General features: G+C 35.2%; 1 long non-coding RNA gene across 1 annotated transcript; it reads right to left on the bottom strand.

Annotated features, from left to right (window-relative positions):
• Positions 1-145941: 145941 nt before the first annotated feature.
• Positions 145942-249231, bottom strand: LOC125397722 (uncharacterized). Its single transcript, XR_007231141.1, has 4 exons — positions 249078-249231; positions 248192-248350; positions 207006-207089; positions 145942-146050 (listed from the first exon to the last, which is right to left on the bottom strand). It is a non-coding gene; the product is annotated as an uncharacterized LOC125397722 (long non-coding RNA).
• Positions 249232-288358: the final 39127 nt, after the last annotated feature.

Genomic DNA, 288358 nt, shown 5'->3' with positions numbered 1-288358 from the left:
TCTTTCAGTGCTCCGCAAACTGAATTGCACTTCTCTGTATCTCTCTGATTTAAGGTTTAGCTTTAGAGCTCATTGATCGGAAGGTTTGGTGATTTGTACTTCAATGTGTTCATTTTTCAGTACCTACAGCAGCTAACTTAGCCAATTTACCATATGTCATTGTTTAATTACTGCTCTCTGCTTCAATGTCCACTTTAATTCTATGAGTATTATCTGCAATACTATTTTTAATATCATGTGAATCTTATTATGGGACCATTTGAAATTTTATGATTGCCAATTACACTTGAAATTGCAAATTTACCTTGCAACCTTCTGCTGCCTGGACCTCTCTTACTTTCCTATTTTATCCCTCTTTCTTGCTTTCTGCCTCATGTCAATATAAAACACAAGTCACATAAACATTCTTTTTCCCTGAGAAAAAAAAGGAAAGTATTTGTTTTATTTGATTTTGTCATTCAGGGGGCAATATTAATCATTGTTCTCCCACTGTCTAGAGTCTTTTTGCGATCATTTGTGCTGTCCTGACCTGAAAATTGCTATATAGAGTAAGGTGAACTCACTATACTGACATAGTCTACCACAGGCTGAAATTAGCTGTGTGCACCATGCTTAACATATAATGTAGTTTTCTTTATTGTTTTGGAAGTTAGTGATTCCTAGAGATGTAATATCCTTACATTCTTTTATTTAAAGACTATGATAAGAGAAGGTAATAAGGAAATATAAGCAAATTTATTACATAGAATCGGCTCAAACCTAAGGTCTACTACATAGGCTGCTAGGCTCGAACCCGGAAGTGCTGCTGCTACAGTTTGGTCCAAAGCAGTTATGCTGGACACCAAGTCAAATCTAATGCTCTTAACTGAAGAGCCCTAATTTTATTACTTTGTTGTTTTATTCTCCACCCTCTTGCTTCCCCTATACTCCTTCCTTTCCACTTTCCCTTTAGCTGATAGGAGGAATCCTCAAGTTCTGTAATATTCTGGAACACAGTTTCATATGTAGTTGAAATACACTCTTTAAATTCTGATCAATTATGTGGCATTGGCTTTTGCAAAATAAACGACAGCAAAACATGGGGTAGGTGGTTATATCTGAGTTACTCTTGGCTCTTTAAATCGTAGGCTTAAATTCCAAACTTTAGATCTTTTCCTCTAAAGAAATATTGTTTTTTCTTTCTTAGATGTTCTGTGGTATGATACAGAAATATTTATTATTACTGTGTTTAATTCCACTTTGTAATTTTTTGGCATCTGCAGATCCATTAGAATCGGAGAATTTTAGGGTTTTAGGTAATTATTATTGCTTACAATCTAAGATTTTATTTCATGGTAGATGCTATTACAAATTAAAATGAAAATAAAACCCATTTGATTCATTTTCTGATTTATATGCCTCTGTCTCTCCTGTGGCATAACAGGAGTATGTTTTTTAAAATTTTCATGCCATACTAGTTTTTGAGAATTTTTTTATATGAGTATTTGATTTGATATAATCCTACAATGAATTTTCTTTCTCCTGTGCTTTCCAACTTTAAAATCAAGGACTCTTATACATTAATTAATATATGCATATATGCACACTTATATATATGTTTATAAATGTCTTATATATGCATGTACTCATGTGTATTTTTATAAATACTATATCTTTATATATGTATACATATTCCACTTAGTAGTATTCATATGTCTAGTTTCATAGTACTGATCATCTGATATTTGATAGTTATGAAACCTATCCTTGGGGAAGACTGATTTTCTCTTTCTTTGCTCTCATTAGTTACTTGTTTAGATACAAGGCCATCTGAGATTTTTTTCCATCCACGATAACATGTTAACTAATGGTTTAGATGCAACAACTGGAGATGGGACGTTTGACACTTTTTTTTTTTCAACCCTTATATTCAGCGTACCCATCAATCATTTTTAATGTGCCATTTCCATACATAAAATAGTACCCAAACATTGTCACCTTGTTTTTTACGATAAAATTAAGCCCTCAAGAAAGCAATATTTCTTTTCACTCAATACCAACTTGCCAAATAATGAAGCTAAACTGAATGCCAATTGCACATGTTCTTTGACCAAAACATAGAGTGCAACATAGATAACTTCTCAATTTTTGCTTTATATTGAGAATGGAATAATTATAATGTAAAGGGTAATCAGAATTAAGCTCTACATTTGCCTTTGATCAGTATTCATATGCTTCCTTAGCTGCATAATGTAAGAAGCAAAGGTCAAAATGTCACAGTGAAGCAGTAGGAGCATCAGTACCATGTTTTTGCTACCATGATAGATTGCACCTCAAATTATGACAACAAACTCCCTTCCATTGAGTTGCTTTATTTTGAAATATTTTATCACAGCAATAAGTAATAAATAAAATAATAAAAATAAATTGTATTAACTTTATATAAAAAATTTTATGATTCAAATGTATTTCCACGGATAATTCTCAAGAAGGCTCAAAATGGAATTGACTATAAACCCTCCATGTAGGTAAGGGTATATTTTTGGTCTTTAATTTTGAATAAAAGAATATTGAGCAATACCCTGTGTTCATAGTGTGTTTTCTATGGTATCATGAATAATTCATTTATCATCTCCCAGCACAAAATGCAAATACTGAGAGAGAAAGGATGACCTGGTAAGTTTCAGTTGATTTTTAATTGATTTGAACTTTTTGTGTGACTTCAAGATGCTTATGTTGCCCTTTAAAATTTGGCTGCTTTTCATTTTCAAGTATTGTCTAAAGAATATTAGCTTTCAGTATTTGTTTAGAGAAACTATTTATACAACATTCTAGGATTTGCCTTGAATTTCTTCCTCAAGGATCATGTTCATTATTCAGATCTTTGTGTCTTCCCTTGGAAAAATCATGCTCATTTTTACTTCCTACTTAATAGCATGTTTTTATTTTGCTTAATTTTCTTTCTAAAAATAATTCTGGGACATTATTTTGCTTTTTTCTGATCTTATCAGGTTATTTCTTTTATTATTTGGACATTTTAACCATTAAAAGTACTTAATCTAATATCTAAGCATTACTATTTCTCTTTATACTTTTATCATATATATCATGATGTTTTCCTAAATTATCTCAGTATATTATTAATTACTAAAATACATTTAAGAAAAAAATTATGTCTGTGTGTGTTTGTGTACGTTTTTCTGTATGTGTCTATGTGTATATAACAAGTTGTCTGTGTATATAACATGTTGTATGTGTTTCCTACTGTATGTGCATGGCAGTGTGTTTGTATATTATTTATGTATATATATGTTTCTGTGTGTGAATGGTAAGTATGTGATGTCTGTGTGTCTGTATTGGGTGTACGTGTTTGTAGCTGTCTGTCTGTGCGAGTACTATCACTTCTATATTGTCTGTTCCTACTTCTCACAGTTCAGATTCACACTACAGACAGACACCTGTTTTTTCTCTAAAGAAGGGGTTAGTTCGCTTGGTAAATTTTATGACTAAAGTCAAATTTTCCTGAAGTCTTAATGGAGAAAAATATCTGTTGAGATTTTATATTTACTTTTGTAATTTATAACTGTATGGTTTGCACAAATTTCTCAAATAGTTTCATACTTCCTGCATCATTCCATTGTTAGACTGTCTCACAGTAACATCTTTTACATTTTAATTCTTTCCTGAATTACTTTGTTTCCATTCCCTGTGTTTTTCCTTATGTTGTCAGAGTTCAACTCAATGATTCTCAAAATTCTTGTGACCAACATCCTACTCTTTGTCCATTTGTATGACTTTCAAGACAGGAAATGGTTAACACTCATAACAACATTTTATCATAGGAGATAATAGATATTTTCCATGAATTTGTGACATTGCTAAATTAGCTACTTTGGTAGTTTATTTGACATAATTAAAACTTGAAAAACTGTGATGTTCACAACTTCATTTTCTCCTTTGGCTCCATTTTGATCTTTGGAATAGCTATTAGTTGCTAAGTACTGTGATATACTGTGGATACAGTAAAGCCCCCCCATTTCCTTTCTTAATTTTTTCTCTTTCTTCATTAGTTTTATACAACATCTCATATACTTCAGTCTGCTTTATAAATTGACAAGTAGTTGAGGCTGGAAGTGAACTACTAATCCTGTCTTAATGTCCTTAGTTCTGTGATTATAATTTGTCACCAACAGTAGCTCAAGTATTTCTCTTTTTAACAAATTAGAATTGAGAGAGTATACAACAAGGAAAGGAACAGGTATGAAAAGGAGATAGTGAATAAACAATGAGATTAATATGACATTTAATAAATGTACTCACTGTGGACAATTGCAGGTGGTAGCTCAGAATTTGAGAAAGTTTCTCCTCCAGGATTCTAGCGTCTACTTCCTCCAGGTGGCTCAGGTGTTCTAAATGTCTTCCAGGCAGAAGAAAGAAAGAGAGAGAGAGAGAGAGACGGAGGGAGGGAGGGAGGAAGGGAGGAAGGGAGGAAGGGAGGAAGGAAGGAAGGAAGGAAGGAAGGAAGGAAGGAAGGAAGGAAGGAAGGAAGGAAGACGAAGAAAGCAACTTGGTTTATCTGAAAGTGTCTTTCTTCAGCACTAATTCTTTTATATGAAAATTGGAGGAACCTAGTGAATCAGTCAGGTTCAGTGTTTTTATGAAACTTTTGAACTGTTTATCTTTTAAGTATAAGAAGACTGAAATATGGAATATTTCTGATCCCTCTATAGCATCCTTTGTCTAAAGGAGCATCCCTCAGAAGAGAATGATTTATCTCAGAGAATTGTTAAGGGTGACAAGTAGAGCATCTGGGAACCAAGGGAAATCCAACAGAATGGAAGAAACTAGAAAAGAACAGGATAATAGAATGAAAACTCTGACAGGTGGCATCGGACAATACATGACGACCTGTTAGAACCCTAGTGTGGCCTCCTCCAAGCTACCTATTCTCTGAAAGCATGTAGTATTAGTAGCAGAATCAACTGGCAGTATGTTTCCAGCTGCTCAATCATATGTTTATGTAATTCTTTGTTTTTAACATGAAAATATAATAGTCTATATAGCAAAGATATTTTTAAAGTATTATAAAAGTCTAAAGCTTAAATTAGAATAATTCAGTAAAAAATGAACTAAATGTCATTACAAATAACATTAAATTAAATACACTTAAAACCAATTAAATGTTATTATATGATCACTAACTCAGTTGTATTTAATTTTGAAGTTATTATATTATTAAAATGAAATCTAAATATGGACTTCTACAACCACACATTTTTTTTAACAAGAAACCAAGACATGTCCCTTTTAAGTGTACTTTAATAAATTAAATTAATGTAATGAAGAAAAATGTTCTCAACTTAGAGATTTTCATTTTACTCTAACTCCACTATTCATCATATTCCTTAAATATTTGATAAACCTGATAGGAAAAGATAAACTTTATTGTGCTAGAGATAGAAACTTGAGCCTTGCTTGTCTTAGGCAGTCTACCACTGAGTACATCAAAAATCCTCTGAACAGTAATTAAAAAATTCTCTCTAAAGCATTTTCAAAATTTCTGATACTATATTTTGTATTCAGAGAGCCATTTCATTTCTACTGAAATAAATGTGTCTACTTGTCCTGTCTTTCTCCTCTTTGTATATTCTCCAACTTCCCTTCATCTTGTTTATCTATATATAATAATGCACTTTATTTTATCCCAAATCCTCAAACTATCCTGTCTACTGAAAACACTTTTCTCTGTTTAGAATATTGCATGTTTACATATACATTCATTTACTGTGAATTTAATTTTAAAAGCAATAAAATGAAGTGCCTGCCCTTCGTTAAACATAGAACATAAATCAGTGTCTGAAAAGTATTTTCTATGAATTTTTGAAATGATAATAAATTTAAGGACTGAATCAAAATTTATTATTAATGAATGTTCAAAAGTAGTGAAAACATTCAAGTTTTTAGGATGTGTTTCATATTAAAATAATAATAATAAATTTAATTAAACCAAATTTTAAGTTTGACTTGAGTCGTGGTGACATTTCACTAGGTTATGATATTTAGAGAGGTGGAAATCAATATACATATAATCATCTATATTGTAATGTACGTGTACTTAATGGTTACCGTGTTATGAGCATTACTTTTCATGTAAACAGAGGGACAAAATGTTCAGCAATATTTTAGTGATATAAATGTATAATGCAAAACCTAATAATGTTGGCAGTACAACTGCATGCATTGCTGTCTTTGATAAATTTGTTACCATATTCAATGGGTCAAAATTCATTCTCAAGTTATTTTCAACCATATAATTTAATTGGGGTAATTTATTTGAAAAAAAGATTTTTTTGATAAGTCAGTATCACTTGCTTGTTGCTCAAGTGTTCAGACCTCAGTTCAAATTTTGGTAACTGTGCAAAAAGGAATGGAGCCTACGTAAGTTCCTATGATAGCAACACTGTGGGTAATGGAGGTCATGTGGTGAACCCAACAATAAAATTATTTTCCTTGCTACTTTATAACTGTAATCTTTCCTACTGTTATGAACTGCAACAATAAAATTATTTTCCTTGCTACTTTATAACTGTAATCTTTCCTACTGTTATGAACTGCAACAGAAATTTTGGTGTTTTCTGATGGCCTTAAGTGACCACTGTGAAAAGGTCACCTAACTCCCTCAAGGGGTCAGAACCCACTGGTTGAGAACCACTGAATTAAATACTCTCTCAAAAGTTGACAAGAATGGGAGTAATAAAGTCCTGTCTGCGTCTGTCCTTTCTGCTCCTTCCCACAAAGACATAGATAAACAGACACAGACACAAATATAGACGCACAGAGAGAAAAACATATACACATACACTCCACATGCATACTATAACCACCCAGGACAACTGATACATCATATACACCAAAAATAAATAAGTAAATAAATGAATGGATATTTTAATGGTTATGGTGGTGTGGTTTTATTGCTGCTTTTGCTTCTCTACTTTATATTGTGTGATAAAATAGCAAAAGGAACCTGCCAGGCACTGACAAGGTGACTACAGATTTCTTGTCATATAGAAATGAGAGCCAGTGAAACTGTTCATTATAAATAGATAACCTCATATTTTTATTATTTTAACGCATAGTGACTTGAGAGAGAAATTGAATGCAACAAGTGGAATGACAAGCATAAAAAAAATCTGTGCAAAATTAGCTATAGCTTTCGAACTAATGTTTACACCATGAAATGACTTAGAGGGACATTCTGCAAGCAAGACTAAGCTGCCATGAATAAAGAGTTAAAGATGAGACTATAGAGGACTTAGAAGAAATAGATATCTACTGCAAAGTCTTACCTATCATCTTGTTCATATATCTTGTAAGACAGATAATGACACTGGATATATGCACAAAAAAGAACATTCTGGTGAGATATCACATGGAGATGAAGAACAGAAAATTAAAGGAAAGACCATCCTTGATATAAGTGACAAAGATTTCAATTAGGTATACCCATGTTCTTGGACTTTATAGAAAAGGAGGATTTTACAATGATGACCAAGGATTTCTAACAGTAGCACAGAACTGGGGGAGCTAAATAGTTACTCCTAACTCCACAGTATAATGCATGAGAAGGGAAGCTTTTAAAGACCCTATGTTAAAATTATTACATTTTAATCAAAAGGAAGATAGAATATGTAGATTTTGTAAATGTCTTATCTACAGATGGGTAGCAAAAGAGAATATTCTTAAGACAACATTGTTCTTCTGCTTCTAAATCTATTGTAATTTTTTAAATCTGAATAAATGTATAAAATATATTCAATAATGAAAGTGGAAATGTAATAAGTTTTACAACTTTCAATTCAAATATCAGTTCTAACTTTTTATAAGTTCATTAATGTATATAGATTTTGGATCTGGTAACTTTGGTATGTGATAATTTTTATTTGCAAGATTTCTATAATAAAGTTTATAAAATGATATAAAGAAAGAAGGGAGACATAGATTATTATTAAAAGACTGTTAAATTCCTCCGCCACTGACATGATCGCTCCTGTTTCCATCCCTACCTTCCCCCAGGTCTACTGCAGAATCTATTTTAATTTCCCTTCCCTGGGAAATCCATGTCTCCCCCTCTCTATATTCTTCTTTTATCCCTTAGCACTCTCTGGGTCTGTGTATTGTAGTTTAATTATCATTTATTCAACAGCTAATGTCCTCTTATAAGTGGATATATGTCATATTTATCTTTCTGAGTTATATCATTAAGTAAGATAGTCTCTAGCTGGATCCATTTACTTCCAAATTTCATGATGTCATTATTTTTTTAAACACTAATATAATACTATGCTATGAAAATATACCATAATTTTTTTTAAAGATTTTATTTACTTTTTTATATTATAGTGTTTTGTCTACATGTATGCTTGCATGCCAGAAGAGGGCAGCAGATCTCATTACAGATGGTTGTGAGTCACCATAAGGTTGATGGAAATTGAACTCAGGACCTCTGGAAGGGAAATCTGTGCTCTTAACTACTGAGCCATCGCTCCAGCCCTGTATACCATAATTTCTTTATCCATTCTTTAGGTGAGGCATATATGTGTTTCTTGCATTTTCTAACAATTATGAATAAAGACACAGTGAACATAGTTGAGCATATTTTCTTCTAGTAGAATGGAGCATTTTCAATTATATGCCCAAGAATGATTATAGTAGTTTGAATGTAATTCACCCATAGGGAGTGATAATATTAAGAGGTGTGGCTTTTTTAGAGTGTGTAGGAACTTGTTGGAGAAAATGTGTCACTATGGGAGTGGGCTTTGAAGTATTTTGTTTAAGTTTCACTCAGTGTCACAATTAGTTGATTTCTTGTTGCTTAGAAGATGTAGTACTCTGACATACAGCACTACCTCTGCCTGTATTTCACCGTGCTCCCAGTCATGATGATAATAAGGGAATGAATTTTTGAAACTGTAAGGGAGTCCCCTCAATTAAATGTTTTCTTTATAAGCATTGCTGTTGTCATGGTGTCTCTTCACAGCAGTACAAACCCTTACTAAGACAACGGAATGGCTGAGTCTTGAGGTAGATTGAACACCACATTTCTGAGGAAACACACTATTGATTTCCAAAATAACTGTATAAATTTGCATTAACTCAGCAATAGGAGTGTTGCCTTGCTCCCCTTCCTCAACAACTTGAGCTATCACTTGTGTTATTGATCTTAGCCATGCTGACAGGTGTAAGATGAAATTTCAAAATTGATTTAATTTGTATTCCCTTGTTGATTAAGGATATTGAACATTTTAAGAGTAACTCTTGGTGTTGTGAAATTTCTCTATTGAGAATTGTACTTATATCTTCAAATAATTTGAAAACATTAAAAACTGTTAGTCTGCTTTGGGTTGGTGCAAATGTTTCTGTGGGATTCACAAGGACCTCATAACAATAGAAATCTCATTCCCAAAGAAGGTGGAGAAAGAAATCTTTGGGAAATCTTGGTTTCCAAGATCTGGAGACTATAATTAGTCCACTGTAAACTTCTTCCAATTTACTGCAGAACCTCTACAGACTTTGTAATAGGAAATGATCTCTGTGAGCAAGTATTTTATATCCTTTGTAATTCACATTTCTTAAAACTTTTAAAATTTGTAAAACATTATTTTTCAGTCTAGAACGACTAGGCATATTCTTTATCAATTTAGACATGTTCTCAGTTTAATTGTTATTATATAGGAGAAATATAATTTTGAACTATATTCCCAAAAATTTGTTTATTATAAATTACAACCTTGACTTTTCCACTCAGATGTAAACATAGTTCGGTTAGAGTTTAGTTGTTGGTTATGTTTATCTAATTGTTACTTTCTGTTTCAAGTATCTGTACTTTCTTCACTTAAATTTTACTTAATCACACTTCAGAATTTTCTGTCAATCTTACTGACATTTATAACAAAAATTGAGTCAAAAGTAAATAATTGTAAAAAATTTTTAAGTTACAGAAATTTATTCAAGCATTAAACATTATAATAAACTTAACATTAGTAATTGTGTGAGATATAAGAATAATCCATAGCTGATATTTGTAAAGTAAATAAAGTGACTAAAAAAATTTTATATATGTAAATTTCAAACACAGTATAAAAAAATTATCTCTGTTAACATTATATACCGAAATACTTAGATCTTATAAGTATACATACTCTGCTTGAAAGTATCCATGAAAATAAATTTTGACAAATATAAATTACAATGTCAGGTTGATATATTTAAAAATTTAGAATAATATAAGCCTAGTTTGTACAATAACATGTAGTTTCGGACTTCTTTGTCTTTCCTTTGATTCATTTGAACACTCTTACTACAATCAAATATTATTATGAATAAATTCATGCTTAAATGGAGTAACATTGATAGCTCATAAAATAATTCTTTCTTTATAATATTTTATACATAATTTCTTCAAACATTTTGATTACAGATATCATATTACTAAATTTAACTGTTTTTTTAATTCTCAGGAAAATTGTTTTTCTTTCCATGAAAACATCTTTTTAAGAAATCATAGAGCTTGCAAGGTATAAACATCGAGACACTGAAGATGCTCATTTTAATAAACATAATATGAAAGAGAAACTACAACAAATATAATAAAAGCCATGAACTGTAAAATAATATAACTATAGCCAGGTGGTGGTGGCACATGCCTTTAATATTAGCATATTTGTGAGGAAGAGACAGACAGAACTCAATGATTTCAAAGCCAGCCTGATGTACATAAGCTCATTCCAGGATAGACATCAAAGCTTCACAGAGAAAAACTTCTCTTGACATGCCATATATATACACACTGTTTAACCCATTAGCTCTAGCTCTTATTGGCTAACTCATATTTATTAATGTAACCCATTTCTATTAAACTTTGTATTACCATGTGTCTGTGACTTACTGGCTAAAGTTCTAGCATTTGTCTCTGGCAGGGCTACATGGCTTCTCTTTTTTTCCCATGCATGTCTTTCTTTTTCCCAGCATTCAGTTTAGTTTTCAGCATCTAGTTCTGTTCCCTTATAGCTCTGATATAGGCCCAAAACAGTTCCTTTATTAACCAATGATAATCACAGCATACAGAGGGAAATCCCACATCAAGGAAGTGTGTAGAAAGTATCAACCCTTGGAAAAAAAATGTTTGTCATTGATATCTTTTGCAGAATGAAAGATCAGATTTCTTTAACAGAGTAGAACTGGGTATATAAAAAACAACCCAAGATAAATCTATGCTCAGAATAATTGACTAACAAAAATAGACTCCTTTTTTTTTGCAGGAGAAATATTTGGAAGAAGATTTGGAGAGAAGAGGATATATGAATAAAATATATTATATGAATATTTTTAAATAAAAAAACAGAAATAAATTAGAGGAAATACAGTTTAGTGTTTCACAAAACTATCTTCTATCCATCCGCTAATATTTTGAAAAAGAAAATTTCAGCCTCCACTTAGAAGTTCAATACCATGGAAAGGCCATGTGATATCAACTCACGTGATGTCAATGACAAGGTTATCTCTAGTTAGAGTAATGATTTCACAACTTTTTTCTTTAAAGTTTCTATATATAGTTTATATAATTATATATAAATATGTATATAGCATATGAATATTGATCAGTTTAGAAAATTTAAAATGTCATTGAAATGTCATTGTTCTTCATTTGAATACAACCTAGTTACCCCATATTCCTCACATAGTGTTAAAGGTTTCTTTAATAGAAAACCTTACCAAGAAGCAAAGATTTACAGACACATACACACACACATATACACACAGAGTTACTTGTAAATGACTGTTTGAAAAACATTTTATTCAGCTTACATGTTAAATTTTAATGCTTAGGAGCTTAGGACAAATGAGTGTTGGAATTTTAGAAAGTCCTATGTTTAATTTTAATTCCACATGATTTGAGTTCTACCATTTCCAGTCCGCTTACTGTCTCATCATTTACTCTTATTATTGCCTATTATTCTCATCAATAAAATTGCAGAATTTTGGTAGCTATTATTTCATTATTTATTCATGAATACAGATGCAGTAAGGCAATGCTAATGATTTTAATATTTTTAGACAGTCTAAATAAGTACTTGTTAAGAAGTGTCCAGCAGATATGGCAGTGTCATATGACATTTGGACACCTAAGTGTAGCATTGTATGCTGAGGAGTTGAATATTAAGTCATTTTCAATATTTTTTGTAAAAAATCATACTATGATTAATAATTAATCTAGCAGAGAATGATTTTAAAGTTAATCATTTCTATCTTTTTAATCAACACATATTCCTCAGGTTATCTAATCAATTTTCACTACTTAAATATTCACTTTTGTGTTGATTAATTTTGAAACTGTGTCTCCTGGCAAGATTTTGCCATCATTTCAGTGACAATGCATCCTTATTCTTGGTCAAATCATTATTTCTTGACCCCACAACGTTCTCTCCATCTGCTGATGAACACATTTTTTTCTTCAGTCATCGTTAACTTTTACGAGTACATGTTTTTCTTTTGTATTAACATCAGTTTATATATTCAACACGGGTTCTATTAGTTCAATAATATCTTTCTCAGCTTTCTAATTCTTATATTCTGTTCTTAGCATGCACATCACAGATGTAAAAGCATCTGTTTTATAAAAATGATCACTATACCCTAGTGCATATCTTCTCAAACTTTTCAATACCTTACTTAAATTTTCCAGACAATATAATGGAGAAATCTATAAGGATTCAAATAATATTTAGGTTTTCAGTTTTGATCTTTGGCCAGACTTTTGATAGGCAGTGGATATTCTTTCATGATTAAAAAAAAAATACTATACAGGTACTGGATTGGTAAGTTGTGTTACTTTTTAAATTAAGTGTGTTAAATATGAAATTAACATAAATTCTAATTTATCAGGACTATATTAGTTATTCTTTACCATTTCTGGGACAAACTTTCTGACAAGATGATTTAAGAAATGTAGGGTTTATTTTACACCTATGTTTAAATATGGATTTCATCCTAATGAGGAAGTCATCGTGAATGGAGCATGAGGTGTCTGCTCACTTTCTACTCTGCGTCAGGCAGTCGAGTAGTCAGTACTAGCCACATATTCTTATTTCCTTTTTACATAGGCTGCCACTCCACCCACCGTTAGCATGGTAGGTCTTTTTTAGCTCAAATAACCTAATTTAAAATTTCTTTCATAGATTAACCCTGATGTTTGATCATACACAGATTTTTAACTTCCATTGAACAATCAAGATTAACAATGGAGTTATTGGAGTTTTATGTTGAAGAGAATCTGCTCTTATATCAATTCAGGCTACTTCTTCTTTCTTTATTTCTTCCATTTTGCCATTTTATTACCATTGTAATTAACATGCCATATACTCTAGTCTCAACTTGTCTGAACTATGAATTACCAGGATTGTAGATGCAACTAAATTACTTAGAACAAATGTAAACACAATCTGACTACCAAATCTAGGCTCCTTCCACTGCATTTTGTCCCCACCATGGCAGTTATTGCTCTGTTCTTATGATTTCTCTTTCTTTAAACTAAAGCCAATTGAATGATGTCTAAGTTTTTTATTTATTTTTTATGGATCACTCTCAGTTCATCAGTATTCATTCTTAAAATCTAAATATTGATGTGTTTCCATTATAAACTTCTGCTCACACTGTGACCCCAGGCACTTACTTTAAAAGGAACAATCAAAAGTTTGAAGCTGTATCACAACCATGGCTGGGCTAGTAGCCTATTTTCACCATGTTTCCCTAGTCTTTAGAAATGTTCTGCTGTTTCATATCAAATTTCAACTTTATTATGTACCTAATCCAGTGCTAAAAAGAATGCTTGATGATAGAAAATCTTTCTATAACTTTACCAGATGTCTAGCAATTCTAGGCCACTAAGAATGGAGAAGGATTTGAAACCATGTAAAACAGCTTGGAATGGAGAATAGCAGAGAAACCATTACTAAATACAGCAAAAAACAGGTATCAGTTATAATCTAGTTCTAGTTGTCCTTGTTTGGTTTTAAAACCTCCTTGAGAATTTCTATTTTGTATTCAGTGGATCTTTGTGTATCTGTACTAAGGCTATTTTACCACTGTACATTCAAGTCACAAGATTTACTAATTTTTCTGGCTCATAACCAGAGGGAGGGGAGGAGAACTGAGTATCCTGATGAAATTTAGGTTAACATTTCCCCTTATTCAATTTGAGGGCAGTTAGATCATATTCATGCTACATGAATTAATACTTTTTAAATTACAAGTTTGAAATTAACATAGATTGGATGTGAGAGGATAAAAACAGGCAGTGGGATGTGCATAATGCTATAGTTTAAGTGTTGGTATTCTTTCTAAAGTTTATATTTAAGCTCATGAAACAATACCAGGAAGTGGGTCCTTTATAAGGTAAGTGATCCTAAATGTTCACTTTTAGCAATGATGTTAGTTTTACAAATGGTGCTACAAAAGGATTGAACTATTATTTAATCTGCTCTTTCTTCCATATGGGAATAGAGTATCTTTCTATGCTACTTGATAAAAATAGAAAAAAAATATATTCAGATCAAGAAGAAACAGAACCACAGCAATTAGACTGCAGAGCTGACACATCACAGCTTTATAACTATAAGATTATTTGTATCTTTGTTTTCTAATTTTACCAAATTTGGGTATTTCATTAGAGCAACACAAATGGATAATGATACTGAAATTTTGGACTGAAAATTGCTTCCACATAATCTAAGATTTATCAAGTTTTCTATATCAGTTTCCTAAAATATACCACCATTGTTGTTTCATGTCCATAAGTAAATTCATGTTATTTAAAATATACTAGAGTGAGAAAATATATTGAAAATCAAAATTTATTTCCCTAAAACCCTATTCTATTGTTAAGTGGAAAACATTTTATCATTTAATAAAATTATTAAGCATATGCTTTTATTATATTAATTTTAAATTATATTCGTTTCTATTTTCGAGTTCATATATACATTATGTCTTCTTAATGTATGAACAACATAAGTCTGTCTGGAATCGTTTAGCTTTCACAGGTGCAAATGTGTTTAATATGTAGATTTTATAGTGAATACATTGAACCCTAGAGCCCTGAAGTTCAAATTAAAAAACAGCTGTTTGGCAATGTTACATTAGATGAAAAGAATCAGTCTATTGGAACAGAAGAGAACATTGCAAGATGGAAAATATCAGATAAAATATTGATCTTAAGAAAAATGTATTCTTCTGGGTAGTATTTAGCTTGTATTATTACAAAATATATATTTTTGTATAAATAATCTACAAGGGAGTTTCCTTTCTTATTTCTTCAGTATTAATCTTAGCAATCATTTTTAGTTATGGTTGATACTGATTATAATTTTAGTGTGTTCTGCTGAAAGTCACTGCCTATTCAATTAAACACCACTTTAGATACTTAAATTAGTGATATTAGATACAATATCTGCTTCTCCTTGCTGCTTATCTATAGAATCTGACAGTAATTATACTTATAAATATATTCTTTATGCACATTCATATTTATCATTTAAGTTTCTGTGTATTAGAAAAGTAAGTCTGATTCATCACAGTGTTAGCGATAAATTTAATGAAAAATTACTGATAATTGTTTTTCAGAATTTCTTTAAAAATACACACATTGCATTTTAACCTTATAATTATATTTAATACTCATGTGATAAGATTTCCTTGTTCATCAATCACGTATTGGTTTCTCTATCTATCTATCTATCTATCTATCTATCTATCTATCTATCTATCTATCTATCTATCATCTATCTATCTATCTACATTTCTCTCTATATATAATACATTTCATATATATATATATATGAAATAGAAATAAATGTGATAGAATACGTAAATAGGACAGAGATCACATCATTGATTCAATAAATGCATAAAAACTGGCAAAGTTCTACATCCATTCATCATAAAAGTATTCGAAATTAGAAATAAAAATAATATACCTTCAGGTACACTGACCACAGACCTTCACTCTCTCTGTGTTTCATTCCCTCAGTCCCCAAGTCTAGTCCCTAGCACTGCAACAAAACACTGTGCTGCCCACCTACTGCCATCCTACCAATCCTACAGAACATCCCCTCCTAACCCTTGTCATCAAACTTGCAGCTCTGTTCCATCCACCAACTCCAGAAGGCAGCATCTGAAAAACTACAGGGTGTGTGCCTGCCAAAAACGCAAGTGACTGCCTACACATTTTCTCTTTTTCTCTTCATGCAGGTACATCGTCAGTCTCATCATTAATACTTGAACCAAATACTAGATGAAGCTGTTCCTTACCCTTCCCTACATCTCCTGTGGATGCCACAAATCATCACCTCTTTCCCTCCTTTCCTTACCATGTTGCTTTGTCTTAGGCCTCAACTCTATCAGGTAAACCTGTTAACTTACTGAGTCACACTCAGGAAAACAAGTAGGCTGAAGAGAGAGTCATACCTTTCCCACTGCTCCTGAGATAAAATCTCCCTAGTAGCATTCTTAACTCTTTAGCCAGAAAACAGCTGTGGTCTCCTTTTCTTTCTTGACCCCATCCTCAAGTAATCTACAACATTCCTTCCTCCACTTCATTCCAACTTCCAAGCCTCCATCACCATCAGGGACTCTCTATAAACACACCAACTGATCATGTCAGGAAAAGAGACAACCCTCAGCTTTTGACTCAGTTTTCTGTTCCATCCAGTCCTGCAGTCATTCAGTCCCAAACAAATACACAGAGGTATACATTAATCACAGACTGGTTGGCCTAGAAGTTCAGGCTTCTAATCAATTAGTTCTTACATCTTACATAATCTGTGTGATTTTTCAGATCTGGGCAGTTGGAAAACTAAAGTACAATCTTTATCTACAAAACAACACCCCAATGTTTAACAACATACATCCACATAAAGTCTCAGAAAACTGTAAAAGGGGGGCTTCTAGAACCACAAAACTGATAGTCAATTTCAGTTTCTTAGTAGCCATATATTTTTAGAGAGGCTCTGTTTTCTGGTGGTCAGCAGAGGCATGGCTCCTTTAAGCAAAAGCTTCTTAACTCAGCATTAGCAGCAAAAACTATGTGGCTTCTTTAAGAAACAGTGTACTGGTTTATATTAGTGGCACAAATGGTTTCTGTTCTTTTGGGAGGTCCTACTTGAATGGGTTGTTGGGCAGTGACTGCAAATTACTTGTTCATGACATTGGTCACCTGCTTCCAAGAGTTGGGTGGTAAATTTGGCCATGTAAAGATGGAAAAAAATGCAGAGTCTGGATTATGTATATTACTGTGTTTTCTTTGAATTTTATACTGCAGAGAGATAGTTGATTCTGGGAGCTCATAAGATAAACCAACATATATATTTTAAAGGTGTCTAGGTTTCAAAATGTGAGTCTAAAGATTTGTGAATTTGGGAAAGTGATTCTTCTTTTGCTTCCACAAAATATGAGAACCTGTGGATTTCTCCCAGGTTAATGTGGTTTGATGGAACAAGACCACCCATAAGCTCTATGTGAACACTAAAATTAATTTGCCCAACAAATACCAGGAAGCAGTTTGGAGAAAACTATATGCAAATTCCCAAAATAATTGTTTATAAATATTTACTTTCTTTTTTAAAGTGTTGGATATAATAATGGTCACAGTCAATTTCTATTAAAAGCAAATAAGGGGGTATTATATAGAGATGAATACATTTAATTACTATGGATCTGTGGTCTATTGATACAAATTTAAGATTACACTATATATATGTTTATTTCTACTCTTATTTGAGGTATTATGTTTATATAGTTCATTTTAATATGCAATGCAAAATTAGAAATTGTAGATACATAGTCATCTATAATAATCAAACTTGTAGTCATGTTAGCTAGGTTTTCTAGATATACAGAGATTTATTCCAGATGAATAGGTATTCTTTAAATCTTTCAAAGACATAGAAAATACGGATTTAAAACTTTTAAGAACATAGACTTTTTTCCATGATGAGACATGTCTGCTTCCGGCAATAGCAATTACTTTAGAGAGGACTTTTTGGGCATTGAAGAAACTCATAAAAATTGCTGTCAGCATGACAAGGCTCCATCTATTAGGGCAAGAAACAGTTCTTGTCTGGAATGCTTGATGGCATGTTGCATGAACTGGACATGTAAGACTACAGTAAAGTGACTGCTGAACTTTTCAAAAAATGGGGTTGTCCTTCAGGGTTCTTGCTTCACAGAAGAATCTGACAGACATTAATCAGGACAAAGAAGAAAATGACTGACAAACTGCCAATATAGATGATACAGTCTTTGAAATTTTCTGCTTCATGAAAAATGTCTTTCAGATTCTCTGGGATGGTAGGCTGAAGATGGATGCCCAAATATTGCAAAATAACTTTGGGTGACTGTCAAGGAAGAGAGACGCCTTTGACAATTTTATATTTTTGAAAGATGCTTACAATAAACTTCCTGTTTACTTAGGTAAGATTATATCCTCTGTGTTCTTTGATAAAGTTGAAGGCTTGATAGTTATAATTATAGTTTTCCTTAGCTATAATAAAAGATAAAACAGATCGTAAACTTTGAACTCATAAAGAGAGGATAGATGATAAAATATAGTTCTTACATTCCCAAATATAAATGAGCTAAGTGTTACTACTATAATTCTTGCTTGGTGACTATTTTGCATATGTAATTTTACTATGTTAGGGTTAAAAACTTCCTTTTTATTTAGACAGAAACAGGAAAATGATGTGTGATTCACTTCTGTATGCTATGAATTATGTATTACTACCATTAGTTTATAAAGAAGCAGCTTTGGTCTAGGGCAGGGCAGAATACAGCCAGGTGGAAAGAAAAAGAATTGGTGGAGTCAGGGAGATGCCATGTATCTGCCAAAAGAGAGACTCCAGAGCCTAATGGAGGTTCACAGCCTTAAGATGATACACAGATTAATAGATATAGGTTAATTTATGATGTAAGAGCTAGCTATGAATATACCTAAGCTAATGGCCAAACATTACTGCAGGTGTTATAGTTTTTTGATATTATTTGGATCTGGGTGGTTGGAAAACTAAAGAAAAGCCTCTGTCTACAGTAATCCAGAGGACCAGTGAGTTTTCTGTGAGATTATGTCTTCAAGTTATGTCAGAAGCTACATCAATATTCTTCTACCTACAAGACTGCTTAAATATAAAGAGAAATAGTAATCAAAAGATATTCTAAAGTAGATGGGGAAAAAAATACAGAGAGATACTCCAATTGGTTACATGTTAAAAAATGGTCAGTTCTGAAAATGTACCTATCCAGACTGAGCAGATTATATTGAATAATGCATGCGTACATATACATGCATGCTATAAATTTTAAAGACTGTGGTTGTAAATAGAATAAGATGAAAATATGAGGGAATTTGGAGGAACGGAAGGGATACTTAAAATATTAAATAAAATGAAGATAAAAATTATGGAAATAGACGTGATTGCTTTTTGCCTTATTTGACCCACTTTTCTTGTCTTCAAAATTCTAATTGAATTCAAGTATGTAAAATCATTTGTTCATAACTGCTTAGTTTAAAAATTCTACAGAATCTCTTCAGTTTTCTTGCTTACACAATTTCTGTTTATATTGTTGATGTTATAATTACATCATATCTGACTTCTCTTTGTTCTCTCTAAACTTATCCATATATTCTGCTACCTCTCTTTCGAGTTCTTGACCTAGTTTTTCCTTAAGTTTTGGTATGCATACCTAGATACATGCAAACAGAAAGATAGATGAATAGATAGAAAATAGATAGATCATAGATAGATAGGTAGATAGATAGATAGATAGATAGATAGATAGATAGATGACAGAGATTGATAAGATCAATATTCCTAAATTCATATCATAAAAAATCCAGAAGCTACACCACAAAAAGTTACTGAAATGGTTGCCTAAACATAACCAAGGACAACACCATTGCATATGATAGTGTTCATAGGAAAAATCTTAGGTTCCATTCAACATACACAAAGAATCAAAAGGAACTAAATCATCTGTCTACTTTAATGTATGGCACTAATTTTCAATTTGCACTACTCTATTAATAAGATATATCACAATTTGCTTCACTATGATCTTTATTTTCAAATTCACTAATTAGTTATGACAGTCTTGTTTCTAGAACCTTTGATTTTTAGGCATGTATCCTGTATTTTTCTTATTTTCTCTAATAGTTTGCCTCTTAATAACAATATAAATTCAGAGAAACTTTGCAGGACAGGTATTGAAGATATTTGTACACTGTGAAGAAAGGTCTTTCCTCTTCCCAGAACACTCCTAGTTCCAGAATGCACACAGTCTCTGTTTACTTGTGTAAACAAAAGCAAAACCTCTTTCCAAATTAAAATATCTTTTCACTTTTTTTCACTTAAATTTTGAAGTCAAGGTATTTTAAACTCTATAGATTAGATTAATTCATCAACATTTCACAACCAAATGTTTTTAGCAGCTGTTACTTCTTCCACTGCAGTCAAACAATTCAAAGACAACATAATAACATACTGTAACCAGATAATCTGTGAATTTTCCCTTTTACATGACTTTTTATACTCTGTTTCTTTTAAATTTTTTTTGCTTTTTTTTTGAGATTTCTCTGTGTTTATTTCGCTGTCCTGGATGTAAGTCTATAGACCGGGCTATTCTCAAACTGACAGATATTTGCCCACCTCTGCTTCCAAAGAGCTGGGATTAAAGTTGTGCACCTCCATGCTCAGTTACTATATATTCTTTTTTATTTTAAATACTTTATCCCTTTTCTTATGTTTCCCAACCCTCATTATAGTTTTAAACACACTGTAAACTGTTTAGATGATTTTTGATTTTATGTTTTAGTTTTCTATTATATTCCTCAAAATCTCTCTCTGAGAGAGAGAGAGAGCATATGAGTCTTTAGTCTGCTGAGTGACAAGGCTAGGATTGATGCTGCTGCTGCCCCATTCTTCAGCTTGCTGAGAGCTTAGATTCATGGAGGAAGCATTGCTGCAGTCACATTTATTGCCACAAGTCTGTGGAGTGTCTAGGTTCATGCCATCACCAAGAAACATGCAGCAGGCTACTCATTAACATCATTTGAGTGATTGATGGAAGTGCCTTTTAAAGGGGCTTTAAGGTATTTGCCATTAATTTGGTGTAGAGTAATGAAGCCTGTCTTAAAGGAGTTGCACCTTGGACTGGAGAGATGGCTCAGAGGTTAAGAGTATTGCCTGCTCTTCCAAAGGTCCTGAGTTCAATTCCCAGCAACCACATGGTGGCTCACAACCATCTGTAATGGGGTCTGGTGCCCTCTTCTGGTCTGTAGACATACACACAGACAGAATATATTGTATAAATAAATAAATAAATAAACAAACAAATAAATAAATAAATAAAGTTGCACCTTATCTTGCCTCTAACAAGTAGAACTTACCTGAAAAACTTCTGCTATAAAAAAACCATACATATCTCTGTTCTTTTGTGTCTAGAATCTCTTCCCAAGTTTTCCCTGTTTTTATGTGGGTATTGTTTCCCCAAATTGGCTGCCATTTGTAAACAGATGTTTTTGCCCTACCTGGTCCTGTAGCTGTTCATTCATGAACAAACCCACAAAGGCATATATTAATTATAGACTGCTCCCTTGGCTCAAGCTTATTACTAACTAGCTCTTATAACTTATATTAACCCAAAATTCTTGTCTATGTTTAGCCATGTGGCCTGGCATCTTTTCTCAGTAAGTCATTCTTATCCTGCATCCTCTATGTCGGACTATGACTGTGTTTGCCTTTTCTCTTCCCAGAATCCTGCTAGTCTGGTTAACCCACCTATACTTCCTGCCTGGTTACTGGCCCAACAGTATTTTACTAAATAAATATGAGTGGCAAATATTTACAGTGTATAAGAGCATTATTTCACATTATAATGCTGTGATTTTATACTAAAAAGCCGAATGTCCAGAAATCAGGCAGGAGAGACCGATGGGACTCCCAGGAAGAGATAGAGTCCTTGGGAAAAGGTAGAGCTGCCAGACAGATGTTGAAGAAGAGTACAGGTAACAAAGCTACATAAAAGTAAATAAATTTGAAGATATGAGTTAAATTACGTTACTAAAACTAGCTAGGATCAAACAATCTAAGGCCACATTTTCATAACAAATAATGTCTTTGTGTCATTTTTTTTAATTTCCTGAGCTGGTGGCCCCAAAAACATCTGTCTAAAAACAGATCTTAATGCTTTAATTTTAACATGAGCCATGAACACTTATTAATATGTATCACGCTTTGTGTTGTGTTTTGCTATAGGTTCACAATATAAAATACAAATCATCATTGTGTGCTCTAAATTTGATCATTAAAAACAATTTTACTTTCTATTTCCTGAGTTTTCTTTTCCAGAATGTTGCATAATTGAAATAATATAAAATATGTAGAATTTACTTTATCTGGATTTACGTTTGGCAGGTTATATTCCTAATTAGCACAGTAGTGGCCAGATCCCAAAGTAGGTACTCCTTTACTCCTTTGTCTTAGTAATACATCAGTGAAAAATAGTTCCTCCAAGGTTAGAACTTTAATGACCTTTCTATAATAATTACTTACTTGCTTCAGTATATATTTTATTATCATTATTTTTCCCTTAGGGATTTAAAAATATAGCCATTAAAGAAAAAGAGTACAAGACTTGACTGAGAGAAGGAAGTATATGGATTGGTTTGGAGAGACAAATGTGAAGAGAAGAACGATGTAATATGTTTATAGACTCAATTCTGAAGGGAAATCAAGCAGTCAACGTGTTTTGTGCCTCTTTTCTTTGGTTCACTCTGATTTTACTTTAACCCAGAACTTTAACCCAGGTTTTCAGAGAGTAAGAGATTCCTGTGTAAATCTGCTGCAGAAGTGACCTATAAAGCAATAACTTGCTGAAATGAGCCCTCAGAGTCCTGCTAGGGTTCTGGAGCCCACAACGAAAGATTATTGATGCTTTCTGCTGAAAAGCTGTCAATTAGATGTACAGGTTGCCATAACAGCTCCAGGGTATAGCCTGAATCCTGCTGTAAATTTACTGGATCTTCCCAACAGCCACAGGGCCTAGCACACAGCTATGTTCCCTCCAGGAGATACAGATGTCCATCTTCTTGGATGCATCAGAAACCAGAATATGATTTTGATGCACCTTGTTTGTCTTACAGAAGTTGGGCCTCGTGGTTAACATCTTACTTTAAAAAGTAATTTAAAAGTAAATTTGTTTTCATTTTTGTTTTTAAACTAGAAATTGATGTTTCCATTGTGTATAATTCAGTAATTCTGAAAACAAAGTATGAAAAAACATATTTACTACTAATTCTGTAACATAATGATAATAACAGTTATGTAATTTTAAGTTGAGAAAACAGCTAGTTTCATTAAGATTGCTTTTTTTAAAAAATATGTAGCTTTTAAAAGAAGTGTTTTATTCCCTTGTCTGAATTGCCTCATTTCCAATTCACACTGTACCATGCTCAGCCATCTGGCTCCCTTTCTGTCAATCGACTGTAGCTTTTGTTGCCAAGGTCACTTTTTCTTTTTGTCCCTAATTTGAATGGACCCTTTTCAGACTTTATCTTTGTGAATAGTTCAGGATGCAGCCTGGCCACTTCGGAAAGCTTATCCAGCTGCTGAGTCAGACTGCCTCCAAATCAGAACTTAAACCTTTGAGACTAAATCCAGTAAGGCTTTATGGCAAGAAAGAACCTGATTCAATCTATTTTGCCTCACTTGACAGTTTGACTCCAAAAGAAAAATAAAAAGGAAATCTCAAATAAATGAGTATATATATGATTATATATACATGTATATACACATATATAATCACATATATTTAATCTTTAAACATATATTTATATGAGTGTGTAATATATATATTATATATGTATCTATATTTGATTTTTAAGAGGATATTGTTTGTATGAGTATACATTATCTCTGCAAGATACCCTGTATCTTAGTACAAGTCACCCTCAAAGGAGTTCAGTCACAGTGCACACAGGAGTGGAAACAGGATTCAGTTCAGACCTTATATGCCTCTTTTCTAGATGAGATGCTAATACAGAATTAAGAAAGTACATCACTTTGAACTCCCACTGCCAGTAACGAAGGTGAATCCTTGACAGCATTTGTCATTATTTTATTGTTTGTTTGAATTTATTTTAGTCATTTTGGCTGGAGTAGGAGGCAATTTGAGAGTGGTTTTAATTTGTATTTCTTTTTTGTGGCTGCAGATGTTAGAGCCTTTTTAAAAGGATTATTAAATATTTGTATTTCATCTTTATAACTCAATGTTTAGCTCATGGTCCATTCTTAATTAGGTTTGTTGTCTTAAAATATATTTTCTTTTCATTGCTTTTGTATTCTAGAAGTAAACCCTCTTCCAAGCAACAAAGCCAAGAACCAGTTAAATTCTGAATTGAATTTGACTGAAGTTCAATAATGAACCCCAATACTTCCCCCAAACTCCCACAAACAAGGAAAGGAAGGAAACAGTTCCAAACTTTTTTTGTGAAGCTAGTGTTACTATAGTACCAAACCCAGAGACATACACACCCAAAAATAGGTATAATTCTTAAACACGAATTAAATTTCCTCATTAAATACTTGCAAACTGATCTCAAAAATACAACAAAATACTATCCACTCTGAAAAATTTACTTCATTCCAGAAATGCAGGAATTATTTGCCATACGTAAATAAACAAACATAGTCCAGGACATGAGTGTCCTAAAGGACAGAAACCAGATGATCATATCATAAAAGGTACAAAGAATTTTGACAAAACACAGGTCACTTCTTGAAAAAAAATTCTGAATATAGGGTTGCAGGCAAACATTGCAACATAACAATGGTAATATACAAACCAGGAGACATTTCTCTATCTTTAAAAACTACCTGTTTTTTACTCCAATACTGAAGGGACTTAATAGAGCCTTCATCGAGCAACTGATAGAGGCAGACACCCACATCGGAGCACTGGTTTGAGCTCCCAAAGTTAAGTTAAACAGTAGAAGGAATGAGAATATGAACAACGAGGTCAAGGCTATGATGGGTTCACCCACTGAAACAGCTTACCTGAGCTAATGGGTGCTCACCAACTCTAGCCAAACTGGGAAGAGCAAGCATAGGACCAAACTAGTTTCTCTGAACGTGGTTGACAGTTGCATGGCTGCGGGAGACTGAGGGGCCACTGGCAGTGTCACCAAGATTTATCCCTACTAGTTTTGGGGAACCTATTCTCTTTGGATGTATACCTTGCTCAGCCTAGATATAGTAGAGAGAGCCTTGGACCTTCCACAAAGCAATATGCCTTACTGTCTCCGAAGATTGGAGGGAGTGGGGTAGGAGGGTGAGTGGAGGGAATGGGAGGAGCGGAGGGAGTGGGAACTTGGATTCGTATTTCTTAAAAAATCTAATAAATTTAAAAATTTAGCTATTTTGCTACCTTTCATTTTAGTCAGTAATGAAAGATTATTTAGTTTTAAATCTCCAGTTTATTTTTCCTATTATGAATATAATACACAAATAAAAGAACATGGCTACAGTTAATAAAACATTTCAAAATAATACTCAAATTTTCAAAATTTAATAATTCTAAAAAGGTGAAAATTATTGCAAAGTGACAATATTGAGCTATTTTTATCTCTTGTAGCTATTTAGATATTAATGTACATGTTATACATTTTAGCAAATATTATGGTAAACTCAAATATGAACTACAGAGAGAAATTAAGTAATTAAGGGACATGAATGGCTTAAATATACTGCTTTATTGTGTAGAATGTTTGTAGACAGATAGTTAAATAGTTTTCCAGAAGGGATATTTCCTACTTCTCAAATTTAACAGTTCAAATGCAGTGAGTTCTAAAATATAAACCATAATTTTCTTTTTGACCAACTATGTACTCCTTGTTAAACAAATGTGCAAAACTCACTGCACCAAGGAATTTTCAAACAATTTAATCATGGTCAACTCCATTTTTAATATTTTAATTAAAATAAAATAAAATTATATTATTTCCCATCTCTCCTCTCTCCAACCCATCCCATGTTTGCCTCACCTCAACACTCCTCAAAATTCATCACTTCCTTTTCTTATCCAATACATAACAAATGCATAAAAGAATAAACCTACTGAGCTTTTTCAGTGTTGTATAAAAGTACATTTTTAGAGCAGACAACTTGGTTTTAGACAATGGATGAGAAAGTTTGTGTCAGGGGAAGACTAATTCTCCCTTCTCAACAGGGAGAGAAGGTCTTATAGGTCTTCATCTATGGAAAGCATCCTGTAAGTTTTTATCTATTGATGTTGGAATGTAAAATCTGAATGAAATTTTCAGATCCTGTGGAGGTGGCCACATTGCTGAGAATTCATCTTCATTGACAGAGTTCCCTTTCATAACTAGAAGGCACAACCTCATTTCAGATTTCATTCCCCCAGCAATTCCACTCTTGGGAATATACCCAAGAGGTGCCCTATCATACTACAAAAGCATTTGTTCAACTAAGTTCTTCATAGCAGCACTATTTGTAATGGCCCAAACCTGGAAACAACTTAGGTGCCCCACAATAGAAGAATGGTTAAAGAAGGTGTGGAACATATACTCATTAGAGTTTTACTCAGCGGTAAAAGACAATGACATCTTGAATTTTGCATGCAAATGGATGGAAATAGAAAACGCTTTACTGAGTGAGGTAACCCAGACCCAAAAAGAGGAACACGGTATGTACTCACTCATAAGTGGATTCTAGCCATAATTAAAGGACATTGAGTCTATAATTCGTGATCCTAGAGGAACTAAATAAGAAAGTAAACTCAAAGAAAATCATTTAGTTATCCTACTAGATATTGGAAGTAGACAAGATTGCCAGGCAAAACTAGGGTGCAAGGGGGTGTGGGAGGGTGGATGTAAGGGGAGATGGGGAGAGAGAAGGGAGAAGGGGAGGATTTGGGAGAGCTTGGGGGAATGGGATGGGTGGAATGGCGGAAGGGTGGATATGGGAGTAGGGAAGTAAATGTCTTAATTAAAGGAGCCATTTTACAGTTTGCAAGAGAACTGACTCTAGCGGGGTTCCCAGGTCCAAGGAGAGGTCTCCAGATTGTTGCTTGGGCAGCCAAGGAGAGGGTGCCTGAACTGGCCTTGTCCCATAGCCACACTGATGAATATCTTGCATATCACCATAGAACCTTCATCTGGCGATGGATGGAGATAGAAACAGAGACCCACAATGGAGCACTGGACTTAGCTCCCAAGGTCCAAATGAGGAGCAGAAGGAGGGAGAACATGAGCAAGGAAGTCAGGACCACGAGGGGTGCACCCATCCACTGAGATGGTGGGTCTGATCTAATGGGAGCTCACCAAGGTCAGCTGGACTGGGAGTGATGGAGCATGTGATCAAACTGGACACTCTGAATGTGGCTGACAATGAAGGCTAACTGAGAAGCCAAGGACAAAAGCACTGGGTTTTGATCCTACTGCATGGACTGACTTTGTGGGAACCTGGTTTGTTTAGATGCTTACCTTTATAGACCTGGATGGAGGGGGGAGGACCTTGGACTTCCCAAGAGGCAGGGAACCCTGACTGCTCTTAGGACTAGAGAGGGAGGGGGAGGTGGGGAGAAGGAGGGAAAAGGGAGGCAGGGAGGAGGTGGAAATTTTTAATAAATAAATAAATAAATAAGAAAAAAAATAAAAGTGTTTCATCCCTTGGCCAAGATGTACTCTGAGACATGGAAGTAGAAGTTATCATTCAGACATATTGTTTAGGTATGGGCATCCCATGGTAAGGTGTTCACTGACTATAGGTAATGTGTTCCCACTGTTTCTAACAGCAGCTTTTTGGTGGATGACTTGGGATCTATAAAGAAGTTGATTTGTGTGTCATTGGTTTCAAATTTTACAAAATACAAAATTGGAAAATATGTATCTTTGTAAAATGTTTTATTATTTTCTGTGTATATTAATTCACATCATTAATGGTAATGATGATTATTTTAATAATTTCTGTTTAAAGTGTTCTGATTTTAGTATAATTGTGATGACTCAAATTTCAATAATTGAATCCAACTTTATACATGTTACATAGTAACATCTAGGCAATGAACAACAGAATACAAAAATGTTATACAAAATTTTGTAAGCTAGAATAGGACACTTATCTCCTATCTTTAGGTATTGAAGTTTAGTAAAAAATAAATATGAAACCCATGTGGTTTTTTGTTTTCTATTATGTTGTATATTGCTTTCAAGCTTCCATTTATCACTGTGTGTTTAATTGCAAGAATAAATACTTAGGACTAAAATTTAGTTCAGTGGTAGGTTGAATTCCAAGCATGCCAAGGCACTGAACTATATATACCAGCAGCCACACAAGCAATAGCAAAATTAATAATAGTCTTTCAGCCATTGTATTTCAAAGGAAGTGGACAGTTGTGTAAAGACAAAAGGTGATGGCTATAAGGATATTGTCAATTGGGAGAATAAACTATTTATTTTGTAACTTAGAGAGTAATGACTGAAAATGACCATTTGTTTATTTCATATTGGCTAATAGAGATATTCTGAACATTTATATAACACAAAAAGGATCACCAATATTCGATGTTTGAAACTGTTATAAGTCAATTATTATGCGGTAATTATATATTAGGTAAATGTATTTACATGATACAATTTGCCTACTTGATGGGTCAGTGGGTAAAACACTCACTGCTTAGCCTAATCACGAGTTTACACTGAACGTTACATTGTCAAAGGAGAGAACCAATGCTGCAAGGTTTCCTCTGAACTCCATACATGAGCTATGACTCCTGTATCCTGCCTCATATACACACAAATAAAACAAGAAAATGAAAATGTGAAACATTCTAAAATGTCAAGTATTGTTTACATAATGACATGTGCATATGTAACTAACAAGCGTATAAATGCTATATTTATTCATATGGCTGTTTTCCACTTTTTAAATTATCTGATCTGAAAATAAGTTTTAACACTATATGGAGATAAATTGATAGCATTAGTTCATAAGAGTTTTAGAAAGAAATACCCTCTTACGTGAAAGTCTTCCTTTGGGGAGAGACCAAACTTCTCATCAAATTTCATTTAATTTTAATTTCTTTATACAGACAGATTAAAAAGAATATATAGCATGTGTCTATTTCTTATGAAGCTTCTGCTTTTGTGAAATGGTATAGTGTATTTTAGGATGAGGAAGTTGTAATGTGTTTGCAAATGGTATGAAGTTACCACTCATGTGTTGTTAAACTGAACTAATCCTCTTTTTATATCTCATTTTGGGCCCCACAGAGGAAATACTTCTATGAATATCATACATGAAAATGTCCTTTTTGAAGTCTCTTTACATTCAGCCTGTTCACTTATTCTCTGCATCTCTACCTGTGAGAATTTACAGGAGTATCATATCATGAAAGACCATCTATTTACATACATGCTTGATAATCTGCTTTCATCAATATGCTTTGATTTTTTAAACACATTGTTTTTTAGAACATATCACAACACATTGAAATAACAGTTCATGCAGGTTCTTCTAATTTAAGTATAAAGAATTAGATAGCTAAAATATATGGACAATATTTTTAAATTTTATATATTGTGTTGACTACCTATACTCATGATAAAACTTCTTTAAATTTTGTATAAAATATTTTGTATTTTCTAGTTTCTGTAAATAGGGTTTTGGTAAGCATGTCTCTGAAAAGTTTGGTTCTGTTAGGTGATACCACATACTTAATACCCCCTTAAAGTTCTTAATAACAATGTATTGGATATAACACCATAATTTTGAATCTTTATTTTCTAGCAAGAAAAAAGAAGCAGACAGAAACTCACAAATCAGAGTAAATAAAAAAATACATCTTGACTAATATGTAAGAGTAGAAAAATGGATAATTTGCATGATGCTACATGGTATAATTATCCACATTCTTTAAAGATGCTTAATAGGAAGGTATAATATCAAGTATCTCTGTGTGGATTCTAGGTTCTCATGGCATTTCCAGAGATATTCAGCAGTCATGCACAGAAGAATAATGGCCCAACAAACCCAAACAAAGCAACCAAACAAACAAATGAAATTCAGCACTCAGCATTACTCTGCTAATGTCCTAATATTTCTTTTATTTTTTATTTTAATGATTTTTATTTTTATCTACATTTTTCTCTGCTCTCCTTTCTTCCTCTTCCCTCCCTTTTAACCTTCCCCCACAGTCCTCATGCTCCCAATTTACTCAGGATTTATTGTCTTTTTCTACTTTCCATGTAGATTAGATCTATGTGTATCTGTCTTTCTGTCTTCATTGTTGTATAAGTTCTCTGGGATTTTGATTTGTAGGCTGGTTTTCTTTGCTTTATGAATAAAAACCACTTATGAGTGAGTACATGTCATAATTGTCTTTTTGTATCTCACTCAAAATGATGATTCTAGCTCCATCCATTTTCTTGTAAAATTCAAGACATTGTTACTTTTTTTTCTGCTGTGTAGTACTCCACTGTGTACCACATTTTCCTTATCTATTCTTTGGTCAAGGGGCCTTTAGGTTGTTTCCAGGTTCTGGCTATGACAAACAAAGTTGCTATGAACATAGCTGAACACATGTCCTTGTGGTACTTTTGAGCATCCTTTGGATATATACGCAAAAGTGGTTTTACTGGGTCTTGAGGAAGGTTGTTTCCTAATTTTCTGAGAAATCGACACATTGACATCCAAAGAGGCTATACCAGCTTGAATTCCCACCGGGAATGCAGAAGTGTTCCCTTTATCCTACAACATCTCCAGCACAAGTTGTCATCAGTGTTTTTGCTCTTGTCCATTCTTAGAGGTGTAAAATGGAAACTCAGAGTTGTTTTGATTTGCATTTCTCTGATGACTAAGGATGTTGAACATTTCCTTAAGTGTCTTTCAGCCAGTTTATTCTGTGGTAGCTCCTTCCACTCCTTTAGCCAATAGACGTTGAGATACCAGTCCACTGGGGTGTGATCTCTCTTTTTAAAAAAACAGAGGCAGCCCTCCGCTTGCTCTCTTGCTCCAGCGACTAGACTCCTTTCCTGGCTGTTGTGTAGGACGGTGTTCTGTAAGTTTTTTTTTTTTTTTGCCTCAAATAAATAACCCTTTGAATCCAAAGTCATGTGGGATTGTTTCGCACATTAATTTTAGATTCCGCTGTTGAGAGGAATCTAATCTCTGTTTAGGACTGTACCCCATTTTTATATTGGTTTATTTCTTCTTTTGATGACCAATTTCTTGAGTTCTTTGTATATTTTGGAGATCTGACCTCTGTCTGATGTGGGGGTTAGTGAAGATCATTCCCCATTCTATAGGCTGTGTTTTTGTCCTGTTGACCATGCCCTTTGCTTTACAGAAGCTTTTAGGTTTCAAGAGTTCTCGTTTATTAATTGTTTCTCTCAGTGTCTGTGCTGCTGGGGTCTATTTCCAGTTAGTCTAAATCTTCGGAAGACAAAACCAGAGGGTCTCTTGCAATTTATGCATATAATTCTTTCAGAACATATACATATACAGGAAATGTAAAATGTATCAGACAGGAATATATAAAGTTCAAGAAAGCAGAAAATGAAACAAGACACACATGAGGAGCTCAAATCAGTTTATTTTACTTTTTATTACTGCATATATTACTACTGCTAACAATTTTAGTTTTGTAACAAAGATAACTTTGAGTTCTAGTTGCTTGCCTATAAGCATTACCTGTTTGAAACATAGCTCATTATCTACCTAAATTGAATCTATTATACTTTGTTAATAAAATTAACATTATAGGAAGAAATCAATTTTAATATAATATAGAATCCAGCTGATCTTTTACTGATAAGAGGTAATTTATAGTTAAGCACAGTTTTGTGCTGATGTCAACTATATTTTCCGCTTTCTATGTCCGTCAATTATTTCTTAATCTGTAAGGGAGGAAAACAGAAAAGGAACTAAGGATGCACAATATATATGTGGGCATTCTACAGTCTCCTATCCTCTATATTATACTATTCAGTTCTGTATGCTTATATTAACTACATCTCTTGAGAAAAAACGTTTCTTTGTGAAGGATGAGAGTTGAAAAAAATCTATGTTAATAAAGAAAGAAACTTATGAGGCAATTTATTCTTATGTTTATTTAATAAAACCAGAGTATTATGTTATCACATATGACCTATAATCAAACATGTCACAAGGTTTTAAACTTTTAAAGCTGCCAGACATGACTTCTCAGTTTATAAACTTTTGATTAAAGAAATAATATTTTTACCACTGTTGTCCCAATGCGTAAATATAGAAATATTTGTAGTCATTGAGTCCTCATGTTTTACAAGTGAGTAAGACTGCTCATTACTATTTTTCTTCTCTAGTAATATAATAGACTCTTCCAACGCTATGCAAGCTAAACACTTGTAATAAAGCTTTTGGTTTACTATTAGCTTAATTTTTCCATGACCTATGTTAAAAATTTGTAGTATCTTCAGCAATAGGAACTTATACGCAAGTTCTGTAAGGTAAATAAGTGTAATAGAAATGACCTATAACATTTATAAGGTTTCTGTGGCCCCACTGACCCAAAACTTGAAAAGTGGTAACATACAAGACATTAGTCTTTTAACAGGACAGCCTATAGTATTCAGGAGAATCATTCTATCACTCATGCAAATTTGAACATCAACTATTACTCTGAGATCTTCATTTGATTTGGAGTTGAGTTTTGTTCATGGTGGATCTAGTTTCACTCGTCTACATGTAGTTATCCAACTTGAGTAATACCATCCGTTGAAGATGCTCTCTTTTCTACATTAGATTATTTTTAAAATCATCATTTCAAATAAGGATACCGAAAATATTATTAAATATTTTCAAACAAAAACAGAAAAATCCTAATTGCTAAACCAGTTCAGTGCAAAATGTAACGGATATCAGAGACCAGCTTTGACAAAAATACCACTTACCTGGGTAGGGACATGGGGAGTAGAAGAATAGTAAAGAGGACAAAAGTGCAAGTGAAAACAATAAAGCAGGAAACATAAGATAGTACAGGGAGGAAGGACCAGTGAATTCTGAAATCCCTGATTTTAATTTTCCATGCACTTTTATACTCCAATACAACAGGGGACAAAAACAAAAAACTACTTTATCATAAATCAATAGAAAATAGAACAGCTACTTGCATCAATGCTTTGAGATATGAGGCCATGAATCCATAAGAAAATTATTCTGTTGTTTAGGCAGTAAATCAACCCTAGGCCAAATATCCTGAAGGCAGCCACGCCCAAGGTCAAACCTAATTCAAAAGAACAAACAGAAGTACATTTGATTACTTTTTTTTACCTTGGTCAGGGATGGGGGATTTTTTTGGAGGGGGGAGGATTAGTCTATCTTTGTGGGTCATTTTAATGTCAAAAGACCAATTAACCACACCTTAGGTCAGGGTGTGTAGTCAAACTTGTTGTCAACAACTTTGAACAAACTGAATCTCTCTGATCTTCAGACAAGGTGCAAATATGCTCACACCTTTGGACCTCTTCAATCAGACCTTCAAATAGGAGCTAACACTAATAACCCTCACATTATTCAATGAAATAGGTTTAAAAAAGGGAAATTTTGAAATCCTTATGAACAAAGAGTTACCACAAGACCAAAGTTGGGTAAAGACCAAATGAAGAACCAAACTATGGATCAATTTCCCTGATGAGCAAGCAAAAATTCTCAATAAAACACTTGTAAAATAAATTCAAAATTTGAAAAATTACCCATTGCCTTCAAAATCTTAACAAAGCTCACTACATTTATTCCCTAAGTAATACTGATTTTTGTTTTGTGCTACCATTTTGGGATTTTTTGCTTTTGTTTTTCTATTTTATAATATTAGTAAATATTATATATTCCATGAAATTTCAATATTTGTCAATTTTGTAGATACTTTAATATCATGTATTTCTCATTTTATATACTTGGATATAAAGATATAAATATATTATACTTGTGCCTACCTGCTTTGTAAAGCCATTAGAATCAGGAAAACAGTAAATTTACCAAAACAGACATTCTTCAGTGGAGTTTAACTCTGCATAGTTTCAAACAACAATGCTTAACCTTAAACTAGAAAAATTAAATAAAACCTTTCATAACTCTCCTCCTATTTCTCAACCTTCAACTCACCTAGTTGTGATGCAGGGGGAAGAAGTAGTCCTGCCTCAACTTGATATGCCATGCTTTGGTCAGGCCCATGGGAAGTCTATTTATTTCTGAATGGAGAGTAAGGAGGAGGACTGAATGGGGAGGGAAGTAGATGGGAGGCATGGCAAGGGAAGAATAGAGTAGAGGAGTGTGGGCAAATTCTTGTAGGCATTAAAATAAATAATAAATAAGGTAAAAATAGAAATAAGATATTTATCATGTGACAGAAAACTGTTTAAGCTTTTCTTGGTTGGCAGAGATATGTTAAAAAATGTATTTTCATTTCAATAGTTGTATACCAGGTGTCAAGGTCTCTCTTAATTTTCTCTGAGGGAGATACCATATCTGAAATCCATCTGTGATTGAAATCACAACCTAATTATGCAGAGGATAATCAAGTGTCACTCTTTCTGACATATCTGGCTTTACACTGTCGAAACAGATGTGGTAAACAGGGATATGATAAGAATTAAGACTTTTTCATAGTTGCAGACATTTATGGTGGCACTAATTGTTGTAATTTCTCTAGAGATAAAAGTGTTTTTGTTTTGTTCTATTTCCTACAATGGAAAGATAAGCAGATCCAATTCTAGCAGTGCCTTCTATTTAACTTTCATATTGAAAACATCCTTAATTATATAAATAAAACCATTGAAGCCATCCTGTTAGTTATTAGTTAGTTTTAAATGAATATATTTAAAAACCTAGAAAGCTCTAAAATTATAATTAAGGTTAATAGAAACAAGAGTTCTCCTACCACTGTTATCCATACATTTCCTACTTCATTCTTAAATGGAAGAAATATATCATAGCCAGAAAATGCAGCTCCATAGAGATTCCATCTTCCGTTCAACATGAGAAATTTTGAATGAAGAAAAAAGATAACATATTGGTGATTATATTGGAATATTTTTCTTGAGTAGATTTTAATTTTTCCCAATAAAGATGCTGATCTTTAAATTGGTTTTGCTGTTTAAGCAGTTTAGCCATGAAGACTCAAGTAAGATTTTTGCAATCTAAAACAAATACTTCTCTCAGTATCATCATATATGCAGTAGCTCTGTAGTAGTTGGATAATTTCATCCAATTCTAAAACACTACTGACTAAATAACCTAGTCAACAAAACAAACATATAAAAACAACCACAACAAAAATTAAAGTTTATCTCCAGATTTGTTTAATTCTATGAACATGGTAGGAATAATTATGAAAGATAATCAATAGTGATAGACAGGGAGTGATAGTTTGGGGAGACAGTAATAAGTTAGGGAGAATCCTAATGAAACAAATTTGGTGGAAAAGGAAGCTGACACATATGTGTATATTGCTTTCTTTCAATATGATCCAATGCTTGTAAAATATTGTACCAGTGGACATCACAACTCTTTGAAATTTTCATTGTTTTCTCAGTTTTAGTGACTTTTCAGGAAGCTACCCGACCTTCAGAAATGGACAGGGATTGGATATTCTCCTCGCTTCATTGACCAAATAGACATCAATGGTCTCTGCTTTTTCAATATGTAGGTAGTCACTGCTGAACTATCCAACCATATATTTAAAGTCACCCATTTATTTTCAATATTTGTAAATCTCTAAACTTTGATTTTGCTGTTTCTTTCTCTAAATAACAATGGGAATAAACACACATTCTGTAAACCTTTCCTAGCATTGTATGTAGACTGTTACCCACAGCACCAGCCTCTGTTACCATTGCCAATACACATTACATCCTATTGAGTGACTGTATCTTGCAGATTCTTATCATAAGGATCTATATACAATAAAATGAACACCTTGGCTTTTATGAACCCAAGTTTCAGTACACTGTATCTCACTTGTTAATGAAGCTTTAGCCTCACACGATGGATTTAATTTTTCTCCTCATCCCTTTCCTACAATAACCTACAGATTATGCAAAATGAGTGAGAGGAAAGAAACTGAATTCTGTACTCATATGTACTCCAACATTTAAAACCTGAGGCGATATAGAAAATGTGATTTGGCAATGAAAGTGACAGCACAGTCACTGTAGATTGACTGTAGAAGACCTTTGAATAAATTGCCAGGCCATGCCCAATGCCATGAAAATGTTATTACAAACTTGCAGTCAAATGATACAAAAAAGAGAATACATAGAAAAATAGATATTACTAATCAGATCTAAATTTTAACCTACCTTAGACTGCACTTTTCTTTTGTAAAATGACTAATTCCATCATTATCCACGTCAGACTAGCGTGATTATTAACACTAAAATTCAAATTTTCATAGCTTTCACATTGCTGTCCCTTTAAATAAACCAACTGAATCACTTTTAGATTTGTTTCCACATCTAAGCCTTCTGTAACCGTGAAATCTCATTTAAAATATACCTTTGATACTCTAAATCTATGGAGAAATCAAGAAATAGTCAATTATTACTTCAAAAATTTTCTATTAAGAGTAAAATTAACAAAATTTATGGCTCATGATATGTGTGTGTGTGTGTGTGTAGAGAGAGAGAGAGAGAGAGAGAGATTTATATTTACAAATCCTGTGCAGTATATATAGTGTGAAAATATCATAAAAATGAAACAAAATTTTATATGAATATAGGAAAAAAGGGCTTATAGAATTATAATTATAGAGTAAACCTGAAAAGAGCACAAAGGAAATGTATAAGATATAACATATATTGAAAGTAAAATTTAATTGTGGCTAAATTCAAATAAGTATTTGTAAATTAATAAATTATCTGTAAACTAATATTGATTATATGCCCTAAAAAGAGACCCTATCTCCAAAATCTAAACTGCCGATCAGAAAAAGACACTTGATATTGACATCGGTCACACACAAACACACAAACACGCACATACACACTCACAAATATACAAACACAAAGAAAGAAAGATAGTTCCATCATATTATATATTTCTATATAGAAATTATATCCCATATACAGCATAATATAGCATACATAGAACATTATATTATATATTTTATGTTGTTATTTTATGTTTATTTAACAAATACATTTATATGCAAATGTTAAATAATATATATGTCCTATTTAACTAAATAAAAATATTAGTAGACTCTAATTTTAACAGTAAATGAACTTAAAAGCTTCCGAGTAGTCATCACAGATTTTGGTCCTTAGACAGTTTCTATAGTAAAATGTGCCTGTGTTGAAAGTTCTCAAGCATGTCTATACTAATTTTTCTGGCTTACACCCTCTGAAGAATTTTCTACAGTTTCTAAAAACAATCTGTGTCTTTTGCAAAAAGATCCCTGACTCCCAAAGCAAAGAAGAAATTACCAAGTTATTGAATGGAGATAGAGAAGGCTGAATTAAATTGCTTTTCCAAGGGACAACACAATGTAATTACATACTAAAGGGTTAAATTGTAACACACATTTAATAGGTACATTACTTCAGTGCTGTCCACCAAAACCTATAATACTGTTGGATAGAGGTAAAAGTAAGCCAATCATTATCTGTAATTGGTCACTTTCTAGAAAATAAAAGAATGCTTTCTAAACCATTATTGAGTACAACTGTTAAAATTTGTTTTACTGTTCAAAAAATACTGTTAAAGATTTTATGATGAGGTAATTTAACTTTCTCCCTTAAAATCTGTTTTTAATAAAATTTAAAATTAAGTATTAGTCTAATTTTTTTCAAGGACAGAAACTAAAGATCCTGTTTAATACATCATTCAATACAGTACACCACCAAAGACCAACATATCAACCTGATTTGAATCAGCAATTCTAGTAGAGATGTATTTGTGATTTGTGATGGGTTACAGATTCCCTTCTATGTCCCCAAGACTGCAAACCACACCCTGTTCTGCAAGCTTGAATTATAAATGTCTTATGTAAGGAGACAGTTTACACTACTTATGGTGTAGCTCTTGCCAGATTAACTTTTTGATCAGGTTAAGGATATTACAATAAGTTGCATGAAGGTAATTTGGCTTGCAATGATTCCATCCAGGTTTTAGATCTAAGGTCCAATTCAATTATTTTTTACCTCATGCCTTAATTTTCTAATATACAAGCTGAGGCAAGTAATTGCCTGGAGTGGAAAACCATGCTTTATAGTAACATGTCAAACTCAGATGCCACAGTGTATTGCAGTTGCATAAAATATAAAATATTTTATTTATTTATTTTTTGTATTTTAAGGTTGGTGGATATTACCTTGTTAACTTAGTCTAATTTATTTTTAATTACCAACCTGGAGTTGCACTTCCACATAAGAAGATATTATATTATAATTGCCTTATTTAAAGTAGTTAAATCTAATGTTTGATCAATCAACTGTATCTTATATTGAACATTTTACTTGTAAGAATAAAAATATATCTGTATTTCAAGTTATTTAGAACTAGCTAGTATATTATTTAATTTATAGCCCGTATCCCCACGATTGAGCATATCTTCTTTCTAATTTTGTATTTCAAGAATTGTTCTCATGTAATCATGACAAAAACTTGATTTAAACTACAGTAAGTGTGATGTAGGTTTGTAGACAACACTTGCTTACTCTTGTCTCTGATAGTTTTTAGTAATTGGATGGGTATGACTGGAAAAGAGACTTCTATTGATACTACATATACTCCCAATACACAATTTCCCATGATGATTTTATTATTCAAAATTGTGATAAAAATTCAGTTACTTTTTTGAGTACTATCATGCCATTGATTACCTGTTGGGGTCCAACCCCAACATAAACTATTCTCTAGACCTGCGTTGAGGCACAGGAAAAATTGAAACACAGTTTACACAATAATATGTGAAGGGAGTCTCAGGGTCCCTTCAAATCCTGAAGATCACCCTCATTTATTCTACAAACAGCTTTTGTCGTCCAAGGTAAACTGAGGGGGAGTTCATTAGCATTTTGTTTCCGGGGAAGCAGGACCAAAGTCACATCCACAGCTCTGTCTCTAGCTTGGGTTAACATCTTTTCCCAGGCTGTCGCTATAATTACAAAGAAGGGAGCAGAACATGACCAGCATATCCGGACTCCAGGAGACAGCCAGTCTGCAAGTGTTTTTAGCACCCCAGCTGATACTGTGGCTTGAGCACCTTGCCACTAATACAATGCAGAAATATGTGGCCTGTATAATATTGCCTCTCTCTTAATAATTTCACTCTTTCTTAATAATTTTAAAATTAAAAAAAAAACTGTGCTTCTGCAATAGGACAGAATATCGCATCTGCCTTGGGCAAAAACTTCTCCCTTTACCCAAAATTACCTGTCGTTGGAAGGTAGGCACATTGCAACTTCGTGTCTTAGGTTTTTGCAAGAGAGAAACTTCAAACCCAACATTGACTGCTGATCTCTGTGAAGGAAAGTGATTAGGGAAGAGAGATACCTTTGGGCTCTATGTCTTGGAGCCATACTTTCTTGTCAGGTTAAATTATAAGGCTTTATGAATAATCATGCTCCCAAAGGTCTCCGATTTAAAAAAGAAAAAAGTTGCCTGGGTTGAAAATATTTTTTCAGCTAGTTTAGCGCACCTCTTAAATCTTTTACATTGTATTAAAATCTAAAATTCTGAACATATGCATTAAGTCCCAAAATTTATAGGGTATGTCAAACTTTTCTTAGTAGTTTCAAACTTCATCAGGTCAATATCAACTTTTCTCAACATCTTATATGCAGCTACAAATATCAGGTCAGTATCATAACAATGAATCAACAATTAAACATATCACCTTTTTTTTTGAATCCACATTAATCAAAGGACAAGAAAAGCTTTTCTGATGGCTAAGAGTACAATGCCATTGCTGTTATCAAATACCAGTTCCAGTCTCTGAGCAGCCGTTAAACCCTTAGGCTGCCCCCTTTCTCAACTGAAGAGGAGTTTTAGTCATTTCTTATTTTGAGTCTTTTTTTTTTTCCTGAGGAGAAAGCTTAGGTCTTAGTTTTTAGGTCCAATATTTTAATTAAAATAAGTTTTGTGACCCAGAGATTAAAAGAGTCAAATGTTTAGCCTGCATCTCGGCTCCAAGCAAATAGGATTTAAACCGCAAAAGGATTGAAACTCACTTTTGGGTGTGATAAAAATTGTCCCATTTCTCATAGTTATTCTTATCAATCTGAGATCCTTTGAATGAATATAATCACCTATTTTATTTGAAAAAAGTCTCTTCATTTAGCCTTCACATTTACTGTCCTTCTGACCTTTGTGAAAGTGTGATTTGTACCATATTCTCAATTCCTAAATCGTATTTATGCCTTCTTGGCACTACACAGAGATCAATAAATTCAAGATTAATGATGAAATGTACAGAACGATTCAAAATTTTTGTTTTAAACACATTTATGTACATTGTTTCAAAACCTTAAAATTTAAGTATAACAATTAGTCACAAGATTATTTGGCTCTAGTAATTCAATTATTTGTGGAAATCCCATGTTTTTAGCAAAGGTTCAAAATAGAGATGTATATAGGTGCAAACCAACTTTACGAAGAGGATAGTGGTTTTTAAAAAGAAACTTAAAATTTCCTTAAAGAAATGGAAGAAAATAAAAATTTTAAAGAAATCTATAAAGCCTTTAAAGAAAGGCAAGAAATACAAGAAAAAAAATAAACCAACAGGTGAAAGAAATTTTCAATACCTGAGAACAGAAAGAGAAGCAATAAAGAAAACATAAATAGAAGGAATTATGGAGATGGAAAATTTTGGTAAGCAATAAGGCTACAAGCACAATCATCTCCAACAAAAAACAAAAAATGGAAGAATCTCAGTTATTAACATTACTAAAGAAGAAAATTCCTAACACAAAACACTCATGACATCTGGGAATCTATGAAAAGTCCAAACATGGTAAGAACATGAATAGAAAATAGAGAGGATTCACATTTCAAAAAATCAGGAAATATATTTAACATAATCATAGAAGAAAATTTTTCTAACCTAAAGAAGGACACTCCTATAAAGGCACAAAAATCTTATAGAACACCAAATAGATGGGATATGCAGGAAAATTTAGTTCTCATCAAATAAATCTTCTCAGCTGGGCAATATTATGTTAAAGCGTGTTGCATTTTCTCTTACTGTTTTTGTTAACAATTCAAATTTGTGTTTAATTCAATAACATTAACCTGCACACATAGGATGAGTCAGCAAGTATCTGAAAGGAAACGATAAGAAGGAGCAAAGTGTAACATGGGTTTTTACTTGGGGGAAGAAAAGGTTTTTACTTGGAAAGAAGAAAAGTGGGTGATTTGTAGAATGTTAGCTACTTGCTATTCAGTATCACTGAGAGATCAAAATTTCACCTTAAACATTGAACTGTAAGGTTTTTAGATTTAGAATATGTTTCCCTTTGTAGCTTTGAGAGAGTCAGTTTCTGAGGGAATAGAATACCCCGAGACTGTGGTTTTTGCAGCCAAAATCATTGGTTAAGGTGCAGCCACTGTAGATAATAAAAAAACTTATAACCATAAATTGACATACCAACGTGGGGCTTGAATTTCCATGTAAAGACTGAGAAAGTTAAAAACCTACAACAAAAAAATGGTATGGCTTCTTTAAGAAACCCTGCTATATAGCAGATCACTTAAACAGCATTTTTCACGATAAATAGAAACAAACAAACAAACAAAAAAACTAAATAAAATAACACCTGCTGCAGAGAGTAGACAGAGACAGCCTATGGAGCAGGAAGAGGATCCAGGTGTAGCTTAAAAGTCTAAAGATTACTGATGAATTCAAAAAAGACTGAAAAATACACAGTAAAAGAGGTCCAGATGGGAAAAAGAGATCTCTTTATATACTGTCTATAGAGGGACAGTAAGTGTGGTATAAAAGAAAGATGAGATATAAATAGGGAAAGTACAGAGAAAGTCTGGATCCTGTATGTTATTGTGTTTATTTTGAATTTTTTGATTTCTAAAACTCAAATGACAGCAGCTAAAAGCCCTAAAAATGATAGAGGAACTGTTGAAATTAACCAGTCTTTATGTTTTAGGACTGCCTAATCTTAAGTCAACAAATTTATTTATTAACTAGAAACAAAAAAAAAATTGCTTTGGATAAGCAGTTTTGCTTTTGCTGCTACAGGAAAGAAGAAGGTATGGATCTTTGCAGATTGATATGGATCAGGTCTGATCAAGGGAGATCTCCTGAAACTTTACAGATGATATCAATCAACAATGGTTACTGCTTGTCTTACTAGGACTTGGCTAAAACCTCAAATTTTCACAGACACCCTAAAGAGGTATTTGCCCACATTCAGCAGGAAGCACTTTAGAGAAAATAATGTTCACATTCTCGCAGTTGGGTTGTGAAAGGCTTTTGGTTATTTGATTGATCATGAATGCTTTCTACATTTAGGGCTATATAGAAATATCAAAATGATAAGATAACAGGGTATATTATTGAATATACTTTAAAATAAAAATCAACTATTAATATTAATTTTTTCTTGATGTGGACTATTGTATATTGATACAAATTTAAGGCTGTGTTTGTTGCAACAAACTGTACATATGTCTAAATCTTGGTTAAAGGATTTTTGTAAATTGATAAAAATTTAAGATTATGTTTCTTACATTATATTGTATGTGTGTTTCTATTTTTGCTTTAGTTATTGCGCCTATATAGTTCATCTAAAAATGTGAGGTAAAATTCTAGCTATTGAAAGTTATTTTTATAAATCATTTAGAAGAATTAAGAAACATAGGTTAAAAGTTAGTCATTTAGAACAGTAAAATTTTCAGATATGTTAGGCATGATTTCTAGATCATACAAAAATATAGTTTTAAAAGGTAATTCTTCAGACACTTCAAAGACCTTTTTCACATGGCATTAAATATTTTATTTTCAAATTTTTCATAACAATGAAACAATCTGTTCTTAGAAGCACCATTTTCTTCATAAAATGATGATGGACATTAAAGAAAGCCCATAAGAATTTACTTTCATTGTGGCCAGATTAGCCATTTGGATAAGAAACTGATTTTTGCCTTGACTGCTTGACTATGTGCTGTCCAGACTGGATATGCAGCAGGAAAGTGAGTGCTGAATTTTGCCAAAGCAAGGCAGGACAGTTCTTTAAAATTTTTGCTTCATGGAAAAGTCTATTTGGTACTCTAGGCCTGTAGGGTGAAGAAAGAAGTTCCAATGTTGCAGAGAAACTGTTCAGGCAACCAGATATCGTGTGTTCTGGAAGTAACTTTCAAACACTTCCTGTTTACTTTAATATTAATCACCTCTGGTATCGTGGATAGAGTTGCAAACTACAGTGTTATGGTTACAGTTCTCTGTAATTTTGAAAAACCTTAGCTATAAAGCTTTGGATTCACTAAAATAGACAATATTTTATTCAAAAATTATAATACAAATAAACTGAATATTGTAAATGCAATTTTTACTTGACACTGGTTTTGTTCTTATAGGATTACTGTTACATTAAAAACTTTTTATTTAGGTGAAGTGGAGTTCCAGAGCTGGTGATAATGCTACCTCTGACTTTTTGAAAAGCAGAGAAAGATGGAGTAAGCACCCAGGGCCACTGTAACCAAGCTGCTTACCATTTTTAAAGCTCTCTAGGATGGGAGATCCTATGGGGCAGATCCAGGCATAAAAGAACTCTAAAAGAGTCACAATGTTGGAAAAATGTATGTAGGCTTGGGAAAGAGAAGAAAAATAGTAAAGAGAAAGCAAATGTAATATAAAAGAAAATAGACAGTTGTAGATGAAAGGACTAAAGATAATAAAAGAAATATTAAACTTGTAGAAAAAGTAATAGAGTAAGAAAGATAAGCCACATAAAGATGCAATATACACGGAGACTCTGGATTGTGTATATTGTAGGATCCCGGGTTTTCCTCTGCTCTTTGAGGCCCAATTTGCAAGGACTGTTTCGGCTAACCAGCTAAGCTTCCTGCTAGTTTCTGTTATCTCTGCTTCAGCCTGATGATTTAGCTGAAGAACTTTGGTATGGTAATTTCCCACCTGCCCAGAGAACACAGCACAGAATCTCTTCTCCACTGTCTGTCACTGTACTCCCTGTACCAGATCCCCTGTCTGGGAAGGATTTCTCACACAGCCCCAGGCTCTTCATGCTGTCTGGTTGGGTGGGGGTTCCCTCTTCTGGGGCATAGGTATATTAACCTTGGAGAAAGCCAAATAAACTGGCATTCGGCTCCTGATGAATGACCCAGGTCTCTTTGTATGTCTGTCTTTTGTTAAATCCCCAGGCCTTTGCCCAAGCTCGTGGTCCGTACGAAAGGCATGCAAACCGAACCGGGAGGGTGGTGCAGATTCGGTTTCTCACAGTATATTATTGTGTTTTCTTTTAATTTTTTTGATTGTGAAGGAGTTAAGTACAGAGAGAAATTTCATTGTACTGCTAAGCTAATCCAACATATCTATCTTAAAGGTGTCAACTTCAAAATATGAGTCTAAGGATATATTGCTTTTGAAAAGAGGTTATTATTTTGTTTCCACAGAAGACAAGAAACTCTGGATTCCTTTCCAACCAATATGGTTTGATGTACCAAGGACATATGATCTATAATCCAAGTATTGTCTATAAATGTTTGTTTACATTTAAGTGGGGTTATGCTATAGAGATTTGCATTGGTATGGATCTTGGTTTATTGAAGCAAATTTAAGGTCAATTTTATCATTTGTACATTTATGTTCTTGATTTATGTATTGTGTTTATGTAGCTCTTTTTAAAAATGTAATGTCTGTTAAGAAATATATATTAATAGATGGTCATAGATAATAGTCCATGTTGTAGTTATGTTAATAAGGTTTTCTAGATATATAGAGATTTATTTCACTTAGATGGGCATTCTTCAAATATGCCTTCGGAATATGGCATTTAAAATGTTTTAATAACTTAGGAATTTTCATGACAACGAAACTCATATGGTTCTGACAGAACCATTTAATTCAAGCGGAAGATGGGCATTGAAGAAGCTCCTTATGGAGTTTGCTAGTCATTTAGGTAAGAAACTGCTGTTGCCTGGACTGTTTGATATTATGCTATGTGGGTTGGACATGTCATGAGGTACCCACTGAGATGACTGCTGAACTTCCTTAAATGTGAGACAGTCCTTTGGCATTACTGTTTCATGAAAGAGTCTGCCAGACATTCTGCAGGACACAGAAGAAAGTGACTAACAAACTGTCTTGGAAATTTCCTGCTACATGAAAAGTCTGCTGGACTCTATGGGCCTATATACTAAAGACAGATGCCATAATGGTACAGGAGAACTTTGGGTGACTGTCCCGGCAGAAAGACGTCTCTGTCAATTCTAGAGTTTTGGAAGTTGCTTAAAATACTTTCTGTTTACTTAGGTAATATTATATCCTTCTGCAGTCTTTGATGGAGTTGTAGAATAAATCGTAATAGTTATGCTTTTCCTTAGTTATAATGAAAATTTAAAGTTTATATAAATGTTGTAACTGTAATTCTTGCTTGATACCTGCTTTGTTACATGTAATTTTACTATATTATGTTAAAACCTTCCCTTTTATTTAAACAGAAAAGAGGAGGCGATGTGGAATTCCTCTCTGTATGTTGTGAATACCATTGGTTAATAAAGAAACTGTTTTGGCCTGTTGATAGGGCAGAATTAAACTAGGTGGGGAAAACTAAACTGAATGCTGGGAGAAAGAAGGTGGAGTAAGGAGAAGCCATGTAGCCCTGCCGGAGACTGATGCTGGAATTTTATCCTGTAAGCCACAGCCTCATGGTAATACACAGATTAATGGAGATGGGTAATTTAAGATATGAACTAGCCAGAAATATGCTTAAGCTATTTGAGTATTTCAAGTAACATAGTTTCTATGTGATTATTTCAGGTATGAACAGCCAGGAACAAACGAGGGGACTCTTACAACAGTTTGATACTTTTAATATCAAATCTTGCTAAAGAAAAATTTATAATGTTTATGAAAATGGCTCTGAGTACCTAATTGTTCATTTTAATTATCCATGGAATTATGACATAATATGAAAAACAACTTGCAGGTTTAGCTTTCACCTTTTTTGTTTTCAATTTGCATATGAAATACATAATACTCTCATTATTAAATTTAATCCATGTGTTAATATTATGTTTTCATTATTTTACCCCATCTAATGATTTTGTTTATCTTCTACAAATGTCCTTCCACCTCCCAGTCTTCCGTTATTACATATTTATTTATTTACTCCTTGATAAGGGAGGTGGTGTATGTTATGAATATGTTTTATTGCCATTGGAAAATAAAGCTGCTTTCAGCCAATGGCTTAATAGAATAAAGCTTAAAAAAGATACATAGATTAGGCAGAGTCAAAGAGAAACTTTATAGTCACCACAGGAGACAGATGCACCTATAAGTCATAGCCACTTGGCAATACAAAGATTAATAGAAATGGGTTAATTTAAGATATAAGAGCTAGTAAAAATTATGCTTTAGCTAGGTCAAACAATATTGCAATTAATTCAGATTTCTGTGTGATTATTTGGGGTCTAATCGCCTGGAATGAACAAGTCAACTCCGCCAACAGTCACTTATTTATTTGTGTGTTTATTTATATTATTATGATCCATTTAGCTTAGGATTATTTCCAAAATAGGGGGCATCCTCCTTGTTGATATAAAATTAAAAATATTGCTTATGTTTCCCATAGAAATAATGAATGTCACATGGATAGTTGAACTTGGTAACTTATTTCCCATATATCCAATGGTACACTTATGAAGAATAGCTCTAATTTTGGGAAAAATTGACAGCTTCACTTATTTTAAAGTGAAAAATGCATTCTTTTCACTCAATATATTCTGATTATTGCCTCTACCATAAACCCTTCCCACTTATTTACCTATCTAAATACACACTTTTCTTTTTTCTTTCGAACCAGCTAACAATCAAGCATAAATTGGCACCTAAAATATTAAGACAAGACAAAATAAAAACAAGCAAACATAAATAGAAAAGAAACAAATGGGTAAAAAGATGCAAGAAGAAGTACAAAACACACATACACACATGCTGAGGAACACACAATCACAAACACAAAGTCAGAAAGCCAACATAAAATGAAATTGGAAACCATAATCTATAACCAAAAGACCTGTAAGACAAAAAGAATCTATACATACAATTTATGAGATGAAAATAGAAGTTTTCTTTTTTTTTTTTTAGTAAATTTTATTAAATTATAAAAGTTCCCATTTCCACCCCCCCTCTCAACACCCTCCCACTCCCCCTACTCCCCCTCCTCCTCCCTCTTCGTCCCCCAGGGCGGTCAGGGTTTCCTGCCCTGTGGGAAGTTCCAGTTCCTTCCCCCTCCCTCCAGGTCCAGGAAGGTGAGTGTCCAAACAGACTGGATCCCCAAAATCCATTATATGTAGAGGAAACAGGTCCCAGTGTCATAGTCAATGGCTTTTCAGAAAGACTTCGGGTCAGCCACAGTCAGAGAATCCGGCCAAATTCGGAGAATCTGGTTAGATCACGTCCTCTTTCAGTCCCAGTCCAACTGGCCTTCGTAAACTCTCATCAGATCCGTTCCCTTGTATCAGTGGGTGATGGCATCCCTCGCAGTACTGACTTCGTTTTTCATGTTCTTCCTCCTTCTGCTCCTCATTTGGACCTCGGGGGGCTCAGTCCCGTGCTGCAATGTGGGTTTCCGACTGTATCGCCATCCTTCGTCAGATGCAGGATCTATGGTGATAAGCAAAATATACATCAGTATGGACATGGGCCACGGCCGATTCAGGCACCCACTCCTCTGTCCAGAGAGCAATCTGGGGGATCTCTCCTTGGACCTGGGATCCCATATATACTCAAGTCTCCTGTAAACCCTAAAATGGGTCCCTTAGTTGAAATATAATCTTCCCTGATCCCTTGTTCATCCTTCCTCCCTCCCCCCCCATCCCAGGCCACCGAGCTTTCCCCTTTCTTCCCCTACTCCCTTCTCTCTAACCTTCTCCCCTTCCATCGACCCTCCCTCCCCCCCATGCACCCGAGGTTACCTGGGACTCTTGTCTATTTCCTACCTCCTGGTGGATAGCTAAATAATCTTCATCAGGTTCATCTTCTTATTTAGCTTCTCTAGGATCACGAATAATAGGCTCAAAGACCTTTAATTATGGTTAGAATCCACTTATGAGTGAATACATACCGTGTTCCTCTTTTTGGGTCTGGCTTACCACACTCAGTAAAGCGTTTTCTATTTCCATCCATTTGCATGCAAAATTCAAGATGTCATTGTTTTTTACCGCTGAGTAAAACTCTAATGTGTATATGTTCCACACCTTTTTTAACCATTCTTCTATTGAGGGGCACCTAGGCTGTTTCCAGGTTCTGGCTATTACAAATAGTGCTGCTATGAACATAGTAGAACAAATGCTTTTGTAGTATGATCGGGAATCTTTAGGGTATATTCCCAAGAGTGGAATTGCTGGGTCCTGAGGGAGGTTGACTCCCAGTTTCCTGAGAAACCGCCACACTGATTTCCACAGTGGCTGCACGAGTTTGCATTCCCACCAACAATGGATGAGTGTTCCCCTCACCCCACATCCTCTCCAGCATAGGATATCATTGGTGTTTTTGACTTTAGCTATTCTGACAGGTGTAAGATGGTATCTCAAAGTGGTTTTGATTTGCATTTCCCTGATCGCTAAGGAGGTTGAGCATGACCTTAAGTGTCTTCTGGCCATTCGAAGTTCATCTGTTGTGAATTCTCTGTTAAGTTCAGTACCCCATTTTTTAATTGGGTTAATTAGAGTTTTAGTGCCTAGTTTCTTGAGTTCTTTGTATATTTTGGAGATCAGACCTTTGTCTGATGAGGGGTTGGTGAAGATCTTCTCCCAGTCAGAAGGCAGTCTTTTTGTCCTACTGACAGTGTTCTTTGCTTTACAGAAGCTTCCCAGTTTCAGTAGATCCCATTTATTCATTGTTTCTCTTATTGTCTGTGCTGCTGGGGTCCTGCTTAGGAAGAGGCCTCCTGTGCCTAAATCTTGTAGACTACTTCCCACTTTCTCTTCTATCAGGTTCAAAGTGGACGGATTAATGTTGATGTCTTTAATCCATTTGGACTTGATTTTTGTGCATGGTGATAGATATGGATCTATTTTCATTTTTTTACAGGTTGACATCCAGTTATGCCAGCAAAATTTGTTAAAGATGCTGTCCTTCTTCCATTGTATACCTTTAGCTCCCTTGTCGAAAATTAGGTGTTCATAAGTTTGTGGGTTAATATCTGGGTCTTCTATTCGATTCCATAGGTCGACTTCTCTGTTCTTATGCCAATACCAAGCTGTTTTCAATACTGTAGCTCTATAATAGAGTTTGAAGTCAGGGATGGTAATGCCTCCAGAAGTTCTTTTATTATATAAGATTGTTTTGGCTATCCTGGGTTTTTTGTTTTGCCATATAAACTTGATTATTGTTCTCTCAAGGTCTGTGAAGAAGTTTGATGGGATTTTGATGGGGATTGCATTGAATCTATAGATTGCTTTTGGTAGAATTGCCATTTTTACTATGTTGATTCTCCCAATCCAAGAGCAGGGGAGGTCTTTCCATTTTCTGGTATCCTCCTCAATTTCTTTCTTCAAAGACTTAAAGTTTTTGTCAAATAGGTCTTTCACTTCCTTGGTTAGAGTAACCCCAAGATATTTTATGCTATTTGTGGCTATCATGAAAGGTGATGCTTCTCTGATTTCCCTCTCTGCTTCTTTATCCTTTGTGTATAGGAGGGCCACTGATTTTTTGGAGTTGATCTTGTATCCTGCCACGTTACTAAAGGTGTTTATCAGCTGTAGGAGTTCTTTGGTAGAGTTTTTGGGGTCACTTATGTAAACTATCATATCGTCAGCAAATAACGAAAGTTTAACTTCATCCTTTCCAATTCGAATCCCCTTGATCTCCTTATGTTGTCTTATTGCTATTGCTAGAACTTCAAGCACTATATTGAAGAGGTATGGAGAGAGTGGACAGCCTTGTCGCGTTCCTGATTTTAGTGGAAAGGCTTTGAGTTTCTCTCCATTCAGTTTGATGTTAGCTGTCGGCTTGCTGTATATTGCTTTTATTATATTTAGGTATGATCCTTGTATCCCCAGTCTCTCCAACACCTTTATCATAAATGGGTGTTGAATTTTGTCAAATGCTTTTTCAGCATCTAGTGAGATGATCATATGGTTTTTTTCTTTCAGTTTATTTATATGATGGATTACATTGATAGATTTGCGTATGTTGAACCAGCCCTGCATCTCTGGAATGAAGCCGACTTGATCATAATGGATAATTTTTCTAATGTGCTCTTGGATTCGGTTTGCCAGTATTTTATTGAGAATTTTCGCGTCGATGTTCATGAGTGAGATTGGCCTGTAATTCTCTTTCTTGGTTGTGTCTTTGTGTGGTTTTGGTATTAGGGTAACTGTAGCTTCATAAAAGGAGTTAGGCAATGACTCTTCTGTTTCTATACTGTGGAATACGTTAAGGAGTATAGGTATTAGCTCTTCCTGGAAGTTCTGGTAGAATTCTGCATTGAAACCATCTGGTCCTGGGCTTTTTTTGGTAGGGAGATTTTTGATAACATCTTCTAATTCTTCGCGACTAACAGGTCTATTTAGGTTGTTCACCTGTTCTTGGTTCAACTTTGGTATATGGTACTTATCTAAAAAAATGTCCATTTCTTTTACATTTTCCAACTTTGTGGCATATAAACTTTCATAGTAAGATCTAATGATTCTCTGAATTTCCTCTGTGTCTGTGGTTATGTCCCCCTTTTCATTTCTGATCTTATTAATTTGCATGTTCTCTCTCTGCCGTTTGATTAACTTGGCTAGGGGTTTGTCAATCTTGTTGATTTTCTCCAAGAACCAGCTTTTTGATTCATTGATTCTTTGGATTGTTTTCTCTGTTTCTATTTTGTTGATTTCAGCCCTCAGTTTGATTATTTCCAGTCTTCTAGACCTCCTGGGTGAATCAGCTTCTTTTTTTTCTAGATCTTTCAATTGTGCTGTTAATTCTCCAATGTGTGCTTTCTCCGCTTTCTTTAATTGGGCACTTAGTGCTATGAACTTTCCTCTTAGCACTGCTTTCATAGTGTCCCATAGGTTTGAGTATGTTGTGTCTTTGTTTTCATTAAATTCAAGGAAGAGTTTAATTTCTTTCTTTATTTCTTCCTTGACCCAGGGGTGATTTAGTAGTTGACTGTTCAGTTTCCATGAGTTTGTTGGCTTCCTGGGGGGAGCATTGTTGTTGAATTCTAATTTTAGTCCATGGTGATCTGACAAGACACAGGTAGTTACTAATATTTTTTTGTATCTGTGGAAGTTTACTTTGTTACCGAGTATGTGGTCAATTTTCGAGAAGGTTCCATGAGCTGCAGAGAAAAAGGTATATTCTTTCCTATTTGGGTGGAGTGTTCTATAGATGTCTGTTAAGTCCATTTGATTCAATATCTCCAATAGGTCTCTCAATTCTCTGTTTGGTTTCTGTCTGATTGACCTGTCCATTGGTGAGAGAGGAGTGTTGAAGTCTCCTACTATTAGTGTGTGTGGTTTGATGACCGCCTTGAGTTCTAGAAGAGTTTCTTTTACATATGTGGGTGCCTTTATATTAGGAGCATAGATATTCAGGATTGAGACTTCCTCCTGATGAATTGTTCCAGTTATGAGTATGAAATGTCCATCTCCATTTCTTCTGATTGATTTTAGTTTGAAGTCGATTTTGTTAGATATTAGAATGGCCACGCCTGCTTGTTTCTTAGGCCCATTTGCTTGGAAAACCTTTTCCCAACCCTTTACTCTGAGTAGGTGTCTGTCTTTGTGGTTGAGGTGTGTTTCTTGTAAACAGCAGAATGTTGGATCCTGTTTTCGTATCCAGTCTCTTAGTCTGTGCCTCTTTATAGGTGAATTGAGTCCATTGATATTAAGTGATATTAATGACCAGTGGTTGTTGACTCCGGTCAGAAAATAGAAGTTTTCAAAGAGTCATTGTGGAGTTAGTTTGTGTGTGTGTTGGCAATCTACTGTTGGGTATAGGGCCTGCCTTTAAATGTGTTCTCAGTGAGAGTCTTCAGGGGAAATCGAATTGTTCTTTTACAGACAGTTATCAATTAGTGATAACTACTGTATTAGGGATGGAGAATTGGGTCTACTTCCCTTCTCAGCACTGGGACCTCATCTGACTTTGACTGCATGCTGCTGCCGTCTCTACGAGTATGTATATTTGCTTGTGTGTAGAAGAGCTTTTTATTTATATGTCTTATATGTCCACTAGCTCCTCTAATCTTTCTGCCTACTCTTCTGCAGAATTCCCTGATCCCTGAAGGAGTGATGTAATAGAGATATCTTATTTAGCACTCTCTACTTATTTGCCTAAGATAGGACTTTGTATTTTTTTCTATCTCCTACCAGAGGAAGTTTATCTGACAATTACTGATCAAGACAATGATCTGTGAAAATAGCAAAAACATCATTAGTAGTCATTTTATTGCTACATTTCTTTAGCAGAACAATACTATTTGATTTCCCCATGGGACACTCTAATCTCAGGAAGACATACAGTGCCTGCATGTCTTCCATTTCTTGGATGGGTTCTGAATTCAAACCAGATGGTGGTTAGTTACTGCCACAAGCATTGTGTGAATACTCTGCCACCATACCTTTCAGCTAGGAGATTGCTGAAGATTGTAGATTGTTTACCTTACTTTTCTGGAAGTGTGCAGAAAACCTTCCCATACTATAAATATCAATCAGTAAGGATGAAAGCTCTAGGCAGAGCTCTGCTTGACCTCTCCATGCTCAGTGAATTCTCTAGGTATTGTCTTCAGCAATCATTATGCTTAGTTTGTGGAGAGAAACATAATGCCTTGAAAATACACTAAAGTATTTGGAAGCTTCCCTGGATCCCCTTTGGCCAAGAAGTGGTTTTGACGTAACCCATTCCCAGCACTGTATGTTCCATTTGGGGAAAAAAAGATATCTAACTGGGGCGTTGTCTCCCCAATTATTTCGTGATTTCAATAATATTTCATTAACTAACATGCGTTCTAAAATTGCCTTGAAATTCCTAGAGTAATTATTTTAAATAATAGTTTTCTTTCTTCTAAATGCTCTATAATAAACTATTGTTCCATGAAAAAAGAATCACAAAACATCATTTGATATCACAATTAGTATTAATATATTTATAAATAAACTTAAAAAATACTAGAACAAGAAAGACAAATTACAGTACTACTGTGAGGCAGTGTCAGCTCATTACTAATATACTGTACTCTAAATTAAACACTGAGCATATATTTGGCTAGAAAAACAGTTTTGAAATGTGATTTCTCACCTTCAAGAGTACATTTAAATGAGTTCAAAGTGTGGTGGTAGTGATAATTCTTAAGAATGGAAAAAATGTAGTGCAGGATTGTATGAGAGCAGACTTTGACAGAAAATCATTTTCTGTATAAAAATATTTCAAACTTCATTGTATCACACAATAGCACATCACATATAATTTTTAAAACAAATTAATGTGAGCATTTATACTTTTGTGAGATTCCTCTAATCAAATATTTAAATCAGCTTACATTATTTGAACTACTACATGCAATTCTACATGAGTTATCACTTTTCTGAATTATTGTCTTTATGATGTAGCTATTCTATCCATAAAGAAGTGATTTTCCTGGGAAACCAATGTTATCTATAACAAATTCTAAAGCATTTAAGGAGAGAAAATAATGCTATAAATGCAAGTTTAAGATGCTAATATTATGATAATTTTATCTATATTAACATCTGTTCCTCATTCGGGAGATTTTCCCCCTGGCAAAACTGGCTATATATATCTAATGGTTTTCAACCATGTCTGGACTCTATAGACATCCACTAAAGGAGTTCATCATTGCACACCTGTTCAGTCTATGGAGTCAAATGTGACCAGCAACATGAATGAAGACTGAGGTAAAACACGTTCAAGTACATGAAAGAATGATAGCTATCAGACAGTGTTTTCTTTTTTCTTTTTCTTTCTTTCTTTTTTTTTTGAGACAGGGTTTCTCTGTAGTTTTGTAAATTGTCCTGGAACTAGCTTTTGTAGACCAGACTGGCTCGAACTCACAGGAAACCACCCGCCTCTGCCTCCTGAGTGCTGGGATTAAAGTCATGTGTCATTGTCACCCAGCCAGACTATGTTTTCTAAGCTGTTCTAAATTATTAATGAATTGCATCTTATAAAAAGTAAAAAGAATCAATGAAGTCAAAATCAATAGCACATTTAAAATTTTAAAAATTAACTTTTATTAAACATAATTGCTAGTTCAATAAATACTATTTATTGAAAAAGACTTAGCTGTTTTATACATTCAACAATTCATATAGTTATCTCTATCATCTTTTGATGGTGAATTTATTAATGTAAATTAAATTTTAGATTGCTTTACTTATTTCCTTAGTTTGCTATATATTGTTGTACTATGAACACTTTGCAAGGTTTGGTTTCTTCCTTAATGTTGAGGATGACCATAGTCAAAGAAAAGGTCTATGTCTAAAATTCAACAAGACGCAATGTTACTTGTTTATCTATCATAAGAAATTGCATATAGAAGACTGATGGGACTCAAATTCTGTAAAAGAAGTTCCACTTTATGTAGTGGGTAAAAATTGCCACAATTCCTTGCACTCTCAAAGGCTATCTATGAGCTCTAAATGCCTCAGTTCCTAGAATACCCTTTTCTTTATAGCAATAGTCTCACTTGCAGACAGTTGAAAGTAATATGCCTTCAATCTTTTGAAAACACTTTTGTTGTTCTGAACATAACAAAGGAAAGCAAAAGCAACACAGGAGATATAAAGTCTATTATAGCTGAGTAAAATTTTGTCCTCTAGAATCAAGATTAAGATCCTTGCTTTTAAGATAAATATAATGTTAACAAATACTTGTAATAATTATTTTATTTATAAATTAAAGGAGCCATTATTTTTTCCCATTTTCACAGGATTCTTACAATATCTTCATTTCTTTTCAAAGAAACTGATGTATGAGTTCCAAAATTTGAATATTTCCATTGGTAAAAAAAAAAACTTAATAAAAAGTTTCTGTTAATTTTCATGTTTTCCTTTATCTAACCTAGGAACTGTGAATCCTGTTTTGGGAATAACTTTTGAACCCATGTGTCTCTCAGCAATGAAGTGATTTCTAGTAATAGCTCATACCTTGCGAGAAGAAATATTATTTACATCATCTTTGGTGATTTATATACTACAAGTAAAATATAATTTTTAGATAGCATGGAACATTTTTTCCGGTGACAAAGACAATGTAAACTGATGGAGGAGAGACATTTTATATCTATCACGTATAAATAATTTTCCAACTATAATATATTCCAAATAGATAATTGGTTCTGATCTATACTTCTAGTTTGTGGCACTGTCTTTATACCATAATTTCAATTTACTAGCAAGTGATTTACAGCACCTATACTGTAGGCCCATATTTCTATATGGTGTGCAGCCCGGCTCTGAAGCCATAGGGCCTACCTGATGTGGTCACGTAGCCCTGTAGATAGGCTGTCACTGCCCCAACAAAAGGTCAGGATGTTGTTGTTCCTGTCTTTGTAATTTGGAGGATGCCTTATGGAGATGCTGTTTCAAGCCTATGTGACAGCTAGCATACACAGCAGACAGGTAGATGTGGACAAAACACCATTTACCTGGTTACCTAGGAGACAGGTCTGGTGTATTTTCTGGCTCAGATTATGTGTTAGTATAAAAGTTGTTTGGAGAATAAGTGAGAATTCTTCAGGATGTGAACTCAGGACTTCATGAGGTACCACTGAGAATCTCCCTCCCAATTAAGCCATGTGAGTTGTGTCTTTATTTCCATCTCCTCCTCACCGGTCAAGAGAGAGAGTTTATGTTGGGGTCTGGTCAATAGAAATAATTTATGGTCTGGGCTAGAACTGGGTCCTGACACTATACTTAACAGAATATCTGACATAATGATCTGCTCATAATAGAAAATACCTGTAGATTCAGTACTAAGGAGTTTGGTGAAGAACAATTATAATTTTATTGTTAGACTTGACTGTATGCTAATTCAATTTTGCACACAAAGTATACATGAGATACAATGAAGTGACTCCTAAATATGTTCTGCTATACTCATAGATTGTCACCTAGACCAAATGCCATCAGAGAGGCTTAACTCAGCAACAGATGGAAACAGATACCAAAACCCACAGACCGACATTAGGCAGACCTCTAGAAATCTCATGGGAGAGTGGGAGGAAGGATTGTGAGAGAGGCTGAGGATATCATATGAAAAACACAGAATCAAAAAAAAAGAAAGAGTTCAGTCTCTTAACTGTGGATTCCAAAAAAAAAAAAAAGATTTCACCTTTAAGTTTCCCTTCTAGTATTTAGTTAAATATGCCATGAATAGCTAAAGATAGGAAAGAAATCTCAGAGTAAAGATCTGAGGGGTAAGAAATTACTCACAACAGAAATTATCTGTCCATGTCTCTTTATTCTTCTCTCTTCAATCTATCATTTCTCATTGCTTCACCCATTTCTTGTTCTCCTTGTTGGACATTGTCCTTATGTTCTTAGTTTTACATTTTTCTACCTTTTTCTCCTTCTTACAAATGTTACCAGTCATATATACCCTTAAAACTGTATTTCCCCAGGCCTAGCAGGTACATGGCCAGAATTCTTTTGCCTGACAGAAAATCAGAAAAGAGTTTTTATACACACACAAACACACACACACACACACACACACGCACGCATGCACGCACGCACGCACACACACACGCACACACACACACACACACACACAGAGAGAGAGAGAGAGAGAGAGAGAGAGAGAGAGAGAGAGAGAGAGAGAGAGAGTGCCATGGGAGTGGCTAGTACATGTCTGGTATACTCCTTAATGGAGAAAGTTGGTTAAGCAAGGGAATGGAATCATCAGGGAATTCTAGAGGGGAAATTAGTGTATTATGCTACATTTTTAGGTGGTATATAAAAGTTTAAAATGTTTATTTTCAGTAAAATTATTTGTAACATGAGGGCTGGCTTGTTGGGATTTCTGTCCTGCCCGGTACCCCACAACCAGCAAATCCCAAAGAGAAATCACACACAGGACTCCATAAGGTTATAAACTGATTGGCCCATTTGGTCAGGCTACTTATTAGCTCTAATAACTTATGTTACCCCATTATCCTTATCTACATTAGCCACATGGGCTCAGTACCTTTCTCAGTGTGACAGTTTACATGTTGCCTCTTTGGTGGTCTTTGTAGGAGTGGCGAGGAACCTTTCTGCTTCCGAGAATTTTTCTGGCCTCTACTTTCTGTCTGGTTTTTCCACCTATACTTCCTGCCTGGCCAATCAGCGTTTTATTAAAATATGATTGACAGAATACAGATAATTCTCCCGCACCATTTCCCTCTTTTTTTTTAAGCCACACCTCGTGGTGCTTTACACATTATTAGAAATGGGGTAATCAAGATGTGAGAGTTAGCCAGTAACTAACTCTCTAGAGATAATGGGCCAGGCAGTATTTTAATGAACACAACTTATGTGTTATTATTTCTGGGTCTAAGCTAGCCGTGCAGGAGCTGGGCAGGATGAAAAGCAGGCCTGCCTGCAGCTCCTCACTACAATTACGAGTAGGCCAGATTGTCTAAATCAGTGTTCCTCTTCTTTTCTCTCATCAAGCATAGATCCAGGGAAAAAAGCATCCTACTTAAGCAGATAAGGGGAAGCCACAGCTCTGGTCAGATAACACATACACCAGATGCTGCAGTTTCTATGGACCTAGATAAGTAAGACTTATTGCTCTAAACAAAGAAGAGACCCAGGTCTCTAAATTATCAGTTCCAGGCTATGCTGTTATCAACCATTCTGATCTTGGGTGTTGTAGAGTAAAATCAGAGCAGTAGCTTGGGCAGGTAGTAATTCTATGTCCTTGGAGATCTATGACTATCTTAGATGAGATGCTTTTTGTCTGGTCCCTAAACTCTGACCAAATACCTGCTGATAAAGATAATTACAGGAAGGCAGATCTCTGTGCTCACCTCGGAGAGGGGAAAAAGGCCTGGCCAGTAAGAAACTGTTCTTAATAAACAGTTCTGATCTGAGGAAATTAATATGTATGAGAAAGAAAGCTAGCTACGGTGAAAAAGCTACAGCAAAGGACAGCCACTTTATTCACAAAACAATAACTGCGTTTATTTAAAACATGATTGACAGGATACAGACAATTCTCTCACACCACTTAAGCCCCTCATGTTACAGAATAGCACCCATATAGACATTTGCATCCACAGAAAGCCTGAAAAACCTGGAGAAAGAATAAAGCATGGCTTCTTGGTAGCAGCAATTTCTCGGGTCTGCTTTGCATCCTAAAGGCAAGCAAGCACTCTCATCTAAGAGAGGCTTCCTGACTCAGCTTTAGCTGTAAAGCCTTGCAGCTCTTTTTAGAGGTCCTGCCAAAAACCACTTTAATAGTGTTGATAAAAGGCTGACTGCATGCTTTTTGGTTTTGAGCCATAGCAGGAAAAAAGCAGCACCGTTCTAAAATGCTGGCTTTCTGAGCCTTCCTACCAGTGCAATCTCTGACTCTTTGAAGGAGGAGGTCCAACTACAGAGAAAGCATTTAAGTGTTGTTTGTGGACACACAAGGACCTTGAAATGTCATAGAGTTATGCAAGAAACAGGGCTCTGGCTGATACCTCCATCATGAGGCTGGAAACTCAGAAAGCTAAGAAATGGGCTGGATCTAGCTGTCAAAGCCACGACTTTAGTCCTACCAATATGGCTTGGAAAATTAAAGACTCATGTGGTCAGAAAAAGAGAGATATGCCTGTGGAGCTCTCCCGAATCCCGTCCCAGCCTTTATCCAGGTACACCGTTCTCTCTTCCCCCCCTCCCCTCTGGAGACACAAGATCTCCCCAGAGCTGCTCCCTTGCACGCTGGGCCTGGACTGTGGGCTCAGTCCGGCAGGAGCAGTTCTGGTGCTTTGAGAGCCTGCCTGAGGACAGGCAAGCCCTGTCTCAGCTCAATCACATTCCTGGCCAGCAAGAGAGAGTAAACTTCTAGCAGACTTCCATTGGAGGAGGGGTGAGTTTTCTCCTGGCCAGAGGGCTTCCCCTAGGAGGAATTCAGCCTTTCCCCGCCCCCCTCGACAATCTGGTCACCAGGCAGAGGCGACTCCTCCCTGCGGAGCTCTCCCGAATCCCGTCCCAGCCTTTATCCGGGTACACCTTCCTCACTTCCCCCCTTCCCACTGGGGCCACAAGATCTCCCCAGAGCAACTCCCTTGCTCGCTGGGCCTGGGTTGTGAGTGCAACCCGGTAGTAGGGAGTACCTGTGTTTCAATAGACTGCCTGAGGAAAGGTAGGCCTTCTGTCAGTGAATTCCCTGCCCAACAAGGGAACCTGACCTGGTACTAGAAAATCCAGTAGAGAGCATTTGAAGGAAGAGATGGGCAGATGCCAAGGCAAGAACTCCTCCAACAATCTAAAAAACAACATGAAAACACCAGAACCCAATGACCCTACAATAGAAGGACTTGAACCTCTTAATTCAGAAGAAGCGGGAAAAAATGCCATTATGAAAGCAATAGAGTCCCTTAAACAGGATATGAATAACTCCCTTAAAGAACTGGATGAGAAGTATAACAAAAAGATTGAAGAAATGAGTAAAGAAATGGATGAAAAATATAAAAAAAAAACATCGAAGAAATGAGTAAATCCATGAATGATATACTGGGAAACCAAGAAAAAACAATCAAACAGGTAATGGAAACAGTTCAAGAATTGAAAACTGAAATGGAGGCAATGAAGAAAACACAAAACGAGGGCCGGCTGGATATGGAAAATCTAGGTAAACGAACAGAGACTACAGAATCAAGCATAACCAATAGGATAAAAGAGATGGAAGAACGAATCTCAGAGTCTGAAGATACCATAGAGAAAATAAATGCTCTGATCAAAGAAAATAGCAAATCCAACAAATTCTCATCACAAAACATTCAAGAAATCTGGGACACAATAAAAAAACCAAATCTAAGAATAATAGGGATTGACGAAGGAGAAGAACTGCAGATCAAAGGACCAGAAAATATATTCAACAAAATTATAGAAGAAAACTTTCCCAACCTAAAAAGTGATATTCCTATGAAGGTTCAAGAAGCATACAGAACACCGAATAGGCTTGATCAAAAAAAAACATCCCCTCGCCATATAATAATCAAAACACAAAACATACAGATTAAAGAAAGAATATTAAGAACTGCAAAGGAAAAAGGGCAAGCAACTTATAAAGGTAAACCTATCAGACTTACACCAGACTTCTCTATGGAAACCATGAAAGCCAGAAGGTCCTGGATAGAGGTACTGAAGAAAATAAGAGACCACGGATGCCAGCCCAACCTACTATACCCAGCCAAGCTATCATTCATTATCAATGGAGAAAACAAAATATTCCAGGATAAGAACAAATTTAAACAATTCGCAGCCACAAACCCAGCCTTACAGAAAGTAATAGAAGGAAAATCGCAACCCAAGGAGTCCAACATTGCCAGCACTGCTTACAATAACTCAGACATCTAGTGACCCTTCACGAGCTTAACTCAAAGAAGGGATACATACAAACTCGATTAATCAAACAAACAAAAAATAATAATAACCGGAGTCAACAACCACTGGTCATTAATATCACTTAATATTAATGGACTCAATTCACCTATAAAAAGGCACAGACTAAGAGACTGGATACGAAAACAGGATCCAACATTCTGCTGTTTACAAGAAACACACCTCAACCACAAAGATAGACATTTACTCAGAGTAAAGGGTTGGGAAAAGGTTTTTCAAGCAAACGGACCTAAGAAACAAGCAGGTGTGGCCATTCTAATCTCCAACAAAATTGACTTCAAACTAAAATCAATCAGAAGAGATGGAGATGGATATTTTATACTCATAACAGGAACAATTCATCAGGAGGAAGTCTCAATCCTGAATATCTACGCCCCTAATATAAAGCCTCCTACTTATGTAAAAGAAACACTTCTAGAACTCAAGGCAGTCATCAAACCAACACACTAATAGTAGGAGACTTCAACACTCCTCTCTCACCAATGGACAGGTCAATCAGACAGAAATCTAACAGAAAATTAAGAGAATTATTGGAGGTATTGAATCAAATGGACTTAACAGACATCTATAGAACATTCCACCCAAATAGGAAAGAATATATCTCCTTCTCTGCAGCTCATGGAACCTTCTCGAAAATTGACCACATACTGGGTAACAAAGCAAACTTCCACAGATACAAAAAAATATTAGTAACTACCTGTGTCTTGTCAGACCACCATGGATTAAAGTTAGAATTCAAGAACAGTGCTACCACCAGGAAGCCAACAAATTCATGGAAGTTGAACAGTCAACTACTGAATCATCCCTGGGTCAAGGAAGAAATAAAGAAAGAAATTAAAGTCTTCCTTGAATTTAATGAAAATAAAGACACAACACACTCAAACCTATGGGACCCTATGAAAGCAGTGCTAAGAGGAAAGTTCATAGCACTAAGTGTCCAATTAAAGAAAACGGAGAAAGCACACATTGGAGACTTAACAGCACACTTGAAAGCACTAGAAAAAAAAGAAGCTGATTCACCCAGGAGGAGTAGAAGACTGGAAATAATCAAACTGAGGGCTGAAATCAACAAAATAGAAACACAGAAAACAGTCTAAAGAATCAATGAATCAAAAAGCTGGTTCTTGGAGAAAATCAACAAGATCGACAAACCCCTATCCAAATTAATCAAACAGCAGAGAGAGAACATGCAAATTAATAAGATCAGAAATGAAAAGGGGGACATAACCACACACACAGAGGAAATTCAGAGAATCAAGAGATCTTACTACGAAAATTTATATGCCACGAAGTTGGAAAATGTAAAAGAAATGGACATTTTTTTAGATAAATACCATATACCAAAGTTGAACCAAGAACAGGTGAACAATCTAAATAGATCTGTCAGTCGTGAAGAATTAGAAACTGTTATTAAAAATCTCCCTACCAAAAAAAAGCCGAGGACCAGATGGTTTCAATGCAGAATTCTACCGGAACTTCCAGGAAGAGCTAATACCTATACTCCTTAATGTATTTCACAATATAGAAACAGAAGAATCACTGCCAAACTCTTTTTATGAAGCTACAGTTACCCTGATACCAAAACCACACAAAGACACAACCAGGAAAGAGAATTACAGACCAATATCACACATGAACATTGACGCAAAAATACTCAATAAAATACTGGCAAACCGAATCCAAGAATACATTAGAAAAATTATCCATTATGATCAAGTGGGCTTCATCCCAGAGATGCAGGGGTGGTTCAACATGCGCAAATCTATCAATGTAATCCATCATATAAATAAACTGAAAGATAAAAACCATATGATCATTGCATTGGATGCTGAAAAAGCATTTGACAAAATTCAACACCCATTTATGATAAAGGTGTTGGAGAGACTAGGGATACAAGGATCATACCTAAATATAATAAAAGCAATATACAGCAAGCCGTCAGCTAATATCAAATTGAATGGAGAGAAACTCAAAGCCTTTCCACTAAAATCAGGAACACGACAAGGCTGTCCACTCTCACCATTCCTCTTCAATATAGTGTTTGAAGTTCTAGCAATTGCAATAAGACAACATAAATGGGTCAAGGGGATTCGAATTGGAAAAGATGAAGTTAAACTTTTGTTATTTGCAGACGATATGATAGTGTACATCAGCGACCCCAAAAACTCTACCAAAGAACTCCTACAGTTGATAAACACCTTTAGTAATGTGGCAGGATACAAGATCAACTCCAAAAAATCGGTAGCCCTCATATACACAAAGGATAAAGAAGCAGAGAGGGAAATCAGAGAAACATCACCTTTCACGATAGCCACAAATAGCATAAAATATCTTGTGGTAACTCTAACCAAGGAAGTGAAAGGCCTATTTGAAAAGAACTTTAAGTCTTTGAAGAAAGAAATTGAGGAGGATACCAGAAAATGGAAAGACCTTCCCTGCTCTTGGATTGAGAGAATCAACATAGTAAAAATCGCAATTCTACCAAAAGCAATCTATAGATTCAATGCAATTCCCATCAAAATCCCATCAAACTTCTTCACAGACCTTGAGAGAACAATAATCAAGTTTATATGGCAAAACAAAAAACCCAGGATAGCCAAAACAATCTTATACAATAAAGGAACCTCTGGAGGCATTACCATCCCTGACTTCAAACTCTATTACAGAGCAACAGTATTGAAAACAGCTTGGTATTGGCATAACAAGAGAGAAGTCGACCTATGGAATCGAATAGAAGACCCGGGTATTAACCCACAAACTTATGAACACCTGATTTTTGACAAGGGAGCTAAAGCTATACAATGGAAGAAAGATAGCATCTTTAACAAATGGTGCTGGCATAACTGGATGTCAACCTGTAGAAGAATGAAAATAGATCCATATCTATCACCATGCACAAAACTCAGGTCCAAATGGATAAAAGACATCAACATTAATCCGACCACTTTGAACCTGATAGAAGAGAAAGTGGGAAGTAGTCTACAAGACATAGGCACAGGAGACCACTTCCTAAGCAGAACCCCAGGAGCGCAGACAATAAAAGAAACAATAAATAAATGGGTCGTACTGAAACTGAGAAGCTTCTTTAAAGCAAAAGACACTGTCAGTAAGACAAAAAGGCTACCTTCTGACTGGGAAAAGATCTTCACAAACCCTTCAACAGATAAAGGTCTGATATCCAAAATATACAAAGAACTCAAGAAACTAGACACTAAAACTCTAATTAACCCAATTAAAAAATGGGGTACTGAACTGAACAGAGAATTCAAAACAGATGAACTTCGAATGGCTAAAAAGCACTTAAGGTCATGCTCAACTTCCTTATCGATCAGGGAAATGCAAATCAAAACAACTTTGAGATATCATCTTACACCTGTCAGAATAGCCAAACTCAAAAACACCAATGATAGCCTATGCTGGAGAGGATGTGGAATGAGGGGAACACTCATCCATTGTTGGTGGGAATGCAAACTTGTGCAGCCACTGTGGAAATCAGTGTGGCGGTTTCTCAGGAAACTGGGAGTCAACCTCCCTCAGGACCCAGCAATTCCACTCTTGGGAATATACCCTAGATATTCCCTAACATACTACAAAAGCATTTGTTCTACTATGTTCATTGCAGCACTATTTGTAATAGCCAGAACCTGGAAACAGCCTTGGTGCCCCTCAATAGAAGAATGGTTAAAAAAGGTGTGGAACATGTATACATTAGAGTTTTACTAGGCGGTAAAAAACAATGACATCTTGAATTTTGCATGCAAATGGATGGAAATAGAAAACGCTTTACTGAGTGAGGTAAGCCAGACCCAAAAAGAGGAACACGGTATGTATTTACTCATAAGTGGATTCTAACCATGATTAAAGGTCTTTGAGCCTATTATTCGTGATCCTAGAGAAGCTAAATAAGAAGATGAACCTAATGAAGATTATTTAGCTATCCGCCAGGAGGTAGGAAATAGACAAGAGTCCCAGGTAACCTCGGGTGCATGGGGGGGTGGGAGGGTTGTCGGAAAGGGAGAGGGTTAGAAAGAAGGGAGTAGGGGAGGATTGGGGAAAGATCGGGGGACTGGGATGTGGGGGAGGGAGGAAGGATGGATATGGGATCAGGCAAGTATGTACCTCAACTAAGGGAATCATTTTAGGGTTTACAAGAGACTTGATTATAAAGGGGATCCCCGGTCCAAGGAGAGATCCCCAGATGGTTCTCTGGACAGAGGAGAGGGTGCCTGAACCGGCCTTGGCCCACAACCATACTGATGAATATTTTGCATGTCACCATAGAACCCTCATCTGGCGATGGATGGAGATGGAGGCGGAGAACCACGTTGGAACACTGGACCTAGCTCCCTAGGTCCAAATGAGAGGCAGAAGGAAAGAGGATGTGAGCAAAGAAGGCAAGGGCAGAGGAAACCTTCATCCGACGATGGATGGCGATACAGATGGAGACCCATATTGGAACACCGAACTGAGCACTCCACGGTCCAAATGAGGAGCAGAAGGATTAAGAAAATAAAAAAAGTAATCAGGACTGCGAGGGATGCGAGCACCCACTGATACAAGGGGAGTGATATAATGAGAGTTCACCAAGGCCTGTTGGACTGGGACTGAATGAGGACGTGATCCAACCAGATTCTCTGAATGTGGCTGGTCAGGAGCCTTTTTGAAAAGCCATTGACAATGACACTGGGACTTGCTTCCTCTGCATATACTGGATTTTGTTGCTCCAGTCTTTTTGGACTCTCACCTTCCCTGGACCTGGAGGGAGGGGAGAGGAACTTGAACTTCCCAAAGGGCAGGAAACCCTGACTGCTCTAGGGGATGGAGAGGGAGGAGGAGAGGGAGTGGGGGGAGTGGGAGGGTGTTGGGAGGAGGGGCTGAAATGGAAACTTTTATAATTTAATAAAAAAATTAAAAAAGAAGAAAAAGAGAGATATACAGTAAAGAGAGATTCAAAAAGAAAGCAAACTTCTAAGTGGTTTACAGTGTGTTAAAAATATATGTAGGCTAAAGGTTAAAGTTCTTAAAGAAAAGAAGAAAGAAAGACAGTTGTTGGGTGTGGTGGCACACACCTTTAATCCCAACACTTGGGTGACAGAGGTAGATTGACCTCTGAGACTTCAAAGTGTGGTAGCACACACCTTTAATCCCAATGCCTGGGAGGCAGAGAAAAACAGATCTCAGTGAGTTCAAGGTTTGGTAGCACATGCCTTTAATCCCAAAATTTGGGATGAAGAGGCAGACAGACCTCTGTGAATTCAAGGTGTGTCAGTGGACAACTTTAATCCTAGCACTGGGGAGGCAGAGACAGGAGGATCTCTGTGAATTCAAGGACAGCCTGGTCCACAGACTTATTCCAGGACAAAGATAGAGAACCTGTCTCAAAAAGTAAAAGTAAAAATAAAAGAAGTAGAGATCAAAATAAAGATGCATAAAGATGGAAAATACAGAGAAAATCTTGATACTGTATGCTATTATGCTCTTTTAGAATTGTTTTAATGCTGAGGAAGGAGCAACAGCTGCTAAAAAGATATTTGCTTATAAATGCTGCTGAATTAATCCAAGATAGGTATTTTGAAAATACCTTGACTTCAAAATTGAAGTCAAAAGGTATGTCACTTTGAAGAGATTTTGCTTTTGTTACCACAGGAAATTAAGAGGCTGTGGATTCATTCTGAGTTAAGTAAAACCTAGTTTGATCAAGGAAGATCACCTGAGAAATCTCCAGTAGAAACAGATGGCTCAGATGTCTGAGTTCTACATCCAGAATAGATTCAAGACTGATGTCTGAGATCATCAAGCCTCACAGGGTACTCCAGTCAGGCTTGATTATAGCTCTCAATATTCTTTAGGTCCCCATAAGATTATCAGTGCTCCCAACCAGCCAGAAGTAGTCTTGAATACTACACCCATATTCCCCAAAATTGGACCATGGATATTTTCCTTTGTTTAAAAAAAGGGGGAGAAAGTGGTGTGGGAGAATTGTCTGTATTCTGTCAATCATTTTTTAAAATAAATGCTGATTGGCCAGGCAAGAAGTATAGGTGGTCAACCAGACAGGAAGTAGAGGGAGGGCAATGAGAATAGGAGAATTCTGGGAAGCAGGAAGCTCCCTTGGGAGTCCAGCCCAGACCACCCAAGAAGCAAGATGTGACCTGCCCTGCTGAGAAAGGTACCGAGCCATATGGCTAACATAGAGAAGAATAATGGGTTAATAAAAGCTACAAGAGCTAATAAGTAGCCTGAGCTAATGGGCAAATCAATTTTATAACTTATGGAGACCTCTGTGTGATTTTTTGGGGGGCTTGTCGGGTGTAGGGTACCGGGCGGGACAGACACCCCAACCAGCCCAGCCCTCCTTCATGTTACATCTTTTGAATGTGAGTCATAAATCACCAGGTCCTCTGTTAGAGACCTAACATGAAGAAAGAAAGCAAAATACATGGACAAATTATCTCTATCAAAGTGTGAGCCAAGGCTTCATTGTCCCATCTGCTCTCTCTTGGCATGTGGTCTGAACTGTACATGCTGTATTAAATCTGTTTTTAAGAGTCAAGTTTCTGTACTGTCTTTTGTTTCATATATAGCATAAATCCCTGCGAAAATAGATCATTTCAAATGTCACCATTTTTCAACAGCAGACAGATAAAGGTACAAATGTAGTTGAGTTTTTGTTGTTGTTACTACTGCTGTTGTGCTGTTTTCTTTTTCTTGAATATACTCAATCAAACACTCCTTCTCTTTGACATTAGAATTCAATCTTTTCTTTCTCTGAAAACACATTTCTTAGAGAATATTCTACCTTGCTCTTCATTCTACATTCTTCATTGTGCTTCTGTATTCTACACTCTACATTCTACATAGTGCATACTACATTCTGTGTTCTATATTTTGTATTCTACACTCTTCATTCCTGATATTTGTCTCAAATTTGTGGAGAGCCACAGCAAAGGATATTAAGTACTTCTTTGAAATTTTCTCAGTCCTTCTAAGCACTTTAGTCACACTTCTCAGCCTCAGGTTTTAATAAGTCAATTGTGAGTTGCCATATTCCTGTGTCTCAAGCAAAAACTGTAAGATGAGGACAAGCAAGTAAAATGTTTGAATACACTCATTTAGTGTCAGGTGCCATGCATGGAAACCACATCTCCACTATTCTTGCCTTAAGTTATTTTGGAATTTTTTTTTAATTGTGTGTAAAGGAAAGCTGATATTCTGGGGAATTTGCAGATTTGAAAATATATTTGAAATGTATGAATGATAGTTAAACAGTATTTACTAAAAGTATGTTTCATGGGTAAAAAGAACACAAATTATGGGTCTTCTTTTATATTTTAAATCTCCAATTAGGTCATTATTGATATTTGAAACACTGACATATTTTTGGTTGCTGGGACCATTTTGTTACTTTATATAAACTACACTTATTCATAATTAAGCTGTAATAACTGGCATTTTTCTCTAGCTTTATAAGATACATAAAATTGTGATGTTTGGCAACATTATTGCTCTATATTCCCCTCTAAGTAAGGCATAGATTATGACATATTTGACATCAATAGATGTTAATATAAATTATTAAAATAACTATGCACATTAATTCTAACTATTCCTGGGTATTTTATACATGCATTTTATAGAACTTCTACAAAACACAGCTTATCACGATGCTCTAAACTCCGTTTTTTGTTTTTATCAAGACAGGGTTTCTCTGCATAACAGACCTGGTTGTCCTGGAACTAGCTCTTTTATACCAGGCTGGCCTCAAACTCAAAGAGATTTGCCTGTCTCTGCTTCACGAGTTCTGGGATTAAAGACGTATGTCAACACTGCCCAATTAATATACTCCAAACTCTACAAAGTAATTAATGATAACCTTTCCCAGATATTACACCTGTGCATTCCTGATTATATTATTACTATTCTCTTTAGAAAAGACAAATGCCTCCTAATTTATAAAAGGTATTGGACTTTTATAAATATGTAAATAAACAATTAATTTCAATATATGTTTATGCTCAACAAATTTGACTTTTTAAAAACCCAATGACTAAATGCTCTTTCTAAATATTCAACAAAATTACAACTTCTAAAAATATCTAAATTTTTATGAACCAATGACTGTATTAGAGTTATTTAAAGAAGCAAGGTAGCCACATAAGGAGAATGCTAGTCACAGGCAGTTTTATAATTCATACCTACTCTGTATATACCAAGAACACATGCAGCTATTGTAGAAAGGAGCAGTGACAAGAATCTCAACTGAGTATTTGATGATCATTGGTTCTCCTTCTGGAAGAAATGCTAACAGCTTTACTGTGATTGTCAGCTACCAGGATAGTTCCAGAATTATTCTGCTTATATGAGTGCCAAGTCTGCAGTCTTGTATAAGTGATCATAACAGCTTTGCTTCCTGATGACAATGGCTATGTTTTGCCAAAGGAAAGAACTATACAACAGAAGTCAAATTGAATTATAGGTGGAACCCCCTTTTTTATTAATAAAAATAAATTCATTCCTCATACAGTTTATCCTGATTACAGTTTCTCCTCTTTTTTATTTTTTCCTATTATATCCCCCAAACCATTGGTAGAAGAAAACAGACTTCTAAAAAATAAATTCAAGTATAACAAAATATAATATAATAAGATAATGCAAAAACTAACACATCAACACTGGAAAGGAAAACTCAACAGATGGAAAAGATCCCAAAGAGCAAGCATAGGAATTACAGACCCAGTCATCTACACACTCAGGATACCCATAGATCTATCAAGCTGAAAGTCATAATATATACACAGAGGGCTTAATGCAGACCCTTGTTTGTCCTGTGCTCAATTGACTCGGGGTGGGGGGCATCTTCTCCTGATGTCTCCATCCTGACTGGCCCTAACATTCTTTCTACTTCCTCTTCTGACTTGTGGGTTAGGATTTTTTGAAATCCTAAGACATTATTGCACAGAACTAATAGACTGGACTTCATAAATGCTTCATCTAATGTCACTCCTTCTACAACATCAACTACTGAAATAGTAACCATAAAGGTTCATTAGCACCAACTCCTTGATATATGTCAGTTATTCTTTTATTTTCCCAGTGCGGGATGAAATCAGAACAACTAAGATAAGACCAGTTTGAGAGGTTTGGGACAGAAAAAAGGAAACCATTAGATTGCTAATGAAATATTCATTAAAGAATGTTGTTCTGAGAAACAAAGGGAAGTTATTAGAATTGATTGAATTCATATTGAGCATGGCAGTGTTTACTTAAAATTTCAACACTTGGGAGACTAAAGGAGGATTTTGAGGTTTAGGCCAGTAGAGACCTTACTTAACTGATTACTGGTTCTTTAAAGAATTTTTAGAATAATTTAAAACTCAAGAACCAGAAGAAAATATATAAACTATTGTCAATTGCTTTAAGATATAACCAAGGTACTTCTAACAGGAAAGTTATTTATGATACCTTAAAGTATCAGAGAGCACAAATGGGTAATGTGCATCTGAAGGACCTACAAACAAACAAGTAAACAAGTATGCTTAAAACAGTGGTTGAAAATGCATATTGAACTGCCCAAAATAAATAATAACAAATCATACATCAATAAAAAGGTTAATAATGTATACATATATTTATATATACACATATAAAACACTCAAGAGAACATTAATTTTTAAGAAATGTTGTGAAAAATCCAAGATATTTAATAGTTAAGGAAAGTAAAATTAAAATTATTTTGAGATTTCATCTCTACTGGTTAATACTGGCAAACATGGGGAGAAGAAACCATTACAATAAAGATACAAACATACAACTAGTGGAAAATTAAGTAGTGTACTGACTATGGGAAAAAGAACCGAGATATCCCATATATAATCAAGTTTCCTGTAAACTCTAAAATGACTCCCTTAGTTGAAATATATTCTTCCCTGATCCCACATTCATCCTTCCAAGGAGAGATCCCCAGATTGTTCTCTGGACAGAGGAGGGGGTGCCTGAACCGGCCTTGGCCCGTGACCATACTGATGAATATTTTGCTTATCACCATAGATCCTTCATCTGGCGTTGGATGGCGATACAGATGGAGGCCCGCGTTGGAGCACCGAACTGAGCCCCCCAAGATCCAAATGAGGAGCAGAAGGATGAAGAAAATGAAAAAGGAAATAAGGACTGCGAGGGATACTATCACCCACTGATACAAGGGGTCGGATCTAATGAGAGTTTACCAAGGCCAGATGGACCGTGACTGAACGAGCATGTGATCCAACCAGATTCTCTGAATGTGGCCGGATTTTCTGAATGTGGCTGGCCTGCAGTCTTTCTGAGAAGCCATTGACAATGACACTGGGACTGGTTTCTTCTGCATATACTGGATTTTTGGGATCCAGTCTGTTTGGATGCTCACCTTCCTGGACCTGGAGGGAGGGGGGAGGAACTTGGACTTCCCACAGGGTAGGAGACCCTGACTGCCCTTGGGGACAAAGTGGGAGGAGGAGAGGGAGGGGGGGGAGTGGGAGGGCGTTGGGAGGAGGGGCGGAAATGGAAACTTTTTATAATTTAATAAAATTACTTTCAAAAAAAAAATAAAAGAACCGAGATATCTTTAAAATGTAATAGCAACAACGCAAACTAACAAAAAATAGAACTGCATTATGTTCTAGAAATACTGTTTCTGAGTATACACAAGAAGTACAGTGTCATTAAAAATACTTTGTATCCATAGTTATTGCAGTCATTTCCACAGTAGCAAAGAAAGGGAAAGGGAACTGTCTTAGATATTCAGTTTAAAATAAAGGGATAAATAATTTATTACATATAAATAAAGAGATTATATTTAACAGTAAAGTACTATAAAGTCTGAACACACGCAAGGGATATTGATGGACCTAGAAATCATTGTTATATAAAAGTCACACTTTAAAGACAAATGTTACCCTTTATCAGTCCAAGTGTGAAATCTAGATTTAGAATTATGTTGGGGTGGTGATTGCTCGTTATAACAATATAAAGATAAACAGGAAAGAGTTCTAAAGGAGAAAAGAGAAAATAGTAGGTCACATACATTATGAGCATTGAATTGGGTACATGTGAGTGGCTCAGCGAAACAGCAAGATGGGGGATATGAGAGGCTTTGAAGGAAGAGGATGATGGATAATAACAAAGAGCCTGGGTAGAAAGATAACTCAGAAGTTAAGAGCACTTGTTACAATTGATGTATCCTGGATTGAGTTTCCCAGCAGCAACGTGAAAGGTCACAACTACCAGGAACTTCAGGTGCAGAGATCCATTTCTTTTCTGACTTTTTGGGTACTCAGCATAAAAATGGTACACCTGTGTACATGTGCAGGTAAAACACTCATATAATTAAAATAGAAACAAATATTAAAAAAATACAAATAAGAACAATATATTTATAAATAAAAGTGCCATAATTAAATATTCTCAAATTATATGTCAAACTAAGCTAGAGAATAAGTAATAGAACTAACATATTAGGATGTATAAAAATTCACATGTTCACATACATACCCAAAAATAAAATGCATCATAAAAAATATATATAATATATATCTAGAATTTACTCACTTTTTATAAAAGGCTTTTTGTGACATTAATAGAATGTTTAGTAATAATATTTGTAATTTAACTGAAATTCTTCACTTAGAGGATATAGTGTGAGATATGGAAAGCTTTTACGATGTTCTTGTTTGCTTCCAAAAAATTGTCTATCACTACAATCAACTATAATATAAACCATTGTATTAAAATGTTTCAATTCATACATTAATTGATAGTGAAATAGAAATCAACAATTAGGAATAAGAAACTTAATTATAAATAAGAATCACTTTAATGAAAAGGTCAAACAATGATCTTAAAACTACTTTGATTATCTAAGATACCAATCCAAAATTACAACCCAATAGTTGTAATTTCCTGTAATGTGAAGAAGCCTATATGGTCAACAATGGAAAACAGGTTTTCTGTTCCACAAAATCATAAACACGATGATGGTCCTATGTGTTTTCAGGTGGAATAACAATCATGCATCTGTATTTGCCATCTTCCTCATTTACAGGTCAGTAGGTGACAGCATTCTCCCTCCATATGCCTTTTTCATTTTCTGCAACATTCACTTTATGGTCTGCAGCCTTTGAAAACATATGGCCACTTGCAAGTACTTTCACTTTCTGCTCTTCTATCAGCTATAAATTGAAATCTTTGAAAGAGTCTTGATTTAACCACTAGCCATTAGCTGATCCGTTCATATCATCATTTTAAATTTTAAGTTCTTAAAATGTAGAAATATTGATAGCATAATAATTTTATTTCAAAATGTTAGCTCTGCATAATGTTCTTATTTTTCCTACCAAGTAGCTTTCTTTACTTAAATACAAAATGTAGTTATTCCTCTTTATAGAATCTGCAAGTAAACAAATGAACAAATAAAGACTATGTATATTCATTATCTTAGTGTTCTGCATGATTATGTTAAAATATTTTAAGGCAAACAAATACTTTATAATTTTTAAGTACAGTTGTATATATACTTATGTACGTGAAAATATGTGGATATGTATGTGCACTATGTTTTATCTTACTTTACTATGCTGTGAAAACGGGAATTTACATGAAATTGTTGAATACCTATTGAAAAAATTATCGGGTTCTTGAGGAATAAGTTAGAGAAAGCTATTAAAGAAAAATAGTTATCATTGTGAATACATCATAATAAAGAAGGAACTGTGATAAAATACATGATCTTCAGTAAGTTGTAGGCATAAGAAAGCTGATTCTTTTGACAACAGCTGTTGGAGGAGGGCCCAATTGTTTGTCCCGGCCGCCCAGGTAGCTTAACTTCGAAATAACCACACAGAAATTGCATTAATCAAATCACTTCTTGGCTCATCAGCTCCAGTTTTTCATTGGTTAATTGTTGCATCTTAATTTAATCCATTTCTATTAATTTGTACATTGCCACAAGGTAGTGGTTTACTGGAAAAGATTCTAACTAGTGTCTGTCTCAGGCAGAGGATCCATGACTTCTCCCTGACTCTTCTTTCTTCCTCCCAGAATTTAGTTCTGTTTTCTCCACCTACCTGAGTTCTGATCCTATCAGGCCAAGGCAGTTTCTTTTTTCATTAACCAATACAAGCAACACATAGAAAGAAGAACCACCTACACCAGAAAGCTTTAGAGGTCGTGGAACTTTAGTAAACATATGTTATAATCAAGATGTGATGTCTACATTTTCCCCACATCCTTAACAACATTTGTTTTTAAAAAATTCTATACAAATGATATCTACTCTGAGGAATAAAAGAATATTTCAAAGTATAATTCCATTCCAATGAATGAGCTTATACTTCACTCTTGATTATCTTAGAGAGGTTCACAATCTTATTAACAATTTAGGATATCTATTTCGTATAGTATTAGAATAGGGTCTCCATTTCTTCATTTAAATATTTTATTATTGAAAAGCATTTATGATAGCTACATTTTTAAGATGATTAGCAAGTAAAATATTGAAGAGTTCTTGGCTATAAAGGCAAGGAGATGCCAATGGATTGACTTCCAATTAATTTAACTGCAAAGAGAACAGCTGATCCAATAAAGTAAAGTTACAGGGAAAGTGGTGGTACCGTCTGGCTTTGCTGGTGCTAACCTTGAAAATGACACAGGATGACTAGGATATTAACAGAGAACACAAGAACAAAAATTACATTTTGTGAATATTTATTAGAGGTATAACAATAAATATAGCAATATATGAGGATTTGCTGATTTTCAATACATCCTGGAATATCACAATAGTTCTTTGTAACAGCATTGAAGGGCTGTTTCTAGGGAAAAAATAGATCAACTTGTTAGCCAGGGTGAATGCACAAAGACAAAAACCCAAAAACTTTTTTTTTGTATCTTTTTACATGGACATCCACTTGATGATGTGGCTAAGGTTTAGGAATACTCTTCTTGCCTTCAATGATATGGTTCCAGGATATTTATGATATATTAATTAACCAGCAATAATTCAGGCAAGAATAAATCTTTACCTCATCGTTGTGCTCAGGAATTTGCTTGTTACTTAATTCTAGAAATAGCCAAATGGACAGCTAACACTAGGCATGAGCTTGACTCCAAAATACTGATGTGAAAATTATTAATAAATGGTTTAATAAAAGCCTCCCTTCAAGGGAATCAAATACTCCTGATCAGACACACACTATAAATGATCTTTCTAAAACTGCCAATGGTAAAGTGAACCTTATATTTTAAGTATTTTTGTTCTTTTTATAGTTTGAAAGGAGTTTACTTTAAAATACATATAATTCCTATGGCTGTTTGGGAGTTTTATTTGTTTTTTGTTTGTTTGTTTGGTTGGTTGGTTGGTTTTTCAAGACAGAGTTTTTCTGTATCTTTGGAGCCTGTCCTGGAACTAGATCTTGTAGACCAGGCTGGCCACAAATGAAGAGATATCCACCCGCCTCTACCTGCAATGGTTGTTTCTTGAGACAGGTTGCCTTCATGTCTTCATGTATTCCCAACTGTCCTGGAGATCCCTATGTGGACAAGGTTATTTTCTTTAAAAAAAAATTATAATATTGTAATTTTTATTATTTTGTGGGTAGTAGTTTCCTCATTTTGCATTGTATTTTGTAGCATATCTCATTTAGAAAAAGATGCTAAGAAAGATTGTTTTAGAAAGATTGGTTTATTAATATGTACTTCCTTTAATTTATGATAGAATTTAATTTTAGATATTTAAACATTTTAATTTCTGTATAGTTGTATAAAATACACTGTTTAAATTGCTATTCTTTTTCATGTATTTCATTCATTTTAATAATTATCACTCTTTTAGATAACACACTGATAATATTTGCAACTTTATCATAAATAAATGTCTTTACTGATTACTCATAAGTTTCAAAATAAGTTTTGAAGACAATTATTTATCCTGAATTTCTATATCTTTATCTAATAAAATATTTCATGAGCATGAATAGTTATAAATGTTTGATAAAATCATAAACTTACATATTTGTTTTCAATAAATATTTTAATATTTAGTAATTAAGTTGACTTACACATTAAAACTAATTGTTGCTATGTAACAAATATTGCATATATTAAATGTATGTTATGTACTATAAATGCTATGTTTATATATAATATTTTGTTATTCTACAGTAAATTCTCTTAATTCAATAATAATAAATAAACAAATTCATGAAATCAGCATTACTATTCAATTACACAAATTTTCATGGATAATATCAAAGAAAATGTCCTTCATCAAAGATATTAAAAATCAGCTTTTATTTATAACATAATTGACGGAATACAGAATTGTCCCGCACCAGTAAGCCACTTCAATATGGCAATATACAGAATTAAAGAAATGGGCTAAATTAATATAAATGTTAGCCAATAAGGAGATACTGTTAATGGGCCAAGTAGTGATTTAATTAATACAGTTTCTACATGGTTATTTTGGTTTTGGGCTGCTGGGACCAACAAGCAGCTCTCTCCTTCTACCAACACACAGAAGTGTGGTCAGACATACAGGGGAAGACAAGAGGGTCCCCACAGGAACAAAATTATACTGCAGTGTAGAGGTGAGTAAACAAACAATGATAGATAATAAAAAAGGAAAGAGAATGGCAGGGCAAAATACAAGAGAAAAACTGTAAATATTTGTAAATATAGGACAAGGAAATAATATTCAACAATCTGTACAGCTTCATGGATATATCTTGATAGCTAGAGGAGCTGAAATGGGGCAGAAACAGAGACAGAGATATTTAGAGTTTGTAAATATTATATTCTCACCCGCACCCTGACAGAATATCTGCCACCACCGCTGGGCTGCTCCTGACTCAGAGAGATCAAAATAGGGCTCTCCTTTACCGCCAACATGCTATGGTGTTGTGGTCATCCGGCTGCAGCTTCTGCTGCTGTTGAATGGGAGGAAATAGTGAAGAGGTCTCGGGGCACATAGCCCAGCCTAGGTTAATGCTGAAATCGTGGGAGCACATGCTCACATTCTGTATCCAGCTAAGCCTGGCCTTCAAAGTGATATAGAGCCTGGCAAAGGAGGAGGCAGAAAAGATATGATGGGCTTGCCTCCCATATTCAGTGTACAGAGCCTATTAGCCGGAAATGGCCAGAGGCATTTGGGGCTGATACAGTAATTCTCCTAATTTACTGTTGCAAGGTTTAAAATAAAAAAAGTCAAGGTAATAAAAAACAGTGTGGTTATCCCTACCTAAACTTGTGGACCTGACAGTCTCAGAGCTGCTGTAATGGAGGACACCTGAAAGCCTGTAAATTTGTCAGCCACTTCTAAAACTGTTGTGTGGAAAGACCGCTGAATGTGGTTTCTGCCCTGCCCAGATACAGCAAGTTATGGAGAACCTGCATCCTGATCCTAAGTACCCAGGTGGGACACTGTCAAGCGGGGACAGAATGGCTGGTACCCTGCTGCACAGGCCAGCTTTAGTTGAGAACCCAGAACCTGGTTCCCAGTCTGACAGCAGAACTGCTGAAAAGTAACCTCAGAGAACTGCAACTCCAGGCTGGGCAGGTATCTGTGAAAATTAAAATGAACAAGTTAGCCTGTCAGCAGGGCGGATGGACTTGCAACTTGAATGAGAAAGATAGTTTACAAACATTTAATAAAACATACAGTTGCTGAGATCTTATTTAAAATATCCTATGGAAGATCTTGAGACACTAAGTATACTTCTTAAAGAGTCCAGTCACCCAAATTCCACTAGACAGCTTACTGAAGAAGCAAGACAGGTACTGACATAGGTAGAGCATGCAATACAGATACAGCAAGTATGCTATATTAATAACAATCAGCCTTGGCAAGCATGTATTTTATATACAAAACTTACTCCAACAACAATAGTAAGGCAAAATGGTCCACTTTTATGGTCACATCTTCCTGTTGTCCCAATTACGGTATTAAACCCTTATTTTGAAGCAGTAGTTTGCTTAGCACAAAAGAGCAGGATGGAATCTAGGAGAGACTTTGGCAGAACACCTGCTATGTTCAATGTTCCCTTAGTACAGTAACAGGTTGATCAGTCACTTCAAAATAGTGATTCTTGAACAACTGTATTTACTCAATTTGAAGGCTGGATTACTAATCTTTTCCCAGTTGATCTGTTGCTGCACTTTGCACAACTACATTCTTTTATTATCCCAAAAGTTGTAGCAAAAGATCCCTAAAAGGATGCTATGTTAGCTTTCACAGTTGGTTCTTCCAGTGAAATAGTTGTATATGTTGCGAGTGGTAAAGGACATGTAGTGCAAACAGAACTTGACTCCGCTCAAATAGTTGAGCTATGATCTGTTGCTACAGTATTTATCTATATACTGACAGTCAATATATTTTTAATACTCTTCAAGTCATAGAAACTGTCCCAGGTACTGAGACTAGCAATAAACTAGTTAAAATGCTATTCCTCAGTCTACTGTGGACAGATTTTGGCGTGATGGCACCAAAGACCACCTTTGCTAAAGCAAGGTGAAACAAAGGCCCTTGCACTGAATTATGAAAAGGAACTGACCCTCTATTAATATGGAGTTGAGGGCTTACTTGTGCTTTTTTACAGGAAGAAAATTAAACTTGATGAGATGACAGCATGCACAGCAGAAAGATGGCAGTCCTGATAACACTGCCAATAACTCCATAGAAGAATTGGAAGGGGGTACATGAACCAATGTTCCTGACTTACAACATGCTGCAGTCTGAGAAGGGAAAGAAGATCGTTGGTGATTCCTAGTTTTTTGGTGGGCTTGTTACACAAACTTTCAGACCTAATGAGTTCTGTTTTACCTTAGAGTCAGACCAGAAATGCAGACTGAACATTTGACTGTTTTATATTTTGAGACACAAAAATCAGATATTCAATCTGCTGATGATTACTGAAAGAACCTGAGACCTGAGGCCTCAATTTTATCCCCCTCCAAAAAAAAAAAGACTCATTACACAGAGCAACTGAAGCCTCTCTTCAAATATGAGGAGAGTAACCTTAGAATTTTTCTGTTGGGAGTTCAACCCGGAGAGGTGAGTGGGTGCTAGCCTGGGCAGGCAGCCCAGGAAGAGAGCACAGCCCCTCCCCCCTCAGCTTCTGCGGCAGGGTCTTCCATGTTTCACCAGAACCCTCCCTGCACCCACTGCACTCTTGTCTCCTGGGCCCTGGGAAGGCCAGCTATCCCAGCTGCAGTGCTGAGGAGCTCTACCCAGAGAGTGCTGAGGAGTTCTATCCAGAGAGTGCGGAGGAGTTTCATCCAGAGAGGTGGAGATGGGCAGGCGCCAATACAAGAATTCCTCCAACAACCTGAAAGGCAACATGACATCTCCAGAATCCAGGGAGCACGAAATGAGAAGAATTGAACACCCTACTCCAGAAGAAATAGAAGAAATCGACTCTAAGCAGATGTATATGAAAATAATAGAGGAACTTAAACAGGAGGTGAAAACCTGCCATAAAGAAATGGAAAATAAGTATAACAAAAAGATTGAGGAAATGAGTAAAGAAATGGAAGAGAAATATACCAAAAAGTTTGAAGAAATGAGTAAATCCGTAAATGAAATTCTGGGAAACCAAGAAAAAACAATCAAACGGGTAATGGAAACAGTTCAAGATTTGAAAACTGAAATGGAGTGAAGAAATCACAAACCGAGGGCCGGCTGGCTATGGAAAATCTAGGTAAACGAACAGAGACTTCAGAAACAAGCATAACCAACAGAATACAAGAGATAGAAGAAAGAATCTCAGACTCTGAGGACAACATAGAGAAATTAAATGCTCTGACCAAAAAAAAACAGCAAATCCAACAAATTCTCATCACAAAACATTCAGGAATTGTGGGACACAATAAAAAAACCAAATCCCAAATAATAGGGATTGAAGAAGGAGAAGAACTGCAGATCAAAGTCCCAGAAAATATATTCAACAAAATTGTAGAAGAAAACTTTCCCAATCTAAAGAACGATATTCGTATGAAGGTGCAAGAAGCATACAGAACACCGAATAGACTGGATCAGAATAAAACATCCCCTCGCCATGTAATAATCAAAACACAAAACATACAGATTAAAGAAAGAAAATTAAGAGCTGCAAAGGAAAAAGTTCAAGTAAGTTATAAAGGCAAACCTATCAGACTTACACTGGACTTCTCTATGGAAACCATGAAAGTCAGAAGATCCTGGATAGAGGTACTGCAGAAACTAAGAGACCATGGATGCAAACCCAGACTACTATACCCAGCCAAGCTATCGTTCACTATCAGCGGAGAAAACAAAATATTCCAGGATAAAAATAAATTTGAACAATTCGTAGCCAAAAATCCAGCCTTACAGAAAGTAATAGAAGGAAAATCGCAACCCAAGGAATCCAACATTGCCATCACTGCCTCCAATAACCCAGACATCTAGCGACCCTTCACAACCACAAATCAAAGAAGAGAAACACACAAACTCTACAACACACACACACACACACACACACACACACACACACACAAAGTAATAACCGGAATCAACAACCACTGGTCATTAATATCACTTAATATTAATGGACTCAACTCACCTATAAAAATGGACAGACTAAGAGACTGGATACGAAAACAGGATCCAACATTCTGCTGTTTACAAGAAACACACCTCAACCACAAAGACAGACACCTACTCAGAGTAAAGGGTTGGGAAAAGGTTTTCCAAGCAAATGGACCTAAGAAACAAGCGGGTGTGGCCATTCTAATATCTAACAAAATTGACTTCAAACTAAAATCAATCAGAAGAGATGGAGATGGACATTTCATACTCATAACAGGAACAATTCATCAGGAGGAAGTCTCAATTCTGAATATCTATGCCCCTAATATAAAAGTACCCACTTATGTAAAAGAAAAACATTTAGAACTCAAGGCAGTCATCAAACCACACACACTAATAGTAGAAGACTTCAACACACCTCTCTCACCAAAGGACAGGTCAAACAAATAGAAACTCAACAGAGAAATAAGAGAATTACTAGAGGTAATGAATCAAATGGACTTAACAGATATCTACAGAACATTTCACCCAAATAGGAAAGAATATACCTTCTTCTCTGCAGCTCATGGAACCTTCTCAAAAATTGACCACATACTCGGTAACAAAGCAAACTTCCACAGATACAGAAAAATTTTAGTAACTACCTGTCTCTTGTCGGATCACCACGGTATAAAGTTAGAATTCAATAACAATTCGAACACCAGAAAGCCTACAAATGCGTGGAAGTTGAACAGTCAACTACTGAATCATCCCTGGGTCAAGGAAGAAATAAAGAAAGAAATTAAAGTCTTCCTTGAATTTAATGAAAATAAAGACACAACATACTCAAACCTATGGGACAAAATGAAAGCAGTGCTAAGAGGAAAGTTCATAGAACTAAGTTTCATAGCACCATTTAAAGAAAACGGAGAAAGCACATATTGGAGTCTTAACAGCACACCTGAAAACTCTGGAAAAAAGCAAAGCAGACTATCCCAGGAAGAGTAGAAGACTGGAAATAATCAAACTGAGGGCTGAAATCAACAAAATAGAAACACAGAAAACAATCCAAAAAATCAACGAAACAAAAAGTTGGTTCTTGGAGAAAATCAACAAGATTGACAAACCCCTAGCCAAACTAATCAAAAGGCAGAGAGAGAACACTCAAATTAATAAGATCAGAAATGAAAAGGGGGACATAACAACAGACACAGAGGAAATTCAGAGAATCATTAGATCTTACTACGAAAATTTATATGCCACAAAGTTGGAAAATGTACAAGAAATGGATGGGTTTTTTAGATAAATACCATTTACCAAAGTTAAATCAAGACCAGGTGAACAATCTAAATAGAACTGCTAGTCGCAAAGAATTAGAAGCTGTTATCAAAAACCTCCCAACCAAAAAAAACCCAGGGCCAGATGGTTTCAATGCAGATTTCTACAAGAACTTCCAAGAAGAGCTGATACCTATACTCCTTAAGGTATTTCACAATATAGAAACAGAAGAGTCATTGCCAAACTCTTTTTAAGAAACTACAGTTACCCTGATACCAAAACCACATAAAGACACAACCAAGAAAGAGAATTACAGGTCAATCTCACTCATGAACATTGACGCAAAAATTCTCAACAAAATCCTGGCAAACCGATTTCAAGAACACATTAGAAAAATTATCCATTATGATCAAGTCGGCTTCATTCCAGAGATGCAGGGCTGGTTCAACATACTCAAATCTATCAATGTAATCCATCATATAAATAAACTGAAATAAAAAACCATATGATCATTTCATTAGATGCTGAAAAAGCATTTGACAAAATCCAACATCCCTTTATGACAAAGGTGTTGAAGAGATTGGGGATACAAGGATCATAACTAAATATAATAAAAGATAATTACAGCAAGCCAACAGCTAACATCAAACTGAACCCGAGAGAAACTCAAAGCCATTCCATTGATATCCGGAACAACACAAGGCTGTCCACTCTCCCCATAACTCTTCAATATAGTGCTTGAAGTTCTAGCAATAGCAATACGACAACATAAGGGGATCAAGGGGATTCAAATTGGAAAAGAAGAAGTTAAACTCTCGTTATTTGCAGACGATATGATAGTATACATGAGCGACCCCAAAAACTCTACCAAAGAACTCCTACAGCTGATAAACACCTTTAGTAATGTGGCAGGATACAAGATCAACTCCAAAAAATCAGTTGCCCTCCTATACACAAAGGATAAAGAAGCAGGGAGGGAAATCAGAGAAACTTCACCTTTCACGATAGCCACAAATAGCATAAGATATAGTGGGAAAACTCTGACCAAGGAAGTGAAAGACCTATTTGACAAGAAATTTAAGTCTTTCAAGAAAGAAATAGAGGAGGATACCAGAAAATGGAAAGATCTCCCTTGCTCTTGGATTGGGAGGATCAACATAGTAAAAATGGCAATTCTACCAAAAGCAATCTATAGATTCAATGCAATCCCCATCCAAATCCCATCAAACTTCTTTACAGACCTTGAGAGAACAATAATCAAGTTTATATGGAAGAACAAAAAACCCAGGATAGCCAAAACAATCTTATATAATAAAGGAATTTCTGGAGGTATAACCATCCCTGACTTCAAACTCTTTTACACAGCTACAGTATTGAAAACAGCTTGGTACTGGCATAAGAACAGAGAAGTCGACATATGGAATCGAATAGAAGACCCAGATATTAACCCACAAACCTATGAACACTTGATTTTCGACAAGGGGGCTAAATGTATGCAATGGAAGAAGGAAAGCATTTTTAACAAATGGTGCTGGCATAACTGGATGTCAACCTGTAGAAGAATGAAAGTAGATCCATATCTATCACCATGCACAAAAATCAAATCCACATGGATTAAAGACCTCAACATTAATTGGACCACTTTGAACCTGATAGAAGAGAAAGTGGTAAATAGTCTACATGATATAGGCACAGGAGGCCACTTCCTAAGTAGAACCCCAGTAGCACAGACAATAAGAGAATCAATGAATAAATGGGACCTCCTGAAACTGAGAAGCTTCTGTAAAGCAAAGGACACTCTCAGTAAGACAAAAAGGCTACCTTCTGACTGGGAGAAGATCTTCACCAACCCATCATCAGATAAAGGCCTGATCTCAAAAATATACAAAGAACTCAAGAAACTAGACACCAAAACTCTAATTAACCCAATTAAAAAATGGGGGTGCTGATCTGAACAGAGAATTCTCAACAGAAGAACTTCGAATGGCCAAAAGACACTTAAGGTCATGCTCAACATCCTTAGTGATCAGAGAAATGCAAATCAAAACAACTATGAGATACCATTTTACACAGGTCAGATTAGCTAAAGTCAAAAACACCAATGATAGCCTATGCTGGAGAGGATGTGGAGAGAGGGGAACTCTCATCCATTTTTGGTGGGAATGCAAACTTGTGCAGCCACTGTGGAAATCAGTGTGGCGGTTTCTCAGGAAACTGGGAGTCAATCTCCCTCAAGACCCAGCAATTCCACTCTTGGGAATATACCCAAGAGATGCCCTATCATACCACAAAAGCATTTGTTCAACTATGTTCATAGCAGCACTATTTGTAATAGCCAGAACCTGGAAACAACCTAGGTGTCCCTCAATAGAAGAATGGATAAAGAAGGTGTGGAACATATATACACTAGAGTTTTACTCAGCTGTAAAAAACAATGACATCTTGAATTTTTCATGCAAATGGATGGGCATAGAAAACGCTTTACTGAGTGAGGTAAGCCAGACCCAAAAGAGGAATATGGTATGTATTCACTCATAAGTGGATTCTAGCCATAATTAAAGGTCTTTGAGCCTATTATTCGAGATCCTAGAGAAGCTAAACAAGAAGTTGTACCTGAAGAAAATCATGTACTTATCCTCCTGGAGATTGGAAATAGACAAGAGTCCCAGGTAACCCCGGGTGCATGGGTGGGTGGGTGGGAGGGCTGTTGGAAGGGGAGAGGGTTACAGAGAAGGGAGTAGGAGAGGAATGGGAAAACTCGGGGGACTGAGATGGGGGAAGGAGGAAGGATGGATATGGGATCAGGGAAGAATATATTTCAACTAAGGGAGTCATTTTAGGGTTTACAAGCTACCTGATTATAAATGGGATCCCAGTTCCAAGGAGAGATCCCCAGATTGTTCTCTGGACAGAGGAGAGGGTGCCTGAACCGGCCTTGGCCTATAACCATACTGATGAAGATGTTGCTTATCACCATAGATCCTCCATCGGACGATGGATGGCGTTACAGACGGAAACCCACATTGGAGCACTGGACTGAGCCCCCCATCGTCCAGATGAGGAGCAGAAGGAGGAAGAACATTAAGAAAAAACTCAGGACCGCGAGGGGTACGATCATCCACTGATACAAGGGGACTGGTCTGATGAGAGTTCGCTAAGGCCAGTTGGACTGGGACTGAATGAGCATGTGATCCAACCAGATTTTCTGAATGTGGCCGGATTCTCTGAATGTGGCTGCCCTGGAGTCTTTCTGAAAAGCCATTGACAATGACACTGGGACTTGTTTCCTCTGCATATACTGGATTTTTGGGATCCAGTCTGTTTGGATACTCACCTTCCTGGACCTGGAGGGAGGGGGGAGGAAGTTGGACTTCCCATGGCCCTGGAAGCCCTGACTGCTCTTAGGGATGGAGAGGGAGGAGGAGGGGGAGGGGAGGAGTGGGAGGGTGTTGGGAGGAGGGGCGGAAATGGAAACTTTCATAATTTAATAAACTTTGAAAAAAAAATACAGTCATGAAACAGAAAAAAAAAAGATTTTTTCTGTTGCTCAAAGACTAAGACAGTTTCTTAAAAGCAGCAATGGACTCTCAACTATTAGAAAAATTTTTTCTTGTATTTTGAATATTAATATTAAATATTACAAATATTTAAGAGAATTGTGATTTGACAAAATTGTGCATTTATTGTTAATCTCTATGCTAGAACTATGGTATTGACCTATTAATGTTTGTTATTGTTTTAGTTTACTCTAAGATGCTATTGATTAGAAAAAGATTTGAACTTGTCTAAGAGGAGTTTGGCATTTCCAATGAGTTCTTGGATTTGACATGTTTGATAAGACAAATTTAGATTTTGATACAGCTGAATACTGTTAAGAAACACTCTAGACAAATTCAAAAGGGCATATTCACATCTGATGATCCTCTACTCCTTTAAGTAGGAGATGCTGTAGCCATAGGAGCATGTATATTGCAAAGCACTAGCAGTTTACTTACCGTTATCTATTTGCTGATGAACTGTATTGACAGAAACTTGGCTCAGAGACACAGAGCCTCGACATACTTTCTCCCTTACCCCTTTGCTTACAGATGTCAGCAGTCATAGTCAGATCTGATTCTCCCCCTTAAAAGGTGCTAAAGACATGGGCAAGCATGACTGTAATGCATGTACCAATGATGGGTCAGTCTGGCAAGTGGTAAAGTATTCACCTAAGGCACTATGATAATCTATCCTGTTGCAGAAGCACAGATTTTTATTAAAATTGATAAAAAGGGAGAAATTGTGAAGGCCCCAAAATGTGATCCTATTTCCTCCTTGTCTGATGGTCAGAGAGCTTGAATGTTGCTCAAAATTGTAGGCCATAACCAGGACTACACAGCCTGGCTCAGGATGTGACTACTTGGCTCTTTTGACAGTAGGATGGACCATATAGGTAGATCCACTCATCCAGACAGGTGGCCAGAATATGCAAGCTTATTTCTCCTCCTTCTTTTGTAATAGTGGGTTAGCTATGGAATGGCTGCCTTTAGTATATTTGTTGAGGGTGGCTTCACTGCCTAAACAACAGAATGTTAATGACTTGATTTCTCAGTGTTGAAGCAATTTGAGTTTTCCTTTCTATCATGTTAAAGAAGTCTTTTTTTTTTGCCTTTTTCTTCTTTTTGTATTGGAGTAAAAATATGTATGAAAAACTAAACACGGGCAATTTCAGTATTCACTGAAACTGTCTCCTGATATTATCCTATATTTCTCTTTTATTATTTTTACTTGTGCCTTCATATTCTTTCCTAATTTTTCTGATCCCCATGCTCCTATTCTGGTAAGTGGTAAGTGGCAATTTTGAAAGACTGGTCCCTGACACACAGCACAGGAAATTGTCTCATCTTTTGGTTAAACACTGGATGTAGTTATTATGTACCATTGTTTGAAGATGTTACAAATATTGTTTGCAGGAAGAAAGTCAGGCTAGACCTGGAATGGAATGCTCTGTCCTGGTGCTTAACACTGACAATGTTGGAAGATACTATGCAAATGCCTCCTGCGGAGGAGCTGGCATTAAAGTCTCATATGTGAAGCCTGAGTGTGATAATGCTGAATTATCAAGAAAGATTAGATCACTAGTGCTGTAGGGACCAGTCTCTCACATGGGTAATAATAATAGTAGTAATATTAATCAACCACTTTCTGGTAAAATCTGAAGCTTAATTCATAGGCGCGAGAGAATACATGTTTGGCGTTAAAACTTACAGAGGACATAGACCACAGTGAAAAAGCATTCCTTTTCATAAATTGATATGATAATCTGCTCAATAATATTCCCAATAACTAAATCCTTACTATAAAATAGTGATTCCATCAGCTTTGATAAGGGAAGCTTCTGTTTTCAATGGTCAGTTGTGACAGCCAAGAATCAGACTTGTCAAAATACAGAAAATAAATGGAGTGTTTCTAACATGTCCTCCAGGGCTCAAGGAATCTAAAAATGAGTTTTTCATAGAAGAGTCATAAGAAGAGAAGGTAACAGTGTACAAAACTTCTATGCATGTCAACTGTTGCACTTTAGATCTCACAAGAGATTGAGATTATCTATAAAATATCTCCACAAGGTGGATCCCTGTCTGTCCTGTCATAGAAAGTGGATGGATGGTCTACTGATATTTTATTGCATATGTGTGTGGTTTCTTCAGTGATGTAGCAACTACAGGTACCATAAACATAGTCCTAAATCAAAGTGAAACTCACACTCCTGTAAACAGTCTTGATTGTATTGATTGAATTATTTATGTGCAAACATACACTCATACACCCACAGAGTAACATAGAGAGAAAGTGCATAAAAGTAGAAGAAAGGAAAACTGGAAAGGCAAAGGGGATTAACAAGAAAGTAAGGAAAATAAAGGGAATGTGGTAACAGCCTTGCAATGTCATGTATATACTATCTACATGTATAAAAATAACATAATGTCACCCAATATAATGAAGAATTAATTTATTCTCATAAATTAAATATTGAAACATAGTTAATAAGTACCAGTATTTGTGAGATTATTTTGTTATTTAACATGGTCTCACTGCATAGGCAATTGGCCCTAATCAGAGAACCTTCTTACTTCAATCTCCAAAATTCTGGTGTTAAATGTGTTTGTCACCACACCCAGCACTTAGTGCTCGCACTGAGAAGATGAGAGTATACACTAATGAGACTCACTAGGCTTCTCTCAATAACATTCTATAAAATGAATTAGGTACTTAGAAAATGCCCACCTCCTGACACTCCATTGTCTGAACAATTCTGCAGTAAGATTATTATGATTGAAAACATTTGGAAGTGAATATCAATGACAGCTCAAAAGCATAAAATGGGAAGAAGACTCTTCAGGGACATAACAACTAGAGTATCATTTTTTCTCCCATTTTCATCTATTATTCTTTTAAAATTCTGGACTAAAACAATTATCTGAATAACAGGAAAGAAATAAAAATTTGCCACTTTCCATTAGCCAACAACTACCTGACAGTCTGTTTACCCAGTCTCAATGCACCTGCTTCTATAAAACTTTCACTCAGAAGATTTTCTTTAATATGTTGCCCTCATTTTTTTTGCCTCATATTGAAGATGAACTAGCTATAGTTCTGTCACTAGACCCTTATAACATGTATCAATTCCCACCTATTATTTGTTTTCCTAAAACTTTCCCAAGCCATTATGGATTTCAGTCTGAGAAAAAGTCCTGCTCACACTGAGGATGCAAGCTTACATAGAAATTAAGTTGTCAAAGCTGACATAAGTCAGTGACCTTATCTAACACTAAATTTTACTAAGAATCCAAAGGGTGCAATTATTTGAGAAGCAATAGAATAGAAAACATTCTACCTGGCTCCTCTAGTAATTTGCTCTCCAATTGGATGCATTTCCTCTGGCCCTGGCTATAGATGAGGTCACTCGCCTTAATCCACAGGGAGAAATTGTACCATGAAGCACAATTCTTTAATTCCCAGATGGCTAAAGTAGGTATTTGACAACCTTCTTGAAGTCAGTTTCAATAAAGACATAGATTTTAGATGTGTTTGCTATATGCAGTCCCAAATGTGGTTACTTTGGTAAGACTAATCATTATGTAGTTCTTGTCTCCTAAGAAGTATTGGTTGTTTATTGACCAGGAAATCAAGATGATATTATGTTTATAGGGAGATAAGAACCAGTTAGCAAAGTTACTTCTTCAGAAAAACAGCTTTTTGCATGTTTAAAAGAAATTGATCAAAAACAGCTGTAACACTGACAACCCCTAACCCCCCAGTATAAATAGGTTTAGACCGCAACTATAAAATCTAAAATTTACAAGAAAACATTACAAAATAAATGAAAATTGAACTTATTTCATGTGCTTAAGCATGAGTATACCCCGGCAGCAAAGATAATATATTTTAAACAAAATATTCAAGATCTTGCCTCTTATTTCTGTATGTTTGTGTATGCTGTGTGTGTGTGTTTGTGTGTGTGCACGTTGTAGTGTAAGAATGTGAACATGAGAGTATCATAGCTTTTCTTGGACCTGATAAGTCCAGAGCAGAATGCTGCCTAGGAGTCAGTGACCCAGAAGCTTACCTTCGTTTGGATAGGCTGACCAGTGAGCTGCTAGGATCTCCCACTCATCACCCTTGGATTAGATGTACTTGAAGTTATTTCAGACTCTTTCTGTAGGTTCTGACAATTTGAACTCAGATGATAATGAATGCAGATGCCCTTTACCACGGATTTATCTCCCTCATAACAACAATGACATCTATGAACCATAACAAAGGCCAGGTTGACACAATGACCACAAAGGTTTAGTGGCACAGTTACCTTTGTAGCAACCAACATCTTTTTAGCTGAACTTGGGAACCTAGTAAAATTCCACTCAACAAGAGAGAAAGGTTTCTGGTACTGGAAACTTAGCTAGCACCTGAGTGGTAGTTAACTCACTAGTCTCGTAGAGCTGACGGCAGCTTTAACAAGGCAGCACCATCCCTAACCGCACTCCAGGTATTTGTCCTTATATCCACAGACATCTGTAGCTCCGAGTTTGCCCCGTGTCTTGCTGTGGTGCATCTCTGCATTTCTTTCTTTCTTTCTTTCTTTCTTACTTTCTTTCTTTCTTTCTTTCTTTCTTTCTTTCTTTCTTTCTTTCTTTCTTTCTTCCTTCCTTCCTTCCTTCCTTCCTTCCTTCTTTCCTTTCTTCCTTCCTTCCTTCCTTCCTTTCTTTTCTCTCTCTCTCTCTTTTTGAGGGGGGGAACAGAAGAAAAGTGGATCTAGGGGAGAGAGGGGATTGGGAGAGGGACTGGGGAGTGGAGGGAGAGGAAATTACATTCAGGATATAGTCAATGTATTAGAGAAGAATAAATTAAGAAAAGAATGTAATTCATTTTACTCATCTAGGAGACTTCTCTTTGCCACAAATGGAAAAAAATACAGAAAACTACAACCAATTAAATTGCATATTTTTGAAGCTCAGTTACAAAGAACATGTCTACAGTACAAATTCTACACTTAAGTCTCTGGAATCATTGAAGAATAATGACTGAAGGGAATCTAAGAAACTGGAGATCAGGGAATTGAATATGAGATTGTATCTTCTTGGAACTGACCAAAAGACATCCACAAACTCTCATCAACACAACTAGATAAGCATGTATTGAAAAGAGACAACAACAATATGCATGCCAATATGAAAGGAAGTATTTAATGAGCTTCAGTCTTACAGAAAGTACTACATGAAACTAAGGACTGTTGAGAGCCGGAGAAATAGTCTTCTTCTGTGAAGGGCACACCAATTTGTTATATAATATCAAGGGAAAACATGTACATAAGTGATATTATACAGATAAAGGTGTAGTTCTGCATATGTGAACATACTCATATTAATGTATATATATATTCAAATATGGATGTATTTTAATATTTTTTTAATATGGGAAATCAAAGTATGCATTTAACTGAGTATCTGAGGATAATAAAAAGATTTAGTGATAAGTATAGGAAATACTACATACATTAAAATGAGACACTATAAATTACATTTAATTTAAATTAAAGACAAAAGCAATGTCAATATGAAATGGCTGTTGTTTAATAAAATACAAAAAAAAACCAAACAAGCATTTTCTTATCCATTTTTCAGTTGAGGGGCATCTAGGTTGTTCCCAAGTTCTGATTATTATAAATAATGCTTGTATGAACATAGTTGAGCACAAGTCCTAGTGTTATGATTGTGCATTCTTTAGGTATATATCGAAAAGTGGTATTGCTGGGTCTTGAGGTAGATTGTTTCCTAATTTTCAGAGAAATCACCATCCTGATTTTTCATGTAGCTATACAAATTTTCATTTCCACCAACAGCGGAGGAATATACTCCTTACCCCACACTGTCTGCAGCATAAGATGTTATCAGTGCTTTTTATCTTGGTCATTATGACAGTTGTAACATGAAATTTCGGAGTTATTTTGGTTTGCATTTCTCTGATGACTAAGGATGTTGAGCATTTCCTTAAGTGTCTTTCAGCCATTTTAGATTCCTCTGTTGAGAGTTCTCTGTTTACATCTATAGCCCATTTTTTTATTTAATTTTTTTCTTTTGATGTCAAGTTTCTTGAGTTCTTTGTATATTTTGGAGATCAGACCTCTGTCTGATGTGGGGTTGGTTAAGATTTTTTTCCCATTTTGTAGGCTGTCTTTTTGTCTTGTTGACCATGCCCTTTGCTTTACAGAAGATTCAAGCTTCAGGAGGTTCTATTTATTTATTTTTTCTCTCAATGTCTATGCTACTGGGGTTATATTAAGGAAGTGGTCTCTTATGCCAATGTGTTTAAGTACACTTCTATGAAGTTCAATTTGTTTGTTTTGATGTTGAGGTTTTAATCCATTTGGGCTTAAGTTTTGTGCATGGCAATAGATATGGAACTTTTGGCATTCTTCTATATCTTAACATCAAGTTATGTCAACACAATTTACTGAACATGCTTTCTTTTTTACACTTTATATTTTAAGTTTCTTTGTCAAAAATTAGGTGTACATAGGTTTGTGGATTAATATCTGGGTCTTCAATTTGATTCTGTCGGACCGCCTCTCTGTTTTTATGCCAATACTAAACTTTTTTCATTACTGTATCTCTATAGTAGATTTTGACACATTCCTATGCTCCCACACTCTCATGAGTGTGGAGCTACTTTAACTTTTTTTTTAATATTCTGTAAATCCTCTTTAGAAACAAGTATCTATAGGGCACATACTCAAATGAGAGGACTAATGGTTGATGGACAAACATATGATTCTGGGAAGACATGTGCTATATCAAGAGCAGATTCTCAAATATTTCAATCTGTTCAATTCTATTTCTGGGAGTGAATACCCTAAATTTTATATCAGCTGCATTTCAGAAGGCTCAAATGAAATTACTATATGTAGAACATGAGTTATCTATAAAAGAAATTCTGAATCATGAAAGCAAGTTGGATTACAATAGACAAAACTAAATTTATATTGTAATCCCTGATAAAAATAAGGGAAGCAAATATACTTTTCGGAAATTAGAACATAAAAATTTTAGTATCAAGACTGATTATGAATTTGTTAACTATAATGTCAAAAATTCATATGTGGAAATTAATCCCAATAGAAGAATAGAAAAGCATTTTCTAACTTTTGTTATTGACCCTATGGAAAAATTATGAATATTGGTCATAAGATAATACACTCACATATTTCAAATATGTGATTAAATAAATTATTTACAATTACAGCATAAAAACAACTCACAAACACAAAAGCAAGCAAACATATATATTCATCCATTCTTCTATATATGCTGTTAAGTAACACCAAATATAAAACATATAACAAACACCACTCTATCATGACAGAAGAAAGATTAATATAAAATTCAACACTATTGAACCTCTAGAATGGGAGCTATTTAACATTTTCTTTGTCAAGTTGCTTAGTTTTATTATATGAATGGTAAATGCTCCACACAGACTCATGTTCTCATTTTCAGTTACTAGCTGGTGGCAATATTTGAGAATATTTGAGCACATTCCCCAAAAGCTCATGGGTGGAGATATTTGTAGGGCATTTTGTTCCTTCCCTTACTGGTTTACACCCTGTTTCTTCAACTGCTCTGATGTAAGCAGTTTCCTCCTACCATGCTCTTGTCCAAATGCTATTTTGTTTACATACATTGAGTCAAGCCACTGTAGAAATCATCCTATGAAAGCCCAAATAACTGATTATTACCTCTACTGTATTTCTCAGCTTAATTACAGCTACAAAACAGAGTAGACTTCACCAAATCATTAATTTTATACTAATGTCAATAGAAGAATACAGTACCTAATACATTTTTTAGGATTGTATTAATTGCAATTGGAGTAAATATTTATGCACCTCTTATTCTCTTAATGTTAATATCAATTTTGAGTTCTAAACAAAAATTATAGATATATCTTTAAATGCAATGGAATAAGAAACAGAAATTGTAATGTCATTAAAAAGAATTTCAAAATCAAAATTCAAGGAAACAAACATGAATGGAAAAACAAAATACATGTTTATATTCATAATCAATAGGTGGTATTTCTAGCTAATTTAGAAAATTAATATGCCCAGTAATGTCATTTTGAATATACACTTGAGCATAGTTATTTTTTGATGCTTTCATTTAAAGATAAAGTATTTTTTTTAATTCACTCATTTGTGGAATCCATATACTCGAAATATACATTGTGAACTCATTCCTGTATACAAATCTGCCTCGCAGGGGTCAAGATCAGTTTCAAAAGACTTTTCCTCATTAAAGTTTTCTGGGGAAATTTTGTAGACATGTAGAAAGCCAAGTGAGAGTCACCTTGCTTCATTGTTATTGTGTCCTTAAGAGAGACACACTGTTGTAGTCACCCCATTTTTGTAGCCTAACGTCTGACAACTTGCTCCAAAATGAATCTCTTCTATTGTCATCTCCTGTCTTCACTAAAATCCTTACCACTGAGCCTTCCAATCTTAAGTCTTCAAAGAGCTTACTAAATGCAGTTTATCAACTAATCAGTTGTCTCTAGTATTCTGTTGCAGTTGTAGAAGTTGGGAAGGAGAGTATTGGAAGACATTTACATTACTCACAATTTCACTTGAGGCCCTCATGATTCAGTGATTCCAAGAAGGAAAGAGACAAAAGCGTTTTCAGCCTTTGTGATCAGGCTATTGCTTTCCTAGTGATGTCCTTGGCAACACAGGAAGTTTGTAATGACCGCCATTAGAGACCTGAAGATTCTCTGCTGGATACAGTCTGGGTTAAAGCTGAAGCCACTTGTAAGTTTTGAGTACTTAATTTTTTTATTTCTGTATAAATTAGACCATTTAAACTTTCCACTTCCTCCCCTCCATCCATTTTCCTTCCCCTCCTCCATCCATCCTCCTTCTCCCCTTCCAGTCCTAAGAGAGGGCAGGGTACCTTACCCTGTGAGAAGTCCAAGGCCCTCCTCCCCTCCCAGGTCTGAGGGCATGTTGATGGGATAAGTGGAAGAAATATTTTCAACTAAAATATCAAGTCCTTGTTCAAGGCAGATAACCTATGGTCTACTCCTAAACTGTGTCCTAGTCCTTTGAGTGGAAAGACTTAAAAGTTATGAGTGAATACAGCAAATATAAGAGTATATTTGCAAGAAAAATGTTGAATGTTCAGCTTTGTGCCTCTCAGTTGCTTCTGGAAGAATGAAAATTTGAAAGAAAAATTTAAAAATTTAATGTAAATCAAAATTAAAATGAAACCAATTATTAGAAAATGGGACAATTGCATTTTTTTTTTAATGTATCCTTAAAGCAAAAGTTGATAAAAGTTGTTCTGAAAAAGACACCGAGTTGTAGAGGATTTCACTAAAGTAGTTCCACACTAGCTCGGAATGGAGTAAATAGCTCAGAATGGGTTCTTTATGTAGTGGTAGACTCAAAGATCAACAGTCCTCTGCATGAGTGGGGAACAGGAACTGAATTCAGCAGGGAAGAGACAGAGAGAGAATGCTCATGTTTTTACATCTGCTTTATAGTGCCAGAGCTCACACCCAAAGTGGTCCAACATCTCAAAGGTCATTGACTAAAGCTGTTCCCATGGCACTGAGTCACTAAAAATCATTTCACAAGGATGCTATTCCACAACAGCTATCCTACACCAAACATCAGGGGAGCACATACTGAGAGCAAAAGCATCTCCAGTTACAATTAAACAACATGAGTTCAATAAGACAAAATGTGGAAAGGTTGGTGGATTTCTTAGATAGTATATAACAAACAAAACTAAATGATGTTTGGGGTAGGATAGCTGTTGTGAAATAATTTTACACTGTGTGAAGTTATGTTACTGTTTATTGATGAAATAAAAAGCTGAAGAGCCAATAGCCATGCAGGAGATATAGGCAGGATTTCTGGGAGAGAAAGGAAAAGAAGTAGGAATCTGGGTTTGTGGGTAACTTTCTCCAATATCATTCTATCTTTTTGAACTCATTTAACTATAACTTCAATTTATTTAATGTAATCAATCTTCACACCTGAGAATCCAGGACTTTGATTTAAATAATTAAGGGGAAACAAAATACATTCCCTGGGTTGTGCTACTAGTTCCTAGAGAAGGCATGTTACTTTCATATACTATATGGAACTTTACAATTCTAGTAATGTGAAAACTCTATGTTCATTTCAACATCAGTCTAGTTTATAACATCGACATTCTCAAATAAATGTCAGAGTTAAGACATAGATGAACCCTTTCATTACCTGAGGTTGAGAAAATTCAAGCTACAGAACATCTCAAAAATATGTATAGATAGGTCGTGGATCAAAATGGTTATTATTTCTATGGATTTTTAAAATTTGTTTTTATTTCCACTTATATTGGTGTTTGACCTGTATATAAGTTTGTGTGAAGGTGTAGGATCCTAGAGTTAGAGACACTTCTGAGCTGTCACGTGGGTGCTGGGAATTGAAGCTGGGTGCTCTTAACTGCTGAACCATCTCTCCAGTCTTTATGGACTTATTTTTATTATTAAGCATCTGTGTGTGTACATGAGCTCTAGATTTGGGGTTCTTGAGAAGGGCAGAATGCAAGTTTTATTGCCCAAGGCTGGAATTAGAGAAGGTTGTAAAGAACCAACTAAGGATGCTGAAAGATGATATCTAGTCCTCTCCAAGAATATTTTAGTCCCAGAGCATTCTCTCCATCCACCAACATTTCTACTTTTAAATAGAAAAATTACAAAGAAGCAGCCATAACTGAAGAATCTCTCTCTTCCTCCTTTCATCCATTTCTGCTCAGCCTTCTATCTGTTCTTTTACTTTTCACCGTCTTTCTTTCTCTGAGTACACAGAGGAAAGGGCTTGTGAGGTAATACTAAAATTTTGACAAGTTATCATCATAAAACCGAACAAAACAAGAAGATTGTTGTCTCTAATTTCTCCCCTAGAATATGAGGGGGAAAAAGAGTCTTTACAGGTTATACAATCTGTACCATCTTGTTGTGGAAAGTCAAGCAAATTTTGGTGATCATTTTTACAGTGATGTGAAATTTCTCTCCTGAAATCCTGGAAATAGTGACTCTGTCTCAGTGTATTATTACAGCAGACTAAGGATGTAACAGATATCTCAGAAACACTATTCAGCTCAGGGATAATTTAAACTGTCCTGACTGCTGCCAGAAATTTACACTTAGAGTTGGTGCTGACATTAACATAAGCTGTCACTGTCAGTTTCACTGGCTGCCATGAACTCTTGTCACTGGCAGGATCTGACAGTTGATGGAGACTGATGGTCGGCCTAGCCATTGAGGGTCTGCATGAGGAACCATTTCTGTCAAGTATATATGTCTGAAATATCACGAAGGGTCTTGACAAAACTGTGGATCCTGCAACTTCACGACTGCAGAAACGTGATGGGAGGGTGAAGTTAATAATATCCTTTCATGTGATAAAAATGGAAGGACTAGAGAATCTTTGAGTAGGAAAAGTTAACATTTTGGAAAGATGGTAAGTCTATTAAAATATCTGAAGCCCTCCATCACAGTGACTGCATTAACTCTGGTGGTTTCTCAAGGGATGTAACTAGAATATACGGGAGACGCCATGGAAAACAAATAATAGCCCAATATAATGCATTTTCTAACAAGAAATGTCCAAATGCTGAAAGAATATTTTTAGCTTGTTATATTGAAATCATTTTAGACTTGCAGAAAAATGTCAAATACATGGCAAAAAAACCTGAACATTCTTTCCATAGGATGACAAAACTGAGTATTTTACTCACCACAGTGCAATGAAGAAAAAAAAGATATCAAAAAATTAATAAACTTCTACTGCTGAACATTATTTTTTAATAGATTAATACATGAAGTTCAGTTTTCTGGATAATTATAACTTTATAATTATACTTTCTATGTATTCATTGTTCAGTGTCATAATAATTATTAAATACTCATATTTTATTACTTTGTCCCGCAGCATTATTTTTTAGTGCTAGATATAACTTTTGCATATAATATAATTTAATATAATATAATTTGTAATAATTATGAATTCATCAATTAAACTTAAACTGCTTACTTATAAACTAAGTTCAAATTTTCTTGAATAGATATTTTAAATGTAACACATTTTAAATGATTATAAAAGTATTGTACAATTTTGGAATGTTGTGTTTTAGATGAGAACTAGGTGATCAAAAGAGCAATAATGAGAAAGTATCCATACTCAAAATCTTACAGACACCTGAGCAGACCCAGAAATATGACTTTGCTGTTAATTTTGGACATGTTGAAAGATAGATTTTGTTTTATACTTTCAGTGGACAAATAACCTATGTAAACTTTATCTGATACATGTAATTGTATGATAAAAAGGGGTGAAGAAGTTTATATCATGTTTATAATTTGTTTTAGAAAATCTTTATCCATTAGCTATTGTCCACTAACTTTCTGATGGAAAATTTCTATATCGTTTTTTAATTTATGGTGTATTCAGTCTCACACTGTAAATGGGATTATTTTCTTACAGTGATCACTTAGTACTCCTCTGCCATTTAAGTCAAAAAAAATGAGGCTTTTTTTGTTGCTGTTTTGTCATTTTTTCTTATTTTTTAGAAATGTACAAAGATTATATAATTGCTAAAGACCACAGAAATTGGCATGAAAGGATTGAAAATGAATAATACTCTTGTAGAGAAGCCACATTTGTTTCTTAAACTCTTTCAGGAGATTCATATCTATGAGAAATTCTGAACTCTGGTCATTTTCATTCTTCTAGTCCCTGTGAACACTTGTTCTTACATACAAACCTTCAAACAGGCACAAATCACATACATAAATATTTTCTTTTAAATCTGGAAAATAAAAGAGCCACCATAAAACTCAGAAAACACCCAACAATATAGAGTTTATAAAATATGCAACCAAAATGATGATGCCAATACAATCAAAAATTTAAGATTTTGTTGTGCTGCCCTCATTTTCTTTTTCTCAAACGAGATCAGAAATTCATTTTAATACAAAAGTTGAATGTAATTATATAAAATAAAAAAGCTAAGCTCATAATTAGTGATAGCTATTTCACCTTCACTTATTTACTATTCACATCTTAATTTTCCTAAAGAATTAAAAAAAATATTTCTTAAAGTTTCTAATTTTTCATTTTTTTTGCTTTATTTTAGTTTCCGTATGAGTTATAGGTATCGCATGCTGACACATTTCACAACTGCTCTAAGTATGGGACACTTTGGAACAATCACCAATAAGTCATATGTCTTTAATAACTCATTATCTGAGCATTCAGGCGTACATGTCAAATAAAGGCAGAAAGACTATTAGATTCGGTGGTGGTCAATGACACCATGGAAAAAGTGTTCCAAACACAGTAGAGAAAATATACAGATAAACTCACATAGATGGTCACAGGATCCATAGGAAATGGACGGGTTCAAAACAAATTTCCAGACCTGATAAGAGGAAGTGAACACAAGGTCTAAGCCCAAAACAAGGTTCCATGAGTAATTGTTATCTGTAGAGAAAGCAACTTTCCATTTTATACAAAGGAATGTCACTGGATACATCTCCACACCTCAGGCTGTGACCCATGCCCATGAGTGTTTGAGCAGCACAAACCACACTTCCTTTTCTTCTACTTTTGTGTGATTTTTGGTTGGTTTTGCCACTACATTTAGGTAAACATTTCCTTGCTTTTTGTTTTTTTTTAATTTTAATATGTGTGTGTTGATTTTTCTCTATTTGTTGCTTTGCTCGCTGTTGTTCATCCTGTCTTCCTTTTTTTCAACAGAGAGACATAGAAGCATAAAGGGGGAAACATAAGGAGGTGGTAAGAATATTTGATGGTCTGGGTAAAGAATAAAGGATATGTTTGAATTATTTAAAAAATTTTTAAAATAATTAAGTGAGTGTGCTTGGGAGGATTATAAACAGATGAATACAGGTGTCGGTGGAGGTCATAGTTATCAGATCTATAAGACTGGAATGACTAGTGATTCCGAAAAACCTGATATGGTGGCTGGTAAAAGAATTCAGGTCCTCAGGTCTCACATTTAACTGATGTTCTCTCTCTCTAGTACGTCTTTCCTTTCTTTTTCAGTGTTACAGCATCTGCAGCATCAACCTAAATCAGAAAACATCACGATATACTTGAGACTCTATGTAAAATTCAAAGACAGTGGAATCACCTGAACGGTGCGTCAAGCACCGTTCCCTGCAATATTTCCTCAATTAGTGAGAGTGCATCTTTTTCTAAAGAATTTTTGTTTAAAAAGTACAATTTTTGAAGGATTGCTGGATTTTGCTGAAGAAATTTTTAGCATCAAATGAGATGACCATGTGGTTTTGCTTTCCTTTAGTTTGTTTATATTGTGGATTACTATGAAATACTTTCTTATGTTGAACCATCTCCTACACATGTGGGATGAAGCCCATTTTATTATGGCAGATGATCTTTTTTGTATTCTTGGATTCAATTTGTCAATGTTTTATAAAACATTTTTATATCAATAATCATGAGGGAAATTGGTCTGTAATTCTCTTTCTGTGTTGTACATTGTATCCTTGTGAGGTTTTTGGTACCAGGGTAGCTCTAGCCTCCTAAAAGAAGTTTAGCAGTGTTCATTCTGATTCTATTGCTTAAAGTAATATGAGGAATATTATTATTAGCTCTTCTATGAAATTCTGGTAGAATTTTGAGCTAAAGTCATCTGGTCCTGAGCTTTTTTTTTTAAATGGAGGCTTTTTAATGACTACATCTAAATCTTTAGGGGTTATATGTCTATTTAAGTTGTTTATCTGGTCTTGATTTAATTTTCGTATGAAGTACCTATCCAGAAAGTTTCCATTTCTTTTAAAGTTTCTAATTCTGTGGAATATAGATATTTTTTGAAATATGCCTTTTCATGTGGGCAACAGTTTTATAGCCTGGTTTGTTTGTGGGACCCTTGGCAATAAGACTAAGGCCTATCCATGGTGCATAAGCTTGCTTTAAGAAGTCCATTCCATATGGACTTTCTCAACCTTGATGAGGGGGTAGGGACAGGCTTGTTCTTTTTCAACTGGATGTTTCAGGCCTTGTTGACTCCCCATGGAAGGCCTTACACTTTCTGAGGAGTGTGTGTGTCATGGGAGAAGGTAGGAAAGCAGGATGATGGGAGGGAGGGGGAAATATGGTCGGTATGTAAAATAATTTTTAAAAGAAAAATATTATCATGGATATCACCCAAAATAAAACATTAAATATAAAAAAATAAACAACCAATATATAGAATAAATTCAGAGACAATTATGAAGACAATACAGACAACATAGTTTTATAATATTTAATTTAATTTTGATATCAAGGAATTATCAAGAGTTGTATTTAATTTTATAGTTTGAATTTTATAAAGAAAATGTTCTTGAATTATATATCCCACAGTAAGAGGGTAGAGTTTGGTTGTATGCTGTTTTTTTCACTGTCAGGCCAGAGTTGCAGGGCTTCATTAGCTCAGGCAAGCTGTTTCAGTGGATATCTCCATCATGATCTTGACGTCTTTGCTCATATTCTCACTCTTTCCTCGCTTTCACTGTACTTTGGGAGCTCAGCCCAATGCTTTGCTGTGGCTCTCTGCTTCTGCTTTCATCAGTTGCTGAATGTAGGTTCTATAATGACATTTAAGATAGTCATAATCTGACTACATGGCATGTCCAGCCCAGACACTCTCTCCACTATTATTTAGGGTCTTAGCTGGAATCATCCTGGTGGATTCCTGAGAATTTATCAGTACTTGGTTTCCTGCTAGCCCCATAATGACTCCCTCAATAAAGATACCTCTTTCCATTGGACAGACTGTGAGTCCATCTGCAGTGAGATTGGGATTTATCCCTACTGCTTGCTCTGGCTATTTGGAATCCATTCTCTCTGGATGGATACCGTACTCAGGCTAGATATAGTGGGGAAGACCTTGGTTCTGCTTCAAAGCAATGTGCTAGACTTTGTTGACTCTCCATGGGAAGCCTTACCCTCTCTGAGGAGCAGATCGGTGGGATGGGAGTATGAGGGAAAAGGTGGAGGGAACAGGAGGAGAGGAGGAAGTGGGGAAAGAATTTGGCACATAAAATGAAAAATGAGTTTTTTTTTTAAAAAATTAACTATAACAATAAATCAGAAAAAATATTTCCTGATTGCAATATTAATTCTTCCATGAAAATATGCCTGTGGTCATTCTTCAACCAAAATTGATTTAACAGTTTTAAATAAATTTGAATTTTTGAGGTTAGACTTGTATTACTGCATAGAAAACATAGATGAGAGACATATGAGGTTTCAGATGTTCCTATCCAATTGCTTTTACACAGTCGACTAGTTCTTGCAATTTTAGACATGTGAACAGTGGGTAGAACTCCATAAAATGTTGATTATTAAAAATATTAGGCCTCAAATACTTTTGTTGGAGTCTAAAAATTGTCATTTGCTAGAAAAAACACAAACTCTCTATTAAGGACTTTAGATAAAATCAGTATTAACCAAAATGTTTTCATTTCCTGATCAGTAATTCAAAATAAATTCCTAATTTAAATTACTCTGATTTAGTTGCACAACAGAATAAGTGATTATCTCCAGCTTTATAAAATAACATCCATTCTGCACTGTGGTAACAATATTTGATGAGTCACTGGTATAAAATATGTATTTGGGTAAAATTATCCCACGATTGTAGAGCCTTAATGAATTGTGTTCATGCCTGTATGAAAATAAAAGGGCATTCCCATGTCCTTTCCCTCCAAAAGTTAGAGTGAGAGACTAAACTGAGTAACTAGCAGTGCCTTATCCAAACTAAGACAGCTGTTATACTTGCAATAAAAATTTTATTTGTAGAAGCCCCTAACTGAGCAGTTGTTTTAATTATGGGAGAATGCAGTTTATTCTTATCCAACACACTAGTTACCTAATAAAATAAGTTATACTGTCCCCAAAACAATGCTAATTTTAAAACTGGTGTATAATGTAAATGTCTGTGATTGAAAGGGACTGGTCTTGATAGTAAGTTATAGCTAATACCTCATATATTGAATCTGGCAGAAAAGGAAGATGCCCATGGTCTGACACTAATAGTCGTGGAATTATGCGTATTTTCATGTCTATTGGTAAGTTGCTATCTTGAATGTGCCATTAAAATATCTTAGAGTTGTAAGTATAGTCTAATGTTCTTTTTTTTTTTAGATTATGTCTGGCATGTGAATTTTAATAAGTGAATTTTATTGAGAAATCTGTGATAAAAGTGGTAAAGACATGATGTATTTGACATTAGTTTTAGCAAATTTAGGTTCTCTATTTTGGTCTTCCTTTCATCATACTGACAGTAGATGAGGAAACTATACTCTATGAAGCTCAGAGGTTAATACGATAGGAAATTTCAAAAGAAAATATAAATTTGGCAGCACGAAAAGATTTCCCTTAATTTATTTCAGTTTTAATGGTCACTTTCTGTTGAATTGCTTTGATCAATCACATTAGATACAATATGGCATGCATGACCAACAGAAAATTATACATCTAAAAACTAACAATTATTACTTAAGCATTATAGATGTTGTATTAATATTTCATTTCTATTTTATTAAATAAAGCTGGCCTGAAGATCATGGAGTAGAACAGTTCCACTGATCAGCCTTACATACCAAGCAGTGGTGACACATATCTTTAATCCCAGTGGTCATATTAGTTTGTCATAGAAACTGGGAAGTTGTGGTACAAGCCTTTTATCCAAGCTTGGATAAAGATGGAGGAAGATAAGATAGAGGAGACAGCTCTCTAACACAATATCATTCTGAGATTCCTAAAGTCAAGAATGCCATTGCAGACTGAGGTAGAGGTAAGAGCCAGTCATTTGCTGTTTGAACCTTCAGGATGAACCACAACATCTGTCTCTAAGTTTTTATTAATCATTATACAAGATGTTTTTATATTTTAGATAACATGTTTTAAGTAAAGTAGGTGAACAATAGAAAATTTCTCAAGAGGTTGTGCAAAGGTTAACCACATGTAACTTTAAAAGATTTCTTCATTTTTCCATTATATGATTAATTTTATTCATTTGTTTCTTCATGACTTTTAATTGGAATTCTTGTCTAATATTTTAATCTGTTTTGTCCAGAAATATAGAGTCCACTTGACATTCTGACTTATGCATAGGAAACTGCTCATATTAAAGATATGAAAATAAAACTTTTCTCATAAAAACCATTAAGAAGTAGGACTCATTCTTTGTGTCTTTGGATTCATTGACTTGAGATTGAAGAAGATCATTAGTTCAGGTAATGTAGGGATTCTAATAGAACATACATTAATTGTTCAAAATCTAATATTTAGAACACATATTTCACTTCTGATGAAGCATACCTCACGACATCACATTCCTCCTGTAATATGACCTCATGCTCCTCTGTCTTACAATTTCATTGTCAGTGGAATAAGGGAAGGTGTTTATTGCCAAAATAGATGAATCTGTAGATAATAGGCTTCAATAATCTTATGTTGAATGTCTTTTGACAGATCCTAACTTACTGTCATATTTCTGAAATACATTTACATCCAAAGATCTTTGTTGCATAGGTATGTGCCATGAATCCTGGCAATATAATGTTTCTCTTCATTTCAGGGCTATTTATTAAAGTAACAGTTATATAAGAAGTCAGATGATCCCTTATCCAGAAACATGTATGATATTCCCTGTTTGTACCTTCAACTTGTACTTATATTACTAACACATACCCTGTCAAAGTAAACTCAGTAAAATGAATCAGTGATCTCAGCTCAGAAAGCTGAGAGAGTGGGATCTTATGTACAAAATCAAACTTGAATGTTTAGATAGATCATAGTTCAAAAAATTCTAAATAAATAAATAAAAATAATCCCTTGTCTTAAAGTTTCTCAAAGTTAACCCATTTTCATATTTGGAAAGATTTATGCAACTTTGTGTGTAATTCTACTCATGACTAAGATATTCTAAAAATTTCTGGTGGATACACACATCAATATTAGGGAAATAATGGATGGATTCTGGAGTAACTCCTTTGCAAAATATCTTAGAGTCTATCCTTTTTTCATGAGTGGTAATTCATATTACACTCTTCACATAACAATGGATCTTGCCAATGTTGTGTTAATCAATGTTCTATTGAGAAGAGACAGCATGACTATGGCAGTTTTAATAAAAGAAAGTATTAAATTGGGGCTTACTTACAACTTCAAAGGTTAAGTTCATTCACATGAGGGTAAGGATCCTGACAACATACGTGTAGGCATGATGCTGGAGAAGTAGCTGAGAGTGCTACATGTAAATCCAAAGGCAATAGGGAGAGTCATTGTGCCTGGTTTGGACTTTTAAAATCTCAGAGACTAACTGCAGCAACACACTCATTTTAACAAAGGCATACGTACTCCACCCAGATCACTGGACCTATTCTTTCTTAAGGAGTGCCTCTACCTGATTAATCATCATTCAAATCTAAGAGCTTATGGGAGCCATTCTCTTATTCAAACCACCACAAATGTATTGCCCCAGAATGTGTGTAATAGTCCTTCACATGGAAACCGACTAGAGATCTAAAGCCATTTCATTTTAAAAGAAGTGAGTCATATAATTCTCCTTTTCCTAAAATGCACCCAGATTCCAGTCTCTGGAATGAAACTACCTAGAAGTTTCAGCTAGGTTTATAATACTAGTCCAACAACACACATTGTAGGAAATTATTTTGCTAATTCTAGGGCATTATGTCAATATTCTCTACTTTCCAAATTATCTATGGTGGTTTAGAGATGTCCATATGTAAGTATGTGTGTGTTAATTAATTTAATGCCTGAGTGGACAAAAATATGAAAAAGGGTCAGAATATCACTGTTGTATAGAGGCTCCTCAGGTTTCTCAAAATATCACAAAGCTCACCTCAAAATAGCAGGTGAATAGCTTATGTTTAATGTGTTCTATTAAGAATACATTCATGAAAATGATTTGGCTCATAGAAAGTTTACTCATTGCTACGTATTAACAAATTTCTAATGTTAGAAAGCAAAAATCTTTAAACATATACAACATTTTCAAACACTACTCTGTTTTAGATGTGTTTAATTTCATGAAGTTAGAGGAAGAACACAAGATGTGATCTAAGTGCCACATTATCATTTGGTGTTAAAATTTGACATTAACTTTCATGTGGCTTGGTTAAGAATCCTGACATAAACTATTTCAACTTCTTCTTTTCATGTCTCACAGGAATTAGTGTATAAATTATTTATGATAAATGATAAGTATGTATATATATATTCATAAGTGCACACAAACACAAACATACATATATGTCTGTACATATGTGAGTATGTTTGTGTATATCCATATTATGTATTATGATTGGAAGGGATACAGAACTGACAATTCACACAATTGTGTGTTAAGTTCTCAACATGCTGGTTCAAAACTCATTCATTGGATATGACCATGTTTTAGAACACCATTTATTCAAAGCTTAAAGTGACAGATTTCTGTTTAACATTCAAAGTTTCTCCCTTTTTAATACAAAATAGCTGCATGTAAACAAAGATACAATCACAGAATCAAAAACCGGACCTAAACTGAGAGGTACATGAAGTATAAGTTGATGTATAGAACTCTTATTCTTTCTTATACATGCCTGGCCTTAGCTTGGCTTGCTTGTTGCCAGCTTTTCTTAACTTATAATAACCCATCTACCTTTTGTCTCTGGGCTTTTACTCTCTCTTACTTCTGAATATCTTACTTTCACTCCTACTCCATGGCTGGTTGGGTGGCTGGCCTTTAAAGACCTCTACTACTTTTCTTGCATCTTCTAGCAAATGCATCATAAACAAAAGCAAAATATCTTTAAATTGTGAAACAAATGTGCCACAGTATCATGATTAATAAAAATCTAGAGGCAGGATTTGGGGTTCAACCTGAAGATCAGAAAGGCAAAACATTTAGTTGCTGGCTTTTACCACTACCTCAATCCAAATGGTGATCCTGCCTCCATGAATCTCAGAATGAAACTGTATGAAGAACTTTCTCCTCCCATCTTATATTCCTCTCTGTGAGTAAAGGCATGCAAAATTGTTGTTCTTTTTTTATTGCAAACTAATGTGGCTATTGAGATTAAAGTAATGTGGCTCCACTGCCTGGTCTGTCAGTACAGTTGCTTTACTCTCTGACCTTCAGACATGCTTTATTTATTAAAATACAAATGAAATATCACTGCAATCTATAGCATAAGCAAATGTGACACATCTTTCACAAAATATATATTAAGAAACTATATAGTTATTAATGGGCTCACAGGACATAGTGATGACAATATCCTCCATCACGGAGTTGTAACCCTGGCTTTCCTAACATTAGTAACTCTGAAAATGTCAGTGTCTCTTTAGTATTTAAATTACAAAACAACAAAATATTAAAAAACAAAATACACTATGGTGAAGGAAGGAAGTGGAAACAGATGGGAGGGGACATGGGGAGGAACTGAGAGGGGTGGGGGAGGGGAAATTATTATCAGATTATCAGGATTTATTATATAGAAAAAGAATCAATTTTTAATTTTATTTTTATTGATTTTATTGAGCTATACATTTTTCTCTGTTCTCCTCCCTTCCTCTTCCCTCCCCTACCCTTTAACACTCTTCCATGGTCCCAATGCTGCTAATTTACTCAGGAGATCTTGCCTTTTTCTGCTTCCCACATAGATTAGATCCATGTATGTCTCTCTTAGGGTCCTCACTGTTCTCTAGATTCTCTAGGATTGTGATTTATAGGCTGATTTCGTTTGCTTTATGTCTAAAACCACTTTGAGTGAGTATGTGTCTTTCTGGGTGGGTTATCTCACTCAATATGATGTTATCTAGATCCAACCATTTGACTGCAGTTTCAAAATGTTATTATTTTTTTTCCTGTGGTGTAGTACTCCATTGTGTAACTGTACCACATTTTCCTTATCCATTCTTCAGTCAATTTTGTATTTGTATTTTAGGTTGTTTTTAGGTTCTGGCTATGACAAAAAATGCTGCTATGAGCATAGTTGAGCAAATGTCCTCATGGTACGATTGAGTGTCCTTTGGGTATATACCCAAAAGTGGTATTGCTGGGTCTTTAGGAAAGACCTTTATTTTCCTTATTTTCTGAGAAATCACCATACTGATATCCAAAGAGGCTGTACCAGCTTGCCCTCCCAGCAGCATTGCAGGAGTGTTCCCTTTACCATACAACCTCTCTAGCATAAGTTGTCATCAGTGTTTTTGATCTTGGCCATTCTTACAGATGTAAGATGGAATCCCGAGGTGTTTTGATTTGCATTTCTATGATGGCTAAGGATTTTGAGCATTTTCTTAAGTGTCTCTCAACCATTTTAGATTCCTCTGTTGAGAGTTCCTCTGTTTAGGTCTGTACTCCATTGCTTTTTATTGGATTATTTGTTCTTTTGATGACCAATTTCTTGAGAAGCCTCAAGCAAAGGACATGGTCAACATGACAAATTGTAGTCTGCAAAACAGGAAAAGATCTTCACCAACCCCATGTCCTTTGCTTTACAGAAGCATCTCAGTTTCAGGAGGTCCAATTTATTAATTGTTTCTTTCTCCAGTAGCATAGACACTGAGAGTAAAGACTCTACTTTAAATAAAAGGTTAAAACAAAAATCCCCCACATTTAGAATGCATATATTCAAAATAATATATGATGTAAAATAAAAAGATTTGCAACCTAAAAAAATTGTAATGTGAAAATAAAAAGTCATTTGGATTTTGTTGATGTCTCTTAAAGCACGGCTACTTTAGTTCTGGTAAAAATTAGAATGAATTACAAAATCTAAGCAGAAATTAGAATATTTTAGTACAAAACATATAAAGTATGAATGAATACAATCTGTAGCCTTAGGTACAGAGAGATCTGCTATACCATGTTACTCAACACATTACATACTATCATCCCATTTTAAGAATAATACAGCATTAAGGAGCCCTGCTTCCTTGCTCTTTTTTTAAATTAATTAATTTATTTATTTATAAAAAAATTTCCACTTTCTCCCCTCCTTCCAATACCCACCCATTCCCCCCACTTCCTCTCCTCCTCCCTCTCCAGTCCTAAGAGCAGTCAGGGTTTCCTCCCAATACCCTCCCATTCCCCCCACTCCCTCCCACCCCCCGTTTCGGGTCTAGGAAGGTGAGCATCCAAACAGACTAGGATCCCAAAAAGCCAGTACATGCAGACGAAACAAGACCCAGTGCCATTGTCAATGGCTTCTTAGTCAGCCCCCATGTCAGCCTCATTCAGAGAATCCGGTTTGATCACAAGCTCGTTCAGTCCCAGTCCAGCTGGCCTTGGTGAGTTCTCATTAGATCAGTCCCCTTGTATCAGTGGGTGAACGCACCCCTCGCGTTCCTGACATCCTCTTTCATGTTCTCCCTCCTTCTGCTCCTCATTTGGACCTTGGGGGCTCAGTTCAGTGCTCCAATGTGGGTCTCCGTCTCTATCTCCATCCATCTTCGGATGAGGGTTTCCAATGGCAATCCTCCCAAGGTATTTGTGCCGGACACAGGCAGGGAGAAAGTCAAGCAGATAGAATGTTGGTCCTTGACCAAGCAACTTCTCATAGAACTGGTTTGGGGTTAAAATGAGAACCATCTCACAAGTCTTGGCTCACAAAGCGCCATTCTGCATAGCTCTGTGTGCTTTAATGCGAATGAAAACATGAACAGCGTGAGCGATTGCTCTTTGGCACCAAGGACAGTTTAACTCAACATATTTAAATACTGTATCTTATTTATGTTGCTTTGTTATGGCATCTCTTCACTTTGCCAACAAAGATGTCGTAATTAAAAAGTCATTTTCAAAAAACAAAACAAAAAAAGAATAATACAGCAGAGCTTTTTAATCAAATCGTGTGACATGAGTTAGAAGAAGTTAGAATAAAAGAAGACTGATTATCCCTTTAATTCAATAATATATTTCTTCCTTGAAGTTGCTCCCTGAATGCAGTCACTGTTAGCTTCTACCAGTTGGCAAGTTCTGCTTGACCAGTCCTCAGATTTATTCAGAAAGGAAAATATCTCTCTCTCTCTCTCTCTCTCTCTCTCTCTCTCTCTCTCTCTCTCTCTCTTTCTCTCTATTTTTCTGTCTCGTTTAGGGTCCCACAGAAGTGGGTCTACTCCACCTCAACTGAAGATCAGAGACCTTAAGTCTGCTCTTGCTCTTTCAACGTCAACGACTATAGACAAGATATCCTGACCTAGGGTGTGCTTACTTGGTGTTTTTAATAAAAATTGCCCACAGAAATAAATCTGCTCCACCTTGACAAAAGGTCAGAGAATTCAGAGCTATTCCTCCTCCTTCAATGATAGGACAGGAGGTTTGACCCAGGGAGTGGCTTCCTACAGGATACTTGGTTTAAGTTGCAGTTACTGTATGTCCTGCCTAAAACATCAGAATGTTTAACTCAGGAAATTGTTGCTTGATGTCTCCAGTATCAAAGTGAGCAATTGTTCTGTTTGTCCTTTGTATCATGTTAAAGGAGTCTTTTGACTTCTTCCTTCCTTAGTGGATTGGGGTACATAAGCATATGGAAAATAAATGTGGGCATATTCAACATTCATTATACGGTAGACAGCCATCTTAGTTCTTATCTATGTCTCTATTTCTTTACATCTCTGTTCTTCCTCCTAATTTTTCTAATCCACATTCACCGACCCTGGTACATGTGAATCCTGTTGAGGATGGACCCCAACAGATGTCACCCCAATGTATGGTAATGACACCCCCACTTCATATCCTTTTCATTGGACACTGGTCAAATCCTATTCATTGTTCAAGGCTCTGTGTGCTTTCTCACACTTTTTTATCTGAATATATACCAGATAACCTTCTGCCATTTTGCTTCTTGTCTAGTGTGAGCCTTCTTATTAGTGGAATGACTCTCTGGTACCCATATCTCTCCCCCTAGCAACAACTGAGATTTATAGCTTGTGTGACCTTTTGTATTTCTATCCAACACTGGCAAAATTGTCCCTTAGCATCCTTTGAGCCCTTTTATACATGATCTTATTAGTGTTATTAGACTCCAAAGGAAAAAAAAAACCTTTATTTTCCACCTAGGCATTTGGAAATATTTTGTGGAGAAATGTAAAGAGTAAATTGTAGGGCTTCAGGGTAAGAATGTCCTAGAATGCTGCATTGGAACATTTTGGTAGAAAGTCACTGCTCTTAGGCTGCTCTGCAATGAGAAAGTGTAGAATGATAAGAACAATGCTTAGCTAGGTAAGGGCAGAAGTGTAGGAATATTTAAAGTGCAGACAAGCTGTGCAGAAAGGCAAGTATAATTATTACAGTGATTAATGCCAAAAAGATAGAATTATTTCACAGACACAATAGAAACCATGATGTGAGGATAAGTCCTCACTTGTCAAATGTATCAACTTAGTGTGATTCACCTCCATAGAGCCTGAACTGAGAACTCAAAAAAAAAAAAGGAAAAAAAGAAAAAAATCCCTTTTCAAAAACAATTTCCTGGCAAATTACTTTCTCAGCTTCAGCCCCCACGACTCACAGAAACCACTATTGCACTAATTAAGTGGGGCTTGGCAATATCTGGAACTGGCAGAAGATATCTGCATCATTCCCAGAGAACTGATTTTGTTATGAATCTAAAATATAAATGTCACAATGACATCAAAGTCATTCCAAGGTTCCAGAGAGCTGATGAGGCAAAGCAAGAGGTAGCAGGGTTGAATTGGCTGCAAATGTTAAAGCAGCAATAAGGGCTCACTGAGAAAATTACTGGACAAAAGACTAGAAGGACCTCTGTCTAGACTAGAGACCTGATACTTCAGGTGGATGCTTGCTGACTGCTGGTGCACAATAGCTCGAGTTACGATGTTTGCCTGTCTCTGTCCTGGTCTGAGAGATGCAACTTCCCTTTTCCATTTTCTTTCTCTTTCTTTCAGATGCTAGTTCCAGCCTAGCATCTGATGATTTAAAACACTATTCTTTCTCAAAAATACACCGCTCTCTTTCTGAGTTGTGGCTGATTATTACTGTGCCATGGATGTCCAGTCTAGTAACTCAAATGTCACAGACTTATTTCTTTCTTCCCTTTTCTCTTCTCTGCCCCTGTTGAGATTTCCAGCTTTCCTGCTGTATATGTTTCCTTTGAACTCTAATGACACTGTCTTTGAGCTGTTACTTGAGTCGACCTTGAATTATCTGTTAATGAGACAAAGAACACCAAGAGAGAACTTCACTGTTTTTAATATCACAAGGAGTTAATAAACAGCCACTGTATCCAGCTAGGAATGTGAAATTTGGGATCTCCACTTAGGACCTGGAAGCTTCTAAACTGCTGAGAAGTCTGCTGAATGAAGCTATTTACATGGAGTACAGTCAGTTCAAAAGAGTCCTGCTGGCAAGCTTGAGGGAAGAGCTTCCCAAGATGAGGGCCTAAAATTCACACATAAACCTGTAAGCTGTCAGGCTTGTTATGCTCCTGTTTGTTTATTTTGGGTTTTGTAGGTGTCCTCTTTTGCCTCTTGGCCTGTTGTCCATTAGTCCCAGAGGGCAATGGGGTAGAAGAGGTGACAGAAAGCTTTGCATGTAACCCATGAACACAAACGGAGACAGCCCCTTGGGTGAGTTATTTCAGTGAAATGCTCAACTTTATTCCAGAGCATAAGGAATATAAGAGGTTAGGGCTCTTAGGGACAAACCCCAATTTGTATTAAGTACCAAGTATCTATGATATAGCTTCACTGGTGGGCATCCTGCCCTATGGAAATGACTAGTTTAAGTACCATGTGGATTATCAGAGGAAGAGAATTTTCCAGGAATAGTATCAAGAGACACCCTTGAGATAAGTCAAGCATTCTTGTCCTGGAGAAATCCTCCAGATAAGAGAGTAAGTAGAGACCTCGAAGTTTGACTGGGGAGGGAAGGACTTTCCATATTGCTGAGTTTAGAGAAAACTGACAGGCTATGGCACACTGCAATCTCTGACCAGCCAGCAATGCCACCCCACAGTTTTTGTTTATGTTAACCTTGCATTATATCCTTTGGGAATGACAAGGTTTATTCTGTGATATTACACATTAGTAAGCATAAGCCTCATCTTTGGCATCTTATGAGTGTTCTCAGCTAAAAGATTGTCATGGTTCTCAGAGAAGACTTTGGATTTTGCATTTTTGAACAATGTTATAACTACTAATATTTCAGTGCTCTTAGAGCTAAACAATACATTTTGCATTATGAGACGGCCACAAACATTTCCAGCAATAAAGAAAAAAAGATAACTATTTGTTGTTAACACTCCTGAACTCTATAGGAGATATAACTTTGAGTGTGTCTGTGACAGTGTTTTTCAGAGAAGTTTAACAAAGGCGAGATGATCATTATGAGGGTTAGTGTACTAGTATGATTAATGATTATAAAGAGAAAAATCAGGAAGCCAGCTGAGCATTATCATACTTGTCTTTCTGCTTCCTGTCTGCAGGCACACAGTAACCAGCTGCCTCACTGCTCCCCTACTATCACTGCTGCCTTGAGTCACAATGTCTTGTCTCCCATGATTGAATGAATCACACGGCGTCATCATAAATGCTTACTGTGTTAAGCTAAATCACTTTTGTTAGACCTTTGTTCACAGAAATGACAAATATGTCATTTGCACAGTGTATAACAGAGAATGAACTTGCACCTGGAATTCGACAAGAAGAATAAAAACACATAAGTTACAGAATTCATTTGCTTTAAAGTGATTATGTCCAAAATTGCTTTGTTGATTCTTACTCAATCATGCAACCATTTACTGAATGGTGATCATTACTGTGTTCATTTTATGACTTTCAGTCTCATACTAGTGATTGCTTGACCTCCTTGGCTTTTAGCACAATTAAGAGACTGTACAGTATATAGCTAAACACCTAATTTCACCAACTATGGATATAAAGCATGAAATTTATATTAATACAATAAACTCTCTTTTCTTTTGAATTCAAATAGGCCTATTGTAATATAACTTATATAAATAATTATATATTCTACTAAGGATATATATTCTTTTATATATATATTCTAAAATACTACTTAATATATTCAATTATATAAAATTTAATAAAACTTATATTCATAAATATATATTATATTACCTATATTCTAACCCTTAAGTATTAAAAATTAAAGTAGTTTAATTAAATATATAGTCAGAAAGTAGGGAAAGAGTAGTAAAAATATATTTAAACAATTGTAACATTTCAATATTGTATAAAAAAGAGAATTAAGAAAACACAAAATAATTTTAATTAAATTACAATTTGGAAGATTAAGTCCATCAAGGTATCTTTTCTGATTTTATACTATACCAATTTTTAAACAAAAATATATGCTTTATGTCAATTGTACAGTATATAGCAGGGAATGAATCTCCACCTGGAATTAGACAAGAAAAATGCACACCTAAGTAATAGAATTCATGCATAGTGATGGAATCTTGAAAAAATATGAAAAAATAGCAGAGCAAACGTAGAATAGAAGGATAACGGGGGAATAGAGAAGACAGTGCATGTTTGCAAGCTTCTGGTTCACATAATCTCCAGATGAAGATTATCAGAGTAAACACAGAACAGAAGGACAAAGGGAGAGGGGATGAAGGAAGAAAGTCCATGTTTGAAAGCATCTTGGTTCACATTATCTTCAAAGAAAAACAGAAGGAAATAAAACAAATCAATGAACGTTGGTATCAATCTCAAGTAATGGTGAGGTTATTTGACCTATAAATACAACCCACTTAGTCTGCATAATGTTACATTTGTGTATGTTTTCAGGATTAAGCAATTGGTATTGTGTAACCAATTGTAGTGCTCTTTTCTGGGGAAGACTATTTCTCATGTATGAAATAATAGCTCATTTTAAAAGGGCCAATGACTTTGATAGAGAAAATAGAGGACTTAATGAGTAGGGGGCCTGACAGGGAGAGAGTGAAAGAAGTATATATGCAATTCTATTATAATCTCAAATATTAATTAAGAGAAAGAATCATACACTTTATAACCTCGTATTTAATAAGGCCTAAATTCAATCACTTCTTGTTTCTCTCACTTTATTTTTATATGTATTCTGGAGGATGACTTTTTGATCATTATTTCTGTATCACTTACCCAGCATCCTTTTTCCAAAGATTAGAATGCTGCTATCAGCCTTGCTAAAATAAGATCAAATCTCTCAGTCATTCTCAGTCAAGAGATTTTTCTAAAGTTTTTTTAAAAAGCCTTTCATATTTCTGCTATAATATGAGGAAGGACAAATGTCCAAATGAGTTTTATCAGCATTAATAAAAGACACACATTCACTTTCTCTCATTTCATGTTTTTGTTTGTTATTTTAAATATTTATTTATTTATTATGTATACACTATTCTGTCTGTGTGTATGTCTGCAGGCCAGAAGAAGGTACCAGACCTTATTACAGACAGTTGTGAGTACCTTGTTGTTTCCGGGAATTGAACTCAGGACCTTTGGAAGAGCAGGCAATGCTCTTAACCACTGAGCCATATCTCCAGCCCTTGTTTATTTGTTTTTGCGAGCAGAGTTTATCTGTGTGGCTCAGACTGCCCTGGAATTTTCCCTGTAAATTAGGCTTGTCTTAAACTCAGAAATCTTCCCTGCTCTTCCTTGGGAATGCTGAGATTAAAGGTATGGGCCAACACCCCTGGAAAATTTAGGGCTTCTAAAACAAGTATTTATTTCCTGAGATTAGTGTCATTGTCAGGAGACAAAATGACATGTGCTCCCAAACACACACAAACACACGCACACACACACAAACACACATACACACAAACAAACCACTCTATACCCTACCACAAAGTTGAGTCTATGACACTAAAAACTTCTTTACTGTAAGAATATTCAAAACCTCACAAAACAGACTTTAACATAACAGGTTTATTACTGACTGCAACAATGTCTCCTGGATGTTAAGGTAATATCATGATGCTAAAGAGAACATGTGTCTTAAGATTTGCTTCAGATAGAAAACTTTATTTTTAGTGAGGTAACCCAGACATAGAAGGACAATTATCACATGCACTCATTCATAAGTGGTTTTTAAACATAAAGCAAAGAAAACAGAGAAAGCCTACAATTCACAATTCCAGAGAACTTAGACAACAATAAGGACACTAAGAGAGACATGCATAGATATAATCTAATGGAAAATAGAAAAGGCCAAAATCTCCTGAGTAACTTGGGAGCATGGGGACTTTGGGGGAGGGTTGAAGTGGAGGGGAGAAGCAGGGAGGGGAGCAGACAAAACATATAGGGCTTGATAAAAATTAATAAAGAAAGACTTTAAAAAAGATTTGCTTCAGGTTAGACATTAAGGGTTATAATAATTCCCTTTTCTAATAATTATCCCTTATTTTCCTATCTCCTCCCCAAAATCTTCTCTTCTAGCACTATACCATCATAATCATAAGCTTTACATATGTCTAAAATTATTTCTTTTCAAATATTTTTATAAACTCCAGGGATCCAATTAGACCTATCTAAATGGATCAGAATCATCCAGAATAAGTATCATTTAATTCTTTCCTTATCATTTCAGATCTCAGAAACCTTTGGGAAATTCCCTCCTCCACCCCCACCCAAAAGCTATCTTTCATCTTGGGACTATCCTCCTCTAATCACCAGGATCTAAATTTTTTTCCAGATATAATTTTCTACCTTTCTAGCATCTTGTGAGGTGCTGAAGAAAAACACAAAAGTTATCAGCACCCAGGACAGGATGTGCTCAAGCATCTCAACACTCTGATGCCAACAAAATCAGCAAAAAGCAGTCTCGAGAAACCTGATGACACCCACAAAATCAGCAGGAAACAGTCATAAGAGACTGGGGTGTCCCATTTCCACCCATTAAAGATCCTAAACTCCCCAAATTTTTATGATAAACAAAAGGATAGAATGGTATGATTCAGCCACAACATAGCTGACACTTCCGGGTTCCAGGGCCATGCATATGTGCATAAGCCCTAAGGTATGACCCATGTGCAGCATGGTTGCATCACCTACATATGATGCATCTATGTGAGCCCATGTGTGCATGTGTGACCTCTGGCATCTGTGTATGACATAACCACGTCATCCCCCTGTGCACATGGGCTAGGCAGCCTTTAAAATCTGGATGCATCATCTTCAGCCCTCTCTCTCTTTGCACACCGACCTCACCACGCCTGTACACCCCCTGCATAAACATCTAAGTGGGTTTGTTGTGTGTTCAGTGTTTCCTTCTCACTTGTGCTAGGTAATTTCAGAGGTATTTATTTCAAAAATTTAATTTCTATTTTATATTTGTTTACTTGTTAAAATGGAAGTGCTTTAGCCACAGTGCACATATGAATGCCCAGAAAAGCTTGGTGAAGTCATATAAAAGTGCCTACACATTAATCTCAGATCATCAGTCTTGACAAGAACCTCTAGCTCAAATAAAAAAACCTAAGACAAATATTGGGATTCAACCTCAAGTAAAAAAGTAAAGCAGCCAAGCTTCTAAAATTCTGGCCTCTAAGAAATACTCTAACTGAGAGAACTACTGTCTCATCCTGCCTTATATTCCTTTCTAGTGTTGGGATTAAAGACATGTGACTCCCTAATACTGGGATTAACAGTGTGAGCCACCACCAACTGTATTTGCTTCTGCACTGATCTTGTGGCAACTCAGGATGGCTTTGAACTCACAGAGATCCTCCTATTTCTATCTCCCAAATCCCGAAATTAAAGTTGTGTGACAACACTGTCTGGCCTTTAGTGGCTTGGTTTTATCTTCTGATCTTTAGGCAAGCTTTATTTATAAAACATAAATAAAATATCACTTTAGAAGCACCTTTGCACTCTGAACTATTCTGCTGGATCACCAATCTTAACCGTTTTTTAAATAACCATAAAGGTGAATTATTGAATTTTTTACAATATAGAAAGAGATATACTCTATACTCCACTGTTTTCAATAAAATGCGAAAGAAGAAAAGTTATAATGTAAAATGTTTTGGGGATATGTAAATATAGTTCTCCTTTTAACATGCCAATGATAAAGTCACGCACTATAAATGCAAAGGAAATTGATTTATGATTTACCTCATGAATTTTGAGCTAGAGTATATTTTATAATATATAATACTTACACATTAAGTTGAATTTTCACAATAAAAGTAGAAGTATCTTTCAAATACACACATACTCAAACACAAAGCACAAACAAACACACATACTATACATACACAACCATATATTATATTTTCAGGTACATTGATACAAATACTTGACAAATTATACATAACAGTTATGTGCTTGATTATGTAGACTTATTTAGTTTGAAGTAATGATTACAAAATATTAAAAAAATTGTCAATGTTTGTGAACTAAAGAAATAAAGAGCTAAAAATATTCAGATGTTTAAAAAGGTAATAAGTAATCAATCAACAGAAGGATGAATGTTTCCAATGACAGCAATTTAAAATAAAAAAGATATTTTTGTTTTATAAATTGAGGTCTTCTTCATATTGTTTCAGGCATCCTTGAAGGAACTTTAAGTAAGGCACAGATCAAACACTATGCTTGCCAACATAATTGCACTCAAATATGTTAACTCACTGTCATTTTTTCCTTATTTATTTATTTATTTATAAGAATTTCCACTTCCTCCCCTCCTCCCAATACCCTCCCGCTCCCCCCACTCCCCCTACTCCCTCTCCTCCTCCCTCTCCAGTCCCAAGAGCAGTCAGGGTTTCCTGCCCTGTAGGAAGTCCAAGTTCCTCCCACCTCCCTCCAGGTCCACAAAGGTGAGAAACCAAACAGACTGGATCACAAAAAGCCAGTACATGAAGACAAAACAAGACCCAGTGCCATTGTCAATGGCTTCTCAGTCAGCCCCCATGTCAGCCACATTCAGAGAATCCGGTTTGATCACATGCTCGTTCAGTCCCAGTCCAGCTGGCCTTGGTGAGCTCTCATTAGATCAGTCCCCTTGTATCAGTGGGTGAACGCACCCTTCACGGTCCTGACTTCCTTTTTCATGTTCTCCATCTTTCTGCTCCTCATTTGGACCTTGGGGACTCAGTCCAGTGCTCCAATGTGGGTCTCTGTCTCAATCTCCATCCATCGTCAGATGAAGGTTCCCTCTGATCCTGACTTCCTTGCTCACGATCTCCCTCCCTCTGCTTCTCATTTGGACCTAGGGAGTTAAGTCCAGTGTTCCAATATGTGTCTCTGTCTCTATCTCCATCCTTCGCCAGATGCAGGTTCTGTGGTGACATGCAAAATATTCAACAGTATGGTTATGGGCCAAGGCCATTTCAGGCACCCTCTCCTCTGCTGCCCAGGGAACAATCTGGGGACCTTTCCTTGGGCCTGGGAACCCCTCCAGAATCAAGTCTCTTGCAAACCCTAAAATGGCTCTCTTAGTTGAGATATAAACTTCCCTACTCCCATAACCATCCTTCCTCCCTCCCCCCGTCCCATTCCCCCAAGCCATCCCCAATCCTCCCCCTCTCCCCTCTCCCTAACCATCTCCCCTTACTTCTACCTCCCACGTGCCTCATGCACCCAAGTTTGCCTGGCAATCTTGTCTACTTCTAATATCCAGGAGGATAACTATATGATTTTCTTCAGGTTCACCTTCTTATTTAGCTTCTCTAGGATCACGAATTATAGACTCAAAGACCTTTAACTATGGCTAGAATCCACTTATGAGTGAGTACATACCATATTCCTCTTTTTGGGTTTGGGTTACCTCACTCAGTAAAGCGTTTTCTATTTCCATCCATTTGCATGAAAAATTCAAAATGTCATTGTTTTTTACCGCTGAGTAAAACTCTAATGTGTATATGTTCCACACCTTCTTTAACCATTCTTCTATTGAGGGGCACCTAGGTTGTTTCCAGGTTATGGCTATTACAAATAGGGCAGCTATGAACATAGTTGAACAAATACTTTTGCAGTATGATAGGGCATCTCTTGGGTATATTCCCAAGAGTGGAATTGCTGGGTCCTGAGGTAGGTTGACTCCCAGTTTCCTGAGAAACCGCCACACTGATTTCCACAGTGGCTGCACAAGTTTGCATTCCCACCAACAATGAATGAGTGTTCCCTTCACTCCACATCCTCTCCAGCATAGGCTATCATTGGTGTTTTTGAGTTTAGCTATTCTGACAGGTGTAAGATGGTATCTCAAAGTGGTTTTGATTTGCATTTCCCTGATCGCTAAGGAGGTTGAGCATGACCTTAAGTGTCTTTTGGCCTTTCGAAGTTCATCTGTTGGGAATTCTCTGTTCAGTTCAGTACCGCATTTTTTTAATTGGGTTAATTATAGTTTTGGTGTCTAGTTTCTTGAGTTCTTTGTATATTTTGGAGATCAGACCTTTGTCTGATGAGGGGTTGGTGAAGATCTTCTCCCAGTAAGAAGGTAGCCTTTTTGTCTTACTGACAGTGTCCTTTGCTTTCCAAAAGCTTCTCAGTTTCAAGAGATCCCATTTATTCATTGATTCTCTTATTGTCTGTGCCACTGGGGTTCTACTTAAGAAGTGGTCTCCTGTGCCTATATCTTGTATACTACTTCCCACTTTCTCTTCTATCAGGTTCAAAGTGGACAGATTAATGATGATGTCTTTAATCCATTTGGACATGAGTTTTGTACGTGGTGATAGATATGGATCTACTTTCATTTTTCTACAGGTTGACATACAGTTATGCCAGCACCATTTGTTAAAGATGCTTTCCTTATTCCATTGTATACCTTTAGCTCACTTGTCAAAAATTAGGTGTTCATATGTTTGTGGGTTAATATCCGGGTCTTCTATTCGATTCCATAGGTCGACTTCTCTGTTCTTATGCCAGTGCCAAACTGTTTTCAATACTGTAGCTCTATAATAGAGTTTGAAGTCAGGGATGGTAATGCCTCCAGAAGTTCCTTTATTGTATAAGATTGTTTTGGCTATCCTGGGTTTTTTGTTTTGCCATATAAACTTGATTATTATTCTAACAAGGTCTGTGAAGAAGTTTGATGGGATTTTGATGGAGATTGCATTGAATCTGTAGATTGCTTTTGGTAGAATTGCCAATTTTACTATGTTGATCCTCCCAATCCAAGAGCAAGGGAGATCTTTCCATTTTCTGGTATCCACCTCAATTTCTTTCTTCAAAGACTTAAAATTCTTGTCAAATAGGTCTTTCACTTCCTTTGTCAGAGTTACCCCAAGATATTTTATGCTATTTGTGGCTATCGTGAAAGGTCATGTTTCTCTGATTTCCCTCTCGGTTTCTTTATCGTTTGTGTACAGGAGGGCAACCGATTTTTTGGAGTTGATCTTGTATCCTGACACATTACTAAAGGTGTTTATCAGCTGTAGGAGTTCTTTGGTAGAGTTTTGGGGGTCGCTTATGTATACTATCATATCGTCTGCAAATAATGACTGTTTAACTTCATCCTTTCCAATTTGAATCCACTTGATCCCCTTATGTTGTCGTATTGCTATTGATAGAACTTCAAGCACTATTTTGAAGAGGTATAGAGAGAGTGGACAGCCTTGTCGTGTGCCAGATTTGACAGCCTTGTCGTGTGCCAGATTTTAGTGGAATGGCTTTGAGTTTCTCTCCATTCAATTTGATGTTAGCTGTCGGCTTGCTGTATATTGCTTTTATTATATTTAGGTATGGTCCTTGTATCCCCAGTCTCTCCAACACCTTTATCATAAATGGATGTTGAATTTTGTCAAATGCTTTTTCAGCATCCAGTGAAATGATCATATGGTTTTTTTCTTTCAGTTTATTTATATGATGGATTACATTGATACATTTGCATATATTGAACCAGCCCTGCATCTCTGGGATGAAGCCTACTTGATCATAATGGAAAATTTTTCTAATGTGTTCTTGGATTCGGTTTGCCAGTATTTTGTTGAGAATTTTTGCGTCGATGTTCATGAGTGAGATTGGCCTGTAATTCTCTTTCTTGGTTGTGTCTTTGTGTGGTTTTGGTATCAAAGTACCTGAAGCTTCATAAAAGGAGTTAGGCAATGACTCTTCTGTTTCTATATTGTGGAATACATTAAGGAGTATAGGTATTAGCTCTTCCTGGAAGTTATGGTAGAATTCTGCATTGAAGCCATCTGGTCCTGGGCTTTTTTTGGTAGGGAGATTTTTGATAACATCTTCTAATTCTTCGTGACTAACAGGCCTATTTAGATTGTTCACTTGGTCTTGGTTCAACTTTGGTAGATGGTACCTATCTAAAAAAATGTCCATTTCTTTTACATTTTCCAATTTTGGGGCATACAGGGTTTTGTAGTAAGATCTAATGATTCTCTGAATTTCCTCTGTGTCTGTGGTTATGTCCCCCTTTTCATTTCTGATCTTATTAATTTGCATGTTCTCTCTCTGCCGTTTGATTAGTTTGGATAGGGCTTTGTCGATCTTGTTGAATTTCTCCAAGAACCAGCTTTTTGTTTCATTGATTCTTTGGATTGTTTTCTGTGATTCTATTTTGTTGATTTCAGCCCTCAGTTTGATTATTTCCAGTCTTCTAGACCTCCTGGATGAACCAGCTTCTTTTTTTTCTAGAGCTTTCAAGTGTGCTGTTAAGTCTCCAATGTGTGCTTTCTCCGTTTTCTTTAATTGGGCACTTAGTGGTATGAACTTTCCTCTTAGCACTGCTTTCGTAGTGTCCCATAGGTTTGAGTATGTTGTGTCTTTATTTTCATTAAATTCAAGGAAGACTTTAATTTCTTTCTTTATTTCTTCCTTGACCCAGGGATGATTTAGTAGTTGACTGTTCAATTCCATGAGTTTGTTGGCTTCCTGGGGGTAGCATTGTTGTTGAATTCTAACTTTAATCCATGGTGATCACACAAAACACAGGTGGTTACTAATATTTTTTTGTATCTGTGGAAGTTTGCTTTGTTATCGAGTATGTGGTCAATTTTTGAGAAGGTTCCATGAGCTGCAGAGAAGAAGGTGTGTGGTTTGATGACTGCCTTGAGTTCTTGAAGTGTTTCTTTTATATATGTAGGTGCCTTTATATTAGGCGCATAGATATTCAGGATTGAGACTTCCTCCTGATGAATTGTTCCTGTTATGAGTATGAAATGTCCATCTCTATCTCTTCTGATAGATTGTAGTTTGAGTCAACTTTGTTAGATATTAGAATGGCCACACCTGCTTGTTTCTTAGGTCCATTTGCTTGGAAAACCTTTTCCCATCCCTTTACTCTGAGTAGGTGTCTGTCTTTGTGGTTGAGGTGTGTTTCTTGTAAACAGCAGAATGTTGGATCCTGTTTTCGTATCCAATCTCTAAGTCTGTGCCTTTTTATAGGTGAATTGAGTCCATTGATATTAAGTAATATTAATGACCAGTGGTTGTTGACTCCGGTTATTTTGTGTGTGTGTGTGTGTGTGTGTGTGTAGTAGAGTGTATGTGTTTTCCTTCTTTGAGTTGTGCTTGTGAAGGGTCGCTAGATGTCTGAGTTATTGTAGGCAGTGTTGGGAATGTTGGATTCCGTGGGTTGTGATTTTCCTTCTAATATTCTCTATAAGGCTGGATTTGTAGCTATGTATTGTTCAAATTTGTTTTTATCCTGGAATATTTTGTTTTCTCCGTTGATAGTGAACAATAACTTGGCTGGGTATAGTAGACTGGGCTTGCATCCATGGTCACTTAGTTTCTGCAGTACCTCTATCCAGGACCTTCTGGCTTTCATGGTTTCCATAGAGAAGACTGGTGTAAGTCTGATAGGTTTGCCGTTATAAGTTACTTGACCTTTTTCCTTTGCAGCTCTTAATATCCTTTCTTTAATCTGAATGCTTTGTGTTTTGATTATTATACAGCGAGGGGATGTTTTCTTTTGATCCAGTCTATTCGGTGTTCTGTATGCTTCTTGAACCTTCATAGGAATATCGTTCTTTAGGTTGGGAAAGTTTTCTTCTATAATTTTGTGGAATATATTTTCTGGACCTTTGATCTGCAATTCTTTTCCTTCTTCTACCCCTATTATTCTTAGATTTGTTTTTCTTATCATGTCCCAGATTTCCTGAATGTTTTGTGATGAGAATTTGTTGGATTTGCTGTTTTCTTTGTTCAGAGCGTTTATTTTTTCAATGGTGTCTTCACAATCTGAGATTCATTCTTCCATCTCTTGAATTCTATTGGTTATGCTTGTTCCTGAAGTCTCTGTATGTTTACCTTGATTTTCCATATCCAGCCAGCCCTCTGATTTTGTTTTCTTCATTGTCTCCATTTCAGTTTTCAGTTCTTGAACCGATTCCATTACCTGTTTGATTGTTTTTTCTTGTTTACCCAGGGTATCGTTTACGAATTTACTTATTTCTTCAAACTTTTGTTATATTTCTCTTCCATTTCTTTACTCATTTCTTCAATTTTTTTTGTTATTTTTCCCTTCTATTTCTTTAAGTGAGTTATTCATACCCTGTTTAAGAGACTCTATTGCTTCCATAATGACACTGTTTTCCACTTCTTCTGGAAGAGGGTGTTCAAATCCTTCTGTTGTAAGATCGCTGGGATCTGGTGTTTTCATGTTGTTTTTCAGATTGTTGGAGGAATTCTTGCCTTGGTGCCTGCCCATCTCTTCCTTCAGATGCTCTCCAATGGCTCTTCCCTCCGCTGGGTCATCTGCTACAGGATCAGTGCCCCTTGCTGGCCAAGAATCTCCTTGCCTGCAGTCCTACCTTGCTTCAGGCAGGCTACTAAAACAAAGGAAGTCCCTCCTACCCATTTGCACTGGGTTGGAGGATTTCATGCCCCGAAAAAGGGAGAGAGGAAGGTAAGAGGTTCCTGGCTGAAAGCGGGGATGGGGTAGGAGGAGAGAGGGTTTAGCTGGTGGAAGCCACCCCTTTGGAATACCCAGGGAGATAAGGATGGCGGGAAAATTGTGTGTTCCCTTACCGGGCTTGTGTGGCGAGTCAGGAGCACACTTACCCCCTCCATTGTATCTTCTGCTACAGGATCAGTGGTGCTGGCATAGCTGGGTGTCAACATGTAGATGAATGAAAATCTATCCATAATTATTACCATGTACCAATCTCATGTCCAAATGGATTAAAGACCTCAATATAAATCGACCACATTGAACCTGATAAAAAAGAAAGTGGGAAGAAACCTTTCAATGCCTGGGCACAGGAGACCACTTCTTAAATATAACCCAAAAGCACAGACACTGAGAGCAACAATAAATAAATGGGATAGTCTTTAACTGAGAAGCTTCTGTATAGAATTCTTAAACCAGTTTTACAAGGGGAATAGTAACATTTATTTCTGACATCAAGGTTATCAACCTATATCTATGCTTTTTCCACCATTTATAGTAAATACTTGTTTTGTTTAACATTGTTTTCAACCTGCTGGTTTGATCTGTAAATGCTTAACACAGCATTACATACACATATATTAATCTGTGTTAGGAACATGGAGGAGTATTTAACTAAGATAAAATTTATGCATTTAATTTACATTGTCAGATCATTTTTGAAATATTAGGTATTATTTAGGATTGATTTTATTGTTTTCTCAAGGGCAGATTAATGTTAAGCAGGCTGAGAACACAACAGAACATCAGGCTCAGTACATATCCTTAAATATTGTCTGAAAATATTATTAACTTGATTACAAGATATGACAGATTTTCAATCTTTATAAAAAGCACAGGAAATTTTAGAAATATGCATTACTACATGTGTGTATTATGAAATTGTTATCTCCATCAAGACGCATAATTAAGTGATGTACTTCAATCATGCATACTAATGATACTCACATAGTCCTAGGGATGGAATTTAATGACTAACAAATTAGAGCAACTATCATATTCTCAAACTGTACTTAAGTATTTTTTAAATTAATATTTATTTGCTTTATGCTTATGGGTAATTTTTCAGCTCTACATGTAGATTTATAGACCAGAAGAGAGTGTCAGATCTCACAACACTCAAACTATAGATGATTACAAACCAACATGTAGGTGCTGAGAATAGAAATCTAGATATCTGGAAGAACTGCCGAGCCATCTCTCTAGGCCACAATATTGCTTGTTAATTACATGTTTTTAACTGCATGGATACTTATGACCACCTTACTTTGTGTTTCATACACCATTTTCTTATGAACCAAAATTACTTAGCAACATTTTCCAGCAGGTGTGGAGTTCACTGTCTCAGTCTGTATTAGGCCCTCTCCAGCACATTCACAAGTCTAAGAATTCTGACATATCTATGTTTTACTAAAGAAGTTTCTCTCTCTTCAGCTAGATTTCCTAGCTCACCTTAATGTTTGACTGTGGGTATCTTTATCTGTTTCTGACAGTTATGCATGGAGGCACTCTGAAAACAACTGAGGTAGTCACCAATCTGATCACAGGAGATGACCAGTTCAGGCAATGTATCCACTATTGGTAGGAAGTCTTTGTTGCTGACTGAATCCTAAAAGACATTACTGAATCAAAATAACTTGATATGAGAAGCTAATTGCAGATGTGAGAATGTATACATATTCCATTAGGGGAAATTTTCTCATAACTAGTAAATAAAACTCTTTCAACACTGGAAAATGTATTAATAAGAAATTTCTACATATAATAAAAACCTGTGAAAAAAGTATTTTAAATGGGTTAATGAATATCATTTGCAAAGTCAGTACAGTAAAGTGTTTTAGGTAGAACATCCAGTTTATCAATTTTGTGGGTCATGTCCTACTTTGCTAATGCTGTGATCAAAACACCATGAGAAAAAGGAACTTGTAGAAGAGAGGATTTATTTCAGCTGTAAAGTCCATTACGAAAGAGTCATGGCAGGAACTCAAATCAAGGCCCTGGAGGCAGGAAACGATGCAGAACCACAGAGTAATCCTGCTCTCTGTCTTAACTATGTGGCCTTTTCAGTTTTTTTTTAGAACACAAAGCAGAGAAACCCAGTTAGAAATGGTATCATGTACATCAATTATTAGAAAAGAAAATGTCCCACAGACCTGCCACAGGCTGATCTGTTGGGGGCAATTTCCCAATTAAGGGTTCACTTCCCGTATTCCTCTAGTGTGTGTTAAACTGACATAAGCTAACCAGTAGAAATCATCAACCATATTCACAGTTTTTTTTCTGAAATATTACTACTTTATATGAAATGATTTTGTGTTTGAAAAACATAATAGTATAGTTCTTTGTTTCTTCAAAAATGTTATATTTTGTATTTTGTTTTGTTGTTGCTTGCTTGGGTGGGGAAAAGGAATTTATCTATTTTTTGATTTTTGAATATTTGCCTGGAATTTTTAGAAAATTTCTCTAAGTCTCATCTTTAATGTTTTGTATTCTTTGATTTGTTTCATAATTTAACGATATTTACATAATATTTAGATATGTTATCACTTTTAAAATCTTGATGACAACTGCCTAAAACATGAGTGCTAATTTCTTGAATTAAAATCCCTATATTAATTTATTCTTATGCTTACATAATTTTTTTATTTAAATTTTTGTGCCCTGCATTTCAGAATTCTTAATTATTTTAAAAGTGGTATTTTTTAAAATCTCTTTTTTAAATTACTTAAAGAAAGTTTGGAAAAAGAGATGCATGTTCCTTGGAAATTTTCTCTCCTTCAAAAGCTGTTTTCAGTTTACTCAAGCCAATAAAGTACAACTCTCCTTTCTCATAGTTGTACAATGTTACATTGCTAACTGCAAACAGAGCTTATGCAAGATCTTCAGAATCAAGCTACTTATAATTTAAAATTTTTTCCTTGTTTTTACTTTCACAGTGTGAGTTACAATAAAATACTAAAAGTAAAAAAAAAACACTTTGATGATTTTATTGAAACTTCAATGTAATTTTAATATGCAAATTATTCTTACACTATACATTATTGAAGTGATCCTATGAGGTGGTTCCTGCATGCTTCATACAAGTAATCAAACATGGGTGCAAGAATAAGAATGAAAACGAGGTGCAGATTGACTGTCACACTGGATCAGACGTCTGGAAGTCTAATGCCAGACATTTCATTGTCAGCATATTTAAACACAATACAGTTTAGCAAGGGTTTTTAAGGAACAGTCAGTCAACTTCAGGTGCACCAAAAAGAACAAGTGCGACTACATAGAAATTATTTTACAAAGTATCTGTGACCACAGCAGTGGGTCTGCAGACAAAAGACTTGAATCTACTGTGGTCTATGACCAATAGCAAATAGATCAACAAGCCATTAAGTTAGAAGCTCTCCTAAAGATGTATTATTATCTTGGAAGGGAAAAGTCTGAAATAATTATTCTGGGTAATTGGAGCAAAATCTTTCCCTACAGAAAGCAAAAAATATCAACAGGTTTTTTAACAACCTAGACTCTCAGCTTTCTGGACAGAATATAAGTATTTGATTTGTGTCTCCTCAATTGAGGAGAAACCCCCAGGTGATTAACATTCTCCTAGTCTTTTCCACCAGTACAGGGACCTCTGTGTCCCCAAAATCAAACATTATCTTATACATAGATAACAGATAATATTCTAATGCAGTGGCAAATAATTTCAAAACATTGTCAACTTTAGCTTTCCTTTCAAAGGTTCAAAGTTTTGTCAGTGTAATTTTGAGTTCTCTAGTGTAAGCTGAGTTTTATATTCTACATCTATTCAAAACATGGATGTCAACTATTAAAAGAAATGTTAAAAAAAGTGGGAAATTTTCTAAGCCTTGTTATTTGGGTTAATGGTGAAATTAATATTCTATTCTTCTTTGATAATTAATATTTTCTTTTGTATTTAAATATATCAAGACATTAAATAACATTATTGCATATAGAATATGAACACTGAGAAATAAACATTTATTAGCAGTTTATATGAATATTTTATACAGTAATCCTTTTTGTGTATATATATGATATATAATTTGTATATTTAAATATAATATACTTATATTTATAATACATTTATATTATATATTAAATTTCACACAAAAATCTTTAAGCTATATTCATAAGTTTTATGTATAGTAATACATAACATTCTCATTCTGTGTTTAAGAATGACTTACATTTATGTTAAATATTTGTTTCATTTTTGACAAACACATGCTTTAGAAGACTTAAACAGCTTTGTTTTTCAAATACAAACCACCTAAGCATTGCATCTTTTTGTGTCATTAAAAGTTCTTGTATTCCTAAGTATTCAAATATAAAATTCTCTCAATCCTTTCTTTTCTTTCAGTTATTAGATGATTTTACTGATTTCTTCTTGACACTTATTGTCAAAAATAGAATATTTTTGTCAATTTCTAGGTAATTATGCTTCAAAAATGATGTAAAGAATGCCTATGTCATACACACATACCACAACCTCAAAACAAGTAGTGAAACTAGCTGCTCAGGAAACCATTAACCTCCATAGAACCAGCCCTGCCTCCTGCCATCTTGAAGGTCATGCTGATTTTATTGATCTGGTTTTCTATTTTTTTACCCACTTTCTTTTTAATAGCAATTGTGCTGAAGAAGTAGCCGCCCTCACTGACAGCTTTCCGCTGCCTATCACCCGTGGAGCTCTTTAGTTCACTGTGGTGTTTTTGTGGTTTAAGTTGCTAATGAGCTGTCTTCTTCAAGCTGAATGTCAGTTTATAATACTGTGCTGATTTTGCAAAGCCATCTCTAATCTTCTTGTGTGTGCAGTTCTCAAGCATGGTTATCAGCTTTCTAAACTTTTTCAATTGTTAATATCTAAAGGACACATGATGACATTCTAGTCTTCATGGCTTGAAAGTTGATTTAGACATGCTAAGGAATGAGAATTCTACTGCAGCCTTCTGACTATTTTTCTGAATAGAATAGAAACGATTACAATATCAATAGATGGGCTCACATGCGAGGGAAAAATTCAAGAGCTTCCACCCTATATAAAATACTTTAAGCAACTAATGCTGATTCCCAGGAATGAGGACACTTATTGGTTGTGCAATGCACAGTTGTCAGCCCTGAGATTATATACAAACAAAACAGGAAAGTGTTTGTTTTTGTATTCATATGTATATGTGTATATGTATGTGTGTGTGAATGCATATGTGTGTAAAACAATAATAAAGAAAAGAAAGGAAGTGGAAGAGTGAGATTTGAAAAGAACTACCTGAGAGGGGTTGAAAGAAGGAAAGGTGATGGAGAATTGATATAATATTATTTTAATGAAAAATATCAAATAAATAAATAAAAACAAAAAATATGCAAGATAAATGCTACACTGGATTTCTCTAAACTGCTGGGTGGAAAAAATGTCAATTTTCAACCTCTGTTACCATAGCTTTCACAGGATAGATAATTCATTCTACATGTTAGCCTATATCCTTAAAATAATTTTTTAGTGTTTAAGACTGTAATGTAGTTCTTGAGTTTGTGCTTTGTAATCATGAATGCAAGTTTTAACACTTGCACACCAGAAATTAATCATTCATTATTATTATAAAATAATCATTATTAAATAGGGAAACTTTATATGTTTTTGCTATAAATTCTTTATATTAAGAATATATGCTAGCCTAAAACATAAATGAAATTTATCAAAATCACCAAATCAATTGCTTGAAGATCCCCACAAAATTTCTTTCAAATTTCTTGGATTTGTCATTGGATTTTATCAGGCCTACTGAACCAGACTGTATAAATACTATTTGTACTGGTGGGTGAAAAAATCAATTACGATCAATTTATGGTGATCATGACACTATTCATCCCAGAAGATAGAATTCTTATCATCAGGTTCACTTTTCTATTTGGAAAAATATTAAATTATCTGAAACTACACTGAAATCAATCTGTTCTGCCTCAACAGAAAAAAAGGGAATTAAGAAGAAAGAAGAATAGAAAGGAGTGAAGAAAGGAGGTAGGAGATAGGCAGGAAGAATATAAAGAAAAATTAAAAACTAAAACTTCAGTGTTTCTCAGTGCACTGCTGTGAATTTGGTAGAAACATGTGCGTATACTACTGATGATTTACTCCCCAGAAATTCTTCCATTTCTTTTTTAATGTGACTATACTTTACATTTGGGTGGCTTTGTTTTCTGATTAGCATATACCTAAATAGTGAAAAATTTGTGGGTACCTCATTAAAAACTAATCTACTGTACTTTATGCTGTAAAGCTGTTTCAATATTTTCTTGATTTGGGCTCTTGTTTATTTATTGTTGTAAATTTTGTTTCTGCTTATTCAAATTTCGTTTCAATGGTTGGACCCTGGATAACTTTTACTTGAGAACTTGATACTTGTCTTTGTCCTAAGAATTGAAATCTATAGCATGCCCTAAAGAATATCTCTGTTTTATAGGATAACAAATAATATTGCTAAATTGGGAATCAACCTACCTCAAGATTCAGTAATACCACTCTTGAGAATATACAAAATATGTTCAATCATACTACAAAAGCATTTGTTCAACTATATTCATAACAGAATTATTTGTAATAGCCAGAACCTGGAAACAACCTAGATGCCCCTCAGCTGAAGAATGGATAAAGAAAGTGTGGCGTATTTACACATTAGAGTACTACTCAGTCGTAAAAAGCAATGACATCTTCAATTTTGCATGCAAATGGATGAAATTAGAAAACACTATCCTGAGTGAGGTAACCCAGACTCAAAGAAAATGAATATGGTATATACTCCCTCACAAATGGATACTAGTCATAAACAAATGCCATTGAGTTCATGATCCTAGAGAAGTTAAGTAATAAGGTGAACCCAAAGAAATACACTTGTTCTTTAAAGCACCCAAATATGTCCTCAATCTCTCTAAACTTTGCTCTTGATGCTTCTAACTCCAAATTTAGCAAATAGTTATTTTGTAAGGAATAGAGATATTTTCTGGTCACTTCCCTATCACATTGATTTCAGCACCTGAAAGAATGACTATATTTATTTATAAAGAAAAATTTATTTTGGGGTCAATGGTCTCTTTGAGTCATAAAGAGAGCAGAGGGCTAATATGCTTTCATAATATGTGGGGAGGTCATTATTTGTTCATTTGTATATTTCTTAAATTTATCTTTGTTTAAGGTAATATTTGTAAAATTGTTTGTATTCCTTAGGCGATATCTAAATCATGTACTTTAAATATAGAAAAATTAACTGTAGGTTAATATCAAGTTTATTTATTTAATTAATAATGTTTAAAATAATAAAAAACTCAATATTGTTTTTTCATAGAAAATAGTAAAATCAATCATATTTCACTGAGGAATAAAATATATATTTTGGCTTGCAAGGACTTTTGTATAAAAGACTATACATTTCATAAGATTATTTGGATAATAACTTTAAAATTACCATTATATTAATTATTTTTACAGGATAATATTTTGGAGGGATTAGTAAATGAATCATTATGGATCACATTAGATTATATTCTTAAATAAATTTAGGAAGACTGGCCTAAAACATTTATAGCACAGGTTTAAAAGAATGTAATAAAAATCAATACATATTTTATTATTCATAACAATTATATATGTCTTGTTTTGCTGTGATTATGGTAACTATATCACATTATGTTTTAAAATATGTCTAATTAACCAATAAGATTTATTATAAACACTGGCAGTTACTTATTTTCCTACACAAATATTTGTCAAATATAGAAAGAAGAATTGATAGATGGTCCCTTTAAATTCAAGTAGCCCATAAATTTGTCATGAGTTATATGACAGTTTTTTTTATTATTGCAACACAACAAATTGAATGCTAACAAATAAGCAAAATGAATTTTAATCACAAAACTCTTTCTATTTTTAGAAAAAGAACTATGAAAGGGAAACCTGAACTTGCTTTACATCTGATATCAATCATATAATTTTATAAACTCAAATTGGTCTTATTTTAAATTATAATTGCATCATTTCATTTTCTCCTTACATTTCTTTACTCTAAACTTCACCCTTTATATTCTTCCTTGGTCACTTTGAAATCTATATATAGCCTATTCATTTTTTTTTTCATATTCTAATAGAATAGAATAGAATCTGTCCAGTCTGGTTGTTATTTGTAAGTATGTTTGTAGGACTGACCCTTTGGTACTGGACAAAGAGTTCATGTGATCTTTCTTTGGTTCTATGCTGTGCATTTTTCATTATCAGTATTCATTATTCACCTTTAGCTTACTGCATAGGGTTGAGGTCTTGTGGGCTTTCCCACAGGTATGTCTTTTGTTATTATCCTTGTTCTTTTCATGTTTAGATAATCATATTGTTGAGATTTTATTTGTGTAGTTTCTTACATTCCTAACAGACATAGTCTAGTAAGTAACAAATTCCCTTTTTCTCTGACTCTCACACTCTTTCAAGTCTGTATTTTACATAACCAGAAGGTTTTATTCAAACTTCCTAAGGAGAGAAACACTCAACATTGATATGACTTCCTGTGATCTTCAGTAAAATCCAGTCATAACCTTTTTGGTGTTGTAGTGGCACACAAAAGTTGGTGATAACCAATACATATCATTGATTTTTTATATTGTTTTATTTGTTTCTATTTTATTGATTTCAGCCCTCAATTTGATTATTTCCTTTCTCCTCCTGGGTGAGTCTGCTTCTTATTGATCTAGAGCTTTCAGGTGTGCTGTTAAGTCACTAGTGTGAAGGGTTTTTTTTTACTTTCTTTATGTATATAGGCACTTGGTGCTATGAATATTCCTCTTAGCACTGTTTTCAAAGTTTCCCATAGATTTGATACATTGTACCTTCATTTTCATTAAATTCCAGGAAGTATTTAATTTCTTTCTTTATTTCTTTCTTGGCCCAGGGGTGGTTAAATAGTTCACTGTTCAATTTCCATGAGTTTGTAGGCTTTCTGTGAGTAGTGTTATTGTTAAATTCTAATTTTAAATCTTGGTGATCTGATGAGATACAGGGGGTTACTCCATTTTTTTTTTGCATCTGTTAGGGTTTGCGTTGTTACCAAGTATGTGATCAATCTAGAGAAAGTTCCATGAGATGCTGAGAATCAGGTGCATTCTTTTGTATGTGGGTGAAATGTTCTGAAGATGTCTGTTAAATTTACTCTAGTCATGACATCTGTTAGTTCTCATATCTCTTAAATTTATGACTGATTTATCTGTCCATTGATGAGAGTAGAATGGTGAAGTCTCCTACTAATAGTGAGTGAACTTTGATGTGCAATTTACACTTTAGTAATGTGGGTGCTCTTGTATTAGGAACATAGATATTCAGGATTGAGACTTCACCTTGATGGATTGTTCCTGTTATGAGTATAAAGTATCCTTCTTCATCTCTTCTGTTTGATATTATTTTGAAATCTCTTTTATTAAATATTAACATAGCTATACCCACATATTTCTTAAGTCCATTGGATTGGAAAATCTTTTTCCAACACTTTGCTCTGAGTTAATGTTTGTTTTGAAGTTGAGGTGTGTTTCTTGTACACAACAGAAGTCTGGATCCTGTTTTCATATCCATTCTCTTAGCCTATATCTTTTTATAGATGAATTGAGTCCATTGATGTTAAGTGATTAATGAGCAGTAGTTGCTAATTCCTGTTAGTTTTCAGAGATAGAGTGAGTTTTCCATTTTTTGGGATATGCTGGTAGGGGGTTATCTGTTTTCTTTGTTTTTTTGTATGGAGTTAGCTTTCTTGGGTTGGAGTTTTCCCTCTTGTACTTTCTGTAGGGCTGGATTTGAAGATATGTATTGTTTAAATCTGGTTTTGTCATGGAATATCTTGTTTTCTCCATTAATGATGATTGAAAGTTCTGCTGGTTTTAGTAGTCTGGGCTTACATCTATGGTATCTTAGTGTTTTTAGCACATCTTCCCAGGACCTTCAGGCCTGTGTGCTTTCCATTGGAAAAAAATGGTGTAATTCTGATAGATCTACTTTTATAGTTTACTTGACCTTTTTTTCTTTGCAGCTCTCCAAATATCTCCTTTATTCTGTATGGTTTACATTTTGATTACTACATGGCAAGGGGACCTTTTTTATTTTGTCCAGTTTATTTGGTGTTCTATAAGCTTCTTGTACCTTAATAGGGCATGGGGTTATCCTTCTTTAGGATGGGCAAGTTTTCTTCTATGATTTTGTTTGAATATATTTTCTGTGCTTTCGAGCTGGAATTCTCCTTCTTCTATTCCTATTATTCTTAGGCTTAGTTTTTTTCATGGCGCCCCAGATTTCTGGGATGCTTTGTGTTAAGAATTTGTTGTAGTTAATATTTTCTTTGATCAATTATTCAATTCCCTCTAGCATCTCCAACACCTTAGATTCTCTCTTCTATCGCTTGTAATCTTTTGGTTATGCTTGATTCTGTAGTTCCTGTTCATTTACCAGATTTTTCATTTCCAGAAATCTCCAAGTTTTTGTTTTCTTTGTTGCCTATATACAGTATTCAAGTCTTGAATTGTTTGCTTCACCTGTTTGCATTTTCTTGAGTTGCTTGGATGAATTTATATTTTTTTTCATTTTTTGTTTGTTTTTCCTTTCCTCTTGAAAGGTCATCAATATCTTCATAAAACTAAATTTAAAGACATTCTCTTCTGCTTCTTCTTGGTTAGGATGATCATTATTGTGGTATGACCTCTGGGTTTTGGTGTTACCATGTTGCTTTGTACGTTATTGGATGAATTCTTGGATTGGTGTCTGTCCATCTCTTCCTTGACTTGATGACAGCAGTGTTCTTGTGTCTTGGTCTAATCCTTGCAGTGCCTGTCTGAGTCTGGGAGCTGTTCTTGGTTTGCTCTGTACTGTCAATCTTTGTGTCTGTGGGAGCCCCTGATATCTCTCATAGCCTGCTCTCTTAGTCTCTTCTCTTGCTCTACTCTCTTGCTCCACTCTGTACAGTCAAGCTTGTGCTTTAGAGTTGCTCTCTTGGTCCTCTCCCATGGTCCTCTCTTTGTCCTCTCTGTATAATATCAAGCTCTTGGTCCTCTCTGTATTATAGCAGGCTGTGTTTCAGAGTTTCAGTGAGGTTGTGAGAGGATAGCCACATATTTTCAAACACTTTTAAATTTAACCTTTTTTATTGCTAAATAAAACTCCTGAAGTAATTTACTAAAGGCAGCAAACTTATGCCTGCAGCAATCAAGCAAAGAATGTTGTAGAACTGCAACTAAAACATAGATAATATATTTCCCTGCTTTACTTCATTCTCCCTACAACCATTATCAGTTCATTTTCTAATGCTTTCTTTGTGCTGTGGCCTCAAAAATATAATTTTGTTTGTGGTGGAGCAGGATATTTAAGGTAACTTTAAGTCTGTGTTCCATGGCTTTGAGTACTCATATTTGGTTCAAAATATTCTATGTCTTATTTCCTATGAAGCATGAGGTATGTTTTACATCAGCATGAGCAAACTACAGTGTTGTCGTGATATTGAATTCTCATGTGATGCTAATTATTATATATTGTATTTTTATGTCTCTAGTTCAATGAGACAGGGATAACAACTCTGAATTCCTTTTTGCAACTAAAGAGAGAATGATTTTTTAATTTTAATTAACAATGTTGATAGCATCATTTTAAAGTCACTTTAATAAGAATGTATTTTACTGTCATGGTGCACTGTTCCAAGTTTATGGGCCCTAAATGAGAAGGAATAGCATTCACAATTGGGTTTATTTCTAGTACAAATTCATCTATAAATATAATATTGCTAATTTTTTATATTTTCATCATTTCATTTTGAAACTTGTATGTACTAAAAATCATTAGGCTCTTAATATACACATATATGTTTGAATGAAAATCCCAACCTTAATTTTTCTATCAATTTTTATTGATTCTTGGGGAATTTTATATCATGAACTTCAATCCCACTCATTTCTCAGTCATTCCATATCTGTCTGCCCTTCACCACTGCAGCATGTCCACCAAAAGAATAAAAAGACACATTTCTCTCTTCTATCTTTCCTGGTTCTCCATTACCTCTTTGTTTTCCTTAGTGGCATTTAAAGCTGCATTGTGTCATTTTGTACAATTTTCCATTGAAAATGAGCTTTTGATCTGATTCAAGGATTCTGAATTTTGATACAGCGTAAGTAGTAGACCTTGACCAATATTCCTTTTGGGTATAGTACTGTACCCTGAAGTCATTGAGATTCTGCAACTCTGATTCCACAGGACTAGCCCTGTCATTCTTTCTCACAGGTGGAGCAGAGTTAGAGTGGGACAACTTAAATCCCTGGATGCGAGTCTGGGTGATAGCTGAATTGGTTACACCTGGCTATCTTCTTCCATTTTTATATTCCTCTCTCTTTCTGGGATTAAAGACATGCACCAGTACTTCCTGGTTTTTATGACAAGCTAGTATGGCTACTGGGATTAAAGGTGTGTGTTATTGTTACCTGGTCGATAAAGCTTGCCAGTATGGTTGTTTTATTTTTCTGATCCTCAGGTAAGTCTTATTTATTAAAATACAAGTAAAATGGTAACACAAATTTCAACTGTTTATTCTCTAGTTTGGGGAAGTGTACCTATAGCATTATAAAACAATTCTTTATCTCTCACATGTACACATACAGAGACACACATACACACACTCTTATAAACAAATACCAAATACATGCATAATATTTACAATTATTTGATAACAGTCACAGCACTAGAAATTGATCTGTACCTTGTCATAAGTTCAGTATGTACTATGTATGTATTTGCTTATATAGTTCCTACTCTTGATTCTTGTACCTTCTTGTAGTAGCATTTGATCTTAATAAATAAAGATTACTTGAAGATATGAGAATAAACAGTCCCACTGATCAGCCTTACGGACCAGGTTATGGTAACATACACCTTTACTCTCAGTAACCACAATGACATACACCTTTAATCCCAGGAGTGATCCTAGTTGCCATAGAAACCACATGGTGCATGACTTTAATCCTGAACCTAGAGATGATTATAAAATGGGAAGAAACAGCTCTCAAAACATAGTCTCTTGATGACCAATTTCTTGAGTTCTTTGTGTATTTTGGAGATTATTCCTCTGTCTGATGTAGGGTTGGTGAAGACCTTTTCCCATTCTGTAGGCTGCTATTTTGATTTATTGACCATGTACCTTGTTTTACAGAAGTTTTTCAGTTTCAGGAGGTCCCATTTATTTATTTTTTTCCTCAGAGTTTGTGTTACTGGGGCTATAATAAGGAAGTGGTCTGTGCCAATGTGTTCAAGTATACTTCCCAGTTTGTCTTCAATGAAGTTCAGTGTGGTTGGCTTTATGTTCAGATCTTTGATCCATTTGGACATGAGTTTTATGCATAGTGATAGATATAGATCTATTTTCATTATTTTACATGTTGATATTCAGCTATGCCAGCACCATTTGTTAAAACAAATAATCCAATATAAAAAAAATGGAGTACAAATCTAAACAGCAAACTCTCAACTAAGTAATACAAAATGGCTGAAAGACACTTAAAGGAAATGTTCAACATCCTTAGCACCATAGAAATGTAAATTAAAACAACTCTGAAATTCCATCTTATCCCAGTAAGAATGACCAAGATCAAAAACACTGATGACAACTTTTTCTGGAGAATGTGGGGTACAGAAAACACTCCTACATTTCTTGTGAGAGTGGAAGCTGGTACAGTCATTTTAGATATCAGTATGGTGATTTCTCAGAAAATTAGGAAACAAACTTAAAGACCCAGTAATCCAAACATTTCAAAAAAATTAAATAGCAAATAATAGGTAGGTAAGTAGACAGACAGATACCAAAATGCTATCAAATCAGCTATTCAGACATCCTGCAGAAATCAATTGTGAAAATCCCTTAATGGAAGATAGCTAGATATCTTAATAGAGTTTCAGTTAACAAAAGAGTGTTGACAAAACTGATACTTCAGAGCAAAAGAACAAATAGCCATGGATGGAGATAATATTAAATAGTGTCTTCGCAACATCCAACGAAATTGAATAGAGAAGGCAAGACATTCCTCTGCAATCAGAAGGGGACTGAATCATCTCCAAAAAAAAAAAGAAAGAAAGAAAGAAAGGAAGAAAGAAAGAAAGAAAGAAATCTTTGAAGATGCAGGAGATAAACGTGCTTATATCTGAAATTCAAGTTGAAGACCTAGAATCCAAAGACAGTTCCTTTGTGAACTCTAGCTACACATAACAGTCTCCCAATATAATACCCATTATGGTGGCTTTAATACAAATGGCTTCCATAGGCCATTCATACATACATTTTCATACTTAGTCAGTGGGGAGTGGTGCTATTTGAGAAGGATTAGGAGGCTGGTCCTAAAGGAAGTGAAGTCCTGGGGGTGGGCTTTTCGGTTTCAAATCCATGATAGGCTCAGTCTCTCTCTCCCTCTCTCTCTCTCTCTCTCTCTCTCTCTCTCTCTCTCTCTCTCTCTCTCTCTCTCTCTCTCCCCCCTACTGATATAAGCCCCAACTACTTTTCAAGTGTTTTGCTTGTTTCTTTCTACCTTTCTACACATTATAATAACAAATTAACTTTCTGACTGTAATCCATCCCTTTTCCCTAGTTAAACCTTTAATCTCTTAAGAGTTGCTTTGATCATGATGTCAATTCACAGCAAAAGATCAATGACTAAGATATACATTATATAGGTTTTCAATTCTAGTTTAAACTCTGAACATAGGAAAATTTTCTATTTTTAAAAACTGAGTACTTTTCCAATAATTTGTGACAGCATAAAACAAGGAAAGTAATGTCTCCTAAACTGAATATACATTTCTTCTTGAACCTCTGGATATGTTACTATTGGAAGTCATTGTTAGCTGGTCAAGGTTACAGTCTCTCATGATCTAGAAGCTTTTTCCAAAATCTCAGCAACATCTCTCCCTTCCCAGCAAAGGTTCCTACTCTCTACCTAGTCTTATCTGAAGGATATTTTTAGGCCTAGGATGCCTGACTTATCTCAGGGGTAATGCTTGACACCCATCTTGGCAAATACTCTTCCCCTGATGACGCAGAGGGTAGTTAGGAAAATACTCTACCCATTTTGATAGAGCTGCTTTTCCATTAATCTATATGATAGGAACATGCTACTTAATGCACATTAAGTTTTCCCTTGGTTTCCCAATCCTAGCTATCCTTATACTCCAATTATCTTAAGGGTAATAAAAAGAGACCCAACGTTACTTTGTCTGTTTAAAGTGATTTTTTTAATATAAAATGATAGTATAGACTTTTAGATAATGGAGAGGTTATCTCAGGTTAGTTAATTCTAAGATAAAAAAAACTTTCATTAGCTGAAAAATAAAAACTTCAATAAATAATATTCAGGTACATGCAGTGTGTTGACTTTGAAAGAAGCTGGAGAAATCTATAGGTAATGTAGGTAATTAGCCACTAGAGAATGAAAACGACAGGAGAAAGTGTTATCTAGAGTAAACAGTTGTTTGACTTCTGTCTTTGAGTACTCGAAAAAATAAATTTAAATTCTGCCAATGGAATATCATTTTGAAAGAATAATACAATAACAATGTAAAACTAAATGTCTGAAAAAAACATCTATTTTTGTAGGATATTTATATTTCATGTGTTTTTAATTTTTATTCAAATTTTGAAGTTTTCTTTCTCCATTTGTATTACTCTTCTATCTTTTCTTCTCTTTTCATTTTATTATGTTTCCTTTATATGACAACATACAAAGGTATCAAAGGTATCATTAGAGCAAGACTAATATAGATTTTAGTATAACACAGAAAAGAAATCAAGTGTTATGACCAACACTGAGTTTTTACTTGTATTTTTTGGTGGGGATTGGAAGGTAAAGATTCTTTGAGAAAGTAACTTTGCATTATATTGATTTTTTTATTTACAATGTCAATGAAAATAATAAGGTCAGAATCCTCACAGTTCTTATTCTGTATACAAATAATGATTTAAAAATAAGGAGGGGCTAAGATCTATAAAGTTACAGGAGATATCCTATTGAGCAAGTGCTTATCCAAAATGTAAAAAATTGTGCTAAAATATGCAGTCTTTTGGGGACACACTAATGTAAGCTCCTAGCAACAAAGATCAGACCCTATAGGGGAATTTTTTTCTATTTCTTTTTTTATCAGAAGGGTACCAAAATTTATTTCCAAGGCTTAAAGTACTCTGAAGCTTTTTTTCCCAGTGAGGACTACATGGGCATATGAACAGAGCAGTTATTACCATACATGTTAAAGATGAGAGTAAAACATATTTCTGGAGATTTCATCCTGTAACAATGGATCATAGAAATCTGGAGATGCTGTAATTAATGGATAAAACTTCTGTACATAAAACCCACAGAGAACAGAGTAGGAGGGTGAATGCACAAAGAAAAGGAGCTCCAATATAATTTCATAGAATTAGCTATTCTAATATTCATCACAATAGATCTTCCTGTAGGAATAGTCATAATCTCCTTTATGGAGCTAATTTTAGATATGTGAGGCTTTTTAACAATTAAGAATAATTTTCTCCATGGATAAACCTAAAATTACACGGAACTATACCTCCAATGATAATTGAAAAATTAAAAAAAATTATACCAGGTATATGATAATTGTTAATTTAAGGTTAAATAGTTGATGTGAGATTTCCCTCTATATGCTGTGATTACCATTGATAAATAGAAACTGTTTTGGGCCTATAGCAGAGGAATAATAGAACAGAACTAGTCGGGAAAGCTAAGCTGAATGCTGGGAGAAGGAGGTTGAGTCAGAGAGAAACCATATAGCCCTGTCAGAGCAAGACAGATCTTTAACCTGTAAGTCACAGTCACGTGAGGACACACAGATTAATAGAAATGGATTAAAATAATATGTAAGAGTCAGCCAATAAGAAGCTAGAGCTAATGGGCAAAGCAGTTATTTAAATAGCATTGTTTCTGTGTGATTATTTTGATTCTGGGCAGCTGGGACCAACAAGCAACCTTCTCCTACAAAAAGCTCCTTGTACAAATTAGTGACAAAATGGTGGACTAAATGCACATAAAACTGAGAGGGCTAGAAAAGAAATTCTTGACAGCAAAGAACAAAGTTTAGTCACATTGTATTTCCCCAAATTTGCTTTGCCTGATGTCAGCATTCTGCAGCTCACTTAGAATTAATCCTGGTTCAGTGGTAACTGAGAAAAAAAAAAACAAAAACACCAGAGCTTTCAAATGCCGGCTTTCTTGACCATGCTACCAGCATGAATTCTGGCTCTTTCAGGAGAATGAGCATGTGAATGGGGTTTGTGAGTAATGTGCCATGTATTCCTTGATGGCAACATGGACAGGCTGTGTGCCTAGAGATGGGGCACTGTGTATGACTCTCGGAGGCGGCAAGCAGCTCCACCATGTCAGACAGGGTGGGCAAGCAAGGAGTGTCGTAGTTCCTGTACCAATGATGCACTTAAAGTTTTTAAGAAACGCTTAGCATTTTAAGAAGTTTTCCTGGAAAGTAAAGAGTTACAAATAAACAATAAACCAAATTCAGATGAAAAGACATCTAAATGAGACACAGTGTGGTTTAAAAATGTATGTAGGCCTGGAAGAGAGAAGAAAAAGAGTATAGACAGTTATAAAAAGAAACAAATTGTATTAAAAAAATTAAAGTCTTTAAAGAGACAGAATACAAACTGTCAGAGATTAAAGGGAGTAAAGAAAAAGAAGCCATGTAAAAATGGAATATGCAAAGAGAATATATATATACACATACATACACACATGTATGTATATATATATATATATATATATATGTGTGTGTGTGTGTGTGTGTGTGTGTGTGTGTGTGTGTGTTTTCTTTGAATTTTTGGCTGCTAAGTACAAGGAGACATTTCATTGTATTGGCTGCTAAGTCAAACCAGCATATATATTTTAAAGGTATCTTGATTTAATAATATGGGTCTAAAAATAGATTGCTTTGGAAAAAATGTTATTGTTTTGTTTCCAAAGAAAATGAGAACATGAAAGGTCTTTGTGAAATTAAGTAACCAAAAAATTACTTCACCCAATAAATAGCAGGAAGCAGTATGGAGAAGAACTATGCCCATATTCCCAAATATTGTTTATAAATGTTTCTTTACATTTAAAGGGAGACATGCTATTGAAATTTGCATTTGGATGGATCTTAGTTTATTGATACAAATTTAAGGTCAATTTTGTTATATTGTGTATATGTATATTTCTTCTCTTGATAAAGATATTGTGTTTGTCCAGCCCATTTGAAGATGTAATGTATAATTTTGCAGGATACGAAAGAAAGTGACTGACAATCTACCAACATAGGTGGGATTGTCTTGAAATTTCCTGCTTCATGAAAAGGTTTGTCAGATACTTTGGGCCTGGAGGCTGAAGATGGATGGCCCAACAGAACAGAAGAACTTTGGGAGACTATCCAGGCAGTGAGATGTCTCTGTATATCCTTCTGGAGTCTTTGATGGAGTTGAGAAATTGATAGTTATAGTTTTCCTTAGTTATGATAAAGTAGCCATAAATATTGTAATAACTGTAATTCTTCCTTTATAGCACCAGGCTGAGCTCCCAAAGTCCAGCTGAAGATCAAAGAGATCAAGACCATGATGGGTTCACCCACTGAAACAATTTATTTGAGCTCACTAACTCCAGCCAGACTGGGAAGGAACAAGTATAGGACCAAACTAGTCCCTCTGAATGTGGTTGATAGCTGCCTGGCTGGGGCAGACTGAGGGGCCACTGATGGTGGCACCAGGATTTATCCCTACTGCATGTACTGGTTTTGGGGATCCCATCCTCTTTGGATGAACACCTTACAGTAGATTGGTGGCTAAATCCTAGTAAATCCCCCCTGCAAGTAAAAATGAAATAGTTTATAACTTGTAAAAATGGAGTATTTCAAGTTTATGAAAAATTCATTTTCTATTGATATAAATGTCACATTATTACATTATAATTCATAAAATTGGAAATGTTTTAGACAACATATATACACTAAATGGAAAAAAAATATAAAATTGATTATAACAGTGGGGAAAGTTAGTAAATATTGCATAAGAAATGAAAACTCATAAAATCTTTATTATATATTTCAACAAATATAAAAAAACTAATGTTTTAATTGTTGATATGAAATCTCCAATTTTATGAATCCATTAGCTATATAATCATCCAATAAAAACACTAAAAACAAATAAATTATAGTATTTTCCTTGTCCTTTAAATTTGGTTCTGACTATATAATATTTTATAAACAATGGATTACTCAAAATTACTTAAATTTAAGTGCAATTATAGTGTTGCATGCCTTTAATCACAGGACTTGGTGTGAAAAAATAGCTAAGTCTCTCTGAGTTCAAGGACAAGCTGATATACATAGTAAGTTTCAGGCCAGCTTGAAGTACACATAATGAAACCTTGTCACGACAAAAACAAAACCAAAAACAAATATAAAATATTTATAGCAAAACACAGCTACTTTCATGAAAATGTTTCCTTTTATACTATTTAGTACATGTTTAATTTAAAATTGAGTAAATGTAATTTTTTTAGTCTTTTTTAAAATAAAACTTTTAAATATGGGTTGACCCAATGGAAAACTTCTTTCAGTAATTATTGTGTAAAGATTTCTTTAAACTTAAATGCTATAGTGTCTTGCAAATAGATGATTTTCCACTAAAAGTTAGACTTAGAAAATCAATCTATTTCATATTAGCCAGCAAACAATCATTAACTTAAAGCTCACGTTTCATTTTATTCTTTTCTGTCTTAAAGTTTTTATTCTGTTCTGTCTTATTTTGCGTATATGTTTTCTTATTTCAATTCTGTTTATAATTCCCCACTGCCTACTTCAGATTTTGTTCTTGAGACTTTATCATTGCTGGTTTGTTAGTTTTCTCTTTGTCTTTATTTTGATGCAATAATTTCAGACATATTCAGTGAATATAAGTGTGTGTGTATGAATGAAATGTCAGAATTTATTAGTGTCACAGATAATCCTGCATGTTTTACATTATATATCTGTTAGTCATTAATCTTCCAATATTATTTATTTCCTCTATTATTTTATCTGGGATGTAAAATATTTTCTATTAGGAATTTTTAGTTATGTCTAAGTCATTTGTTTTCACAAATCATGTTATATAGTAGAATGGAGGAAATTAATAGTAACAATAAACACCCAAGTTTCTGGTAGTTTAAATTTGGAGGTATTTGGAGAGGTTTACAGTATGTGTTCTGACTGAATGCAGTATGCCATTAGAAGGAAGTTTTGAGATTAAAAGCCTACTTCTAGCTTCCCCTCTCTGCATCCTGTTTTTTCTTTGAAGTTGTGAACGGTAGGCTTCATGCTGCTGCTGCCATGTCTGCTGCTTGCTCTTACTCTTCCTTGCCCATACTGGCTCTTAAAAGAAAAGAGGTTTGTGTCTGAGACTGAGAGATTGTTATGAATAACCTAATAATGCTATATTTTGAAGTAATATGGGAATTGATTTGGTAATAATGATGTTTATCACAACAATAGAAAAGTAACTTAAACACTAGCAAAATAAATAAAATGTTCTGATGAAATAGTGAAAGAGAAGTGTGATTAGGCTGTGCTTAAAAGGAAAGGGCATTCTCAAAGCAGAATCCTGATCAGTGACAAGAAGCAGCCAAACGACATGATTGGTAAAGAGAATGCTATACACAACTTATGCCTGGGAGGTGGTCTACAGTACCAGGCATTCAAGTCACTATCATGGCTAATTCAAGTAGTGGATATTGTTTAGAGGTAGATTTGTAATTAGTTGTTTCTTGGTTTTTATCTGAGCATGCAAATCACTTCTAATCTTTGTCTGACATGGAAAAAACTGTCTATTTTTCATCAAAGTTGTTTCCTGGGAGCTGTTAACAGATTTCTTTGCAATCAGATAGGATTTGTTTAATGTGACCACTGCAGCTATGGTATCAAAGACCAAATTGCAGTAAATTTACAACATATACGGTTAGGGAGTAAAGAGACACCATATCAGGCCACTTCCAAGCTTCTCTTTTTCTAGGACTGTAGATTGTTATTTTTTTAATATTTATTTATTATATATACACAATATTCTGTCAGCGTGTATCCCTGCAGGCCAGAAGAGGGCACCAGACCTCATTACAGATGGTTGTGAGCCACCATGCGGTTGCTGGGAATTGAAGTCAGGACCTTTGGAAGACCAGGAAATGCTCTTAACCTCTGAGCCATCTTTCCAGCCCCCTGTAGATTGTTATGGATGACACGAAGTTCCAAGTCTTTTAAATAGCAGCCAATGTTCCAATACTGTATATCCCTAGTAGTCATGTCAGAGTTACTTGAATACTTACAAAAGCTGCCATCATCATGTATTTGTGATGCGACCTGCTAAGTGGTGGAGTACTGAGAAACCTTGCAAAAGGAAAGCTTAGTGAACCTACAATGATAACATAGAATGATTCATATTCTCTGCATCATGAAGCCGTAAAGCCCCTCTTTCTGTATCCATCACTATTCCTTAGCTGATAAGGGAAATAAATAGGATGAAAATATTTTCTGTGTTGAAGAAATATTTTAATTAAATGTGGTTAGTTTGGATGTGTGATCTTTGCACAGAAAACTCAACAATGATATCCTTTTAAAATAATTTGGAGACTGTAAACAAAAAGGGAGAGCCAGTAAAACCTATTGAGAAAGATTTAAAAACACAGCTCAGAAACATTCAAGGTCATGCAAGTTGTTGCTGTAATCAAGTCAAGAATGTTGATGTCTTGGCTCTCGACTCCATTTCTTCTCTCCACAGTAGAGTGCATTTCTGTTTGCCATTTATCTGCCAAGAAAATATATTAGTTAATAAGTGCTTAGAAGCTGACTTCCTGGAAAACATCACAGGATGCCTTTCTTGTGTACACTTATGTTTAATTCAAATCTCAGACTGCCCTTGGAATGTAAATGCCTGTGTTCTTCTCAGGTTAAGTGGTAACAGTGTGACAGAAAATAATTTAAAGTGTAAGCAATTTTATTAGTCATTATCCAGAGTGCCAAATTCAGACATAATCTTGTGGGTTTTTAACATTTTATCTCTTCTATAAAGTGGAAAAATGCCTTGGCCTTTTGGGGACCACTGAGGATAATTAGACATCCGTACTGTGAAGTTAAGTCTATCTACTCTCACTCCCAACTTGGAAACTAAAACACGTATGTACACTGTATAATAGAGCCTCAGTTCCCCATTTCGAATTATAAAAACAAAATTGTTACAAAAATAAATTAATATTGTCCACAAAAGGTCCAGAGCAAACAGCGTTCCATACAAGCTTGAATTTAACCATCACTTGAATATGTATGCTTTATACAGAAAAAGGGAAAAAGATTGGCTGTTCTTTGAAAGAGTCTTGATATACCACCAAGAGTCTTCAGGAATAACTGTTCCTACAATTCCCCTTACAGGTGTCATTACTTACCTTTTTAGAAAGAGTATTATTCACATTTGAATATCTTTGAGGCTTTGAGGAAATATTAAAAAAAATTCTTCAGATATGTTAGGGAATACTTTTAATGACTGCTCAGCAGAAGTTTTCCTTGGGGAATATTTAATCATTAAAACTTCTCAAGTATTTCATTATCATTTCACGCAATTCCCTGAATAACCCCATCCCTTGTTAATTCTATAATTTATGCTGAGGCTGATCCTACCAAGTGTGTCCCCAGACAATTTTTAACTGAGCAGTAAAACCATTACTGATGGGCTTTGCTTTGACCTTTTTAACATTTCTATTTTCTTCCTATTGTTTGTTAGTAATATTTCAGCACTCTATCTCCTGCAGGAAGCATTTCAACTGGGTCAAACAGGAGGTACAGAGTAGAAAGAAATAGCTTTCCATATTTTCTACTGCAAGAGTGAACCTATTGAGCTGTGCTTGAGAAAAATTAAGAGAAGTTAATCTTACTGACTTGTACTCTTTCCACAAAAAAAGTATATTATAATCAGAAAGATGTCTCCAAATGTTTGTACAGTTCTCATGAGTGAAATGTGACAAAAAGTAATAATCAGAGGTGGCAATAAAAATAAGTAAAACTATGTCATCTATTCCACATGAGTTAGTCAGTTCTTTTATGATTGTTTGTATTTCAAAACAAGAATTTTAATTTTGAGGTATGCAAATATGAATCTAATTCCTTAAGAAGATTTAAAAGAATTGTCTAATATTTTAAATTGAGTTTTGACTGTTTTACATGGTTCTATATTTTAAGGACACTTTCTAAAATTAATATTTCTATTAAATTTTGGAGAATTTCATGCAGTGTATTTGATCATATTCAACCCCATAGCAACTCCTCTGAGATACCTCTTTCCTCCCTATCTAGCCAAGTTCATGTGTTTTTTTTCTCTGTCGTATATCTGCCTATCTGCATGTGATTTTATATATATATATATATATATATATATATATATATATATATTTTCTAAAGTACTCCTGACATTGGACCTATCCTAGAGTGTGGTAATACTCATCATACTATTAAAGATATCTGAGTTTCTGTCTCCCAGGGTAATTCAAATGCCAAGAGAATCTCAGCTAAGTCTAGAATTTCCTGCCCATAACCCTTCCTTCATGTTGAGATCACTTTAAGGAAAATTTTGGGAAATCCATTATTTCATTCATTATTTAGGAATATCTGTAGGATGGTATTTATATTTGCATTACTTTATTTAGTTGAAAAGCAACATTCTTTTAACTTGTTGAAGTGTGATGGTAAAAGGCCTGTTTATGTCCAAATAAAGTGACGCTTTTAGGGGCCATGTCTTTGTTGGGAGAGGGGCATCAGTAGGTGCTGTGCTTTGAGGTTTCAGAAACTCAAGCCAGTTCACATCCTGCTGCCAGTCCAGAGGGAGATAACAAGTTGAACTACCTCTCCAGCACTATGTCTACCTTCCTGCTACCATGCTTCCTGCCATGAGAATAATGAACTAAACTTTGGCATTGTAAGCAAGTCCAAATTAAATATTTTCCTATATAAGAGTTGCTGTGCTCACGGTCTCTGTTCACAGCAATAAAACTCTAAACAAGACATGTTTTACAATTTTATTGAGATATACGAGTATTCATACAATACAATTTGAGTATTTATTTAAATTCATATTGTTAGAAGGAATGATACACAGGAAGTGTTCATTTTTCAAATTTCAGGTAATGAAAATTAAATAATTCACTGATCCACTAATATATTCCTAAATTTATGGATATATATGACTGTGTTTGATTTGATTTCCTACATGTTTTTATGTTTCTCAGGATACATTTTATTTATTTCATGTATTCATTTTTAAACAGATTTACTCACTAGTTTCTGCCTAGGCATCCATCAGATGTGTAACTTCCTCTAATAATACATTATAATGTGTTTTATCAAATACTTTATCAACTTTCTAGATTGCATTTCTCTTGACCCTATAGTAAAAATAGAAAGTAAGAAAGAAAAACAAACAAACAAAAACATCAACTATTAGGGTGCTGGTGTCAAAATCTAACATTTCAGATGATTGATTTATCACAGAGAAATCCAGTGGTTCAGGGAACACTCAACAGATATCAGTTTTAATTGTAGATTTCAAATGTAGTATTTCTGTATTTTTTCGAAGCAAGGAATGACCTATGCATATATCAACCATAAAATATAAGGGTATTATGAAAGCTAGTTTAGTTTTCTATTAATTTGGACTACTGAAGTTTTACATTTATATATTACAATATGTTGAAAAATATTCTTATTTTTAAGTATTGACAATATTTTTAGTCAATATTAAAACTCTTCTTATAATTGCGAACCTAATTCTCTGTAAGATCATTTAGAAACTATATATTTAATTACCGTTACATTAATTTTTACATTTAATTTGGCAAATCATGGAGTTCAGACTGAGAGAGTTTCTCCTACAGTATTAAAACTAATAAACTTTGTAAGCAAAACATAATGCTCATTTCTTCCCACACTAGAGAAAAAATTTTATGCCTGATGCATTTTATTCATAACTAACAAAGAATGCCTTTAAACTACATCATCAAAGATGTAGCACTACCTGGAAAAGTTACTACTGTCAGTCACAAAACGAATAAGGTCAGTGATTTTTTTTTTCATTTACACTTTTTGTTTTTACTTAGCAAGCATCATGCATTCTTCAGAAAATTCAATTTACATGAAATGCCTATTCAGAGGCACTTCAGTCATTAACTGGAAAGGGAAATATGCAAATAACTTTTTTACCTTAGGGAATAAAAATAAAAAAAATATTATATTTAAAGTGTATGTAATGTCTGAATATACTTTCAAATTACCACCAAGGCACCTGAAGCAAAAACAAAAGAAAATATTTGTTTTAAAATAGTCTGAAAGATTTCAGCTCAGTTCCTTATTTATACATCTCTTATCAAAAGACAGCATACTTTCTGCTTAAAATCTAAAGTTTTATAAATATCAATTTTAGGGAACATAGAAAATACTTGATTGAAGAGATTTCACAGGTATAAATAATAAAAATTTCTATCTGCTTAGTTTATTTCTTCTCATCATCATTTCTTTACCCAGTGAATCCCTCTTCTCTCCTTCCCATTTTGATAATAATGAAAGTGTTTAAATCTGAAGGTACATATACATGTCCACTCTTGCCAAAGAGTCTCACATTATTGTAAATTTTCACTATTCCTATTTGTGGGTATTTGCATCTATCTGCTTCACTAAACTTTGAGTACCTATGTAATTGAAACAATACAGATGTCAATTAATTTTCAAATCATAGATACTCTAGTGTGAATATAAGATAGAGTTTCCCATGTCTAGTTTATTAAAAAATAATAAAAGTTCTGATGAATGAACATACATAGAAACAGGAAGAATATGTAATTCAGTCAAAGATTTGCCATAAAACCTGCGTTATTTGTTATAGGAAAACAAAATCAAAACTTATTTGGTTGAATAATGTTCTTGACTTCAATATAATGCTCAGCATTGTAGTGGATGAAGCTTATACATTAGGTTGCATATGCCCATGTAAATAGTTGAGTAATAATGTCTAGGTGGAAACAACATAGAAATCATTTCCACTACATTTCTTCCAAAGTTGTTATCCGAGCCCGTTCCATGCAGGAAACACATGCTTGCTGTAAATATAACTAAGAAATGCAAAGACATCTTCAACTTCTGTGATTCATGAGGCACATACAAGGAAATTTTGATTCCTTGTATCAAAACAGCTAACTCTTTATTATTACTACCCATGCAGTCTCAGATTGCTCCCATATATTTATGCTTATATAATCAAATTATTTTGTTGTTACAAGTAGGGATACACACACACACACACACACACACACACACACACACGTCTTTGCAGCCGGAGATGTCTTTGCATTTGTTAGTTATTCACGCCTCAAATCTGTACTTCCTGAATGGCAGGGGCTGATTTAGTAATAAGGTATGAGACAAATCAACAGACACCAGCTTCACAAGAGCTGCTGTTAAAATAAGTGTGTGTGCCTGTGTGGGCACATGTGTATGTGTTTGTGTGTATCTGTGGGTGTTTTAGTGTAGTGTGTGTGTCTGTGCATGTATATGTGTATACGTGTGTGTATGTGTTTAGGTGTGTTTATGTGTGAGTGTGTGTGTATGTGTATGTATGTATGTATTTTGTGTGTGTGTGTGTGTGTATAAGTGTATATGTATGTGTCTGTGTTTGTGTGTGTGTGTTCTGAATCTGGGGTTGATAAATCTTCAGTGTGAAATACAAAGTAAATCTATAGCTACGATTTTTCAAAGTTTGAGTATTTGGTAATTTAGCATTTTCATTTGTTTTTCTTTTCTCATTTAGCAGCTCTTTTCAGTGTCTTGCATGTATTACAAAAAATGGTGGTTTTAAGAAAAGGCAAGTGATATTTGCCTATGATACTGTCTTAATTTAATTCTACACTACCACATGTTCTCCTTCCTATTTATTCATCTATTATATTTCTATATTTTAACTTTTCTGAAAATCTAAACATTGATTCTTTCACTTTATTTCTGCAGATACAGGGAAAAATAATTTTGCTTCTGACTTTTTTCTTCACCTTCATATTACTTTAAAATTCACTAGCAATTTGCATATTTTCTTAACATGCTTCTGTCAAAACTAATCTCTCATTTTTGCAAGATCAAGTGGCTGAGACATTATCCACTGTGTTCACAATGATCTGTTATGCATGTTTTAGATACTGTTTCTCTGAAACAGATAAATTATAATTGCCTTTAAGTTCTTTTTTCCTTTTCTAGTGTGTAATGAATATTTGTGATCATATCACAAAAGATATATTATTTTCAAACAAAGTAATTATTAACATCTCATAGTCTCCGTTATACAAATAAGAAATGCTACAAACAATAAAAAGCTAGTGGCCTACTTTGTCACCATTTAAAGAAATTTGAGATTACTGGGATGGCTAAAGTTAAGTTTTAAGTTTAAATTACAAAGATTAAGAAAGCCACAAAACAAAAATGTTTCTAACGTATAAGCCACATTTGTCCAAGGACAATAACACCCTGGAATGCTGGGGGCTGTTCTTGTAATGTAACAAATGCAATATTTTCACTTGTTAAAAAAGCTTGGTTGCACCAATTGCATGGGTTGTTTGACTGATCACATGTAGGCATGGAGTCTGTAGGCAGGAAGTACACTAGTATGTATGTTTGTTCCTTATTGAATGAAGGTGGGAAGTGTATAATCTTTTGGTTTTTTTTTTATTTCTTTGTGTAATGTAATTTAGTACCATACACTGGAAATGGATTTGGTCAGTATCCATAGTCCTGGCTAGTATGTAATAAAGAGTGCTTCAAATGTGGCTCAAAAACTGTATTAGTGTTCTTATTTTCACCCCATGCTATTAGCAGTTACATTGTTTACTATCCGTTACTCAGTTGCTGGAATATCCACCTCTATTGTATTTTAGCCTGTGGTAACTAGGATTATGTGAGTACTCAAACATTCTACGTTGTACAAGTTTAGGATTTCAGTGACGATGAGTGAAAAGAAGGAAAATACCTTAAGAATGATTTCTGCTCTTTACTTCTATAGAATTCCTCAGAATTCTGAGTTTTTGTTTCTTAATGCAGAATATATTCTTTTGCTTTTTTTCCAGTAAATGGGAATTCCTGAGAAAAATGCAATTTTTTTAAGGTCTAGACTGTGCACAAGCTCTATGTTGGCAAGTTGCTGACTCAGTCGTTTAGTAGTCCTTACCTTAGCATATTTAGAATCCCTACTAATAAATCTCCATTATAATTCTAATATTGTAGTTATTTGTTAAAATGCAACAATAATCTCCCCTTTTTATTCCATGATTGAATAGTAAGTTATTCCATTTTTAGCAAAGGCTTCATCCTTGTTGCTAGATGATAATTTGCTTTTCGTACTGAAGTATTACACTCTCTAGTCAAATTATTTATGTATTTTAAACTATCTTCTTAAATTGTGTTATTTTTATTTCCATTTTATAAAACAATAACATTAGTCCTTTCGTATTGAAAACTCGTATAACACTAATGTTTAAAAATTCTGTGTGCTACATTTTTGATTTTCAAATCTCATATAATAGGTTCTTGCAGCCTAAAATATTTGAAATAATGGAAATAAGAAATTCTAGAGAATGTCATTCTAGTGGAACCAAATTTATTCCAAATAAAACTACCACAATTTAACAGTGTCAGCTTCTGTCCCATTATATTCTTCTTTTCATAAATCTTAATGTAAACAAGGGTACTCACATTATGATGTCAATATCTCTTAATGTTATGTTTACCAATTTTCTTTAATAACTAGAAGCAGGATTTTTAAAGTTTTATTTCATGTTTTTATGAGTTTCAATTTTTTCTATTATAGTTTACTTAAATTTTTTCTTTGATCTCATATAGCAAATACTTTTGTTATTGAATATTAAAACAAATAATTGACTGGGAAAATAAAAATAAATAATAAATCCTATTTTAATAGCAGTCTAATTTTTTGATTTTATGAAAAACATGTTTTCATTTGTAAGCTAAAATCAGTGAACTCAACCTGGTAGTACACATATATTTACAGAGTGATCTACCAGATTAGTAATCCATCAAATAATCTATTTTCTAGGTTTTAGTTATTATTAGTTATTATTAGTCATCAAAATATTGATATTTTATTTTTCCGTATTGCACCTAATTCTGAGGTATACTAAATTTCTCTTGAGTTGAGTCTAGTTATATATCTGGACATAGAGTAAAGAGGACAGTAGTTAAATTATAATTTTCATAATGTCTTTGTCATAATCCTTGGAACATGGAAAACAGGACTTTGTCCTTATGATCAAATCAAGGCTTGCGCAAAGATAACATACTCTTGAATAATTGTTTGGTAACAAATTGTAAACGCAGGTAATACAAGAAAAAGACTCTCCACTCCATCTCTCAGACATAAAGGAGACCCGAAGCAATAGTCTCATACCAAAGCAACTCAGTTTTTACTGTGACATCTAGACCTATCAAATAATAAATTTATACTCTATAAGGCACTGCCTTTATTGTATTATCAACCAACCCATTAATTATAATGGAAATAAATGTGAATGAGGTGCTGAGGAGTTTACAAAGCATTTTTCAGTAATTATAATTATATACTTTATAGTAAGGGGAATATTAACCTCAGAAGATTGCCCCCTCAAACATACACACACATTAATATTTTGCCACCTATTTTCTTTCTGTGCTGGTTACTTATCTGCTGCTATAATAAATGGCAAAGGCAACTTACAGAAGGAAGAATGCATTTGTTCTTACAGCTGTATGTGGAAAATGCAGAATCCACCATAGCATAGAGAAAGAACCTAGAAAGCAGCAAGGCTAGCAACTGGAGCAAGAAGCTAAGAGATCACTTCTCTACTCTATGATGAAATGGAGAGAACAAACAGGAAGTGTTATGTAACATTAAACTCTCAAAGCCCTCTTTCTCCAGTAACTTTTTTTTTTCTGTAAGACCAAAACTCCAAACCACCCCAAAGAACACCACCAAATAAAGATCAAATATTCAAATACCTGTCTGATATTGAAAGGGAAGGGGGCAATTTTCATTTAAACCACCAGAGCTACCTTCTAGTCAGAGTTGCCTACAGGTGCTTAAAGTCTTATGTTAACTGATATTGTTCATATTTATGTTGAGCTATATATTTTATACTTTCAGCACTTTTTACAATTTTAAATATTATGATAAATTATTTTAACCCTAAAAGAATACTACTAGGATAACACATTCTAAAGACTTTCTCTCCCCAAACATATAGTTTTAGTGTTAAAAGTAAGTATGGGAGAATTGAAGCAATAGAACTCACTGGCAAATATTTGCTCTAGGAATATGGGTTGCTTAAAAGTCTTTCAATAAGACCTTAGAGTAAGTTTACTATGATAACTTACAAAGTAATAGTAGTAGGTTCTTCTCTGTGGAACATGGTTTGTCTAGCCATAAGTTTCTGATCCCGGTCATAATAAAACACATGAGTTCCATCTAGACAATCCATTCTTTTTATGAAATAAAAGTTTGTTTATTTATTCTCATAAAATCTGCACCATGATTGCCCCAGTGGGAGCATGTTGTTATTCCATTTGTTATGGAAGTTCGCTACATTCACAGCAGGGTACTTATAGGAAGATCATGCTCCAATAGCTGGCCCCATACCCTATGTATTTATTTTGGAAGCACAGATTTGATTGGACAGTTTTTCTTTTCAAGAATAGAAAGCATAGAGTTGGGTGAAGAAAGTGGATGCCTATTTGGGAGAAGATAGAGGGAAGAAATGTGTATGAATATGATGTTAGAAGTTCCTCTATATATGTGTTGCTTTTATTGGTTAATGAATAAATCTATCTTAGCCTATTGAAGGGCAGAATAAAGCCAGACAGGAAATCCAAACAGGCATATATAGAGAAAGTAGGCGAAGTAAGGGAGATGCCATGTGACTGCCAAAGGAGAAAGATGCCAGCCAGAAACTTACCTGGTAAGCCATTGCCTTGTGCCAATACACAGGTTAATGGAATGCGTTAATTCAAGATGTAAGAGCTAGCTCCTAATAAGCCTAAGTCATTGGCCAAGCAGTGTTGTAATTAACATATTTTCTGTGTGATTATTTGGGTATGAGCACTCTCTGCTGACATATCAATTATAATTTATGAGACTCCCAATTATTAATAAATATGTTATTTAAAATGTTCTGTGAGTCCATCACTTATCTTATGTCAATTCCTCAATCTTGTAAGACAATCAGGAGGGAAAGACATTTGGGAAGAAACAAAAACAGACTTAACTCATGAGGATAGACATTAACCTATGAGAAAATTTTTGTTGCATTCTCAATTGCTGGATGCCTCTCCTCTCAATTCATAGGTTCTCCTAGAAGGAATTTTCTTTTGCTTTGAAGTATACCATGGATCTATGTTCCTTTTCTCAACATTTAAATATGCACTAAGACTTTAATCTCTTGTGTTTTTTATAATTCGAATCTCAGAATTTTATTCACAGTCGTCAAAGCCTACTGCATTGGTTTTAAGAGCTGGAAGGCAGTTATTCATGTCCATTACTTTCTCTTAAATATCATAATGAAGAAATTGGATAATCACTAGAGAAAAAGCACTAGTTGCCTTTGACTAATGGATGACACACAGACCATGATGAGAAACACTTATATGCTGTAGTGTTTTCAGTATAAAAATAAACAATACCTGTTCCTTCTTTGATGTATTCATTATTTGAGATAAAGTGTAGTGAGGAGCTGCAGGCAGGCCTGCTTTTCATCCTGCCTGGCTCCCACACAGCTAGCTTAGCCCCAGAAATAATAACAACACATAAGTTGTATTCATTTAAACACTGCCTGGCCCATTATCTCTAGAGAGTTAGTTACTGACTAACTCTCACATCTTGATTAACCCATTTCTAATAATTTGTGTAGCACCACGAGGTGGTGGCTGACCGGAAAAGATTCAGTATGTCTGACCTGGTGGCTGGCTCCATGGCATTTGCCTCATTGTCCTCTTCCCAGCATTCTGTTCTGTTTACTCCGCCTATCTAATTTTCTGTCCTATCAGATGGCCAAGACAATCTCTTTATTAACCAATGAAAGTAACTCATAGACAGAAGGCCCACCTACATCATTTCCAAACTTTAACCTTTAGCCTGCATATATTTTTTAACACATAGTAAACCATTTAGAGGTTTTCTTCATCTTTGAATCTCTCTTTACTGTATATCTCTCCTTTTTTCTGACCTCATGAGCCTTTAAGAAGAGGATTGAAGTCATGGCTTTGTTGGCTGGATCCAGCCCATTCCTTAGCTTTCCAGCCTTGTGGCTGAGGTATCAGCTGTAGCCATTTTTATTGCCACAACACTATGTCATTTCAAGGTCCTTGCCAGTAAGCAAGCTGCAGCATTCTGATCACAGACTACAGTCAGTCGGATCGCCTACCTGAAAAAGTCAGAGTTTGCCCTGACAGGACGGCCCAGAAAACCCGCATTTTAAAATGACACAGCTTTTTTTTCTGTTACGGCTGACAACTGAAAAGCATGTGTTCAGCTTTTCGTCAACACCGGTTAAGTGTTTCATGGCAGGACCTCTTAAAAGAACTGCAGGGTTTTGTAACTAAAGCTGAGTCAGGAAGCCTCTCTTAGATGAAAGCATTTGCTTGCCTCTAACAAGCAGAGCAGACCTGAGAAACTGCTGCAACCAAGAAAACATGCTTTACTCTATTCTTTCCCAAACTTTCTCAGGCTTTCTGTGGATTCAGATATCCACGTGGGTGCCATATGTAGTGAGGAGCTGAGGGCAGGCCTGCTTTTGTTCTCGCCCGGCTCTCCCACATTGGGTGCCAATAAAGTATCCTCATTGCTCATAATAACCTTAACTGAATCAAGAATTATCCATAACATTCTTCTACAAATAAAATAGTCTTCTTAGTTTTAACATTTCACAATTAATAGAAATTGTAACTTAAATGAAACTGGAAATGGCCTGCTTATCATAACTTAAGCATGGAGTAATGATGATGGCACTGTAAATCTCAAACAAAGTACAAGAGCGGCTTTTAATACTCATGGCTATTAAATAACACATTTGTCTCTTCCAAATTGTAATAACTGAAATAATAGTGCTATTAAAAATTGGAAAATTTCAGCAAGCATTTTCAGAATTAACAATGAAAGGATATTTTAAGTGTCTTGTTAATCACTAGGGAGAATAAAATTTCTGTTGACCATCTGGAATATTTTCCATCCCTGTGTCCATTTGAACATCTAGCAGAGTATAGTATTTAAAATTTTATACAGGGAAGAAGATTTTAGATTATTTTTTGTTTATCTGAAGCTGAAAACCAAAGTCTGGAATTGCTAATGAAGTGCTCAACCAGTGAGCTAAATACCCAAACTTTAAGTTAAGTAATTACGTCTTGAAATTATGAACATATTAATAGCTTACCTCATAGTTTTTGAAAGTAAAAATCAATTTAGATATCAGTTAATTATAAAGAATATGGAAATACTATCTATCTATCTATCTATCTATCTATCTATCTATCTATATATATATATATATATATATATATAATGACCCAAAATTCTTTTGTAGTTTTTCTAGGATTCATTATTTTTTGTTTCTTTTGGTTTGCATAGTTATGCTGTCAAAGGCAAAAAAATTGAATAGGCTGTTGAGTTTTTTGGAAATTTTCTTACAGCATTAATTTAATATCCTAAAGTTAAAAACTGTAAGTTAAATACGATAGACTCACAAAAGTATTAAGTTAACAAATAAGTAAAAACGTTTATGTAAAAATTAATTATATATTTACTTATTCAATTTAAAATTGAAAATTTGAGATTCCTGACCAGCAGGGGTCCTGACTTCTAGCAGAGGGCAATCGGAGGGGTGAGTTTGCTTCAGGCCGTGGCAGGGTCCCAGTGAGGAGGAGCTTGGGCATTCCCCGACCCCATAGACGCCCAGGTCGCCCAGCAGTGCAGGCTACCCCCTCCCACCTGTCATCCCAGCTCCCATCCAGGTACGAATTCCTATATTTCTCCCTTCCCCCTGGGGACATAAAATTTCCCCAGCTCAGCTGCCTTGCGAGCTGGGCCTGGGCTGTAGGCGCATCCCGGAAAGAGGGAGTGCCTGTGCTTCAATAGCCTGCCTGAGGAAAGGTGGGCATTCTGTCAGTGAAGTCCCTGCTCAAGAAGGGAACCTGACCCGGTAACAGAAGTTCCAATAGAGAACATTTGAAGTAAGAGATGGGCAGACGCCAAGGCAAGACCTCATCCAACAATCTGAAAAACAACATGAAAACACCAGATCCCAAGGACCCTACAATAGAAGGAGTTGAACACCTTAACCCAGAAGAACTGGAAAAAAGTGCCATTATGAAAGCAATAGAGTCCCTTAAACAGGATATGAATAACTCCCTTAAAGAATTGGATGAGAAATATAACAAAAAGTTTGAAGAAATGAGTATAGAAATAGATGAGAAATATAACAAAAAGTTTGAAGAAATAAGTAAATCTGTGAATGATACCCTGAGAAACCAAGAAAAAACAATCAAACAAGTAAAGGAAACAGTCCAAGAATTGAAAACTGAAATGGAGGCAATGAAGAAAACAAAAACCTAAGGCTGGCTGGATATGGAAAACCTAGGTAAATGAACGGAGACTACAGAATCAAGTATAACCAATAGAATACAAGAGATAGAAGAACGAATCTCAGATTCTGAAGATACCATAGAGAAAATAAATGCTCTGGTCAAAGAAAATGGCAAATCCAACAAATTCTCTTCACAAAACATTCAGGAAATCTGGGACACAATAAAAAAAAATCTAAGAATAATAGGGATTAAAGAAGGAGAAGAACTGCAGATCAAAGGCCCAGAAAATATATTCAACAAAATTATAGAAGAAAACTTTCCCAACCTAAAGAACGATATTCCTATGAAGGTTCAAGAAGCATACAGAACACCGAATAGACTGGATCAAAAGAAAACATCCCCTAGCCATATAATAATCAAAACACAAAACATACAGATTAAAGAAAAAATTTTAAGAGCTGCAAAGGAAAAAGGTCAAGTAACTTATAAAGGTAAACCTATCAGGCTTACACTGGACTTCTCTATGGAAACCATGAAAGCCAGAAGATCCTGGATAGAGGTACTGCAGAAACTAAGAGACCATGGATGCAAACCCAGACTACTATACCCAGCCAAGCTATCGTTCACTATCAACAGAGAAAACAAAATATTCCAGGATAAAAGCAAATTTAAACAATACGTAGCTACTAATCCAGCCTTACAGAGAATATTAGAAGGAAAATCACTACCTAAGGAATCCAACATTCCCAACACTGCCTACAATAACTCAAACATCTAGCGAACATTCACAAGCACAAATGAAAGAAGGAAAACACATACACTCTACTACCTAAAAAAAAAAAAATGACCGGAGTCAACAACCACTGGTCATTGATATCACTTAATATCAATGGACTCAATTCACCTATAAAGAAGCACAGACTTAGAGATTGGATACGAAAACAGGATCCAACATTCTGCTGTTTACAAGAAACACACCTCAACCACAAAGACAGACACCTACTCAGAGTAAAGGGTTGGGAAAAGGTTTTCCAAGCAAATGGACCTAAGAAACAAGTGGGTGTGGCCATTCTAATATCTAACAAAATCGACTTCAAACTAAAATCAATCAGAAGAAATGGAGATGGACATTTCATACTCATAACAGGAACAATTCATCAGGAGGAAGTCTCAATCCTGAATATCTATGCTCCTAATATAAAGGCACCCACATATGTAAAAGAAACTCTTCTAGAACTCAAGGCAGTCATCAAACCACACACACTAATAGTAGGAGACTTCAACACTTCTCTATCACCAATGGACAGGTTAATCAGACAGAAACCTAACAGAGAAATAAGAGATTTATTGGAGGTATTGAATCAAATGGACTTAACAGACATCTATAGAACACTCCACCCAAATAGGAAAGAATATACCTTTTTCTCTGCAGCTCATGGAACCTTCTCGAAAATTGACCACATACTCGGTAACAAAGCAAACTTCCACAGATACAAAAAAATATTAGTAACCTCCTGTGTCTTGTCAGATCACCATGGACTAAAATTAGAATTCAACAACAATGCTTCCCCCAGGAAGCCAACAAACTCATGGAAGTTGAACTGTCAACTACTAAATCACCCCTGGGTCAAGGAAGAAATAAAGAAAGAAATTAAACTCTTTCTTGAATTTAATGAAAACAGAGACACAACATACTCAAGCCTATGGGACACTATGAAAGCAGTGCTAAGAGAAAAGTTCATAGCACTAAGTGCCCAATTAAAGAAAACGGAGAAAGCACACATTGAAGACTTAACAGCACACTTGAAAGCTCTAGAAAAAAAAGAAGCTGATTCACCCAGAAGGTCTAGAAGACTGGAAATAATCAAACTGAGGGCTGAAATCAACAAATTGAAACACAGAAAACAATCCAAAGAATCAATGAATCAAAAAGCTGGTTCTTGGAGAAAATCAACAAGATTGACAAACCCCTATCCAAATTAATCAAACGGCAGAGAGAGAACATGCAAATTAATAAGATCAAAAAAGAAAAGGGGGACATAACCACAGACAAAGACGAAATTCAGAGAATCATTAGATCATACTATGAAAGTTTATATGCCACAAAGTTGGAAAATGTAAAAGAAATGGACATGAATCATTAGATCATACTATGAAAGTTTATATGCCACAAAGTTGGAAAATGTAAAAGAAATGGAAATGTAAAAGAAATGGACATATGGTTTACCATATACCAAAGTTGAACCAAGAACAGGTGAACAATCTAAATAGACCTGTCAGTCGCGAAGAATTAGAAGCTGTTATCAAAAATCTCCCTACCAAAAAAAGCCCAGGACCAGGTAGTTTCAATGGAGAATTCTACCAGAACTTCCAGGAAGAGCTAATACCTATACTCCTTAACGTATTCCACAATATAGAAACAGAAGAGTCATTGCCTAACTCCTTTTGTGAAGCTACAGTTACCCTAATACCAAAACCACACAAAGACACAACCAAGAAAGAGAATTACAGGCCAATCTCACTCATGAACATCGACGCGAAAATTCTCAATAAAATACTGGCAAACCGAATCCAAGAACACATTAGAAAAATTATCCATTATGATCAAGTAGGCTTCATTCCAGAGATGCAGGGCTGGTTCAACATATGCAAATCTATCAATGTAATCCATTATATAAATAAACTGAAAGAAAAAAGCCATATGATCATCTCACTAGATGCTAAAAAAGCATTTGACAAAATTCAACACCCATTTATGATAAAGGTGTTGGAGAGACTGGGGATACAAGGATCATACCTAAATATAATAAAAGCAATATACAGCAAGCCAACAGCTAACATCAAACTGAATGGAGAGAAACTCAAAGCCTTTCCACTAAAATCAGGAACGCGACAAGGCTGTCCACTCTCTCCATACCTCTTCAATATAGTGCTTGAAGTGCTAGCAATTGCAATAAGACAACATAAGGAGATCAAGGGGATTCGTATTGGAAAGGATGAAGTTAAACTTTCGCTATTTGCTGACGATAAGATAGTATACATAAGTGACCCCAAAAGCTCTACCAAAGAACTCCTACAGCTGATAAACACCTTTAGTAACGTGGCAGGATACAAGATCAACTCCAAAAAATCAGTGGCCCTCCTATACACAAAGGATAAAGAAGCAGAGAGGGAAATCAGAGAAACATCACCTTTCATGATAGCCACAAATAGCATAAAATATCTTGGGGTTACTCTAACCAAGGAAGTGAAAGACCTATTTGACAAGAACTTTAAGTGTTTGAAGAAAGAAATTGAGGAGGATACCAGAAAATGGAAAGTCCTCCCCTGCTCTAGGATTGGGAGAATCAACATAGTAAAAATGGCAATTCTATCAAAAGCAATCTATAGATTCAATGCAATCCCCATCAAAATCCCATCAAACTTCTTCACAGACCTTGAGAGAACAATAATCAAGTTTATATGGAAAAATAAAAAACCTAGGATAGCCAAAACAATCCAATACAATAAAAGAACTTCTGGAGGCATTACCATCCCTGACTTCAAACTCTATTACAGAGCTACAGTATTGAAAACAGCTTGGTATTGGCATAAGAACAGAGAAGTCGACCTATGGAATCGAATAGAAGACCCAGATATTAACCCACAAACCTATGAACACCTAATTTTCAACAAGGGAGCTAAAGGTATACAATGGAAGAAGGAAAGCATCTTTAACAAATGGTGCTGGCATAACTGGATGTCAACCTGTAAAAGAATGAAAGTAGATCCATATCTAGCACCATGCACAAAAATCAAGTCCAAATGGATTAAAGACATCAACATTAATCCGTCCTCTCTGAACCTGATAGAAGAGAAAGTGCGAAGTAGTCTACAAGATATAGGCACAGGAGACCTCTTCCTAAGTAGGACCCCAGTAGTACAGACAATAAGAGAAACATTGAAAAAATGGGACCTCCTAAAACTGAGAAGCTTCTGTAAAGCAAAGGACACTGTCAGTAAGACAAAAAGGCTGCCTTCTGACTGGGAGAAGATCTTCACCAACCCCTCATCAGACAAAGGTCTGATCTCCAAAATATACAAAGAACTCAAGAAACTAGACACTAAAACTCTAATTAACCCAATTAAAAAATGGGGTACTGAACTGAACAGAGAATTCACAACAGATGAACTTCGAATGGCCAGAAGACACTTAAGGTCATGCTCAACCTCCTTAGTGGTCAGGGAAATGCAAATCAAAACCACTTTGAGATATCATCTTACACCTGTCAGAATAGCTAAAGTCAAAAACACCAAAGATAGCCTATGCTGGAGAGGATGTGGGGTGAGGGGAACACTCATCCATTGTTGGTGGGAATGCAAACTTGTGCAGCCACTGTGGAAATCAGTGTGGCGGTTTCTCAGGAAACTGGGAGTCAACCTCCCTCAGGACCCAGCAATTCCACTCTTGGGAATATACCCTAGAGATTCCCTAACATACTACGAAAGCATTTGTTCTACTATGTTCATAGCAGCACTATTTGTAATAGCCAGAACCTGGAAACAGCCTAGGTGCCCCTCAATAGAAGAATGGTTAAAAAAGGTGTGGAACATATACACATTAGAGTTTTACTCAGCGGTAAAATACAATGACATCTTGAATTTTGCATGCAAATGGATGGACATTGAAAACGCTTTACTGAGTGAGGGAAGCCAGACCCAAAAAGAGGAACACGGTATGTTTTCACTCATAAGTGGATTCTAACCATAATTAAAGGTCTTTGAGCCTATTATTCGTGATCCTAGAGAAGCTAAATAAGAAGATGAACCTGATGAAGATTATTTAGCTATCCGCCAGGAGGTAGGAAATAGACAAGAGTCCCAGGTAACCTTGGGTGCATGGGGGGGGGTGGGAGGGTTGTTGGACGGGGAGAGGGTTAGAGAGAAGGTAGTAGGGGAGGAATGGGGAAAGCTCGGTGGCCTGGGATGGGGGGGGGGGAGGAAGGATGAATGTGGGATCAGGGAAGAATATATTTCAACTAAGGGAGTCATTTTAGGGTTTACAGGAGACTTATTCATATATGGGATCCCAGGTCCAAGTAGAGATCCCCAGATTGTTCTCTGGACAGTGGAGAGGGTGCCTGAACCGGCCTTGGCCCATAACCATACTGATGAATATTTTGCTTATCACCATAGATCCATCATCTGGCGAGGGATGGCGAAACAGACGGAGACCCACATTGCAGCACCAGACTGAGCCCCCCATGGTACAAATGAGGAGCAGAAGGAAAGAGAACGTGAGCAAGGAAGGCAAGATCAGAGGGAACCTTCATCCTACGATGGATGGCGATACAGACGGAGACCCACATTGGAGCACCGAACTGAGCCCCCAAAGGTCCAAATGAGGAGCAGAAGGAGGAAGAACATGAAAAAGGAAATCAGGACTGCGAGGGATGCTATCACCCACTGATACAAGGGGACGGATCTAATGAGAGTTTACCAAGGCCAGTTGGACTGGGACTGAACGAGGACGTGATCTAACCAGATTCTCGGAATTTGGCCGGATTCTCTCAATGTGTCTGGCCAGAAGTCTTTCTGAAAAGCCATTGACTATGACACTGGGACTTGTTTCCTCTGCATATACTGGATTTTGGGGATCCAGTCTGTTTGGATACTCACCTTCCTGGACCTGGAGGGAGGGGGGAGGAACTTGAACTTCCCACAGGGCAGGAAACCCTGACTGCCCTAAGGGACTAAGAGGGAGGAGGAGAGGGAGTGGGGGTAGTGGGAGGGTGTTGGGAAGGGGGGCGGAAATGGAAACTTTTATAATTTAATAAAATTACTTTAAAAAAAATACATAAAATTTATTGACAACAGGAAGCCTAGATGTTGTCTGATATTAAGAAAATTTGATCCAAAAGAGTTTTTAATGTTATGAAAACAATGTGGCATATATAGTAATGATTATATTTGAACTTTTGTGAATTTCTTGGTGAATGTATAGTATATGTAATCATGTATATAAAAATTTCTTGTATCTATTTCCTTTTGAGGTACAGTGATAACTTAACTGAATCACCTGCAATCAGAAATCTATGTTCTAATACTGAGTAAGAGTACAGTCAAAAATTTGAAGAGAAACTTGAATGATTTTCTTCCATTTTCCACTACAGATTATGAGCAAAAAGTTTTAGAATCTCATTCCACCAAGAGGATAATTAACTTTGTGTTTTAATCATATTAACTTTTCTGCAATTAAGTTATGTTGTTTTAGATAAAATTAAAGTATATTTCAAATTAGAAAAAAAATAAAATTGAAAATTTGAATAAAATATTTCATAATATAATAACAAAAATAATCTCATTTTAGAAATATTAAGTTTGACAGTTTTTGTTATAAAATGTCAAAATGTACAATACTTTTTGAGTTGAGAATTTAGGACTATTTTAAGTTTAAATCTAATTTTCCCTTAAAAACCCTACGGTATACAGCTCACTATATCCTTTCAATCTGATACTAATGCTATTTTTCTAAGTGTCTAAAATGTTCATTAAGGACAAAATTAATGCCATGTTTATATATCACTGAGTTCAGTCAATGCAGTATTGATCTATACAGTAAAATTAAATGAAAAATATTACTTATTTTTGAATTCTATCGAGGCAAACAACATAGAAATTGATGAAATAACATTACACAAATGATAAAGGACAGGCAAGAAAAAGATGGATGAAGGGTGCTGGTGAATAGGGACTGAGTAGTGAAGACAATAAACTATGATAATAGAAAACAGGATAAATGGAACATATATAAACTGTGTCCATGACAGGCCTGGTGTCTTGCATATCTGAGGTACAAGAAGAGAATCGACAGTCAAAAGGCTCAGCTGTGCCATGGCTTGATGACCAAACTGAGCTACACAGTTCCTGTAAGAAAATTCAATCAACAAACTAACAAGGAAGAGAAAAGTTTCAGTGCCTTTCAAAATGACTATGAAAATAGATCTTGGATGTTTTCACCCAAAAGAAAAATCAGGGTTGAGCAGCTCATTATGCTACTGTAGATTTGAACATTTATACTGCACACCTGTGTTCATATAATATGTTAAACAAAAAATATTTATGAAATTAAGCCAAATAAAATATAACATAAAACAAAATATGAAAGTTATAAACAGTATACTATTTCTTAATGATTTTTATGAAAAAAGTATAAGAAGACAGCCTGCTCAGTTTGTGTATCAAGGCTACGTGATATCAGACAATTAGTTTTGTCTCTTGAGGTGAGGTATTGTTTCATATTAATATTGAAATGTTATGTGGCTCTGGCTAATTTTGAATTTGTAATCCTCTTGACTCAAATTCTTGAGTTTGTGAAGAAAGTCTTATGTACCTCATTCATCCCAAATGAATAGATTTATACTAAAGAAACAATGAGACTTTGACCCTTTACCAGTTGGGGATGGTGATAATGTGTTTCGTTTTATTTTGTTTTGTTTTTCCTCAAGGGAGTGATAGAAAACCAAACGGAAAAATGGAAACTGTTTAGTAATTCAAACTCTCAGAAGTCACAAGAAGGAGTTCTATGGTAATAACAACAACAGAGTTATTCCATTGTCAGGATGTAATGACTGGTATTTTAACATATATTTTTAAAGAGAAAGGACAATCAAGAAATATTTTAAGTATCAAATCTCCATGAAACAGTACCTTAATTAGCATACTGGTTTTGGGGAAGAACATGCCAATTGGTTATTCTATACCAAATGATGGCTAAACAAGGGCAAGGTGATGTTCGTAATAATTGTTACACATGATTGTATTTGCATATATGCAAATTGGGGAGAGGCTAATTTAGATAGAGAACATTATTTATACTTGAGGCTTTATCCAATTTACAGAGTACCTTACACTCCCCAATTGGTACAAGGCTTTTCCAACAGTCATACACTGAATTATAAATTCATATCCTGAAAAATAAATGAAAGTCCTCTAAGTTGAGGTCCTAATACTACTGAAGTGACTGCATTTGGAGACTTGGCCTCTAAGAAAGTAAATAATGTTAAATAAGTTTCGAAAACATGAGATCCAATGGAATACAGTCAGTGTCTTTATTAGAATAAATATGAGTGGTGTCAATGAAAAAAATTCACATTTATTTTAAGGACAATAAGAGATAGTTTATTCGGGGCACTTTAAGTAACCGTGCTCAAAGACAAAGATCTAACCTACCTGTTAGATCTTAATCTGTGTTCTAATTTGAAAGCTGTTTCATAAAGCTTACAGTTTTACAGAAAAAAAACCTCATAATTAAGGAATGTTTAAAATATACTGAAGTTTGTATCCAATAGTCAGGTATCACAATGTGGGGAAATCTTTACTGTAGGCCCAAGATGCTACATGAGGACATTCTGAGCTCTTGGGTGGGGGAAAGCTAGTGATCTTCTGAGTAATATATTTTAAAAGGTTTATATCTGTGAACTACAAGATGTTAGTTCTGACACATGGGCAGGCAAAGAATGTCTGATCTCGAGGATTAGAATTAGCCTAATATCAGGAAATTAACCTGTGGACATGCAACATTTCATTAAGATCTCTCCAGCATACTGCAGTCTAGCTAGTTAATCACCCTCTGCACACACAACTCCTTTTTAGGAGTTTTCACTAACAATGAGTGATGCATATCGACTGGAAAAGTTACGCACGCACAACAGAAACAGAGCATCGTTGTGCCACTGAAGCAGTCGTTAGGAGAAACCATTTAGTGCAGGCTGCAGGCTCTTACCTCTTGAACTTTGGGACTCTACACCTGTAATAAAGCAAAAAAGAAAATCTAGGATGTGAAAATCACAGTCTGTTTATAAGTATGTGTATACATGTATGCAAATGTATATATAATATATTTAATTTATACTTTGATTTTATTATATATAACTTAATATTTATATTAAATATTATAGTTGTTATGGTATTCTAAGAAAATCCAGAACTATCTCAAAGCTGAAAGATTTTGCACTGATGTCCAGATTTAGTTTCCCTGAAGAAATAATTGAAGCACTGTGAAGACAGAGCTACCTTCTTGCTTCTTCTCTAGAACTCAGCTTCCCCTGTCTTTCCTCTGCTCTGAAGTTTTTTCTACTAAAGGATTTTTACATAGTTCTCTTCATATTAGCAATCTATACTTTATTGTCTGCTGCAGAAGAACTCAGTTTTCATCACTTCAAATTTGTTTACAGTCCTTCGAATTTGAGAAGGGTGAGGAGGCAACAGTAATCCTGTTATCTTGCACCAGGTAGTATTTATTACATCTTTGTAGCCGTGATTTTATGCTAAGGAGCCATACTCCCATAATAATCATAATATTAAAAATTTTAAAGGTTGGTTTTTGTGAAAGTGATCTGTAAATACAGATTTGGAACACGGGGAATATGGGAAGCAGTGTGTGTTTGAAAATGGGGTTTGGTATACTCACTGCAGGGTTTATGCACCACATGTGTAAGGAGACTCTAAGTTAGCAAAACAACCTGTGATACACTCAGCTACTGTGTGTTCCTTATCATTTCAAACAACAGCACTTTTTATGTCATGATCTCCAGATAGCTCGGTAAATAAGAGGTACTTAAAACAATCACTCATAACAACAGGCAGAGAGTGGTCTGGGCCTGGCTAAGAGGATATATTATGTGAATGTTTGCTAGCCACTGAGTTAGACAGCGATACAATAGTAAATACGTTGTAAGAAATTTACTATTCAAACTAACAATTTTAATGTAAAATTTACTTTTTAATTTTAATTTGTATTTTGTGAGTTCATACAGAATAAGGATTTATTGCAGAACTTTTTAAACAAAATTGGATTTATTTATCCTTTCTCTGTCTCACTCTCTTCTCTCCTGTGAACCTTTCCACTCTCCACAACTTCCTTTCTGTTTCATATGACATGTGATCATATGTCTTTACGATGCCCATTATCAGCACCTCTTGTTTCTCCTATTGAACCTTACAATTGAGTTTCCTAGTGTTTATCCATTTTCCCTCACACACAACAATTAAAATTGTGAATGGCAAAGTTGTCAGCAAGACTTACTGCTCTTGCAGAACTGAAGTTTAGTTCCTTATACTCATATCATGCACTATAACCATCTGTAAGTCCAGTTTCATGGCTTCTGGTATCTTCTCATTTTCTCAGGCACCAGCCATGTATGTGATATAGATACATATAGGGGAACATTCAAGCCAGTAAAATAAGGAAAGTATGAAACATTTCTAATCAATGTAGGATCACAAAGAAGATAAGACTTTTTTTTATCTTTCTGAGAATGAATCACTCTACTTAATGTAGCACTTTCCAGATCCATCCATTTTCTTGAAATGCTCCTTTTATTTCAAATCTGAGTAAAATCTCATTTTCCCCACAATACTACGATTTTAATGTGCATTCTTCTGTTGATGAAAATCTAAGTCCTGTATCACTTTTGATCAACTGTGAATAATTCATCAATGTGTTTGACTCCCTGCTGTAAAATATAGAAGCCTTCGGGTATATTCATGAAAGTGGTGTACCTGGTTCAAATGACAAGTCTATTTTAAAAATTTTAAGAGTATGATGGGGGTAACTAGTTTGCCCTCCTGTCTGCAGTAGATGGGCTTTCTCCTTTCCTACAACCTTTCTAGTGTAGTGACAAAAACAGCATGGCGCTGGTACAAAAACAAAATTCAGAAAAATGGGATATATAAGATTGCCATAAATAAACCCACCTAGCTACGGTGACCTGATTTTTTAAAAAACGGACTCACAAACAGACAGCAGGTAAAAGATAGCCTATTCAAGGCCTGGTGCTGGAGAAAATGGATATCCATTTGCAGAAAAATAAAATTAGATGCACATCTATCATCTTGCCCAAAAATCAATTCAAAATGGATGGAGACCTAAATTTAAACCTGAAATGCTTCAATTGCTGAAAGTAATCAAAAGAAATACATTTTAAATTAAAGGTATAAACAACAACTTCATAAACAGGACTCCAATTGCATAAGAAGTGGTTCCAATAAAACATGTAGAGGTGCAGCAAATTAGAGTTTTGAAGAGTAGGAATATTATCAGCAGACTTAAAAGACAGTGTTCAAAATGGACCAAAATCTTAATTTGCTCTTCTCTGTTGTCACATATTTAGAATAAAAGATGAGAAGATTTAGAGTCAATATCATCTCTTTGCTAGAATACAGTAGGAGATTTTATTAATAGTTTTTGTTCATTGGTAGTTTGAGAAGTGCCCTGAGATGTGCCAGGTTTCTCTTGTCTTGAGGTCCTAAATTATGGCTGGAAGTGTGGTCTTTACCTTATTACAAATGAAGCGTGTTATACCCTGAAAATCACAAAGAAAGAATTTATTCTTGTGGTCTCTAGACTACTCACAGTATTCTAAGAATTTTATTAGATAATATAATTATCATGATTGTCAATACTTAGTGTTAATGAAATTGTTGCATATGCCATTAAATGTATGAATGTCAAAATACAATTTAATGAAGTAAATCTATATTCCTACCTTCAAGAGATTGAACTTGAATTACAAGACTAGTAAAAAAGTTTCTTTATCCACAAAGCTATTCTGCTGTCACTATGCGTAACTTTAGCTTCAAACATCTTTGAAAGACCCATGTTTTCTTTTTTATTTTTATTATTATTTTTATTAATTTATAAAAATTTCCACTTCCTCTCCTCCTTCCAATACCCTCCCACTCCCCCACTCCCTCTCCTCCTCCCTCTCCAGGCTAAGAGCAGACAGGGTTTCCTGCCCTGTGGGAAGTTCAAGTTCCACTCCCCTCCCTCCAGGTCTAGGAAGGTGAGCATTCAAACGGACTAGGATCCCAAAAAGGCAGTACATGCAGACGAAACAAGTTCCAGTGCCATTATCAACGGCTTCTCAGTCAGCCCCCATGTCAGCCACATTCAGAGACTCTGGTTTGATCACATGCTCGTTCAGTCCCAGTCCAGCTGGCCTTGGTGAGCTCTCATTAGATCAGTCCCCTTGTATCGGTGGGTGAACGCACTCCTCGCGGTCCTGACTTGCTTGTTCATGTTCTCCCTCCTTCTGCTCCTCATTTGGACCTTGGGGGCTCAGTCCAGAGCCCCAATGTGGGTCTCCGTCTCTATCTCCATCCATCGTCGGATGAAGGTTCCCTCTGGTCCTGACTTCCTTGCTCACGTTCTCCCTCCTTCTGCTTCTCATTTGGACCTAGGGAGTTAAGTCCTGTGTTCCAATGTGTGTCTCTGTCTCTATCTCCATCCATCGCCAGATGAAGGTTCTATGGTGATATGCAAAATATTCATCAGTATGGTTATGGGCCAAGGCCAGTTCAGGCACCCTCTCTTCTGCTGCCCAGGGAACAATCTGGGGACCTCTCCTTGGACCTGGGAACCCCTCTAGAATCAAGTCTCTTGCAAACCCTAAAATGGCTCCCTTAGTAGAGATATAAACATGTTTTCCTGTAAAAGGAACTACCACTTTTTTCTTCAAGTTCTCAGTTCTCTAAAACTGTTAGAGTCTATACCTAATATCAATTGTTCAAATAATTATTCAGAACCAAGGTACTGATTCTCAGCAATGATGGAACTATTGTCATGAATATTTTGTTTTCACCAATCGTTTTGTGTTCCCTTTTAAATCTGGAGCACTTATTGCTGAAAATAGTATAAAATTTCAAGAAATGTGCAAAATATAACATGTGATGATGGGAAGCTGACTGAGCAGTTAGTATTTATGCTAGTTGAGGAACAGAGTAAATTCCCAGGAACCACATGCTTCTCACAGATACCTGTGACTCCAGGTCCTGGAAACCTGAATTCCTCTTCTTACCTCCAGAGACACAAGTCAAACACATATTTCACACACATACATGTAGGCAAAATACAGATGTAAAACAAGATAAATAAATCTAAAATAAAATAAAACCACCATCTGACACAGAACTTCCACTTCTTAATATACATGCCAAAGAACTAAAATCAGTAAGTCATAGGTGTTTTTGATTAACTGTAATTGCATTTTCTGATTACAATAGGTATGAAACTGTTCTGGAATCTAGGATTTTCTTTTAGATTATTTACAATGTAATTAAGCCAAACACATGATGCTGGAAAGAAAGTGGTTTGATTTGAAAAGAACTCATCAAGAACATGATAGGACATCATTGTCTAAACAATAGCTTACATCTTGGAGAACGGAAAAAAAAAAAACAAAACTTTTTTTCAGGGGATATTTAAAGCAATGTGAATAACTGCAGATAAAATGAGGAAGCCATATTTGAGCTGCAGAGTACACATGTTTCTCGAGTATTTACTGTTGCAGGTTGACTCAACGCATTTTCTAATTCAAAAATTTTATGTTTTATTAGCAAGCTGTCTCCTGTCACATACATATAAAAATTTAGTTTGAATAAAGAGAGTTTACAATAAGCACAAATGAAAAATGTCTATTTTGTCTAGAGTTATCAAATATTACAAAATGAAAGTAATTCCTCTACAGTATGACATTTTGAGGTCCATTATTAGATGAATAAGCCAAATAAATAGGTGACTTAAGTAATGAAAATATATCCTTACACATACAGATGATTTCATATAAACACAAACTGTGATGCTAGACCAGGAATATATTTTGGTATGAAAAAGAGACCATCAGGAAATACAGCTCTCACAACAATGAGAACAAGAGAGTTGGAGCTAAGGATTCTGAAAAATGAGGGCATTGTATTCAAATGACATAAGTCTATAATTTTACCGAATAAACATTCTATTCAATTCTATTTTGAGCAAAGGAGACATAGTTAAAAATAATATACATTTGACACTTGAAATTTGGTTCAGGAGCACATGTGTATATTTGATAATTTGGACAAATAAAAGAGATACTCACTGTGTCAGGTAATAAGTATGTTAACTTATTGAAAATAAGCACTCCACAATATATTCATATATCTAATCAATTTATTCTTTAAACAAATGTAAGTATATTTATACTTCACATACTTTACAAAAATAGGCTGCGAAGTAGAGAGACTATCTCCATCAAACAAGGTTTAGTTAAAATAAAAATGCTGATGTCTCTAATATTCTGCTTGTCCTAAAAGTTCTCTAAGCATTTTTCTCTAGTAGCCTATCTTTTTGTTTGTAGAATTGCTGCCTCCTTGATGATACTTCACTGCCATCAGCGGAGAATAGATACCTCAAATGATTTACTCTACTCTGTTGATATTTCAATTATTTTAGTAAGGCTTTATTCCCCGGTGAAACAGGAAATTATGCCAAAAATATCAGTTCTGCTTCTCTATTTTATTCCTTAAGAAATCATCAAAGCATCTACAAACAAGAAAATAATGGATCCTTCTCATGGGATTGCAATCTGTAATCTTCCTAGTAAATGGCTGGAGTCTGAAAACTGTTAAGGAAAACATTGCCAAAAATACAGGATTTCTTTTTTTTTTTTTTTTAGAGTAAATTTTATTAAATTATAAAAGTCTCCATTTCCGCCCCTCTTCCCAACACCCTCCCACTCCCCCCACTCCCTCTCCTCCTCCCTCTTAGTCCCTTAGGGCAGTCAGGGTTTCCTGCCTTGTGGGAAGTTCAAGTTCCTAACCCCTCCCTCCAGGTCCAGGCAGGTGAGTATCCAAACAGACTGGATCCCCAAAATCCAGTATATGCAGAGGAAACAAGTCCCAGTATCATAGTCAATGGCTTTTCAGAAAGACTTCGGGCCAGCCACATTGAGAGAATCCGGCCAAATTCCGAGAATCTGGTTAGATCACGTCCTCGTTCAGTCCCAGTCCAACTGGCCTTGGTAAACTCTCGTTAGATCCGTTCCCTTGTATCAGTGGGTGATAGCATCCCTCGCAGTCCTGATTTTCTTTTTCATGTTCTTCCTCCTTCTGCTCCTCATAGGATTTCTTCTAAGTAAAAGCCAGCAACACTAGAAAGTTAGCCATAAACTGTGGAAACAGAGATAATGTAAGCATGGGAAAAGCATAAGACAATGTTAATCACAAATGGTCTGTACTTTGTGCAACAAGACAATCATTCACTTCATTGAGTTTTAATTCATGTTCATTCTGTGGTTGAAAGGTGAAGACCATTAGATTTTCTTTTTTAGAAGAAATTCTTAACTATTACATGTACAGATAATTAAACTTATTCTTTTTTAAACTTCTACAAGACTCTTTTTCACCTTCTAACCGAACCCTTGGCAAACTAGAATAATGTGTCCCTAACCCAATGTCTATCACTACTACTCTCCTTCCTAAATGGCATGTGGATAACCTAATAGATTATGTATTTAGAGTTGAGTCAATGCATTAAGAATATATGGTGCTGTAATATGTTCACTCTTTATTGTGTCTGCAAACACAAAAAGTACTTTATTTCCAGCTAAAGACATTTTATACTAGTTCAGAAGACACACTGGTAGCCTTCATGTAGAGGGAAAATAGAACCAATATGGGATGCACTCATTGCCTGCTATCAAATGTGGTATCTGTTTCCACTCTCTGCAATAGTCATCACATTTTTTCTGTGCTTCTTTATCTTTTTCCTTAATGATTATAAGAACTGATCAGAGAACATTTCCATGTTAAAGCAATTTTATGTGATTGTCCCCTTCAACACGCTACTCCCCCTAAATATAATCATAGAAAATGAATCACTGCATTATTTTCTATTTGGGTGTTTGAAGCACAGTTAATTAGAACTCAAGGTCAGAAATTGGGGTCCAACCTAAAGATCTAAAAAGCAAAGCAGTCAGCCACTGGCTTTTACCTCGACCTCTGTCCGAAAACGGCAATCCTGCCTCCAGGAATCTCAGAAAGAGACGGTGTGTTGACAGCTATTTCCTCTCATTTTATAATCCTTTCGAGGGCTGGGGTTAAAGGTGTGTACCGCCATCATTAAAGGCATGCACTGCCCAGTTTCTGTGGCAACTAATGTGGCTACTGGGATTTAATGTGCGTGTTACATAATTTGGTCTGTAAGGCTGACCAGTAGAATTGTTTTACTCTCAGATCTTCAGGCAGTCCTTAGTTATTAAAATACAATTGAAATGCCACTACAGGTATCTAACCATATTCAACCACTCATTCATGTTGTTTGTGTGTGTGATCCTTGTCAGAGGAGTGAATGACTTTAGGTAACACAGACTGTGCCTGTTCTGCTCTCAGATACAGCCACAGCTCTCGATCACGATGTACTTGAAATTAGCACAGCATGAACTTTAAGAATTGAATATATGCATATAAAGTAAATTATTTCCAAATAATGTCTTAAAAATTTAAAACCTGAAGTGTAGACTAACACCTGCGTATTTTATGACTTTAATGACTTCAGCTTGTTTTGGAATACATTATATTTGAGAAGGTGTATAAATATAATTCATTACACAGTATAAGTGCTTATTCATTAGATTTGCATACTACCACATTTGAAATGAAACTTAAATTGAAACATAATATGAAGGAAAGAAGCCGTGAAAAAATATGTGATTGCTATAAAGGGAAAATTATTGTCAGAATATTAATTGCTATCTATTACAAAAAGTATTTTTAAGATACTGAGTGCATTTTTCCATCAAACTGAAAAATTATTCCATCCTAGCATAAAGACAACATAGGCTTAATTGTAGTTATAGCTAATAGATCATTTTGCACAACATTAAGTCTGAAAATGCTTTTAGGGATTTGATGCTCCTGTATTTTTAAACAACCGTGATGAAATTAATTTCCACTTTACAAATAGGCAGCTAATAACCAAAGAGGCAGAATTCAGTCAGACACACAGCTAATATTGAAATAGTGAACAAAGCATGTGAGGCATATAAGAAATCTGAGTGATTGAAAGCTATTCTAATTTGTATGTGAATAGAGAAAACTATGAGCCATATATTATTTCTTTTGACTATTTTCCAATTTGATGAAATTATAAGGAACACATATTCCAGTCTATAGTAAGGAACAAAAGAATAGCATCTATACATTGACTTGCCTTGAAATATGGGGCTGCATTATTTATAAGTGAGATGAGATGAGTCTTAAACATTGCAAATGATGTGGGAAGTCATTCTGTATATGTGTTGTTTTTTATTTGTTGGTGAATGGAGCTTAGCCGAGTAAAGCTAGGCAGAAAATCTGAACAGAAAGAGAGAGAGAGAGAGAGAGAGAGAGAGAGAGAGAGAGAGAGAGAGAGAGAGAGAGAGACTAAGCAGAATTTTACCTGGTAAGCCACAGCCTAGGGGTGATACACAGAATAATACATATGGGTATATTTAAGATGTAAGAATTAGTTAAGTAGAAGTCTGAACTGATAGGACAAACAATGTTACAATTACGCAGTTTCTGTGTGATTTTTCAGATCTGGATGGCCTGGAAATAAAAGAGCAACCTCTGCCTACATGTAAATGTGGTTTTGTTTGTTAATTTGTACCTGCACTTTGAAGATTTTTTTTTTACTGGTTTTCTGGTATTGTTTCTGTACATAGTCTGTTTATTATATTAAAAAGAGCTGAGTAAATATTCCACCTTAATGTACATTGTTAACTCCTGGAATGCATTATTAATTGCTATGTACCCACTTTTTTCCCAGCAAATCTTTTCCCTTGAGTGAGTGTGATACTCTCGTCTGGTTCTTGTCTTTTACACTTTCTAAACTTCATGTGAAATAGCTCCTCTTAGCTGAGCATGGTGGTACTGCTTTAATAGCAGTATGGTATAGATGATGTCAAGAGGGACAGAAGTTCAAGCTGATCTTCCACCAACTACCAAGCTGCAGGGTAGACTGAGTCACACAAGGGAAATCCTTTTACAAAAAAAGTAGTTTTTAAAGAGAGAAATCATTAAACAAGATTTCACTTCTCAAAATATATAATTTTCATTTGCTCTAATTACATTTCAGTTCATCTCAAAGGTCAGTATACACTTAGTATTTTGGACATTAAAATTATAGCAACTTTTAAATTTTCAATATGTTTGCTTAAACTGAATTTACTATTAAAAGTGTCCATGCCTTCTGCTTTCTTGAAATGTTTTGATACATAATAAAAACAAACCAAACCAGAAAATTCTTCATGCTATTGTAAAGTTAATTATTTGCTATAAATAGTAAAGCTTAATGCCTTTGAAGTTGTCAAAAGCTGTAGTTCAGATGGATTTGCTTTCAGGCATATTGGATCATCGACCAGATTCTGTTTTCCTCTTCACCTATTGAAGGATTGGATTTCATCAAAAAACATGGCCTGCATATACAGCTTCTACATCCTTTTTTTTTTCTTTCAACTGTCTGAAATTTATTAAATTATAAAGGTTTCCATTTCTGCCCCTCCTCCCAACACCTTCCCACTCCCCCCACTCCCCCTCCTCCTCCCTCTCCATCCCTAAGAGCAGTCAGGGTTTCCTGCCTTGTGGGAAGTTCAAGTTCCTCCCCCCTCCCTCCAGGTCCAGGAAGGTGAGTATCCAAACAGACTGGATCCCAAAAATCCAGTATATGCAGAGGAAACAAGTCCCAGTGTCATTGTCAATGGCTTTTCAGAAAGACTCTGGGCCAGTCACATTCAGAGAATCTGGCCACATTCAGAGGATCTGGTTGGATCACATGCTCGTTCAGTCCCAGTCCAACTGGTCTTGGTGAACTCTCATTAGATCCGTCCCCTTGTATCAGTGGGTGATCGGACCCCTCGCAGTCCTGATTTCCTTTTTTATGTTCTTCCTCCTTCTGCTCCTCATTTGGACCTTGGGGGGCTCAGTCCAGTGCTCCAATGTGGGTCTCCGTCTGTATCGCCATCCATCGTAGGATGAAGGTTCCCTCTGGTCTTGCCTTCTTTGCTCACATTCTCTTTCCTTCTGCTTCTCGTTTGGACCTAGGGAGTTAAGTCCAGTGTTCCAATGTGGGTCTCTGTCTCAATCTCCATCCATCGCCAGATGAAGGTTCTATGGTGATAAACAAAATATTCATCAGTATGGTTATGGGCCAAGGCCGGTTCAGGCACCCTCTCGTCTGTCCATAGAACAATCTGGGGATCTCTCCTTGGACCTGGGATCCCATTTGCAACCACTGTGGAAATCAGTGTGGCGGTTTCTCAGGAAACTGGGAGTCAATCTCCCTCAGGACCCAGCAATTCCACTCTTGGGAATATACCCAAGAGATGCCCTATCATACTACAAAAGTATTTGTTCAACTATGTTCATAGCTGCACTATTTGTAATAGCCAGAACATGGAAACAACCTAGGTGCCCCTCAATAGAAGAATGGTTAAAAAAGGTGTGGAACATATACACATTAGAGTTTTACTCAGCGGTAAAAAACAATGACATCTTGAATTTTGCATGCAAATGGATGGAAATAGAAAACGCTTTACTGAGTGAGGTAAGCCAGACCCAAAAAGAGGAATATGGTATGTACTCACTCATAAGTGGATTCTAGCCATAATTAAAGGTCTTTGAGCCTATTATTCGTGATCCTAGAGAAGCTAAATAAGAAGGTGAACCAGAAGAAAATCATGTAGTTATCCTCCTGGAGATTGGAAATAGACAAGAGTCCCAGGTAACCTCGGGTGCATGGGTGGTGGGAGGGTTGTTGAAAGGGGAGAGGGTTAGAGAGAAGGGAGTAGGGGAGGAATGGGGAAAACTCAGGGGACTGGGATGGGGGGGAGGGAGGAAGGATGGATATGGGATCAGGGAAAAATATATCTCAACTAAGGGAGTCATTTTAGGGTTCACAAGAGACTTGATTATAAATGGGATCCCAGGTCCAAGGAGACATCCTCTTTTTTTTTATTAATTTACAAAAATCTCCACTTCCGCCCCTCCTCCCAATACCCTCCAACTCCTACCCACTCCCTCATTTTTGAATAGTGTCTTCAGAAATGGCTTTCCTCAGAGAAGTTTGTTTTTATTCTGTTAATTCAATCTTGTATGTTGTAGTTAATACTGTTGGGTTTCATCATCACCCTCCACTTTTGTTTTCCTCTGGTTCTTGACAGGTACTTTTCTTTCTCCAGTGATATTAAAGCTCTGACTCTATTTCCTTCCCTGGAGTGACTTATCACACACCAAAGTGTTTTCTAGTACATTTTCCAAAACTACAAAGCTTATATATAAGCAATATGAGGTATAACTAATCTATACGTGGTCACCAGTTCTTAAAAGGCACACCAAATGACTTAAATTCATTAAGCATGAGCAAAACTTTTATTCAAAATTTCAAAGCTCAGATTAAATATACAAACTATTGACTATGAACCATCCTTAATATACACAATATACTGCATCATCATAATTGTGGACATTGAGAAAAACTGAAGTAAAAATATATAAACTACTGATGGAGGAAGTTTTATGTTTTACTTAATGTCATTTATCTATGGTTACTATGTTGTAAGTAAATAAGTGAGGTTATTTTCAGTCAGTAAGAAAATAACGTGATGACTGGTGAATCATATCTTCAGAAGTCAGGACCTTCAAAATAATTGCTGATTGAGTTATAATATCCAGAATCCAAATAATCCACTAAAGTACTAGTGTCCCTCATGTATTGTAGACTTAGAAACTAGACCTGAATTTTGAATGTTGTTCTTCCATTTGATAGATCAACAGATGATGTTATGTAACAAACAAAACAAAAACAATTAAATCACATATATTTCAAGATAATGAACTTACTAGGCAATGGAGATAGAGTGTTTGCAACTGACAATTCTTGTTATTACAAAGTGATTCATTTGAATTTACTAGAACAACATTACAATTTCTACAATGAAATTTAGAAGAATGATTCTCATTATTGTAGTGCTCAACAGATGCTGATGATGATGAGATTAAATAGATGAGATATTAACCTTTCATTATTTTAAGGATAAACTCTATGGGTCAAGTCAATTTACATTTGAATATGCGATAGTAATTAAAGGCTGACCTGTGATCTAAACAGAAAGGACAGAAAGGAAATCAAGCAATTTATTGAGCTATAATAGATGAAAAGTGACTAATTTTAATGTCAACTCTCCATCTTCAACTCAGAAGAGGAGCAAGTAAACCTCAAAAAATATGGTAAAATTAAAACAAAAGCAGCACACATAATTGACTCAAAAGTAAAATATGTGTTTATATTCAAATGTGAATATTTTCTGCTCTCTAAGATTTTTTCCGTGTTTTCACTTATCTAAAGAAAGAAAGAAAGACTATAATAGACTGTATTAATAGCTTAGTCAATAGCTTACACCTAAATTATGTAATTTTCCAAATAATATCTTGTAAGTCATTACCATTGCAAGGTTTAAAATTCATCCCCAGTAAGTTATATCATCATCTTAGGGGTTTCTATTTCTGTGAAGAGGTATCATGAGCATGGTACCTCTTACAAAGGCAAACATTTAACTGAGGTGCCAGCGTATAGTACAGGGGCTTAGTCCATTATCATCACGACAGGGAGCATGGTGGTGTGTGATACACATGTTGCTAGAGAAGGAGCTGCTGCATTTTTATCCAACAGGCAACAGGAAGTGGTCTGTATCACTGGGTGTGGCTTGAGCTTATACAAGTCATCAAAGAACACCCCCAGAGTTACACACTTACTCCAACAAGGTCTCCACTGCTTCCACAAAGCCACACTTCTTATTAGTGTCAATCTTTTGGGGGGTTATTTCCTTTCTGACCACCTCACTCAATAAAAACAGTGACATAGAAATTAAGTTATTCAGTCCTTTGTTTGCTTTCTCTTCTAATATCTATGCCAAAATTAAACTATGAGCTTTAAAATGGAGCTATTTCAAAAGTCAACAGCATATTAATTCAATTTAACATGGTCGTTATATATCAGTATGAAACGTTTGATTGGATTTTTTTATTATTGCCTTTAAACAGAGATTTGAATGTTTTTGATGTAGGTACTAAGAAGTTACAAAAATAATCCACAAACTCATACAAAATGTTAATGAAAGGTATTCATGCTTACATTAATAAAGAGTAAATTCTAAGTGATAATTTGTGACCATTCATTTTAGAAAGTTAGAAAGAATTTGGAATGCTTTTATCACTTATAACTGCTGGTATCGTTGTCAGAGGAGCAGCAGATGGCAATTGGCTTAAGGGAACCAGATCACTAATAAAAAAAATCTTGGTGAGTTAATCTCAGCTAGGAAAGACCCCGAGAGCCTCAGACCCAGCATGGTTCTTACTAGTGCTGTGTCTTTGAATATTTTCCACTGACATTTTTCTCTGGTCTCTGATATGGTGTGAATGGGCATGGAAAGATCCCCACTGTCCTTAATGCAGCTTGATCATCTCTTAGAAACATTGCATTCTATTAGGTGCTTTTACCTGGTGATTTTTATGAAGATGATTTCTTCTTAGGCCGTAATGTTTAACTAAAGCATTGACTTTGTACAACAATAGTGTCAGTATAAATAGGATTTTGATGATTCAGGGTTCTTAATAAATATAGTAAGGGTTGTGATAGAGGTTAGTTGAGTGGAAAATTGGAAAAAAATTAACTAGCATAAGAGTTGACTTTGAAAAATACCTTGCTTGGTTATATTCTGTTTATCTATAACAAGTTGCTTAGACATGAATGTATGCATGGACTTAGCATAACTTTGTTTCAAAATGTAAGGGAAACAGAAAACATGTTTTTACTTGTATTAATTGTAAACATTCACTTGTAAAATAGAATGGAATTGTGTTATATAATCAGATTCTACTGCATTATTTAAGCTATAAAGGAAGAATAAAGTTAATTAGAAAGAAATCATCAAACATGAGGAAAAAAAATAACCAGGAAAGATATAGAGAAAAAATAATAAAAAGAATAAAGAAAGAATCAGAGGGAAACCATCAAGAACGTATGTGTATCTCTTGCCTTACTCCCTCAGATTGAAAAGTCTTAGTTCACCGACTTCATGAATCCCCGAGAAACCATAACATGATGGAATAGACACTTTTAACATGATCTAGACATTTCTCAGACACTGTGCTATATTTGCTGGAGTCAACAATTATATTATACTTTGTTAATAGCTATAGTGATTTAGGAGTCAATTAAAAACATTGAAATCAAATGTAAATTAAAATGTAAGTAATAAATTAACTCTGAATTAGTTTGAAATAAAATGCATATATTTTATAGGTAGTTCTATTGCATACTGGTGAGTTTGAATATAAATTAGTAGTTGGCATTACAAATGTCAGTGGTGCAAAATAGAAGAGATGTTTATTTCTGTAAAATTGGTTAATCCATGTCTGATAAAAGAGTAATAAATTTGCTTTTAGTAGGTGTTCTTGCTAATGTTACAAAGCAGCTTTCTCATTCATTAAAGTGAGACAAAATATTTTTTTAAAATACTGAAACTCATTATTATATCTATACTCACAATTATAATGCTACTATATAATTAAAACAAGTAACAGGTGTCATAAGACACAGACTGTGATTTTTCCTTTTAGCTTCATTTCATTTTCAACATACTGTTGCAAAGACATATGCACAATATTCAATATCATACCTTGAATTTCTTCAGCACTTGATTACTTGGCTAATGTTTCTGAAATTATTTTTTTAAATCCCCCATTATTTTTATATGAATAGGACACTTTTAACAACATATGCAATTTCTTTGTTTTTAGATATATTTATTTTAAATTTTATGTTAGTGTTTTGCCTGCATGTATATGTTCCAGAGATGTGCCATGTTCCTTGAAAGACAGCATCTTATATCAGAATTCCTTGGACTGGTATTACAAATCATTGTGAGCCACCATGTTGTGCCTGGACTTGAAGCTGAATACACGGAAAGACTAACAGGTGCAGTCTATAATTTAGACATCTCTTCGGCCCAAGCAATATTTCCTATGCAGAAAAATGGAGCTTTGTTTGGCAGTGATATCTCTGTTACTATAAACACAACCACATGGCTTTCATAGCATTACAGTTGTTTTGCAAGAAATAATGAAGATTTTTAATTTGAAATAGAAATGCCATTGAATACCATGAGCAAATCTAAGTAGACCACTTTGATGGGATCTTGGAAAATAAGAAAGTTGAGAGAAAAACTGGTAGTGGAAAAGCCTCATAAGCCATCAGAGAAGTGTTTTCCAGGAACCGTATGTGACAAGGTTTATCAGCATTATATTTTAGCTGAGAATCTGTCTTTATTGTACCACTGTCGTGAGAAACTGCTTAAATTTAAAACAGAGGAGGTGTCAGGCCGGACGGAGTTAAGCCTGCAGCTGGAGAAGCTAGTCTGAATAATACAGATCGGCACCATTGCAGAAAAGCACCTTGTGTTGTCCTGGGGCAACAAAATCAATTCTGTTTCCTTAGTGTGACTGCAAAGAAGCTGGTGCAGCTCTTGTCCAGTGGGGCTGGGCTACATCTTGGCTTCAGAACTCTGTAATGTCACAAGAATTGGCTAAATGTCAATTAATAACTTTGACAACCTGAAAGAAATAAGACTGAGAAAGATACATAAAACAGTTGACATCCAAATTAGTGCCCTAAAAAGATTTCCTTAAATGGTACTACATTTATTTGTACACTAGAACACTTAATTACAGTGGAAAACATAGAATATTGCATATTCTGAGACCTTTGGACAATTGTCAAGAAAGTTGCATCTGGGGTGCAGGTGGTCTAAATCTAAAAGTAGTTATTTGTGCTACAGGTATGACAGAAATGTGTTTTACTTTTATTTTTGGCAGTGACATATTTTGTTTTTTTTTAATCCATTCCAAGCCCATTCATTTTCTGCAAATATGATTTCCATTATATTTCTGGTAAAAGTAAATAAAATTTTGTATATTTTCCATGTTTTCATATATACTCACCAATTGAAAGCTTACATCCATTTTATATGTAGTGTTAATAATGCAGCATTTAAAATAGTTATTCAAGTACATCTTTGAAAGGCTTTTGAGATCTTACAGTATATATCCAGCAGTAGTGTAGCAAGACCATTTTTTTGTTGTACTTTTTTCAGTATCTTTGAGAAGCCTTCATATTGATTGCCATGATAGCTATACCAAGTTGACAGTCCATCAGCCCTGAATAAGAGTTTCTCTATTCCCGCATTTTCCCCAGGTCTTGCTGCTGGCACACAGAGAGGAGTGAGACAGAACCAAGAGTAGTTTGAATTTACATTCTCTCCCTTGTTTGTTGATTACTGAATTATTGAATACTTTTGCAAATGTTTGTTGCCGTCTGAAGAAATAACGTTCAGTTTTTATGTTGATTTGGAGAATTTTCAGCAACAACAACACCAAAAAAAAATATTTTATTTAATTTCTTACTGTATGCTTCTCTCCATGAATGATAAAGGAGGTAACTTTTAAAGCAACTCTCTACCACTGAATGTGATCATTTTAATTTAATCGTCTAAGAAATATTTAGATATTTTTGGTATGTTTATACACTTAACTTTGTCCCTGTGAATTAAAGCATATAAAAATATCTGTCACATTCTGGAATTAATCCGTATGACTGAATGTAGGAACAACATCAATATGAATTTTCTAAATACATATTAACCGGTTTAATAATGTGTTAATAATTTTATTAATTATACTTAAAACAGCATGTAATAATTATGATGAATGTGATGAAAAAAAATCTTGTTTTAATTGTACTTGAATTATTTTACCTACAAAATAAGTAAAACTATTTTTTAATTTAAATGTCTCTCATTTTTACTTATAAAACTATTTTTATCTCTCTACTCCTGGCCGTCTTTTTGCATTTATCATTCCAAATACTCTCATACCTCACATAGAAAATTTCTACTTAAAAGTATTTTAAATGTTATATAACTGAATTGAAAAATCTTGAAAAATAATTTCCTGTCAATAAAAATAATAAACTCTATCCTGAGTGAGCTAACCAAGACCCAGAGAAAAATATCCTGTATGTTCATATTTATAAGTGGATATTGGGTGTTAACTAACTGATAATCAAGCTGCGATCCACAGACTCAGAGTGGTTCGGTAAAGATGAGGACTCTAGGCAGGATGCATGGTCCAATCTGGGAAGGGGAAATAGAATAAATTTTGTGGGTGAACTGAGGGTGCTTGGGGAACAGGAGAGGGAAAGATCAGGTTGGGGAGTGAAGGGAGAGAATAATGCGAGAGAGCTGGAATTATGGAGTTTTGGGGTGGGGTGTTGTAGAAACCTAGGGCAGTGAAAACTTCCTAGATTATGTGAGGGTGATTCCAGTTAGCACGCCTGGTAATAAAGGATACAGAGTGTGAACTGCCATTGTTCAGCTGGAATCGCCAGCCCCATTCCAAAGCTCTCTCTCAGAAAGAATGCCAAAACGTCCAATTCCACACTCCTGACAGTTACTGCTGCTCCTCTGAGGCTGACTCCTCCCCAATACCCAACCCAAAGGTTATAATTGGGCAAAAACTCAGTTTATGGAGAATGTATCATCATCTCCACACCTACAGATTATGTAACCGTCCTTCTCTAGAAGGCAACATGATTTCTCTCCTGTTTCCTTCTTCCCATTCTGCCTCATTTCAGGGGGTTGGAAGATCACATGAGAGTATTGCTCAAATATTCCTGGTCTTTTACTTTTTAATTTGTCTTGGTCTGCTTTACTGCATCAGCTGAGAAACCTGTTATCAGAGTACAGAATGCCCCAAAGCCATCTTTTGTAACCAGGCAAGGTTTCTAGTGGAGGGACTGAGTTACATTCAGTTGAACTGTTGGTCTAGGAAGTCACATCCAGATAGTTCCCTAAACAACCAAGAGAGATGCGAAGATGGATTTCTGTTCTTTAAAAATGGACAGTGGGACCCCAATTGATAAGGACAATAGCCACACAGTGCATTGAATGTAGAGCAGTTTAGCTGGTGGACTGTATCAGGCCTTCAGCCCTCCATACTAGTCTCTTAGCTGTGCGAAGTTACTCTGGAAGCCACAGAAAGAAAAACGTGGACACCAAACTCCGCTTTAATCAGAAAACCTTTATTTTTGGAAATGAATGGCAGTGAACACAGGCAATAATGGCTGCCCGTGATGCCGAGAGAAGTAATGGTTGAGGGCCCATATAGCCAATTGATTTACACCACCTCTTCCCTGACTCAATGCATAATGTGGGGATGTGGGGAGAATAGGAGAAACAGGAATATGAGGGAATGTTGTGAAATGTCACCCCTAGAGCCATTACAATTATGAAATCATACTGTTATGATTATTTGCATTGGGCCTACATAATTAATATCTTTGTCATGGGCTAGGGTTTGGGGATGTTTTTTTTTTTCATTTCTGTATAATGACAAACTCTAGAAGAAGGTGTTCCAGTGCTTTTCCTATGTCCCCAGGACTAAGAATGCTCATTCCTACTTCATGGTTACCCAGAAGATATTTTTTTAAAGTCCATTGAATCTCAAAGCAACAATAACAAAATGCGAGAAATATGGGAAAGAGATGTGTACAGAAATGGGAGAGTGGGTGGTAGACAGGACTAATAATGGAATTAAGAGCATGAAACCACATATACTAGTCTTATACCTAGCGAATCATAAAAAATATTTTTAATGTAAAAACTGAACACCAAATTAAGAGATTTTAGTTTGGGAGTAGGACTTTGCTTTTCACCCCTATCATTTAAGTTGAATAATTCTACCTCATCAAAATTTTAATGGTAGGCTTTGAGATCACAGCAGGCCACAAAGGCAGTCCGGTTCCAGGCAAGGAGCCACATGGTGGGCAAGAGACTGAGATGGAAAGGCACGCCATGCAGTGTGAGGTTGGATATTTGTTTAGTTCGTTATTGAAGGGAAGGGGGAAAAGGAAAAGGAAAGGGGGGGGGGAGAGAGAGAGAAAGAGAGAGAGAGAGAGAGAGAGAGAGAGAGAGAGAGAGAGAGAGAAGTGGGGAGAAGAGAGATACAGAAGCTGCCTCTTCAAGAGAGAAACAGAAAGGAAAGGACTTAGGCTGAAAGCTGAAGATCAGCTTGCCTCAGCAGACAGGAGAGGGATTGGGCCTGGCTTGTCTCCTAAAGGTAAAGGATAGATGATTACAAATATGTTAGTTTTTTGTGCTAATCTATTAGATATTTATGACTTTTAAAAATATTTCTACAGCTTTAATGTTCATAATTCTTAAGTAGTAGATTTATACTAACTTATACGAACACCCTACTCATTGGGATTAGTCTACCAATGGCTGGAGTGACGGTTAGATAAGTGAAGTGTCGTCTCATAAGCATGATGACCTGAGTCAGTTCTTCAGCAAACATCTAAAACCAAGGTGCAGCACCAACCCTATGAAACCTTTTCCACCAATTACTCAAGAAAATTGCTAGCCTTCATATTTAGTGTGAAATCCTTTCTAAAATTATACGGAGGAGAGTGACAAAGGAAGACTGTGGACCTTGAATTCTGGCTTTCATACCCTCACACATGAGTAAGCATGCCTACACACACATATGCACAAACACACAAATACCACACACATAAACACACGAGCATGTGCATGCATGAGCGCGCGCGCACACACACACATACACACACACACACACACACACACCCCAACAATTTTGTATGTAAAGTAAAATTGATTCCTTTCCTCTTCCTCTGATCTGACTGGTTGGTGACCAGTTGTTCCTAATTTACCTAGGTTTTTTTTTTTCTTCAATTTTAATTATCTTTAAAAAAAAATCCTATCTTTTCTTATTTTACATACCAATCCCAATTTCTATTCCTTTCGCTCCTCCTGTTCCCTGCATCTCGTCTACCATACTCCTCATCAACTCTTCAGAGAGGACAAAGCTTTACATGGGAAGTCACCAAAGTCTATCTAGCACATTGCTTTGAGGCAGGACAAAGGCCTTCTCCCCAAATCTAAAAGCCAGTACAAGCTGTAGATATGGATAAACCCTGGTCTCATTGACAGTGGCCCCAGGGTCTGCCCCAGGCATAAAACTGTCATTCACATTCAGAGTACCTAGTTTGGTCCTATGCTGACTCCCCTGCTGTCAAACCAGAGTCAGTGGGATCCCATTAGCTTAGGTAAGCTGCTTCAGTAGGTGGTCCTATCATGTTCTTCACCCCATTGCTAATTTTCTTGCTCCTCTCTCTCTTTGACTGGACTTTGGGAGCTCAATCCAGTGTTCAACTGTAGATCTTTGCATCTGCTTCCATTAGTTGTTAAACGAAGGTATGATGACATTTAACATAGTCTTCATACTGACGACAGGGAAAGACCAGTTCAGACACACTCTCCACAAATTGCTTATGGTCTTAATTGGGATAATCCTTGTGGTTTCCTGTGAATTTCTCCAGTGCCAACTTTCTTGTTAGTCCAATAATGTCTCCCTCAATCAATATATCTCTTTTCTTTCTCTTCCTCCTTGTCTTTCCCCCATCTCGTTCATCCAGTTCCCTCATGTTCTCCTACCCTTCCCCTTCTTCCCACCTTTTCCCCTTCTCCCTTCGTCTTCCCCATCTACCCTCTTTTCCTCTCCCATCCAAACATTCCCAATATTTTGAGGTCTTGTGTATCTCCCCTTCCCAGAGAGATCTATCCTCAAAAGGACATACTCAACTTCATATGCAAAAACAAAATACCCAGGATAGCCACAACAATTCCATACAATAAAGGTGCTTTCGGGGCATCACCATCCCGGACATCAAGCTCTGTTATAGAGCTACAGTAATAAGTTTTATATTGGCATAAAAAAGACAGGTAAACCAAGGGAATCAATCAATATCTGAATATTAATTCATACAACTATAAACACCTGATTTTTGACAAAGAAGCCAAAATTATACAATGGAAAAAGAAAGCATCTACAACAAATTGTGCTGGCATAACAGGATATCAACATGCAGAAAAATGCAAATAGGTATGTATCTATTCCCATACACAAAACTCAAGTCCAGATGGATCAAAATCCTCAATACAAATACAGTCACACTTAACCTTATAGAAGAGAAAATGGGAAGCAGCCTTCAATGCATGGGCACAGGAGACCACTTCCTAAATTTACCTAGTTTCTTGCCACTGTCAGAAAATGTATTATATTGTCACTACCTGTATGATAACTTCATAATGAAACATTTTTTCCATCTCCACTAATTGTATATACTATGTCCTTTATTGTCTACTTTTTGTTAGTAACAATCTGTGAATATGAACAGAGTTTATAATAGATAAAACATTGTAATTTCCCTCCATAATGTCCCTAAAATACTTTCTTTTTTCCTTTTTTTCCAATCACTAGTAAAAAAAGCCCTTCTTTAATAGCAACATGGAGGCTTAAATACCCAGCAGTCAATGGCTAACAGGTGAAAATCCCATCCTCTGATCCTCTAGGCAAGGCACAACTTTTAGTAACTTCAATTAGAAGGCTCTAGACAGGGAAGAGCAGCTGAAGGCCAGGACTCCAATTGGTTCCAACACTTAACTAGCAGAAAATATGTTTAAGGTATACTTTTGATAAAGAACGGTTTCTAAAATACACAGAAATCTAATAGTCAGCATTCCAAATTAATATCACCTATGGAAATATTGACAGATATTACACTAGAGAAATGATGTGGGATTACTAAACATGTGACAACTTATTCATTGTCATTAAACATGATTGCCTGTATAATTCACAAATAAACTGCTAAGTAATTATCATCAAATTTTTAAAAGAATTAAGATTTTAAGATATACATTAGTAGTAGTAGTATTTGGTAGCAATCACTAATAGGAATAAATTTTCTTTTGAATGTGAATTAGATGATAACCTGGATATTAATCATACAAGGAACTAATAACAAGAACTCTAAATAAAAGCTACTGTCATGTGCAAAACTCCGGGATTTTTTAAACAGTTTCTCTGAATAGCTTTGGTGCCTGTCCTGAAACTAGCTTTTTTTGACTAGACTCACCTTAAAATTAAAGAGATCCACCTGCCTCTGCCTCCCGAGTTCTGGGAATAAAGGCCTGCACCACCACCACCTGGCTATTTCTCTTAAGATAGTAAACAGTGCAGGGTATGGTACCACATGTGTTTAATCCCAGGGCTGGGGGCAGAGGCAGAGTGATCTTTATGACTTCTAGGCCAGCCTGGTTCTAGGACAGAGTTAGTTCCAGGACAACCAGAAACCCTTGTCTCGAAAAAACGAAGAGAATAAATAGTGTCATAATAAAACAAAAAAAAATGATGTTTTGAATGAATAATTAAAAAGCTGAAGTGTCCATATAAGTTCAAAAATTAGTAAACAAAATTAGTGTTACTGCTAAACTAAGTTTACTCTCTGGATCACAGTGAGTAAATACTAATGTATCTATGATAAATGATTAGAAACAAGAAATAAAAACCATCTAGAAAACATGAAAACACCATTTGTCTAAAGACTGATGCTGTGTTGTCTGAGTGAAAGATAATAACTTCAATACTTCAGTATTACTAAGTATAAGTCTTTATGTTTTAAAGTTTTAAAAAGGTTTAAATTATTTCAGTGTATTGTGTGTGTATGTGTGTGTCTGTGTCTCTTTGTCTGTATATGTGCTGTTTGTGTTTTCCTGTCTCTGTGTCCATGACTGTATATGTATGGTGTGTGTGTGTCTGTGTATGTGGTTTATGTGTTTGTAAGGTAATTGGCGGTGTTTCAGAAACATTGAACTTTGCTTGATTACCGTCCATGAAGCAGCTCCTAACCAGAAAAGAGATTTTATGCCTACCCATCAGTAAAAACTTAGCTTCAAGCTGGAGCTTGTGGAATACAGCCAGATCATCATTTTCACTACTCTCCATTCATGCTAAAAATTAGCCAGTCTCTTAACATTATATTAAATCCACAAAAATCCTAAATTCTCCTAGGTTTCAAAATGTTATTGTTTTTCTAAACTTTTATTTTATTTTATTTTATTTTTATTATTTATTTTTAAAATTTCCAACTTATCCCATTTCCTTACCCCTCCCCACACTCCCCCCCTCCCCCAGTCCAAAGAGCAGTCAGAATTTCCTACCCTGTGAGAAGTCCAAGGTCCTTCCCCATTCTTCCAGGTCTAGGAAGCTGAGCATCCAAACAAACCAGGCTCCCACAAAGTCAGTCCATGCAGGAGAATCAAAACCCAGTGCCATTGTCCTTGGCTTCTCAGTCAGCCCTCATTGACAGTCACGTTCAGAGAGTCTGATTTGATCACATGCTCTATCAGTCCCAGTCCAGTTGGCCTTGGTGAGCTCCCATTAGATCAGACCCACTGTCTCAGTGGGTGGGCGCACCCCTCACGACCTGACTTCCTTGCTCATGTTCTCCCACCTTCTGCTCCTCATTTGGACCTTGGGAGCTCAATCCAGTGCTCCAATGTGGGTCTCTGTCTCTATCTTCATCGATCGCCAAATGAAGGTTCTATGGTGATAGGCAAGATATTCATCATTGTGGCTATAAGATAAGGCCAGTTCAGGCGCCCTCTCCTCAGCTGCCCAAGGAACAAGCTGGGGACATCGCCTTGGACACCTGGGAACCCCTCTAGAGGCAAGTCTCTTGCTAACTTTAAAATAGCTCCCTTAATTAAGATATATATTTCTCTGCTCCCATATCCACCCATCTTCCATCCAAACCATCCCCTCCCCCCAAGCTTTTCCCATCCTCCCATTCTCACTTCTCTCTCCCCCTCTACCCTTATCCCCACCCCATCTCCACCCCCAATATCCCAATTTTTGCCTGGAGATCTTGTCTACTTCCAATATCCAGGAGGATAACTATATGTTTTTCTTTGGGTTCACCTTCTTATTTAACTTCTCTAGGATTATGAATTATAGGCTTAATGTCCTTTAATTATGGCTAGATTCCACTTATGAGTGAGTACATACCATATTTCTATTTTTGGGTCTGGGTTACCTCACTCAGAATAGTGTTTCCTATTTCCATCCATTTGCATGCAAAATTCAAGATGTCATTGTTTTTTACCGCTGAGTAGTACTTTAATGCGCGTATATATTCCAACTTTCTTGATCCATTCTTCCATTGAGGGGCATCTAGGTTGTTTCCACGTTCTGGCCATTACAAATAAAGCTGCTATGAACATAGGTGAACAAATGCTTTTGTAGTATGATTGGGCATCTCTTGGATATATTATCAAGAGTGGTATTGAGGGATCCTGGTGTAGGTTGATCCCGAATTCCCAGAGAATCCACCACACAGATTTCCAAAGTGGTTGCACAAGTTGCATTTCCACCAACAAAGAATTAGTGTTCCCCTTACTCCACATCCTCTCTAGCAAAGGCTATCATTGGTGTTTTTGACTTTAGCCATTCTGACAAGTGTAAGATGGTATCTCAAAGTTGTTTTGATTTTCATTTCCCTGATCCATAAGGAGGTTGAGCATGACCTCAAGTGTCTTTTGGCCATTTGAAATTTTTCTGTTGAGAATTCTAAGTTCAGTTCAGTGCCCCATTTTTCAATTGGGTTAATTAGTATTTGAAGTCTAGCTTCTTGAGTTCTTTATATATTTTGGAGATTAGACCTTTGTCTGTTGTGGGGTTTGTGAAGATCTTCTCCCAGTCAGAAGGTAGCCTTTTCGTCTTAATGTCCTTTGCTTTACAGAAGCTTCTCAGTTTCAGTGGGTCCCATTTATTCATTGCTGCTCTTAATGTCTGTGCTACAGGGATTCTACGTAGAAAGTGTTATCCGGTGCCCATGTGTTGTAGACTACTTCCCACTTTCTCTTCTAAGAGGTTCAGTGTGATCAGATTAATATTGAGGTCTTTAATCCATTTTGACTTGAGTTTTGTGCATGGTGATAGATAGGGATCTATTTTCATTCTTCTAACAGGTTGACATCCAGCTATGCCAGCACCATTTGTTAAAGATGCTTTCTTTCTTCCATTGTATACTTTTAGATCTTTTGTCAAAAATCAGGTGTTTTAGGTTTGTGGATTAATATCTGGGTCTTCGATTCAATTCCATTGGTCAACATCTCTGTTTTTGTGCCAATACCAAACTGTTTTCATTACTGTAGCTTTGTAATAGAGTTTCATGTCAGGGATGGTAATGCCTTCGGAAGTATTTTTATTGTATAGGATTTTTTGGGCTATCCTGGGGTTTTTGTTTTTCCATTTAAAGTTGATTATTGTTCTCTCAAGGTCTGTGAAGAATTTTTTGGGATTTTGATGGGGATTGCATTGAATCTATAGATTGCTTTTGGTAGAATTGCCATTTTTACTATATTGATCCTCCCAATCAAAGAGCATGGGAGATCCATCCATTTTCCGGTATCCTCTTCAATTTCTTTCTTCAAAGACTTAAAGTTCTTGTCAAATAGGTCTTTCACTTCCTTGGTTAGAGTAACCCCAAGATATTTTATGCTATTTGTGGCTATCGTGAAAGGTGATGTTTCTCTGATTTCCCTCTCTGCTTCTTTGTTCTTTGTTTATAGGAGGGCAACTGATTTTTTGTGGTTGATCTTGTATCCTGCCACAGTACTAAAGGTTTTATCAGCTGTAGGAGTTCTTTGGTAGAGTTTTTGGGGTTGCTTATGTACACTATCATAACATCCACAAAGAATGAAAGTTTGACTTCTTTCTTTCCAATTCGAATCTCCTTGATCTCCTTATGCTGTCTTATTGCTATTGCTAGAACTTCGAGCACTATATTGAAGAGGTATGGAGAATGTGGAGAGACTTGTCTTGTTCCTGATTTTAGTGGGATGGCTTTTAGTTTCTCTCCATTTAATTTAATGTTAGCTGTTGGCTTGTTGTGTATTGCTTTTATTATATTTAGGAAAGAACTTTGTATCCCTAATCTCTCCAAGACCTTTATCATAAAGGGTTGATGAATTTTGTCAAATGCTTTTTCAGCATCTAATGAAATGATCATATGTTTTTTTTCCTTCAGTTTATTTATATGATGGATTACATTGATAGATTTCATATGTTGAACCCGCCCTGCATCTCTGGGATGAAGCCTACTTGATCGTAATGGATATATTTTTTAATGTGTTCTTGGATTCTGTTTGTCAAAATTTTATTGAGAATTTTTTCGTCACTGTTCATAAGTGAGACTGGTCTGTAATTCTCTTTCTTTGTTGGGTCTTTATGTGATTTTAGAATCGGGGTGACTGTAGCTTCATAAAAAGAGCTTGGCAATGACTCTTCTGTTTCTATATTGTGAAATACCGTAAGGAGTATAGGTATCAGCTCTTCCTGGAAGTTCTGATAAAATTCTGCATTAACACCATCAGTTCTTGGGCTTTTTTTTTATGGTTGAGAGGTTTCTCATGACAGCTTCTATTTCCTATCGACTTATAGGTCTATTTAAATTGTTCACTTGGTCTTGATTTATTTTTGGTAAATGGTACTTATCTAAAAACAAGCCCATTACTTTCACATTTTCCAACTTTGTGGCATTTTGCTTTTGTACTAAGACCTAATGATTCTCTAAATTTCCTCAGTGTCTATTGCTATGTCCCCCTTTTCATTTCTGATCTTGTTAATTTGCATGTTCTCTCTCTGCCTTTTGATTAGTTTGGATAAAGGTTTGTCAATCTGGTTGAATTTCTCAAAGAACCAGCTATTTGTTTCATTGATTCTTTGGATTGTTTTCTGTGTTTTTATTTTGTTGATTCAGCCTTCAGTTTGATTATTTCCAGTCTTCTACTCCTCCTGGGTGAGTCTACTTCTTTTTTTCTAGAGCTTTCAGGTGTGCTGTTAAGTCTCTAATGTGAGCTTTCTCTATTTTTTGTTTTTTATTTTTTTATTTTTAATATGGGCACTTAGAGTTATGAACTTTCCTCTTAGCACTGTTTTCATAGTGTGCCAAAGGTTTTGGCATGTTGTATCTTTATTTTCATTAAATTCAAGGAAGACTTTAGTTTCTTTCTTTCTTTCTTTCTTCCCTGACCCAGGGGTGGTTCAGTAGTTGACTGTTCAGCTTCCATGAGTTTGTAGGCTTCCTGAGGATAGAGTTATTGTTAAATTCTAACTTTATTCCACGGTGATCCGTTAAGACACAGGTGGTTATTAATATATTTTTTTGTATTTGTGGAAGCTTACTTTGTTACCGAGTATGTGGTCAATTTTCGAGAAGCTTCCATGAGATGCTGAGAAGAAGGTATATTCTTTCCTATTTGGGTGGAATGTTCTATAGATGTCTCTTAAGTCCATTTGATTAATTACCTCCATTAATTATCTTATTTCTCTGTTAGCTTTCTGTCTGATTGACCTGTTCATTGGTGAGAGAGGTGTGTTGAAGTCTCCTACTATTAGTGTGTGTAATTTGATGTGTGCCTTAAGTTCTAATAATGTTTCTTTTATATTGGGGGCATAGATATTCAAGATTGAGACTTCATCTTGATTAATTTTTCCTGTTATGAGTATAAAATGTCCATCTCCATCTCTTCTGATTGATTTTAGTTTGAAGTCAATTGTTAGAAATTAGTATGGCCACACCCTCTTGTTTCTTAGATCCATTTGATTGAAAAACCTTTTCCCAACCCTTTACTCTGAGTAGATGTCTGTCTTTGTGGTTGAGGTGTGTTTCTTGTAAATAGCAGAATGTTGGATCCTGTTTTCGCATCCAATCTCTTAGCCTGTTCCTCTTTATAGGTGAATTGAGTCCATTGATATTAAGTGATATTAATGACAAGTGGTTGTTGACTTCGGTTATTTTTTCTTCTTTTTTGGTGGTAGAGTTTGTGTGTTTCCCTTCTTTGAGTTGTGCTGGTGAAGGGTCGCTAGATGTCTCAGTTATTGTGGGCATTGTTAGATTCCTTGGGTTGTGATTTTCCTTCTATTACTTTCTGTAAGGCTGGATTTGTGGCTACGTATTGTTTAAATTTGTTTTTATCCGGGAATATTTTGTTCTCTCCATTGATAGTGAACAAAAGCTTGGTTGGGTATAGTAGTCTGGGCTTGCATCCATGATCTCTTAGTTTCTGCAGCACATCTATCCAGGACCTTCTGGGTTTCAGGGTTTCCAAAGAGAAGTCATGTGTAAGTCTGATAGGTTTACCTTTATAAGTTACTTGACCTTTTTCCTTTGCAACTCTTAATAGTCTTTCTTTATTCTGTATGTTTTGTGTTTTGATTATTATATGGCGAGGAGATTTTTTTTTGATCCAGTCTATTTGGTGTTCTGTATGCTTCTGAACCTCCATAGGAATATCTTTCTGTAGGTTGAGAAAGTTTTCTTCTATAATTCTGTTGAATATATTTTCTGGGACTTTGAACTGTAATTCTTGTCCTTCTTCTACTCTCCTATTATTCTTAGGTTTGGTCTTTTATTGTGTCCTAGATTTCCTTGATGTTTTGTGATGAGAATTTGTTGGATTAGCTGTTTTCTTTGATCAGTGTGTTTATTTTCTCTATGGTATCTTCAGCATCTGAGATTCTTTCATCTATCTCTTGTATTCTATTGGTTATGCTTGTCTCTGTTGTCTCTGATCGTTTTCCTAGATTTTCCATATCTTGCCGGCCATGGGTTTATGTTTTCTTCATTGCCTCCATTTCAGTTTTCACGTCTTGAACTGTTTCCATTATCTGTTTGATTGTTTTTCATGGTTTCCCAGGGTATCTTTCACGGATTTATTCATTTCTTCAACCTTTTTGTTATTCTTCTCATCCATTTCTTTAAGGGAGTTTTTCACCTCCTGTTTAAGCGACTCTATCGCTTTCATAATGTCAATTTTTTCTACTTCTTCTGAATTAAGGTGTTCAAGTACTCCTGTTGTAGGCTCGCTGGGTTCTGGTGTTTTCATGCTGCTTTTCAGATTGTTGGAGGAATTCTTGAGTTGGTGCCTGCCCATCTCTTCCTTCAAATGCTCTCTGATGGATCTTCTGGTACAGGATCATGGTCCCTTACTGGCCAGGGACCTTGCAGACAAAAGGCCTAGCTTGCTTGTCTGCAGGCTTAGTGAAACACAGGAACTCCAGCCCGGTTGTACTCACCATCTGTCCCAGCCCCCAAACAGGCAGAGCTGGGGGGTCTTTTGGCCCCAAAGAATGGAAGGGGTGCCTGGGCACTAGCTGGGATGAGATAGCAAGAGAGAGGCAGTAGCCAGGGAGAGAAGCCCCTGCAGAAAGATTAGGGGGTTGAGGAATGTCTCTGTGCCATTTCAGAGGCTTCTGCCTCTGGTCAGGAACACACTCACCCCTCCGATGGATCTTCCAGTCCCTAAAAGGTTTTCTAGTAGAATTTGATGAAATCCCCTGATACGCCTTAGGAGGATCTGTGACATTCCTTCTTCTTCCAAGGAAATACCTATGTCACCCTCACTGCTGTCCTACGAATCTATTAAATCTTCTTTTTTGCCTGGTTTGTTACCACTGATTTATCTTTGATGTCTTCCTAGAGTCTCATTTCTCTAGAATATGTGTATGAGGGTATCTTTTTAACCCTCCATTCTTAGCTAGCATGCTGCTTCCTCATCATTAATATGCTTCCCAAAATGACTTGATGAATAGAAATGTTATGATTTATTACTACCCTATTTATTCTTGAAATATAATATTTATTGCTTCTTTTCTGTAGCTATAATCTCCAACGTATTAGCTGGAGAAAAGGGGAGACACTGCAAGACAAAATCTTGCGTGACATAGTGCTGCATCTCTGGTATTTAGTAAAATGATCAAAATATCACATAGAAATAGTGATAAATATTTTCCTGAATATGCTGATAAAATATTGTCTACATGAACAAAATCTTAAAGATTTGTATTAGGGAAAAATCTGCAAATTTATAAATTCAATCCTTAAAAATCTGTACTTATTAGTCTATTGATTAATGTGTGCCAGGCATTAAGTAATAGACATTAGCTCAGTTGCCCCTGACACTAACCTGTGAGGAAGATAATGGCTTTATTTTTACATTTCAGGAAGCAGTGATAGAGCAGCTAATTCATTTAGGCATAATGTATTATGAAGTTATTGATCAGATAATTTAGATTCTCTACTGCACTGTAGTTCTCCTTTAATTGAAAATATGAAACAGAATGCATCTCTAGGTTCATGTCATCACTGAATATATTCAGTATTTTAAATTGGGGGGTATGTTTTTATGTCACATACTGTTTGTTCACTTACTAAAGCAAATAAATTAACGAAATCCATCATAAGAAAACTGGAACACATTTGAAAAGGTAAAATATGAGTATCCTGAAGCTTTTATACCTTCATGATTATAGTCTTTACTATTTACATATCTATAGCAAAAGTGATCTACCTCGTATTTCATTACATCATGATAATGTTATGTTTCTTCAAATAAGAGTGGATGGGTCATGAGAATAATAATAATCTTTAAAAAAGCAAAACTTTAACTTGTTTTTTTAAAATCAGGAAAAAATAAAATATTTGACAATTTGACAACAGCCAAACAGAGTTTGTACTCATAATACAAAAAAACATAAACATTAAAATAATAATAATAATAATCGATATCACAAATCTTAAAATCATTAACAATAAAGTGGTATTTAATAAATATATAGGTATATTTCACAAAAAATATATTAGCAATTATAATAAGTATTATTTTCTATCTATACAATTCAAACAAAGCTGGACTTTACTGGTTGGGGAAAGTTTTATTATTTTTCTTGGAGTACCTTTGTGAAATGGAAGTGTACCCTGGTATATTTTAAAATTTCAAAGAAAATAGTCAAATCACCCCCATTTTACCATAAAAATCCATTATTAAATCAAAACTTAAGATTTAAATCTAAATAATGAGCAGATTTAAACATTAATCCAGGAAGTAAGAGGTACAATATTTGGAAATAGCCTGAAAATATTTCTGTACAAAAAGGTGACATGCATGTAGACTATTTGGGAAACTCAACTTAATGTCTGTGTTTTTAGATAGTTTTCAATATTTGCTCTGGTTGCATAAAACTATGCATACCACTATAATGTGGTCTTACTTTCAGGAAATATAGTCCAGAAAATATCTGGAGTTTGTGAAATATCTCAGTTGTAAAGAGCACATAATGTCTTCACAGAGAAAGGTATTCTATTCAGATCACACTTGCTGAGTGTCTATCAACTTCCTATAACACCAGTTCCAGGGAATCCAATGCCTCACCAGCCTCCCCTGTCACCTTCATTCTCATTCACTTTCCAAAAACAATAAAAAACTCCTATACATACAATTCAAATGCAAAAACTAATTATGAAACATCAAGATAGGGGCTAGAGAGGTGGTCAAGTGACTAAAAATGCTACTTCTTCAAGCAGGGAAACATTAGACTTGGGTCCCCAGAACCATCATAAAATGGCATGGCTTCTCTACCTGCATTTCCACCACTGCTGGGAGAGGGAAAGTAGTCTTCCAGCTGGCCTGCTTAGCCATAATGACTCACATCTAATTACTGAAATAACTAGTCAGGAGGAAAAAAAGATGGAAGGACATAAGCAAGGCACCCAACATCCTGCTCTATCTACCACATGTAAATTCCCAGGCCAAAATGCAATCACATTCATGCAATACACATTGACTAAACATATGCAACACAGCAGGAACACATTTTGTGTGTGTACTCATGCACACACAACCACACACACAAACACACAACAATTGTGCACACGCACAAAGGAATGTCAAGAAAAAAATTGGAGTGATTTATGGGTTTTAGCCTTCCAGTACATTTTTATACAAACATAAGCATTAACTACATGCAGTGAATCCTTGTTGTTAAATGTTAATATGTACAGCACCAAGATGTTCTGGGATTGGCTTCAGGGATCAAAATCCCTCAATGACAAGAGAAATTGCTTTATGAAAAGTTGAGTTGGATGCTGCTTATGTAATACCCATATTCTGGTTTAACTAGTTAAAAGTAATGTGTGTTTCTTCTCACTTTATGTTGTGGATGTATGTAGCTACAGGTACCTCTGTTCCACACAGATAAGATTATGTGAGCTCTTTTTTTATAAATTGTGGAGTTTTTTGTTGTTGTATATATATAACAGGATTAGGGATCAATTTATTTCAGTTTATATCCAAGTTTCTAAAATCATTTAGCTTGTAAGCGCTAATAAGTTTGAAAAAATCTCTCCATGTATCGGTTTTCTAATATGAAAAAGAGAGGCTAAATGTCCGTTTACTCCACATGGTTGCTGAAACAATGCAAGGATAATTTACTTCAGATGAGTAAGTAAATTTTTATTTCAATGAAGAACTCTCGCTGTTTTAACTATGATACCAATTTTACTATATTTCTCTACTACTTGACAAGAAGCCTAAAAGAGTCAACTACATGGTGTCATCAGATCCTATCAGCATTTGGACAGGAGGCTATTGAATTGTTGAACCACGGTTTGTTTCATTAACAGTCTTTAAAGTTATTCCCTATTCTTTTCTGTAGAAAATCTTTCAAATATCATAGTTTTTATTTTCTACAATTATTATTTAAACCTATAGTCACTGATGGGATGCACTGTAGGGACTCTGATGGGAACCAGTGCAATCAATTGAAACAAAATTAAGCAAAACAGCAACAATCACCCATTTTATTTTTAAATCAAATGGTAAAATATCAGAGCTTGTGTTCATAAACTATATTTTTACAATTATGATTGAGAATAAGTCATAATTTTATAGGTTTCCATTTCTGTTTTCTTGTTGCTGGTTAAGAGCAAAAGTTGAAAGTCTGTTGGATACAGTTTATATTAGCAAGTTCTCTCAAAATATTGAACAACTATTAAAACTTTTCAAGATCTTATGAGGAAGGCCTAACACCTCTCCATAAGGAGTACTGTGATTAAAAAGTTGAACCAGGCCTGGGGGAAGACACAGCAGGTGTGTAGCTTATTGTCTCAGACATGAGCATCACAATTTGGATCCCATAACCTAGATGAGAAGTACATGGATATGGCAATCCAATTATAATCTCAGTTCAGGTGAGGCAGAAGCCTGAACTCACAGGATCATTGTGGGTTTCAGGTTAGACAAAAAAGTTCGCTACAATTTCAACAAGTGACCCTGCCTAAATATATAATGTGTAAGGTGATTATACATTTATGTATACACAAAACAGTTGCATACATATGAAAAAGTGAAGAAAACAGAAGATTTGCATCAATAATTTGAAGAGGAAATATTTGGTGTGTTACTGTGCTTATCAATGGTATAGCACTTTTAATAAAATTTGTGACTATATTTGCAAAATTCTTAAAATAAAATTTGAGTTAAAATTTTTATTTATAAAAATAACACAAACCCTCAAATACAGAATAAAACAATGGAAATGTTATATTATAAGAGAGAATAATGAGAGTGTTCTTTCAAAAGATTTTAATTACCAAGGACAGAAAATTTACTATTTTCCACTTGGATAATTTGAGGCAGAAACTTGCTATATCACTCAAGGTAGCCCTGATACTATCACCTTCTTCCTGCTACCTTGCAAGTGCTGTGACTCCAAGTTCTGTGATACACCTCCCTCCTCCCTTTCCTCCCTTGAAGCCCTCCTATATATGCCTTCTGTTCTCTTTCTAGTTCATTGACTCTTTTTGACTATTAGTTATTGCATATATATACATACTCAATATGCATATAAAATTTCTAAGTAGAACCTGTTGAGGTCATATGATATAAATTCTACGTATGCTGCCAGAGCTGACTTTTTTTTTTAACAATTCTTTGGTGTGCTTTTCCCTGGGAAGGGCAACAATTCCTGATCCCGGCTTCCTTAGTTACCTATAGTTATTTATACAGAGTCGAGGCATCTGGTAGTTTTGCTCATTCACTTTGGAAAGTCCATTGCTGTCCTTTTTCAGCTCATGTTTTTAATGAAATTATGTCTCCCTTCTCTTTTCTGCCTTCAATACCTCAAATATGCACCCTCTTTATTTTCTTTGAAATGCATGGAATCTTTTCCCACTAGTTGCTGTTGTATATATGCATACATAATATATTTATCATATATATATATATAATATATATTTATTAGAGCATCCTCTATCGTGTTCTTGTAAATCATCTCTAATAATGAGGAGTAGGGATCAAGAACAGAGATCATTTATAAATCTTTTATCAGCTTGACTTGCATACTTGCATGGAAAGTTAAGACAAAATTTTATATAATTAAAGTACTTCATCGATGTTTATACACTTTCTTTTTTTCTTCGAACCACTCAGTCTTGTGACTTATAATTTCTGGTTTGCTTAACCTTATTTTCCCTTTTTTGTCTATGTTACAATTTTAGCAATTCTCCAAGTCAGTGTTTGCATTCTGATCACAGCCTCTTTTGCTCCTTATAGTTAATCATGTTTATGTGACTTTCCCTGTCCAGAGTCTCTGAGTGATGACGGTATATGTCACTAGAGGTGACAAATAGTGAGGAGTATATGTTAAGTTCCCTCTTATCTGCTTCTCACAGTAACAGAGATGCTCTTGTGTCCCTGCTGTTTTCATATTGGTACTTTTAATGTAAGCCTGGAAACCATACACATTATGGCCACAGTTTCTCTCATACAGACAAAGATAATTTTCATCCAAAGAATTGAGTTTATTGAGACAACTTCACAGACCACAATTCCAAGATATGAAATTTAAATTTAGATTTAAGACTCATTAAATGGAAAAATCTCTCTCCCATTAAAAACAAACAAACTAAAAAACCCACAAAACGTGTACAGAACTTTGATTCTATTGCTTGTTCTTTAAACAATAAGAATCTTTTAGTACATGAATTTTAGTACCATGAGTTATACTAAATGAGTATTTTATGGTAAGTATATTTTCACATATTTAGTTATATGACAAAGCTTCTAAATATCCAGTTTGTGGGTATCTATACAACAAAAAAATACGTTTCAAACTTAAGAAATAAATTCAGGCAGTGGTGGTGCACACCTTTAATCCCAGAACCCAGGAGGCAGAGGCAGGGGGATCTCTGTGAGTTCAGTGCAAGCCTGGTAGCCTGGTCTACAAGAGTTCCAAAGCAAACCAAAGAAACCTTGTCTCAAATAGTCAAAAAAAAGAAAGCTTAAGAAATGAATGCAACTTGTTAGTCATGTAAGACTGTTTACTTACTCAGTTATTAATGTTTAATGTTCCACAAATAAAATATTTGATTATATGAACTATAATAAAAACGATCTTAAAATTTACTATATTCAATCATTTTCAATTTCAGTAATTTCTTGTGCCCTTTTCTTTCTCTTCTTGATCTCATTCTTTTCTTCTTGTTCTTTTGATACTGTAGTTTGCTATGAATTAGAGGATGTCCTAAGTGTTGCTTAGGTTGGCCTAACACTGCAGCTTCTCCTTCCTCTCTCTCAGGAGCATTTGGATTATTATATAGAATTTCAATTGTGGACTGCAATACAATTCATTTTATACTAAAATTTCATTAGTATGAGCTTGACATGTTATAACAGGTGGATGAAATGATTATTTCTAACATGTTTTATTTGTTCTAAAAACATATATACCATGACAACTCTTTTCTATGCAATCCTGAAATTGTGGTGCAATACGTTTAATATTAATTTTTCTCATTTTTCAATGTATATTCTTTGCATAAGAGCTGTTGTTTTATATCAAGGGGCAAAGGAGAGATTATTCAAATGACTACAATAAACTGAAGCTATGTGCTTTATGAAATTCAGTAGAGGAAGCTTATTCTAAATTGCATGTGATTAAATATAATTGTCATGTACTATCTTGTAGCAATTTTGAGATTTAGAAGTTTTATTTTGGTCCTTCATTGGGACCAAATGTTCCAGTTCTATGTAGGAGGATATTTTAGCCAATGTAATCAAAATACAGAATTTGTAGGATATACCTATAATGAGAATACAACTTAGTATAACAGTTTGTATTCCAGTCAATTCAAGGAGTTATTTTTATAAAAAATACTTAATAGTTAGAACTGTTTTAACTGTAATTCATAAATTTGAAGTATCTGGTATAGGCTTACTATTTTCATTAAAAGACGTAACTCAGGATGCACTTAATACACAGATCCATAACTCAGGATCTATTCAAATGATATGCTCATGTTATTTTAGTCTGTTGATAGATAATTATTAGTATCATAAGTGTATCAATCACAGTATTATAGATAATATATGACATTATCTTACATGAAAAAGTGAGGAAACATGTACTAAGGTTATTGAGAAATAATCTCTATGATGTGTACAGCTGTTATTATATCTTTTAAACCGACTGTTTGCTATCATTACTGTTAAATACTTTTACATAGATCTTATCTGTTTGATTTCATTTCAAATGTCATTTATTGTTCTCTAATTTTCTTCAAGGACATCGGAATACTCATTATAAATTTAATAAATTCCTGATTTTTTTCTAACAAATGCCACAGGATACAGATGTTCACATCAGTTTGTAAGCTTTGCCTCTCCTGTAGTAGCAATGCTGTGACAGCCACTCTCTATTCACTTACTGAAAACAATTTTGTTTAATCAGTTATTTCTATTTTTTTCTATCATTTCCTTCAGGGATCTCTGTGTCTTACAGAAATCAGTACACAACTTACAGGAGTGATTTCTGTCTTTCTCCCACATGGTTTCTGGAATTCAAACTCAGGAAATGAGTACCACAAGCACTTTTACCTACCGAGTCATTATCAAATAAGATATTAACTGCAAAATGTCAAAAGCAGGACACTTTACTGTTAAGTCATGGCTACGTCTCAGAACTTTGGTGAGGCTGTGATCCTCAGATATGAATTTTAGACTTGTCCCTTTTAAATGTTTGTTTGTTACACCCTTTAAGTGGAACAGCATGCCTAAATGGAAGTTCTCGAGATAAATTTTTATTACAGCTGGAATCTTCATTTCCTGCTTCTCTAATAGCTTAGATTGGATACTATGGTATTTTTCTCAGATAATATAGATACAGCTTCAAACTTGTAGAGCCAGATAAATGATCTCTTCTGAGGACTGTTGTTAAGAAAAGCAAGGGCCATCCACTCCTCAGAAAGTGTAAGGATTCCCATGGGGATTCATCAAAGTCTGATACTTCACTTCCAGTCAAAACTAAGGCCCTTCCTGCACTATCTAGACTAAGCAAGATATGGGTGGAGGGAATGGTAGAACTGGAGGAAGGGAGGGAGTGGGAACTGGATAGCTATGTAAAATGAGAAAAGATTGTATTAAAAAATTCTTAATAAAAAGAAGCCAGGACTTGACTTAAAAAAAAAACAATTTCAGAAAAGTTTAACTAAAAACAAAGTGTCACACCCCAGTTACAGTAGCTGATATGAAAGATTAAAGAAAACATTAAAGTCATTGTGTATATTATTGAAGCTGTAGGGAGAAGGAAACACTTCTATCCTGTTATAGAATAGCCAGTTAGTACAGCTCTCACAAAATGAAATTAAACAAAAACAAAAACATGGACGCTCTTTGAATACAGACTTAATACAGCATGTGGTCCAGCTTTCCTACTATTAATAACATATTCTGTCATGATGAACTAAAAATATCGAAATTTTAGCATCACTCTTTCATTTACCTCAGCATCATTTATGATAGCAAAAATAACCAAGTTGGGTAGATATCAACTACCAAGACATTGAACACATAAAATCATTTACATAGAAGGCAGTACAACCCAGCAATTGAAGAAATGAAGTCTTATCTTGTATAGCAAAATGAGAGCACTGGGGGATATGCTGTTCAGTTGATATTGCCATATACACATCATTACAAATATATGATTTCTGATATGTGAAAAACTAAAACGTTTATGTAAAGTTAAAAGCGTTTGGAATGCAGAGGAAAAGGAGCTTATTTACCAAAGAGAAAAATAGTAAGGCAAAACTAATAAGGCGCTATTTTGTACAGCATGGTGGGGATGCAGTGGTTCACATTGGTTGACTATGCTGCTAAATAAATAATGAAAGACAGACACTCCAGGACTATACCTAGAATGTCATAAAAGAGAGGTCAGAAAGTTAAATATCCTGAGACTAGCAGCAGGCACTCTTCATATTTCCAAACAGAAGTTAATACCTCATAAATATGTGGAACAATTTAAGTAGTAGATAAAATTTTAAATAATATTTAAGGAGAAGGCAATGTTGATAACTGTGACTTAGCCATTGTTTATTGTGTACCTGTAACACCTGATTGAACTGGGACTCTGTAGGTAGTAAAACTTCTGATGCAGTCACATTATATTTAGGAAAATAGAAGAAAGGGAAAGGCAGTGTCCCGCGCCACATTTTACTACTGCTGTCATAATCCTCACCTTCTGAGGAGATTCCTGATGGGAAACTGTGAAAGACATGAATCCTGTTATATATGAAACCTTCAGGTTTGATCTATCCGATTTTCCCATTCTTCATTTCCAGAAATTCATCATTGAAAACTGAAATTTCCCTAACCCAGGGGCAGTTTCCAAAGGGAAGTTTTGCTTGTATAATCCACTAGTAAGCAGTGACTCTATTATTCTCATGGCATCTGAAATTTTGTGAACATCATTTTATCCTGTGACCTCACTTCTCTGACAGATGCAGGAATTATTATTTTTTTTTAGTTTCTAACATAGTATTTACCTATAGACTTTTAAATATATTATGTGCAGTACTTCTACGATTATCATAAAGACCACAAGTATTTAGAATTACAGAATCATACATGGAAAAAATAAATTATTTAGTGAATGTATGGTCTTATCTTAAAGAATGACAGCCCTAGATAATGACCATGGAAAAGATTATTTTTTTCCTTGTTATATTAAGGTTGGTTTTATCCTGTGGGTTTTCCCTGATAATGGACTTTGATAGGGTTTTGATACACTGCTAGAAGTGCCAATACATGTCTAAAGAAATAGGGATAAAAGCATTATTATCCCAGCTTTTCAAAAATAACACAATTCAGTGAGTATCATAAAACTCCCTTAAACAAAAAATATGATGTAACTCTAAGCATCTCTCCACCAGTGGGAACCGTGACCTACCACCATTTACCCAATTAGATACGTTAGGAGGTAATGCCACTCCTGAGTCATTTCATCAGCTTTCAAGAACCAGTAAGGAGGAGAATAATATGGAATCAAGATGAGCTCGAAAATGGCTCTTTTCTTCTTCAGCCACTCATCTCTGTGGGCAGACATCAATATCTATTACACGGCCAGTGTGAGTGCTCACTACAGAGACAGGAGGATGCCTGATTTCCATTTCTTCCTCAACTTACCTCAGTTCTGAAGTTCATCAGCTACAGGGAAGTGCAGTTACTTCCCACCGAGTCCTCATTCAGTTTCTCATCTCAGTCAAGTTCCTGCCATAAAAGCAATGTCATTATTCAGTGTATTAAGCCATGACTGCAAGGGCCATTCTCATTCTGGCTCCCAGATTTCCATTTTAAGAGGAAGATAAGCAATGCATTTTGATTTTTCCCTCCATGAAATTTCCCTTCACCGTGGGCGAAGGTACTTGAGCTGTCATTATGCATCTCTGACCATATTTTTATTCATCCTTTGTCATTTTTGTCTATTTAAAAAGAATAATCCACCTTCAAGCATTTTTTACAGCCTTTGCTTTCATATCTACTTGAATTATATTCATTAAGGAGCTATCCCATTCTGAAGCAACTAAATATGATATATAAAGCAATTGACTATGATGTTTTACAATGCTTTGAGAATATATAAAAATTAGTTCCGGAGACAAGCAGTGCTGCCCTCGATTATGGTAGTGAAAGCATACAACATGACTGCTTTTAAAGAAAGCAGAGGAACGAATCCACCTTTTTATAATATTTATGAAACTTTGATTCTAAATATTGACTTTTCACTAAAAGTACAGAATTTCTCAAGAATCAGCCATATTATATAATTAAAAATGATAATGTATGTCTCACCTTTATTCTGGTTACAACTTAAGTTTGTAATCTTTTCCATTATTTTACCCTATGACAGATTCTGTGACTTAGTGGATATTTAAAGTATCTTTGCCAAAGGTTGTTTTATAATTTTCTGAGATATTGCCACACTGATATCCAAAGGGACTGTACCAGCTTGCATTCCCAGCAGTAATGCTGAAGTGTTCCCTTTTACCCAAAACCTCTCCAGCATAAGTTGTCATCACTGTTTTTGATCTTGGCCATTTATACAGGTGTAAGATGGAATCTCAGAGTTGTTTTAATTTTCATTTATCTGTCGACTAAGGATGATGAACATTTCCTTAAGTGTCTTTCAGCCATTTTTTATTCCTCTGTTAAGAATTCTCTGTTTAAGTCTGTACTCCATTTTTTATTGGATTGTGTGTACTTTTGATGACCAATTTCTTGATTCTTTGCATAATTTGGAGATCACACCTTTTGGGTATATATCCAAAGGATGCTAAATCATGCCACAAGGATATTTGCTCAAATATGTTCATAGCAGCATTGTTTTTCATAGCCAGAATCTGGAGACAACCTAAATACCCCTTGACTGAAGAATGGATAAAGAAAATGTGGTACATTTACACAATGGAGTACTACAGTACAGAAAAAAATGACATTTTGAAATTTGCAGGAAAATGGATGGAGCTAGAAAACATTATTTTGGGTGAGGTAACCCAGACACTGAAAGACAATTATCACATGTTCTCACTCATAGGTGATATTTAAACTTAAAGAAAAGAAAACCAGCATACAAACCACAATCCCAGAGAATTTAGGCAACAATGAGGAAACTAAGAGCAATTTACATAAATCTAATCTACATGAAGGGTAGAAAAAGGCAAGATCTCCTGAGTAAATTGGGAGCATGGGGACCTTGGGGGAAGGTTGAAGGGGAGAGGGGAAAGGCGGGGGGGTCAGAGAAAAATGAAGAGCTCAATAACGTTTAATAACTAAAGAAAAGAAAAGAAAAGAAAAGAAAAGAAAAAACATACCTTTATGATTGATCGAATATCTAATGCTCCTCAACAGTGGTGGCACAAGACTTTAATCCCACTACTTGGAGACATTGGGATGCAGATACTTATGCATTCAAGGCAAGCTTGGTCCACAGAGTGATTCCAGGGTAGCCAAGGCTACACAGAGAAATTCTACATCAACACATACACATATATATGTGTATGTATATATGTATTTATCTATCTATCTATCTATATATATATATATATATATTGAGTAATTATTTCATGACTAGAATAACTCAAAAGGCAGTATTATATTCATTGTCCTTATTTTTATAAGTATAGTCAATCAGATAAGTGAAAGATCAAGAAAATATAAAAAAATAAAATAATATTTTTAAGATGAAACAAGATATGAATGTTACTTAAATGAGAAAAAGAAAATGATCCATGTGTGATACATGCTACCGCACATGATACATTCAGGTTCTTATGAATACATATTTCATAAGCTCATAAACATTAAACAGTATAATATGATCTCATGTTTAAATAGCTTTTCATGAATGAGTAATATTAACCATATTTTTAATTAATGAATTAGTTTATTTCTCATATTTTTCATTGTATTCATGTTCAAAGAGGATATTTTTGTGTTGGCATATTTTTCTTTAAGCAGCACTGGTATTCTGTAATTTAGTAAGAACAGGCTGTTTCAAAAAAAGTGAATTTAAAATTATTAAAAGTAAATATTGTGGGGACTGGAGCCCTTTCGCTTGCTGTCGGGCTTTAATGTACACCTGATGGTATAATAACAGGTGTGGGGTACAAGCACCATTGCAATGCTAAGTGCTTTCTTTTCTTATGGGACCCCCATGACAATGCTGTACATAGTACTTGGTCTGATGTGTTCATTAAGTCCTTTGGCCTGTTTTCTTGATATGACTTTTATATGCCCATTGCCTCAGGTCTGAATTACCTCCAGTAAGTTTATTTTATTTTATTACCACAAACAACTATAGAACTTCTGAACGGGCAGGTCTTACGGGAGCACAAGCGTCTCTTTACATGCCAATGGTTAGATTTCATCCTTTAACGATGTGTGTGTGTGTGTGTGTGTGTTCATGACAGGCATGATTTGGTACAAGTGATTACTGTACATTTTGGGAGGTCATAGGAAAATTATGTCAAGTTGGTTCTCTCTTTCTCCTATTATGTGAGTTCTGGGGTTCTTGTTTTCTATTTATGTGCAGCCTGCACATTTACTCCCTGAGCTATCTTTTGTGCCTCTGCTCCAACCTTTCTTATAAGTAATGCATAAATACCCTAGTTCTGAATATAAACTTAAAAGTATGACAATCCTTTGTACGCCTGGATCACTTCTATTTTAGTGTTTTTAGCACTTGCCTTGCCAAAAGTATTTTATAAAAAATGCTTGTCTATAATCTATAACCCAGAAAGGTTAGACATAGAGGAAGTGAATGGGGAGTGGGCACATGGATCTCTCTGAAAGGAAGAAATAGTATAGATTTTATGGACTGGGACCAGGGCATGGGGGAGAATGGGAAGGTCAGGTGGGAAAGGGAGGGGAGATGAGACTGTGGGGAGATGAGGAGAAAGACAGCTAGAACTAAGCAACATTTGAGGGGCAATATGGAAGCCTAGCACAGTGGAAACATCTGTATTCATAATGTGAAGTCTTCAAACAATGAGGGAGAAAGAGTCCCAACTGAAGATCTCTTGTTACCTCATAAAGTTTGCAGTCCTGGAACTGATTTATGTCCATTTGAGCTGTTTCCCAAAAGAGTCACATGGAAACATTTAAACAATCAAAGAGCTGTGTCAGCTCAGCGACAAGGAGCACCAATTTCTAGCAGACAGCCATCGGAGGGGTAAGTTTGCTTCTGGCCCAAAGCAGGAGCCAAGCGAGGAAGAGTTCAGGCTTTCCCCGACACCCTAGACTCTCAGGGCACCCTGCAGTGGTGGGTCCACCCTGCTAAGTTCTCCTGCCTGCCATCCCAGCTTCCATCCAGGCACACCTTCCTATATTTCTCCCTTCCCCCCTTCCCCCTGGGGCCATAAAATTTCCCCAGCTCAGCTGCCTTGTGCGCGGGGCTGCAGGCGCATCCCGCCAGGAGGCAGTTCCTGTGTTTTAAAAGCCTGCCTGAGGAGAGGTGGGCCCTGTGTCAGCTCAGCGACATTCCTGACCAGCAAGGGGCACCGACTTCTAGCAGACAGCCATCGGAGGGGTGAGTTTGCTTCTGGCCGGCAGCAGGAGCCGGGTGAGGAAGAGTTGAGGAGTGCCTGTGTTTCAGTAGTCTGCCTGACAGTAGTAGGCCTTCTGTCAGTGAAGTTCCTGCCCAACAAGGGAACCTGACCCGGTACCAGAAGATCCAATAGAGAGCATTTGAAGGAAGAGATGGGCAGATGCTAAGGCAAGACCTCCTCCAACAATCTGAAAAACAACACGAAAACACCAGATCCCAACGACCCTACAATAGAAGGACTTGAACACCTTAATCCAGAAGAAGTGGAAAAAAAGTGCCATTATGAAAGCATTAGAGTCCCTTAAACAGGATATGAATAACTCCCTTAAAGAATTGGATGAGAAGTATAACAAAAAGTTTGAAGAAATGAGTAAAGAAATGGATGAGAAGTATAACAAACAGTTTGAAGAAATGAGTAAATCCATAAATGATACCCTGGGAAACCAAGAAAAAACAATCAAACAGGTAAAGGAAACAGTTCAAGAATTGAAAACTGAAATGGAGGCAATGAAGAAAACAAAAACCCAGGGCTGGCTGGATATGGAAAACCTAGGTAAAGGAACGGAGACTACAGAATCAAGCATAACCAATAGAATTCAAGAGACTGAAGAATGAATCTCAGATTCTGAAGATACCATAGAGAAAATAAACGCTCTGATCAAAGAAAACGGCAAATCCAACAAATTCTATTCACAAAACATTCAAGAAATCTGGGACACAATAAAAAAAACCAAATCTAAGAATTATAGGGATTGAAGAAGAAGAATTGCAGATCAAAGGCCCAGAAAATATATTCAACAAAATTATAGAAGAAAACTTTCCAACCTAAAGAACGATATTCCTATGAATGTTCCATGAAGAGCTAATACCTATACTCCTTAAGATATTTCACAATATAGAAACAGAAGAGTCATTGCCAAACTCTTTCTATGAAGCTACAGTGACCATAACCAAAACCACACACACAAAAAAAACCCAAGAAAGAGAATTACAGGCCAATCTCACTCATGAACATCGACGCAAAAATTCTCAACAAAATCCTGGCAAACCAAATCCAAGAACACATTAGAAAAATTATCCATTATGATCAGGTGGGCTTCATTCTAAGGATGGAGGGCTGGTTCAACATATGCAAATCTATCAATGTAATCCATCATATAAATAAACTGAAAGAAAAAACCACATGATCATTTCATTGGATGTTGAAAAAGCATTTGACAAAATTCAACACCCCTTTATGATAAAGGTGTTGGAGAGATTGGGGGTACAAGAATCATACCTAAATATAATAAAAGTAATATACAGCAAGCTGACAGCTAACATCAAACTGAATGGAGAGAAACTCAAAGCCATTACATTGAATACAGGAACACGACAAGACTGTCCACTCTCTCCAAACTTCTTCAATATAGTGCTTGAAGTTCTAGCAATAGAAATATGGATTAAAGACAACAACATTAATCTGTCTACTCTGAACCTGATAGAAGAGAAAGTGGGAAGTAGTCTACAAGATATAGGCACAGGAGGCCACTTCCTAAGTAGAACCCCAGTAACACAGACAATAAGAGAAACAATGGATAAATGGGACCTACTGAAACTAAGAAGCTTCTGTAAAGCAAAGGACATTGTCAGTAAGACAAAAAGGCTACCTTCTGACTGGGAGAAGATCTTCACCAACCCCTCATCAGACAAAGGTCTGATCTCCAAAATATACAAAGAACTCAAGAAACTAGACAATAAAACTCTAATTAACTCTAATTAAAAAATGGGGTACTGAACTGAACAGATAATTCACAACAGATGAACTTTGAATGGCCAGAAGACCTCCCTCAAGACCCAGCAATTCCAATCTTGGGAATATACCCAAGAGATGCCCTATCATACTACAAAAGTATTTGTTTAAATATGTTCATAGCTGCACTATTTGTTATAGCCAGAACAGAGAAACAACCTAGGTGCCCCTCAATAGAAGATTGTTAAAAAATGTGTGGAACATATACACATTAGAGTTTTACTCAGCGGTAAAAAATAATGACATCTTGAATTTTGCATGCAAATGGATGGAAATAAAAAACGCTTTACTGAGTGAGGTAACCCAGACCCAAAAAGAGGACTATGGTATGTACTCATTCATAAGTCGATTCTAGCTATAGTTAAAGGTCTTTGAGTCTATAATTTTTGATCCTAGAGAAGCTAAATAAGAAGGTGAACCTGAAGAAAATCATATAGTTATCCTCCTGGATATTAGAAGTAGGCAAGATTGCCAGGCAAACTTGGGTGCACAGGGGGGGGGGGTGGAAGTAAGGGAAGATGGTTAGATAGAGGGGAGAGGGGGAGGATTGGCGATGCCTTGGGGGAATGGGAGTGGGGGAGGGAGGAAGGACGGTTATGGGAGCAGGGAAGTTTATATCTCAACTAAGGGAGCCATTTTAAGGTTTGCAAGAGACTTGCAAAAAAAGGGGATCCCAGGTCCAAGGAGAGATGCCCAGATCGTTCTCTGGACAGAGGAGAGGGTGCCTGAAATGGTCTTGGCCCATAACCATACTGATGAATATTTTGCTTATCACCATAGAACCTTCATCTGGCGATGGATGGAAATGGAGACAGATATCCACATAGGAACACTGGGCTTAACTCCCTAGGTCCAAACGAGAAGCAGAAGGAAAGAGAACGTGAGCAAAGAAGGCTAGACCAGAGGGAACCTTCATCCTACGATGGATGGCGATACAGACGGAGACCCACATTGGAGCACCGGACTGAGCCCCCAAAGGTCCAAATGAGGAGCAGAAGGAAGAAGAACATGAAAAAGGAAATCAGGACCACAAGGTGTGTGATCACCCACTGATACAAAGGGACTGATCTAATGAGAGTTCACCAAGGCCAGTTGGACTAGGACTGAAAAAGCACATGATCCAACCAGATTCTCTGAATGTGGCCGAATTCTCTGAATGTGGCTGGCCTGGAGTCTTTCTGAAAAGCCATTGACAATGACACTGGGACTTGTTTCCTCTGCTTATACTAGATTATTGGAATCCAGTCTGTTTGGATACTAACCTTCCTGGACCTGGAGGGAGGGGGAGGAACTTGAACTTCCCACAGGGCAGGAAACCCTGACTGCTCTTAGGGATGGAGAGGGAGGAGGAGAGGGAGTGGGTGGAGTGGGAGGATGTTGGGAGGAGGGGCGGGAACGGAAACTTTTATAATTTAATAAACTTTGAGAAAAAACAATTCGTAGCCACAAATCCAGCCTTACAGAAAGTAATAGAAGGAAAATAGCAACCCAAGGAATCCAATATTGCCAATACTGCCTACAATAACCCAGACATCTAGTGACCATTCACAACCACAACTCAAAGAAGAGAAACACACAAACTCTACTACATACACACACACACACACACAAAATAATAATAACCGGAATCAACAACCACTGGTCATTAATATCACTTAACATTAATGGACTCAACTCACCTATAAAAAGGCATAGTCTAAGAGATTGGATACAAAAACAGGATCCAACATTCTGCTGTTTACAAGAAACACACCTCAACCACAAAGATAGACATCTACTCAGAGTAAAGTGTTTTGAAGAGGTTTTCCAAGCAAATGGACCTAAGAAACAAGCGGGTGTGGCCATTCTAATATCTAACAAAATTGACTTCAAACTAAAATCAATCAGAAGAGATGGAGATGGATATTTCATACTCATAACAGGAACAATTCATCAGGAAGAAGCCTCAATCCTGAATATCTATGCCCCTAATATAAAAGCACCCACTTATGTAAAAGAAAAACTCTTTGAACTCAAGACAGTCATCAAACCACACACACTAATAGTAGGAGACTTCAACCCACCTCTCTCACCAAAGGACAGGTCAATCAGACAGAAACTCAACAGAGAAATAAGAGGATTACTAGAGGTAATGAATCAAATGGACTTAACAGATATCTATAGAACATTCCACCCAAAAAGGAAAGAATATACCTTCTTCTCTGCAGCTCATGGAACCTTCTCGAAAACTGACCACATACTCGGTAACAAAGCAAACTTCCACAGATACAAAAAAAATAATAGTAACCACCTGTGTCTTGTCAGATCACCACGGAATAAAGTTAGAATTCAATAACAATTCGAACACCAGAAACCTACAAACGCATGAAAGTTGAACAGTCAGCTACTGATTCATCCCTGGGTCAAGGAAGAAATAAATAAAGAAATTAAAGTCTTCCTTGAATTTAATGAAAATAAAGACACAACATACTCAAACCTATGGGACACAATGAAAGCAGTGCTACGAGGAAAGTTCATAGCACTAAGTACCCAATTAAAGAAAACGGAGAAAACACACATTGGAGACTTAACAGCACAGCTGAAAGCTCTGGAAAAAAAGAAGCAGACTCACCAAGGAGGAGTAGAAGACTGGAAATAATCAAACTGAGGGCTTAAATCAACAAAATAGAATCACAGGAAACAATCCAAGGAATCAACGAAACAAAAAGTTGGTTCTTGGAGAAAATCAACAAGATTGACAAAACCCTCGCCAAACTAATCAAATGGCAGAGAGAGAACACTCAAATTAATAAGATCAGAAATGAAAAGGGGAACATAACCACAGACACAGAGGAAATTCAGAGAATCATTAGATCTTACTACGAAAGTTTATATGCCACAAAGTTGGAAAATGTACAAGAAATAGATTGGTTTTTAGATAAATACTATTTACCAAAGTTAAATCAAGACCAGGTGAACAATCTAAATAGACCTGTTAGTTGCGAAGAATTAGAAGCTGTTATCAAAAACCTCCCGACCAAAAAAAGCCCAGGGCCAGATGGTTTCAATGCAGAATTCTACCAGAACTTCCAAGAAGAGCTGATACCTATACTCCTTAAGATATTTCACAATATAGAAACAGAAGAGTCATTGCCAAACTCTTTCTATGAAGCTACAGTTACCCTGATACCAAAACCACATAAAGACACAACCAAGAAAGAGAATTACAGGCCAATCTCACTCATGAACATCGATGCAAAAATTCTCAACAAAATCCTGGCAAACCGAATCCAAGAACACATTAGAAAAATTATCCATTATGGTCAAGTAGGATTCATCCCAGAGATGCAGGGATGGTTCAACATACGCAAATCTATCAATGTAATCCATCATATAAATAAACGGAAAGAAAAAAACCATATGATCATTTCATTAGATGCTGAAAAAGCAATTGACAAAATTCAACACCCCTTTATGATCAAGGTGTTGAAGAGATTGGGGATACAAGGATCATACCTAAATATAATAAAAGCAATATACAGCAAGCCAACAGCAAACATCAAACTGAATGGAGAGAAACTCAAAGCCATTCCATTGAAATCAGGAACACGACAAGGCTGTCCACTCTCTCCATACCTCTTCAATATAGTGCTTGAAGTTCTAGCAATAGCAATATGACATCATAAGGGGATCAAGGAGATTCGAATTGGAAAGGAAGAAGTTAAACTCTCGTTATTTGCAGACGATATGATAGTATACATGAGCGACCCCAAAAACTCAACCAAAGATCTCCTACAGCTGATAAAACCTTTAGTAATGTGACAGGATACAAGATCAACTCCAAAATATCAGTTGCCCTCCTATACACAAAGGATAATGAAGCAGAGAGGGAAATCAGAGAAACTTCACCTTTCACGATAGCCATAAATAACATAAAATATCTTGGGATAACTCTGACCAAGAAAGTGAAAGACCTATTTGACAAGAACTTTAAGTCTTTGAAGAAAGAAATTGAGGAGGATACCAGAAAATGGAAAGATCTCCCTTGCTCTTGGATTGGGAGGATCAACATAGTAAAAATGGCAATTCTACCAAGAGCAATCTATAGATTCAATGCAATCCCCATCAAAATCCCATCAAACTTCTTCACAGACCTTGAGAGAATAATAATTAATTTTATATGGAAAAACAAAAAACCCAGGATAGTCAAAACAATCTTATACAATAAAGGAACTTCTGGAGGTATAATCATCCCTGACTTCAAACTCTATTACACAGCTAAAGTATTGAAAACAGCTTGTTACTGGCATAAGAACAGAGAAGTCGACTTTTGGAATCGAATAGAAGACCCAGATATTAACCCACAAACCTATGAACACTTGATTTTCGACAAGCGAGCTAAAGGTGGGCAATGGAAGCAGGAAAGCATCTTTAACAAATGGTGCTGGCATAACTGGATGTCTATCTGTAGAAGAATGAAAGTAGATCCATATCTATCACCATGCACAAAACTCAAGTCCAAATGGATTAAAGACCTCAACATTAATCTGTCAACTTTGAACCAGATAGAAGAGAAAGTGGGAAGTAGTCTACAAGACATAGGCACAGGAGACCACTTCGTAAGTAGAACCCCAGTAGCACAGACAATAAGAAAATCAATGAAAAAATGGGAAGCTTCTGTAAATCAAAGGACCCCATCAGTAAGACAAAAGAGCTACCATCAGACTGGGAGAAGATTTTCACCAACCCCTCATCAGACAAATGCCTGATCTCCAAAATATACAAAGAACTCAAGAAACTAGACAATAAAACTCTAATTAATCCAATTAAAAAATGGGGTGCTGATCTGAACAGAGAATTCTCAACAGAAGAACTTCGAATGGCCAAAAGACACTTAAGGTCATGCTCAACATCCTTAGCGATCAGGGAAATGCAAATCAAAACAACTATGAGATACCATTTTACACTGGTCAGAGTAGCTAAAGTCAAAAACACCAATGATAGCCTATGCTGTAGAGGATGTGGAGAGAGGGGAACTCTCATCCATTGTTGGTGGGAATGCAAACTTGTGCAGCCACTGTTGAAATCAGTGTGGCGGTTTCTCAGGAAACTGGGAGTCAGCCTCCCTCAGGACCCAGCAATTCCACACTTGGAAATATACCCTAGAGATGCCCTATCATACCACAAAAGCATTTGTTCAACTATGTTCATAGCAGCACTATTTGTAATAGCCAGAACCTGGAAACAACCTAGGTGCCCCTCAATAGAAGAATGGTTAAAGAAGGTGTGGAACATATACACATTAGAGTTTTACTCAGCAGTAAAAATCAATGACATCTTGAATTTTGCATGCAAATGGATGGACATAGAAAACGCTTTACTGAGTGAGGTAAGCCAGACCCAAAAAGAGGAATATGGTATGTATTCACTCATAAGTGGATTCTAGCCATAATTAAAGGTATTTGAGCCTATTATTCGTGATCCTAGAGAAGTTAAATAAGAAGATGAACCTGAAGAAAATCATGTAGTTATCCTCCTGGAGATTGGAAGTAGACAAGAGTGCCAGGCAACCTCGGTTACATGGGGGGTGTGGGTGGGGAGATTGTTGGAAGGGGAGATGGTTAGAGAGAAGGGAGTAGGGGAGGAATGGGGAAAGCTCGGGGATTGGGATGGGGGGAGAGAGGAAGGATAAATATGGGATCAGGGAAGCATATTTCTCAACTAAGTGAGTCATTTTAGGGTTTTCGAGACTTGATTATAAAGGGGATCCCAGGTCCAAGGAGAGACCCCCAGATTATTCTCTGGACAGAGGAGAGGGTGCCTCAAACGGCCTTGGCCCATAACCATACTGATGAATATTTTGCATATCACCATTGAACCTTCATCTGGCGATGGATGGAGATAGAGACAGAGACCCACATTGGAATACTGGACTTCACTCCCTTGGTCCAAACGAGAAGCAGAAGGAAAGAGAACGTGAGCAAAGAAGGCTAGACCAGAGGGAACCTTCACCCGTTGATGGATGGAGATTGAGACAGAGAACCACATTGGAGCACTGGACTGAGCCCCCAAAGTCTAAATGAGGAGCAGAAGGAGGGAGAACATGAACAAGAAAGGCAGGACCGTGAGGAGTGTGTTCACTCACTGATACAAGGGGACTGATCTAATGAGAGTTCACCAAGGCCAGTTGGACTGGGATTGAACGAGCACGTGATCCAACCAGATTCTCTGAATGTGGCTGGCTCGGGGTCTTTCTGAAAAGCCATTGACAATGACACTGGGACTTGTTTCCTCTTCTTATACTGGATTTTTGGGATCCAATCTGTTTGGATACTCACCTTCCTGGACCTGGAGGGAGGCGGGATGAACTTGAACTTCCCACAAGTCAGGAAACCCTGACTGCTCTTAGTGATGGAGAGGGAGGAGGAGTCGCAGTGGGGGGAGTGGGAGGAGGGGCAGAAATGGAAACTTTTATAAATTAATAAACTTTTATAAAAAAAATCAAAGAAATTGCCAAACTAAAGTAAATAAGGCTATGTATTGTGAATATGTATGTATTTAGATTAAGCTTATATGATAATGTCTCCTTATTGTTTTGCAATCATACTTAATATAATTTATTTTTCCTTACGGCCTAACCTCTTTTTCCTTTGTATATTCTGTTCCTATCTCCTTCTCCCTAGATAAGTTCCTCAAAATAACACATTTCTTCCCCCTCTTCCTTCATAACAGCTAAAGGAAAAAGATGTGCACTCTTTTAAGTAGAATCCAATTGTTTATATACTCCTCAGTGGATACTTCCGAAACCCTGTATTTAGACTTACTGATATTTCTTATGCATTACTCTGGTTTCCACAATAAAATTTCTATTTCAGTTTTCCTTTTTCAGGTACCAGATATATTTGAAGTTTAAATTTTAAGACATTTCTATCTGTAGTTCCTGACAATTTACTTATTTGCCATAACTTGGTGGTATTCACATTTGAATTGGTATTTTTCAATATCCCTAAGAGCATTGTTCTAAAGCCTGTTTCACTTTGTCTAGCTTATTTTCTCTGAGATCTCTTTCTAGGACAACCTTTGTTGTTATGCATATTAATTTAAAAGAGATAATATATGCCAATTTTTAAACTATTTTATTTATGCAGAAAACTGGGCATTTGAAAGTTTTAGAATGTTAAATGTTAGATTTGTGTTACTGTTAGATTCAAACTCTGTCTCTCACTGTTTTCTTAGTTCTGTGTCTTTTTTTTATGTAAGTTTCTTCTTTGCAGAGATTCACCATTCACCTCTCTCATTTTTCAGCATTATCTGAGATGCCAGCTTCTTATCTACATCCCGTAGAATACTTATTTGTAGTGTATGTGTGTGTATTGGTAGTGTATGTGTATGTGTATTTGTGTGTGTGCGTGTGTGTGTCTGTGTGTGCATGTTTGTGTGTGTGAGAGAGAGAGAAAGAGAGAAATAATTATTTTGGAACACACTAGACTTTAAAATCAGACTGCTGGAAGTTGAATACAGGGAAAAATAAATAAGGTCAGATGACTGAGAACCTTGGCATTCCTTGGGAATGACATCAGATACATGAAAAGAGACTTGCATTGTTGGAAAAGGAGGTTCAATAATGATGGCCCTGCCCTTTCACCTGCTCCTCCCTGTTTAGAAGCAAGAAATAATGACTGATGAATATAGCCATAAATTTTGAATATCTAGGATACATGACGTCTGCTGTGTTACTGAATTCTGTAAGACAGCTAACAAAACCCAGCCACAACAGTCTGCTGTGGGGCTGAAGTAACACAGGAGTTACTGTTCTACAGTGTCAAGAGTTGGCATTGTGCAAAATTAACCAGAATTTTCTCTCAAAGCCTCTCACTGGTGATAACTGAAGCCTTCAAAAAAAATCCAGAGTCTCAGAACAGATATATGATGATTCAGTTCAGGATTATGTAGCAAATGTCAAAATTCGAGCTAAACATAACTCAACTTTGATTTATTCTATATTCTGTTAAATTTTTCTCTTATTTTGTAGACAAAATCCTATCTTCATTATAAAATGAAAAATAAAATTATGCTGGTTTGAAATAAGTTTCTTTTATATAATAACTTTAAAACAGTTAATTTTTTTCATACTTGTTTGTTTTTCAATTTAACCTTTTTCTAGGAGATAAAAAGTAATGAGGAAAACAAAAAATAGAACATTTCAATGTGTTCATCTTGTCAGTAAAGTCATTTTGCTGAAAAATGCATGTTTAACAAATTTTTAAGGAAATTAATTTTTAGAAAAAGTACTTGCTATAATAGCAGAGGTTGACTAATAGCTACATCACACCTTTCATTTTATAAGTTAATTTGTTTATTTTACCAAACTTGATTTTACTATATTTATTATAGCTTTAAAATTTTAAATACTGTAAATTTTTCATATTTATTTATTCCAATGTCTTTGCAAGCCTCATATCTGCATTATATGGTTATTAGTTATTTCAAGTTCCTTCAACCATGTATCCAATAGACATTTGACAGTAATTACAATATTAAGTGATTGTATTTTTGAAAGTAATATTATCACTATTTTTTCTGGGAAGGCTTTAATTAATTTCATATTGTCATATAACCAAAACTGAATTTACTTGAGTATATGCAAATAATATTAACTTATTTTCAAAATATCCAATAACATCAGTAACTTGCAATTGTCTCTTCCTAATTTTGATGTTTTATATTGTAAAATATTTTGTCCAATCATTCCACATGTACATGTATTTTCTAAGTTATTATCCCAAACAAGTCTTGTTCCAGTTTATGCCTGACTTAGAGTTGTCTTAGTTAAAGAATGTGAATAGTATCCAAGATAATCCCTGAAGGTCGTGAAGATAGATGAGTCTTTATTTCAACTAATTCTTCACTAAATTCCAGTGTAAATATAATAATCAGAATACACATTCACAGAAAATATTTTTCATTGTAATGGAGCTAGTGAATTTGCTTTGAAGTAAGCAGTGGTTGATTTTGGGAGCTCAGAGTTCTGATCAACCCATTTGTTAACATGTTCTGTTACTGATAAAATAAAATTAAATTATTTTGTCTTTTAATGACTCAGTGAATTTAAAAACTTAGATTTTCCAATGAGATAAGTTTACATAAAAGTATGTATAGCTGCGACTAGAAACTTTGTAATCCAACATTGTATTATTTAACTTTTTTTTCAGTCTCCTTAAACCTGTAATGACTGCAGAACTTAAGGCTTAAAATAAATCCACACATATATTTTGTAACAAATTCTCACTGTAAGACTTAAGAACTAACCACAATGTCTAAAACAGTCTCTTGAATTGCAGTAAACAGAATGAACAATCTGCTCTTCAGGAACTTGGAGGAACATAGCGAAGCAATTAAGTGAACATAGGATGCTTTGATTAGAGAAGAGAAGTGTGTTAACTCAAAAAAGAGATGGAGTTCTAACCTAGTGTTAATTACGTGGGATTCTGAAAACAAATGTAAATCGATAAGTGGAGCAGGTAGCTGGCAGCACACATAATTCTGCTGTTTATGTTAAGGCAACTTTGAGCCACCATACAATAAGGAACTATGAACCAAATGATAAATTGAGTTGTATAAATTATAGGCATAAGATACTGCATTCTTATGACAAATCATCAAAAGTAAGTGTGCAGTTTGATGTATTTGTAAGGCTAAGCTTCACTGAGTAGTGACTGCACTGAGAGGTCTCTTAGTCTTTGGGGATCTCTGACTGGGAAATAGCAATAGTTGTCTCAGGCTAATAAAATTGTCATGGCAAATTGTGTAGATTTAACAATGGCAACAAGGAAATTCCTGCTGTGTTCACCAAATATCTGAAAGTTCCCTTGATTAAAATATGAAATATTAATATGCTAAAGAAATAATAATCAAAAATATCAACATACCAAATACATCATTAGAAAACTAAGTAATACTTTTAACAAAGAATCTTGAGATATATAGGTATAAAGATTAAGAGAAGAGATCATGCCAAAGGTGAGAAGACCTATCATATGAATGCGAAGGGTAGGGGAGTATTCTATAAAAAAGTGTGTTCTTTCTTTTTCCTTGAAACTATCATGTCAGTTACTTTGATGGAGCATGTGATCAAACTGGACTCTCTGAACATGACTGACAAGGAGGGCTGACTGAGAAGCCAAGAACAATGGCTCTGGGTTTTGATTCTACTGCATGTACTGGCTTTGGGAGAATCTAGTCTGTTTGGATGCTCACCTTCCTAGAACTGGATGGGGGTGGGATCTTGGGCTTCCCGCAGGGTAGGGAACCCCAACTGCTCTTTGGACTGGAGAGGGAGGGGGAGAGGGAATGGAGGGAGGTGGAGGGAAATGGGAACTGGGAAGGATGTGAACATTTTTAATAATAATAATATTAATAAAACCTGAAAAAATAAATAAATATACATGCTTCATGTATATATCTACATACATATGTACATATATAAGACACATGTGAGCATACACATATATATATGTATATATATATATATATATATATATATATATATATATATATATTTACAGCATGTGATGTCCAGAACCTTACCAGTAAGCCACAGCCTCATGGCAATACACAGATTAATAGAAATGGGTTAATTTGAGATGTAAGGTTTGTTAATAATAGGCCCAACAGTCTGTAATTAATACAATCCTCTGTGTGTTTCTTTAGGACTGAATGTCTGTTGGACATGACAGAAACTATTTATGTATCTATCTCAGATAGATAGATAGATAGATAGATAGATAGATAGATAGATAGATAGATAGATAGATAGATAGACAGATAGTGTGTGTTATTTGCTTTAATTATCAGATATCCTTTTTTCTCAATAACTCTTTCCATTGAATCAGACATGAAATATATATCCACGGTGATATACAAAATATTTTGTGCTTTATTCATCCAATTATATATTCTAATGACCTCATATGTGGATTTCCTCTCTGATAATCAATCAAAATCCCAGCATATGCTTTATGTTACTCTAGAATACTAGTTCAGTATCCTACCTACTATTAAATTTGAAAGCATCACTTTTCTTGAGATTGATGTCAACACCATATACCCTTTAAAACTTTATTTTTCTGTGCTTGCAGTTTCACATTTTATCTAAATTTTGTTTCTGAAGTTTACCCTTGTATTTGGAAATTTATTTTAAACTATTTTGTTCTTTTAGAGCATGTAATTCATCAAAAATTTATTAGTATATCATATTAAGAAACTGCTAGCTGCAGTGAAAATAAAAAAAATACATACATTGTTGACCAATTCACAATATCAACCTTAAGAGACAAGGTATACCCTCTTGTATAATAATGGCAGGAATGTTATGGGTATAATCAATTATTCTCTTATTGACTTTAAACTAGTTTACATGTATTCTAATTACATTATTTGCAACAAAAAAGAATTTGTAGATCTCAAAACATTCTTTATCATCTTCTATTTCTTTAAATTAATATAACTAAAATAAATCATATTTATTTTGCATATTTCAGGCATATGACTTAGTTTTTTGACACATATGGAGAGAATTGTTCTCAATAAACTAGAAAGTATTTTCATCTACTTAATATTTTCTATAGGACACCTTAACCCTACTTTATTGACAAATGTTCAATACAGAGTTTATCTTAGTTAGTTTTCTGGTACTGTGACTAACATTACAGCAAAAGTAACATTGACGAAAAGGGTTTTCTCAGCTTGTAGTCATACATTGCCATCCTTCTGTGAGGGAAGCCAAGGCAAGGTGGGAACTTACAGATAAGACCTGAAGTAGAAGCCACAGAGAACTGCTACTTATTGGTTCAACTGACCTTTTGTCTAATTATAGGCCTAGAGGCAATGAAAGGTGGTTTATCAGTGACATCAGATTGTCATGTCTGATATCTTTACGGAAATTTATACTATGCTCTACAAAGGAGTGGAAATGAGTTATCTTATGCAGAGCGAGGACAACAATTCATAGATTGTGGGTGGAACAGAGATGCATTTTTTGCTGAGGTGCTGGATTCTTTTCTCAGGTATTATGAACCTATTGGAATCTGAGTAGGATCCTACTGTTATTCGATCAGAGTAATTACTTAAACTGTCCGCCCTCTACACAACTGATATCTAAATTTGTATTGTTGTAATTCATCCAAGTATATAATGAAGCTGGCATTTTGATGTTGATAATTTGAGCTCTATGGGTGAAAGAGAGAAGATTCTTTCCACTGTGTATTTAGAAATCTTTTGATTGCTTATGTGCATCTAGAGCTAGGAAATTGTGTTATCCATCTCATTTTAATTTTATTTATTTGTAAAATTTTCCAAACATGTTGAAATGAATCAACCTATATGAATCACTGTTTAATGCATTTTCTCACCAATGATCTATAGTTTCACACACAGTCACTAGATTTCTTACACTTCAGATGAGAAAAATCAGATTCATAAATGCATTATTCTTAGTGAATTCTCCATGCTTCCTAATGATATTTAATGAACATAGGTTCTATTTATCTGAACTATTAATTCTAGATAACACTAAACATTCTAGAAAAAAACACCCTGCAATTTTTTTTTCCAGTTGCTGTTCTTGGTATCTCAGATTTTTAGTAAGGGTCCTCAAAAGAAGCAGAATAAAGCAAAGAGTACAAAAACTTTCTTCAGGAATAATCGTTTTATTTTCGTCAGCCAACAAAGGAACTTCCCACATTTTTTTTTAATCGTTATGCTTAGCTCAATTTACTATACTTATTCAAAAGGGGAGAGTCAGAGGGCATAAAGATCAATGATTCATTCAAGTTTCCATTGTCATATGCTAAGTAAGTAGGATTGATAATCCCCTTGAGTCTGTTGGATACAAAACTTATGATTTTGTTCTCTGTGGTTTCACGTATATTAATAATGAATCATATTAACAATACAATAGTGTTGCTTTGTTATATGATGAAATTATATGGAGGAAAAAATCAGAAAGAAGCAGATATTTCATTCCAAAACTCAAGGAATGCAGACTTTAGGATCAGGAGTCCTCAGAACTTGGTGGACACATTTTTAAGCTTGGCATAAATTATACCTTTAAGGTCATTAATACTATATATCACTTATTCATATGCCATCATTAATGCAATTTTGCTCTATTTTGTACAAATTTCTGAACACACATAGTACACAGAAACCTTTCTATCTTAGGGAAGAAAAATTACCTTAGTTGTCTACTTCAAAAAGATAACAGAAACATTATGTGGAAGAGATACTGTTTAGCAGAGCTGTTTGGAGTAATTTTTAGCTTTTTGTAAGGATAAATGACATCAAACACACCCAGTTGTCAGAATGCCATTCTATGGTGAATATTCTGACTGTGAGGGTTTTCAAAGAATGAGACCAGGCATAGCAGCGTGTAGTGTAGGCGGTCCTGTCCACCAGAGGAGGTTAGCATCCTTTTTGTATGCTTGACACACATCGTTTTGCAACAACAAATGCACCTCTATTCCTGCTGTTTTTAAAATGCAAGCTTTGTTCCTTTTTCCTACTTAAAGCAGATGTATCACATGAGTGCGTAGAAAAAGAGAGCAAGAACTTAGGAAATATTTGAAAAGTAAATATCTTTCACTCATAAAGGATACCAAAAATGTATCACATCAGTAGCAGAAATATGCTTTGACTTCCTAGATACATTATCCAAGTAAGAAATTAGAACAAATTATTAATGTCTTTATGACACCATTGAAGACCTTAATACTCTCATACATGTTCACTAGTGAGTTAGTTTTATTCATAAATGGTATTTTTAGATTATTACTTTTCTTATTTAATTCATGCTCCCAGTAATAACATTTTATCACTTCTTTGTTGTGTGTGTGTGTGTGTGTGTACACACACATATATATGCCTCCTACAACAATAGCACTAAAGGAAAACACATTGAATGTGATCAGTGTTATATGAACTAATTTTATAGCTTGATACTTTATTGAATCTTTGTTTTCTTTGCTTTTTTTGTTTTCACTAAGAAGATGATTTTATCATACTATTGTCTCCATAATGAATAGAAAGAAACACATCTGTTTTTTCAAATTATTTTTTTTTTAATTTTAAGTCATCTAACACATGCAGAGGGATGGTAAATGGCGAACAGAGCTGCTGGCTCCTATTGTTTCGCTCTTGGCTTTGGTAGATGAGTTTCAGGTGTTTAATTGTGTCTCTGTTTTGTATAGTGATGGCTTAGGGGCTCAATAATTGCCCCCTCATTAAAAAGTTTTTCTTGCTTTTACAATATTTTTTAATTTGCATTGAAGTAAAAATTAATTAATTCATTTAATGTTTGTGAAATAGATTATTTTGCTCACCTAACTAAGGTTATTAGAAGGACCAGGAATTCTTATCCAGCTTCCATTATTGAACCAATTATTTTGTTTGTTTCGGAACATATTTTAAGACTCTGCTTTGGCTAGTAGTGGAATAAGAATGTTGATTTATAAGAAGTTAGTGAGATTATTAATGTCTATAAGAAATTAACAATTTTAAGCCTTTTGGGGAAAGTAATTTATGTGCTTTGTGTGTATGAATGTGTGGACATGTGCATATTTGTGTGTGTGTGTATGTGTGTGTGTGTGTGTACGTGTGTGAGACTGCTAGAATTTGGAAATCTCAAGGTTTGTTTCTAGTTACAGGTCTTATGTTTTCTACTTCAGGTCTTCATAGTTTTCTACTTCACTGTAGGTAGTTTTAGTAACTACTTTACAAATTGTAGTAAAGATGAACGTTTTTAGAAAGTTACCATTTTATCTAATTTTTACTGCAAAAACTTTTATAAATGACCTCCATTGGTATATTTATTAATTTTATCTTTGGTAAAATTATCCATATATTATTATACACAAATCTATCCATGTTATGGCTTTAAATTATCAGAATTTTATTAATGTAATTATCAATTTCAATAATATACACTTCAAAATATGTGTTTCTGATTCTTTCAAACTTTTCCTGGTTTATAGCAATATTATATTCTCTATAAATATATAAAACAACTAACAACTTATATTAGTGTTTGTATATTAAGAGCACAAAATTATATATTTGTTTGTTTTGACATGTATGAATATACAAATATTCAAATAAAAAGATATGTAGAGGCTTTGCATCTCATAGTCTGCACATCCCAAAGGTGACTTTCCTTTAACGTACTTCTGGAAAACAATCTGCAACTTTCAGTACATTGTGTCAGACAATGTTTTCACATGCTGTATGTCAGAGGTCTTGACACAAACCAACTACTTTACAGAAACCATATAATTAACTCAAAAATGACTTCATCATAGGTCATCCTGGGTCAGGCTGACCTAATTCTTTTGGCTAGGGTTGGAAAAGCTGGGCTAGTTACAGACAGTCATTTGAATGTTCTGACCATCAAATTCCTTCACCATTAATGCTAGTGTTAGCTTTCTCAATATAGCTATCATATTCATCCACATTTCTTGATTACCTAACAAGGTTCAATTAACTATAGTCAATTAGATACCATGTTACAAATATATCATAATGCATCTTAGAATATGTGGCTTACAAATTGTCAGTTATGTAGTATTTTAGTGTTGTAACGAACTGGTGCACATTCATACTTCATTCAATGTGAGGAGTGAATTTGTCCTTTGTCAACACAGCCATGTTGACATGCAACAACAGCAACATGATGCATGTTCTGACCATCCATTGACATTATGGTAATGTTAATTTTCAAATTGTCAAAAGAACATATTGCATTTCTCCAAAGCTCAATATTCTTAAGGTTTGCAGCACATAGTTGAGGTCTTTGCATAAATTTCATGTGATTTGTGTCACATCAGTGCTAGGAAGACAAAGTGATATTCATATGTCTACAAAGGAATGTAATGAGTAAATCCTGAACTTCATGTGACTTGTGCACATTTTGATTTTCTTCTGTTCATTACTACTCAAATCCTTTCATTGCCAAAAATTATAGCAAATTTTATCACGACTTCCATGGATTATGTAGATCCCATTAATAACTCATTGATTATAATATTGATCTTGTGATTTTGTGACACTATATGTCATATTCTTTAATATTGACTTTTATTGATATTTTTCTATTACCTTCCTTTATATATGCCGTATTTTTTACAATTAGAATAGAAATATGGTCATTCCTTATGCTTTGCTTACTGTTTTAAATGTTTTTATTGCTCCATTTTCACTTGATATTTTTATACTCTATTATAGCTAACAAATAATGCAAAACGTGATGTTTATAATAATTTTTGTGTTTTTGTTTGTTCTATTTTTCTCCAAGCAATTTTTAAATTAACTAATTAAACACACACGCGTGAGCATACACAAACACACATACATCCACAAACCTGCATATGTCCACACAGAGATCCATATTCTACAGTCTGCTCTGCTAGTTCATGTTCATGTTGCACCCAGGCAGAGTAACTGAAATTAGTAGGATCTCTTCTGGTTTTTTGTTTAAATTCAAAAGCTATCTTTAGTTATTATCCTAGTTAGAGATACAATTGTTGTGATAAAATATCATGACAAAGATACTTGGGGAGAAAAGGGTTTTTTTGACTTATACTTTCACATTAATGTTCATCATGGAAGCACTTCTGAACATAAACTCAAACAGGACATAAAACAGGAGGAAGGAGTTGACATAGAGTCCATGGAGGAATGTGTTTGTTATCTATCTATCTATCTATCTATCTATCTATCTATCTATCTATCTATCTATCTATCTATGATCTATCTGTCTGTGATCTATCTATCTATGATCTATCTATCTATCTATGATCTATCTATTCTTTATCTATTATTTTCATTTCTCATATATATATCCCAAACTTTACTTCACTCCCTCATTTCCTCCTAGTCCCTTTTTACCACATTCGCTATCTCCAGATCCACTCCTCCATGTTTTCTTTTGGAAAAGGGCAGGCTTCCCTGGGATATTAGTCAATCAAATATGGCATTTTAAGTTATAGTAAAACTAAGCACATTTCCCCATATTGATGTTGAATGAGGCAATCCAGTAGGAGGAAAAACAGACAAGAGAATAGGGCATAGTCCCCCCCCCCACTAACTATATCAGGATTCCCACAGGAACAGCAAGCTACAAAACTATAAAATATATGCAGAAGACCTAGGTCACACCAATACATGCTTGGTTCTAAAAAACAACAAGCAGACAAACCAAAAAACAACAACAACAAAACTACTGAAGCTAAATTGAAGACTGAAGACTTCTGGATTAATGGCACCTACAGAGGAGATTTCAAATCAGCTAATAGTGATTTTTGTCACAAGGTTATTAGTGGTCACTCTGATGACTATATATAACAAAATAGGAAAAACTAAGCAGAAAATGCAAAATGTACAGTTTGTGAATTAAAGGAGAATTAGAAAGTGTAATAGAGCTAAATGCAGTGTGCAAGGAGTTCAAAACAAAGCAAACAAAAGAAGAAAAGATGAAAGAAATCCTGATGCTAACTGTCATAGAGGGAGTAGTTACCTCAGGACAAAACCCCACCCAATTAAGCTTCTTACTTGTGAAAAGGAATTAAAGGAGAATAGCAAATAAGAGTCTCAACCACAGAAAGCTGATTCAAATGTAACTGCGTGAGAGAGGTCAAGTTCCAGCTCCTACAAGCAGAAGAATTTGCCAGCTTCAAGACATCATTCTGGCTTTATCAAGAAATATAGAAGACAGGTGACTGGCACCTCCCTCTACTCATACTAGTTTTGTATGCCCCTTTGTCTCTACCCTTAGAATACACGGATTACAGGTGGGGCACCATGTTTGCTCTGAAAGTACATAGATACTGGTGTCCTAATTCAATGCTGATGTCAATGGTGAGTGCATGGATACCAGTGTCCTAACTTCAGTGTTGAGTTGTCAATCTTTCCAGCCCTTCAGATTAGATATCTTAACATGAACCCTGTGGTATGAGTTTAACCCTTTATGTATATGCCTAAGAGTAGTATTGTTGGGTCTTTACAGGTAGAAGGGCCATGGTCCTACCTCAAATGATGTGACAGACTTTGTTGACTACCCATGGAAAACCATATCCTTCTTGAGGAATGAATGGTGAGTAGAGTAGGGGGAAGGTAAGGGAACAGGGGGAAGGTGAGGGAGCAGGAGGAAGAGAGAGAGAGGGAACTGGGATTGGTCTGTAAAATAAACAATGATTGTTTTTTTTAAAAAAATTAAAAAATGAACCATGGAACTTAAGTATGTCGTATTTTATGTTATTTTAAACTTTTAAATGTTTTCTTCATCCTTCTCCATGCTCCTTTCCTTCTCAATAATATTATTATGAGGAGTGGGCCTAACTAATCAGTGTCCCATTCGAACAAACTGAATCTTGCTTGCTAAATATACTACAAAAAGCACTTAAAGATATTTCCTACTCATATAGCATTCTCTTTAAAAAGAAATAACCATCATACTTAAAGTAGGAAATACAATGTATTTCATATATAAGCTTATTTAAATATGACAGCTTAAAACACAATATTGCAGAAACTAACTGAAAGTTTTGAACAGAAAGAAATAACTGAACAATTCACTTATTCAGAGTATCTTGTTTAACAGAAAGACATCTTTAAGTAAATTTGACAAATGAGAGATTATTAATGGGTACATAATGTATATGCAAAGCTTTAAATTTACTTGACTTACATAATTAAATGGAACACAAAACTTTACTTAACAAAAGAGAGAGTTTCTAAGTTTGTACTAATCCAAATAATTAAAACTGAATTGTGCTTTCAGTGACAAAAATGTAGATAATGGATTGAAAGAAAATTCTTTACAACTGAAAGTACTCTTTGGCATGAGGTGTTTATAATGATAAAAATATATTCATAATCTAAACAAAGCATTTCCTATTTTCTCTATGTTTTACCATATATTGTTATATAGACCTAAAACTCATAAATAATAAACCACTAAACCACTCGACTTTAACTCTGGATAACACCTAACATTTTGTCAAGCAATGTGTCCAATTTTGAAATCATTATTTTTTACTGTCAAGTATTGAACTTTTAAGTAAGAAATGGGACAGAATATGCATGATTACATCATTTATGCTACGCCAGTTTTCATCCAACTAACCTATTCACTGTGCAGGTCCCCTCAAAAATATACACTAGCAAGTTATTTATGCTTGTATGAATGTACTGTGCATGGATTTTTTTCATCAAAGTTATGCTATAAAAATAATGCTGATATTTCTTTGAGTTAAAATATTATCAAACAAAGTCAAAGTTGATACAAAATTTGATTGTCATAAAATATTAAAATATATTTTCTGGAAGAAATATTTGATTTAGGAATATAAAAACAAATAGGATCTCAATTAATATAGGCTTTTTAAGTACTAAGCAGTATCTTAAATATAAAAATATAAAAACTAATAGATTATTAATAAATAAACTGAATAAATGAGCCAAACAATAAGAATTTTATAAGGTTACAAAACCACTAAAATTATGTGTGTATAGTAAATACAAATATTTAAATAGATATTCATTGTATTTGTGAAAACATTGCATTTAAATCAATTGCTTGATTTCCATTCTCATGGTTATACTGTATCACATGTCAATATCATACCCTTCATACAGAAGACAGGAAATAAGAAAGTGGGTGTTGGGGAAGCTGACTTGGGTGAAGGAATCATAATAAGAAGGATTTAAATTTGAAGTAATTATTAACTTTTAAATGTTGTTAATTAAAATTATCAAGGAATAAAATAATCATGAAAATGTGCAGAGTACTTATAATTTCTGTAATAAACCTTTCATTATCAGAGGTCTCATTCCAGTTGCTAGAAATGACGTGTATAAAAGAAATACAAAATCAATCAAGCAGTGTGTCTTCCACAGGATCTAGTTATATTTTATTTGCTATTTTTGGTTGAATTTTGAAAGCTTTTATGAGAAGGCTTACTTATAAAAATGTCTTTGAAACCTCATCATGTTTTAGATAAAAATAGACCTTTTAGTGTCTATAAATAAAAAAATACATATAAAATATTTATACTTAACAAAACAATTGCACATTATATTTTCATTACCAAATATAAAATCTGTGAATCTGAGTGCACATTTATTTAAACAAGGACAGAATAATGAATTTTTATATTATTTAAATTGAAATAGTTATGATTTGGGGAACCAATATCAGCTTCTTAGTTGCAAAATAAAATTAAAAACAGTGTATAGGATATTTCCCTATTAAGATAAATAGTTTAAAACAATTACTATACTTAATGTTGTAGAAAGCATTGAAAAGCAGAAAAAAATGTAGTTAAGTAATGCTTTTGAAAATTTGACCAAAAAGGAAAGAAAACTGGTGATATTTGGTATGCTAATGCATCTGAAAGTTGGCATAATTTTTAGTACAATGATTGTTCTCTTTAATAAAGAAAGCACTAACAGCAATATCCTTACATGTTTGTAGCATCTTTTTTGTATATTTTATAATTTTTTTATAAAAGTTTATTAATTTATAAAAGTTTCCATTTCTGCCCCTCTTCCCAACACCCTCCCACTGTCCCCACTCCCTCTCCTCCTCACTCTCCATCCCTAAGAGTAGTCAGGGTTTCCTGCCCTGTGGGAAGTTCAAGTTCCTCCCCCCTCCCTCCAGGTCCAGGAAGGTGAGCATCCAAACAGACTGGATCCCAAAAATCCAGTATATGCAGAGGAAACAAGTCCCAGTGTCATTGTCAATGGCTTTTCAGAAAGACCCCATGCCAGCCACTTTCAGAGAACCCGGCAACATTCAGATAATCTGGTTGGATCACGTGATCGTTCAGTCCCAGTCCAACTGGCCTTGGTGAACTCTCATTAGATCAGTCCCCTTATATCAGTGGGTGAACGCACTCCTCACGGTCCTGCCTTTCTTGTTCATGTTCTCCCTCCTTCTGCTCCTCATTTAGACCTTGGGGGCTCAGTCCAGTGCTCCAATGTGGGTCTCTGTCTCAATCTCCATCCATCGCCAGATGAAGGTTCTATGGTGATATGCAAAATATTCATCAGTATGGTTATGGGCCAAGGCTGGTTCAGGCACCCTCTCCTCTGTCCAGAAAACAATCTGGGGATCTCTCCTTGAACCTGGGATCCCCTTTGTAATCAAGTCTCTTGTAAACCCTAAAATGACTCCCTTAGTTGAGATATATTCTTCCCTGATCCCATATCCATCCTTCGAATGGCCAAAAGACACTTAAGGTCATGCTCAACATCCTTAGCAATCAGGGAAATGCAAATCAAAACAACTATGAGATACCATTATACACCGGTCAGATTAGCTAAAGTCAAAAACACCAATGATAGCCTATGCTGGAGAGGATGTGGAGAGAGGGGACCTCTCATCCATTGGTGGAAATGCAAACTTGTGCAGCCACTATGGAAATCAGTGTGGTGGTTTCTCAGGAAACTGGGAGTCAACCTCCCTCAAGACCCAGCAATTCCACTCTTGGGAATATACCCAAGAGATGCCCTATCATACCACAAAAGCATTTGTTCAACTATGTTCATAGCAGCACTATTTGTAATAGCCAGAACATGGAAACAGCCTAGGTGCCCCTCAATAGAGGAATGGTCAAAAAAGGTGTGGAACATATACACATTAGAGTTTTACACAGCGGTAAAAAACAATGACAACTTGAATTTTGCTTGCAAATGGATAGAAATAGAAAACGCTTTACTGAGTGAGGTAAGCCAGACCCAAAAAGAGGAATATGATATGTATTCACTCATAAGTGGAATCTAGCCATAATTAAAGGTCTTTGAGCCTGTTATTCGTGATCCTAGAGAAGTTAAATAAGAAGGTGAACCAGAAGAAAATCATGTAGTTATCCTCCTGGAGATTGGAAGTAGACAAGAGTGCCAGGCAACCTCGGGTGCATGGAGGGATGGGGGAGTTGTTGGAAGGGGAGATGGTTAGAGAGAAGGGAGTAGGGGAGGAATGGGGAAAACTCGGGGGATTGGGATGGGGGGAGGGAGGAAGGATGGATCCTTACATTTTTAAATTGGTATAAGTAATGAGGACAATTTTAATCAAAGTTAAGATTCTGCCATTAAGTGAGTATATTTGATTGATTGTTTTTAAAACCAAATATTAAATAAAATATTATACAAAGAAATTCAAGAATAAATATTTTATGACAGAAAAGTTTTAAATGATAAAGCATGGGTAGTATAGAAATAAAGTATTAATTTCTTTAAATATTCTGAGTTGTCTTTAGTTTTTAGCTTTTTTAGTTTTACACATCTTAGTGTAGTTAATAAGTCTAATGAAAAACTATAATATTATGTTATTTGTTTTAGATATATTTCATTTTAAATTTATGCCATCAGCAAAATTATTTTCCATTATGGGTAAACATTTTAACAGACTACTAATGACAATGCTCAATTTCTTAATTATCTGATTAATTTTATGTAAACAATAAAACTACTGTATTAGCTTTGTTCTCCCTGTTAATTACCAGCTATTGTATTTATCATTGTATAATTTTGGTATGCAATTAAATTGAAGTTTTAGTGTGTAACAACAATTGTTCCTAATATGTAAAGTAGCATAAATTTAAAATCAGTTAGATACTCTGTCATGTAACTGATTGGAGTCTAATCATTTCCTTTGCAAAACTGGTTGCCCTTCATCTGAAATAGGTTAATTGTTCTTGCCTTTCAAAGTGGAATAATTATCTTTCTCAAAAGAAAATTCAGGTGAATATTATCATATATAATAAACTATTCTATTTTTACTTTTAAAATTGAATACATATATGCAGATATATTAAGTGATATAAAAGAATATGAATCAAATTTACAGAGTTCTTTAAGAGAACTTTTTAAGCAGAATGAAATGTTTTCTATGCACTTTTATTTTCTCTCATGAACTATAATTCTTTATGACAGTTAATCTCAGGGTTTAGTTTTCAAACCTATTCAATAAGACCCACAATCACTATTAAGTTCTCTTGTTCAAGGTTCACTTCTCAGCATAGAATTTAACAAGTAACTGTTTAACACCTACAAAAACCAATGCTCTTGTAAATAATTGCTATAGCAATTACATGTGACAACATCTTAGCTGGATGTAATTTTTTTTTTAGTTTTAAATCTATAATTATACCAATGATGTATCTGAGAAAGTGTAATAGACAAAGGTCTCCCATTACTGATCACATGTCATATGGAAAGGATTCATGTTTTTCTTGAACTGGTAATGCTTTCTGGTATATGTGCATAGTCAATAGTTCTGATTTTGAATTTTGAAGACAATTTGTTTTTATATTTTAAATATTTAAATGGAAAAAAGTTTTAAAAACTTTTTCATTATAATTAAATAGTTCTAACTTACTTTTCTTAAATCACACAAAATATTTAAGAGATCTGAAAGTCTGAATACTCTCAATTATATGGATATAGTCATCGAATGTTACTATTTTCAAAGTGTTTCTGAAAACCTAAGTTAATGGTATATTTATATTGTAGTGAAAATAAAATGTATGTGCTAATGGAATTGTACTTAGTTGAATACACTTATACAGAAACTCAAAATATTATGATAATTAAACTGTACTTATCCTTAATATTTAAATATCATTTGTGGTCAGACTTATTTCATTTATTAAAATAGGTTTATGTCCCCATAGAAACTGGAGATATTTAGAGTATTTTATATTATGCGAAACTACAAATATTGTGGTAAATATATACTTACTGTGAATATTAATAAAATAAAACAAACAATTGTACTGTCCCCTAATTCACTTTGTATGGATTAATCTTCAAATATTCAAACAGAAACAGATTAAATGACTTGCAGTTAAATTATTAAACAACTTAAAATTAATCAACCATGTTTGTTCATGCTTCAAACCTATTTACAATAAATTTCGGGCAATAACCTACTGCATGGTTTGAGAAAACTACAGTGATCATATCTCACTGGTCCTCATTACTTTTCTAAGATTTCTAATTGTTTTTATTATAAATGTATATTTTGACCTTCTGAATGCTGAGCTCCTTACAAACAGTTAACAGGTAAATTTTGCTGTTGCATGAAAATCTGTAAACTAACATATAAACACCTGGCATGCAGTGTCGATGGGATGGAAAATGACATCCTACATCTCCTGTCTATGTACTAAAGTAGATGGAAGGTGAAGTGTATTTCTGTAATTTTTAGTTAACTGATTGTCCTCATCCATTTCATCTTCCAGATTCAAAATTTTCTTCTTATTCTGTTCTTTTTATTCCCTTCCACTTGTCATTTCAGTTTTCAGTCACATAGTGGTTTATATTGAGAGGAATAAGAACATAGAAATGAAACTATGAATGTTTCAATGTGGTGCCACATTGTTGATAATATATTTTCCTTAAGTGCATCAAGACTAAATTATCTTCCTGTATTTAAAGGTATAGTCGTTTAAATATTATTCTCACAAGTACATTGTAGAAAAGGAAATTATTACAAAACAAAAGGAAAATAAGCTGAGTATGAATTTTACTGGTCCTTAAAGAAAAGAAATATATTGAGCAATGAATCTTTAAAGAAGCTTACCTTCTGAAAATACCCTCCATACAGAATATTTTAACACTACTCATTTTAACTGTAACAGATTTTTATTCTGGAATTTGGTGTATCAAACAACCAATGTAAGAGAGACACAGAAGACAGCATCAATCTCTATGGCTGGGAAAAAGTTTAATGACAGAATGAAATACAGTACTTAATTTGTTAATATATGCTTTTTTGATAGCTACAAGAAAGGATGTGGTTTATTCAGTGTAAAGTACAGTGTGGCTCAGTGGTATCTGATCCATTCTCCAATCCTGGCTTCAAGGACCCAAGAAGAAAGAGAAAGACTGAGATTTGGGAATCCTAAAATAATATATTTGTCACTAACACATTCTCATCTTCCAAATTCACACAGTGTAACCATTCCTGATTGTGGTCTTGGCTTAGTGAGGCTCAGTAGACAATAAGCTGCTATTCTTACCCTTGTTGATGCCTTTCTCATGTTTTTCTCTCAAGTTTTCTCTCTCTGTTTTCCTCCACAAATAACCCCATGAGAATTTTGGTCTCAAAAATCTTCTGGAGGCACGTAGTAGCAATAACGATTTATCCTCTTGATCACGGGAATAATGACTGCCTATGAGATATCACAAGTTTAAACCTATATTTCTATCGATCAGGAAAGAGACTTTAGATCTATAGACATAAGACTTCGCTGAAATCCCAGTGTCACAGAGTGATGTATTCTAGAAGACACAAGTTTTAAAATAATAATATGTAAGGTCTGCATATGAGTTTTGTGATTATGTCAATACGTGACAATGAAAATGCCAAAGCCAGGAAAACTATGGTCATTTGTTTATTAACAGAGTTACCTTTTCTAGTTTGTTCCTTGGGGTACTGTCTCTTGGATTAATGAAAAATGAAATTCTAGCGATTTTATATTAATAAAGTAGTGAGATACAAAAGATAATTTGAATAAAAATATTGATAGTGAAATAGATTAAAAGTGAACAATTAAGAAATAACAGTGTTTAAAGACAAATGAAAAATTAAACCAGAGCATTAAAAAAACTGCACATACAAAAATATTCTAGCAAAGTTTATCTTTGTATTATAGTTGGTGTGGCCGTCATGATCCAAAATTTTATATATCTAGTTTATTCACATTACTTCCTGTGAACGCCTATGGAATTCCTAACATTATTCCAATTATGTGATAGCTCTAGATAAAGACATAATGAGACATGATTTATTTGTGACAGTTTGGATGCCTATGGGTAATATATATTGTAAATCTTTAATGGATAAATTATAAAAGACTTCTTCAAAGTTATATTTAATACACAGCTTTAAATATAAGATTATTTATTAAGGCTGTGTTTATGTAAGTGATAGCTAAATGATTATCAAATATCCATTAATTTTTTGCAGGACGAAGAGTATAAGTAATGTAATACTCACAACCCATGACATTCAAAATCTAAACCTCTATTATAAAAAGGACTAAGTCATTGAATGTCAGTGTACTAGTAACTGGTATCTCACATTTGTAATAAAAATTGCAATTTAGTCCAACAATACAAAAAGATATTTGCTGTGTAGCTAAATTCCCCCCTTTAAAGTTGAGTTTTCAAGGGTTCTTACTTGGTCCAATTTAAGATAAAGAAGAAAAAAATGACCCAAAACCAAAATAGTTGACTTCCGTTCCACCCATGAAAAATCTTAGCAATGATTAGGCTGACTTCTATCTCTTTTAAGACTTAAGGTCTTCTAATTTATACACACGTCATACCTGTTAAAAATGCAGATGTGGGATTAATTTTTGCTAATGCTATTAAAATTTAATATAAACTGCAATAGGTTCACACAACATCCAGCTCACAAACAGAAATTGCAACAATATAGAAATGTGTATATGTCATTAATCTTAAGACCGTATCTTGTTGAGCCTTTTGAGAAAGGTTCTTAGCTTATTCAAAATCTTGTAACAATGAACAAAGAAGTAATGTATCATTAAAAATATATTCACCAAAATTCTATAATGCCTCACAGCCTAGAAATAACTTTACTATTTTTTTCTTTTACTCATTAGATTAATATATGTGTGTAACCTTTCCTTAAATGTATTTCGGTGTGTCTCAAAGACGTATCCCATGAAGGCCTGAAGAGGGTAGAATGTCCTCTGGAGATGGTTTTACAGATGGTTGTGAGCTATTATGCTGGTACTGAGAATCAAACATAGATCCCTGCCAGAGAAGCAAGAGGTCTTAATCTCTGGGTAACCTCTTAAGAGAGCTACTTTTAGATTTTCTTAGAAAATGAAAGCTAACTCACCAACACTGTAAGCAATAATATTAGGCTTTACTTTGTTGTTGCTGTTTTGGATAAAGTACCACAAGGTAGCTTACTCAGTCTTCAAACTCAGAGTCATCCTGTCAGCTAACTCTTGACTCTAGCAAAAACTAGTATTAGAGGCACAGGCTATCAAGCATATGTGAGACGAGTGTTAAACCTACATAATCAACGACAGATTTTTCTATTTTTTTTTTTTTTTTGTGGAGAATATCAATCAGGGGCAGGCTTACTTAAATAACAGGTTATGTATATATTTCTTCACTGTATGTCTCCTATAACATTGTAGAGGAACAACAGAGCACTTTGCTCAGATGGACTGTAAAAATAAAACTTGTTTGGTTTGTATGAACAGTCTGTTATATGACAAAAAAAAAGTCCATAGCCAGTTCCTCTGGAGGAGAAGCTTTTATTATGGTTTATGTGATTATGATATTGGAGCTTGTTTAGGGTTTTAGTGATGAGCATTCTGCTGCTCCTATACTCATGGTCAAAGAACAGTTCTTTGTTAAATAAGGTCATCCTCGTCAACCCAGCACACAGATTTGGAGGGAGTATATATGGGGTCATGAAGGAGAAATGGGACACAAACCTATTGAACCTGATCAGTTACAGAGAAACTGACAGTCAATTGGGTGACAAATTTTGTGGATCATGTTCACTTCTATGAATACACTGACTTTGAAGCACTTACGAGAAAATTTGGACATTTGAGCTTGTTGGTCTAAATTCAATTGCTTTTATTGCCAGAGAAGGTTTCAATACAATCTCATTTCTGAAATAGTTTATGTAAACACATTTACTATTTTAAAAAGGGATTTAATAACATCATCCTTTAGATGCAGAAGAATAAATAATTGAGGTACATTTACTGGTTCAGGAGTATTTTCATTAACAGTAGGATTGAAGTATAAAATTTTCAGGTGAAAAGGTAAGATAAAATAATTGAAGAGTTAAAAACCAGGATCCAAAATATATCAGGTCATGTTTTAACGTGAACTCAGTATCCAAAGTAAGGAAGTTTCAAAATCTTCTGCTATAATCTTAAATATGAAAAGGAGATATGGTTAGAAATCTAATAAAAATTAGCAATTGCTTAGTATGAAGTTCTTTATCAAGGGCCAAAGTAGTTTCAAAGATTAGGACAAAGTAGGTTTGTAAACCAAAAACTTGCCAACATTCAAAAAAAGGTCACTGATGCTTGAAGTAAAATAATATTTATATACTCCTTATTTTATCATGAATAGAACACTGCATACAAAGTAGAAGAGACCCAGTATTGAAAAACATGTACATCTATTGATGAAAAGTCCACACAGTGTTGTAGAACCCAGCTCCATCTGAAGATACATCTACAACACAATGCCTGCATTCAAACCCAGGGATCACTGCAGATGATAGGTCAGAAAGAGTCAGGGGAATAGTAACTTTTCAGCAATTTTCTGTCTCCTACAAATGTCAGAACTAGCACTATAAAGTCTCACCAATAATACTACCTAAGTATCACCTGAGCAAGGACAAGAACAAGAGACATGCTAACACACTCAAAGAAAAATTTCAAACATCAGTCAACATGCAATTGTGCAATCATTGGGAGAATATTTTTTAATTGTATTTTGATCAATGATGCAATGGTTTTAAATAATTTAAATTTTACTTTAGATATATTACTTTAATTAACTTATTTATTTTTGTTTTTTTGAGACAAGATTTCACAGTAGCTATGTAGCCAATCTGGGAACTTGCTCTGTAGACCTTGCTGACCTCGAATTCACAGAGATTTGCCTGCTTCTGCCTTCTAAGTGCTGGGATTAAAGGCCTGCACCACCACCACCCGGCAAGGTATTGTATTTTAATCAATAATATAATTGGTTTAAAACATTTTAATTTTACTTATGGTATTTGAAAATGACAGCCATTAAGTTATTAAAAAGTTATAGTAAAAATGTAAGTTATTCAGAGATGGAAATAAATTCCATGACCAAAAATAACATGAAAGAAAACAACTAAAAGTATAATTATTAGTTTCCACTATTAGTTCCAATTAGTTTCACTAATTGTAAATCTGAGTAAGGTAATAAATATAAAAATAATGTACTTATTAGAAGATATATTTTTAAAGATAATCTATTGAAGTTCTACTTATTTAACTTTCTCTGACCTTTATAAAATTACCCATTAAAAGAACTCTGTGCTCCCGTATATAATCAAGTCTCCTGTAAACCCTAAAATGACTCCCTTAGTTGAAATATATTTCTCCCTGATCCCATATTCATCCTTCTTCCCTCCCCCCATCCCAGTCCACCGAGCTTTCCCCATTCCTCCCCTATTCCCCTCTCTCTAACCCTCTCCCCAGGTCCAAGGAGAGATCCCCAGATTGTTCTCTGGACAGAGGAGAGGGTGCCTGAACCGGCCTTGGCCCATAACCATACTGATGAATATTTTGCTTATCACCATAGATCCTTCATCTGGCGATGGATGGAGATGGAGACAGAGACCCACATTGGAACACTGGACTTAACTCCCTTGGTCCAAATGAGAAGCAGAAGGAAAGAGAACGTGAGCAAAGAAGGCAACACCAGAGGGAACCTTCATCCACGATGGATTATCGGCGAATCAATCCCACACCAGTTATGTTTTAAGGGGTTATTTATTTTGGGGGGTAAAACTTACATACACCATAAACCGTCAGGAAGGGAGCCTAGTCGCAGGAGCCAGGAGCAGGAGCCAGGAGCAAGCACCGGAACCAAGAGCCGGAACCAAGAGGGCCTGATCCGGATATGCTTCTCTTTTTAAAAGAGAAATATACCACGCCCCAGTGGGCTGGTATTTCAGCAGCTATTGGCTGACGGAGCAGAAGTCGCTCCCTGGTGCACTGTGGGCTCGTATTTCAGCGACTATTGGTTGAGGCAGTGGAAGTTACTCCCACAACAATGGATGGCGATACAGACAGAGACCCACAATGGAGCACTGGACTGAGCCCCCCAAGGTCCAAATGAGGAGCAGAAGGAAGAAAATGAAAAAGTAAATCAGGACCGCTAGGGGTGAGATCACCCACGGATACAAGGGGACTGATCTAATGAGAGTTCACCAAGGCCAGTTGGACTGGGACTGAACGAGCACGTGATCCAACCAGATTCTCTGAATGTGACCGAATTCTCTGAATGTGGCTGGTCCAGAGTCTTTCTGAAAAGTCATTAAATGACACTGGGACTTGTTTCCTCTGCATATACTGGATTTTTGGGATCCAATCTGTTTGGATGCTCACCTTCCTGGACCTGGAGGGAGAGGGGAGGAACTTGAACTTCCCACAGGGCAGGAAACCCTGATTGCTCTTAGGGATGGAGAGGGAGGAGGAGAGGGAGTGGGTGGAGTGGGAGGGTGTTGGGAGGAGGGGCGTAAATGGAAACTTTTATAATTTAATAAAATTACTTTCTCATAAAAAAAAAGAACTCTGTGTACTCACGGTATGACGGAATGAGAGATACGTTGCTATTTCGTCATAATTATGATTTAAAAAAACAATTTCTCTTCAAATGATGTAAGTTCAAAAATAATTATTGAAATGGATTTGCTGCGGGTTCCCGGCAGCTTGCTGCGGGATTGAGATCACAAGGCAGATTCCCAAAAAAGGTGGCTGGTTCCCAGCCATGTGACAGCCAGCTGGTCCCAGGCAAGCAGTGTGGGCATGCTGCCTGGTGGGAGGCAGAGATGCTGGGAGTCTCTGGGACAGCTGGTGAAAGCAGCTAGTCCCAGAGACCTTGCTGCAGGGAAGGTGGCTGCAACAAAGGGATATGCGGTGAATGGGAGGCACAGAGATAGACACACCATACAGAATAAAATTGGGCATATATTTGGTGTTATGGAGGGGAAGGAAAAGGGGAGAAGGGGGAAGGGAGAGGGAGAGAGAGAGGGAGAAGAAAGAAAGGGGAGAAGGGGAGAAGTGCAGAGAGAGGAAGAAGCTGCCTCTCAGAGAGAGGGAGGAGGGTGGGAAAGAGAGAGAGTGTGGGTCTGAGGCTGCAAACAGGAAGAGAGTGGGCGTGGCTTGTCTCTTAAAGAGACAGAACATTACAATTATGATGATCATAATGTATAACAAGCTAAATTTGATTTCATCTATGAACAATATTTTTATAAATACTATTTATATTTGACTTAATTTAATTTTTATAATTTCAGGTTCTAAATGTTTCGATAGCATACACATATCATCTGCATACAGCCAGATATTATTAAAATATTTGAGTCCCCTCCAAGTACTATACTATCCCCGACCTTGTTTAATTTCAGAGATCAGAGGAGATGGGGCACATTAAGACTCTTAACAGCAGTGGACAGGGTCCATGAACAGTCCTTTCCTTTTGACTGCTCTGTCGTCATAGAACCTACATCGAGTAACTAATGGAAGTTGATGCAGAGATCCACAGACAAGCACCAGACAGAGTTCCAGGAGGCAAATTTATTTATTTATTTATTTATTTATTTATTTATTTGTTTGTTTGTTTTTAGAAAGTAATTTTATTAAATTATAAAAGTTTCCATTTACGCCCCTCTTCCCAACACCCTCCCACTCCCCCCACTCCCTCTCCTCCTCCCTCTTCATCCCTAAGGGCAGTCAGGGTTTCCTGCCCTGTGGGAAGTTCAAGTTCCTCCCCCCTCCTTCCAGGTCCAGCAAGGTGAGTATCCAAACAGACTGGATCCCCAAAATCCAGTATATGCAGAGGAAACAAGTCCCAGTGTCATTGTCAATGACTTTTCAGAAAGACTCTGGACCAGCCACATTCAGAGAATTCGGTCACATTCAGAGAATCTGGTTGGATCACGTGCTCATTCAGCCCCAGTCCAACTGGCCTTGGTAAACTCTCATTAGATCAGTCCCCTTGTATCAGTGGGTGATAGCATCCCTTGCAGTCCTTATGGACGGCGATACTGACGGAGACCCACATTGGAGCACCGGACTGAGCCCCCCAAGGTCCAAATGAGGAGCAGAAGGACGAATAAAATGAAAAACAGGAGGCAAATTTAAAGAGGGAGGAGGGATTATAAGAGCAAGAGGGGTCAAGATCATGACTGCAAATCTACAGAGGCAGTTTATTTGTGCTCCTTGGAGATCTGCGAATCGTGATGTACAGTTGGAGAACCTTCATGGGACCAAACTAGGCCCTCTGCATGTGAGTGACTGTTTTGTAGCCTGCTCTGTTTTTGGGTCCCCAGCAGTATGACCAGGATCTATCCATGGTGCATCAGCTGGCTGTTTGAAGACCATTCTCAGTGGGGAATGCCTTGTTCTATCTTGATGTAGAGGAAAGTTGCTTGGCCCTGCCAAACTGAGTGTGCCCAGGCTTTGATAACTCACCATGGGAGGCCTTACACTTTGAGAGCAGTGGATAGAGGTGGGGTAGGAGAAAGGGAGAGCAGGAGACACGTGGGGGAGAAAAAATGTGGTTGGTTTGTAAAATAAATAACAAAAGAAAAAGAAAATATTTGAGCACAATTTTTATTAGTTCACGGAATAAAATTTATTCAATGATTGAAGTTTGAAATCTTACTGTTTAGAAAATAAGCAACAAAATGAACTTGGAATTAAAGTATGTAAGGTTTAGTGGGAAATTTTCTTGCTCTGTGCTAGTTTAGTAAGAATTTATTAGAAGCCAATAATAATTGCACTGGGATTTGTCTCTACTGCATGTACTGACTTTTGGGGATCCTATTCTATTTGAATGCATACCTTCCTAAGCCTGGCTGTAGGGGGAAGGGCCTTGGACTTCTCAGAGGGCAGGGTACCTTGCCCTCTCTCAGGACTGGAGGGGAATGGGGGAGGGTTGTGGGGGAGCGGGAGGGTAGTGGGAGGAGTGGAGGAAATGGAAATTTTGATTGGTATTATTTATAAAGTAATAAAAAAGAAAAAAAGAATCCATGAAATCAAATTAAAGAACCAAAATTTGAAACCTTTTTGTACTAAGAAATTAATATAACTACAATTTAGTTTTGAAAGTTACGACAATGTACTACTATATTCTTTTTATTTAAAAGAATTTTTTTCTCATATAATGTATCCTGATTACAATTTGTTGCCCTCTACTCTCCCTAGCTTCCTCCCCAAACCCTTCACCCAAATCTCTGTCTCTATGTCTCTAATTACAAAGCAAAGAGGCCTTTCTTACATAACAACAAATAAAACAAAACAAAAACTAGCTCATCAAAATTGAACAGAAAGAAAACAACAATAAAAAGAGTCCAAGAGAAGACACAAGAATTAGAACACATTTTTTGCGCACTAAGGAATTTCATAAACACAGTAAAATGGAAGCCATGATAAAGATACAATGAGTTTGTAGGATAGATAAAGAGAAGAAAAATATAGAAACAAATACCTATTTTTAAAAGAAAGAGCCTTGACACAAATTATGACATAAGAAACCTCTAACTCTGCCACTTAGTTCACTTTCCGTTGGCACTCTACAGCTACCCATGAAGCCTAATTTGAAAAGGAGTTTGTTTCCTGGGTGAGGGCTTCTCAAAAAGAAACAAAATATTCACTCACAAGAAATGAAGATATCTTCTATGGATATTTATCTTCATCCTATAGTCTCTTGATCTAGGACTAACCTCTGTGGATTCAAAGGATGGTAGCTTGCTTATGATTGACCTAACAGCTAATATCTATATACAAGCTGAGTCTTTCTGAGTCTAAGTTACCTCAGTCAGGATGATTTTTTTTTTGCTTAATTCTCTCCATTTTCCCATGAATCAGGGTTTCTGTTTCCTTTAACAGCTAAGTAATTCTGCTATTTAAAATGTATAACATTTTCTTTACCCAGTCTTCTGTTGAGAAAGGTCTAGGTATTTTCCATTTTCTCACTACTGTGTCTTGAGAAAGAATGGACATAGAATGGACATGACTGAGACAGTGTCCCTGCCGTGGCATGAAGTAATACGTAATACGTGATTATACACCAAAGAGCGATAGGACTCATTCTTGAGATAGATATATTCCCATCTTCCTGAAGAACCACAGCACTGATTTTGATAATAGATGAACAAATTTACACTCTCATCAGCAATAGATGAGAGTTCCCTTTACTCCATCCAGCATGAGTTGTAACTTGATTTAGTGATCTTAGTTAATCTGACAGGAGTAAGATGGAATTTCAATGTAGTTTTATTTTTATTTCCCTAATAATGAAGTATTTTAAACCTTTCTTTAAGAAATTCCAAGCCATTTGACTCTTGTCTTTGATAATTTATTTATATATATATCTACACACACACACACACATATATATGTACACACACACACACACACACATATATATATACATCCTATTTTTAATTAGGTTTCCTCAATGCCTACTTTTGTGTTCTTTATATATTTTAGATATTAGCTACCAATTGGATACAATGTTGAAAAAAATTATTCCCATTTTCTATGTACATATGAGGGTGTCTATTGTCAGACTGATAATTTTCTGTTTCATGGTGCCTATTTTTCAATTCTTGATCTTCTCTATCAATTTTAATCTACCTGTTTTTATACTAAGATAGTTTATTCATTTGATGTTGTTTTGTGCAGGGTGATATATATTACAGATCTGTTTGAATTATTCATCTACATGCAGCAAAAAATTGATTAATACCATTTTTGTTGATACTGTATTTTTCTAATGTTTATTTCTGACTCTTTTTAAATCAAAAATCAGTTTTATGCAGGTCTAGATTTATGTTTGGGTTTTGAGTCACATTTTATTGATTGAGATAGCTATTTTTATAGCAATAGCATGCATTTTCTTATTATAGTTATATTAGTACTGCTTGAAACTGGGGATGGTGATACTGCCAGTATTTTTTTTATTATTCAGCTATATTTTGGCAAACATGAACTTTTGGAATAAAATTAATTTATTATTATTATTTTTAATTTTTATGTTACTCAGTTTCCATTCCTATTCTTTTGTTCTTAAAGTGAGAAAATGAAATATGATTTGACAAACCAAAAACTATCATATAAAGGTTAGTTATGGCACCTCAAGTGGCAGGAAAGAGTTCCAAATTCAGAATAATATAAATAGCCACATATATACTTATTCTCACAGTCATGATTTCCAAAAGATTGATTGTATTTCTACACTGTGATCTAGGCATCTTGCTTTGAAAAATTTCTAATCTTGGTACTGTTATCTGCACTTTTTTGAAGAGATATTTTGTTTCTTCATTTCAATTATCTTCTCTGGTTTTTTAGAGAGATTTAGCTGTGGGTTTCCTGGTAGGAAATCACTCTGGGATCCTAATAAATCTAACCATTTGTGGTTCTGAGAAAAATGTGTTCATAATTTTTGGGAAATGGCATCTAGTAATGGAAAAAAAGAGGTGGGGGGTCATCTAGTTAAAAGGAGGACAGAAATCAGGGTGTCCCACTAAGAACTGCTTAGTCCCACGTGAATGTGTACAGAGAATTAGGAAAATCATAAGAGGCTATCTGCTGCAGAGCGAAGAATGCTACTAGGGGACAGACATGAAGAATCAAAGCAAGTAGCAAAGATTCCACTTACTCTGAGTTCTTCCCGAGTAGGAGTGTTATACAGCTTCTCTGGGAATTTCCTCTGGGGTTGGGGATGGAATAAAGCCATGAGTTGGGGAAAGGATATTTACAGAAGTCCTGTGCAGTCCACTAGATGGGGTGTGTGTTCAGCCTGTGGTCTACTTCTGAGCTGAAAAATAGACAGAGAGATTCGATTTGGAGGACAGAAGGGAGATGAGAAGATTTGGAGTTTTCCTACCTGCTTCTCTCTACATATAATCTAAACAAGTGATGAGGAGAACACTGAAGTTACTTGTATTTCCTTCAAAGGCATAATATGAGGCCAATATTTAAAAATTAACATATATATTGAAAATCTATAATGAGAATTAATTAATCATCATGATTTTCAAATGTTAGAGATAAACGATATGTTTAGGACTTGCAGACATGAACATAATTTTCTACCTTATAGAGAAGAACATGCTTAGTCATTCATGTAAGCATGAATGTACTTTACAGTATCCACTGTAATTATAATCAGCAGACTATCATAAGTTTTAAATGTTCAAAAATTTTATGAGACTCTTAACTTATGATTCAGGAAAACAATGAATAAGGCTTTAGATAAATGTGGCATGTAGAATCCTTGTTATCTCTCAAGTGTTTTCCATCCACCTCAGAGAGATAACAGTGTCACTATGCTCTGGGGTCTGTACTGTCAAGTATTTTATTTTATTTATTTATTTTTAATTTCACATTACATTCTATCTCCAGTTCTTCCCCACCACCTCTCCTCCTACCCCACCACCTCCCTCAGCTAAAGGTGACATTCAAATCTAATTATATCTATCAACATCAATAGTAAAAATAGGGGAGAGTCATCCAAAGTAATGTTTTAAAGTTTCTGTCCTTACCTGACATGCTCACGGCAAGAATATTAGCTATCCACAGTACAACAGAGCCAGATAATTGGTTGTTCTTGTCTGATCAACAGACCTGATTGAAAAGTGTGCCCAGTATCTGAGAGCACTCGCTGGTCACTGGTCACAGGTGACCTGTGATGATACAGATTTGTTTACAGGCATCACCATGGAAACCAGAAAATTCTTCCAGGTGATGGTAGGCTTGCAAGGAGAATGATGTCATAATTGAGGTAGCAGCCAATGGGAAGGTCCGATTCTGAGCTAAACTATGGAATTAGTTGGAGAAGATGCCAGTAGACCAACAGCAGTCATGAAGGCTGAGGAGTGGGCAACTGAAAAAAGGCAAGAAAAAAGAAGACTTTTTATTTTTCACATAGTTATTTAGAAAATATAAAAATTTTTAAAGTGTTTAATCTCTTTCACTATGATTCTATTATTTCTATTTTTAGTTATATTATCTAATTGTTTGTTTTCCACAACAAAAATAATCTCTTAAATAAATATTTTGTTTAAAAGATTTTTAAAAAGATTTGTTAATCATTGGTGCATGAATGTACTGATTGCATGATCGTTGTGTGTACAGCATATGCCCAGTGTTTACAGAGCCAGAAGACTGAGTATTTCATGGAATTGTAGCTAACACAAGTTATGACCTACCTTGAAAATGGTGGGAACCAAATCTACATCTCAAGTAAGAGCCAGAAACAGTCTTTAACATTGAACCATCTCTCAAATATAATACCTTGACCTCCCTTTCTTTTAAAAGCAAATGCAGTCTCAGTTCAATTCCCAGCACCCACAAAGTAATATATAAAATTTTGTAATGGGAAACATTTTTAGATAAATATCTAAATGATTTATTCTTGATAAAATACTATGTTGTCTAAAAATTGAGAACTGGTCTGTGTATGCTACTGTCTCCTATGAAAGGTAGTTTACATTATTTCTACATAAGTTTAAACCTTAAGAAACGCACATCTAGGGGGCTGGAGAAATGGCTCAGAGGTTAAGAGCATTGCCTGCTCTTCCAAAGGTCCGGAGTTCAATTCCCAGCAACCACATGGTGGCTCACAACCATCTGTAATGAGGTCTGGTGCCCTCTTCTGGCCAGCAGGCATACACACAGACAGAATATTGTATACATAATAAATAAATAAATAGTAAATAAATATTTTAAAAAAGAACATCTTGATTTAAAAAAAAAAAAGAAACGCACATCTAACATTAACCTGAAACAGTAATATAGACTGAGAAACCGCAGTGATAAAAAGCCTTTTGCTTAAAGGATCGCAGTAACGTCTATAGGAAATATGCTAAAACAGCAAGCTATACTTGATGAGAATTTCTATTTAGAATCTGTGCTTCTTGATTCTGCAATTAGTACACATTTCCTGAATACGATAAGCTTACTGCCCAATTAACTGGACTTAGCCTATATCAGAGGCTTATCTCTGATTGTATCAAAGCTCTTCAGATAGAGGGTTAAGAAAATGGTTATTTATTGATATGATGCTATTTGAAACTTAACTATGGCTAAAAATATCTTGATTCCCAATTCATTGATACCAAAATCCCTTACACAGAGAGTGATTAAGGAATAGATTAAAAATCGAAGGAAAGAAATTCAAGTTTTCTCATTAAACCCTTAATAATACCAAGATAAAGGATGTTCTCTAACCTCTGCAGATGATGCTTTGGAGTCATTACTGACTGTAAAATGGCCTATGGTTGTAAATCTACTCAGTGTGCAGAGGGTTTCTTCTTCCACACTAATTTGTTGTGTTATGCTGATTTTGTTTTTCTCTATTCTCAATTTCATTTTTATTCATATATATTACTTAGAGTATTAAATGAAATATATTAAAATAAAAGTTCTCATTCTGATTTTGCCATGCATGTATGCACATTACACACTTACCTTAGTTCCTCCCCAGTACTTTCTTACCAACTGCCACTCACCATTAGAAATTCTATCTCTACTTCCATGTTCTAACCCCTCCACACAAATTAATGAAGAAATCATGCCATCTTTCTAGGATTCACAATTAAAAATGATATGATATTTATTATTAAATCATACTAAGAAACAAAAATATATCATTTTTAATTGTGGATCCTAGAGTTATTTAGATATATATGTTTTATATTATGTAAATATAAATTATATTAAATTAGGAACAAGACTGTACAAGAGAATGGATAGAGCCAATTGTAGACAAATGGTGGTGACAAAGATAATGTTTGCAGGCATATTCAGGAAAATTCCTACTTCATATATAGACTTGTAAAACATGTCCATTACATGGTCATTGCTACATGTAATTAATATAATTCTCCACAAAAAATCAAAGCTAATAAACCACTAAAATTACAATTGAGTATAACAATAAAATAGTCTTCTAAAAATAAAATATTATATTAAGAGATATAATGAAAACATGACCATATTTTATAGAGCCTGTATGAATTAGATGTTATGAATTAGAGGAACATTATTTTATGTCCTATTTACTAGTTATCTAAAGTCTGTACATACTCATATAAGTGAACACAGTGAAGTCAATTACATTATTGGGTACTTGGTAAAGGGAAAATGCCACGGCAAAAGCAGTAGTTTTAACACTTCCCCAATTAAATTCATCCAAGATTTAAAATATAGGAGGGGAAAGCCTCTACAAAATACATTTAAAGAATCAAGAAAAACAAATCCCTAGGGTTAGTCACCACTTACTAGAATTTAAAACAAAAAAATGAGATGGGTTCTGGGAATTTCAATTAGAGAGCAGACACCAAGAGGATTTCAGCCAATTTGGAACTAATTTGGTATATTATGGAGACAAAAGGCGGTGGCACAGATAACATCAGCTTGAAACTGAAAGTTGTTGCCTTAGGAGAGACACCAACAAATGTTCTTTATAGCTAAGGCCTCAGAGAAAAATGATATTGGAGAAGAGAAAAACCAAGAAAATGACAAAATTATATTCAGCTGTCCTCACTCTTGACAGTTAATTCTCTAATTTGGGTTTCCTCAGGAAGCAAAAAATACCAGAATAAATTGTAATAGAACATTTACCAATTTGTATAAATGAAAAGCCATAAAGCCAGATAAAATAAGCCAAGTTATTATGGGGTATGGTGAAGTGCAGTGATTAACAGACTACAATATACTGTCAAATGAAGAAGCAAAGAGCTGCTCAAAATGTTCAATGATCTCTCAATGCAATTCTCTGTTCCAGTTACAACCTCTTCTAGCCTACGTGTTTCCTTCTCACTAAAATTATGCCATATTTTTAGATGTAACTATAAGTACTTTAGTAATAATAATTTTAAAAATGTTTAGAAGAAATTTAAAAACTTATATCATATAAATGCTGTGAAACCAGAGTGATACAGAAAAACAATAAATATTTTCAGGTAAAATAATTTAATTTCAATCCCAAATTTTCTTTTAAAACTGTCAGGGTGTGTACTAAATAGGCTTATTTAGCCTCAATTTTATTTCAATTTGTTCAACCATAAGTAAATTTTATCATATCTACTTCATTAAATTTCATCTATACTATTATTCTAATATGAATAAAATATACCATTTATGATCTCTTTTGTACCTGGTGATTGTTATATATTTTGAAATATGATTTTGTACTTAAAATAATAATGATTAACTAGAAAAACTTAGAAATTTGATGGTAAGTAGAGATTATTTTCTGGCCTTGAGTGTTTGGGATTTTAATGTCTATCTTTTCTATAGAGCCAATTCTATTGATAGATTTTTTTCTGGCATAAGCCTGAATATATTTCCAAATATTGAATGATTATACATATAAATATATGTGAATTTGTATGTATGTATACGAACTCATGTCTCAAAAAGTATTAAAGTTGTCCTTTTAAATGGCATTCTATAGTCCTCATATTTCTGCTCAATTACTTAAATTTCATAAACTGCTCTAGGTTTTTGATGACAGATTCTATTATTTCCTTGCATTTAAATGTCTATTTAAATTGCTAACCTGGTCTTGTTTTAATTTTAGTATATGGTATCTATCTAAAATTTGTCCATTTCTTATACGTTTTCCAATCTTGTGGAGTACAGGTTTTTGTAGTATGACCTATGATTCTCTGAATTTCCTCAGTGTCTGTTGTTCTGTCTCCCTTTTCATTTCTGATTTTGTTTATATGAATGTTCACTCTCTGCCTTTGGATTAGTTAGGACAAGGTTTGTCTATCTTTGTTGATTTTCTCAAAGAATCAGCTCTGTGTTGTATTGCTTTCTTTGTTTCTATTTTGTTGATTTCAGCCCTCAAAGTGATTATTTTTTGTCTTCTTCTCCTTGGTGAGTCTGCTTCTTTTTGTTCTGGAGTTTTCAGGTTTGCTGTTAAGTCACTGATACGAGTTTTTTCCTTTTTCTTTTCTTTTTTTTTCCCACTGGAACAAATCCATCTTTATTCATTTTTTTCCTCAAAGTTTATTAAAATATAAAAGTCTCCATTTCCGCCCCTCCTCCCAACACCCTCCCACACCCCCACTCCCTCTCCTCCTCCCTATCCATCCCCAAGAGCAGTCAGGGTCTCCCACCCTGTGGGTGGTTCAAGTTCCTCCCCCCTCCTTCCAGGTCCAGAAAGGTGAGCATCCAAACAGACTGGATCCCCAAAATCCAGTGTATGCAGAGGAAACAAGTCCCAGTGTCATTGTCAATGGCTTTTCAGAAAGACTCCGGGCCAGCCACATTCAGAGAATCCGGCCTCATTCAGAGAATCTGGCTGGATCACATGCTCGCTCAGTCCCAGACAATTGGCGTCTGTATCGCCTTCCATCGTCGGATGAAGCTTCCCTCTGATCTTGCCTTCCTTGCTCACGTTCTCTTTCCTTCTGCTTCTCGTTTGGACCTAGGGAGTTAAGTTCAGTGTTACAATGTGGGTCTCCGTTTCCATCTCCATCCATCGCCAGATGAAGGATCTATGGTGATAAGCAAAATATTCATCAGTATGGTTATGGCCAAGGCCAGTTCAGGCACCCTCTCCTCTGTCCAGAGAACAATCTGGGGATCTCACCTTGGACCTGGGATCCCATTTATAATCAAGTCTCTAGTAAACCCTAAGCTGACTCCCTTAGTTGAGATATATTCTTCCCTGATCCCATATCTATCATTCCTCCCTCTCCCCTCCCAGACAACCGAGCATTCTCCATTCCTCCCCTGCTCCCTTCTCTCTAACCCTCTCCCCTTCCAACAACCCTCCCACCCCCCCATGCACCCGAGGTTACCTGTGACTCTTGTCTATTTCCAATCTCCAGGAGGAAAACTACCTGAATTTTCTTCAGGTTCACCCTCCTATCCAGCTTCTCGAGGATCACAAATAATAGGCTCAAAGACCTTTAATTATGGCTAGAATCCACTTATGAGTGAATTCATACCATATTCCTCTTTTTGGGTCTGGCTTACCTGACTCAGTAAAGTGTTTTCTTTCTTTTTTTTATTCTTTTTTTATTTTTTTTAATTTTTTTTATTTTTTATTTAATTTTTACTGGGAACCCCTCCAGAATCAAGTCTCTTGCAAACCCTAAAATGGCTCCCTTAGCTGAGATATAAACCTCCCTGCTCCCACAACCATCCTTCCTAACTCCCCCCCCCCCCCGTTCCCCCAAGCCATCCCCAATCCTCCCCCTCTCCTCTCTCCCTGACCATCTTCCCTTACTTTCACTCCCCCACCCCCCATGCACCTGAGTTTGCCTGACAGTCTTGCCTAGTTCCACTATCCAGGAGGATAACTATATGATTTTCTTCAGGTTCACTTTCTTATTTAGCTTCTCTAGGATCACAAATTATAGACTCAAAGACCTTTAACTATGGCTAGAATCCACTTATGAGTGAGTACATGCCATATTCCTCTTTTTGGTTCTGGGTTACCTCACTCAGTAAAGCGTTTTCTATTTCCATCCATTTGCATGCAAAATTCAAGATGTCATTGTTTTTTACCGCTGAGTAAAACTCTAATGTATATATGTTCCACACCTTCTTTAACCATTCTTCTATTGAGGGGCACCTAGGTTGTTTCCAGGTTCTAGCTATTACAAATAGTGCAGCTATGAACATAGTTGAACAAATGCTTTTGTAGTATGATAGGGCATCTCTTGGGTATATTCCCAAGAGTGGAATTGCTGGGTCCTGAGGGAGGTTGACTCCCAGTTTCCTGAGAAACCGCCACACTGATTTCCACAGTGGCTGCACAAGTTTGCATTCCCACCAACAATGGATGAGTGTTCCCCTCACTCCACATCCTCTCCAGCATAGGCTATCATTGGTGTTTTTGACTTTAGCTATTCTGACAGGTGTAAGATGGTATCTCAAAGTGGTTGTGATTTGCATTTCCCTGATCACTAAGGAGGTTGAGCATGACCTTAAGTGTCTTCTGGCCATTCGAAGTTCATCTGTTGTGAATTCTCTGTTCAGTGCAGTACCCCATTTTTTAATTGGGTTAATTAGAGTTTTAGTGTCTAGTTTCTTGAGTTCTTTGTATATTTTGGAGATCAGACCTTTGTCTGATGAGGGGTTGGTGAAAATCTTCTCCCAGTCAGAAGGCAGCCTTTTTGTCTTACTGACAGTGTCCTTTGCTTTACAGAAGCTTCTCAGTTTCAGTAGGTCCCATTTATTCATTGATTCTCTTATTGTCTGTGCTACTGGGGTTCTACTTAGGAAGTGGCCTCCTGTGCCTATATCTTGTAGACTACTTCCCACTTTCTCTTCTATCAGGTTCAAAGTGAACAGATTAATGTTGATGTCTTTAATCCATTTGTAGTTGAGTTTTGTGCATGGTGATAGATATGGATCTACTTTCATTCTTCTACAAGTTCACATCCAGTTATGCCAGCACCATTTGTTAAAGATGCTTTCCTTCTTCCATTGTATACCTTTAGCTCCCTTGTCGAAAATTAGGTGTTCATAGGTTTGTGGGTTAGTATCCGGGTCTTCTATTCGATTCCATAGGTCAACTTCTCTATTGTTATGCCAATACCAAGCTGTTTTCAATACTGAAGCTCTGTAATAGAGTTTGAAGTCAGGGTTGGTAATGCCTCCAGAAGTTCCTTTATTGTATAAGATTGTTTTGGCTATCCTGGGTTTTTTGTTTTGCCATATAAACTTGATTATTGTTCTCTCAAGGTCTGTGAAGAAGTTTGATGGGATTTTGATGGGGATTGCATTGAATCTATAGATTGCTTTTGGTAGAATTGCCATTTTTACTATGTTGATCCTCCCAATCCAAGAGCAGGGGAGGTCTTTCCATTTTCTGGTATCCTCCTCAATTTCTTTCTTCAAAGACTTAAAGTTCTTGTCAAATAGGTCTTTTCTCATCCTCTTACTCTGAGGTAATGTATAACTTTGAGGCTGGCGTGTGTTTCTTGTACACAGTAGAAGAAAACAGTATCCTGTTTTCATATCTATTCTCATAGCCTGTGTCTTTTTGTAGGTGAATTGATTCCTTTGATATTAAGAGATATTAATGGCAAGTGGTTGCTAATTCCTTATATTTTTTGGTTGTAGTGCTTGTGTGTTATCCTTCATTTGGGTTTTACGGGTGGGGGTCATCTGTTGCCTGTGTTTTTGTGGGTGCAGTTAGCTTCTTTGTACTGGGGATTCCCTTCTACTACTTTCTGTAAGGCTGGGTTTGTGGATAAATATTGTTTAAATCTCTTTTTTGACATAGAATTTCTTGTTTTCTCCATCGATGATGATTGATAGCTGTGCTGGGATTTAGTAGTCTGGGCTTGAATCTGCAGTCTCTTAGTGTCTGCAGCACATCAACCCAGGGCATTCCGTCTTTCATGGTTTCCATGAAAAAATCAGGTGTAATTCTTATAGGTCTACCTTTTTATGTTACTTGACCTTTTTCCTTTGAAACTCTTAATGTTCTTTCGTTATTCTGTATGTTTTGTATTTTGATTAGTGTATGGCAAGGAGACTTTTTTTTGACCCAGTCTATTTGGTGTTCTGTAATTTCCTTGTACTTTCATAGGGTTATCCTTCTTTAGATTCAGAAAGTTTCCTGATATGATTTTGTTGAATATATTTTTTGTTCTTTTTAGTTGGAGTTTTTCTCTTTCTTCTATCCCTATAATTCTTAGTTTTGGTCTTTTCATAGTGTCCCAGTTTTCCTGGATGCTTTGTGTTAAGAGTTTCTTGAATTTAATGTGTTCTTTGATCAATGAGTCTATTTTGTCTACAATATCTTCAACACCTCAGATTCTTTCTACTATCTTTTGTATTCTATTGTAGTTCCTGTTCATTTACCCAGATTTTCCATATTCAGAATCCTTTGGTTTGTGTTTTCTTTGTTGCCTCTATTTCAGTTTTCAAGTCTTAAACTGTTTTCCTCAATTGTCTAATTGTTTTTTCTTGGTTTTCTTGGGTTTCATTGAGGGAATTATTAATATCTTCCAATTTTTGTTTGCCTTTTTCTCCATTTCTTTAAGTGAGTTTTTTATTTCCTTTATAAAGGACTCCATCATTTTCGTAAAGTTACATTTAAAATCATTGTCTTCTTCTTCTGGGTTAGGATGATCAAGTCTACCTTTGTGTGACCACTGGGTTCTGGTGTTACCATGTTGCTTTTTAGGTTGTTAGAGAAATTCCTGCATTGACGTCTACCCATTTCTTCCTTTAGATGAAGCCAGCAGTGTCTTTGCTTATTGGTCCAATCCTTGCAGTGGCTGTCTGAGTGTTTAGTAATTTTTCTTATTCTGCTACGTACTGTCAATGTCTGTGTCTTAAGAAGTCTCTAAGGTCTCTCTAAGACTGCTCTCTTGGTTTGCTCTCTTGGTCTCAGTATAATAGCAAGCTCTTGGTCCGCTTAGTATTGTAATAATCAATCTCTTAATTCCCTCAGTATTGCAGCAAGCTGTGTTTCAGAGTTCCACCGAGGTTGAAGGATAATAGGCGAGTTTGAGGGGGGAGTGGGTCTTGTAGTTTGGAACATTGGGTAGATGGGGTTGGTAATAGGGGAGCTTACCTGAAGGAAACCATCCTGCTGGCTGGCTATAAAAGACAAGGGAGTTTGGGGGAGGGACCTGTGATTTTTTCCCCACTATGGTGGTCCTAGAAAGTGGGGTGTTCTGCCATTCGGTTGTTCACTTACCTCTTGAGTCTTCTCAGAATTGGAGCAAACTGTATTTCAAAATTCCACGGAGATTGTAGGAGGATAAGCGAGTTTGGGGGTAGGGTGGTACTAGAAGCTTGGAGGTTCTGGTGAATGGGGTTGGTTGTTGGTTTGGTCTCCTTTATCTTCAACACCTCTATTCTCTCTTTTGATTGACCCTTTCTGCTTATAAGGCTTTTTACAAGTTTTCTGATTGTGATTTTGAGTTGCTCAAACTTTTTCATTTCGCCTTGCATTCTGTTCAACAGTTCCAACTTTTTACTCAGTTCCCAGATTCTGAATTATTTTAGCATTCCACTCTGCTTTATGTTTTAGGTTATTTTTTGCTTTTCATCATTTAAGTTCATTAAGCTCATTCCCTTTAAGTTCATTGAGCTATTAGTTGATATCTTCTTTGAAACCTTTTAGTCCTTTGGTGATCATTATGATCCTTTTCAATTTTGTGACCTGGAGTAATGTAGTTAATTCTTTTTTTATTTTATTTATTTATAAAAAGTTTCCACCTCCTCCCCACCTCCCTTTTCCTTCCCCCTTCCCACCTCCCCCTCCCTTTCTAGTCCTAAGAGCAGTCAGGGTTCTCTGCCCCGTGGGAAGTCCAAGGTCCTTCCCCCTCCATCCAGGTCTATAAAGGTGAGCATCCAAACAAACCAGGCTCCCACAAAGTCAGCCCATGCAGTAGAATCAAAACCCAGTGCCATTGTCCTTGGCTTCTCAGTCACCCTTCATTATGAGTCACATTCAGAGTGTCCAGTTTGATCACATGCTCCATCACTTCCAGTTCATTCTTATTATAGACTATTTATATAATAACAGTGGATTTGCGGTGAAAGCATATCTTACACTTTTATATTTTTACATGATAGTATCTGAGCACGTGGATTTCTATCATAGATTGAATGCCATTAGTGGATCCATATTGCTGGGTTGGAGAACAGGCTGAATACTGTAACAAGAACCAGATTGGGCTGAGCACAGAATATGTAGTTTTCGCTGGATTTTGAAGCCAGCACTAGGGTGAGTAGTTGTGATGGAAGACAGAAGACACAGTCCTCAGTGTTGGTCAGAGTAAAAGCAAGTTAACTAAGAGTAAGTCAAGGCCATACCAGTTGTACAGAGGACTTGTGGCCGGGAGTGAGCTTATGGCTATGTGTCCCCAAAGTTGGTAAAAGTCTCATCCTCAGCCACAAGGCAGGCAGATCAAGGTAGAGCTGAGCCGGAAATAATTTTTTCTCCTATTCAGTTCTCTAAGATTAATGCTGGGTTTCTCAAGTTTTAATAAGACTAAATTATGTGTAGTCTTCCAGAAAATCCACCTGAGAGAACTTACACAATACCTTTTTTGATTGTTTAAATTATACATCATATTACTTTAATTTGTCAGTTGTCACCATTGACCTGCTTTTCATTTTAACACAGAAGGAAAAAGTTTGAAAATGACTCTCCCACTACCCTCTGCTTTAATAGCATAAATATGTGTCCTTTTCTTTCCAAAGGTAAATGTCATCCCGTCTCCAATTTAGTCAAAAACCATTGAATTTAATCAATATAAATACATATATATACACACACAAATATATATTTATGTACCTATACACATGAAGTATATATTATGAAATACATAACTATATGCACATATACATATGAAAAAGTATATTCCATAATCCTAAATTCTACAACAATATTTGGAGAAAAGGAGCTTTAATTTAAAAAACAATATGTAGCAAAATGGTATAGAAGGTTACCATGGTCTGCTTATAATTGTACATCACAGGAAATTACTCGGTAAGCACATTTCTCTAGTAACACATTAGAAAGCCTATTTAGTTATTTATAGACAGTGTTTAACAGAATCATGCTGAGAGAGCATGAGCCGTTGCTATTATTTGTTTTTATTCTTGCTACTCATGCTTTCTTATAATTGCCTTTTATATCTGTTTAAGATTGTTTGTAGTAATTGAACATCAAGACAGACTTAACTGAATCTTTTATAGATTCTAAAGCTTTAAATATGCATTCTAACCAATAGGTTGAGACATCATTGAATTAGTGAAACATAATCACTTTTGAAGAGTAAGTGGTGATAATATTTACTAAGAAACAAATATGCCCACTGTTTTTGAGAGACTTAATTATCTGCACTAAAGTTCCTTAGCATTTGGGTAGAAGAGATTTATTTTCAGTGACTGAAAAAATACCAATCATTAATTCTGTGCTATTGTCAATGGTAATTTTAATAGCTATTTATAGATTATTGATAGCTATTCATAGATAGTATCAGCAATTATTTCACTTGTCTAGACGTCTTTATCTTTCTGTCCTTTATTCATATCACTTTGGTCAATATACATATGGGAAGAACTCACGAAAAGAAAAACTTCATTTTGCTCCTAGTTTCAGAGTTCTCAGTCTGTCTTTGAGGTGAGCATTGTAGGACAGAGGTGGTCACTTTGTCAAAGACAAGAAGAAGAAAGGGAAAGAGTGGATCAAAGAGTCAGGTAAAAGTTTCTAAGTTCAAATCCCTGCTAAAATCCATGCTAGAACAGTGCTTCTAGCTGGTGACCAGATATTCAAAACAAAGTACAGAATAATTCTTACAAATGGGCCAGATGAACATATTAAAAAACTTTTAAACATAAATGTTGCTAACCCTGCTATTATGATTATGTAATTTTGGAAATGTTTAATTTTTAAAGTCTCTTGCGATGAAATATGATACCATTAACAATAAATAATGAGAAGCAATCCTTATTACACTGTAAGGGAAAGAGTGTAGAGACATAATTATGACTGTAGTCATATTTATTTGTATCATATTATTGTTTGAAAGTATTATAATAGATTCATATATAAATATGAACCTACTAGAAGAGAAAGAATGTTTTGAGTATTTCATATGCAGACAACTATAATACATTCTATCTTTATTTATTGAAGCTTCTTCCAATTCTCCATGGGATGACAAAGACTTAAACATTCTCTGCATTTCATAAATGCACAATGGTACCATTGTACAAATGACATTACAATGGTGATTAATGTGAATTTGTAAAATATATTTGCATATTTTAATGGTTACAAGCTCTATCATTCTACACTGTTGGAAGAAAAATGTTTAAAATGTTAATATAATTTATAAAATGAATTTTAATATACATAAAAAACAAGTCATGCATTGTTTTAAAATATAGGCTTAAAAATGATATATCAGAGATACAATACAGAAACAGAATAATCTGTTTAAGAAGACAAAACCGTAGTTCTTTAAATGAGATCACAGTCACTTTAATCATGTTTCTTGAGGTTGCTAGGCTAGGTGTCTCACTGTGTAATGTTCATTTGCCACAATGAGAAGCCATTGACAATGGCACTGGGTCTTGTTTAGTCTGCATGGACTGGCTTTTTGGGATCCTGGCCTGTTTGGATGCTCACCTTCCTGGACCTGGAGGGAGGGGAGAGGAACTTGGATTTCCCACAGGGCAGGAAACCCTGACTGCTCTTCGGAATGGTGAGGGGGGAGGAGAGGGAGTGGGGGGAACGGGAGGGTATTGGGAGGAGGGAAGGAAGTGGAAAGAGTGTTTTCGGATACTTGAATAAACAAGTCTAACAGAAAAAAAAAAGAATCCACACAGTTGCAGGGTGGTGGTGTCCATTGCCTTTATTCTCACCTTTTGTGAGGCAGAGGAAGGGATCTCTGTGAGTTCAGGGCCAGCTTGGTCTACAGGAGCTAGTTCCAGGACGGGTTCCAAAGCTACAGAGAAACACTGCCTAAAATTGTCCTCTTATTTTTACATGTGTATTTCGAGTACTCACCCACATACAGTAACATACACACAGAAATAATTTAAGATGCAATGGACATTGAAATATGAACTGATATTTGTTGTAACATAATACAACACACGTTTTAGCAAAATGAATATTCTGTTGGAGTTAGATTTTCTAAAATATTGTATCCAGTGAGTCATGTAGGTAAACATCTAAAGATGCCTTTGAGAAAGTAAAGTATACTTGCATTATAAAATTGCATATAATTATATTATAAAATCTTGCTTCAAAAGACCACGTCTTTATGAGGTAGATGTAGAAGGATCAATGAATGTTCAAGATCAACTTGCCAGATAAAGTGAGTTTCAGATCAACAAAGTCTATATATAATGATTCATATTAATAAAATCAAATAAAAATTGTCCTTCCTTATCTTTAATTAATGGGCTTTCTTTTTATAAAGAAATCAAAATTCTTTAATGGTATTTTTATACTTTCTGAGAATTTTGGGCAATTAATTTTGAGCATATTTAGTCCTTCTGTCCATAGCACACTTTCTACCCTTCCATCCTTTTCCACACCATTTATAGACTTCTTTTATTCATTCCAGCCCATTTTGTTTTGAGCAGCAAGTCTTGGAAATAGGGGTGGCCCTGGCCCTACAAGATGTGACAGACCTATCAGGCATCATAGTAAAGAAAACTAATTCCCTTTCTTTCAGCTATTATCAATGTTAATATCCGCTAAGCTACTACCAGGATTATTTAACTATACAATCCCTTCCCATCTAGAATTTTATCTGACTGGAAGTTCAACTGTTCATATGCATGCATGCACAATGATCCTTGAAGTTATCAACTACCTCTGTCTCTCAAAGTCTATAAAACTGCTAAATGAAGTATAAAGAGTTTTACTGGGGCCTTAGTTGTGGAATTTTTAAAAATGTGGATATTCAGATTTGTCCTGGAAAAATAAAGAAAGTGGTTGGCTTTGAGAACAATTTTGACTGTATTATTTATTTTTTCTCTTTTGTCATGTACATGCACCTTTGGAGCCCACTGAATAATGCTAAGCTTAGGTGAATATCCCTAAAAGATCTATGTTAGAGGGCTGGTCCCATAAGTAGAGGGATTTAGAGAGTCAATAGAACTTTTCCAGTTCTAAAGACATCTTTGAGACAACCAGTTGCAAAGATCTATTTTTCTTCCAGCCTCAGAAAGTGAATAGTTTTTAAACCATAGACTAAAAGAAGAGGGCCATGAAGTCTTGCATTTGCTCCTAAAGATTCCATGAACTACGTATTTTTTCCTTGTAAGTAATTTCCATATAGTATTTTGATGCAATAATGTGAAGTTGACTCTTATAAGGAGACAAAGAAAAAATTAAATGAAACAAAACAGGGGAAGGCTGTTGCCTAGCATAATGTGACTAATATTAGTTACTTCTTGTCATACCTCTATACTTTTGCATATCTATTCTATTCAGGAGAAATGACTTGCCCCACTAAATCTTTTAAGGAAAGCCTATGGGAATGAGTGCTTTACATGTGATAGTAGTCCTTATTATGTTATTCGTGGGTAACATAAAAGTATTGATGTATGTTCTATGTGTCAATAATAATTTTGAATCCTTTTAATGTGCCAAGTATTTTTTTTCAAGATTACAGTCTAATTGCATTTGTCTTTTTTTTCTCATTCTAAATACTCTCAAAATCTCTTTCCACTCTCCTTTAATGTCACGACCACTTTTTCACTAGTTGTGTATGTGTGTATATCTATTGTTATATTCATATATGTAATATATATATACATATATATTAAAAGTTTATTTAACTGGTGTGGGAAGTTGAATTTTCTCTTCCACCATGCAACCCTAGATAATCTGCTGTTTACTGTTTACAGTAAATCTATGTTTACTGTTAAAACAACAACAATGGAATCACTAGAGAAATACTTGTTTTATATTTTTCATAAATAATTCACTGTCATTTAAAAAAGTGGTAATATTTTTCTTAAGCATCAATTTTGACATAAAATATTATTCATAACTAGTCATAAAACATTGTTTTTATAATCTGAAAGATGTAACATTTAAAGCAGATTTATGACTCTCTTCCCGGTATCCATTTATAAACAATTCATAGGTATAATTAATTGCTCTAAAATATGAATGTTATAACTCCAATAAATTAGGGTAGTAGAACAGATTTTCCAAGAATTACCTTACCATAGTAATTTAGAACTTATTTTTAGCCAATTATTACTTAGGTAACTTTCATCAAATTCTTAGGTTTCTGTAATACCAAGATTTTATTTCAGTGCTGAAATGGGGTTAATGATGTCTTGGTTGCTTATAATAAATGACATAAAATGACTAAAGTGCCTAGAATATTTAAAGATTTTATATAAAAAAATTGAAATACTGTTTCTGCATAATAGCCTTTGATTTTTTCATGTTTTAGAGAAGCAATGCCTTTTTCACAGATGGTATCAAAAAAAGACAGCCTATCTCCAGATAAGCTCTGGAAAAAGATGTGCAGTTCTATCATACTTTTTTCCAAAACAACTGAGTCCTAGGCATTGTGTCATCCTGATGAGAGTCATTTCCAAGAGGAAGTACAATTTTTCAAATAATTCCTTGGAGACTACATGTTTTCTGAGGATACGATCCACGTCTTTGTCTCCATTGAGAGAGAATGACCGTCAAATATAAGGGGTATATTTCCCTCTGAGTTCCAAGAGGTTATCCATCAGGGTGATTGTAGGCTCTGTAAAATGTTGATAACAGCCTGTCATGGATGATGTGTTTACATTGATTTTTCATCGGGCAAGCCACATACATATTGTGTAAAGTGAGGGTCTTTTGAGAGCAGCTTTCTGCAATTTGAACAAATCACCAGCACATTTTTAAATCCAGCGGCTCATACAAACAATATTCCAAAGACGTCAAATCTTTTTGCAATTTTTGCTTTGAACAGATAACGTCATAACAAAAATGCAAGAAATATTTGGCTTAAACCAATAATAATTGTAAGTTATTTCATATAAAAACCTGACTTTTCAGTGAAAAGGAAAACAGCTATAAAATAAAGAAATATTTAAGGTCTATTATATTTAAGTGGCTGGAAATTGAATTGAAAACTGGCATTATAACACATCTTTTAAACTAAGATGTGTGTATATATATATATATATATATATATATATATATATATTGCAAAAAATGAAAACAAAGTATAATCCCTGCAAAAAGCATGGTCTTCATTATGTTAAAATACAGAAAACTGAACAAATATGACAGAGATTAAAAATCCCAGCAACAAGAAGATCAACAACTTGAAGAACATCTTTTCTCTGGGCACACAAGTGAGAGTAGCTTTTGTTATAAACAGCAACATCTCTCAATCTCTTTCTCAGCTCAGCAACTTCTTTGTGGTGAGAATAAGTACATACTGATTTATAATAATTAAAGCAAAAGGAATGTAAAATTGTCTTTTAGAAACCCAGCAAAGCATTCCTACTGATATGTATGATACAATTAACTTATTCCTTATCATGTGTTGACTATAGGACATTCACACACACTCCTTCTGAGCATCTTCAACTGAAAACCATTTTGATAAAATCACATGAATTCATTAGATATAGGAACTGGTATTAATATATTTTATTCTCCTTCTTACCTGTCTACATTTTCGGACATTTTCTCCCATGTGGATAACTTCAAATTAGAGTTCTAAGATTCAACTAGTGTAATATGTTTGTGAGCCTTTAAAGCCATCAGCGTTACGATTGTGACTAAATTGATCTCAGTCCTGTACCAAGGAATTGATATTTTGATATTGTTATGTTATTTTAAGGTAAAATGTGATAGCAGCTAAACATTCATTAATTGTCACTACTTATGCATGTACTGTCTATTTTCAAAAATAGAAATAAATACTAAAAAATATGTAAGGGCAACTTACTCAGTCTATATAATGTTATGTGTATGCATATTCTATGGCTAAAACTTTGGTGTTGTATAACCAAAGGGCATTTCATTACCTAAATTAATAGCCCAAACAGTTTATAGTTAATATAAGCCTTTGTGTGTTTCTATGGGACTGAACAGCTGCAGGACTGGGAGGAACAGAAACTTCCATTTACAGCAGTAGGTTTTTCAAATGATCTTTAATATAAGCTGTCCTTTACAATATCACCTTCTTTATGATCTTATCTTCCATCTCCCTTCCCACTTAAATGACTGTTTTATTGCACAGTAAATAGCACTCCTTTCATTTCTTTATGCATTTCCATTTTAACTTCTAAATTCCACAGTGGTCACTGTATATACCATCTGGATATCTTTACAGTTAGAAACTATTTCTCCTAATGGATTGCAAATAGTTTACTAAACTTTTTAAAAAAGAAGAAGAAGGAGAAGAAGAAGGAGGAGGAGAAGGAGGAGGAGGAGGAGGAGGAGGAGGAGGAGGAGAGAGAGAGAGAGAGAGAGAGAGAGAGAGAGAGAGAGAGAGAGAGAGAAAGTAAATTGTTTGATAGAAAGGGAAATTCTGTCCTGATTATATTGGCTATCAACTGACCTTTACTTTACTTGGAGGAAACTGTTCTCTTTTCTAATACTGGAAACTATGGCAAATATATTTTAAATTTTTATTGTAACATGAGAAGTGGTAGATGAACTTTTGTCCTGTGAGGAATTCTGGAAACAAGTTTTGTACAATTTGTGGATGAGAAGCATCTTTCTCCAAGAAAGCTGAAACTCACCCATGTATATTTCTGAGTGAATCCCTTTGGACTGGAGCCTGGAGAAAAGTGCTTTCATTATTGCTCCAAATTCTTATAGTGCTTTAATATATTGAGGCATTAGATTTCTCCTGAGATACATTTCTATATTTTACACTTTTCCCCAGGAAATTATCTCTCTCGATGAGATATTAAATTCACTTGCATAAAATATTATAAGGTGTTTTAATAGAACTTTTAATTTCCTATTTCAGGGAGTATAATTCCCCTTTTCCCTTTTAGTCTTAAATATTTTTACCTACTTTTTCCTTATGTAGACTTTGAATATTATATTTTGTTTCTGGGAGGTTTTTCATGGATTTTGAGATGTTCTGAGAACTCTTAAATATAATTTTTAAGTAATGTATTTGGATTTTATTTTCATATTTATATTGTTTTTCCTGAATTGATTACTGCTCTGTGTCCTGTTAAGAAATAAATATTAGTAGTCATTCACTTTTCCTGCTAATAAGATAGATATTTTTCGTTGTGTATATGTATATCTTTGGGAGTCTCTCTTCATTTGTGTGTGTGTGTGTGTGTGTTTGTAAAGATAATACATGAATAACAAAAACAAAAAAAATTGACCAAAAGCACATTGTACATTGTAAAACAAAATCTGAGAATAATGGACTCAATTTTTTAAATAACCTCAGATTTTATAAACAAGGGGCTTGCATAAGAACATTGTATCTGAACCTTACTAATCTACTAAATGTATAGATTAAAAAACTTAAAATTGCTGAGCTGATAATACTTCATTAAACTATTCTGCTTTGATTTTTAATACAAAAATATCTCATTGTTTATTTCTTGATAAATAGTGCTGGCTGTGGAGACATTTGGAGTAACAAGAAGAAAAGCTGATTGCAAGCACAGTTTAATATTTAACGATAATGTGAAATAAGCATAATAAAGTGAATTTTATGTTACATTATGAACCTTTGTTTCTTTCTTATGACTTACAGTATGTTTACCGAGATACCACATTATCCCATGAGACTAAATGCCATAACTCCTCATTTGTGCAGAATATTCCTGAAATACTTGATTGCTAAAGCTAAAAAATTTGAATTCAATTTTAACACTCAAGAACACATGGTACCCTTTGAGTTCATTCAATCTACTCTTAATTTTTACTACACAGGACTTCAGTTTTAGTGAGGCTTAAGTGTTGCTTATATTATGTGGCTGTTTCAATGAGAACGGCTTCTATAGGCTCATGTGTTCGAAGGCCTAGCTGCGAGTGTTTAGAACTGTTTTGGAAAGATTAGAAGGTATGGCGTTATTGGGGAGGTGTGTCACTGGGAGTAGGCTCTCGGATTTCAAAGACACTGTCATTCTTACTTATCTCTTCCACCCCATACTCCCACCCACACCTTTCTCTCTCTCTCTCTCTCTCTCTCTCTCTCTCTCTCTCTCTCTCTCTCTTAGTTTTATATCAGGATTCAAGCACTTAGCTATTTATCAAGCACTCTGCCTCTCTGTCTCTTGCCATGCTCACTACCATGATGGTCATAGATGCTATCTCTCTGGAACCATGATACCATGATACCCCAAATTGACACATATTTCTTTTTCTTCTTGTTGCTTCCTTGGTAATAGTGTTTTGACATGGTGATAGAAATCATCATGGTTTCATTCATTGGATATACATATAACCAATATATAAATCTACATGGATACTTTTAAACATATGTTAAGTTCCAAGTCTTTGTTACCTTCACACATAAATGAGAAACTATAATAATTATATTTTCATCTCTATCTTACAAAGCATAATTATATCAACACCAACTAGGTTTCCACATATTATAAAATATCCTTCCTTTCATGGCCATATTGGTCATAGTTCATACATCATGTTTTATTTTTCCTTTCATCATGTGATGAACATTTAAATAATTTTATTTTTTGTATATTATGACTACTGCTGCCATGAGCATGGGCCAACAGATGTGATTTTTTGCATCTGTTTAGATTTCGATATAGATATTTTAACATCTATATATCAGGAAGATTTCTGTATTGGAGGGGCCTATGCATTGCAAGTGTAATGACCTGCATAAATTAAATGCTGAAGGCCAATAGCACAAAAGTTCAGAGTAGAGAAAGTATTAGCAAAGGCTGGGAAAAACAATTGGATGGAAGAAGAGAGCTTGATGAAATCAATGGCTACTGAGCTCATTGGATACGTACCTGAATGTTAGATATGCTCTTGAACATTAGAGTAGCTTTAAATAACAGGAATGTAATATAAGCCCAAATATTTTGGATTATCTCTGTTACCAAGAAGCAGTTTAAGGAAAAACAAGATTAACGTGAATTCAATAATAAATAATATATTTGTATACCTAAACATTACACAGAGTTATAATGTGTACTCTTAATGTCTGTGTGTGAGATAAAAAGAAATTAAATTAAAATCTATTTTAATTTCATTTACTTTTAAGTTCACATTTAATATTACTTAAGAGTTCAACCATCTGCGATATGAAGAATTCTAAAATAAGCCTTCAACAAACCTCACAAGGATAAAGTACATCTTTCCAATGACAAGGTTACTTCATGTACTAAATATGAACACACTTCACTGGTTTTGCTAAGATCCCAAATCAATCAATTTATGATTATTGAATACTCTGTCCTGCTCAGAGTGTAAAGTAGTAGGCCTTTAAAACAGAGCTTATAACTTCCAAGGGGTAAAGCTATCTCCTGTTTGCATTATCTCAGGTACTGCTATAGTCTAACATTCCCAAGGAGTTCAGAGACAGCATGTGACGAAGAGGGTAGGTCATAAGAACTGAGAAGCCCCAAGCAAATGTACAGTAGAAAGCGTGGCTCTATAGGGAAATAACAACAGTTCACAGTATAAGTAATCTTGGTGGCAGAATAATCTCTACACAAGTCTATGATGAGAGTACAATATTGTGGTCCTCTTGGCTGCAATCTCATGAGAGGCTGAGTTCAATTTGCCCATTGAAGCTTTGCCTAACTGCACACTTATAAGAACTCCCAGATAGTAAACTATGTTGCCTTAAGGTTTTATACTTCTGGGAATCTGTGTGTTGTGCAAAGTGAATAGGGATACAATAAATTATTAGGTTTCTATAAATAACAAAACTATTTATAAATTAAATATTGGTTTTCCCTTTTATATTGTCATTAAAGATGTTTGTCAGTCTTCTGCCATAATTTAACTGTAATCAACAAAGCTCAGAATTTCAGATCTCAGATATAAGAAAACAATGTGGATATTGAAAGATTCTTTCAATTCTTAGCCCTATGATTACATCTTTCTAAATGTTTAAAACTCTACATAAGATGGTGGTGACTGGGGTCAAAAGTTTAGGAAAAAAACCTAATGTTTAAAATGCAACTTTAATAAAGAATTCAAGTGACAGAAATAAAAAAGATGGTTCTGTGATTTTCTAGTTTCTTTTCTGTATCCTTAGAGAAAATTTGAAAGATATATCTTCACTTAATTCTGAGTATCTAAATTTCATTCACAAATCATAGACTATGTGCTATATGGATGTATTTTTGCAAAAGAAGTTAAAAATGATAGACTTCTAGTCATTTATGTAATTACGTTACTTATTTTCTGTTTCAACAATATATTGTAGGATTAATAACTAGGAAACAAATAATGATTAATACTTAGGATTTAAAAAAACAAAAGGGGGCAGATTACAAAATCCTTGATGAAAATATGTCTTACTGAGCACAGTTGTCCATAACTGCCCTTTCAGTAATTACATTTTTTTAGCGGAAGTTAAGAGTTTGCCATGCATTGAGAGTTATAGACCATTGAAGGTTATATGGAGATTCCCTGTCTCCAACAAAAGAAAAATTAAACTACATAAAGCACAAAAACCTCTAGAGGCCAAAATAAAATGAATCATGTTGAAAATATTGCAATCCCCAACTTGCAATTATACTGCAAGTTCACAGTACCCAAACCAGCAGGATAATGCAAAAATATACAAAAATCAATGGACCAAAAGACCTAAAACCATACTCCCACAAACATTGGCACTAGATTTTTGACAAAATTGAGAAAAACATATGTGGGATAAGTGACAACCTTGTCACAGGAAGAAAGTATGCATCTTGAAAATATAATCTAGAAAAACTAGACATCCTCATTTAGAAGAATTAAAAATAGATCATGTCTCTCACTCTGTATAAAAATCAATATAAAGTGGACAAAAGAATTTGATGTATGATTTGAATTTCTGAATTTGTTAGAGGAAAACACTACAAAAGACAAGAATATATAAGACCTTAGAAAGTATGCCTATATTTTATAAACTGTGATCCAGTTGACAAATTGGAAATCATAAAATCACAAAGTTTTGTATAAACAATTAACAATTAAATAAAAATTAAAATAGCATGTAGAATAGAAAACTATTTACAACATAAACATGATAATTAATATATATAATGTAATTAGCAAATAGAAAACTAAGAATATAGTAATCAAAAGACAGATAATGGCATAAGAAATAACCAGTCAGCTTCAGAAATATGGAGTAGAGTTGACTTTCAAAATGGGAAAAACAAAGCCATATATCTTCTTTATCAAAGAATTACAGATTGAAACTACATCAAGAATCTATTTCAACTCAGTAAAACTGAGTGTTAATACAAGACAAACAAGTAAACAAACCAAAGAACTGTGGCTTAGATAATAATATCTAAGAAATGAATATCTATGATAGATGTACATCTGTGCAAAGTGAAAAAACAGAAAAAATATAAGGGAGATAATGATCCATTAGTTTGGGTAAAGGGGAATAAAACTGATGAAGAATGGAGCTTGTTGGGTTTTGATCATAATCTAGATAATAGTCCAAATAAGGCTTCAGTTGGTATTTCATTATTAAAGGCAACAGAAAGAACCAATGAATCTTCTACCCTGCACAGAATGGCTTACCTCTATGGACTCAATTCCTCACATTAGGAAGTGAGCTGCCTAGTAGTTTCCTGATCAGTCTGTGTTCTAGAAAAATACTTTTCCAAATCTAAGGGTAACAATTCTATCTTCTCAATGTTAAGCTATTTTCTGATGAAGGATTAGAATATTTCAGAGTACCTAAAACTAAACTGTTGAGGAATACAACTGATATATTTGTGGATTAAAGTATACTAAGAAGTCTATTTTGTCAGGGATTCGGATGACCCCATCAGTTTGCATCCTATTTGTTTTGACTGTTTTTTGTTTCCCCATACTCTCAGTTTAAGTTGATCCTTATCGATAGAGCTGCAATGAACTTCCTGTGGTCAACAGAAAGAAGAATTTAGTTTCCTAATCCATTCACCATGAATTTAGATTGGAGAGATGAATCCAATAATGCTGGAAATTATTGTTGATATAGGTGAGGTGATTAAAGATCTTTTCTGTTTCTATTTACTTTCTTAACCATTCTTTGTGTTTCATTAAGTCAATTTTGTTTTCTATCTAGAGTTGGTTGATTACTACTACTCATCTCTTCAATTTGAATTGTTGTTTTCATGGCAGACATTTTTGGCTGTTTGTATCACATTTTTTTTCTTACTCTTTTGACAATGGTAGATAGTTTTACTAGTTACAATAGTTTATGTTGAGAGTCATTGTACTTTAGTCTTTGGAGTCCATTCCTCTAGGGTCTTATGGTTTCCTTTATAATGTGACATGTTTTTCTTTGTTTGCCTAAAGCCTTCGATACTTTTTCTTTTCTAGTTATATTTAATGTTTTAGTTATGATATCTCAGGGTGAGTTTCTTTTCTGTTCTTGTCTGTTTATGCTCTGTTTGCTGACTGCATCTGTAGAGATACCTCATTTGTTAGTATGGGGGCATTATTTCTATGTTGTTAGCTTGGCCTCTAATGTGTTTGTTCTCTGTTTCAGCCTTCCTAGAACTGGGATTACTAGTGTGCGCTGTCTGCCTAGATCATAAGTTTCTCTTTTTCTACCTGACATTTTGGTAACTCTGCTGAATATTCTTTCTTTTCAGTTTATATTTGCTTAGCAACTGTTAGACTCATGTTAGTACATAAGTATTCAAAATAACTTAGTTATGGATTACAACCTTTTAAAAATCAGATTGAAGTAAAGTTATAGAAAAGGATGGTTTTTTATATATCAGTTGCAATTATCATGAGTTTAGTCTACTGTAATTACACAGTTAATAATAATTTCTCATTATATAACTTTGTAGAAAATTTATCTGCTAAAAATTCCGTGGGATAGGAAGTTTTCGATTTCACTCTAAGTCTTCCATAATATCTTCTATCTAATTTTTAATTTACTCTTTATCCCTCTCCAATATCCATTCTAATATCCATAAGCCAGACTAATCCGGTATTTATTTTTATGCTGATTATAAAAATGATGAAAATAGTACATTGCCAAAAAAACAATATAACTTCTCAATCTGCCAAATTAGTTTCATTAATCTGCAGATTTGTAAGTTTGTCTGATTCCTTACTAATCGGAGCATTTCTTTTTTTGGTGTTGATATCAGTAAGATTATTCACTGTGCCAAATATCTGTACACTCTTCACACGCAGAATGTAGAAACATATGTCTCAGGCATTTCCTTCTCTCATTTAGAAACACAATGCCATCAACAAAAGAAGCCACTGTACTCTTATTTGTGGGAGAGATATCATAAGAAATGCAGATTATGTGATGGAGTGAAACAAGGATTCTTTTTTTTTCTTTAGGATACAGAGATTTATTAACCTAATACACATACTAATAATTAGAATTTATCCATCTTATTGCAAGTGTTACAGCTCTGGAGGGAAAGATATCCTGACTCATCAGGAAGTCAGGCGATGCTTGAATCTATGGAGGGACCCTTCTGGAGCTGGGAAGGAACATGGCCTTAAGAGGATGCTTTAGTTGTTTTCAAATGGAATTGCTCCATTTCTCTGTTTTTATATTTGTTGCAGTAAACTAAAGAATAACCAACGCCTATACAATAGTAATATCGTAAGGCTTGAGGGTCATGAAGACACTATTATGAATATGCATATTTTCCCATGCACTGAGTTAAACAAAATAAACAAATAAATGACTGGTGTCACGTTCCAGAGAAACTTAAAACTGCAACAATACACTGCAGGATACATTGTCTACCCTAGACCCATTCTTAAGTTTTAGATCATTATTTTTAAAGATATTTGCACTATTCAAGATTCCATAATTTTTATCAAAAGTTCTAGAGTAAAGAGAACTACATTTACAATCATGTACATGACATAATTAAAATTGGCAGGTATGGTGAAATTCTTAAATCATGCCATGCTAAAAATTACTTCATAAAATGAAATAATAAAGGATAGGTAAAGAATTGAAACATCTTTATATGCAAGCTTTTTTTTTGCTTGTTTTGTTTTATAAGAATGGTATTTATTATGTCCCACGTAGGGTTAAGAAAACACAGATACAGACAGTTTGATGTTAATAAATTGGAATGGGCATTTGCACTAATACATTGCACAGACTGCACAAGATAAAAGTTAACTTTGATGGTGATTTTGCACCTCTGAATCAGTACAAATTCTCAGTAGGTGCAACTATATTATATATATATGTTCGATAGTAAAAGGTGCTTAGATATATCTTCTTTTTTTGTAATTTTATTAAATTATAAAAGTTTCCATTTCTGCCCCTCCTCCCACCACCCTCCCACTCCCCTCATTCCCTCTCCTCCTCCCTCTCCATCCCTAAGAGCAGTCAGGGATTCCTGCCTAGTGGGAAGTTCAAGTTCCTCCCGCCTCCCTCCAGGTCCAGGAAGGTGAGTGTCCAGAGGAACTGGATCCGCAAAATCCAGTACATGCAGAGGAAACAAGTCCCAGTGCCATTGTCAATGGCTTTTCAGAAAGACTCCGGGCCAGCCACATTCAGAGAATCCGGCCACATTCAGAGAATCATCCCCAGATTGTTCTCTGGACAGAAGAGAGGGTGCCTGAAACGGCCTAGGCCCATAACCATACTGATGAATATTTTGCTTATCACCATAGAAGCTTCATCTGGTGATGGATGGAGAGAGAGACAAAGACCCACATCGGAACATCTAGATATATCTTCTTAATGAAAATAGATTTTTTTTTATATATTGTGTTCTAATTATGGCTTCTCCTCCCCTTCTCTTCTCATTTCCTTTTGACCAACCCTCCAAGGGTCTCTCATTAGAAAACAAATAGGCATCTAATAAATAATATTAAAATATAATGAATAAAGATAGAGTCAAAGAAAAAGCACGAGCAAGGCACAAAGACACAGAGACACACATGTTTGTACACATGGGATTAATAAAAACACAGGATTGGAAGCAATAATAAAGATGCAAAAGTATGTATGTATAGTTAAGACAAATATAAAACCCCCCAACTTTAACATTAAGAGACAAAGAACATACCTAAGATGTACTTGTATTAATTTCGTGTTGGCAGTCTACTGCTGGGTGGGCCTGGGCGCAGCCATCAAGAATGTTTTTTTCTTCAATGAGGCAATCTCAGAGAAGTCTAAAATTCCATTTGTCATTGCTGTTCTTGGGAGATGGCTTCTGGGTTAATATTGGGGGTATGGGTCTACTTCTCCATACAACTCTATAACCCCAAATGGTACATACTTGGTCAGTCCTTATGTATGAACGCTCCCTTAGTCTCTGTAAGTTCATGTGTATGCCAGCCTGTTGTATCTAAAGACCCCTGATTTGTTGGAGTCATTCAACCTTTGTAGCTTTTGCATTCTTTTTTCCTCAAAGTTCTAGTACTTAGATATTTATGTGTAAGTTTCTCATTTTATGGTTTAAGAATACCAAAGTGAATATTATGCACGTGACTGAGTGCATACCTTCCAGCTATTTGCCGAAGTATAATTTCCCAGCTAGAGTGGTAAACTCTGCTGTGGTTGGGTTCTGGGGTTCTGTGATGTTAAAAAAAATTTAAAAAATGTGGTAGAATAATTGGGCTTTGTTAGCTATTTTTAATCTTAAAATATCATACAAATTTGGTTATTTTTCCAAAATAATGAAACATGAATAAATTTGGATCCTTGATGACTATCAGAGAATGAATAAATATGGATTGATTTAAAACAACTCTGGTTTGCCACAAGGAAAGCTTTGTGTTGGTTTCATTTACTTATCTCCTAATGAGGTGGCATTCAATCTAGAGGGCTGATGTCTGTTCATGGAGCTGGGGTTAATTTTCATTCAGCAACCTGATTAGACAGTGATTGGTAGTACCATTTAGGAAAGGATTTTAACAGAGTTATAACCTCAGTTTTCCGTTGGAGATCCAGGTATCCATTTTCTTAATGTGTTTTTCCTTTTATTTTGTCTGCTTATTGTTTATATTTTGATTTTCTTGCATGGGTTTAGAAACAAGATAGATAGATGATTCACAAAGCATGTGGCATTGTTGTTTCTGAGGTGACACCGATTTCTTCTACTATGAATTTGAAAATTTAATGGTTAATGTGCCAGTAATTGAGGAGTTTGTCATCTCTTGATTTACTTTGAGAAGGCTATGCACCCTCAGTTCTCTTGTGGAATGAGAGTTCAGAATGATCCATCTGTTCATCTGCCTTCCATAACAGTAAACTGATTCTATTTTCATGGTTTCCTGGGAATTACATCTTTCTGCAGTAGTTTCAAGGGTTAGAGCATCATATAACATCTGGAAAATAATTTATACTAACTCTAATGGGGTTTTGAATGGGTAATTTTATTAAGCATACAATAATCCAAACATTTCAAAAAATAAATAGCAAATAATAGATAGGTAAGTAGACAGATACCAAAACACTATCAAATCAGCTATTCAAACATCCTGTAGAAGTCAGTTGTGATAATTCCTTAAAAAGAGATAACTAGAGATCGTAGTAGACAAAGTTTCCATTAAGACAAGAGTGCTGACCAAACTGCAATACATAATATTCAGGTACATGCAGTGTTGTTAACTTTGAAAGAAGTTGGAGAAATCCATAGGTAGTGGAGGTAAGAAACTACTAGAGAATGAAAAAGACAAGAGAAAGTGTTATCTAGATCTAACAGTTGTTCGAGTTCTGTCTTAGAGTCCTGTAAAAATGTTAATATGAAATCTGCCAATGGAATAACTTTTTTGAAAAAAATAATACAACGGTAATGTAAAACTAAATTTCTGAATATAAAACATTTATTTTATGTACCATATTTATGTTTCATGTGATTGAAATTGTTTATTCAAATTTTGAAGTTTTTCTTCCCCTCTCCATTTCTATTCCTCTTCTATCTTTTCTTCCCTCTTTATTTTATTATGTTTCCTTTCTTTGACAACCTCCAAAGACATCTCTTATATTTTAATGTAACACAACATAAGAAACCAAGGATCATGACCAAGGTTGAGGTTTTTTTTTCTTTTTTCTTTCTTTTTTATTTTTTTTTTTGGTGGGGGTGGTGGGCAGGTAGAAATTCTTTGAAAAAGCCACTTTGCATTATAATGAATATGAATGTCTTTTTTTTACTTACAATGTCAATGACAATCATAAGGTATGAATCTTCACATTTCTTATTTTTTATACAAATAATGATTAAAAAATCAAGAGAGGCTAAAATCTATAAAGTTATAGGAGATGTCTTATTGAACAAGTGCTTATTCAAAATGTAGAAAATTATACTAAAATATGCAGTCTTTTGAAGACACACTAAAGTGAATTCCTAGCAATAAAGAGAAGACCCCTTTGGGGGAACTTTTTTTTAGAAGGATGCCACAACTTATTCCCAAGGCTCAAAGTATTCTGAAGCTTTTGTTTTTCCAGTGAGTACTACTTGGGCTTATGAGCAGAGCAGTTATTACCATACATGTTAAAGATGAGAGTAAAACATATTTCTGGAGATTTCATCCTATAACAATGGATCACAGAAATCTGGAGATGCTGTAATTAGTGGATAAAACTTCTGTAGCATAAAACCCACAGAGAACAGAGTAGGAGGGTGAATGCACAAAGAAAAGGAGTTCCAATATAATTTCATAGAATTAGCTATTCTAATATTCATCACAATAGATCTTCCAGTAGGAATCGCCATAATCTCCTTTATGGAGCTAATTTTAGATATGTGAGGTCTTTTAACAATTGAGTATGATTTTCTCCATGAATAAACCTAAAATTACACAGAAGTATACCTCCAGCGACTATTGCAAAATTAAAAAATTATACCAGCATTTTGGTAATTGTTAATTTAAGGTTGAATAGTTTCTATATATAATATTTTAATTACTGGAATATTTAGTTGTATTCTAAAACAAGCACAGCTTGAATTATGAAGCTCTACTGTTTAAATCTGGAGATGCAGTGAAACAGCTACATGTCCTTGACTAAATCTTTGTCTTCAAATGAATAATATATTTAGTCATTTAGTGGAAGAAGTAATTTTTGAGAAAAAATCTGAAGTATATATTCAGGTACTAATTTGAAATACTACTCGAGAAGGTGACATGCGAACTGTAAATACAAGTCCTTTATGAATTTAGTTAGCTTGTCTCAAATATATGTTAAATAATTATGGAAGTGATAGGTGAGACATATCCAGATTGGTATCACTTAAGATTACTTTTGGGGAACAGGGAACTGACATAAACTTTAATTCTATTCCCATTGTGGCAGGAAGGTAAGAAATCACTTGAACAACACATGAAATTTTAAAGAATATCGTTTTGAAGCAATTACAGAACTTTCTAGCTAAAGTTTGTAGATTTTCTTCGGTCTATGGTTTTTCTCATGGTTAAATAGTTTGTCTCTTCTTTAAACCTGTTTTGCTAATTACCCACCTCTCGCTTTCATGTCTGTATGAGAATTTTATCACACGCACATACACACACACAAACGTGCATATGAATATACATGTATATACATATATATGCGTGCATATGTGCTAATATTCAGTTTTCATTATAGTATTTCTACTGTAGCATTTTCAGTATTAAAAAGGCTGATATATTTTCAAATTTCTTATTTATTTATTTATTTGCTTTTTGAAATAAGCTTCCATTTTGTAGCTTAAGTTAGTTTGGAACTTACTGCATTCAGGCTTACTGTAATTTTACCAAATTTTATTTGTCTCAGCTCCCTGGCATTAGCATTTCAGGTGTAAACCCTGGCCGTTGGCTGCCTAACCCATGTTCTTAAGTTTATAAAATATGATTTATTCAAGATGCCTGTTATTTGTTCATGGTGTGCTGTTTCATCTACATTGTTTTTTTTTTTTTGACTAACACACAGTCAACAGTTCTTCTAAGAAAATAAAACATGATGTCTTCCTTGTGCTGGAGATGAACTGATTGCTCTAATAAAATAACACCTGAAGAGTATGAAAGACATTGAGTCTTTTACCAGGCAATGATTTTAAAATATCTGGAAGAATTTCAATTTTTTGCAAATTAGATAAGTCTGCTCTTCACTGTTAAACAAATGATATTCATATAAAATTATTTTTCATATTTCTGAAGTATTCATAACACAAAAATCTTAAAATATATATGTTAGAGCTAATTATATTATCAGTATGTGTTTTTCTAAAAAAGATTAAGTAATTAAATATTTCTCCCTTTATATGTCCACTTACATATTACATCTAAACCTTAATGTTACTGTTAGCTTGTCATGAACAGATAAGAATGAGTGCATAGGTCATTTCTTTTAATTTACTTATTTATTTATTTTTAAAAATTTCCACTTCCTCCCCTCCTCCCAATACCCTCCCACTCCCCCTACTCCCTCTCCTCCTCCCTCTCCAGTCCTGAAAGCAGTCAGGGTTTTCTGCCCTGTGGGAAGTCTGAAGTCAGGTATTGTAATACCTCCAGAAGTTTCTTTATTGTACTAGGTTGTTCTGGCTATCCTGGGCTTTTTGCTTTTACAGATGAAGTTCAGTACTGTTTTTTTGAGGTCTGTGAAGAATTTTGCTGAGATTTTGCTGGGCATTATATTGACTCTGTTAGATTGCTTTTGGTAAGTTTGTTATTTTTACTATGTTAATTCCACCTACCCAAAAGCATGGGAGATCTTTCCATTTTGTGGTGTTTTCTTCAATTTCTTTTTTAAAAATTTATAGTTTTTGTCAACAACCGATTTTTGACAAAGAAGCAAAAAATATAAAATGAAAAAAAGAAAAGGCATATTACAAATGGTGGTGGAATAACAGGGTATCAACCTGTAGAAGAATGAAAATAGATCCATACCTATCACCATGCACACAACTCAAGTCCAGATGGATCAAAGAAGTCAACATAAATCCAACCACATTGAAGCTCATAGAAGACAAAGTGGGAAGAATACTTGAATGCATTGGCATAGGAAACCACTTGCTAAATATAACACCAGTAGCATAGACATTGAGAGAAACAATTAATAAATGGGACCTCCTGAAACTGAGAAGCTTCTGAAAATCAAAGAACACAGTCACCAGGACAAAGCAACACTCTACAGAAAAGATAGAAAAAAATATTGTCTAACCCCACATCAGACAGAAGGATGATCTACAAAATAAAGAACTCAAGAACTTGTTCATCTAAAGAACAAATAATCCAACAAAAACAATAGAGTACAAACCTAAAGAGAGAACTCTCAACAGAGGAATCTCAAATGGCTGGAAGACATTTAAGGAAATGCTCAACATCCTTAGTCATCAGAGAAATAGAAATCAAAACATACCTGAGATTCCATCTTCCACCTGTAAGAGTGGTCAAGAACACAAACACTGATGACAACTTATGCTGGAGAGGATGTAGAGTAAAGAGAACACTACTGCATTGCTGGTGGGAGTGCAACCTTGTATAGTCCCTTTGGATATCAGTGTGACAATTTCTTATAAAATTAGAAAGCAACTCCCCAAGACCCAGCTATACTACTTTTATGTATATACCCAAAGGATTCTCAATGGTACCACAAGGACAAATGCACAGCTATGATCACAGGAGCATTGTTTGTCATAGCCAGAATCTGGAAACAATCTATATGCCCCTTGACCAAAGAACGGATAAGGAAAATGTGGTGCATTTATGCAATGGAGCAGTATACAACAGAAAAAAATAATGACATTTTCAAATTTGCAGGCAAATGGATGGATCTAGTAAACATCATATTGAGTGTAATAACCCAGACCCAGAAAAGCAAAAATCATATGTACTCACTCTCTCATAAGTGGCTTTTAGACATAAAGCAAAGAAAACCAGCCTACAATTCACAATCCTAAAGAACCTAGACAACAGCACTGACCCTGTAGCAGAAGATACAATGGAGGGGTAAGTGTGTTCCTGACCCGTCACACAAGACCCATAAGGGAACACACAATTTTCCCGCCATCCTTATCTCCCTGGGTATTCCAAACGTGCTAGCATAACTGGATGTCAACCTGTAGAAGAATGAAAGTAGATCCATATCTATCACCATGTACAAAACTCAACTCCAAATGAATTAAAGACATCAACATTAATCTGTCCATTTTGAACCTGATAGAAGAGAAAGTGGGAAGTAGTCTACAAGATATAGGCACAGGAGACCACTTCCTAAGTAGAACCCCAGTAGCACAGACAATAAGAGAATCAATGTATAAATGGGACCTCCTGAAATTGAGAAGCTTCTGTAAAGCAAAGGACACTGTCAGTAAGACAAAAAGGCTACCTTCTGACTGGGAGAAGATCTTCACCAACCCCTCATCAGACAAAGGTCTGATCTCCAAAATATACAAAGAATTCAAGAAACTAGACAATAAAACTCTAATTAAACCAATTAAAAAATTGGGTACTGAACTTAACAGAGAATTCACAACAGAGGAACTTCGAATGGCCAGAAGACACTTAAGGTCATGCTCAACCTCCTTAGCAATCAGGAAAATGCAAATCAAAACCACTTTGAGATACCATCTTACACCTGTCAGAATAGCTAAACTCAAAAACACCAATGATAGCCTATGCTGGAGAGGATGTGGAATGAGGGGAACACTCATCCATTGTTGGTGGGAATGCAAACTTGTGCAGCCACTGTGGAAATCAGTGTGGCGGTTTCTCAGGAAACTGGGAGTCAACCTCCCTCAGGATCCAGCAATTCCACTCTTGGGAATATACCCTAGAGATTCCCTATCATACTACAAAAGTATTTGTTCAACTATGTTCATAGCTGCACTATTTGTAATAGCCAGAACATGGAAACAACCTAGGTGCCCCTCAATAGAAGAATGGTTTAAAAAGGTGTGGAACATATACACATTAGAGTAACTCAGCGGTTAAAAAACAATGACGTCTTGAATTTTGCATGCAAATGGATGGAAATAGAAAATGCTTTACTGAGTGAGGTAAGCCAGACCCAAAAAGAGGAATATGGTATGTATTCACTCATAAGTGGATTCTAACCATAATTTAAAGGTCTTTGAGCCTATTATTCGTGATCCTAGAGAAGCTAAATAAGAAGATGAATCTGATGAAGATTATTTAGCTATCTGCCAGGAGGTAGGAAATAGTCCAGAGTCCCAGGTAACCTTGGGTGCATGGGGGTGGGGGGTGGGAGGGTTGTTGGAAGGGGAGAGGGTTAGAGAGAAGGGAGTAGGGGAGGAATGGAGAAAGCTCGGTTGACCAGGATGGGGGGAAGGGAGGAAGGATGAATATGGGATCAGGGAAGAATATATTTCAACTAAGGGAATCATTTTAGGGTTTATAGGAAACTTGATTATATATGGGAGCCCAGGTCCAAGGAGAGATCCCCAGATTGTTCTCTGGACAGAGGAGAGGGTGCCTGAACCGGCCTTGGCCCATAACCATACTAATGAATATTTTGCTTATCACCATAGATCCTTCATCTGGCGATGGATGGCGATACAGACGGAGATCCACATTGGAGCACCGGACTGAGCCCCCCCAAGGTCCAAATGAGGAGCAGGACGAAGAAAATGACGAAGGACACCGAGGGATGCTATCACCCACTGATACAAGGGGTCGGATCTAATGAGACTTTACCAAGGGCAGTTTGACTGCGACTGAACGAGCACATGATCCAACCAGATTCTCTGAATGTGGCCGGATTCTCTGAATGTGGCTGGCCCGGAGTCTTTCTGAGAAGCCATGCACAATGACACTGGGACTAGTTTCCTCTGCATATACTGGATTTTTGGGATCCAGTCTGTTTGGATACTTACCTTCCTGGAGCTGGAGGGAGGGGGGACGAACTTGAACTTCCCACAGGGCTGGAAACCCTGACTGCCCTTAGGGACAAAGAGGGAGGAGGAGAGGGAGGGGAGGGGAGTGGGAGGGTGTTGGGAAGAGGGGCGTAAATGGAAACTTTTATAATTTAATAAAATTACTTTCAAAAAAAAAAAAGAAGGTGAACCTGAAGAAAATCATATAGTTATCCTCCTGGATATTAGAAGTAGACAAGATTGCCAGGCAAACTTGGGTGCACGGGGGATGGGGGGGTGGGAGTAAGGGAAGATGTTTAGGGAGAGGGGAAAGGGGGAGGATTGGGGAGGGCTTGGGGGAATGGGAGGGGGAAGGGAAGAAGGATGGTTATGGGAGCAGGGAAGTTTATATCTCAACTAAGGGAGCCATTTTAGTGTTTGCAAGAGACTTGATTCTGGAGGGTTTCCCAGGCCCAAGGAGAGGTCCCCAGATTGTTCCCTGGGCAGCAGAGGAGAGGACGCCTGAAATGGCCTTGGCCCATAACCATACTGATGAATATTTTGCATGTCACCACAGAACCTTCATCTGGCGAAGGATGGAGATAGAGACAGAGGCACATATTGGAACACTGGACTTAACTCCCTAGGTCCAAATGAGAAGCAGAGGGAGGGAGATCGTGAGCAAGGAAAGCAGAACCAGAGGGAACCTTCATCCGACGATGGAAGGAGATAGATACGGAGACCCACATTGAAGCACTGGACTGAGCCCTCAAGGTCCAAATGAAGAGCAGAAGGAAGGAGAACATGAAAAAGGAAGTCAGGACCGCGAAGGGTGCATTCACCCACTGATACAAGGGGACTGATCGAATGAGAGTTCACCAAGGCCAGCTGGACTGGGACTGAAGGAGCATGTGATCAAACCGGATTCTCTGAATGTGGCTGACATGGGGACTGACTGAGAAGCCATTGACAATGGCACTTGGTCTTATTTCGTCTGCATGGACTGACTTTTTGGGATCCTGGTCTGTTTGGATGCTCACCTTCCTGGACCTGGAGGGAGGGGGGAGGAACTTGGATTTCCCACAGGGCAGGAAACCCTAACTGCTCTTGGGAATGGTGAAGGAGGAGGAGAGGGAGTGGGGGGAGCGGAAGGATATTGGAAGGAGGAGAGGAAGTGAAAATTCTTCAAATAAATAAATAAGAAAAAAAAAGAACCTAGACAACAAAAAGGACCCTAAGAGAGATAGATGTGGATCTCAAGTACATGGGAAGTAGAAAAAGAAAAGATCTCCTGAGTAAATTGGGAATATGGGGACCATCAGAGAGGGTTGAAGTGTAGGGGAGAGGAAGAAAGGGGAGCAGAGAAAAATGCGTAGTTCAATAACATCAATAAAAAAGAATCCATATTCATTGTCCTCAGTTTAGTTTTATTTCCTCTCTAAGCACAATATTTAAAAGTTGCTTTATATTCTTCAAACTAAACATGTGGCATGTTTAACTTTATTTGAAAAAAAGACAATATGACATACAAGGTGGTCATGGAAAATCACAGTGTTCTTGCATTTTGATTTTCTTTCCATTTTGTAGAAAGGTCAATCAGGTTTGTCAAATATGATAATATAATGTTTCCTCTTTCAAGTAGAAGTAAGTCTGTCATTTTACTTCATCTGCAGGTGAATTATTTCCAATGTATTTCCTTGTCCTAAGCACAAGGGTCCTCTCACTGTTGAGAACTGGGGATCAATGTCCTCTTCTCCATATGAGCACACTGCTAGCAATCAAGATTCTCTTTGTGTGCTCTTGTGCAACTCATTTGTGACAATGGAAACTAATTGTGATGTATTTTATCTGTTCATTTATGAAAGACTTTAGGTCTAAATATAATTAGCAAACTAACTTAACCTTAAAAAAGCTGAACACACATACCTTGAAACCAGACTTGTTAACCCATAATTCACCAGCTACAAAAGAGAGCCAGGATTTACAGAGTGCTTTCACATCCCTAAGACAATAATCATCATTGGTTAATGAATGCAACAAGTGTAGTTGGAGTTTATTAGTCCAAGGAACTAATATCACACACACACACACACACACACACACACACACACACACACACAAACAAACACACATCAGGGACTGTTTTTCCCAATTTGTGTAACCACTGAAAAAAAATGACCAAAATTATATAATTTAAAAATCTTTGATGAACATAATCTATAAAATTGCTTTCATCAAATCAGGAATGATAAAAAAGAAGGGAGGGAGGAAAGATGGAAACAAGTAAGGAAGGAGTGCAAACTCATGTGATTTCTCAGTAGATACGCACGCTCATGACTTTCCTGCAGAGCTCTATTTACAAATGATTACATCTCAAATTTCCTTTCAAAAATAAAAAACAGAATTGTTATAGTCTACAAATGAATAGTGAAAATAAAATCTAACAGTGGAAATAATATAAGACAAATGTTGTGTATTGACACATTTCTATTCCCCAAAAGTCTTGAATCTAGTCCTCAGTACAACAAAAACAGTTTAAAAATATTTTGAAGCGTGAAATTAATATTATTTTATTTGTGAAATATTTCAACTTTTTAGATAAGAAAAACTAACATGACAATATGTTAACTTTAAATAGAAAGTTATATAAATTTTAAAATTATTTGACATTGTGAATGTGTTAAGCAGAATATAAATTTTATACTCAGAAATCTAAATTTCAGTTACTTCTTTCCTTTAACTAGAATCCTCATACTCTTTGTAAAATTTAACTTTCATGTTTAACATTTTCATAATTCTAAAACTAATGAAATGAATTTGTTCATGATTGGGTATTTTATCTTTCATAATACTTGCATCAGAATTTCCTTTTCATTAAGCATGTAGCAGGAATTTCTAATTTACTTCTAATCTTTCAATAAATAATTGTTAAGCTATCAAATGAGCAGGTTGTTTTATTTAATTATGATAAGAGATCTGAGGTGCATCTGTAGCAGAGAAAGCATAAAATAAACTCTTCATTATAGTGAGTAGTGTCTAAATACCAACAGAGGAAAACCTGTGAACCTATATAGTAAAACACAGTAAAGCTCCTGACAACACGGAAGAAAGGAACGCTACTGCCCCCAAGTGCCCATCTTCAGAGTGCTGTCATTTGATGCCTCTTGGGAATAGAAGGAAGCACAGAACTCTGAGATTGTTGCTTCACAATCATGCAGATTCCATTTATCCTAAAGTGCCTGCTATCGTCTGGATTGGATGACTGCTAAAGCATTACTCTAGGAAAAGGCCACCATTGAGAGTCATTTCATATTTGAGATATGTGGGAACATCAAATTTGTCACTCAAAGTTCACTGTTTCATGTTTATCTACAATGACAGTTGAGGAAAATAATGCTAAACCTAAAAATATAGCTCTGCCCAAGTCTTATGAAAAATATTTAGCTTAATGTTTGACCCTCTGAAAATTATGAACTTATCAGATACTCATTTAACCTAAATCACTGTTTGCCTTGAATTAAACAATATAATCTTCATATATAAACCTATCTCTTTATAATGTAAAAAAAGTTATTGTCTTATAAATATTTGGGAAATTGTTTTCTTCTTCAAGAGTCATTATAAAGCTTTTTGATGCAAGTACTGGGAATATTGTCTTCTGTACCATTGCCTGTACAACTGAATTCTAATATATCTATTTTACATACTATACCAAGTTTCCTCTCTCTCTCACGCTTTCCTGCTCCCTCCACTTTCTCCCCACTGGCATCCACTCCTCAGAGACTGTGAGGTCACCCATGGGGAGTCAGCAAAGTAGGCACCATAACTTGAGGGAGTCCAGTCATAGGGAAGGAGGAGCGATATAAGCAAAGGGACCAAGACCATGATGTGGAAACCCACAAAAAAGTAGACCTGAGCTGCGGAAGCTCACTGACTCTGCACGATACCTGGGGAGTCTGCATAAGAATGAACAAGTCCTTCTGAATGTGGGTGATAGTTTGTGAAGCCACTAGCAATGGAACCAGTAATTATCCCTAGTTCATAAACTTGCCCTTTGGAACCCATTCCTTATGGAGGGATACCTTGTTCAGCCTAGATACTGAGGGCAGATTATTTCTTGTCATATATGTAGGCTTAGGTTGAATAACATAGAAAGAAAAAAAGTTTTTTGAAGAGCATTGTATAATAAGTTGCCACAGAAGAGGAAATGGTGTCACTTAACTGTGAATCGGTGACTTTACAGCACAAGAGGTGAAAGTCAGAAAGTACTTGGTCACTGACTGAAAATGAAGCACAGTATCAAGCACTCTCTGACCTGGCATCATGACAGCAAAGTACAACACCAAACCCACTACTGAACCAGCTGAAGAGAAGAAAGTTCTTCCATTGTTAAAGTCCAGAAAAGACAAGAATTGTAGAGGAGCAAAAATGGCAATCAGTTGCAGTAACTACATTGTGCACTTCTCCTCTGAAACAAAACGCTTTAGGAAAATGTCTCCACAAATCAGAGACAACTCATGGATGTATTATGGAGAGCATCATCTTCAGAATGGTTGGAATGTTTTAATTATAATATTATCAGATAAACCTTGAACAAGTAAGTACTCTGCATATTAAATACCTTTAATTTAATTCTTTTTATAAATCAAACATTTAATTTATATGTCTATGTAGAAATCCACATGAGAGTAACTTGTACATTGATACATATAATCAATGTATTCAGATAAAAAAACAAAAATTGATAAAATTTAAGGAAAAGAAAATAAAGTAATTGTGTTCTGAATTTAAAATAACTATAGAGAAGACATCATTCATAATTTAGATCATAGTGTTCTGATGCAACATCTTTTACACAGTAGTTTTTAATACAAAATTGTTTATATTTTCCTTGCCTAATTATACTAGTGATATTAACATTGCAAACGTTAAACTCCAATGTATATAGTAGTCTCTATGTGTATGCTTTCCACATATATCAATTTATTTTAAAAAGACTATGAATAAAATTTAAAATACTGAAAATATAATTGTTTTCATGCATGAACTTTTTCATTATTTAAGAAAGCCAATAGAAACACAGTTCCCATAGAATTAATGTTGATTTCATCATTACATTAGTAAAGCTGTGATTTAAAGTATTATGGAGTCAGGCTAAAAACCAACTGAATCTAAGCATAAAAAGTCAGAGACACAAGAACATTACAAGTGTTAGCATTACTTGGTCTGCAATGCATATTCAACTCTTTGGGGTTGCAACACTGTAAAATAAAACAATGGAAAATGGAAAAAAAACTAAAATTAAGGTATCTCTCATTTACATACAAATAATATTAATATCTTATAGGAAATATGGAAGACTCTAAATTTTACTGTTAGTTAGAGGCCGTGTAGTCAGTATGGTATAAATATTAAAAGATGAGTG

This window comes from Myodes glareolus, chromosome 15 (assembly GCF_982192425.1).
Source record: "Myodes glareolus chromosome 15, mMyoGla1.1, whole genome shotgun sequence".
NCBI classification, from domain to species: Eukaryota; Metazoa; Chordata; class Mammalia; order Rodentia; family Cricetidae; genus Myodes; species Myodes glareolus.
The sequence above is the reverse complement of the archived record's forward strand: the minus strand, read 5'-3'. Positions and strand labels throughout refer to the sequence as shown.